The 279,423-nt window shown below is 42.1% G+C and overlaps 2 protein-coding genes and 3 long non-coding RNA genes across 21 annotated transcripts; 3 read left to right on the plus strand and 2 right to left on the minus strand.

Moving 5' to 3' along the window:
- Window positions 1-69,641: 69,641 nt before the first annotated feature.
- LOC140595738 (uncharacterized) lies at window positions 69,642-73,433 on the plus strand. The gene is made up of 2 exons (XR_011997604.1): window positions 69,642-69,874; window positions 70,263-73,433. It is a non-coding gene; the product is annotated as an uncharacterized lncRNA (long non-coding RNA).
- A 4,067-nt stretch (window positions 73,434-77,500) lies between these two features.
- On the minus strand, window positions 77,501-240,418 carry ATE1 (arginyltransferase 1). Of its 17 annotated transcripts, none has more exons than XR_011997606.1 (14): window positions 239,627-239,966; window positions 239,334-239,406; window positions 237,110-237,173; window positions 234,315-234,377; window positions 229,556-229,659; window positions 228,292-228,546; window positions 223,838-224,070; window positions 220,782-220,910; window positions 194,928-194,960; window positions 167,702-167,883; window positions 163,513-163,612; window positions 163,086-163,134; window positions 122,098-122,218; window positions 77,501-80,914 (listed from the first exon to the last, which is right to left on the minus strand). XR_011997606.1 is itself a non-coding variant. In XM_072740256.1 (13 exons), exons 2-13 carry the CDS (start codon window positions 239,365-239,367, stop codon window positions 80,736-80,738), a joined length of 1,497 nt encoding a protein of 498 aa, XP_072596357.1. In that variant the 5' UTR covers window positions 239,368-239,406; window positions 240,154-240,291; the 3' UTR covers window positions 77,501-80,735. The 17 variants fall into 17 exon arrangements, 13 of the variants coding, with proteins under 13 accessions (XP_072596357.1, XP_072596356.1, XP_072596362.1 ...); XR_011997605.1 differs by lacking the exon at window positions 220,782-220,910 and adding an exon at window positions 221,866-221,994; XR_011997608.1 differs by lacking the exon at window positions 239,334-239,406 and having other exon boundaries at window positions 239,627-239,976.
- An 11,690-nt stretch (window positions 240,419-252,108) lies between these two features.
- Window positions 252,109-255,193, plus strand: LOC112916803 (uncharacterized). Its single transcript, XR_011997610.1, has 3 exons — window positions 252,109-252,225; window positions 253,251-253,326; window positions 255,184-255,193. It is a non-coding gene; the product is annotated as an uncharacterized lncRNA (long non-coding RNA).
- A 5,039-nt stretch (window positions 255,194-260,232) lies between these two features.
- NSMCE4A (NSE4 homolog A, SMC5-SMC6 complex component) lies at window positions 260,233-273,692 on the minus strand. Its single transcript, XM_072740262.1, has 11 exons — window positions 273,253-273,692; window positions 272,626-272,703; window positions 269,979-270,109; window positions 268,005-268,156; window positions 266,014-266,113; window positions 265,227-265,317; window positions 264,294-264,388; window positions 262,284-262,332; window positions 261,464-261,558; window positions 261,282-261,367; window positions 260,233-260,400 (listed from the first exon to the last, which is right to left on the minus strand). Exons 1-10 carry the CDS (start codon window positions 273,542-273,544, stop codon window positions 261,293-261,295), a joined length of 1,158 nt encoding a protein of 385 aa, XP_072596363.1. The 5' UTR covers window positions 273,545-273,692; the 3' UTR covers window positions 260,233-260,400; window positions 261,282-261,292.
- LOC140595739 (uncharacterized) lies at window positions 270,366-272,635 on the plus strand. The gene is made up of 2 exons (XR_011997609.1): window positions 270,366-270,501; window positions 271,025-272,635. It is a non-coding gene; the product is annotated as an uncharacterized lncRNA (long non-coding RNA).
- Window positions 273,693-279,423: the final 5,731 nt, after the last annotated feature.

Below are 279,423 nucleotides of genomic sequence, written 5' to 3' on the forward strand. Positions count from 1 at the left end.
CAGAAAGGTGATGGTAGGTAAGACGCAGAAGATGGGAGCACAGAACAGGAGATCTGAGCCAGTGTATTAGCACCCATCCCTGGCCAACTGGGCTTGTGCAGTCAGAACACCTGTTGGGTCATAGGAGAGCAAAGGTGCTTACCCTAGTGAGGAAGTGGACAGAAAGCTCTGGAACACCTTCCCCTAGACCCATGACCACAAGATCAGAGCCAGGAAGAGCCAATGTGACATGAGAGGGAGAAGACATGAAATCACCGACTCCAGTGGATGCATCAGCCCCAATGAGTTCAGGTCAACCAGATAACTCTGTTTATCAAACAAGCACTTGGGTGAGCACCAAGCCACCCACCCACCAGGGTCCAGAGAGTACTGAGACATTGTCAGGTAAGTCTGGATGCAGAGAGGGGAGGGATGGGGGAAGCGGCCTAGGCAAGGGCCAACCTGAAGACAGAGGTGCCTGGTGCTGGGGTGGGAGCACAGGCCACGGAGGGGCTACCTTGGGGGTGCAGGGTGATGGGGAGCAGTAGGCACCTGCTGTACAGGTTAGCTGCCTACTGGGAACAGAAGGGGAGGGAGAGGAGGTGGAGGGAGAGGGGAGGGAAGAAGGAAGGCAGGCGGCGGGAAGGAAGGGGAGGCGGCCAGGAGGCTGGGACTGAGTACAGAGAAGTGGATATGCGGCTCACGGACCGGGGAGCAGCCTGTGCCAGCCCAGTGCTGTCCAGCTCGGTCCTCAGCGCCCCCAGCCTGCCCAGAGCCCATCAATGGCGCTTTTGTGATTCAGGTACAAGCCGCAGCCCCTCCTCTGCCCTGGATGGAGAGCTCAAGGCCTCACATCATCTGGTACCCACACAGGGGGCTCAGAGTGCAGGGAGGCAGCCTCTCTCACTGGCACCAGAAGCTACAAACAACTGATGATCACTGCCCCTTTGTGTGGGAACAATGGGATCCCCAAGAGCCCTTCCCCGGGTGGGAGAGGAAGTCTCAGGACAATGACCTCCCTTCCCCCATTTCCGAGTCTGCATGAAAATATAGGGATGGAAGAAATCTCAGTGTCATAAAGTCTCAGTGGCCCAGTGACCTAGGCAGGCCCCAGGTCCCACCTGTATGTTGTCATCACCTCTGACACGGTGCCTGCCCGGCCACCTTCTCACCTGACACGCGGCCCACACCTTATGGGACACCTCTCTTTTCTTATCAGAACTTATCACTGTTGGACACTACAGTGTAGCTACTTACTTGTGTGTTGTCGGACTCTCTTTACCGAAATGCAAGCTCATTAGAAGCAGAGAATTTGTCTCCTTCAGCACAGAATTCCCAGGTACTTAGTAGGTCCTCAATAAATATTTGTGGGAGGACTCTGACCCCCGTAACTTCCCACACTGCATTTGCTCTCCCCCACCCCTTAAAACTCAGGGCTCCACTAACACTGTTCCATGGTTCTAGAACACATGTCCAACCCCGCCTTTGTCTGGACAGGTGTCATTTACTCTCCAGCATCTAGCTTGACGGATTCTCCTCCAGATGTTCGCTCTGCAGCCCCAGTGCAGACTCAGCACCTCGGTACAGGCCATTAGATTTGCTCTCATGTATTGAAATGATCTGCTCATGCATGACTGTTTCATTCAATGGAACCAGATGTTTCTTGCAGGTAGGAGGAAAAAATGGTACCTTTAATTTTACTAATTTCAAATTAATATTCAGCATTTCCATCAATTATGAACATGGGCCTCAAGCCGCAGTGTTAGCAGTGACTACTGTCACCAACCCAAATCTCAGTTTTTTATCATCTTAGGACTGTTGCAGACATTGTAGAATAGCATTCGCCCTCATCATTGCCTTGACATGTAGCTATTACTGTAATTGTGCCTGTACCTATTATACCCACACTGAATCTCGTCAGTGAAGAAGCATTATTATCCTACCATACATCTTAAATATTTTCATAACCATTGAAATTGTATTTCAATACCCCTGCCGTCCTTTGTAATCTTGTGTATTTTCTTTCATGCATTTAAAACCATTATTCTGAGGTCACTGGATGACGGAGGGGTCCCCGTCTCCCACAGTGAACAAGACCAGATGCATCTCCCCTAGAACTGCGCTCCATGGGGTGAGATAGAGGATGAACACATGCACAAATGAATAATAATGTAATTTCACATCGTGAGCACTACTATGTGAAAATAGGGCAGGGTAAGAGATGCGGGACAACTGGGTGGCAGAGGGGGAACTGTCTGGATGGTGGCTCAGGAAAGCCTTTCAGAGGGTGGGACGTTTGAGCAGAGATCAGGATGAGAAAACGTGACCGGTCCGAAGAGCCTGGGGACGGACACCAGAGCAAATGCAAAGGCCTGAGTGGGACATGCACAGTGTGGCCGGAGGGGGCAGGAGGGGGTCGGATATGGGGAGGAGAAGGGGAGGCCGCTGGGCCAGACCTGCAGGCCTCTGCAAACCTGATGCAGAGCTGGGGTTTCATCCTGAGGGTAGGGGGCTAGCAGAGGCATGACAGTAAAAAAGCAGAGACATTTCCCAATCAGCTGAAAAGCTCATTTTGACTGCCTTAAGGAGTTGGAAACAGAGGCTAGTGAAGAAGCCATGGTACTCACCCAGCCAAGAAACACGGGATCCTTGGACCAGCATGGGAGCTGGAAAGGGGATAGAAAGTGGTTGGATCTGGAATATATTTTGAAAACAGAGATGACAGGACTTCTGATGGACTGGAGGCCATGGGAGGAGGAGGAGGGCTGAGGGGGAAGAACCATGGCAGCTCCTGGCTGGGGGCCTCGGCAGTGGAGGGTGGCAGTGCCAAGACGGAGAAGCCAAAGAAGAGAGCAAGTGGGGGAAGCCTGGAGCTCTGCTCCTGACTGCACGGGGTGAAAGCAAATCCCAGGGCGTCTGGTGGCTCAGTTGGGCAGGTGTCTGTCTTCAGCTCAGGTCATGATCTCCGAGTACTGGGGATCGAGCCACGCATCCGGCTCCCTGCTCACTGGGGAGTCTGCTCCTCTCTCTGCCCTACCCCCCCCCCCATGTGCTCGCACATGCGCATGCATGCTCTCTCAGTCTCTCCACTAAATAAATAAAATCTTAAAAAAAAATACAAATCCTCCACAACCTGGGCCAACCCGACTGCCCACCCTTGTCCAGCTCGACTCTTAAGGCAAATACTCTGCCCTAGCCGAGTCTGTTTGCTCCGGAGCACTCCCTGTTTCCCACTCCACTCTTGCCAAGGACCCCAACCCTCTACTCACACGTGAGGACCCAGAAAAAGCCCCCTCTTCTATGCAGACTCCCTGCAGTCCCTCGTTCCTCCGAACCCCTGCACTCTCTGGTCCCCTCGTCCAACGCAGTGCACCTGTCCACTCTGCTGGTCACTTTGCTTCCATCCTCTCTCTAAGTGGTGTCAGTCCTCTAGGGGTGGGTGTGGTGTCCCCCTGATGCTCATAGCCCGGCGCACATGGAGGTGTTCCTGGGCTAGTGCTGATGCATCTCAGATGTTGATCCACAATCAGAGCATCCTGGGTCTGCCAACAGCTGGAGCCATTGGTTTTGAAATCTTTGCTTGGTGGTCCCCTAACTACCAAGGGATAGTTGGTAGTTAGGGGAAGCCATGGGAGGAGGAGGAGGGTTACTATAAACTAACTATAGTTAATTATTATAAAATACGAAATTCAGAACAGTTTCTTTGTCTCCTTTTTTCCCTGATACCAGCCCATAAAGCATTACCCCTCCTTTACAGGTAACTAACTGAGTTATTATAAAATATGACGTTGTAAAGTATCTGTGAAGTTCTGAAATTCTTTTAAGCTTATCCCAGGGTCATTTTAAGCAGAAAACTCCCCGTGGGCTTAGCTCTATCAGTAACACAGATGGATACAAGACCAACACCCAGTCTGATTAGAATTTCTTAACTAGTTTTCAGATCCCTTTGGCATGGTGAAAGGGGTGGGGGTCCTTTCAAAGCCAAGCCTCCGCATCTACAGGTTCCTCGCGGTGAGGAAAGGGAGAGATGAGTCTGCATGTCTCTAGAGCCATTGGTTTTCCTTCTGCCTCCCAACCACCCTACCCAGTGCCGGCAGCTGGTTCCCTGTAGCAGTCTAGAATCGCATGTGTCCCAGTTTCCCACAAACACTGCAACTTGGTCTTCATCCCCAGCATGGACGTTTCCAATCGCCTGCCAGGTCCAGAATGCATGTCCACTGCTGTTTCACGGCAAGATACAACCCTAAGGACTGTCATGCCCTGGAGACAAAGACAACCCTGAAGTTCAAAAGTACATTCTGTTTGTACAAGGAAAGCCCCCCCCCCCCCCCCCGTCCTTCCTAAGCGTCCACCAAGCTGGCAACCAGCTGCGCACACACAAACTCAACCTGGAAATCAAGCAGCTTCCAAGGATTCAAGGTGGGGTAATGTCCCAGCAGCTCCACATGTCCCAGGCATGCTCCCACCTGGGGATCTCCACTCGTCTTTGACAGAGGGGCAGGTGATCGGACGGTGGACTCATTCATGGATCCCACAAAGAACTGGGAAGCCTTCGTACACAACAAGGGCAGGGGGCAGCTGCAGAAAGCTCTGGCTGGTTCTCCTCCCTCAATGTCCTCAAACTCTAGTCCAGGAGGGGAGAGGAACCCACCAAGCCCTGCTTCTGGGTGCAGTGTGGAGGTACAGTCACCAGCTACTAGACGAGTCCGGGGAAGGGCTCCAGGGAGGACCCGGACACGAGAAGTAATGCTGGGGACGTGACAGGGGCCGTGTGTCTGACTTCAGGTCGTGGTTCTGCTCGGCTCTTCGAATTCTCAGGCTCCTGGTGAGTGAAATAAGCGCCAGCTTCTGGGGAAGACAGAATGGAGTCTTGCATCCCAGCCCAGGCCCCGAGCCACTTTTTCACCTGGGCATGTTCACTACCTCTCTGGTGCTTGGTTTTATCCTCTGTAAAGGAGGGGTAATATTTTACGGACTGGTATCAGGGAAAAAAAGGAGACAAAGAAACTGTTCTGAATTTCAGAGAGCCACGCCTGGCACACAGCAGCCGCTCAGTGAATGGTAGCGATTGATCTTACGAAGCAAGACCCGAACAGTAATTGGAAGACATTCAGCCCTCCAGGGCCACACCCAAAGGAGGGAAGGGAGGGTCTCAATAAGGCAGCCACCAACACAAGCGATCGTAGAAGGGTCCCCAGCGGGATGCATTTGTTCAGTCTTTTTTGCCACTCACTTCTGGTGTCATTTCCCAGGCCCGGGTTCGCAGCTGTGAACTGGCCTGCCAGCCCCCCGGGGCCTGTGTTGTGCCCACCAAGCAGTGCGGGGCGGAGGGAAGCGCGCATGCCAGGGAGAGAGGAGCCCTGATGGATGTGAAGCAGACCAAGGAAAGCTTTGCCGGCCAGATAGATTTTTGCAGCCTATTGATTTTGGAAGCCCATTTGCAGAACTCATCTAAGGCTCGTCCAGGAGGCCTGTCCACAGCGCGGCGCCTGGAAAAATGAAGCAGAACACTTGTTAATTCCTTCTGTGGCTCTGCGGCCACCGGGCTGTGCCAGCCCCTGCTCCAGTGACTGCGAGGCTTGCTCGCTGCACACTTCTGCTTCTCCAGGCTGCCCCAGGCCCCAAGTGAGACAGCCAATTCCCTGCCTGTGTTACAGAAAACCGCAAGTGTATAAGCAGACCAGGGAGGCAGCTGAGGCCAATTGTACCTATTATAAGTAACACTTAATTTTATTCTTTTGATCTGTATTTTTCTCTGAATAAAAATGCATTTCAGAGTAGTAGGAGGTAAGTAGGACAGTGAGCCTAATAAGTCTCGTGAAAATGTTAGCCTCCTACGTATGTGCCTGTCACAGTACCCAGACCATCAGCTCCCGGTTAGAATAGTGACCTACCTGGCCGGTCATGCTGTAGTCACCCCTGAATTCCTGTGTTCCTCTGTATGGACGAGGCACATTCAAATTAAAGCCATCAGATCCACTGCAGGTTTTACCTGTAGACATCCGATTTGCTCTCTCTTTCAAAAGGCACCTGTTTTTGTTTCTTGTGGGTTTTTTTTAGTTAGTTAATCAGACCTAGGGTTGAACCTTAACCCTGCCCCCTGCTAACTGCTCGATCTTGGGCAACAAAACCTCTGCATGTTTTGTCAGCACCATCTGGGAATGTTACCTACTTCATAGGATTGCTGTAAAACGTACTGCAAGGACTCTATGGTGCATCATTATTGAACCATGAGTGAACTCAGAAAAAAGATGCTGTCAATTAGGCCGTGATGCACCATCACTTCGCACAGGGGTTGGCATGCTATTTTTGTATGGCCCACGAGCTAAGAATGGCTTTTATATTTGCAAATTTTTTTAAACACATGATAAAACAATATTTTGTGACACATAGAAATTGTATGACACCCAAATTTCAGTGTCTATAAATGAATATTATAGGATATTTATACACATATAGGAGCACAGTCATGCCCATTCAATTACCTGTTGTCTATGGTGCTACAACAGCAGAGCTGAGTAGCTGTGACGGAGACTCACAGAGACCCTAAAACATTTACTGGCCCTTTATAGAAAATTTTGCTAATCTTTGGCTTAGAATATGAACCTTGTCCTTATCAAACAAACTCTTTTAGATTTATTTAGATAGTTTTTTAATTAGATACCATTCTATTGCATTCCTCATGAAATGAGATGTATAAGTGAATTAAATTGGCTAGGGGCACTTGGGTGGCTCAGTCGGTTAAGTGTCTGACTCTTGGTTTCGGCTCAGGTCATGATCTCAGGGTTGTGGGATCAAGCCCCGCATCAGGCTCCACCCTCAGTGCAGAGTCTGTTTAAGACTCTTTCTCCCCCTCCCTCTGCCCTGCCTCCTGCTCGTGTTCCCTTTCAAATAAATAAATCTTTAAAAAAAATAAAAATAAAAAATTAAAATAAATAAAAAATAAAACAAATTGGCTAAAATATTCCCAAATCTTCTCATTCAGAGCCCTATTCTTCTCAATTATCTTTTTTAAAGTATTTATTTAGTGATCTCTACACCCAATGTGGGGCTCAAACTCCCAACCGTGAGATCAAGAGTTGCATGCCAGCCGGGTGCCCCTACAATTATCTTTTTAATCAAGACTTGTTACCATCCATGTTTTTCCGCACAGTACTGTCCTCTGTGCCTGTTGGAGACATAGTATTTCTTAAAATCCTCATTCTGGAAGTATGTAGATTCCCTTAAAAGAGTTCTCCTCATTATCTCCAGAATTTTTGTCAAAGACGCTGACCCTGCAAGTAGCGATGTTCACGCACAGGTAGGAACATCTACAGCTGTCTCTGTGGCTGACAGCTGGGATGAAACCATGCTGGGTTTTTTCATGCTAAAATGTGCATGTGTTGGGGGAATATGCACAGTTGAATGTGTGAAATATGAGGCTTGGCACGTTGCCTGGCCTGAAGGAATACTCAAGCCACACGAGGATCCCCTCTCACCACACCCTCGTTTATGAGATGCTTTGGTTGCAAGCAACAGAAACCAGCTCCGTGTGATTTAAGGGTTTATTTGGAAGAATGGAGGTGCTAATGGAGCTGAAGAAAAGGCTGAACATCTGCTTCCAGGTTTTAGAACAGGGGAAGACTTAAAGAAAGAACTCCAAGAAATCTTCAAATAGGAGCAGGGCTGGATGGGATCCTGAAGGGGCACTGGGATTCAGAGAGGCAGAGAGCATCCATCCCAGCTGGAAGGAAGGCATCGGTTTATTGGGTGCCTACCATGTGCATACATATAGGACCGATGGCAGGGCACTCGATGGTGGGAGATAGGGAGAGAGGCCAATTTCTGGAAGGTTTTAGCACAAGATGGAAAAAGTCCCCAGTCTTTATAAACAGGATCCCATCCAAAGCTCTAGAAGGTTTGTTTGGTTATCCTGGCCCTGGCTTTTCACAAGCTGGGGTGGCCAGTTTATTGGATAGACCTCCAGAAGCTCGTGTCATTGACTCTCCAGATAGTTCCTACCTTCCGACTCGACTAGATGAGGAGTGTGTGGAGGCCCACACCCACTGCGGACTCTGAGAAAGCAAAAGCAGAGGACGGGCTCCCGGGAAGGACAGGTCCCCGGGCAGGAAGGTGCTGTACTGGGAGGCCCGGCAGGCAGCCAGCTGCTTGGTGGTATGAAGCAGCCCAGAATTTCCGTGGGGAGAGCCAAGTGTGGAAGCAGCCCTTAAAGCATCTCTTCCAACTGTTCCAGCAGCCAGGGAGCACGGTGCCAGGTGCAACGCTGACAGAGTGACCCAGGGGAGCATCGGAATCAACACTTGGCCCAGGGGGTCTGGCCGCAGGTCAGCAACAACACAGGTGGCAGCGATAGCAGGAAGGGAGCACTGGGGTTCCGGAGGGGCGAGAGAAAGCGCACATCCGCTCGGCCCACGCACCGTGCAGCTCGAACCCACGGAGTGATGGAAGCTCCGCTCCCTGCCCGAGAACAGCACCGTCTTTGTACTGCTTCCAGAGTCCCACTGTTGGTCGGGGAGCACAGGCACTCACTCATCTTCGCCGGCTGTCTGGGAGAAACTTCGAATCCTGCTTCCGAATCCAATGCTACACCTGTCCATCTGATTCAGTTGCGTGACTCCTTCCAAAAATAGTAACATTAAAACTCTCCTGCCCTCATGTCCTGACTCTGAAGGATGTGCCAGTTCAGGTCTTTTCCAGGTCGGGCAGAGGCAACCTGAGCCCATGGTAGCCAGGGCCTCCCACACGTGGAGCATGTAGCATCTTGGTCCTGGGAAGCCCCACAGAGCAGAGGAATGGGGCCTGGGCTGCTTTATAGACCACACCCGCTAGAAAGTCCCAGAGCTCTTCTCTTTGGCCTCACAACACCTCCTCCCCAACCAGTCCCTCTTCCTGATCCTCCACCTCTGGTAAGTCAAGTCAACTTAACCAGTATTTATTGAGCAGCTACTATGGCGAGCTTTGGGGATACAAAGACAGATAAACATCTCGGCTTGAACTGCGATTGCCTTCTAGCTGAAGGTGGGGTTCGGGGGACATAAATAATAAACCTGATATGTAAGTAATTTATTCAGCGTGGCATAGGGAACCTGTGGGGATTAACAGAGTCCATAGATGGAAAAGATCGAGAACCATGACTTCACACTGAGCGCTCCCTGGGTACCAGCTAATGTTACCAGAGGCAGCGGGGAGGAAGGGCTGGACAAGCCAGCCCGATGCCCGGCTCCCGCCCCGCCTCTGCTGTGAACCTCTGCAGGGCCTGGCCAGTGCAGCTCACTGCTCTGGGCTGCGGCCTCCCCGCTGTGCTATGGGGGGGGAACAATCGTACCTACCACCCAGGGCTGTTGCGGGGATCAAATGAGCTGATACAACAAAGCCCTTAGTGGGGTGCAGGCCCAGCTTCTACGCCCCCTGCTTGTTGGCCATGGTTGTTAACCCTCTTCTCTGCCCCCCTCCCCATTGCTGACTATTGCAACGAGAGCCCTCCTCAAGGCCAGCCGAGATGTCACCCCAGCAAACACTGCTTACTCTGCCCAAGGCACTGTGCTGCTTTGTTTTTAAACTTCTTATTTTGAAATCGTTTCAAGCTGACAGCTAAAAGAAAAGCCGCAGGAATGATATAGAGGACTCTACAGACCCCGTACCCGCCATTCATCAGTTTCTAACATTTGGCTCCTTGTGTTCTCTCGCTGTCTTTTTTCCCCCTTCTGGATCATTTGATAAAGATGGCAGATATCATGCCCCTTTGCCCCTTAGACTTCTGTGTGAGATCCCTAAAAACAAAGACATTCTTTCAGGCAACCACAGCACAGTCCTCACATTCTGGAATTTCACATTGACATAATATTTGAATCAACAGTCCAGATTCCAGTTTTGCCCATTGTCCCAAACGTATCTCTTACAGCATTTTGTTTAGCCTCTAGTCCAGAATCTCATACAGAATCACATACTAGATTTAGTTGTCGTGTGTGCTTGGGGACTTAGGACTCAGCTTAGGACTCAGCTGCAGAAAGGCATGGTGTCCATGCCAGAGCGCCAAAGGAGGCACACAAACCATAGGTCTAAATATATAAAGGTTGTTTTTGTAAAAACTGTTCATCAAAATATGTTCTCTCCTCCTTCAAAGCAACTGGAAGGCCCAGTTTCCAATGTAGAACTCTTGGACTCCCTGGGGTTCTGTGTTGGAATCCGTGACTTGGGAAGAGCAGCGACCTGTCCCTGGCCTGTAGCCTGCCCCCCTTCTCTTGCCATCCAGACTCTGTGCCTTGTATGCACACAAATGGACACCCCAGTCTGTACTTCCAAGTTTTATCTGTACCCCACAAAATGCTGCCCTTGGTGCTCACATCAGTCATGTGATAGGGAGGAGGCCTCCTCAGGTCCATGTGGCCCAAGAATTCTGGCCTTGGTTATGGATGGCATTGGCCATCTGTGGCATGTCTTGGAAGGAGAGAGGAGGCATGGGCTCCAGGTGGCCCCACAGACTCCTTACCCTGTAGAGATGGATGAGTGGAAGGAACATCAGAGCAGGGCCCTGGAATCGAACAGAGATCCCTCTGTCTAGGCCAGAGGGTGGTACCAAAATCATGGTCTCTGTTCAAGAGTTTAGAGTCTAACAAAGAAGATACACAGATCATCATAATCCCATGAGGTCAGTGCTCAGGAGAGGTGAGCCTACACCGTTACTACTTCAGGGTCCTTACTTACCCCTGTCTTATGGCAGCAACTCTGTCATGTGTGTATGCATCATCACCCTTCTTGACTTGCCTTGATGACGAGAACTGTGCTTTTTGGATCTATATTTCTTACACTTAGTATAGTGTATGTAACAGCATAGCCCTTCAGAAGACAAGGACTAGATGAATGAAGGAACACACAGCCGATGAATGGATGGGTGGATGGGCAGATGGATGAATGGATTGGTTTTTGGATAGATGGGTGATTAGATGAATGGCTAGGTGAAAGGATGGATGTCTGTATGGGTGAATAGGTAGTGGATGGACAGATTGATGGACAGACAGGTATATGATTGGATGGATGGATGTATTTATTGATAGTTGGATGAACAGATAGATGGACGGATGTTTAGATGGGTGAATGATGGGTGAATGGTCAATTTCTGGTCTTTCCTGAACAGCAGATCAAGGGAAAGGCAGGGCAGTGATAGGAACTGTCAGTCCTAGAAGGGGTCCAGAGGCCGTTACGTGACTGGCCAAAGTCACATAACTCTGCTGCTTTTAACTCAGCAGCAGAGTTCAAAAGACAACCTAATATTCTTGACATTTGGAATCACCACTTCCGCTATTAAATGGAGCATCTCCTGACCTTCAGCATCATAAAGCGTGACACTCCCCTCCCTAGATCCATGGGGAACCTTCTGTTGGAGTTACTGAATGCCCTCCCTGGCCCCTGTGGATGTGACCCTTTTGTTCAGCCCTAGCACCCTCCTCCTCTGGGGAGCCTCCTTGATTGCTCCTCCCTTTCCAGCCCCCGACGGTTAGGTCTGTAGTGTTGCTTCTGTGAACTTCCATTTAGCTCACGTGACCTTGTCACTTCTCCCTATCGACCTGCACAATACATCTTATTTCCTCAACTACATGGGGCTGTGGCGTCTGTCCGTGGCACCTCCTTAGGAGCCTATCAGTTGCTGCATAGCCTCTGCTCCATCAATCTTTGATATTTGAGCTCCAGGACTGGTGGGGTTGAAGCACTCTACACGGCCATAAAAATTGGGTCATTGACAATTAATCTCTCTAAGTTTCCATGTGAAACCTCTTGCTACATGCCTAAGAATTGTAGCACTTTGAAAAATATATATTTCTCATTAGCCATTCCTGCCGCCTCAGCTTTCAGCAAAAACTTAGAGCATAAAAGCCAATTTACCACATGCTCCCAAACGATTCACAGATTTGAAACAGCAACAAAGACTAGGGACTGGCCACATGCAGGAAGGAAAAAAAAAAGACGACAAAGAAGATTAATTGCCTTTGGAAATAAAAGATAATCATTGAGAGAGCACAGTGATAGTATGTGCCAGTGGGAAAGCATTTTCAGAAATACCATATTCGCGTCGAAGAGAGCTGGACCCAAGCTCCCACTGTGACATCAAAGGGCCAAGTCATGTGGCTGGTAACGGGGATGGTGGGGGGAAGACCTAATAATAGTCCTGTTCTTGCTAACTCTGCACATTTTGGCATCAAAACGTCCCCTCCACGGGTTGTCCCTGGAGAGGTTGGCCAATAGCCAGGTCATTCTCACCTGGAGACCTGCTCAGCTTTGGGGGCTTCTTAAGGCCTGTGAGGGGGGCAGCGGTGGGGGGGCAGTTTGTCAGTGGCCGCAGCATCTGACCCCAGGAGAAAGCAAGAGAAATCGGAGGGGAATAAGTGGGAGAGAACACACTGCCCACTCTCACCCGGACCTCTCCAGACCTCCAGCCAGGTGCCCCCACCCTCCCACGCCTCTCTCTCGCTGGGACTGGCAGCCAGCTCTCAAAGAGCAACGGGGACAGGAAACAGCAGCAGATCCACAGCTGGGTGCTGGAAAGCTGGCGCACAGGAGGCTGAGGATGGGAGGAAATTTGTTTTGGATGTGCGATCCAGATGGTGGGGTGCCGCGGGGAGAGAACTGGGGCAAGATAAGAAGATACAGTGATTTAACTAGAAAGGGGGGGTGCTCAGGGCCAGGAGTGTCAGAGCTCTCTCATCACAGCTGCAGAAGCCACCTCTCCTTCTGCCAGTACAGCCTGCCGGCGCTCAGCCCAGCCACATCGTGATTTAATCGGCCTAGGGTCCACAGCTACTCGGCCAATAGCGCAGCCACCAGCCACATGTGGCTCTTGAGCACTTGAAATATGGTTCATCCCGTTTGAGACGCACCCAAAGCACAAAATACACTCCTGATTTCAAAGAACTCGTATGAAAAAAAAAAAAGTGCAGTATCTCATTGATGATTTTTATATTGATTACAAATTGAAACAATATGATTTGCATACACGGTTTAAATAAAAAGGCAAACACTAACTTCACTGTTTCTTTTTACTCTCTTGAACTCGGTGACTAGAAAATCGGAAATTACATATGTGGCTCATAGTTGTGGCTCACATTGTATTTCCATTGATCAGTGCTGGTCTATAGCCTTATGTACTAGCTCCACCCACCAAGTTCCAATAATTCCATCCAATTCAATAAACACCCGAGGTGCAGGATACCACTGAGGATATAAAGATGGTCTCAAAACATCACTGCCTATTAGAAATCGCTTGCTGAGTTCTTAAAACTCCCCACTTGGCTGTACAGACTAATGATGTTGGAATCTCAGGGCTTGGGACCTCAGACCTCAGTGTTCCTGTAAAGGCCTCCATAGGGTTCCAACGTGCAGTCAGATTGAGAACCAGAGCCTTAACACATGGGGCTCAATAGTTAGTGAAACAGAGGGATCTGAAACCCTACTGTGTAACGCAGCCCAGGATAGTCAATGTGGGAGGTTCCAGAGCCATGGAGGAGAGGAGAGGAAGGCGTGGCTCCATTTGGGAATCAGTACAAAGTGGGATTTAGATAAGGCATTGAGCTGGGAGCTCCTAGGTTGAGGTGAGCTGAGGATGCAGGCGAGTCACCGGGCAGAGAGGAACCCAGGCTGGGACCCAGGCTGGGAGGGCAGAGTGTTTCTGAGTCGTCTGGAGCTCTAGGAGAAGGCAATTCTCACAGAGGGGTCAAGGTTGGAAAGGCAGCAGGGCCAGATCCTACAGGTCTTTGAAACCCAGGATGCAGGACTGAGGAATCTGGAAAGGCTGAGTGAGGGAGTCAGGCACAGACTGGAAGGTGACAGATTCGGGGGCAGGGAGTGGAGACGGGGAGAGGGACGAGAAACACAGAGCCTGCCACGGAGGGGCCACATGGCCCGCTCTCCGACTAGATGGTCGCCCCTGGAGGTGGCTGTACCCTAGCCCCGTTCTAAGTAGGCACATGGCAAGCATCAGTTCAACAAACCAGTCAGAGTTTCAAAGAAACTGCCAGCATTCAGCCCCCCCCCCCCCCCCCCCCCCCCCCCCAGCTAGAAGGAGCAGGGAAAGGTAAGAGAGCATTACCTTCAGTTTGCCCACAGTTTCTGGCTTCTCCCCACAAACGGTGGCCCTTCAAGGCACTGGGGTTTGCACACAGGGACCTGCGGTGGGGAACTAAGGGCCCATTGTGGTTCTAAGGAGCCGGCCTTACACTGGCACCTGTGCCCTCCAGGCTGCTGAAGAAACCCAGCTGGAGCACGTGTATTTCCAATTTCAAGATTCCTTGTCCTCACAGGCAGCAAACCTGGGCCCACTCACCCCACCCTCACCCCAGCGTGTCCTTGCTTACTGACGCAACAGCATCGCATCCTGCCCTAAAATACCCCATTCACACATACACAACTTTTTTTTAAAAGATTTATTATTTATTTATTTATTTATTTATTTATTTATTTATTTGAGAGAGCATGAACGAGTGGGGTGAGGAGCAAAGGGAGAGGGGGAAGAAAGAGAGAGAATCCTCAAGCAGACTCCCTGATGAGTGCAGAGCCCAATGTGGGGCTCGATCCCAGGACCCCAAGATCATGACCTGAACCGAAATCAAGAGCCGAGGAGCACCTGGGTGGCTCAGTGGTTGAGCGTCTGCCTTCAGCTCAGGTCATGATCCCAGGGTCCTGAGATTGAGCCCCCCATCTGGCTCCACACTCAGCGGGGAGCCTGCTTCTCCCTCTCCCTCTCCCTGCCACTCCCCCTGCTTGAGCTCATGTGTGCTCTCTATCAAATAAATAACATTTAAATAAAAAATATTTAACATTAAATAAATGAAACATTTAAAAAATAAATAAAATCAAGAGCCGAGCTGCCCAAGTACCCCTCACCCCGTGCATAACCTTTAAGGCAGTCAAAGCATGATGCGCTGCTTCGAGTTGTCGAAACAGTTAGAATTGCATCTTCCAGGGAAAGGCATGAGTGGGTCTCTAAATGCTGCTGTCCGCCCTACCTCAGGGCAAGTAAGGCCCATTGCAAAATAGACGGTGGGTTGCTTGGGCCGCCTCAGCGTCCAGCAGCCTGACAGCTCTGCGCCAGCCCGAAGAAGTAAATGTGAGACACCAGGGTCAATGCGATCGTTAATAAGAGCCTAGTTCTGTAAGCCATGGGATGGGCTCGAAGAAATGTCTATTAATTGCGACTCTGCTAACACAGCCACTCCCCACTGCCGCAGGCTTCCTGCCAACGAGGCATGTAGCATTCCTGCACAGGAGAATTCCCCTGGGAGCACCTGGTTTTCTCGCAGAAGGACGCTGAGCCTTTCCCTCTGCGCCTGGCCCCTCTGCCAAGCTGACTAATTTGCCTCCCTGGGCCTCCGGAGCCTGAGCAGAAACCAGCTCGGGGAGCAAAGCTCCGGGGCGCGCTCCCAGGATGCAGTTGCTGAGGATGCTCGGACGGCCTTCCTCTCCGGTCCGGTCCCTGGGCTTCCCCTGCTTCTCCTCTAGCTCTTGAGTGCGTCACTTGCTGCAGCAGAGGACACTCAGGGGCTGCGGGAGGCACTGAACTTTAACCCGCCGAGCAGTGGGGGAGATGGGAACAGTCAGCGAGGACAGGGCCAGGGGGATCTCCCCCTCCCTGGCTGGTCCCCATCCCACCGGAGCCCAAAGCCTAGAGGTGGGAGGAGCCAGCCAGGTTGTCCCCCCGCACAGGAGACGTGACAAATGACCAAATGCCAGGGGTTTCGTATGGCACCTGCCCTGGTGAAGGACTGTAAACACAGACAATACATTTTAATGAATTTTCCTTGAAGATTCTGGAAGATTCTATAGCTGATTCTGGCTCTTACTTTATAGACAGGCAAACATTTTGGAGAGTTTTAAGTGGTTAACTGAATTCACACAATACAAACAGGCCCCGGGGGCCATCCAAACCTGCACATACTTGCAAGCTGACATGAGGCAAAATTGTCCTTGCAGCTTCACCTTCCTCAAGAGTCTTTTTCTGGCTCCATCGGTTCAGCCCCTATCCATGGAGCATCCGTCACCGTCTCCGCTGCGGGACATGGCATCTGGCAGATAGTCGTCGCTACGGTAAACATTTTTGAATAAATGACAGAGAAGACAGAGTCATTATTCTGAAAGGACTCCCAGACCAGGGAGGAGGGGCTATGAAGCAAACCTTGGCCATGTAGCATGGAAGGTGCCAGAGGCAGGGGCGGCAGGGAGAGTGGGGGGATGGCCTTGGCCCCCAAGGGAAGAAGGGCTGGGCTGTTGGGCTGTCCAGGAGAGGAGGCCTGCCCAGGTGTGGAAGGTTCTGTAGGAGTTTGTCCCGACGACAAGGAGCAGGGGCCTCCTGTGAAAGGAAAGCCCACTAGGTTCACCCAAGGAAAAGCAGCTGATTCCAGCCTGTGAGTATTGACTGGTGTCACCGTCCCCGTCCTAAGGGCCCAGCCCGGGGACGGCCACTGTGCTGTGGTTCAGCACCAGACCTGGGGGCATTCGGTGCTGCACCTGAGCCCGTAGGGTACCCACCAGGTAACTAACCCCCCCGGGAAAGTAACGGGCACAGCCTTTCTGGGGAACAACAGCTCTGATCCCAGCTGACCTCAGTCTGTAGACTTGACCGCCCCCCACCCCTGCTGAAGAGAAGCCCCCCATGTGCCACGTGAGACCCTACTAACCTGGCCCCGGCCACCCTTCCGCCCTCGCCTCGCCCCCTGCCCGCTCCGCTCCGACTCGGTCGTGTGGCCAGGTTTGTGTGCCCGCACTCTGGCTGGTGGCCCTGCCCACACCTTCCCTGCTTCGTGTCCACTCAGCTCGTGTCCTTAAGGCCCTCGGGAACTTCTGACTCTCTCTTCCAGCCTCTACATCTGTGGCTGCATATTAGATCACCCCAGGGCCTTTTAAAACATTATCAGCTCTAACTGGCCCCAGACCAGTGAATCAGACTCTCCGGGTGGGGCCTGGGTCCCAGGGCTGCCTTAACAAAGTCCCACCAGCTAGGTGAGGTGGGGGGGTAGCGGGGTGGTGGTGCTTAAACAATCAAAATTTATTGTCTCATGGTTCTAGAGGCTAGAAGTCCAAGACCAAGGTGTCGGCTGGGTTGGTTCTTTCTGAGGCCTCCCTCCTTGGTGTGCAGATGGCATCTTCTTCCTGTGTCTTCACGTTGTCTTTCCTCTGTGCCAAGCTCCTGGTCCAAATTGCTCCCGTTATAAGGACACCAGTCATGTTGGATTAGGACCTACCCTGATGACCTCATCTCAACTCGATTACCTTTTTTTTTTTTTTAAGATTTTATTTATTTATGAGAGACACAGAGAGAGAGCCAGAGACACAGGCAGAGGGAGAAGCAGGCTCCTATTGGGGAGCCCAATGGAAGACTCGATCCCAGGACCCTGGGGTCACGCCCTGAGCCAAAGGCAGACGTTCAACCACTGAGCCCCCCCCCCAGGGGTCCCTTGATTACTTTTCTAAAGACCCTATCTCCAAACAAGGTCACATTCTGAGCGACTGGGGGTTCGAACTTCAGCCTGTGAATTCAGGGATTTTTTTTTTTTTTTAATTCAGGGATTGAATTAGGGAACACAGCTCGACCCCCAGCAAGGGCTGTGCACGCGTCTCAGGGACTGCAGCCTGGGCCTGGGCTCAGGACCTTGTTCTAAGCTGAGGGGGGGCCCGCACTGGTAGTGCTCCCGAGAACACTGGGGTGTCATGGATCCTGCTCTGCTCCGAGTGACAGCCCCCGAGCCCTGGGCCGTAGACACACCAAGAGGTCCTTTGTTTCTGCATTAGAGTCACAGAAATAGGAGTCCTGGTAGAGGTCCAGTGAAGCTTTCAGACCCCTCCCCAGTTTTAGCCATTTAATTTTCTATTTTCTATTCTTTTCCTCAAAGAAGGCCTCCCCACACTGGAAAAGCCTCACAAAACCTGGGTCACAGAACTTTTCCACAGTCAGGAAGGCTTCCTCACAGAGCCCACGGGGACCAGCCTTCCTCCAGGTCATCTGGGCCCATCCCTCGCACGGAACTCTGATCCTTAGGGTCGCCACACAGCAGCCTGGTCCCATGTAAGCAGTGTCCCCAGAAAGCCCACTCAAGGGGATCCCTTGGTGGCTCATAGGTTTGGCGCCTGCCTTTGGCCCAGGGCATGATTCTGGAGTCCTGGGATCGAGTCCCATGTGTGGCTCCCTGCATGGAGCCCGCTTCTCCCTCTGCCTGTGTCTCTCCCTCTCTCTCTCTCTGTGTGTCTCTTATGAATAAATAAATAAATAAATAAATAAATAAATAAATAAATAAATAAAATCTTTAAAAAAAAATAAAAAGAAAGCCCACTCAAGTGTCTGTTTACATCTGCCTGGTCAGAACTGGACACGTGGTCCCCTAGCTGGAAGGGAGCTGGGACTGCAGGATTTTTTTAGCTGGGCTCATGGCCTCCCCGAACAAAACAATAGGCACCTAGCACTGTCCACCATGGCTCTCCACATCTGCAGTGTCTGAGTGGCCCCTGTCTGTTTCCCACTGAGATCTGCTCGTCCCCTGGGCAGTGGGGAAGCTGGCCCAGAGGACGGGGTGGCCTGAGGCCGGGACCTAAGGCACAGATAATGGGGGAGCATCGGAGACAAAAGGAAGGCTATTCAGGGGGAGGAACAGCACGAGCAAAGGCATGGCAGTGGGAAAGGATGGGACCCGGGGGGTACTTGGTAAAGCGCTCAGCACGGTTCCAACACAGGGTAGCGAGATAGAAGGCGAGGGCAGAGGGGGAAGGCCTTGAAGCTTCCACAACCCTGATCCACCATAACAGGCACCTGGGGGCTTCCAGAGCCAGCTTGACCAAAGAAGTACCGTTTGCCACATGACTAAGCCTGACAACTAGTTCACTCTCCTAGCTATTCACTCTCTATTCTGGATGGAAAACAACCCTGGCCTTGTTTTCTAGAAAATTCCTCCTGAAGGTGCATATTTGGGAGAGAGGAAATATTCTGTGCAAATAATCTCTCTCTTGCACTGATGGCCCTTCGCCCTTCCCTCTCTCTGTCTCTCCCTCTCCACACACACGCTTTTGACAACTTGGAGGGCCAGGGTGCCTTCACCGGCCTGCATGGGTCGGCCGGCAGACTGACTGCCCGCTCTTGCTGCTTGCTTGGAGCTGAGCCATCAGCAGTAATTTGCTACAGAAATTGCGGTAAGACAGACATGAAGGCGGCCAGCAGGGCAGACATGGGGCCTTGCTCTGCTTCAGTGGGGAACAGACTCCTGACACCATCTCCCCATCCCAGCTCAGGGGTGGATCTGAGCGATGCGGTGCTCAGCCCAGCAGCAGCAGGAGAGAGCGAGATGAAAGCTTCTGGCAATCTCCCTGTGGCTGATACCAGCCAGGGGTGAGCAGGGGAAGTAAGACACATCTGCCCTACCAAAGGGAGAGAAGTGGCACCAGAAACTGACGGATGTGAGGCCCGTACCCGAGGTCATCTGTCTTCAGGCTCCAAGGTTGTCCCGGCATGCCAGGAGCTCCTGGGGGAAACAGCCCCTCCGTCCTGGGACGTGCCCTAAACTGGGTGTAGCCTTGAATCATCATGTAACTTGGGTGGGGTGGAAAGTCTTCCAGGACTTAGCCAAAGGCAGAGCAGGTGCAGAAGCTCCTCTCCCTCCTCCCTGAGTGCTGCTGTGGGTTGCACTCCTCCCAGGAGGAACCAGGGGAGCTTCTCGTTCCAAGCTGGCTGCCTGCAGAAGCTAGGGATTCAGATCTGCTGTTTTGGAAGGACACCAGGGTGCCGGAGGGGCTGAAGGGGGAAACAACCCCCCCTTTACAGGTGTTTCTTTGACTTTTACAGGACAGCCAAGCTCCTGGGCTGCTCCTGCCAAAACAAGTCTAAGAGAATGAAGGCAAAGCTGAGCCCCGAGCAAAGGGGCTTCTCACGATCCTTAATGTGATAGTTTTTGCTGTCACTATGGCAGGAAAAACTGACCCTCTGATGAATGTCACTGGCAAGGGTGACCATGACCCTTAGTTGAGTTCTCAAAATGCCCATATCCCAGGGCTAGTCTTATGCCCACCAGCCTGAGAAGCACCTGCCTAACCCATGTGGGAAGATATACAGCGTAAAAGATACAGCCTGGCTTCAAGTCCTACTCATTGTTGTGCGACCCCAGACTGCTTGCTTGACCCCTCTGTGTCTTGGTTTTCTCATCTGTAAAGCAGGTGCAACCGTACTGGCCAGAGAGTGTGAACTGAAGGAAATAGTGCATTTGATGTGCTGAGCCATTCCACCTGGCACACAGCAGAGCCTCCAGAAAGAAAACTGGCTGCTACTTTTGTTAATAAGTATGTTAGGGTGCTTGAGAGATGCCTAGGCTAATGGAAATAATTTTCGTTCTTGGAATGTAGGCTGCCAATTTGACAGTCCTGCCAGTGGTCCTTCCTCCTTGCTCCTCTGAGTGCCATCCTTCAACTCAGAAGGGACTTTGCCAACCCTCCTGCAAGCTGTCTACTGCATGCCTCGAGCAGCCAGTTTTTTGGTGTTAAGGAATGTGAATGGTCTTACGGGTATTTCCTTACCATGGAGGCCCAAAGAGCTGGGAGCTACGACTTGTCCAGTAAATCCATAGAAAACCACATCCCAATGACTTTCCTTAAGTATAAAGAGATGCTCAACCTTCCTCATGAAAAAAAAATGGCATAATTTAAATCCTGTTAGACACCATATTTCACCTTCCAGATTAATAGGACTCAAAAACACTGCCAACATCCTACATGTATATTATTAGGAGGCTGGTTTGGTCCATCATGGGTCATGCGGACCATGAAGAAGAATGAAGGAAACAGTATCTGAGGTATTTGCTTAAACCGAGCACCAAACAGTGAGGACAATGTGCTACTGTGCAGGTAAAAAGAAGTAGGAGAGCATTTGCATGTGTGATGGAGTATGTGTAGACTATCTCTGGAATATTCCCATCAAGTCAAGGGGGAGCACTGGTCACCTCTGGGGAAGGAAAGTAGGTCCAGGTGAGTCTGCTTCCCTTTGGTCCCTCTTGACTTTCTGCTTTGAAAACTTTTATCCTTTTGTAGTGGGTGGCTGGCCATCCCCTCATGGCTTCATCTAAACCTAACCCCCACCCAGAGGCCCCATCTCCAAATACCATCACAACGGGGGTTGGGGCTTCAGCATGTGACTCAACAAACGTTGAGTTCATAGTGGCACAACCACTGAAGCCCATGAAGGCTGGAGAGGGAGGCTCAGGTTTGGCGTAGAGCACAGTGTCTTCAGTACATGAGGATTTCAGTTTATCAGATGATAGTATGGACCTGGGAAAAAAGACTGGGGGATCTAGGATCTCATCTGGCCACTCCAGGATTTTCCCCACTAGACAGCCACAAGTGTGTCCCAAGGGTCATTGCTTTTCTCTGACTTGGTAACTATTGGGATTAAGGGCGAATGGGGAAAACTGAATCAAAGATGACCCCAAGATTTCAAGAAAATGGGGGTGGGTGACAGGGAGGGCAGCTGAGGAAGGTCCTGATATCCTGGAGATGCAGGGTGGGTGGGATGTGAGACATGGGGGTGGCATTCAAGTCTGGCCATATTGGGTTCATATACTGGGCAAGTCACTCCATCTGGGAAAGATACTCAGCCAAGAATCAGAAAAGTGCAAGGTGGCTGCCTGGAGGCCACTGGACAGCAAAGACTGAGCCCCTACTACACACCAGGAAGCACCTGGTACAGTACTGCTGGGGTTCCCCCCTGAGGCAGCATTTGACAGTTTCCCTTCCACCTGGATAACCCCCAAAAAAGGAGCAGGAGACAGAAGCAGAGAAGCCTGAGACTGAATCCTGTGCTGAACTGAACCTCATTTCTGTACCCGTAAAACGAGCATAAAACACCTTCCCCAGAAGGATGCAGGGTGATGTATTTCAAAGCATGGTGCCTGACACCTAATAAGGACTTTTAGCAAATATTTTATCAGTATTAAATTATCATGTTAATATTAAATTATTTAAGTATCAAAATTTCACATAATGTAAAATTATATAGTTGTACTATACAAAACCATATATTTAATATATAATTATATACAATAGTATAATATATATAACAATTATTAAATTTATTATATGTATAAATGTCTAATATGTTTCTATATTTAATATTTGATTTTAATATCTATTATCTAATATTATTAACTGATGCTTAGTGGTTAATAGCAAGGACCTTGGAGCCAGGCCATATAGGTTCAAATCCCCTAGTGGTTAGATCTCAGTTTCCATCCATAAAATGGGACTGTCATGAGGATTAGCTGAGCTACTAGGTGACAAGCACTTAAGACCGTGGTGGTAGGGAAGTATTAGCTAGTGTCACTAAGCCAGTCCTAATACTACTGGACCTGAAGTTGGGCCAGGGTCTTAGCACGCAGAGCACCCATCTATGGGTGATGTCACCTTTACTGTCACCACATAAAATACAGTGTGACGTCTTCCTTTTCTTTCACCACTTCTTTTTTTTTTTTTAAAGATTTATTTTAGAGAGAGACTGAGCATGAGTGGGGGGAGGGGTAGAGAGAGGGGAAGACAAGCAGACTCCCTGCTGAGTGGGGGACCCCCTCCCCGACGCAGGGCCCAAGATCGTGACCTGAACCAAAACCAAGAGTTGGACACTCAACTGAGCCACCCAGGCGCCCCTTCCTTCCCCACTTGTTTAATGAGGTTAAGCTGAGATCCTGCTTTTCCTCACACTCAGCTTCCTGGAGCTGGAGGCTGCTGTCACACGGAGGGCCCTCTGGTCCCAGGGGGCACCTGGCCACTCCTCCTGCAGCCTGTGTTGACCAGGCCTCAGGGGGCTTCCTGTTAGTTAGAACAAGGCCCGTGGTGCCTGGTGGTGGGAATCCCGGATTCAGGATGGGCGGCCTCCTCGGGAGACCCCACAGTCCCACTCAGGGAGCTTATGAAGCCTCTTAGGGAGAAAATTAAGGTGCCAACTTTTGTGACCCAATGCCGCCAGCCACGGGAGGATCAGTCAGCTCAGATTGGGGACCAACATTCAGAAACAGCCTGTGAAAAGCTGCTGGCCATCTAGAGGGAAGGAATCACAAAAAAAGTAGGTGAGGCCTGAGATGGGGGTGGAGGGAGGACCCTCCTCCTCACCTGATCCAAGGAGAGAAACAGGCTGTAAGGGGAAGAAAGGTCAGGGAGGGGACCCTGTGGTCCTTTGTGGAGACAGTTGTCTGGCTTCTCAGGACAACGGTAGGGGGTTTGCTGGCACAGAGCTTGGGATGTCAGGCTCGTTTCCCAAAGCACTGGAAAACCCGGAGCTCTGAAGTCGAATCTGAGCGAGGTGGAGAGAGAAGATGCCCTGGAACTGAACCCCCCACCTCCTAATCAGGGCCTCGAGTTTCAGATATCCCAAAGCACCCCTAAACCCGAGGCACTCTGGCCAAATCCAATGCACAGGGACTTCCTGCCCTGTGGGTTTAGGGACTTCACTGTTGGTGCCACAAGTTCCCATTGTGACTTGCTAACCCCCTGCCAAAGGGGCCCCAGCCCCAAACACCAGGGTACGGAGAGGCCCCGAGTCTGAGGTAGTTGAGGCACTAAGGCTAGGCTCCGGCAGCCCGGCACGGAAATAGAAGCTATTTTACACGCTTCCTAGAACCTGCACAAGATGACAGCCCCTGGGGCCCGGAGCGTGAAGGAGGACCAGACTGTTTTACTGCGCTTGAGAAGCTCCTTTCCTCAGAATGTCTCAGAATGTCTTATCTACACCCTGGCTCCCACAGGATGGTCCAGCTCTGGGACCATCTGTTGCTCCCACTGGCCCATAGGTCCTGCCACTGTGCCTGGGCTTCTGGGGTTCCCTCCACCTGGGGTGTCCCTGCCCCTCCCCACAGCCACCTGCACTTCCCTCGTCAGAATCCTTGCTGCTGAGAAACCCAATGACACAGCCTATGTGAGGTGCACAAAGGAGGACTAGAAGGCCAGACCCCCAGGAAGCTGGGGTGGGAGGCTGGGAGTCTTTAAGGTGCCCAAGATTTATGGGAAAGTAGCGCAGGCCCCAGGTGGCACCCAAGGAAACAGCTTAAAACTCCCGGCTCTGCAGCAGAAAAGAGAACCCCCAGTGTAGGGACAAGGGGGGCTGGTGCCCAGAGGGGGGCTCAGCCTCTGACAGAGGCCAGCACAGCCCTGAGGCTGACCACGGGGCCCTCGCAGAAGTCCCCCGGCAGGAAGCTCAGGAGTGGAGAGAAACACCCAGAGAGACTGAAGAAGGGGCTACACTTCCCTGGCTCTCAAACAATGGCATTTTTAAAAACTTTTTTTATTTTGAAATAATTATAGATACACAGGAAGTTGCAAAAATAGTGCAAAGGGGGGCCGTACCCTTCACCCAGTCTCCCCCCATGATAACATCTCGCATCACTGAAGCTCGACATCAAAACCAGGAAGCCGCTGCTGCCTTTGGGACAATTCACAGCCCTCATTCAGGTCTAAACAATGGCATTTTAGTCACCTCTTGAAACGGTGTTAAACAATAGCTGCATTGCCAGGAATTTCAACACTGCTCTCAAAGTGGCTTGGCGCACCTGGCTAGGGGACCAGTGTCACAGAGGCCCAGGAAACTCTGTCCTCCCCTCCGCCGTCGACTCCTGATGAGAGCCTTGAAGGCAGGGGCAAAAGGACACTGCCCACGCCCCCCCCCCCCCCCCCCCCCGGCCAGTTTCACCAGAAGCCAAGGAGAGCAGGTTGACAAGGAGAGAAGGGGAAACAGAGGCAGGCCGCCAGCCTTCCTGCTCTTGCTCTGTGCTGGGAGCAGGTGAACAGGCGGACGTGGGTACCGAACCTGCATCTCGGTGGTCTTGTGCCTCAGTCTTTTCGTCTGTGAAATGGATGCATTAACAGGTGGGAACCTACTGCATAGACCCACAAGGAGGATTCGGTGAGGTGATATTTGTAAAGAGCTCGGACACCTATTGGGCACCTAATAAGTCTACACACGTGCTTGATAAACTAAAGCTAAAAATCAAAATGAGATAAAATATCCATAAGTGACTTTTCAGGAGAGCAAAGCAGGTGTTTTTCCATATAGCCCAGAGTACGTGAGGCTTTGGGGACGCACGGAGGTCTTCGAGACAGCATTTAATTGCTGGAGGACTTTTTTGCTCCTAAAATCAACGAAATGGGTAAATAAACTGGAGATGATTGAAGATGACTAACCACGTGCTCTGAATACGGCGGTATTTGAGAACAACCATCAACCTCACCATGGGCCTTGTCGCCAGTAGTGCTGTTGTCCCTAGTCCTGGTGGCTGTCCTCACCCCTTGTAGGATGAGCAAGACCTAACTATGCCAGGTCTACAGAGTCTCCGTAGGGAGCTCCACAAGGCTAGGGGTCAATCTGGACATTTATTCAATACTTGGTTCATTGTCAGAAAGTCCGTCAGCCCTGAAAGGACACAGGCAGACTGTTACCGGGGAATTTCTAACAATGAAAGAGGATTCCAGTTAGTGGCCGTTGCAGGATAACCAGCCTGATCCCAGAAAGGGACGTGCCCCGGGGCTCATCTGCTGGTTGAGACGGGCTGGGAAGACCTACGGGCCAGGGGTGGACTCTCAGCTGGGCCACACTCTTCCTGGGGCCGTTCAGAGAAAGCCAGAAATCCCTTTCAGCCCAGACCACAGCAGCTGGGACTGGGAAGTAGGAGGTTAAACAGATTATGCGCTCAACAGCGGGGAGCTCCTAATAGACCCTATTCAAAGGGGACCTAAGACCCAAGGATTCCACAACAGAATCTGGCAAACCCACAGTGCTTTATTTCATTATAGTGGCTGAAAAGGAAAGCTGCGATTTTTTTTTTTAATTGTGATAAAATATAAGTCATATCAAGTTTACCATTGCAATCCGTGGCATTAATTACATTCACAGTGTTGTGCTAATATCACTACTGTTTATTTCCAATTTTTTTTAACAACTTAAATAGAGACTCTGTCTCCATTAAGCAATAACTCTCCATTCTTTCCTCCCATGACCCCTGGTAAACTCTGGTCCACTCTTCGTCTCTATGAATTTGCCTACTCGAGATATCTCATGTAAGTGAGACCATATAATATAATATTCTGTGTCTGGCTTATTTCACCTGGCATAATGTTTCCAAGATTAATCCGCGTTGTATCCACGTATGTATGTGTGTCAGTTCTTCTTTATAAGGCTGAATAATATTCCCTGGTGTGCATGGACCACATTTTGTTTGTCCATATTCGTCTGTCGATGGACACTTAGGCTGCTTCCACCTTTTGGTGATCGTGAATCATGGAACACAGATACGTAAGTCTCTGAAGTCCCTGTTTTCTAGTATTTTGAATGTATAACTAGGAGTGGAATTGCTAGGTAAGGAAAGTTTCCATTTTGCTTCAGAGCTTTACTTTCTTGGCCAAGGCTTGTCCTAGACTACCAGACAGGAGCCCATATGGGCCACACATCCCATAGGCCACGCTGCTGGAGCTCAATCATGAATTAACTTGTGCTTTTCTTTCTTTTTTAAGATTTTATTTATTTATTTGAGAGAACAAAGCGAGAATGGGGAGGTGGAGAGGGAGAGGGAGAAGCAGACTCCCCACTGAGCAGGGAGTCTGATGCAGGGCTCCATCCCAGGACCTCAGGATCATGACCTGAGCCAAAGACAGATGCTTAACCAACTGAGCCACCCAGGAGCCCCTAGCTTGTGCCTTTCTTACAGCAAATGGCTCATACCTTGAGCTTTGACTGCAGTATGATTGAGAAAAGTGAACCAAGTAAGACCCAAGGAGAAGGTGAAGGGAACATGAACCCCTTCCACATAGGAAGCCTCTGGCACAGAGAAGGTCACCAGGCACCTGGGAGGAAGCGCAGAGCTGGGGCTCGGGAGGATGCCCTCTGCAGGGATTGAAAGCCCAGCTCAGTGAGACACATCTCCTCCTTAGAAGCTACTAATATTTGTTTTAAAATGAGCATGCTCCTACCAGCACCATGACACTTTTTCATCACCAATGAGTTTAGGAGAGCCCCCCCCCTTTTTAATCAATTTTACTTACTCATGCAAGGCTCCATGATTTAGGCTGAGGGCTCAATCTCCATCTGTCATGAGCGGAAACACGCTGGCGCTTCCTGGAAAGGTAGCCGTTGCAGGTGTTTGGGGATATGACCTTGCATTCACCTGTTCTGTGAGGGTTAAATGCGGTGATTGACAAGAAGCACTGAGCATAGCACCTGCATGTGAGTGAGTTCTGGGAATGAATTTTATTCAACGGATACTAAGAGCAGCCTGAACGCTGCTCTCAGGTTGCTTACAGTCTAGGAGGGATGGTTTCGAGCCCAGAAGCAAGGAAGGTCTTACAGATCACAGGAGATGGGCATTTGAGTTGGGGGGGGAGGGCCATAGGTGAGGATGAAGCCCAAGGGATTTGACCAAGGTGTGTGAGAGCAGTGCACGACCCCAGTGGCACAGCCTCAGTGACACACACGTGTGCGCATCACAGACCAGGGAGCTTGTTAGAAATGCAGATTTTCTGTCTTCATCCCCAGAGAGAGCAGCTTAGGAGGTGTGGAGCCCTGGAGAGAGGCTGGGAAGCTGCAGTCTTAATCAGTCCTTTGGGGGATCTCAGTGCAGGTGGCTCTTGGGTAGGGTTTGGGGGTTGCTGGCCAGATGGGAGGGGAGCAAGTTAGGAGGAATTAAATTTAGATGAGTTATGACCTCAGAAGGTCTTGAACCAGGAGCACCTGGGTGGCTCAGGGTTTGAGCATCTGCCTTTGGCTCAGGGATTGATCGCAGGGTCCAGAGATCGAGTCCCACATCAGGCTCCTCACAGGGAGTTTCTCCCTCTGTTTGTGTCTCTGGTTTTCTCTGTGTCTCTCATCAATAAGTAAATAAAATCTTAAAAAAAAAAAAAAAAGGTCTTGAACCAGAGTGAAGGTATGGGTGGGAACAGAAGTTCAAAGGAGAGAAAATAGGACTTTGAATGGTCCTTCTGGTACCTGCCACCTCAAGGATGAACCTGGAAGCAGGTGAAGGAAGCCAAGCAGGAAGGGTAGCTATTGCCTGACTCTATTTACACAAAATATGCAGAATAGGGACATCTGTAGAGAGAGAAATCTGAATGGTGGTTGCTAGTGTTTGGGGGAGGAGGGTGGAGGTGACTTCTGATGGAGATAAGGCTCCTTTTAAGGGTGATAAAAATGTTCTGGAAGTAGACAGTGATGATGGCTGCACAGGGTTGTGAATGCACCAAATGCCACCAAGCTGTCCCATTTAAAACTGTTAAGATGGCAATTTTTTTATAAGGTTCTTTTTTTCTTTTTTTTAAGATTTTATTTATTTATTCATGATAGAGAGAGAGGCAGAGGGAGAAGCAGGCTCCATGCAGGGAGCCCGACGTGGGACTCTATCCGGGGTCTCCAGGATCTGCCCCGGGGTGAAGGCCATGCTAAACCGCTGAGCCACGGGGGCTGCCCCAAGATGGCAAATTTTATAGTATATGTATTTTACCATAATAAAATTAAAAGGTAACTGAGCATGTTTTCACATGGGTCTGTTTTTTGTTTGTCTGAAGAGAAAGAGGGAGAGAGCATGCAAGCATGGGGAGGGGGAGAGGGAGGGAATCTCTCGCAGACTCTGCGCTGAGCAGGGAGCCCAACACGGGGCTCGGTCTCACCACCCTGAGGTCATGACCTGGGCCGAAATCAAGAGCCGGATGCTTAACCAACCGAGCCACCCAGGCGCCCCACATGGGTCCCCGTTAAGGAGCGTGAAAGGTGGCTTTCCCCTGTTCCAGCATAGAACATGCGGTCGGCGGTCCCAACCAGCCAGTGTCGCAGGGTATCTTACCCTTGCTCAGGACCCCTGTGGGGGATTTCTGCAAAAAAGAGTCCGGAGAAATAAAGCCTAAGGTGTAAAAGATGTGCTGAAATGCATACCCACAATCTCCCTCTCTCTGCCCGCACACAGCAGGCCGTCTTGAGGGAGGTCCACCATCAAAGCTGCTTCACGCTCTTATTTTTGCTGGCAGGAGAGAGCAGGAGGCAGAAAGGAGGAACTGCAGACACTGGGGCCTTCTGAGCAGAACCAGTGCTCTGGCCTGCTGCAAAGAGGACAGGGTCCTGGGCAAGGGGGCCAGGCCCGAGCCTCCGGGATGCGGCCTACAGAGCTCAGGCTTCGCCGCTGCTCCTACGTCCCAGGGGCTACAGTCCCCCTTCTTTGAAGGAAGCAGAGCAGAGGAATCCCTCCTACACCGAGACTCAAGGCCTTGGAAACCAAGCTAACGGCCTGGCCGGCTCTCGTGGCAGATACTCAAGTGCCCGTGGAGCCAGCCAACACAAACAGGGGCTTTCAAAGCAGCCTCTAGAAGCCATGTGTACCTAGTACCCAGTTCCTGTGCCCACCTGAAGGTGTGGGAACTCGACACCACCTGCAGAGATGCGGTGCCCCCCTCCCCACCCCGTCCCCCCGCCCCCGGGTGGGCTCCTTCAGGAAGGAACACTGTCAGAAATATTAGTTTAGCTGCTGGCCCTGAGGGGCGAGAATGCTAGAAGGCTCTGGTGGGTATAAAGGACTGCTGTTTTCTTTTTCTTTCCTCACGGTAGGTTACAAGCTCTGATGAAAGGATGGACTTTGATCCCACTCTCAGCCATCCCCAGGAAAGGGAGAGCCAAGGAGAGAGCCAGCAAAGCCAGGAACCTGCCACGAATGATGCAGAGTCAGCAGAAAGCCATCTCCCTCGATGTGGAAAGAAATTGTTGCTGGGGACTCACTGAGTCCTTCCAGAAGGTTACATTTTAGGAATCACCACACCTCAATGTTTTCTGCTTGGGCTCCAGAGACCCAGAGAGTCTCTATAGCTGTGCATTCTTGCCAGAGGTTCGCCAGCACTCCTGAAACGGCTCGCTTGAACCCAAATCCATTCATTCGTTCGTTCATGGTTCATTCTCTGTATACAGAACTGGTCCAGGGGGATCTCTGGGTGGCTCAGCGGTTTAGCACCTGCCTTCTGCCCAGGGTGTGAGCCTGGGTTCCCAGGATCGAGTCCCACGTCGGGCTCCCTGCATGGAGCCTGCTTCTCCCTCTGCCTGTGTCTCTGCCTCTCTCTCTCTCTATGTGTCTCTCATGAATAAATAATAAAATAAAATAATAAAATAAAATAAATAAAATAAAATAAAATAAAATAAAATAAAATAAAATAAAATAAAATAAACTGGCCCAGGTACAGTGGAAGCTCCAGCCCAGCCCAGGCTCAGTGCCCCACTAAGTAATGGACATGGAACACATACCTGCTGAGCAAATGAATGAGTGAATGAAACTTGGTTTTCTTTTTTTTTTTTTTTAAGATTTTATTTATTTATTCATGAGAGACACACACACAGAGAGGCAGAGACACAGGCAGAGGAAGAAGCAGGCTCCGTGCAAGGAGCCAGACTCGATCCCAGTCCTCCAGGATCACACCCTGGGCTGAAGGTGGTGCTAAACTACTAAGCCATGGGGAGGGGGGGCACTGCCCTGAAACTTGGTTTTCAAGACTCACAATCCAGTTGGGATGACCACAAACACAAGGGTAGTTATATGAAATAAATAATACTGTGAGAAAGAGTCAGATTAGGGGTCAGAGCATGTACGGATGGTCACTCAGCTCGTAAGGAAAGCATCACTCCATCAACAGGAATCTATTTTAGTTCCATTGACTGTGAGAACCTGCGGGGTCTCATCCCTCCTGAGCAGCTGGAAGGAATCGAGTTGTAATGGGCACACTTGGCGGGAGTTGGGTGGGGGGTGTCTTAGAAAACCAGCAAGCAAGAGAACTCAAAGCCCTCCAAACCTGGAGAGGCGGAGGCCAGCACCTGCTTTCCAACATGTCACAGGGAATCCAGGCAATACTTCGAGGGAAAGGTTTAAAGGATTTTTTAAGAGAAAGTCGCCTTTGATAGAGTTTGCACAAAATGTGTTGTAACGGCTGCGTTCATGGAAGACCCAGCTGCATCTTTATACAAAGCATCCAGCCAGCGAGGCATTGTATGGGAGAAGGAAGCAGAGGCCTTTGAAGCTGGTTGTGTTTCTTTGGGTGGCTTAGATTTTCCTGGGTGACTGGTTTTCGCATATCCATCTTCTGGTTCTAACTTGGCCTCCACCAGGCCAGAGACTTAGGCTCTACCTTGTTGCTTATTAACTAGGAGGAATGTATGTGGGGCTTTTCGGTGCTTTCAAGAACTTTGCCATTGTAACAGAGCTGATTTATGGTTCTGCTTTTACAGCTCCAACCCTGTTTCAATTTGCCCAAAGAAGCGGAGGTCTCTCCTCTGTACAATGCACCAATTACTCATGGATCCCAAGTGAGGCACAAAGGAAGGGGAAACCCAGCTGCCAGGGGTGGGGGCTGCTGTGATCCCTCCCAGGTCAGGAGTCCTGGATAAAACATGGACAACAAACTGTGGGCGATGCTATAGAATTCGCCACCCTAGGGCAAGTGAGGCACACAATCCCCAGGCGGGTAGCACTTACTTACCTCTAGGACTGTTCCAATCCGATCACACTCTTCAAGAACAGCTAAAACATGCCTCCCGCCAACCGGAGGAAGTCACTTCACACTTGCTCATCAATATTTTCCTCTCACCCTGCCTGATAGTCAATAGGGCACCTGTTAAATGTCCTAACACAGAGGGAGAAATAAGCGCGACTCACTTCTGAGATGGGAGACCGGCAAGTCCTCTCATTAGCCAGATGGGTTTCTTCTGGGTGAAAATAAAAATTGCAAGCCTGGGAATCAAAGGCGAATCCAGCCTTGAAGGGCTTCTGGCGGCTTCGTGGGGGATTGGCTGGGGTTGCAAAGGGAAGGTCCATGCTGACCCATCTGGCTTCCCACCACTGCTGAGGCTATTCATTCCTTAATTAGAAGGGCTTTGGGATTTTTCAAAGGCCTTTTAAAGGAGTCTTGCTTACTCCTTTACTCCAACCAAGGAGCCAGGAAGACAAATGCCTTCTGCTTCTGGAACTTGCCTCTACTACTTACTGTTACCACAGCTTCAACTTCCTCTTCTTATTAAACAGCTAGATTTAAAGACTTTTGCATCTATAAGTGTACGTGCCATTTCTGGGCTTTATTTACTGGCATTTATCAGAGATAGCCTCCTTCCCTTCTGCTTTTTAAAATTTGCTTTTAAGGGATGCCTCGGTGGCTTGAGCATCTGCCTTCAGCTCAGGATGTGATCCCGGTTGGGGGATCGAGTCCCGCATAGAGTTCCTGCGGGGAGCCTGTGTCTCTGCCTCTCTCTGTGTCTCTCATGAATAAATAAATAAAATCTTTAAAAAATAAATTAAAAAAAATAAAATCTGCTTTTAATGTAAAGAAGTTTTTTACCTAAAAAAAAAAAAAAAAAAAAAGGTTAAGCACACCATTGATGCCAACCTTTGACCTTCAAAGGAAGAGTGATTGCTCTCAGGGCTGGAGTCTTCGACACCCATCCCAGCCCCCACCCTGCTGTCCGGTGGTTGCACACTGGGGACAGCTCCGTTTATTACAGCGCTTGCCTCCAGGTATAAAAATCTTGAACAACTGCTCTTGTAGGCAAATCTGCAAACTGCCTGAGCTTGCCACATGCTGAAGGGGAAGGGGAAGCCGACACGCTGCCAGGTTTCTCCTGGAGGGCATTAAATCGCAGCGGCCAAGCATAAAAGGAGGCTTTGCTCAGAGCACAGACCCCCAACTCGCCTACGTGGCGGCTTATGCTGCGGACCCCTTACTATTTTCGATTTTTAAAATAAATAGCCCTGAGGGGAAAGCTGGCTTTACGTCAACGCACAGAAATTTAATTTTAACTTCTATGAATACAGCTATTAACCAGACGGTCCCTTTCGGGTAAGAAGGGCTCCTACCAGCGGAGACCTTGGCTGGGACTCGAGCTCATGTGTTTCCAGAACAGTCCGGTGTGTGCATCTGAGAGTGTGTATTTTAAGAAGGGGAAATAGCATTGCACAACCGAGCACCTTTTTCTTCTCTGTCTCTCATTCAAAGAATTCTTTCCAGATCCTATCACCTTGAGTAAGGAACTCCCAAAGCAGAAACTCCCCCGTGCTCCAAAGGGAAAGGCACATGACTCCCAAGTTTGAAGGGGACAATCCCGGACCACGGCGCCGAGCCCTGAGTTCTGATTCAGGAGGGCAAGCTCTCAAAGCAGATTGCAAAAGGGCAGTTGTGAGAGCAGCTCCGTGCATGCGGCCCAGCTCAGAGGATGGCCTCGGCATTCCCCCAGAGGAAACAATTACTAGGCTCGGAGGGGAGTTTGGGTGAAAGAACAGTTCATCAGGCTGAGAAGAGTGCATTTAGCAGCATCAATAGTTTGTATGTCAGAAAGGGCACAAGACAATTTTAAAGAAGCCTGCACAGCAGAGAGACCTTTTTCCCCAATTATATTTTTTCTGCAGCGTTCCCACACTTTCAATTTTTAAAAGTGAGCAGCAGAAGGGAAATTTCACTGTAATATCTTGGATCCATTTGTTCTTTGTTGAAAATACTGTTTTTCTACCAAAGGCTGATGGCTTGTACGGGGTCCCCCCCATACCCTGTGTTACCACCACCACCACCCCCACCTGCCTTCTAAGAAATCAATGAGACATGCTTGGCTAAGGCAGACTATCTATTCTGTTATCAAAAGTCCTAGATCTAGTTTAAACCTACAAAACAATGTATCCTGAACGGGTTTGAAATGTGGCTCAACCAACAAAGTGGTTTTTATGGAATACCTGGATATGATAAACACATGGCCCATTAGGGCAGAAGAGGTCCCCTGGTTCACGCAGTCACACCAACCACCTTTTCTTTCCTCCCACTAACCAGGATAGGCAGAGGAGTCTGCTGGTTAAGTCATAGCCCAGGAATATCACAGCTTGCTTCTTAATTTGCGATCCTTCTCTATGAGCTTGGACAAGTTAATTGACATCTAGTTTCCTGACTTAACCTCTCTGCAAAATGGAGGCTTTAGAAGCTTCAGCCACAGAACGAAATGATTATAATTCAAATATAACACTTCTTTGCAAATCAAGGTCAAGTTTAGGAATTTGTGAGAATTATTTGCGGGTTCCCCAAACTGCCCAGCCCCAACCAGCATTCATCTTAGCGCCAGTCCTCCGTCTTAGCAGAAAGCCCCAGTCTAGTCTCTGAGGCTTAGAAGGGATCCCATTTGTCTTCATCTCCTTCGTCCCCATCCTTTGGGGACAATTTTGCAAATGTTTTCATAAACTCCTCCTCTAATAATATCTCCTTTATGCCCACACTGGCCCCACCCTTTGGCATGGCCATGGCATGACTCTAAGAAATGGTTATCTTTATTTTTTCTTTTTTTTAAGATTTATTTATTTATTTATTTATTTATTTATTTATTTATGAGAGAGAGAGAGAGAGGCAAAGACACAGGAGGAGGGAGAAGCAGGCTCCACGCCCGGAGCCCGACGTGGGACTCCAGGATCGCGCCCTGGGCCAAAGGCAGGTGCTAAACCGCTGAGCCACCCAGGGATCCCCCTTTTTCTCTTTTTAAAAAAAGATTTTATTTATTTATTCATGAAAGACAGAGAGAGGTAGAGACACAGGGAGAGGGAAAAGCAGGTTCCCCATGGGGAGCCCAGTGCAGGACCTGATCCCAGGACCCCGGGATCATGACCTGAGCCAAAGGCAGACGCCCAACCACTGAACTACCCAGGTGCCCCAAGAAATGGTTATCTAAGCCAGACTGCTTATCACAAAGGTCTTCTGCCTCAGTCTCCCCTGTCTGTAAGGATATGCATAATAATCCTGTTCTTGTGTGTGCATGTGGATACAGCCATTTCTACATTGGCTTTGAATTCCTTAGAAGATGCTAGGCTCTGGCTTACTTTTTAATTTCTTATTACATGTGTCACTTCAGAAGAGGAGTAGCAGCAATAAGAACAATAAAAGCCAGGGGTGAGCTTGCAAGGAGAATGATACCAATTACCACACATCCAGATCATAGCTCTGAAAAAGCAGCTGAGGACAGGAATTAAGATGCTGAAGCTTTTTAAGTCTTGTAAGTACAATTCTTTGAAACCCACTATCTTTCAAAAACATCGTAATGATCTTGCCATCACGACTTCAAACAGTCCTAATGAAACCCACAGAGAAAGACACGCACAGCTTCCCAGTGGTAAGGGGAAGAGATTCCCTTCGAAAATTAATAGAAAGTAGACGAGTCATTACACGTAGCCGTCCTGTTGCTACAATAAATTATTACATTGTTGTAGGCTTTTATAAAATTAGATACCACAGTAGCAGGGAGAAAAAAAAAAAATGAAACCCTGTCTCCTTTATCGGAAGGATCAGTGGAAACTGAAATAACTCCATCCTGAGAGAGGATTAAATTCTAACCTTTCCAAAAAAACGTCACTGAAATGAAAAAGCCCATCGAACAGGGTGCTTCGTGCTGGAGCCTGAGCCTGCCTCGGAGATGTGTACTGTGATAGGCACCCTGCCTGCCTGTTCCTGCAGGTCCTAACGAGATGATGTCTTTCTTATACCCACCTGCCTGTCTCACATCCAGGCTGGATGACAGCTAATAGCCAGCAGCTCAGAGCAGGGAGCAGCCTGGCTGGTTTGAACTAGTTTAAAATGACACATGTAGCTTCCTTATCACACATTTTGATAGGTTCATGGCTCCCCTTACTGATCAGATACCCGGGGAAAAATATCTTTGGGATAATTCTCATTGCTCAGCTCCCTCCTTAAGGAGCATATCAACCCTCTTGATCTAATTAAATTGCAAAGAAAACGTCTCTTCCAATGGCCTCCCAGACCACCACGTTACCACAGGTAACACCAGCTCGGCGGGATTTGGTTTACGCGTTGGTCTTGTCTGGACTAGAGGAATTGTATCTTCTGAAATTCTTTGATAATTGGTATTCCTTCTTTTTGTTCCAAAGAGCCTTATAAGCTTGGGCCCCTGCCTTTCACATCCTTTGCATGCCTATGTACCTGATGACTGGTCCCATGGAACAGCCCAAAGGACATGCTAAGGACCCCTCCGTGAGGGTCTTCTCTCATTAAGCCTCCAGGAAGCCTTCTGCTTCTTCATTGCTCTTCTTCTTCTTTTTTTTTTTTTTTAAAGATTTTTTTATTTATTTATGATAGAGAGAGAGGCAGAGACACAGGAGGAGGGAGAAGTGGGCTCCATGCCGGGAGACCGATGTGGGACTTGATCCCGGGACCCCAGGATCGTGCCCTGGGCCAAAGGCGGGCGCTAAACCGCTGAGCCACCCAGGGATCCCCTTCATTGCTCTTCAAGTGAGAAAGTGCAGCAGGAGAGACGCAGCTCCAGAAAGATAAGCCACCAAAGACCTGCTGCTTCTCTGGGAAAATCAGCTGGAAGAAATCTTAGGAGCAGCTCAGGCAGGTCTCCCATTTTATGAATGAAAAAGCAGAGGGACAGAGAGGTCTTGTGATTGCCCGATCAGATTGCATTCCTCCCCGACCTACACCCTGGAAGGGGGGTGGTTCTCTGCTCTCTTGCCACTCCCCATGGAATGCCCTCTCCAAGACTTCGGCTCCTCTACTCTGTGACAGGCCCATCCCAGCTAAAGCCCGGCCAACGGCCACGAGCCAATAGCCAGCGACAGCATGCCAAGCCCAGGGAGTGAGGCAGCCGATGCCACCTGGAGCCAAGACAAGTTGGCCCCTCCAACCCCTTACCCAGACTGCAAAATCCTCGACAAACCAATGGTGGCTTTAAGTCATTTTGTTTTAGGGTGGTTTGCTGCACAGCAATGGATAACCAACCACTCTCTGAAATGATCTTGATGATATACTTATTCACTTTCCATGACATTCCTCCCCTTCCCCCCACCACCCCGCCATTAGGACATGAGTTCCATGAACTTATCCATGTTATCTCGGGACCTCCAGCACTCAGCACGGTGCCTGGCCCCCAATATATACTCAATAAATATTATTTGCATGAATGAATGAATGAGAGAGGTCGTACAAGTTTTGACCGGTTATGCCTCAAATCCCAGTGTCCTGCTCCTAATCTTCATCCTGTTCCCTTATCCCCAGGCACCACCATTACATGAATTTCTCTCATGAATCATCCGCTTTGGTCTTTAGCAGGGATTTAAGTCCTAGAGTCTGCGTGATTTACTCAAGTATATGTCTTTAATGCCTAAGGAAACATGCTCAAGGCTAAACATATCTCTAGCTAATCATTCAGAGATTGATTCCCCATGGACGCTACAGTAATCCTAGTGGACATCTATTGAGCACATCTACGGCTCAAGCTCTGCCTTCAGCCCTTTATACGCATCAACGCATTGAACCCTTTTCAGCACCCTATGAGATGGGTACTGTTACTTTTACAGAATGAGACCCGGAGATGGGGAGAGAGTCCCTCACTTGCCCACGGTCACTCAGCTAAATGATTGATAAAGCCGGTGGGTGGGACTGGCAAGTGTGCCCAGCAGAGTGGGAAAAGGATCCTCCCACCTTGGAAACTGAGCAGGCCCTCTGCTGTTTTTGTTTTTGTTTTTGTTTTTTAAAGATTTTATTTATTTATTTATTTATTTATTTGACAGAGAGAGAGAGACAGAGAACACAAGCAGGGGGAGCAGCAGGCAGAGGGTAGAGGGAGAAGCAGACTCCCCTCTGAGCAGGGAGCCCGATGTGGAGCTCGATCCCAGGACCCTGGGATCATGACCTAAACCGAAGGCAGATGCTTCACTGGCTGAGCCACCCAGGGGCCCCTCCTCTGCTGGTTTTATCAGAGCTGAGCATGGTTACCCATCCCTCCCTGGTCTCGCTCCTTAAAGACTTGAGACCAGGCTAGAGGCTGCTGCTGTGATGGGTTTCCTAGAATGGGGATGGCCTCTTATCAAAGGCTGGGAAGGTAATAGAGCAAATAGCTCATCTGTCTGTCTCTTTTTATTTTTTTTAAGATGATGATAGATAGATAGATAGATAGATATCTAGATAGAGAGATAGATAATAGATAGATATAGATAGATTGATTGATTTGAGAGAGAGAGCGCTCAGTTGGAGGGAGGGGCAGAGGGAGAGAGAGAGTTAGGGAGAGAAGCAGACTCTCCACTAAATGCAGAGCCCGACCTGGAGCTCGGACTCACGACCTTGAGATCATGACTTGAGCCGATCAAGAGTTGCACGCTTTAACCAACTAAGCCACCCAGGTGCCCCCTCTCGCTCATCTTCTTAAGCCAAGTTTCCAAAGTTTCCTCCAGCCCAACCACAAGGGCACACTTGCCTTCGGGCAGAGGCTGGTGTGTGGGTGCAGGGGGAGATGTCTGCAGGTCCACACAGAGAAGCGTCCAGACCCTGAGGTAGAGGTCCAGCCCCGATGTCCTCCGTGGGCGCACCCTGCTCTCCAGCACTTCGTCTTCAGTTCAGCGTGGCTCACGGCTGCCAGGCAGCCAGCACGACCGGGCACCGCACCGAGTAAGGCCTTTCCTCGCATTGTCAGGAAAGCAGAGCCTGAGAATCGGCGGTGACCCGAGGACGGGGTGCTGGAGTTTCCTTGGAGCCTGGATGACTTTATTCCCAAAGTGTATCTTAAAAAGCCGTAGGGTCCCACCCTCTGAAGCAAAAGCAAAGAAAAAAAAAATTTTTTTTTGGTCTTCTATTTCTGTATTCAGGCAGGAAACCCACCTCGAGGGCACCAGCTAAGATGACCCTTCCTAGGAGCTCCACGGCCTCTGGGGTTTAGCATCTCTGGACGGAGGCGAAATAAGCAGCCACCTGATCTGGCACAAGCAAGCAGAGTTTCTGCTTCACGGGCTCGTTCGTGCCAACCTGGTGCCTTTTATCCCCCCACCCCACCCCAGCCACTGCCCTAGAGCCCATATCCTCTCCCTGCAGCCAGCTGCCTGGGATCGGTGGGAATTACGTGCCTGGATGGAGAATGGGTGTGGGGAGAAATGCCTTCCCTGGGGCTTCGGGTCTAGCAAGATACCAGTGATCAAAGGGAAGACAGAGGCCTGGATATGCCCAAGTCGGAGAGGGCGCACCTGTGGGAGGGAACCCAGGCCGGGCCTGCCCCCGGGGCAGTCAGGAGAGCGGGCTCTGCAGTCTGGCTGCTCCCTGGCACGCCCCGGGACAAAGGCCCTCTCAGGCTTTCTCTGGGTCCTGAATGTGAGTAAATCACCACTGCAGCCGAGAACAGTGGGTGCGCCAGACTCAGCTTCTCTTTAAAAACGTTTCTGGGAGCGCCCGGGTGTCTCAGTGGGTTAAGCACCTGCCCTCGGCTCAGGTCACGATCCTGGGGTCCTGGGATCGAGCCCCACATCTCTGGGGCTCCCTGCTCCGCGGGGAGTCTGCCTCTCCCTCTCCCTCTGCTCCTGCTCCTGCCCCTGCTCGTGCTCTTTCTCTCAAATAAATACACTATAAAATCTTTTTAAAAAGGGGGGGGATCCCTGGGTGGCTCAGCGGTTTAGCACCTGCTTTGGCCCAAGGCGTGACCCTGGAGACCCAGGATCTATTCCCACAACAGGCTCCCTGCGTGGAGCCCACTTCTCCCTCTGCTGTGTCTCTGCCTCTCTCTGTGTGTCTCTCATGAATAAATAAATAAAATCTTTAAAAAAAAAAAAAAGCGTCCTTAACCTTGGTGTTTTAAAACACAAACAAAAGGAAACAAGAGTGATCCTTGTTTATTTCCCTCGTGGACTTTATAAACACACCGTCCCGACCATCCACAGCCTCCGCCGTAAGCTCCAGAAGACAGCCTTTCTTCTCAGATAGGGAAGTTTTGAAAGTTTTTACCAGTTTGAAGAGTGAGAGGAGCCTTCTAACTAAACTTGTTATTTTCAGCTCAGCAAGGGCTTCATTCAATTCTTGGGCTTCAGAAATCACGAGAACTGGGCTGAGGTCCCAGCTGCCACTGCCCGGCCGGGTGACCCGGGCACGCTGCTCGGCATGCAGGCCCCTCTTCTATCAAACGCAGCCCGTCGTGCAGATGATAGGACGGCACCCCAGGGCCTGCGTGGAGATCCCAGCCTTCGAGGTCACTGTTATCAGTTCTGTGCACGTTCGGCTGACGGGGACAGGAGGCTCAGAGCAAAGGACAGTCATTTGCCAGGTTCCCTGGAGGACACTTGAAATTTTACCTTTGAGGTTGGCAGGACTGTGAGCTTCTCATTCCAGAGGAAAATGCAGTTCCAACAGCGTGGAGGGGCAGCCCAGGGCCATAGTGTGTGTGGGCGGGGGCGGGGGGTTGGCCTGCGGGGTGTGGAAAATCAGTGCCTTTTGATTGCTAGCCCATGGGATAGTGTCCCTGTTGGTGTGGATCTGCCAAGGAGGAGTGACAGGGATGAGGGCCCAGAGGGCAGCCACTTCAAGAATGTATTTCTAATCCTTCAAGTCACTCTTTGTAAGTTAAAATGGGCAAATTACTAATATAATTATTATCTTCAATTTTTTAAAAAAAAACTTTATTTATTCACGAGAGACAGAGAGAGAGAGGCAGAGACACAGGCAGAGGGAGAAGCAGGCTCCATGCAGGGAGCTCGATGGGGACTCAGTCCTGGGACTCCAGGATCACACCCTGGGCCAAAGGCAGAAGCTCAACCACTGAGCCACCCAAGCGTCCCTATTATCTTCAAATTTTAATGAACTCTGGTATGGCTATGACTTACAGACACATTTCAGGAAAGTATTTCTCTCTCTTTTTTAAAGATTTGATTTTTTTTTTTTTTTAACCATTTCTCTCTCCTTAAGAACAGGTATCCAGACTACCTCTTGTCCCTCTTTTTAAAAACAGAACTTCTGCTTTTCAGCTGGGCACATGGTTACTCAGAATAGAAACCAGATCTCCCTGATTCGCTTGCAACCAGATATAGCGAAGCTATAAATTAACTTGTGGCAAGTAGGATGTTAGAGGAAGTGGAGTGTGCAGCTTTTCTGCTTTTCCGGCTGATTGGTAGGTTAATGTGATGGCTGGGGCTTAAACAGCCATTTTGGACCATGAGGTATAAGCTAAAGCTGGCAGAGAAGCAAGAGAAAAGAAGCCAAGATCATGGGGCCATCTCAACCTAGATTGCCTATCCTTGGACCTAATTAATAGGAGAGAAAAATAAACTCTCCCATATGAGCCCATATTACTCTGGATTTCCTGTCATGACCAAATTGAATCCTGCCCATCTTTCCATTTATCCCCCATGGAGCCATCTCCAACCACTTATGACCCTTTCCCCTCTGTGGTTGTGACCTCTCTTTCTGACTTTATTTTTAAGAGCTGTCTCATTGATTATATGCCTTTACTTCAAGACGTCAAGCCAAGACTTGATGGATTCAGTGTTTGTGCTTTAAAGACCTTTTTTTTAAAAAAATAAGATTTTATGTATTTACTCATAGACACACAGAGAGAGAGGCAGAGACACAGGCAGAGGGAGAAGCAGGCTCCATACATGAAGCCCAATGTGGGACTCGATCCCGGGACCCAGGATCACCGGGGCTGCCCGCTTTAAAGACCTTTGATGAGTTGAATGGGAAATCTTGATATTTGTCAAATCTCTTAGAATAATTTAAAGGGTCCATGTAGGGCAGCCCCGGTGGCGCAGCAGTTTAGCGCCGCCTACAGCCCAGGGCATGATCCTGGAGACCCTGGATCGAGTCCCACATCCGGTTCCCTTCATGGAGCCTGCTTCTCCCTCTGCCTGTGTCTCTGCCTCTCTCTCTCTCTCTCTGCATCTCTATGAATAAATAAATAAAATCTTTTAAAAAAATAAAAATAAAAGGTCCATGTAGCTTTTATATACCCTGCAAAAAAAACAGTCATTTGTGCTACCACCTGAGAACAAGATTTTACTGGTAGAATCAAACCCCAAACTTTCTCCCAGTCTCACCCTTCCTGAGACCTCTCAAAAAACAACCACGTATCCGTGTATACCTGCAAAAGGCTTAACCTATCAGCATTTCCCCTTTGTTTTTGGATTACTGAAAGAATCTCTGCATTTCTGAAAATTCACACAAACATTGAGGGCTTTTTTATTTTAGCAAACCATCTTACCCCTCCTCCTATTCTCCCCCCCTCCCTCCCCAAAAAAAACCCACACTGAACTCACTGTCTCATTCACAGGAGCAGGCTGCTTGGCCCTCAACCTGACATAGGCCTAGATTTTTCCTCTTAGGTATTGCCAAGGAGGTGTTTGCAGTTTTCCAAAATGCAGCCCTGAGAGGAATTACTGAAAGACATTCGGCAAAGTAAATAAAAAATAAAATGCAGGAGCTTAAAATATTCCAAGTGCCCTGACCATCTATCATGAGCTGACTCTCCTCGGAAGAAACCAGCACACACATAGCTCCCACAATCTCTCCACTGCTTCAAATATCCATGTGTGTGTGTGTGTGTGTGTGTGTGTGTGTGTGTGTGTGTGTGTCTGAGAGAGAGAGAGAGAGAGAGAGATGCTGTGTTCATTTTGTTGATACCAATTTAAACAAGGGCTTTAGGAAAAAACTTTCCTGGGAGCTGTGACAAGTTCTACCTCTGCCTCCAAATTAACTCAGAATTCAGTCCTTAAGCTCACACCTACTCATCTGGGGACTGTGCTGCGGGCCCAGAGAGTGGAGTCTTCGGAGCCTGACAAGGACAAGGCTGATGAAGGTTGAAAAAACCAGGCCTATGAGAAAGGCTGAAGGTGTGCTGGATCGATTGGGACCGCAGAAGGCAGAGTGAAAAAGGTTTTAAAATATCCCACAGGTGACAGACAAAGCCTTTAAGGGACAGAGTCTGTTCTCCAACTTGGGAGAAGACGTTCCCCATAAAAGACCCGGAAGGAAGAATGAAAGATTAAGGTACAACAAAGGCATAATGTCCTAGCTGGTGGGACCATTAGTCGAGGGACAGGGAAAGGCAGCCCTCGCTCATTCCCTGTGCATCTTTATTTTATTTTCTGATTTATTTGAGAGGGAGAGAGAGCACGAGAGCTCAAAAGCAGGGGGAGGGAGAAGCAGACTCCCTGCCAAGCAGGGAGCCCCACATGGGGCTCAATCCCAGGACCCTGAGATCATGACCTGAGCCAAAGGCAGATGTTTAACCGACTGAGCCCCCCAGGGACCCCTCCCTGCACATCCTTTAAAGGACAGAAGCCACTTACCTGAGCACAGAGCTGGAGGGTCGCAGGAGACATCTCCACTTCTGGTGTGACAACGGAAAACCAGGTCACCTCCCAGCCCAAGATTTCATGTCCTGCATCTCCTGGGCGCGGGCAGCTCCTTTCAAGGTGACATTCGTGAAGTCTCTGAAAGCACGAGGGGCAGGTGTTGAGTGAGCACCACGCATTATCTCTGGTCTGTGAAGTGCCGGCTTTCCCCAAGCCCAGAGCTTCCTATTGTTTGCCCGTCAACAACTAGCCCCACGGCGATGCGGCCCATGCTTGAAAATATTTATTTTAATGGAAAATAAACACTGGTAGGTAAACTCAAGCAAAAGGGCCATATTGAGGGAAAATATCCCATTTATTCCAATATGCATGTAAAAATGGTCACTGGAAAAACTAGCAAGTAAACCCCAAGAGATGCAGGGCAGTGTGGGGGCCTTGGGAAAGGTAACTTCTTCCCTCTTTGTTCCAGTTATAGATAGTTTGGATTCTGAGGGTAAACTGGCCCACTAACCCACAGCCACGGCTGACGCTATTACACATGCATAAAAGTGAGGAAATTCAAAGTTATGAATCCCATTGCCACAGTAACTCACACACATCATGCAATCTGTTTGTAACGTGCACTACCGAACGTCGTGTTAACTTTTATGGTCTCTATTACATATGTGTGATGTGAAAATGTTATAGCAGGAGAGGGAGTCATAATTCTGAATTTTCTGATAGTTATGACTTTCAAGTGAGTGTAAAATGGCTACTCTTTTCCCCTTGGTTTTTCTTGCTTTCTGGTTGAGTCTGCTTTTCATTGTATCTTGGTTTCTCAGAACTTCTCTGGCAGATCCTTTACTGCATTACAGAGATGGATTATTTTATTTACCTCTGTGCAAAAAATATTTAGTAAGTGCCTAGTATGGGAAGAGGAGCTGCAGGAGATACAGAAGTGCCTAAAGACCTTTTGTGTTCTCGATTTTCAACACGGTACACAGTAGGGCCGTGACAGACACACAAAGGTGGGGAGAAAGTACTTCCTGATGGTGCTTCTGACCTCACAGAGGGCAAGAAAGGGGCAGGAATTCAAATTTGTTCACGGCTACACAGCAATGTGCTAAGTAGCTTAGGGACATTATTTTTTTTTTGTTGTTTGTTTGTTTGTTTGTTGTTGTTGTTGTTTTGCTTAGGGACATTATATTTTGTCCCCCACATTTTATACAAAAGGCATTATCCCATTTTATTTTATTTTTTAAATTTTATTTATTAATTCATGAGAGACACAGAGAGAGAGAGAGAGGCAGAGACACAGGCAGAGGGAGAAGCAGGCTCCATACAGGGAGCCCGATGTGGGACTCAATCCCGGGACCCAGGATCATGCCCTGGGCCGAAGGCAAGCGCTAAACCGCTGAGCCTCCCAGGGATCCCCCATTATCCCATTTTAAAGACGGACAAACTGAGGCCCACACAGCTAATACTAGCCACCAAGTAGTGGAAGCTGGATCGGACCTTCAGTTTGAATAACCGAAAGCTCACTCTCTTTTCTATCATCTCAGGTATTTTCCACCATCCCAAGCTAGGTCTTGAAGAATATGTAGGTTTTATTTTTGAAATCCTTTTTTTGTTTGTTTGTTTTTTCTTCCATCCTTAACACAGAATAGATTTAATATTAAAAATTCAGGAAGCACGCGGGGCGCCTCGGTGGCACAGTCGGTTGAGCATCCGACTCTTGGTTTTGTCTCAGGTCACGATCTCAGGGTTGTGGAATCAAGCCCCACGTTGGGGTCCACACCCAGTGTAGAGTCTGCTTGAGATTTTCTCTCTCCCTCTTCCTCTGCCCCTCCTGCTCGTGTGTGTGCGCTCTCTCTCTCTCTAAAATGAATAAATGAATCTTTAGAAGAAAATCCGGGAAACACAGAATGTAGAAAGAAGGAAAAAATGCATAATTTTATTGACTCCAGTCCCCAGAAACTACCACTCCGAATATTTTAGTGGTAGTGTTTTTTTCCTCAAAAGTTTTTCCTGAATCAGAGCTTTTAGCTATTTATTGTTTATTATACAAGTGTTGTTCTTTTACATGAAAGTGTTCATGTCTATGTTTTTTGAGAGAGAGAGCAGGAGGGGCAGAGGGAAAGAGAGAATCTTTTTTTTTTTTAAAGATTTTATTTATTTACTCATGAGAAACGCAGAGAGAAAGAGAGAGAGGCAGAGACACTAGCAGAGGGAGAAGCAGGCTCCACACAGGGAGCCCGACGTGGGACTCGATCCCGAAACTCCGGGATCACGCCCTGGGCCAAAGGCCGCGCTAAACCGCTGAGCCACTCGGGCTTCCCTGGAGAGAGAGAATCTTAAGCAGTCTCCATGTCCAGTGCAGAGCCCAATGTGGGGCCCAATCTCATGACCCTGAGGTCATGACCTGAGCTGAAATCAAGAGTTGGACGCTTAACCGACTGAGCCACCCAGGTGCCCTTTCATGATTTTCTTTTTCAATTTAGCATAAATGGTTCCAGGTGGGGAGAGCACATCAGGTGAGTGGGAGGTGAGTGGAAAGGTGTGTGGGGTGGACACAGCAAAGACAGGGCATGGGGCACCCAGCATGCCACAGAGCTTGGCTGAAGCTTCTGAGAGCAGGTGCGCTCCAATCAGGAGCTCCCAAATGCTTGGTTTCGGGGCTGAACTCTGTTCCATGAGACACATATATGCACACTCTTTAGCATATGGACGGCAGCTGAGAAACGTTAAACACACTTGGATGCGGAGACGCCGAGGGGGGATCTAACTGCAGTTGTGCCCGGGCCCGTTATGCAGGCAGCAGTCCGAGGTAGGGCAACAGAGGGCATGTAGGATTCTTCTTACAACACCCACCAGGGGAGGGAAGGGCTGTCTGGAGGAAGGCAGGTGCGGAATACAAAGAAGGAAGAATATGGATGAGTGAAACATGGACTGGAGCTGTGCAGGTATTGTGATCCCAAACTCCAAAGGCAGGAGGCCAGCGAAGCTTCGGGTTGTAAGAGCTGAAAATAAAATCGAACTATTTCCTGTTTGGTTTTTAGGTACTCGTTTGAGACCGATTGCAAGTAAGGGGAACCCTCCATTGTCATCCTAAGACAAATCTGCATGATGTTTCGTTAATTTTGTACATTTTTATCACTTCTAATGCATGGGGGAGGTATCCACGTGACCACATCTTGGCATAGAATTCTCGGCTTTCTCCCTAAAGCCGGGGACAGAGGTGGCAGGTGCTCCTGACACACGGAGGCTGGGCTTCACAAGTGGTGGGTGTGAAAGCGCGGAGGACCTTGTCCCTGGGAATAAGTGGCTGCAAACATCTCCGTGTGGTTCCTGTCACCGGTGTTAGAATTTTTTGTTTCTACGTCTCACTCCTCTAGTTGTGAATTTCTTGGGCACAAACTGTGGGTCGCCTGTATTCTAAGCACCTGGCACAGTGGCAAACAGAGTGAGCCCTCGATAAGTTGTTCTTGGATGAAGGAATCGTGTGTGCACGTGTGTGCAATCCCACGTCCATGCCTATGTGTGTACCTATATACGGTTGTCTGTATATGGATATATGTACGTGTGTATATATGCTCCTGTGGGAACGCAGATTCGTCTATTAAGGTGCATCTGCCCCTCGTCTGGCTGTACTACCCCCATTCCTAACCTAAGCAGCTTAAGAAAGAGACCTTGCTTACTCACCAGGGCTCTGTTCTCCTAGACGGGCAGGCCTTGCTTCGCGCAAGTGTTCTGAAAGAAATTCCCTGAAAATCAGAATTTTCTACGTTGAATCCAATTCTGAATTTTTTTTTTTTATGATAGTCACACAGAGAGAGAGGGAGGCAGAGACACAGGCAGAGGGAGAAGCAGACTCCATGCACTGGAAGCCCAACGTGGGATTCGATCCCGGGTCTCCAGGATCGCGCCCTGGGCCAAAGGCAGGCACCAAACCGCTGCGCCACCCAGGGATCCCTGAATCCAATTCTGAATGTACTGAAGGAGTCTGTGACCGAGTGTATCCCTCACACGTACTTTTGCTAAGTGCACTTTATAGAAACGCACATCAGCAATCTTAGATTTGTCTGTTTTCAAATGCAAGATCGATACACCACGTAGGCTTCAACCTGGGGCAGGCCTCCCCCGCTTCCACTTCAAACTTTGCTCATCCCCCAGGTCAGCTGGAACAAGGACTCTCCTTACTTGCTTGTACAGGGCAGGGGTGGCTCAGTGGAATGTAGCAGAGGATCCACGTGGGGATGTCCTGGGCCCTCCAACACCGGGGTGCCTAGGATGAGTGATAAGAATGGGCATAGCCCCTCATCATGTTTAGCACAGAAGTTTTACCAAATAATGTAATAGTTCCACTTCTGCTCCATTAAACGTGTCAATAGCACGTAACACTGAAGCCTGATATTAGTACAGAGGACAAAGGTGGGCCTCTCAGAAGGGACTGACCACTATGTGTGTGCCGACCTTGCTTGAATGGCAGGGACTTTGGTTTAGGAACGGGATGTGCGTTTTTCTCCAGAGAGAGAGAGAGGAAAATGGAGAGTTTGGCTGTGGCCTCGGCTGTCCTCACGGGCCTTCGCACCTGCTTCTTCCGTCACGTGTCATCCACATGTCCAGCAGAGTTGGGCAATTGCTTGGGGGAAGGTTGCAAGTTTGTCCGGGCTGTCATAACACAATGGCACAGATTGGGTGGCTCAGAGGAGAGGAATGTATGTTCTCACAGCTCTGGAGGCTGGAAGTCCAACATCAAAGTGCTGGTTGGTTTGGTTCCTTCGGAGGCCTCTCTCCTCGGCTTGCAGATGGCCACCTTCTTGCTGTGTCTTCACATGGGCTTTTTCCTTTGCACACACACTTCCGGTGTCTGTCTGTCCACCCTCTTCTTTCAAGGACACCGGCCAGAGTGGACGAGGCTCACCCTAACGGCCTGCTGTTGACTTACCTCCTCCCAAAGATCCCATCTCCAAAGGCAGGCACCCGCTAAGGGGCCTGGGGGTCTAACTTCAACTCATGAATTCAGACGAGGACCCACCGGGGCCTGTAACAGGAGCACACTCGGGATCCCTGGGTGGCGCAGCAGTTTGGCGTCTGCCTTTGGCCCAGGGCGCGATCCTGGAGACCCGGGATCGAATCCCACGTCGAGCTCCCGGTGCATGGAGCCTGCTTCTCCCTCTGCCTGTGTCTCTGCCTCTCTCTCTCTCTCTCTCTCTGACTATCATAAATAAATAAAAAAATAAAATAAAATAAAAAATAAAAAAAGTCCCACGTCGGGCTCCCTGCATGGGCCTGCTTCTCCCTCTGCCTGTGTCTCTGCCTCTCTCTCTCTCTCTCTCTCTCTCTCTGTGAGACTATCATAAATTAAAAAAAAAAAAAAGGAGCACACTATCCACGGCCGAACACCGCCCATCCTATCCACGTTCTACAGGTGTGAGCACCAGGACATGGAAGCACCTGCCTGCCAGGACCTGCCCCCCCACCCCCCTTGCCCAACCACAAACCAGTCAAAGAAGAAGAAGAAGACCTGCTCTTTGCAAAGTCCTCACCAGGGGAGCAGCGCTGTGAGCCTGAAATCTGTCTCTAAGATACGCAGTGTCCACCCCGGGAGAAAAGCGGCTCCCCTCACCCATGTAATTAATTCTCCATGCTGAAGCTATTCCCTGGTGTCGATTCCCACTGCCTTCTCCCCCCCCCCCAAGCCCCCCACCCCCACCCCAACCATCTCTGGCACAGTCAAAAGCAGGTTGACGCTGACAGGCGATTATGCAGGCCCATGAATTCATAATTCAAAATAAACCCATCAAAACATTTGCTCTTACTTTTAACCCCATTGTCCCCCGAGTGGAAATGTTAACACACAACAGCAGAAGAGATAAATATGGCAGACAAAAGTTTTCCCACAGCCTTTAGCCCCTTAAACATTCTAATCCCATTGAGGATATTTATGCCTGGCCAAACACTGCCACTGGGGGCTGGGCTCCTGCCGGTGGCCCCCTCGCAGCGCCCGCCGCCTTTGTAGAGACCAGCTGCCCGTTGCTATGGCGATTTGGTTACGGAAGGGCAAAGCAGGGCACCTAACCCAAGTGCTTTTTTAACCAAACCACATGCTTATTAAAAGAAAGGAGAAAGTTTCCATTAAAATATCTGGGCTGATTACATTTGGAAACTTAATAACATGTGTTGACTCAAATGACTCCCATTGAACTGAACCCCAGCAGGACTTAAGAGTTCACCGGGAGAACAAATATCTCTGATGAAACTTGGCATCTTAACCCTGTTTAACATTTTAATTAAGAAGGGAAAATTCGGTGTCATTTGCTTTTCTGCGGTCTCCAGGAGCGGCAGGGGACATGCTTGAGAATTCCTCCAAGAGGGCAGGCGGAAAGAAATACATTAGCTAATTAGGGATGATGCAAACATCTATATACAAGATATATACGTGCCACTGCTTGCTTTCGTCGCCCGCCTTCTCTGCTGCGTTTCTCCTACCAGACAGATTTCTTAGAAGAGGGTGCGTGAGTGTACCTGCTGCTTCCTCTTAATACTGTTAATTGAGAATTAAAGTATCGCTTGGGTCTTTTGACTCTACCCAGCTACAGAAAAGCCGGGACAGGGGCACACATCTACAGCCCCGCTCTTGGGAAATGCCCAGAATTTGCTAACTTCAGAAAACTCTGTCCAAGCCTGCATTTCATAAACATCAAAACTCGTCCTTTTTTTTTTTTTTTTATGAGCCTTTCCTTTTTCTGGCCACACAGGCACCCTGGGGAAAGTTTCTTAGGATGGCCCAGTTAAGCAGAAAATATTATCTTCCCTGTTTTGCAAATGAGCTTGTGAAAGGGAGTTTAAAACAGCAGCCAGGAAAGGGCCAGGGCCGGCAGCGGTGGTGGGGACAGCGGTCGCCTCTCCGCCTGGGTCTACTGGCTCGTCCCAGTTTTGGGGGGAAAAGAGCACATTGAAACAAAAAACAGTAGGAGAGCCGGCTTCGCCTGAGGACGTATAGAGATCCCCGGTGTATTTCCAACCCAAATAAGAGCCAGAGGCTTTGTCTCTCTGTTTTAGTTGGTGTCACTTTGCTCGGAAACCCTGAGTCCACCCTGTGCCCTGAGTTTGGGTTAGTTTTCAGCTGGGGGCTCCCGTTGACGTCCCTTCACATGCCACCCGGTCCTGCGTGGCTGAGCGTGCCCCTCCTGGGAAGCCTCCGGGCCCTGCTTGGCCTGCCGTCTCCCCAGGGAAAGCGATGCCCCCCAGCCCCCCCATCTTGGGGCCCCAAAGGGATGGGAAGAACTGAGCTATGTGTTAATTGCGTTAAGGCGCTTTCTCTAATGAAATAGTGGCTTTCTCCATAGCAACGGTGATTAGAAGATGCAGAATGGCAGGTCGTCGGGCCCGTCTGGCTGGGAAGTGACGGCCACTTTACAGAACAATTCAGCGCAGAGAGAAGTTTATTGTGTACATTTCACCTAAGCTGACTGCTCAGGTCACACTCCCCAAAGCCGCTTTCTCTCCCTCCGAGCGCTATTTTCAGGCTGACTTGGGGGAGGGAGCCACTGGGATATTTGCTGCCTGGCTGGGGGGAGGGAGGGGTGGTTGATGGGGGTGGAGGAGAGAGAGAGAGAGAGAGAAGAGAGTGGAGAGACCTAGGAGAGTTCAGAGGATGGAGGAAAAAAAAACCCCAAAGCTTGCAGCTGGAATGTAAGGCCGCTCTCAAGAAGCCCCCTGCTTCATCAAGCTCTTTAAAAATGCTCATTGAGATGCCCAGAGGCGGTAAGGTGAATTCCCTTTCCATCTTGTGCACCTTTTCTAAAGCGTGCGGCCTTCCTGCTCCATACACTGTGGGGTAAGCGATTTTCCAAGTTGGAGGGAGGGGGGAATAAACATCATCTGGGCCAAACAGGGTAAGATAACAGATTGCAGAACAGGGTAAGATAATGGCCCTAACAGATTGCAGGACCCCAAGCGGGCGGGCAGGAGGCATCCTTCCCACGCTGCTCTCTCCTGCTACTTTCACAGCCAGGTTCTGGGGCTCGTCTCTCTTGTAGATAAACCAGAAATATGACAGGGTGGTGCTACGACCCAGCTCACACACAGACCACGCCTCTGATGCCCACTTCAGGAGGGATGGAAAGGCCACCCTTCAGAGGTAATGGACTAAGACTTGCCAGGAGGCACTCCCAGGAGGTGAAGCACATCTTGGAATACGAAAAGAAACTAAATATAATCGTGATTTAAAAGTCCAGACTCAAGCCTGCACATAGCCCAAAATATGTTCTCAACTTATAATGGAATCAGGGTGCAATGTATCCAGTTTAAGAGCATGGACTCTGGAGTCCTGGGCCTGGATTAGATCCCTGGCACTGCTCGCTCAGCTGTCTAAGATGAGAATTAAAAGGAGAGAATTCTGTAGAACACTGACTTCCAGGCATGTAGCAACTGCCCCAAAATTATAATAAAAATGATCATTTTTATTATGCAAAGTAATGCTGTATTACCTATGCATACCATTCTATGACTCAGAAAGTGCTTCCACTTATCTTCCCTCTTATAATCTTCCTAACGACTCTGGGCTATTCCGATAAGCCCTGGTTGTGCCTCGCTGGAGTGAGATCAAAGCCCTGCACCAGGCACTGCCAGGTCAAGCAGAAAAGGCCAGTTGCTGAGGACAAAACAAACTGAGAAATCCAAACTTCAGAATCCAGCCCTGGGAACTGGAAGTGTTCTAGGCTATGGGATACAGGGGTGAACAAGGGCAGGACAGTCCTGCCAACCTGGGGCTGGCAATTCAGGTCCACATGGGAGAGATGAAGGGAGCAGTGGGAATGCAGAGCAGAGGCAGTTGACCCAGGCCCAAGGAAGGAAAGGAATCCTATTTTTATTAATGAAATAGGATTTTTTTAAAAAATTAATCTTATTTTTATTAACAAAATGTTAAAGATAACATACTTAAAGGGTCTTTACGTGTTTAGATTCTCTAGGAAATGAAAATGCTATTTATACTGGCATAAAGTATAATTATTCACACTTTCAAAAGTGTTTGAAGAAAACTGGATGAAGGCCACAAATCTAAATGTTTATAATGCCAAGAAATCTGTGTGCTACTGTGATTTGTTTTCTACTTAGAACATAAGTCATTTCAAAAATTATTATGACCCAAACTTTCCAATCCTAAGGGAAAACTTCAAATTCTAAACAAAAGCTAATATACAATTTAGTTTGAGCAAACAACTTTCTAATTACACTGTACACGGCCCGTTATCTGGGTATTTAGTCTGGGTATTTAAATGCTCAACATTCCCCAAAGGTATTTACCCAAACAGTTGCAGGAGCATCTGTTACAGATTAATGAAGACTATAGTGGTCTCTAAGACTGATACTACCCCGACCGCCACCCCGAGAGCAGACAGTCCCTCCAATGTGGTCACCTGTACCCTTAAAGGGTGGTGGGGTGGTGTTTAAAAACGTGGTCCAAGACCCAATGGTTTCTGCTCCATCTGGGAGCTTATTAGAAATGCAAAACTCGGGACACCTGGGTGGCTCCAGCGGTTGGGCACCTGCCTTCAGCCCAGGGCATCATCCTGAAGTCCCAGGATCGAGTTGGCTCCCTGCGTGGAGCCTGCTTCTGTCTCTGCCTCTCTGTGTCTCTCATGAATGAATAAATAAAATCTCAAAAAAAAAAAATGCAAAACTCCAACATCCCCACCCCCTCCCTGTGCCTTTTTAAAAAAATTTTTTTAATTAAAAATTTTTTTTAATCTAATAAAACCTAGAGATCACTATTTTTTTTAATTTTTAAAGATTTTATTTATTTATTTGAGAGAAGAGAGGGACAGCACAGAGGCAGAGGGAGAGGGAAAAGCAGACTCCCAGTTGAGCAGAGAACATGTGAGGCTAAATCCCAGGACCCCAGGATCATGACCTGAGCCAAAGGCAGGCATTTAACCACTGAACCACCCAGGTGCCTTTGATTTTTTTTTTAAAACATATTTTAAAGGAACTGTTGTCACAATACTCAGGACAAATGTGACAGTTCACTAACAGGCAAGAGCACAACTCCTATCATCCTAGGATAGCCTCTCTCTAGGAAGAGCTAGTTCATAGACTCACTCAGACAAGGGTGGGGGAGCTAGGCCTTAGCCAATAAGAACAAACTCAAAGCTACTAGCCTCAGTCCCCCATCCATATGCTCCATCCCTTCCCACTATTTGCACAACCCTGGTCCTGAGTTAGACCTTCCACTTTCTAATTCTAATACGCATATAAGTCACCAGGGATCTTATTAAAATGGAGATCCTGATTCAGTAGGCACGCGGTTTGCACAAAGCAGAGGGAAAAGGCCACGGGCTGACCAGAGACCGCATATTCTAGCCTCCCTTGCAGCTAGGCATGGCCACGTGACTCAGTCCTGGCCATTGGTAGAGGAGGGGAAGTGAAATGTACAGCTTCCGGGAGCTGACCTGAAAAGGTAAGAGCCCGCCTTTCTCTCCTCCACTTGTCTTGCTGGCTGGATGGGAGCCTCGTGGAAGAGGATGGAGCAGCAATCCTAGGTCACGGACGGGCATCCACATGCTAAGGATGGCAGAGCAAAGAAGAGGCTGGGTAAGTGGCAAGTGTGCAACTTGTACCAGCTTTACCTCCCGATCACTACAACACGTCTTTATTTCTCTATCTCTTACCATACCACCTTTGTCTATATATGTGATTTCTCATGACGGACTGCAAGCTTTCTGTGGACAAGGACCAAATCCTATTTATTTTTACACTCTTTACATTGTCTGGTTCTGGGGATCCCTGGGTGGCGCAGCGGTTTGGCGCCTGCCTTTGGCCCAGGGCGCAATCCTGGAGACCCGGGATCGAATCCCATGTCGGGCTCCCGGTGCATGGAGCCTGCTTCTCCCTCTGCCAGTGTCTCTGCCTCTCTCTCTATGACTATCATAAATAAAATAAAATAAATTTAAAAAAAAACAAAAACAAAAACAAAAAAAAAAACATTGTCTGGTTCTGTATCTTGCTGGTGACAGTAGGTACACAAAACTCAGTTAAAATGAATGAGCGGATGAACTAATGAATCAATGAATGACTGACTTCTTATCAAGAAGCACTTGCTAACCTCCCACTGGCCAAAGATGGTTCTCTAGGAGCTTCAATAAGGATGATAATCACAATAGATTAAAACTCATAGGACATGCTCGAATATGTTAAATGTGCTTGGATATGCAATATAATATATAAAATTATATATACATATTGCTGAAACAGTATAGGAAGGGCTTCTAGGTAAAGGGCTTCCCATAAGATTCCATTTTATGACCTGCATGGGATTTTGGCAGCTGTTTGCTTTATTATAGTTTACTAAGCTATTTTTTGGTTTTTGGTTTTTTATTTTTATTTATTATTTTTTTTTATTTGTTCTCAGAGACACAGAGAGAGAGGCAGGGACACAGGCAGAGGGAGAAGCAGGCTCCCTGTGGGGAACTGGATGTGGAACTCGATCCCAGGACCCTGGGATCACGACCTGAGCCAAAGGCAGACAGTCAACCACTGAGCCACCTAGTTGCCCCTAAGCTATTTTTTAAAAGATGCACTTGTAAGTGACTCCCCCATACACGGGGATCATGCTGAGGTGCCATGACTGTAACTCTGTGGCTATGCCACCTCTGGAAAAGACTCCAAATTGGCCATGTCCCCCTTAACTAGTCTCAGCTCAGAATTAAAAAAAAAAAAAAAAAAAAAAAAAAGCTTAGGATCTGGTTAGATCAACTTCACTTCCATCATTTTAGAGATGGGAACACTCTGTTTCAAAGGGTTAGTTCAGAACTACTAAATCACACTATGACCATATCTTGTATTTCCTACCCTACCCATGCTCTCTTCTCTCTGTTGCCCGTCATGCATGGACATACTGACCATCATACCGTGAAGGTTAAAATATTAAAATCAGAGTGATTTTCCTGCTTTCTTCTTCACTTAGTTCAAAATCTAGAGGATTCCACGAGGACGCTTTTCATAATTAAATAACCTGATTCAATATTCATTTAAGATAATATTCATCTACCTTTAGTCACTACTGCTATTTAAGTATAAGGACCTAATCTCCTTCGGTAAAGAGTGAAATTAAATTAATTCATGCGATTAATGAAAAATCCAAATGGTAAAAAAAAGGAAAGCTGTAAAACTAACATTAAAGGCTATTTCCAGTTTCTCCATCCAAACCATAGCTATTGCTACCTCTTTGCACACCTCCAGAAAATAACTGACACAACTATATATGTGTGGTATATCCATAAGTAGATATGTATAGTCCTTAGAATTATTTTTACATAAACTAGATATTATATACAGATCGGTCTTTATTTTGCATTTGTCACTTAGTGACACATTTGGGGAAGATTTCTATATTAGCATGTAAAGCTGTACTTAGTGTTTTTTAATGGCTGGATCATATTATATTATACTTCTGTTCCATAATTTATTTAACTATCCTTTACCCATTTAGTTCTTGCCATTTTATGCTACCATAGACATGCTGAAGTGAACATCCTAGTACAGAGGTTGTTGTGTAATTTTCAAGGATGTTCATAGGGTGGATTTCTTAGCAACAAAATTGTTAGATCAAAGGATATGTGCTTTTTGAATTTTGAGAGATATTGTCAAAACCCCTCTCTGTTTCACAAAGTTTTACACTCCCCACAATAATGTACTTAGTGCTTAATTCCCCACATCATTCATAGCCTGGGGTATCACCACACTTAGATTTTTGACAATTGAGTAAGTGAAAAATTGTACATCACTGGTGGTTTGGCTTGCATTTCTTCAATCATGAGTGAAGTTGCTTATCATATCATGTGCTTATTGGTAACTTTACTTTTTTTCTGTGAATTGCAGGGTCAAAATCCTTTGTATGGGTTTTTTTTTTTTTCCTTACTGGACTTGTATTTCCTCTTAAAAGGATTAGAAACCTAGAATTCTGATTCAGATGCCTTCAAGGATGACTTTCCTTTTATTACCAAAAGGATTAACTTCATATGGCATAACATTAGCTTCTCTATTTTAAAATTTGGTCACTCTGGAATGTTTACCATTATACAATGTGGTCAGGTAACATAAGAAAGAACCAGTTATTATACTTCCTTACCATTTTCATGATAGTTTCTTGACATCTTTTTAGCCATAAAATTTAATCTAATTCTTAATAATTGTGTTATGCAAATTATATGGATTTAATCTCTTAATCCCCTTCTCAAATCCAGCAAAAGGTTGTCACATGGAGACTTCTTACCACATTCAATACAAAACATATCATGAGCATACCAGACTTCTCTGAGACCCAATTTCCCTACCTGTGATGGAAGAGGGCTGAACTAGATGTTCCCTGAATTTGCAGTTCTTTTTAGATCCAGCATCCTGTGAAGCTGTGCCCACAAACCATGAGCTCAAATAGAATTAGTTTAGGCCTAGGGGATCCCTGGGTGGCGCAGCGGTTTGGCGCCTGCCTTTGGCCCAGGGCGCGATCCTGGAGACCCGGGATCGAATCCCACATCGGGCTCCCGGTGCATGGAGCCTGCTTCTCCCTCTACCTGTGTCTCTGCCTCTCTCTCTCTCTCTCTCTCTGTGACTATTGTAAAATAAAAAAAATAAAATAAAAAAAAAATTAGTTTAGGCCTAAAAGGAGGCCAGGCTATGTGGAACGAGAATAATGTCTAACATGAAAATCTGATAATAGGTGACCGAAAAGCTTCCTTTAACTAGTCTTATGGCAATGGGACGTGTAAAGATACCTGCAGACCCACCCCATCTGGACTTCACAGTTTCCAAAACATTCTTTGCAACTATGGATGAGGCCACTCAAACCCCACTGGATCATTTCTTTGTTGGCTGAATCCTCAGTGAGATCCTTGTTCCCTGTGCACATGCAATTAATTGTCCCAAATACAAATGAAGAAACTAGGACACTCAAGCAAATCCCCACATAGTGTGCTTTTTAACTGAAAGCCCATTTCAGTAAGTGTATTGCTGGCAACAGTGGTAGCATTATTATTCTAAGACTGGTATGTGTGTGTTGCAGGATAAAGTAAATGAGTAATTATATTGGTATCATCGGGGACTGAGACTTTTCAACATGGTGAAAAGAGATGTAGGCAGATACGAGATTGGTTCCAGTAAGTAAAATATAGAGAGCCCTAAATTTGGGTTAGAAATACTATTATGAACTCATGCTACAGTTTATTGTTTTAAAAAGTATTTCCTAGGTTTGTCCCTTGAAAGGGCCTAAAGTGACCACCAGCCCAGTAGCAGTGAATATCCTTAGTACCCAGTTTGTGGTCTCTAAATACCATTTCCCACTAAAAAGCTCCAAGACTTGGGGCACCTGGAGGGCTCAGTGGTTGAGCATCTGCCTTCTGCTCAGGGCATGATCCAAAGGTCCCGAGATTGAGTCCCATATCGGGCCCCCTGAAGGGAGTCTGCTGCTCCCTCTGCCTCTCTGTCTCTGCCTCTCTCATGAATAAATAAATAAAATCTTAAAAAAAAAAAAAAAGCTCCAAGAGTCCTAAGAGAAGTGGCTTCCTCCAGAAGTGGGCAAAAATTTGAAAGAAAGATGAGTTTAGAACAACTTATCCTACCAAAAACAACTGAAGCTTTCAAAGGCTTCTGGGATTCTGTCAAAAGGCCACAGCAACAAATCTGAAAAGGCACCCATAACTCAAAGATAGGCTAATTGAATGATCACTTAAGAAAAATAACTCTAAGGGAGCTCAGTTGGTTAAGCATCTGCCTTCAGGTGAGGTCATGATCCCAGGGTCCTGGGATTGAGACCCGCATCAGGCTCCCTGTTCAGTGGCAAGTCTGCTTCTCCCTCTGCCACTCCCCCTGCTTGTGTGCACTCTCTCTCTGTGTCAAATAAATAAAAAAGAATAATAATTATAATGGATTAAAACCCACCAATTCTGTTTACATCCATAAGTTCATATGATATTTTAAAACAAACTTATTGGTTACTTTTGGAATGTGCTAGGAAATCAACTCCTTATTTTGAAAGTTGCTAAATAACAAGAATGAAGCACTTAGCCTAGCTTTTCTATATGAACTGTGCTTTGGGGTCAAATAGTTGATGATGTGAGTTATCTTTATAGATAACAAGTGAAGATGAAATGATAAAATCAGAATATCACTATTTTCAACCCCTAACTAAATAATGCATCTAGGCAATAATCAATAATGGCTGCTAATATCAAAAAGATAAACAGCCAGACCCTTTTTTTTTCACTCTTATTGAGAGAACACCATTACCTATGAAGGAGTCTTATTAAAAACCTCAAACCTGGATTTCATTAAGCCTTGAGATGGAATCAGCAATTGACAAAAAATAGAGGGGAAAGAGGAACAGGTGCAATGACACCATGGGGACATAACCAACAAAGTCCAGACTTTGAGAAACTCTGCAGGACAAATGACCAGGTTTCTTCGACAAGTAATTCCAAGGGGAGAAAATGTACAGAGGGGACTTCAGATGAAAATAAACTTAAAAGACATATTAACTGATTGCAATGAGGGGACCTAATTTGGATCCTAATTTAAACAATTAGTAAAACAATTTATAATATAACTGAGGCAATGCTAATACCAAACAGTGAGGTAGAGGAATTGTTGATGATTGCAAAAATGGAGCCATGGCAATGGATGCTAATGGTTTATGGTTAATTATTTTAAGAACATGTGTCTTTTAAAGATACACGCTGTAATATTTCTTGATGGAATGATATGACATCAGAGTTTTATTTTATTTTTTTTAAGATTTTATTTATTTATTCATGAGAATACACAGAGAGGAGAGAGAGAGAGAGAAAGAGAGAGAGAGAGAGAGAGAGAGAGAGGCAGAGACACAGGCTGAGGGAGAAGCAGGCTCCATGCAGGGAGCCCGATGTGGGACTTGATCCCAGATGTCTAGGATCACACCCTGGGCTGAAGGCAGCACTAAACCGCTGGGCCACCCAGGCTGCCCAACATCAGAGTTTTATTAAAAATAATTCAGCCCACTATTTGCTTTGACATGGATGGAACTGGAGGGTATGATGCTGAGTGAAATAAGTCAGTCAGAGAAGGACAATCATATGGTCTCACTCATATGTGGACTATAAGAAATAGTGAAAGGGAGTATAAGGAAATGAGGGGAACTGAGTGGAAAATCAGAGAGGAAGACAAACCGTGAGAGACTCTTGACTCTGGGAAACAAACAAAGGGTTGTGGGATGGGGTGACTGGGAGACGGGCACAGAGTGGGGCACGTGATGGGATGAGCACTGGGTGTCATACTAATGTTGGCAAATCGAACTTCAACAAACAAATGTAAAAAAAATAAAAAATAAAAAAATAAATTCCAATTACACATAAAAATAATAATAATTCGGAATGAGGAGGGGAGTTGAGGTAAAGGCAGAGCAGTACAATACAGGAGATGATCGTTGTTGAGGCTGTGTGATGGGTATATGGGGGCTCCTTATATTACTCTAACTTATATGTTTGAAATCTTCCATCATGAGAAATTTCTCTTTTTTTTAGAGTTACCTGCAATCCCAAGGGTGCTAAATCTCCGCTTTCTGATCTGACATTGAGCACCCTGAATGAGCCCACTGGCCCCTTTCAATAATCCCAGTAAATGAAGAAACTTTTGGTCACAACTCTTGTGCAGTTGACATTGCTCATGAGGTCCATGTGTTGGACAATGGAATTGTCCATTCTCTCTTACACAACAGCCTCATTGACCTAAAGAAATACACCTCTGGGGCACTTGGTTGGCATCCAACTCGTAGTTTTGGCTCAGTTCATGATCTTGGGGTCTTGGTATCGAGCCCTGTGCTCAGCAGGGAGTCTGCTCGCTTGCTCTCTCCCCCCCTCTGTCCCTCCCCTTGCTCACATGCTCTCTCTAAAATAATATTTTAAAAAATTAAAGAAATACACTCTGACCAGAAGGACCCTGGAAAGGACCTGCCTACACACACACACACACACACACACACCTAAGAAGGGAGTGGTGAACAACAAGACATTGTAATGATAATTCTGGAAGTCTAGCTCCCTCCTTTCCATCCTCAAACTCTCAAAGCTCAACCTTTCCTCCTTTGGGAGTCCCCATTCCTGGAGAAATGAGTGTATGTCCCATAGAGTCATAGCACAGAAAGTATTTTCAAAAGGTTCAATCCAGCCTTCAACTGGGATGTGTAGATAAGGGCGTGGGGGTGGCCCATGCAGCCAGCATCGGAGAGCTTCCACCCTCAGCCTGTGGTCTTTTCCTCTGACCATTTCTCTACTCTCTCTTATTACTGTTGGGTTATTTGTGAATTCCTTGGTTAACCCTATGGTGAGAGATGGTGCAACAGTGACTTTAGTCCTCAAACAAGACCTGGCCCCTATTGCAAAAGTGTATCATCACTGTCCCGTTCTGCAGAGGGACACCTTCTCGATGACCGTAACCTGTGAAGCTGTACGATTTAAATAATTTGCAACATAGAATCAAAAGAACATTCTCTAATTCTAATCACTGTACTGGAACTATATGAGACACACACACACACACACACACAGATAGAGACAGAGAAGGAGAGAGAGACAGAAAGAGAAAGGCAAAGTATTAATAATTGAGGAACCCAGGTAAAAGATTTGCAGTGGTTCTTTGCACTATTCTTACAAATTTTCCACACGCTTGAAATTATTTAAAAATACAAACTGTTAAAGCATGATGAGGAATCTGAGACTTAGGCCCACTGGCGCTAGAACCCAGCACTTTCCCGTGGCAGCCCAGTGCTGTCCCATTCCCTGTGAGCAAGGCGGTGTGTGCTTCTAGAAGGAGACAGTGTCTGGCACCTTCTCAAGGGCAGGAGATGAGTGGAATCCAAAGCTAGAGCCGTCAGCACTCTCTTAGGCCAGAAGCCTGGGGACCTTTATTATCAAAACAAAATAACGACAATCAGAACAAAACACATATTCCGTATAGTTTAATCTTTATTTTTACAGGATTTGGCAGGAGCCGTAAGGTCTGGAACGGTGGGCCTTTTGGGGAACTCTGTATTTATTAAAATGGTCTGGACACTGCTTCATATTATTCTTTCTCTTCCTTTGAAGCAGGAATGGAAAGTCTCCTGATAAATGGGCAGCGCATGGTCCAGATTTGTGTAACTAGTCTCGTATCCTTTTATGCTCCAGCACCAAATTGTACTCCTGCGATCTACCTTCTTGAGATTCTAGGTTCTCAGCTACCTAAACTTGCTACAAATCCTGTGCCAAGTACAGCACATGGACCCTTGGTCATGTCAACAACAGGACAAAGTTTCACCTGGAAAGTTTAATCTGAAAGAACCTTATAAATATTACAGAGTTACTGCAGGGACCTAATTCATCCTTCTTAGAGGAGAGGTGGAGTTCCTGCCCTTGGAGTTTATATTTTGTTATTCTACAAGTTCCACATAGTTTACAAAGTTAACTTCTTCTGCCAAATACTGAAATTCATCTTCATGAAACAGTACAACCGACAACCGGGTTGCTATATCATAATGCAAGCTTAATTTAAAAATTATTTTAAAAATTTAACTGTTAAAACACATGTTACCAGAGCTACTACCATCTCAACCATTTAAAATGTACAGTCCAGGGGATCCCTGGGTGGTGCAGCGGTTTGGCACCTGCCTTTGGCCCAGGGCACGATCCTGGAGACCCGGGATCGAATCCCACGTCGGGCTCCTGGTGCATGGAGCCTGCTTCTCCCTCTGCCTGTGTCTCTGCCTCTCTCTCTCTCTCTCTGTGACTATCATAAATAAATAAAAATTTAAAAAAAAATAAAATGTACAGTCCAGTAGTGTTACATACAGTCTCGTTGTTGGGCAACCAAATATCTAGGACTTGTTCATCTTGTGAAACTGAAACTCTGTACTCACAAAATAACGACTCCCCATTGGCCTTCCTCCCTCTCTGTCCCCATGAATTTAACTCTTCTGGATAGATCCATGGAACCACACGGGGTTTTGGCTTTCTGCAACCGGCTTGTTCCACTTAGCATAATGCTGTTAAGTTTCATCTATGTTGTAGCCTGTGTCGGCACATACTCCCTCCTTAAGGCTGGCTAGTGTTCCATGGTGTGTGCTCACGTTTTCTTCCACCATTCATCCCTGGGGGATGCTTGAGTTGCCTTCACCCTCTGGCAATTGTGATAAATGCTGCTGTGAACTGGGTGACAAATATCTGAGATCCTGCTTTCTTTCTTTCTTTTTCTTATATTTTATTTGTTTATTTGAGAGAGAGAGAGAGAGAGCAGCAGGCAGAGGGAGAGGAAAAAGCAGACTCTCCACTGAGCAGGGAGCCAGACACGGGGCTCGATCCCAGGAGCCCAGGATCATGACCCAACCCAAAGGCAAACACTCAACCAACTGAGCTACTCAGGTGCCCCAAGATCCTGCTTTCAATCTTTTGTATATATACCCACTAGAGGAATTGCTGGATTGTATGGTAATCCTATTTTTAATGTTTTGAGGAACCACCTGTATCATTTTGCATTCCCACCAACAGTACACAAGGGTTCCAATTTCCTCACATGCTCACCAACACTTGTTCTGATTTTTTTTATAGAAGCCATCCTAGGGGAATCCCTGGGTGGTTCAGTGGTTAAGTGCTTGCCTTCGGTCCGGGGCGTGATCCCGGAGACCCGGGATCGAGTCCCACATCAGGCTCCCTGCATGGAGCCTGCTTTTCCCTCTGCCTGTGTGTCTCTGCCTCTCTCTCTCTCTCTCTCAGTCTGTGTCTCTCATGAATAAATAAATAAAATATTTTAAAAGAAGAAGCCATCCTAATGAGTATGAGGTTAAACTTTTATGTTTAGAGTTTAATTGTACAATGAAAGGTTGGCTCAAAGAAATATCAGGCACTGGTGAAAAGACATGGAAGGCGTTATCCTTTTTTTTTTTTTAAGAGTTTATTTTTAGGGATCCCTGGGTGGCGCAGCGGTTTAGCGCCTGCCTTTGGCCCAAGGCGCGATCCTGGAGACCCGGGATCGAATCCCACGTCGGGCTCCCGGTGCATGGAGCCTGCTTCTCCCTCTGCCTGTGTCTCTGCCTCTCTCTCTCTCTCTCTCTCTCTGTGACTATCATAAATAAATAAAAATTTTTTTAAAAAGTTTATTTTTAAGTAATCTCTACGTCCAACGTGGGGCTCCAGCTTACAACCCTGAGGTCAAGAGGGTGCGCCCCACCGACCGAGCCGGCCCAGGCATCTCTACCTTATTTTATTTTAAGGAGCAATGTCCTTTGCCAATTACTTAGCAAGACAGCGCTGCTTTGGAGAAAACACCGAAGCTGCAAGGCCGTGAGGAGCCGCTTGCCCTGGCTGAGCTGAGAGCCAGCGGGTAGGCAGACTGTGCCCGAGTCGGGGAGGAAAGGATCGAGATGCTAAGACTTCGCTGGAGATGAATGGATGGGGCTCAAGTGACTCGGTGTTGGATGCGCGAGAGGCGTCAGTGATGCCACCCAGGCTGCAAGTGGGTGAAGGCGGGGCCGCGGATCAGTGGCATCGGTTACCCAGAGTGAAGGGGCAGGAACTGGAGAGGCTGTCAGGAGGCCCCGTGATGACACCACCGACGGAGGTAAAAAGGAGTCAGGCGACTTGGCCGGAACAAAGGAATTTTTATTAATCTGTCCCACGTAGGCTCGTACCGCGGACTATTCCACCCGGAGCAGAGCCAGAAACCGTCCCCCAGCTTTGGCCAAAGGGGCCAGCAGAGGCACCCACGGTGGCGGGCGGGGGGACGATGCGCGGCTCTCAGCACCCTGGCTGCACCCTGCTCGGGGACCCTCCGCTCTGCCCTCTGCACGACGAAATCCGCGGGGCCGGGGCGGGCTGCAGGCAGGGCCCCTCCGAGGGAAGCAGGGCCAGCAGGCGGGCCGGTGGTACCCCCTGGCTGGGGGCGCGGCAGGGCCCTGCGGCCTCCAGCAGCCGGCAGTGAGGACGAGTCACGGAGGGGAGTGGAAGGAAATCCGAAGCACATTCTCCAAGCTGGAAATGCTACCTTCATGCATCCGACGTGTTGTCAACGGAGCGTGCCACCAGCTGTTCTGCCACAGAGTGCAGCTCGGTGATGAAGGCAGCGTTCTCCAGCCATAAGAGCGGGGAAGGGGCATGGTGTGCAGAAATTCTGGAGTCCCTCGCATCCTGCCTTCTATAGAACCAGCAGCCAGCTTCCAATTCAACAGCAGGGACTACCCTTGGCCGATCACACGTAATGAATATTTGCAGAACGCGCGCGCATGTGTGTGTGGATGTGGGCTTGCATGCAATGCGGACGCATTTGGTTTTCATTGTCCTTGACTGCCTGGAGGAGTAAAAGCTCTCTCTTCCCTGGAGAGGACGTGTGGGTCAGCCCATACGTTTTCCAAGCACAGCATGTGGTTTCTGTCACATGTCCCTTATTAACATCCGTGGGAGCTGGGGGGGGGGGTCATCTGGGAACGCATGGCCCCGAAACTCCCTGAGGAGAGGGGGCGCTAGCACCAGCTTTAGTAGCCGGAGCAACACATAGTGCGGTGTCTTATGCCAGACCAGGGCCCCGCAGTCCTGAGGTGAGTGGCTGGCTAGGCCCCGCGGCGCCCTGCGGCCCAGCACCTGCCTGTCCAGTAGGCATCTAGTGGTCACACCGAGAAGAGGTGGGCTGACGCCTGGGGAGAGCACCTGGCACACGCGGGCCCTCCCGGGGCGGACAGCAGGGCGCGGCCTGGAGCCCCCAACACCAGCCTCATCCGAACGGGCTCAGGGACAACCCGGGCTCCGGCATCGACAAAAGTCACCTTGCACGTAAGAAAGGTGTAGGTGGCGATATTCCAGTTTTGTTCCCACAAAGGGGAGGAAAAAACCCAAAGCCACGATATCAATAAAATGAATATTTGCTTTTTTCTTATCATTTGAGACCTGGACCAGCCACTTTGACTACCATGCATGGGTTTCCGCGCTTCTCAATAAAGAAAAAGTGATGATTATATAATGGATGTCCGTCTATATTCACAGAGAAAAGCCTGGAGTGACCTTAGCTGAGAACGCCTATTATATTGATTCCTGGTATAAGCAGAATTTCACGGGGTGCCCGGCTGGCTTAGTGGGTAGAACGTGTGACTCTTGATCTCAGAGTTGTGGGTTTGAGCCCCACACTGGGTATAGAGAGGACTTGAAAAAAAGAAAAGAATTTCAAATTTTACTCTGTCCTTTCTTATTTTTAAAAAATTTTTCATTTATTTATTTGAGAGAGAGCCAGAGGGGGTTGGCGGGGAGGAGGGAGAAGCAGACTCCCCACTGAGTAGGGAGCCCAATGCGGGGCTCCAACCCAGGACCCCGGGATCACGCCCTGAGCCAAGGGCAGATGCTCGACCGACTGAGCCACCCAGGTGCCCCTGTCCTCTCTCATTATTTTTTTTAAGATTTTATTTATTTATCCATGAGACACACACACACAGAGAGAGAGAGAGAGAGAGGCAGAGACACAGGCAGAGGGATAAGCAGGCTCCACGCAGGGAGCCCAACGTAGGACTCGATCTCGGGTCTCCAGGATCACGCCCTGAGCCAAAGGCAGGCACCCGACCAACTGAGCCACCCAGGGATCCCCCTCGTTTCTCATCTTTATCTTCTTTTTGTCCTCTGGTAAATCCTGCTCGATCACTCAGCAGGTGCTCCCCCGCAGCCCACGGGGGCTGTCTGCAGCCCAGCGACAGGACCTCTGTTCCCGGAGCCACCAGCCCACCAGGAGCCCGACGGCATAACCAACGGGAAACCTGGTCTGCAGGGAGCAGGCCTCACCCACCCGGGAGTGCAACGGCACCCGAACTGCCATGTCGCACGCCGGTGGGTGGGCGCTAATTTAAATAGTGGGGACAGAGGCTCCCGGGGTGGCCGGCGGGGAGCTGGTTCTTCCCCAGGCCAGGTGAGGGGAGGACACCTGTCCCACCCACAGCTCTCTGGTGTCAGAGCCGGGTGTCCCCTGGTGCCCCGTCCTGCTCATTGGCCCCAGGCGGCTCACTGCCTCCCCCTCTCCCGTGTGTGCGCGCGTGTGCACACGTGTGTTATGTGCACATTTTCTTTTTACCGTCGAGTCAATTTTCTCAGCCTTGCCCCCTTTCTCAGCTCCTGAAATGCCCCCGCGCCCTCCTTCGAGCCTTGGTCTCGCTCTTCCCGGATCACCCGTCCCGCTCACGTCAACCCACCCTTCTAGGCCCTAACGCTCAAAATTGGTGGCTGCCTCGTGGGCTCTTCCCCCGGGGACACGCAACCGGCGGCTCCTGCCCGCAGTCCCGGGGGCTACTCACCCAGGAGGAGGAGGGACATCCCGCGGGATGGTGGGGGTGCGGATCTCTCCCGCTCGCCCCCTCTCTTGGTCTCGGGGTCCTTTCTCGGGGGGCCCAGAGCTCCTCGTCCCCACGGCCTGGCGGCAAAGGCGCATGAGTGTTGGGGTGGACCCCAGCAGCTGTCCCTACCCCGTTGTCGGGGCGCCACCCTGGGCCTGGAGGAGAGCACCCCACCTGCGCGCCGACCGCCCTCACCTGGTCGGCCCGGGGCCAGCGGAGCCCCTTGCTTCCTCCTCCCGCTTCCTCCCTCAGTGCACCCCGGCCCCAGGAGCCCCGCCCCAAGCCCGCCTGGCTGTTCACTGCCACACTGCGTGCACCTGCTGCTCCCGGCCCCCTCTCCTCTTCTGGGGACCTCCCTCCTCTCTTGATTTTAGCGCACCCCTTACGAAGCTCGGCAGGAAGGCCATTGCTTGCCCGCACTGACAGCACAGGGATTTGGGGTTTTACACTTAACAGTCCAGGGAGCAGCATTCCAGAGAGGAGATGGCAACCCATGGAGAAGCAGGGTGGCCGTCAGCAAACCTCACCAGGCGGCAGCTCGGTCAGGGGCCGGTCAGGGGCCGGTCAGGGGCCAGTCAGGGGCGCCCGCAGCCCACGCTCTGACAGAAGTGACTGCGCTGCAGGTGCTCTAGGAAGACTGGAGAAGCACTGATGTCAAGGACTTTTCAATGCTTTTCTACCAGATTTTTTTTTTTTTTTTTTTTTTTGCAACTGGAGTTTTGCAACTGGAACTGGTTCACCAGCTAAGTTGGCCACATACTCGGTTGCATCTCCCTGGGGCTTGTTCTCGCGGGGGGCACCCCTGCCCATCTGTCCGGCCTCCCCCTGGGTGCTCCCTGTAGGAGAGGCTTAGGATTCTTGCATATTCCGTCCGAGGTCTCCTGGTGAAAACAACAAACCGAAGTTTAGCTGGTGGTAAGAAATAATCCGGCTGGCTGATTTTGTGGTGGGTGTGCTCTGTTTCTGTCAGGGGAGGTGAGGATGTGGCTTCTCTGCTGCGGCCGGGACTCTGCTCCTTCCAGCCGTAGCTACGCCCCACTGCTGTCCACAGTGGTTCCCCGGGGCTGCCAGAGAGGACGTCGTTTGCCCCCGGTGGCATGTCAGTGTAGGAGCCACCCATCAGGTGCTTCCCTCTGCCTTCCACTGTAGCACCCAGGACTTTCTTTCTAGTTCTTGATATTCCAGCCAAGTTCAACTGCACGCTGCCCCCTAAGCATGCCCTGTATCTGCCTCCACACGGGATCTTACTCTGTTCCTTCTGCTGGGAATGCCCTGACCCTCCTTTCTCAGAATTGACCGTAGGTCAAAGATCAACTCCCTCAAGAAATGGCTTTGACTGCCTTCAGTTAGATGCAAGCTTTTCTTCCCGAGAGCACCCACTGGATTTCATCTATACTCTTAGACCTTAGTTCTCCTTCCAGCTCACCGTTTGGAGTCTACCCTCCATGACTGTGGTCTCCTGAAAAGCAAAAGAACCCAACTTGCCCCATCTCTGAATCTCTAGTAATGCCACGTGTTCTCACACTCATGGTTTCTTACTCAACACACATGCTTCAGCAGACCTTCCCTGAACATCCTCAGCAAAGCGGTCTTACGTGCCACCAAACACAATAATCCAGCTTTCTTACTAATCCATTTATTATAAATTGTCTCTCTCTCTTCCTAGAATGAAATTCCAAGGAGACAGGGACTCAGACGTGCTCACTTCTGTGGCACAGACAACACTTGGTACGGGACAGGTCCTCAGAAAGTTGTTGGGTGAATGGATGAATCAATCAAAACATGAATGAATGAATGAAGCCTCTGTGTGACTTGGATTTTGCCAAGAGAAGAGCTTTCCGAGAACAAGCATGTTGAGAGCCTCTAGCCTCTGGGAGGGGTGTTGGTCTGCAGCCCTGTGATGTCTGGGGTTAGTATGAGGGCTGTTTGCCCTGGAACCATGCCTGCCCCAAGTTGTAAGGGGCATGGTCTACCGCTCGGCCATGTGGCCATTCTCGGCAAGTGCCACGGTGTCCTCATCTCTCTAAGCAGGACGCCATCCACATGAGCCAAGCAACACGTGTCACACAGTTGGGCCTGTCCTTCAGTGCCTTGTGGGCTTCGAGGAGAAGCAGTGGCCTCAGACAATTTAGGAAGAGTTAACAGAATTTAAGACCAGGTGAAAGAAATAGCAAGGACGTCTTTGTGATTAATGCTAAGTCTCTCCTCAGCACCTCCACCTGAGCGCTCTCAGGGAACCCCCCGGTGGGTGAAGTCCTGAGGGAGGGCGACTGGCTTAGCAATGTACTTGGGTGGTGGTGAGGGCTCTCTTCTGCACTTGCACAGGGTGATTTGCAAAGGTTTTCTCCTTCTTTCAAGATCTCGCTTAGGCGCAGGGGGACTGCTCCCTGGGTGCAGAGCGTGTCAGCATGTGTAAGACGGCCTCTGTGTCCTTTGCAAGAATGTCTTACCATATGCAAAATGAATTAAGGGGAGAAGTCCAAATTAAATAGGGATTACACTGATCCACCTTAAGAATTTTCAATTCATATTGGTCCTTTTGGGGGGGGAGCGCTAAACCAAAACAGGCCTGCCCTCAAGTCCTGGGGTCCACATGCCCATTAGCCCAGGAATTCCTTATGCAAAACAGCCAAATGTCCCCAGACAATTCCTCCGTGCATGCACCCCTGGCTGCCAAGACACGTCAGCACCCCGGCATGCACTGGGTCCTTTATTCCTTTTTCTCACTGTTCATTTGGCAGCAGGTGACCATGAAGGTAGCTGGTCAGACACAAATATCCACACAAGCATACTCTTCACCTCTGGTGACCTAAGAAGCTATTCAGCACATACCTATCCCCCCTCCACACTCCCCCCATCTGTGAACACGCCATCAAGCAGAAGCACGGATGCATCTCTTGGAGATCACCCTCCATCACTGCCCCATTGCAAAACAGACTGGTTATATTTCTAAGGTTATACAGAGAAATTTCTCATTTTATGTACATCAGATTTACAACTCTTCTTTATGGGCATTTCCGTTGTTCTTTATGTGTTAAGAGCCTGCAGGTTCAGTAGATCCCACTGTGGACTCACTTCTCAGGCATGCTTTCTCAACCTTTCCACTGAGTGCTGCGAGGCTGACCCTAAGGAGCAGGCTGGTCTGGGGGCCTGGGGGCCTGGGGGCCTGGGGGCCTGGGGGCCTGGGGCTGGGTCTCGGCACCTACCTGACACAAGCATTCTTTCTCTAGGGAGATTTCTCAAATGAATCCAATCTCTGGCCGGCTTTCTGAGGGTGGCATGCATCATTCCTATGGCCCGACGTGTGCTGGTTTTCTCAAACCTTAAGAATTGCGACAGGAAGAAGGTCTATCGGATATTGTAGACCAGGTGCTCCCTGGGAGGTGGCACCTGGTCTGGACCTTGCAGATTTAAATGTCTGCAGCTGGAAGAGATTGGGCAAGACTGGCGAGACTGAGCAAAGGTAAGAAATGGGCGAGATGGCCGAGAGTGGGGTTTTTGGAAGGGAGATGTAGCAAAAGGTGGAGAAAGAAGTTGGGCAGGCTGGTGGGGCGGTTGAGGCCTCATGCAGTAGGTGATGCAGAGCTGTCTGATGTGGGACCAGGAGAGACGGATCAGAGTCAGACGAGTGATGGGCACATAAACAGGCTGGGAAGGTTGGTGGGCTATTGCGGTGATCCTAGTAAGAGGCACTTGGGGGCCTGGCCTGGCCCAGTGAGGCTGGAGACACAGAGGAAACCATGGGAGAGACTGGGCTACTGCCTTAGGCCTGGAGATCCCAGAGCTAAATCACCAATCAATATAAAATGTTGCAAATGTGCAGATTTCGCCTGCGGTTGCTTTCCTTGCAGAAAGAAGACTTAATTTCAAAGACAACCCCGATCCGAAAAAAAAATCAAGGGTGTGGAAAATAAGAAATACAACTTATATCAAAAACATTGGCCCAACTGGACCAAAAGGAACCTCCCTTCCCAGGCAGGTTTAGTCAAGGGGGGTGGAAAACAGCAAGAAAGTTTCCTTCTGCCCCCTGGTGGCTTTCGGGAGGACTGAACTGGAAGGGCAGAAACCAGCAAGGGGACCCGTTTCTCCACTTTGCGACCAATGTCAACGGAGCAAACACCACTCCAGCCGCCAGGAAGAGGGTTCAGACGTCTTGACATCTCAGGTTTTCTGCCTGAGGTCAGCGAGCGGAGGCTGGGCCACCGCCGGGGTCGCCTCGCTGAGCGTGAGCAGGTGGCTGTGCCCACTGCCCAGCTGGACAGAGATGCCAGCTCCGGGTCTGCTGAGCAGTTGCTAGAACGTGACCTGTGAGCAGAGCGCCCCTGACGGTGCTCAGGAAACCGCTGCACCGGCCTCCGTGCGCAGGCGGCTGGCCCGGGGCTGGGCGCACAGCTCTGCACACAACACGCTTTGAATTAGGTTGGGGTTGTTTGCTTTGGGGGTGGGGGTGGGGTGGGGGGAGGAAGAGCCACCAAAGCCACCAATCTATTTCCAGCTTCGGCCTGCCAGCCCACCTCCTGCTCCCCCTCCCCATCACATCGCTACTTGTCCACTCGAAAAAATGTGATTTCCTGCCCTTTTGGATGATGCTCTTCGGCTAACGTGTGGCCCTGCGAAAAGCCAATTTGCAGACGAATCATGCCGAAGGCCGAGGGGGGAAACGCAGGAGCAGTCGGGGGCTGGCTGAACAGTCCGGTCATTATTGCTTAAACCGTAGCTGGATAGGGCAGCCCGCTGGGCCGAGCAACGGGCGCAGCCCACGGAAAGCACAGCCTGCTTTTCCAGAGCCTGTTGTTGGGTTTTGTCTGACACAAAACAAACAAAAATGTGCATAATTGTACCAGGCCTCCAAAACCCATTTTATTCTCCCATTATACCCAGGAAATCCTGAATAGTGGCGCCACTGGGGAGTGAGGCCCTGCGTGGGTTCCTATGAATAATTGTTTACCCACAGTCTATTAGGGCAAGGCCGGCCAGGAGAAAGTGCTTACCCTTCTACCGTTAGTGTCCTCTGCGGACGCAGGCATTTAAAAGGGATTCTAATTCCATAGGCTTGAAGACCTGTTTCCATATGGTGAGTTTCGCCGAGAACTGTAATTTATCCAGTTAATAGGATCTTTTTTGTTACTTTAACAATTTCGAATAGAAAGATTTGAATGCATTATACACTTTTCCCCGTATTAGAGTGTCTGTTACGTACTGAAACTGGCCCCTTGACAATTCAGCATTGTCATTCCCAGGGTCAACTACGATTGACCTGACAATGATGTGTGCTCAGGGGCTGTTGAGATGTTTGGGGTTCTATGCCTCGGACTACTAGGGTTTATGCTTTCTTTTTTCTTTAATATTTTGTTAATACTTTCATCACCTTTCTTTCTGTCGACATCTGCTTTGGGGAAGACGTCTACATGGCAACTGTCCTCGACCTCTGCCAGCTGGGCTCCTGCCTGCCCAATTCACCTCTCCTGATGAGGAAGCTGAGGTTTGCTTGTCTGCTGGTCCTTGTCTAAGGTCACACAACTAGTTAAGGGATCCTGGAACTTGACAGTCCAGCTGGTCAGGAGAGTCCAGGCTCCCTCCATGTTCTGTGAGCTTTTTTTTGGTCTTTGTTTTTTTTCACTTACTAAGGTTAATAAAAGGAAGTGGTTTCTAGTGGAATGTGGTCAGAAGGTTGATCGAGGTCTGCTGTTGGCCCTCCACACACTACAGTCCATCTTCCCTCCTGCAGACCAGGCTCCCAGCGCCACTGTCCACGGGGGCAGGGTTGAATGTCAACGGGCAGACAGGGAGAGCTGGCCAGGAGGTGATGTACACCCTTCCAGTAACATGTCATTTCCAGTTCACTTTATCCTTTTACTTTGGCACCAACAATTTCTTCTCCTTATGCCACATGGCCCAAGTGGCTTTCCCGTGAGTAGGGCATGAGCTCTAGAGGGGGGATGCAAGCCCAATTTAGCTTCTAAGAGGCAAGTTTGTTTCTTTTTTTAAAACCTTACTTTTAGGGATTTCTGTTCCAGATGGTGAGGTGGCTGGATAAGCAACCTGCAGATAAGCAAGGCCCAAGATTCATCATCACTCACAGATAATGCTGACATAGAACAGTTCCCATATCTTAACAAAGGCAGTAAAGGAGTAATAGAAATGAATAATGTGCTCATTATCGTAAGCTCAAAGTGTTCTCCAGGCTTTCTCTTCCCAACTTGGATCCTTTATTTCCAAACTTCCTTGACAGCATCTTTGGTGACATTATCAGAAATATTAATTACCTCAAGCATGAACCACCAGCGGCTGTAGATGCAGAGCTCATAACTACACACAGTTGGCCACACACTGATGTTTCTCTGGCCTTCTTATAAAAAGCATATGGAATAGACTTAAGTAAATCACAGTGTGGCTCTCAAGAATAGGCAGGAGACCGGGGAGGCTAGAGATAGTAATTCTGAATTCCTGTAGCCACCGCCCTGCATGCGGTGCAGAGCCCCTGGTGGCCACAGACCAATCTCAGGGGCTTCTTCAGACCTCCCACCGCCAGCTCTGCTCATGGGTGGCCACAAACAGTTTGGTGAAGTGAATCCAAACGAATGTCTCCATATCTAAATAATGTGCCTCTAGTGAAATTCCACAAAGCTCTTCATGTTGAGGACATTGATACAGTTTGGGTCAGAAGTAGAGTGTACTAGGAAAAAACACCAACAGTAATCAAAATAACCCTTAAAAATACAATAGTAAAGGAATAGAAAATCTTTAAGGCAGATCTGTAAATCAATGTAGTCTGTCTTCGGGACTTATTCATGTGAGGTAACCACCAGCTGTGTATTCAACGGTACAAGAGACATGTGTAATGAGGATTTATTTTTCTCATTTTCTTTTGCACACAGCTTCACTGCATATTTTGGGGTAGGCTTCTTGTGAGAGATGCATTTAAATCCTTTTATTGGTATAGATTCAAAGATTTTTATTGATACATTTATAAAAAATTTTTTTCTACTTGATCAAAATAAACATGTAACTAGAACTAGAAACCTGAAAGAAAATTTGAGATGCAAAATAAAATGGAAATGATAGGGGTGCCTGGGTGGCTCAGTTGGTTAAGTATCAGACTCTTGATTTCAGCTCAGGTCATGATCTCAGGGTCGGAGGTTTGAGTCCCGAGTCGGACTCCCTGCTTGGTAGGGAATCTGCTCCTCTTTCTCCCTCTGCTTGTGCTCTCTCTCAACTAAATAAATAAAATATTTTTTAAAAAAGGAAATAATAGTAGAGCACAAATACTTTAGAAATATTTCTGGATTAATTTCTCAGTCTTTCAAATTGTTCATTAAACATTATCTCTGCACATAGCTTAACTTCAAAGATTTTATTTGAGATGGGGGGAGGGGCAGAGGGAGAGAGAATCTCAAGGTACACCAACCCCCTTTGTAGTCAAAAATCTGCCGATAACTTTTGACTCCCCCAAAATTTAACTCCTAGTAGCCTACTGTTGATGGGAAGCCTTACTGATAACATAAATAGTCAACACATATTTTCTATGTTATATGTATAATATACTGTATTCCTAAAATAAAATACACTCTCTTGGAGAAAACACAGTGTTATTAAGAAAATCAAGGGACGCCTGGGGGTGGCTCAGTGGTTGAGCATCTGCCTTTGGCTTGGGTCATGACCCTGGGGTCCTGAGATCGAGTCCTGCATTGGGCTCTCCGTGGGGAGCCTGCTTCTCCCTCTGCCTATGTCTCTGCCTCTGTCTCTCATGAATAAATAAAATCTTTAAAAAAAAAGAAAATCGAGGAAAATACATTGTCAGTATTGTACCTACTGAAAAAAAACCTGCATAGAAGTGGACCCACCCATGCAACCCCAAGTTGTTCGAGAGGCAATGCTCAAAGTGTATAGAATTGTCCATATACAACTGAGCTAGGGTCCTTAAGCTCTGAATTCACAAACCTAAAATGCTATTTTTCTTATTTCATGATCAAAAAGCTGTTAGTTGAGAGATGCTATTCAGACTCACTGAATACTGAATTAACAAAGTGTGATGAATGGGACTTCATGAAGTATTCATGAGTCCTCATTTAATGCTAATTAAATAAAATTTTATAAAAGGCCAGTGTTAAATGATTTTAAGACCCTGGCACTGACAAGCAAAAGCACGAAAAATTAAGGTCCAGAGGGAAACATGATCCAAAATCACAGAGTTGAATTATGCAAGCAGGAAGTACAACATTTATACCTTTTGGGTATGGTGGCTTTAGCACACAACATATTAACTAATTTTAGAAACCACTTTTTGCCTATTGGCTTTAATCACACTGTAATGATCAAAGAACCAGGTATTTGTGCAAGTCACTCATGGTCTGCTTAATGCATACTAGATGAGGGAAGCCACCTCGGAGGAGGTGGCTGAAACATTTATTATTGAATTCCATATAAAGGGTAATTCTTAAAAAGTCACAAATGCAGGAGGCCTGGGTGACTCAGTGGTTCAGCATCTGCCTTCAGCTTATGGCGTGATCCCCGGGTCCTGGGATGGAGTCCCGCATTGGGCTCCCTGCAGGGGGCCTGCTTCTCCCTCTGTGCCTCTCATGAATAAATTAAAAAAAAATCACAAATGCCACAAAAGATTTGCTGCACTGGGTTTCATTTTTTAAAAGATTTTATTTGAGAGAGAAGGAGAGAGAGAGAGAGCATACAAGAAGAGGGGCAGAAGGGGAGGGAGAGAAAGAGAGAATCTCAAGCAGACTCCCCGTTGAGCTCCGAGCCCGACATGGGGCTCAATCCCACGACCCGGAGATCAGGACCTGAGCCAAAATCAAGAGTCAGGTGCTTACCCAACAGCCCTCCAAGCGCCCCAGGTTTTGTATTGTTTAACAGCACATCCATTTGGAATTGCTTCTTCACATTGCAGGTGGAGAGATATGGAGAGAAACCCAAGTGTAAAAATCTGCAAGCTATTTTGAAGTTATAAATGAGTAAAAATTTGGCATGCAAAATATATTTAGCAACTTTAATTCTTGGTCTAATTGGAAATTAGACCATCAATAGGAAACTATTTCCTGGACAGGACTGGACTGAAGATACCAACTGTGACAACCAAGTGGATATAAAAATGCAATTTTACTTTGAAGTAAATCTTAAAAAGCCAACATATTTCTCAAAGTAAAAACTTCGCTAAATTAATGACGGCCCATTGTTTTCAGGTATCCCATTTTTAAAAAAGATTTTATTTGACAGAGAGAGCACAAGCAGGGGAAGCAGCAGAGGCCGAAGGAGAAGCAGACTCCCCACTGAGCAAGGAGCCAGACACAGGGCTCCATCCCGGGATCCTGAGAGCACGACCTGAACCCAAGGCAGATGCTTAACAGACTGAGCCCCCCTGGTGCCCCCCAGGTACCCATTTTAAGGGCCTCTGTTGTATAAAGAATCAATGAATCAGAACCTTAATTTGTTTTAAATAACCCTAAGTTTTTAAATAAGACATTTTCTAATTGGGGATTTTAGAGGCATTCAAACTGTAAAAATGGTAGGATAGTCTCCCAGAAAATATTTAGTTGAGGAACAATGAGAGGAGGTAGTACTAAGTTTTAAAAGTTACAATAAATAAATAAATAAATAAAAGCTACACATTTTCTGAACCTTTGAGTTTGGAGGAAATCCCTACTGTTGGGGAAAGGCACAGGAATGGGCTATGAGAGGGGTAAGAACCATGTGACAGGTGTGAACCATTAATGGTCAATTGCAACTCCGAGTGCCCATGAGCGGGGGGGGGGGGGGGGGGGGCTCAAGTCTTAAGCTCCCTTTCTCAAAAGATAACTAGACACAGCAGACTATGATTGGACAGCCATTAAAACTATTATATTCTTCCTCATTTATTTTCATGTTCAAAAATAGATTAAAATGTGCAAAATTATGAAACAATATACATGGCATGATTCCATTTTTATTTAAAAATAAAACAAGACATATACATACACGTAGGTAGAAAAAAGTCTGAAAGGGTACAACGTAAAAATGTGAATGGCAGTGGTGATGGTTACTGATGGCATAGTAAGTGATCTTGTATTTTTTTCAGTATATTTTTCTACACTGCCTAAGCGCTCCCTGGTGAACCCTGTCCCCTTTAAATAAGAAAAACAACAAAGCTATTTCCATTCTGGGAAAAAAAAAAGTCAGTGGGACTTATAATCAATATTTAAATCACTTAGAAAATAGGATTCATTTTTACCCCAAACCTACTAGGGTCCTCTTTACTATAAAAAGACAAAACACTGGGCAGCCCAGGTGGCCTAGCAGTTTAGTGCTGCCTGTGGCCCAGGGCATGATCCTGGAGTCCCAGGATCGAGTCCCACATCGGGCTCCCTGCATGGAGCCTGCTTCTCCCTTTGCCTGTGTCTCTGCCTCTCTCTCTCTGTTTCTCATGAATAAATATAAAAAAAAAAACCAAAACACTTGTAAATGTGTTCCATAAATATACTGTGGACTATCTGTGAATGATTAAAGCAAATTTTGCTTTATGAGACATTTATGAAAATTTCTCTATAAACTAAGCTTTTTAAGAGAAATTATATTTGAGTTTGCTACCTAAATCCTAGTTCTAATCCCTGTGGGTAAAAGAATGTCTATTTCCCAATTTATCATGTGAAATCCAGATGTTTCACTTTTTTAGGTATTTATTCATTAATTAATTAATTCATGAGAGACACACAGAGAGAGAGAGAGAGAGAGAGAGAGAGAGAGAGAGAGGCAGGGGGGAGGGAGAAGCAGGCTCCATGTAGGGAGCCTGACGTCGGACTTAATCCCAGGCCTCCAGGATGGCACCATGGGCTGAAGGCAGACGCTCCACCACTGAACCACCCAGGCGTCCCCAGATGTTTCACTTAAAGTGAGATTTATTTTTATTCATTCCTGAGAAAGCAATCCATCATGCTTTGACTTGGGTAACCAAATGATCTGGAATTCCCATAATTACTGTAAATGAGATATGATGATTCATATAGCCAATGTTTTCTGCATATTCACTACAGGTAAAATGTAGTAAAAAACTGAAAAGTATGGAAACATAGGTCTTTTAAAAGTACTGACCAGCTGGAGCCACTGGAGATAGAAACAGCTTTATTTTTTTCCATTCAAGCTTTATCAAATGGACTGTTCAAAATGCATACACAAGAGCAAAAAAAAAAAAATCACATGCAATCAAACTTGTTTTGCTTTACAGTCACTGGTTTTCTTTTGGAAAAGAATACATATTTGAATAAATTCTAATTCAAACATTATGTTTCCATTTCATTTCCTTTTCTTTAAAGTTAGCAACCACCAACACATTCTAGATAATTGATCATATTCTTTCTCATTCTTATTCACACTGAAATAGTATAAAGCCTATAAAATCAAACCATATACTGCTCAGAAATCTGAAAAGGTTCATTTACATAATAGAGTCCAATATGTTAAGAAACAGCACACAAGTGATATTTTGAAAAATGGATAAAAAATAGGATACATTGTCTGAAAGCAAAGATAAACAGTAATAATTTCTTATCTAAATAATTTTAATCAAATGAATAATATATTCATTTGGTAATAGCCTCTTTTATAGAATATTAAAAAAAGTGCTCAGATTACATTTTAAAAAAATAACAAAAATCTCATAGAACTGGGAGAATTTAAATAAAGATGGCAGCTGGGAAACCTTGATTACATTTCTGCTCCCAAGACAAGGAGGCAGGTGTGAATTTACCTGCATCCAGAAAGGAACGACAACTCTAAGACAGTAAACACACAGCTTCTAGCTTTGAAAAGATAGAAACTGTCTTTGAAAGGTTCTCGAGTGTCTTTCTTTGGATGAAAGCCATTAACATAAAAGCAGATTTCTCAGCTAGACTGCATGTCGACTGACAAAGCAGGGTCACTTGCCTTGTTGTCCTTTCCTAGCACGCGATTAATCCTCACTCAGCCAGGGCTCAAAAGAACAAATAATTAACTCATTAGGATCAATACACAGTCTATTTCCAAAAGAAGAGCACATGAATACAGTAACGGAGCAGAAGAGTTTTTGCGCCCAGCTCTCTCTGGTGGCTCACTGCAGCCAACCTTGACCACTGCCGCCCTCAGGCGCAGCATCCCGGTTCTCAGACAGGAGTGTGGATCACTTTCCTCTGAAGGAACCCTAACTGAATTCTGCAGGAGGAAACCAGAGTTGTGGATGATGTAAGAGTCAAGTTTTCTCTTCAAGGCATACTCAAGAGTTGTGATCTTTAGTGCTGCTGTCCTGCCAATCATGGGGATGAAAGTGGGCGTGATGAGGTGGCATCAACGTGAATGTTCCAAAGCCAAGGGTACCAAGATCCCACCCCACCGCGCTGACTTTCCACGTACTCAGACTACTTGTAACACTTCTCAAGTCCCACCTGGAAATTTCTTCCACAATTCAGGTATGCCCACAAAATGGTATATAGAACATAATTCTATTTATAAGAAAATTATATGTGTGTAGACATATAACAATTTTTTCTCTGGTATGGTTGAACTTCAGATTATATTTTACTTTCTTATTTATGGTTTTACTAATGTTTTAGTTGCTTACAGTGAGTATCATTAGGATTAAGCTATCTTCAACTTATGCTATCCTTATATACTTATCCTTAAGCTATCTTCAACTTATGAGGGCAAAAGAAAAAAAGTTCTGTAGATTCTGAAGGCAGTTCCAAACAAGAGCCCATCAAATACTCTTGGGAGACTATTTTGTAGAACAAAATCCCGAAGAATGAAAAATCTACATGGTCAGAGAAAATGGCTTTCCCTGATACTCTATCCTCAGTTGGCAATGTGTCTGTACACGGCAGGTGTTACACAGACACACACACACACCCTCTCAGAAATGAATAAATACACAGTTTATTTGGATGTTGAATTTTAAAATCAATGTTTCATAATCCTTCTTTTAGCTAACTGAAATTATTTTCTAATGTCTTATCTAAATTCAGTGCATTTAGGAGACAAAAGTTTAACATCAGTAGTGGGTTTCAAAGTACCACGTTTTATAATATGGTTTTAAAAAAAGATCAATAGGAAATAAGCAAAATGGGGAATGGAATGAACCCAGTGGCCAAGCAGCCGGCAGCAGATGGGAATCGGCTGAGAAAGAGCAGAGGAAACTAACCCTCCCCTGTCCTTGATCGACTCCAACACAACTCGGTCCTAACTGTGACCTGATCCGCCTGAGTCTCCTCCTTCCCCCAGCACAGTGCCTGCCAGCCTGATGGTGGTGGACAAGGGACATTTGCTGACTGGGTAAGGGGCCAGAAGAAGGTGAGGAGAAGGAGCTAGCATGTGCTGAATCCCAAATCAAAGGGCAAGACATGGATTGCTCCACCTCTTGCCCTAGAATAGAGGTCAAAGTGATTCCTACGCTTCATTAATCGTGATTTGTAGCCCAGCTATAACGTGGTCAGATATTAACTAATTTTTAATCAATAACCAAGGGCAAGTGTCCTGAGTTCTAAGGAATGAAAAAATTAGTGTAAAGTCACTTCTGATGGGTCTTAGGTCAAGGCAGGAGCCAACATTAAAAACAAAAACAAAAACAAAAACAAAAAAACAAAGACCTACAAAAACCTCCATTTCTTAGATTTTTAAAAATAGAGCAAATAATATATACAACTAGGATAATCATATATCTTGTTGTCCAAACTGGGATACTTTTGAGAGCAAAATTATATGAGAGTAATAATTATTTTAGAACAAAACAAGCATGTCAAGACTACAGACATGATGGGGACTGTCCTGGGTAAATGAACATGTGATGTTCACACATCGTCCTTTCTTTCAGGTTTGTATTTTCTTTTTCTGAGTTTTCCATTAACTATATAACATTCGGCAGTAAGACTGAGCTGAGTAACAACAGTTTCGTTCTCCTGAGGGGATGTTTTTGAAGAGATAAAACCGACTCTCCACCTTCTTCCCCATCTTTACAGTCTCGTAGCAGAAACTAATGTCGTAAATGGATCTGAGGAAAGCCTGCTGTAATTTCTTTCACAAAACAAGCACAACGGTGATTTAAATGACTTAAGATCCACTTATTAATTTTGCTTTCCAAAAGAGTAACACGAGACATTTATACCGTATCTTGTTCATAAAGCAAACTTCCAAAATGATAAAGCCCCACTCGGGAGGTTAGGGCACAACATATTTTTAAAATCTTTATATTAACCAGGAGAGTCTCACAAATACATTGCCACAAATATTTTAGAAAAGCCATAGAAGAGTCTAAATAAAAATCGTCTACACTGGGGGTAGGCCGGGGGTCTCCCTGGGTGCAGCTCGGGTACCGGTCAGTTCCGCAGCAGCAGCATTCGCTCAGAGCACACCTGCCCCACCAGGCCCGCATACTGCAGCACGGCCGCCTCCTCGCTTGGGTCCTTCTGCTGCTTCTTATAGATGCCGTAGGGCATTATGGCTTTCCTGTGGAACACCTGCAAACGGTCGGGCTCCTTACTGCGACCTTCGTCCACTGCAAGGACAAAAAAACAGTCGTTAAGGAAAGCCCCATGTCAAACTCCTCTTCATATCTGAATTGAACAGTATTCAATTTGAGTAACAATGATGTATGAAGAGGTCCTCCTTGAACAGGAAGGATGTTTAAGCGAGGGTGTGTGGGGTTTGGACTAAGGATGCTAGTGGTGATACCCTGCTGCAAGGTAACTGGTCCCTCCCCTGAGAGCGGATTCAGGAGGAATTGGAGGCAATTAAAAAACTGGCCTTCAACACATTATTTTCTCTTAATGGTCAAGTTTACCACCCCTTTCCTGAGTCTGAACTGATTCTGTCTCTCCCCCAAGCCCACGTACTGTCTGAGGTTTTCTTCGTTGCAATGAAGCTTTCTGTGACCCAGTGGCTTGGGCGGACTGGAGCTGAGCCGGTCCTGGCACTGGGGGTGCAGGTTCTAGGGGCGGAGGGCAGATCCTTACAGGACGGGGCAGGGATGGCTGGCAGTTCTGGCTCTCTGTTCTCCTCTTTTTTCACTGAAACAGAGCCCTGGCTTCTACAGGACATGGGTGGCCTGGAGGAAAACCTGTGTCCCAGCTTCCCTTGCAGTTGGGTACGGCCTTGGGACCCAGCCTGGCCAACAGGATACAAGCAGAAGTGTTCTGTGGAGGTTTCTGTGCATCTCTTAGGAGAAGAGCTGGTCTGTGCCCTTCAACCCTTCCTTCACTGTGCTGCCTGCAACGTTAATGTCATGGCAGGAGCGATAACTCACTCTCTCTCTGAGCCTGACATTAGATTTCCCTTAGGTCAGCAAAAACAAAGCCAGAAGGAACCTGGGTGCCTGAGGACTCTGTGTAATAAAACTACTACACCAGCCCTGGACTGCCGATGTAAAGAATTTCATAGGAAGAAGCAGCTATCTTGTTTAAGGTTTCTACCACTGGCAGTTGCTCCTAATTCTAACTAATACAGGGAACAATTTTACACTACCTACTAGAATGTACGATGTCTTCCATCACTGACTCAGGCCACGGCTAACAATTGTCCTACGGCTGCGGTTTTCAACCCTGACTACATACTGGAATCATCCAAGGAACTTTTAAAAAATATCAAAAAAGCCCTGGATCCCATCTCCAGACATCCTGACTTAGAAACTGGTCTGAATAAAACCTAAGCATCAGTATTTTCTTAAGCCTTTTTTTTTTTTTTTTTTTTTCTTAAGCCTTTTAAAGTGGGTTGAGTTGGGGCACCTGGGTGGCTCAGTCAGTTAAGTGCCAGGCTCTTGGTTTTGGCTTAGGTCACAATCTCAGGGTCATGAAATCAAGCTCCCCCCCTTGCCCCCACCATTCGGCTCAGCACTCTTGTTGAGATTCTTTTCCCCACTTTCCCCCACTTACACTCTCTAAAATAAATGAATAGACAAAATTTATTTTTTTTATTTTTTTATTTTTTGAATAGACAAAATTTAAAAAATGATTTAAAAAATAAGTTGGTTTGAGAACCACTGTTGTAGAAAAATACACATGCTAGTATTTATATATGCATAAGGATGTTTATAGTCATACTCTCTGCAATACTGAAAAACTGGAAACAACCCAAATGTTCACTAATGCGGAACTGGTCAAATTGTTAAGGTAAATGCATATAATAAAATGTTACATAGCTATTAAAAAAAGACAAAGGAAGAGGCTGTTAAGTGAAAAAAAGAAAAGGTACAGAGTAAACTATTGTTATTTATCAGCCTAGTATATGCACAGGAAAAATCTGAGCAAATATGCAACAACCTTTTTACAATACTTCTCTCCATTCTCCTTGCCTAGAAAGACCCCTTCTTTCTCCAGAAAAAACATGGCTCGCCCTCTTGCTTCATCAGATTATTTCAAATGCTGGCTCCTCAGAGGGCCTTCTCTGACTCTATAAACAGCATCCCCACTTTCTTCTCCTGAACTCCCTTCACTGCATGGACTACCACCTGACATACATATTTATTGCCTGTTTCCTTTTCCACTCAAAAGTCCTATGAGAATACAAATTAAATGAAAAAATTTTGACTGCTCCGCCCACTAATATTTCCCCAGAGTCTAGTACAATGCCTGACAGTAGGTGCTCTATACATATTCGCTGAATGAATGAATGAGTCTATCTCTGGGGGCAGCAGTATAACCGGGGCCTTTCACGGTGTAGGAAACATACACACATACACATACTCTCACCATTTCGTGGATTGTCTATAATTGGCATAAGGCTTTTATAATTTTAAAAAGCTGTTTTTAAGGTTGATTTACACATTTTGTTTTTGTTAATTTGGGTCTTTTGAAAATGAAAAGTAGAAATGCTAGTTTCTTTTTCAACAGAAGGACTGTTTTAGAAGATTTCTCAGGGCTTTCAGCTGTAAACTTCAAGTCAAATCACAAAGGTCCTGATGGCTTTCACAATAGAGTTTCACAATAAAATTCAACATTTTATTGGGCACCTCACATGAGGCTCTATGTTTTTGAATATTTACACCGCTTTTTATTATGTAATGGAAGCAACAATTAAATGTTTATTCTTCCTCAACTGATGCTGTTTCCTCTACTGGGTATTCATGAATTAATCTGGATTAATCATCCAAGATCAGTTTCAGAAGACCCAGAAGTCACACTATGCTTTCAATATCTAAAAGAGAAAGAGAGATCCCATTTTATGGACTTGTATCATAGGCTGGATTATCTCAATCATCAGAAGATGATGAAGTGAGTTAGGGCATTCCAAAATTGACTGCACTCTACACCCATTCAGAAATTAGTTATAGGGAGATAGATGCAAGCTAATCATGTACTGTTGCCTCAAAAGATGTTCTATATTGTCAGAGAAGGCCACGTTGGTCCACATGGAACCTGCTTGGGAAGGTATGCTGACATGAAGGGAAGGGGAACACACAGGATGCCAGCCAGAGGGCCCTCAGATCCACATAACCGAGTGTTGGTGTAGTTAGATTTTCACTTTCCCCAGGACACGTTCAGAGGCGATCAAGGCAGAGGATAGAATCCATCCTCTCCTGCTGTTTTATCTCCAGTGCCATGTCTGGGCCTCTGCCCTCCCCCTGCTTCTACTGTTTGGCTCTGTGCTGCAAGAGGCTGTAGTGAAGGGAGATGGAGCCACGGTTTCTCCCCAAAACCTTTCCTCTTTCTTCCCTGGCTCTGCTTTTCGGCAGCAGCTCCAGCTACTCTTGAAGTGGTCAAGGTTCCAGCTTCTGTTGGTAGCCCTGGCGTGGCTCAGGAGTGACCCACAGTGGTGATGGCTTCTGGTTACTGCTCATCTCTGCATCACTGTGCCTTGCCCGGCTCTCAGCAACACTACACTATCTGTCATCCCCAATTTCCTGCATTAAATGTTCTCTGTTGTAAGTACCTGAAGTGGTTTTGGTGTTCTTGGTGAACATACCAACTCCAAAATACGTATTCTTAACAAATTACTTTGTCCAGCTGAAGAAAATCCACATACTTTAACACAATGAAATATTTAGCATTTACTAGGTTTCCACACCCTTTACCAGGGCAAGTGATAAAGGAAAAAGGCTACAACCTAGTTCCTGATGTCAATTTCAGGCATGTTAATGTCCAAACACTGCAACAGACAGGTACAAACAGAAAACTGGTAAAGGTCACTGAGAACAGCAAAGGAGAGAACACTGGCAAAATTGTACAAAATCTTCTAAATCTAAAACGTTGAATTTTTCAAATTGGAATTTTAAAGTATGTCTGATGAGAGAAAGCAGCAGAAAAATGTTCACCTTTAGCCCAGAAGGCTGACCTAGAGCCCCCCCCCCCAGAGTTCAGATAAGGATCAAATATGTACTGGTTGCTACATTTTTAAAGGGTCTCATGACTGCCTGTAACATCTCACCAACAGTTAAAATCAAGCTGAATGATAAGCACCAGAGAAATCTTGCAAAAGTAGTTTTAGGAGTAGAAATTTGAAGATATTTATGATCTAATACTCCCTGCATGTTCCCTCCCCCTTGAGTACCAAGCCTATAACCACCAGCTTTCTACAGCAAACATGCACCTCTTTTCTGACCCCAGGTCCTATCCCAGTGCTGTAATAAAAGCATCTTTTTGCACCAAAATCATCTCAAAAATTCTTTCTTGACCATTTGCTGATGGCCCTGCAACATATCTATATTTAGCTTTATGTGGGACCCAGGAAATTTAACAAAAATCCCCTACCCCTGGACAAGCAGAGCAGGACTAACTCCATTTTGTGCTACACCCGCCACCTCCTGTATCACCCCCACATGACCTGCTTATTGCTTAGGGCACTGCCCCACCCTAGTCAAGCCCAGGGCACACCCTAATCGGACATCCGGCTCAGTGATGGGTCGGTTCAAATGGATACTTTAGGGTAAAATGTAATTCAATCGGCCACCTGCATGTGGACTGACATGACTGTGCAATTTTCTGCGTATCCCATTGGCCACTGGCCCCTATAAAGTTGCTAAGCCTCTTAGTCCTAGGGTCCAAGTCCCTGCCCCGCTGTGTCAGATATACTTGGACCCAGGCTCGAGCTTGTAAATAAACCCTCATGTGTTTGCATCAGTGCCAGCTCCTTGGTGGTTTCTCAGATTTGCAGTCTTGGGCACAATACTTTATAGAATGATGTGTGACCATTTAAAGCTTTATCCTAAAATATTTTAGGACAAACATACTTTAAGATTCAAACTGGAACCCTCTAGCAAATAAAAATGTTAAGATCTGATATGCCATCATTTTATCTAGAATGAAATGCCACTCTCTAACTTTTATTCTTTTCTAGTATGATACATAAAAATAGATTAGGAAAAACCCCATCATAGTGTAGAATTTATAGCAAGTATTTTAAAATGCTCCTCCAACAGAGTAGGAAATTTTGTAGCGTTTCGATTGTCAAAATATAGATTTCATTTCTCTTTATTAAGGTTACAGGAAGAGTTTTAAAATTATATGCATGTCAAATTTGGGAGAAAGACTACAAATATGCAAGCTCAAACCACTGAATTCCAAGTTGGCTTGTGATGCCACCGCATCTATTGTTAAACATATATATCTAATTAATTTTCGTAAAACGTCTAACTTATAGCCTTTTTAGAGAGCTTTATAGCATAGAAATCAATCAAGTCCCCCCCCCTTCTTTTTACTCCAAATACTTTTTTTTTTTAAATCTTTTTTTTTTTAATTTTTTTTTATTTATTTATGATAGTCACAGAGAGAGAGAGAGAGAGAGAGGCAGAGACACAGGCAGAGGGAGAAGCAGGCTCCATGCACCGAGAGCCCGACGTGGGATTCGATCCCGGGTCTCCAGGATCGCGCCCTGGGCCAAAGGCAGGTGCCAAACCGCTGCGCCACCCAGGGATCCCTACTCCAAATACTTTTGAGGCCTTGTTCTGAGTCAAAGTAGTCAAATGCACAATACACTTAAAAAGTAGGTATCAACTAGCTATTCACTTTTTAATGTCATATGCAATTACAAAACGGAGATAAAAATGAATTTTAAAATCCCCTCCCCATTCTAATTAGTGTTAATAAATCCAAGTCATTTGAAGATGCAAATATATTTGGTTGTGGTGCTCAAATACCTTGGAAATTTGTGAGGTTAGTGCTATCATCACTAACACTAACTAAATGGCACTGACTCGATCACCAATTCACTGATCTAAAGCTTTTTATTAATTTATTGAAATACAAATTAATTTTCTTAATTACCTCAAATTCTTTAGTTTCTCCATTAAAACACTTTGACCATACAAAAGGCACTGAAACATCATAAAGATAAGAAGTAGCACTAACGCATTTCTTTCCCCACCTAAAAAGACTTAAATTGCAAGTCAAACTTGAAATGTAAACTAGAATTCTGCCCAAAGATGAGACTCCACAGCTGCCAGAAAGAGAGGATGCAGGGCCACATAGTAAGAGAAACAAAGGAAGGGTACACTTTTATAAATGTTTTAAAACTTGACATTTCAATAACTTGAACTAACTCAACAAATTTCCTGGGAGCTATTCTACATAAATACCCAATAATAAGCATATTAATTCTTAAATTTTAGATTTTTTAATCATAAAAGTAATGCTTGTAAAAACAATCTCAAAGAATGTAGAAATAGAGTGACGTCAGCCCCCCACACAGAGCCCTTTATCTCTTGCTCTTCTCTCTGCCTCACCAAACCTCCATCCACATTACCAGTGCTTAACAATTTCAGAGGATGCATTTAAATATTAGGAGTTTTGGATCACATTCTACCTATACCTTAAATTAAGGCCAAAAAATCAAATCCGTCACTCTTTCAATGGGTATACTGTATTAAACTTCAGAAACTGGGGTGCCTGGGTGGCTCAGTTGGTTAAATGTCTCTTTACCGACTCTTTGGTTCAGGTCATGATCTCAGAGTGGTGAGATCAAGCCCCACATCAGGCTCCACGTTGAGTGTGGAGTCTGCCCCTGCCTCCTGTTTGTGTGTATTCTTCCTCTCTCTAAAAAAAAACAAAGTAGAAAATAAAGTCTAATTGCTAAAAAACAAACAAACAAACAAACAAACAAAACAAACACTTCAAAAACCACTGCTTATCATTATAGACAAAATACAATTCACTTCTGGGCTTAACAATCTGCAGTGTTGTTATCACTAGTTACATTTGCAATGAAGGCTAATTTTGATTCTTAGCGTGTTTACTAAAACCAATTTAAAACCTAAACAAGAAAAATCCTTCCAAATACTGAAAATACCAAAAATAGGTTATGATTTATTTACTAAAGTAAAAAAAAAAAAATTGCATCCCAATCCTCACAAAACCATTTGTGATCACCTTCAATCACTTGCCTGACAAATACTATCAGTGCTTGTAGACAAAAACCTACAGAGCTAAATCCATACAGTACAACAGGCCTCTTCTTCTTCTTTTTTTTTTTAAATAAAGGTTTTATTTATTTGACAGAGAGCAAGAGAGAGAAAGCGCGAGAGTAAGAGAGAAAGAAGCAGGGGGAGCAGGAGAGGGAGAAGCAGGCTCCCCGCTGAGCAGGAAGCCAAATGTGGGACTCAGTCACAGGACTCCAGGATTATGACCCAAGTGGAAAGCAGATACTCAACCAAGTCACCCAGGTGCCCAACAGGCATCTTCTTGAGGGGACCCCAAAGAGATTAGAAAAATCCATTCTGAGATTAAAGACCACTTGCCATCTCAACCAAGGGAAACTGCCAGTTTACTGAGAGGTCTTCGAAATGTGTGCCAACAAGGATCTCTTCCACTTTTTCCTTCTCTAATGTATCACAATTTAATTTTGTAAAATAAAAACCAAAACAATCCTGCAAATTCTCTGAGTTGAGCATTTGATTACTGGCAATATAAATATGCTGTTAAATCTATGATGTTTTAATCTTCAAGGAAAACTCGTCATGATGGGCAACGACTGCTTGATATTTAGTTATAGGAGATGAAATGTGCCTTACAAGTGCTTTCCAAGGAAAAGAATCTAGAGATCAAAGCTTTACTTGTTTTTACGGGGATTTAACTCATTCATTATTCTTAAAATGTCTAGGTTTTCCAGAAGATGATGGAACAGTCTACTTTCTTATTTATTGCTACAGCATTATTACATAAACATGAAAACAAATTACATACTTTATAGTTTCTCATCAAGATGGTGGTACAGGTGGCAGACCTGGCAATGTCAATGAAGCTAAACAGAGTTGGGTAAAATTGTGAAATAATGGAAGAATGTGAAATTTTGGAGAGGCAAGATAGAACTCAACTCTGAAACCAAACTCAAGTCTGGAAAGTTCAAAACCAAATATGATTCAGAATATTTCTGAGTGACAGGAGGTATTAATAAATGTTTCAATCACTGTGGGGGAGGAAGGGGACAATCTATGAAAGGAATATTTCAGTCTGGACAGAAAAGGGCCAGGCAAAGGAACACACAGTATATGTGACAGAAATGAACTCAGCTCCATTAGCTAATTCTTCAAGTCCACTTGGTGGGGAGACTTAAACATTTGCTTTGGGAATCCAAAAGCAATCAGAGAGAATTACAGTTTTGTAATCTGTAAGGAATAACACTGCTAGTCATTTCACTTGGAATATTCTTTTGGACAAAATGAAAACAAATCTAAGCTTAGCTTATGTAAAATACCATTTAATTACAGCTGTATTGAGATATAATTCTCTGACCATACAAATCATCCACTTAAAGTGAATTATTCAATGGTCTTCAGTATATTCACAGACTTGTGCAGCCATCACCACAATTTGTAGACCATTTTTGACATTCCAAAAAGAACCCCCATACCTGTTAACAGTCCCCATCCCCCTCAATGTCCCTAGTCCCAAGACCAATCTATTTTATCTCTGTACACGTTCTTTTGTGACTTCTTTTACTGAGCAAAGTGTTTTCAAGGTGTGTCCATACTGCAGCATGAATTAGCACTTCCTTCCTTTTTATTACCAAATAATAAGTCATTGCATGGACACGGTGTTTTTTTACTTATCCTGTTAATGGACAAATGGGTTACTTATCATTTTAGACTATTATAATGTTATGAACGTTTGTCAGAGTTTCTGTGTGTTTTCCCTTTTCAATATACCTAGGAGTGAAACTGCTGGGTCATATGATAACTCTGTGTTGAACCTACTGAAGAAATGCAAGACCGTTTTCCAAAGTGGCTGTACTGTTTTATATTCTACTGGCAGTGTATAAGAGTTCCAGTTTTTTCACATCTTCATCAACATTTGTTATTGCCTGTCTTTTTGACTATAGTCACTCTGAATGGGAATGAAATATCTTACTGTGGTTTTAGTTTGCATCTCCCTGATGGCTAATGATGCTGAGTTTCTTTTCATGTGTTTGTTAGCCATTCACATATCTTCTTTGGAGAAATGTATATTCACATCATTTGCCCATCTGAATCTGAGCTTTTTATTGAGTGATAAGAGTTGTTTATATATTCTGGATACTAGATCCTTATCAGATATGATATGCAAATACACCCTCCTATTCTATGGATTGTCTGTTGATGGTGTCTCTGGAACTATAAAAGTTTTTAAATTTTAATGAAATCTAATTTATTCATTCTTTCACTTTGTTGCTTGTGTTTTGGGTGTCATATTTAAGAAACCATGCCTAATCCATGGTTATGATGATTTCTTCCTATTTTTTCTAAGAGTTTTATGGTTTTAGTTCTTACATTTTGGTACAATCTATTTTGAGTTCGTTCTTGTATATGTTGTGAAATAGGGAACCAATTTCATTCTTTTGTGTGTGGATATTCAGTTGATCCAGGACTATACGTTGAAAAGATTATTCTTCTCTTGCTGAACTGTCTTGGTATCATTTTTGAAAATCAACCATAAGTATGAGAGTTAATTTCTGGACTCTCAATCCTAGTCCACAGACATATATGTTTGTCTATATGACACAACCACACAATTTTAATTTTATTCTAAAAGATTGTTCAGCTATTTGGGTTCCTTTTTTTTTTTTAAGATTTTATTTATTTATTTGTGAGACAGACACACACACACACACACACAGAGAGAGAGAGAGAGAGAGAGAGAAGCAGAGACACAGAGACACAGGCAGAGGGAGAAGCAGGCTCCCTGCAGGAAGTCTGATGTAGGACTCAATCCCAGGACTCCAGGATCACGCCCTGGGCTGCAGGCAGGCACTAAACCGCTAAGCCACCCAGAGATCCCTCCCCTTTCAAAGATTTTATTTATTTCAGAGAGAGTGTATGAGCACAAGCAGGGTGAGTAGACAGAGCAGAGGGAAAGAGAGAAGCAGACTCCCCGGTGAACAGGGGGTCCAATGTGAGGCTTGATCTCAGGACACCAGGATCATGACTTGAGCTGAAGGCAGATGCTTAAATGGACTCAGCCATCCAGGCAACCCTGGGTTCCTTTAATTTTCAGGTGAATTTTAGAATCAATTGTCAATTTCTGCACAGTAGCCAGATGTTATTTTAGTAAGGACGGCATTTAATCTGTAGATCAGTTTGAGGAGTATTGTCATTTTACCAATATAAAGTCCTCTAATCCATAAACATGGGATGTTTTTCCATTTACTCAGGTCTTCTGTAATTTCTTTCAAAAATATTTTGTATTTTTCAGATTGTAAGTTTTATACTTCTCTGTTAAATTTATTCCTAACAGTAATTCTTTCTGATGCTATTATAAGTGAAATAGTAAATTTAATTTCCCTTTTAGATTGTTCATTGCAAGTGTATTGAAATAAAGCTGATTTTTGTGTGTTTTTAAAAGTTTCATTTAAACTCCAACTAGTTAACATACAGTGTAACATTAGTTACAAGTGTACAATATAGTGATTCAACACTTCCACACATCACCTGGTACTCATCACAACAGGTGCCCTCCTCCGTCCCCATCACCTATTTAACCCATCCTCCCATCCACCTTCCCTCTGGTACGTGTATTGATCTTTTATCCAGCAATCTTGGTGAACTCATTTATTAGTTCGATAGTCTTTTAGTACATTCTTCAGGATTCTCTACATACAAGATCATTCATTTGCAAATAAAAATAATTTTACAAAATTCTTCCTTTCTAACCTGGATGTCTTTTATTTCATTTTCTTGCCTTTTTGCCTCAGTGAAATACCACTTTTCTAAAGAAAAAAAATGCAATTTGGTTAAACTCATCATACAATGGTAACTAAAAATAACTCCTAGCTCACAGAATAAGGTCACCTGAATAAAACAGGACAATATTAGGCCCACAGTCAATTGTGTGCAAAACTCACACCAACTTTACCTCCTGCCTCAGCAACTGCTAGCAGGATTTAATACTGGTTATCTTAAGTAAAATGGTAATAAATAACCCTCTTCTGATGATAAGGGTTGTATTCTCTCAAATTTTTGTTCTATTTTTTAAGACTTTTTTTTTTTTTTTAAGTAATCTCTATACCCAACATGAGGCTCAAACTCAAAACCCTGAGATCAAGAGTTGCATGTTCCACTGACTGAGCCAGCCAGGCGCCCCTACTGTGTTTCAACCCTTAAATACTCTCTTAAATACTTCCTATTTCACCATCAATGTTTACCCTAATAAAGGCGATGTTAAAAACTGACAGTGGAGCCTGCTTCTCTCTCTGCCTGTGTCTCTGCCTCTCTATGTCTCTCATGAATAAATAAATAAGACCTAAAAAAATTTTAAAAAAAATTAAAAACCCTGGCAATATAATGAAAGAAATATAAATTAAAACACACAAAACATGCCATTACAGAATTTCTCCAAGACAAAGGGGAAGTTAGTTTGCACAGCTGCTGTTGTGTGCAGGGGCTGGGGCTGGAGCCAGAGAGGTGATCTGCAAATTCAGGGTTGGCAGGACTGGGCAACCTCTGACCTGTGGTCAAGTGATTAGTAACATGCAAGGGAAATGGTTCTATAAATACATATACTGAGAACAATGGGAGTCAGATTTCTCTGTCAGAGAAGGGAGAGACAGAAGACTAGAACAAATCCTACTGTGTTGGATTAGAACTGGAGGTACTGGGGAAAACTTACATTTCTTATACATTGTATAAGACAAGTAGATGTAAAAGTAGGTGTGTGTGTGTGTGTGTGTATGTGTGCACACCTGTGCACATCCACAGACACGCATATCTCTGTTCTAGAGCTGTCTGCTGAGAGGACTTGGAAGCAAAGAAACCCCTGCAGTGATGAGCACACTTACTGGCCAGATCTTATTTTCCAAATATACTCTCCATGAGAAAAAAAATGAGAGCTCCGAAGAGAAAAGTCTGAATGCAGATCTGGATCAGGCAAAGTACAAGATGAGCCTGGAATATTTTGTACCACAAAGTAAGTAAATGCTCAAACGATGGGGATATGTCAAAAGAACAGAGGAGTCACTTAGAAAAGGTTCCTTCTGGCCATATCTGAGACAATTTGAACATTCGAAATAATGAGAGCAATGGATTATAACACATTGACTAAAATGCTAGGATTCCAGTAGCCCACACTGATAAACAGGGAGAAGGGACTGTTCTCTTTCACAGTGGAACACCAATCGATAGAAGGAGAAGGGATGATGGAATTAGAAAATCTTCATTAAAAAAAAAGAAAATCATCATTTGGTAGCCATCTCAATAAATGATTCAAGCAAGAACCATCATTAATGAATGTAAGAATTAGCAGACATAAGTTCGATAAAATAAGATATATTATCTCAACATATCTCCCTACACAATACTTATTACTTATTAATATATACAAAGTACTTACTGATTTTACAGTGGAGACACTTGGCATTTATTACTTGACCAAGCGATGTAAATTCAACTGCCCAGCAGTGAGACTGGGGAGGGGGACAGTGTGCACCTCCTCAGATGATGCAGTAAGAACACAGCATCAGTTCTAGGGGATTCTTGCCAAAACAATGTAACCTGGATCTGATTATGAAGACACACCTGATGAACAAAACTGAGGAATATTCTACAAAGTAACTGGATGGTACCTTCAAAAATATCAAGGTAATGAATGATAAGGGTATATACCAAGGAACAGTTTCAGACAAAAAGACACTAAAGAGACATGACAGTAAATGCAGTATGCAATCCTGACTTGCATTCTGGATAAAAAAAAAAAAGAAAAGAAAATGGGAAAAAGTGCATGTGTGTGAATGAATTTTTGTGTCATAAAGACCATTACTGGGAAAATCGGGGAAATCTGAACAGGGTCTATGGATTAGATGGTGGTGATAGAACACTGCTACTGTCCTGGTCTTGATGGCTGGTTATGTAGGAAAGTATAATTTTCAAAAAATATACACCGAAATATTTAAGAATGATGGCATAATATATCTGCAACTTATTCTCAAATGGTTCAGAAGAAAAATACAGTGTGTGTGTGGGGGGGGAGGAGTGAGAAGGCCAATCTTTACAACTGGGAACCCAGGTGAAGGGTGTGCAGAAGTTCTTTGTATTAGTCTTACAATTTCTCTGTTAGTGATGAAAGGAAATGAATTTTCAAGCCACGGAAAGACATGGAGGAACTCTCAATGCATATGACTAAGTGAAAGAAGCCAATCTGACAAGACTACATATTGTATGATTCCAACTCTAGGACATTCTGGAAAGGGCAAAACTGGAGACAGTAAAAAAATCAATGGCTGCCAGTGGTTTGTGGCAGGGAAGTAGGGAGATACCTAAGTGGAACACAGAGGATATTCAGGACAATGAAACCACTCTGTAGGAAACTATAATGGTGGATACATGTTATTATACATTTGTCAAAGCTCATACAACGTACAACACATAAGGCAAACCCTAACGGAAACTATGGACTTTAGTTAATAATAATGGATCAAATTGGCTTATTTCACTAATGCAAGATGTTAGTAATAGGGCAAACTGGAGGTGGGAGACAGAGGCAGATGGAAACTCTGTTCTTTCTGCTCCATTTTTCTATAGACCTAAAACAGCTTCAAAAAAGTCTATGTAGGGACGCCTGGGTGGCTCAGCAGTTTAGTGCCTCCCTTGGGCCCAGGGAGTGATGCTCTTTTTTAAAAACTTAAAAAAAAAAAAAGTCTAAAAACTATTTTTTTTACTAGTTAGGAATGTGTAAACTATTACTGTTGTTTTAGCTATGCATTTCCAACTATACTGTGAAGAATATTAAACATGCTACTGGCAGTTAAATATGTAGCAAATGAGTAATTGAGAAAAATCTGAAGTTAATTTATTACCTGGTGAAAATCAAACCTGATAAAATCTGATCCAAGTTTTGTAAAAGGCTTATTTGTATCACTAATATTACTTAACTTTCAGAGAGATTACAGCAACCAGTTTTAGGTTTAAAAATCCAAAAAAGAAAAAAAAACTTTCTAAAACGTAAAGCTGTGACAATAACAAAGCATTTAACAATAGATGATACCACTGACTCTTACTCCTAGTGTTTTGATGGTCTTTAAACTGATTTTTAAGGAACTATCAATAATCTCTCTTTTTCTCTCATCTCTGTTAATATATTGGGTTTTTTAGTTTCCACAGTTACTTTATCAAATTACAAATAAAATGGGGCACTTGGGTGGCTCGGCAGTTAAGCGTCTGTCTTTGGCTCAGGGCGTGACCCTGGAGTCCCAGGACTCTCATGAATAAATAAATGAAATCTTAAAAAAAAAATTACAAATAAAATTAAATGGAAGTCTGCTGACTTCTAATACAAAATTAGCGGGCAAAACATTATTATAGAAGATATAAAAAGACAAGCAAAATTATTTAGTATGTTCTTATTTGCACTGTTAAGGTACACCTGAGTGTCACATTCTCCATTCTGAAGCTTTAATGGGATCAGGAATGAAAAATGGCCACATGAATGTGGTTGCATACAAATTCCCTACTGTAGTAGCCTTGGTGTTTGTTTTTTGTGATGGGTTTCTTAGGTTTTTTTGTTTTTTTTTTCTTTTGAGAGGGGTTTTGGTAATTCTCTGTCCTAGAGCACTATTTTTAAAGTCAATTGCAAGAAATTGTTACCATACCCTTAGATTCATGCCCTGGTTGTTTTAAAGATGTCCTGTATGTCTGACTGCATGATAGGGTATTTCTGTACCATTATCAATAGGCCCTACTCCCAGAGACTCTCATGGCTCCACACTGTATGCTGAACATCAGAATTCCCTGAAACTTCCCGGGTGACTCTACTATGCAACCAAAGTTGAGAGCCACTGCATTAGAATTTGGTTTACTATATGTAATACGTGTTTTCTTATTTTTTTAAGGTTTTATTTATTTATTCATGAGAGACGCACAGAGAGAGCCAGACACACAGGCAGAGGTAGAAGCAGGCTCCCTCTAGCCTCTAGCCTGATGCGGTACTTGATCCCAGGACTCCAGGATCATGCCCTGAACCAAAGGCAGATGCTCAACCACTGAGCTACCCAGGCATCCCAAAAGAAAACTTTCTGACGATAATCTCAAAAAAACAAACATATCAACTGCCACACTCACCCAATATGAAATATAATGTAAGATGCCCTATAACTAGTGAAGAAATTGAGTTTGTAATTAATTTCCAAAAAAGATATCTCTGGGCTCCAATGGTTTCACTGGAAAATTCTACCAAACATTTAAATAAAAATTAACCCCAATTCTATACAATCTCTTTCAGAAAATAAAAGAGAAGGAACTTAAATCAGACAAACCGCAAAGCAGTATCCTTATGAATATGGATGCAAAAATCCTTTACAAGATGTTAGCAAACATGAATTCAGCAGCTGCATGTATTCCAAGAAGGCAAGGCTGATTCACTGATTTCAGTATTTGAAAGCCAATCAATATAATCCCTCATATTAACAGTTCAGAGAAAACACTCACATAGTCACATCAACTAATGTAGAAAATACACATGATGGATTCAACAACCAACCAGGCATGATAGTCTCAGAAAACCAGGATTGTGGGGGGGGGGGGGGGGGGGATGTTTCCTTAACTTGATAAAGAATGAAAGCTTTCCCCTAAGATTAGAAATAAGGCAAGGATTCTATCTTCACCATTTTTATTCAAAATAGTGCTGGAAGCTCTAGCAAATGCAATAAGATAGAAAAGGAACTGAAATGCACCCAGATGGGAAAAGAAGAAATTAAACTTTCCCTATGTGCATATGACGTAAGAGTGTCTGTAGAAAATCTTAAGGGCCCTATAAAACAAATACCCTTAGGACTGTAAATGAGCCCAGCAAAATCACAGGATAAAAAATAGAACATACAACAATCAACTAAACTCACAATCTGAACTCAAATCACACACTTGGTAAGATATTAATATCCTGGATATAAAGAACTCCTCTAAAACTTAACAACAGAAAAATCAAGTAAGTTGATTCAAAACAGCCAAAAGACAAGACATTACTCCAAAGAAGACTATAGGTAGCCAATGAGCATATGAAAAGATGCTCAATATCACTCATCATTAGAAAAATGCAAATTGAACCACAATAAAATACCACTTAATACCCATTAAGATGGATATTGTCAAAAAACCAGAAAACAGGGCAGCCCAGGTGGCTAAGCAGTTTAGTGCTGCCTTCAGCCCAGGGCGTGATCCTGGAGACCTGGGATCCAGTCCCAGGTTGGGCTCCCTGCATGGAGCCTGCTTCTCCCTCTGCCTGTGTCTCTGCCTCTCTCTCTCTGTGTGTGTGTGTGTGTGTGTGTCTCATGAATAAATAGATAAAATCTTAAAACAAAAAACCAAAAAAACAGAAAACAGCAAGTGCTGGCAAGGATATGGAGAAACTGGAATGCTTGCACCACTGCTGGTGGGAATGTAAAATAGTATGGCCACTGGGAAAAACAGTACAGTGCTTCCTCAAAAAAGTTAGAATTATATAATCCAGCATTCCATTTCTGGACTTAGGCCCTATAAAACAGAAATCAGGGTTTCTTTGTTTTCTTTTTTTTTTTTTTTAAGATTTTATTTATTTATTCATGAGAGACACAGAGAGAGAGGCAGAGACACAGTCAGAGGGACAAGTAGGCTCCATGCAGGGCACCCGATGCGGGACTTGATCCTGGGACCCCAGGATCATGCCCTGAGCCAAAGGTAGGTGCTAAACTGCTGAGCCACCCAGGGATCCCCGAAAGCAGGGTTTCAAAGAGATATTTGAATACCCATGTTCATAGCAGCATTATTTAAACAGCCAGAAGGTGGAAACAACCCAAGTGTATATGAATGGATGGATGAGTAAACAAAATATCATCTATACCTACAAATGGAATATCATTCAACCTTAAAAAGAAATGAAATTCTAACATATGCTACAACTATGAATGAACCCAAAAGGACAAATAATGTATGATACCACTCTTATGAAGGACTTAATATTCAAGTTCAAAGAGACAGCAATCAGACTTGTGGCTGCCAGTTGCTGAGGGAGAAAGGAATGGGATGTATTGTTGAACAGGTACAGAGTTTTGATATGGGACCATGAAAAAAGTTCTAGAGATGGATGGTGGTGACTGTTGTATAACAGCATGAAGGTACTTAATGCACTGCGTCTTATACTTAAAAATAGTTAAAATGGTAAATTTTATGTAATTTTACCACAACTGAAATAAATGATTTCATTTTTATTTATTTATTAAAGATTTATTTAAAGAGAGAGCACATATGAGTGGGAGAGGGGGAGCTCAGAGCCTGACTTGGAGCCTGACTCGGGGCTTGATCCCAGGACCTCAAGATCATGACCTGAGCTGAAATCTAGTTGGCCACTTATCCAAATAAGCCCCCCAGGCACCCCAATAATTTCATTTTAAAAGGCCCAAATGCTTCAATATACTAACAATGAGCATATGGAAATTGTGAAACATAAAAAACCACACCATTTATAATTACTTGAAGAAAAAAAATAAATACCTGTAAATCTAAAAGAACATGTATGGGACTTACATGCTGAAAACAACACAAGGCTGATGGAAGAAATCAAAGAAGAGTAAATAAAGAGATAGACAATCCATGTTCATGGATTAGAAGACTTCTGAGAAAAATATTAATTCTCTCCAAGTTGATATATAGATTTAACAGTTCTTAACAAAATCTTTGCAAGTACTTTTATTGATATAGGCAATTTATTCTAAAATTTCTACAGAAAGACTGGGAGAGCTGAAACAATTCTGAAAAAGAATAAAGTTGGAAAAGAATCATTCTACCCAATTTCAAGACTTGTTTCATAGCTCAAGTAATCAAGACTGTGTAGTGTTTACATAGGGTAGACACAGATCTGTGGAACAGAACAGAGAATCTAGAAATGGTGCCATACAAGTCTGGCCAACTGATTCTGATAAAAATGCAAAAGCCATTCAGTGGAGGAAGAGCCTCTGCAACAAACAGTTTTAGAGCACTGGATATCCATAAGCAAAAAAACAAATCTTGATCTAAACTTTACATCTTGAACAAACACTAACTCATGAATCATATGTTACATTAAAAGTATAAAACTAACATAAGAAAATCTCTGATACCTAGTGCCTGGTGAAGAGTTCTCACGACACCAAAAGCATGATTCATAAAAGAAAAAAATGATAAATTTGGACAGCATCAAAATTAAAAACTTTTGCTTTGTAAAAACCAACAAAGGACAAAAAGACAAGCTACTGAGGACTTGTATTTAAAGTATATAAAGAGCGGCACCTGCCTGGCTCAGTCAGAAGAGTGTGCAACTCTTAATTGTGACTTTGAGTCCCACATTGGGGCTCAAATTAGAAAATAACTTAAATCAACTTTAAAAAGTATAAAGAATCCTCCTAACTCAACAATATAAAAACAAACAAGACACAAGGATACATTTTACTGAAGGAAATTTATGGATGGCAAATAAGCACATGAAAAGATATTCATCAGCTATCAGGGAAACACAAATTAAGACCCTAGTTAGACAATGCTATTCACCTATTAGAAAAAACACACACACAATAACAAAATGGCAAGAATATGAAGAAACTGTGACTTTTATACAAGTCTGTGGTAATATAAAATGGTAGATACGGCCACTCTGCAAACAATCTGGCAACCTAAGTTTTTTTTTTTTTTTAAAGAAATTAAACATATACTTACCACAGAACCTAATAATTACACTTTTGGTCATTTATCCCAGAGAAACAAAAAATAAGTGTACACAAAAACCCGTGTAACAAATGTTTACAGTGTTTTTTTTTTTTGGTGAGAGTCCTAAAATGGAAACAACCCAGATGTCTTTCAACAGGTAAATAACTGTGGTACAACGATCATCCATACCATGGACTACTCAGCAGTAAGACAGAATGGATTATTAATACATTAAGAAAGAGAAAGAAACATACACACAGATATACTCTATCCACTGCCCCCAGTCCCCACACATATAGAGATGGAAAAGAGGAAAATCACAAAGGAAATACAGTAAAATACCTAGGATATTCTTACTGGGCCATGCCTTTTATTTTAGCATAAGCACCCCTAATAATCTCTCAGATTAGTAGTCAAGGTAATACTTCAGGATTTTACTGACTTTCATAAGCAAAAACAAAACTACAGCATTTTATGTACAAATTGAAAACATTTTCTGGTTTTATTATATACTGTGTTCTTTAAAATTATGTCTGCTTTTGAACCTTAAGATCAATTGCTTGCCTTTACTTCTGGTTAAAAGTTCAAACTGCTATAAAACCAAACACTTTGATCAAAAAAGCCAAATTTCAGTAAGTCTGATCTGACTTAATAAAGCATTAACTCATTGTGCTGGACTTTGAATATTGTATTATTCACGACGAGTAGGGGGTTTATAAGATTATTTCCTTAACTGAAAAAATAATATCAGGACCTTTCATTACCTACTATATTTAAGAGCAATCTCAAAATGAGACTTTACACATTCACTGTTTTAAAGTATCTTGAATGAATGAATGAATGAATGAAAGAAAGAAAGAAAGTCTTAAACTTGAACATAAAACACTCAAGTCTTGGGTGCCTGGGTGACACAGTCGTTAAGTGTTTGACTCCTGGTTTTGGCTCAGGTCATGATCTCATCGTGGTGGGACTGAACCCTGGGTTGGGCTCTGTGCTCAGTGTGGGGTCTGCTGGAGATTCTCTCTCCCTCTGCCCCTCCCACTCATGCTTTCTCTTTCTAAATAAAAAATCTTTAAAACACCCACCAAAATTCAAGTCTCAAAGCTAACCAGGATATCTGTAAGAATGGCACTTGCCTTGTTAAAGCTTACAAGAAAATTTAAATAATAAAACCTATAAAACTAGCAAATGAAACCAAGGCTGCGGGGACGGACACACACACACACACACACACACACACACACACACACACGACCAACCAAACAAAACATCAAATTAGTTCCCTCAAAAATCCTCACAAAAAGCTGAGATAAGTAAAGGCCATCTCTCTCCACTATAAATAGTAATCTATCTTCCTCCCTCCCTCCCTCCCTCTCTCTCTTCTTTCTTTTCTTTTTCTTTTCTTTCTTTCTTTCTTTCCTTTCTTTCTTTCTTTCTTCCCTTTTCTTTCGATTTTATTTATTCATGAGACACACACAGAGAGAGGCAGACACATAGGCAGAGGGAGAAACAGGCTCCCCACAGAGAACCTGATGTGGGACTTGGTCCCAGGATCCTGGGATCACAACCTGAGCCAAAGGCAGGTGCTCAACCACTGAGCCACACAGGTGCTCTCCATTTTTTTTTTAATTTTTAAAAAAGATTTTATTTATTTATTTGAGAGAGAGAGAGAAAGAGCATGCAAGAGAGCATGCACAAGCGGTGGAGAGGGGCAGAGGGAGCAGCAGAATCCCCATCGAGCAGGGAGCCAAATGGCTTGATCTCAGGACCCTGAGATCATAGCCTCAGCCGGAGGCAGATGCTTGACCCACTGAGCCATCCTGATTTTTCTGAATGTCAATATAAAAGGCAATTTGCTGGATTATGAACCATGCTTAATGCAGAGGTACTGTTAACCCAGGAAGAAAGGTTAGAAGAAACTCTTCTTCTAGTCCCAGATTCACCAGCCATAACAATCCAGCTGTCCTATAATCCTAAAGCTTTTTCATACTCAAAACACACCTTAGATTTTATTTTTAACCCCAAACAATGGTGGGAATGCAAAGGTAATGAATAGAGTTAATGGTTATAATCAAAGTTTCCAAAATATTTTATGCAAATTAGAGGAAATGTAACTCTTTTTTTAAATCCTCACCCCATCCGTCCCCCAGATCTCTGCCTGCAGGGTCTGATATAAGCCAAACTAGTGAAGAAGAAAATGTAACTCTCACATCCCTTTTTTAAAAATGCAAAGATTATACAATTCCAATAATTTCTATTTGTTCTCACAATTCAGAGACTAAAATGGAATGAGCAATAAGGTCAATACAGAAGAAAAATTAGCAGTGAGGAAAATGCATGCAGCATTTTTTGTACTTTGGCCAACTTTGCTCACAAAAACGCAGTTTAAAACCTCAGCAATTTTGTCCCTGCAAGCCATCCTACTGTCTACTTAAGTTTTTCCTTTTTATTATGACCACTTAGGAATGGAGCTTCCCCCCACAACCCCTGTCTCCCAGCTTTACTGAGGTAAACCTGACAAAAATTAGAATTGTGCATACTCAGGGTGTACAGCATATTTGGATATATGTACACACTGTGAAATGACTACCGCCATCAAGCTAACTAGCACATCTATCAAAAGTTGTTTTCAATGCAGAGGACTTTTATAGGAACAGTATTCTGGTTGCTGTTTGTCATTTTCTATGTGGGTAGCTTTCCCAACCTGACAGTAAACTCCTTGAGGGCGGGAACCAAATCTTGTACTTCCCAGCCGAGGGCTCAAGCACCGATTTCCCCAGATGCTGAGACACAAAGACACACAGGCGCAGTGCTAAGTAGGCACCTCGTAAGTGTTTGTGGTTCCTGGTGCTGCTCTTTCTCCTACTTTAATTAACAGACAAGCAACAGAAGACAGATCCTCAGAGCAACTACCCAGCTTTCCTCTACTTTCTTGTTAATTAGTACCTCATGTTTATTACTCAATGTCTGAATTCTCAAATCATTCTTGGATTATTTTGTTTCTGAATATGTAGTAAATGTTGAAATTAATCAGGTCACAAAAGCTTTAAATCGTGCTCTGTGCTAATCCATTTTTAGGACAAGAACGGTATCTGGCATCTTCATAAAACTCCCATTAATTAAGGGATGTAAGATGTAAGGAAATGAGGCTAACTGTAAACAACCCGTCAAACACGCCCTAGGATTATTTGGAATGAAAAGCTGTGTCTCAATGCTTCACATCCCAGGCTAGTCTATGTCTGCTTCTCCAGATAGACTAAGAATTCTAGAAACAAAGACACTGTGTGGAGAGTACTCATGCTCCAGATCTTTTATGAAATCACAGAGCTCAACTGAGGACTTGTACAAAGAGAGGAATCTGGGCCCGAACTTGAGAGGGAACCACAGCAAAAATCAACTGCTTACGCAGCACTTATGGATACTTCTGAGACAGCCACGAGCTATGAATTGCTTTGCTACTGCTCAAAGGCCCCATTGATTATTGGTCCCTAATCCAGTGAGCATAATCACCTGAGTGTTTTGACTCTCCTATCTATGGATGCTAGACTGGAACCTGCAATCCACTTCCATGAAGCAAACTCCTTTTTCGAAGGTGCTAAACATAAGCACTAAACCAACTAAGTTTTGCCCTATGTTCTCCTGGTATACTACCGTCTTGCTCAGAGGAAGAAATGTTTTCTTTTACCCTTGTACAGCCACAAAGGTTTTGTTGTTTTTGCTTTAATCTTACTAGATTCTTCCATCCCTTTCTCATGCTATCAGTCCAGCAGACTGTTCCATGTATTTCCAGAGTGTCTGTTGTGCTTTCATCATTAGGTTACATTTGCTTATGATGAAATCCATTTGTTACTTGCTGACTCAAATCTCCCTAAATGACTCAATGCTCTTGGTTTTCATTTTCTTCACAGTGCACTGAAAAGGTCTACTTTGAAGTCAAATGTTTTAACAATGAAAATGTGTGTGAGGGGCACTATAATAACAACATTAAAACTCCTTTCTTGTCATTAAATAGGCAAGCTAACCAGCAACCAAATCAGTTAAGGCAACATTTCACCGTTGATACACAGAACCACTGGACAGTAACAGAATTCTCTGTGTTCCAGGCCATTCCTCAGACTATCTCCTGTGTTCATTAGCTCTGACAGATCTGACACAGAAACTGAGTTGTCTTCATGTTGCTCAGCTACATGATTTATTCACAAGTCCCAAAACTTAAGACTTTCTAAATTCCAGGGTTCTTTTTTTTTTAAAGTTTAAAATAAATCTCTAAGAACTCTTCCTATATCCCAACTACTTCTAAGACTTGAACTTGTTATAGAACTTTTGAGGGCAACAACACAAGAGGACAGAATCAGAAGCCTTCTACAGAACAGTGTTGTTTGGTCCTCTGAATCCAAACATGTTTCTGTTACATATTTTTAAAAAGTCTCAACTATTCCTTTATTGTATTTTGAAAAACAAAATAATGTGACTAAAAACGAATAAAGCAGTGTTACAAAGCACTCTATTTTTAGTCCATACACACTCCTTTCTCTTGAAAATCAATTTTTTTTAAAATACAGTTGATCCTTGAACAACACAAGTTTGAATTGCATAGGTCTACATGTGCACAGATTTTTTTTCTTTTTTTTTGATAAGTACAGTCTAGGCTTGTAAATGTATTCTCTCTTCCTTATGATTTTATTTTTTCTTACTGACTTTATTGTATGCATAAACTACATAATACATATAACAATTACGTGCTAATGGACTGTTCATGTTATTGGTATGGCTTCTGGTCAGCAGTAGGCTCTTATTAAGTTTTGGTGGAGTCACAAGTTGCATGCTAATTTTCAACTGCATGGGGGGTGGGTGGGTACACCTAATTCCTGTTGTTTAAGGGTCAACTCTATGTTCAGAAATGTGCAGTTATGAAAGAAATGGCTGCAATCTGTAGTGAAAGCCAGGTCTATGGTCCCAAAATAAATGCTAGCACCCCGGCACATTCAGAAAGTACAAATAAACAAATGGTCCCTTCTGATTTTCCTTGTTTTTTTTTTGTTTTTTTTTTCCTTGCTTTCTTCAGAATATTCGAAACTTCAGGGGCACGTAGGTAGCTCAGTTGGTTGTCTGACTCTTGATTTTAGCTTATGTCATGATCTCAGGGTTATGAGACTGAGCCCTGTATTGGGCTCTGCACAGAACAGTGTGTATGGAGCCTGCTTACAATTCTCTCTCCCCCTCTCCCTGCCACCCCCTGGCCCTCGCCTGTCTCAAGAAAGAAGAAAAGACATGTTCAAAACTCCTAATTTTAAAAATAACAATAGAATAACTAGCTGATTGCAGAGAGCTTTTGTCAAAAGATCTGCAATAACAGATTTAACAACAGGGTGTTTTTTAAAACACATTAAAAAACAGAGTTCAATTTATAATCACTAGATCCCATTTGACTTTTCTGAAAACATTATTTTACTTTACAGAACCAGTATGCTGCAAACTTAGTGAACCAGCTCAAATACACTTATTTACATTTAGTCAGTAGATCATAGCATCTAACCCCCTCCCCCCCAATACCCTCTAATTTCATTAACTTGAAAGGCTTTTTGTTTAATTCACAGTTTTGAGGAATTATCTGGCATCACTTTAAGATGTGTATCAAAGCTCCCACGTGAATGGTAATTTGCTTCAGACTGATAAGGCTTGTAGAGACAGCAGGCGGGAAATAGTGCTGATGAGAAGTTCAAAGAGCACTAGTGTTCCAGAGCTCTCCCAGGCACCTGCATCACAGGATTCCATAATCAACTGTCACACTTATAATGGACTCTTTGGAAGAGACATATCTTTACAAAGGGAACTTAACTCTGAATGTGAAGTTAGAATGCTGAATTCCTGATGCCAAGGCTCAGATGGCTGCAATAAACTGCTGAGAAATGATCTACGTAATTTAACATTTAGTAAACAAAAAAGAAATTAAAAGAGGAAAATACCTATAATAATTATTTAATTATTTAAATTTTCTTTAGCACATTCAAATCATATTTACGCAGAGTGAAATATTTTTTAGGGGCACATGGAGGGCTCAATTAAACAACTAACTCTTGGATTTGGCTCAGGTCCTGATCTCTTGGGTCATGAGACTGAGCCCCATGTTGGGCTCCTCCCTCAGCCAGGAGTCTGCTTGAATCTTCTCTCCCTCTGCCCCTTCCCGGGCTCACACTTACTTTCTCTCTCTCAAATTAGCATCTCTCTATAAAAGATATTTTTAAAAGGCATCTTTGAGGGACATCTGGGTGGCTCAGTTGAATAAGCATCTAACTCGATTTTGAATCAGGTCATGATCTCAGGGTTGTGAGATCAAGCCCCACACTGGGCTCCTTGCTCAGCAGGGGGTCTGCTTGAGATTCTCTCTCCCCCTCTCGCCCTCCCCCCCACTCGCCCTCCCCCCCATGCATGCTCTCTCTCAAATAAATAAGTAATCATAAATAAACAAGTAAATAAATGGCATCTTTGCATAATCAAATCAACAGATACAGTATTTCAATCCAGAGTTTGTCAAGGGATTTAATTAAGCCTTATATAAGGTCATTTCTTTCTCCAAGGGCAGACACATTTGGAGAATCCAGATGCTTGGTAGACAAAGACAGTTACATTACAAAATAAAAGTGAAGAGTTATTTTAAAAATAAGGCATGCAGTTGTACAGTTTGTGAAAATACATGATAAATGATGAGATTACTGTATGACACCAAAGAATACAATTTTGTTTAGTTTTGGACAGTTTGAGTTAACTGTCTAGGTAAGGACATAATCTTTGTTATATCTGATCAGTAAAATTATAGATGCGGGCCACAGTAAAACTCAAAAATATCAGAATCTTCACCAAAACAGTAGACCACTTATGAAAACAAACATCTGTGCTACAGTCCTAGGTCTGTACCTACTGTAGAAGAGAGGAAAAGAATCAATTTGTCACTTTGCCAATGTACAAGCGGCTTTTCTTATCCAAAGCCCAGATATGCATGGATACAAAGAGTAAAACACAAAATGATGTCTTAGCTACTAATATCACTGGAATTAAGAAACAGAAAGAGGCCTGGCAGCAACAGACAAGGAAAGCCTGGAAAGGTAGAACTGCTGTTAAAGAGAAACCAGTTCAAACTTGCACTATTTCTTCCCTGCCTATAGCTTAGTTCTTGTCTATAACCAAGACCTTCTTCTCAGGCTTTTGATGAGTGGGCCCATTATTTCAAACATACAAATTTCATCAGACACACTCAAAATATCCCATCTAGAGCTCGCACCCGAAGCCTGCACCTAGGGAAATAACTGGTCATTCAAATGTGGCCACTCAGGACAAGAATGTGGCTGTGTGAGGCACATTCCTTGGTCTGATATCAGCTTTCAGGGCCAGGGATCACTGGATGTACCCACTATATACAGATAATATCTACTAGTCACCATAAGACTCTCAGTAACTATAACTGAGTGATGTCTACAGAGTAATTTAAAGAAGTTCTTCCAATGACAAGTATACTCTAATACACCTGCCCATCCCAACCCCTTTCTACTACTTTGTTTTCCTCATGAATACTGATTTAGAGCAAGAGAGTCAGTGTGAGGATGAAATAAGACAATAAATGGTAAGCAATACACAGACCAACAAATATTAATCACAGCAATCACTGCTACCACTACTACATCTACCAAAACAGAAGTGGTGCAGAGCTGGAGTGAGAATCCAGGGCTCCTCCACCACTCCCATTTCTCAGTTCTAGAACAAATTCAAAACTATTAGAGTGCATCACATAAGTAAAGATGAGTGTTGTTCAGCACTTTTGTTCTGGCTGTCTGTTTGTGAGGAATGTGGAAATGGTTATGGTCATGGTGGAAAATCCATTTCTTACAGTGGACCACATTCAAGAGTTTGGAAAACACTCTCAAACTACTTGGCCTCACCTGAAACTACAGCTTGAATCTTCTGATCTCAATAATGAGAATGGGGGAAGATGGGTAACAGGGCACAGTGTAGAGAAATCTAGCACAATTATGGCAAATGCTACAATGTTAATATGGTGCTTCAGAATCATATACCTTACATTTATGTAATGCGTTCTAGTTTTTAAGCATTGTGATCTTCACAAAAAAGTCTGAGAAATTTTTGGAAGTCACAAAACATACTAGGATCCTTTTTGAGTGTTGCGTTTTGTAAGTTCTTTATATATTATGGACACTAACCCTTTATCAAATATGTCATTTGCAAATATCTTCTCCCATTCTGTAGGCTGCCTACTAGTTTTGCTGATTGTTTCCTTTGTTTATAGAAGCTTTTTATTTTGATGAAGTCCCAATAGTTTATTTTTGCTTTTGTTTTCCTGGCCTCAGGAGACATCTAGAAAGAAGCTGCTATGACCAGTATCAAAGAAGTTACTGCCTCTGTTCTCTATTAGGGTTTTTATGGTTTCAGGTCTCACATTTAGGCTTTTAATCCATTTTGAAATTATCTTTGCATATGTTGGTGGGAATGCAAACTGGTGCATCCACTCTGGAAAACAGTATGGAGGCTCCTCAAAAACAACTAAAAACAGTTCTTTAAAAATAGAACTACCAGGGGCACCTGGGTGGCTCAGTGGTTGAGCATCTGCCTTTGGCTCAGGTCATGATCCCAGGGTCCTGGGATGGAATCTCTCATCGGGCTCCCCACAGGAAGCCTGCTCCTCCCTCTCCCTATGTCTCTGACTCTGTCTCTCATGAATGAATAAATAAAATATTTTTAAAAATAGAACTACCCTATTATCCAGCAATTACACTACTAGGTATTTATCCAAAGAATACAAAAATACTAATTCAAAGGGATACATGCACCCCGATGTTTAAGGCAGTATTATCTATAATAGCCAAATTGTGGAAACAGTCCAAGTGTCCATCAACTGAGTAAAAGGATACAAAAAATGTGGTCTGTGTATCTACCCCCCCCCCCCACACACACACTCTGTAATATTACTCAGCCATAAAAAAATGAAATCTTGTCATTTGCAATGATGGAGATAGAGCTAGAGAGAACTATGCTAAGCAAAGTAAGTCAGAGAAAAACAAATACTATATGATTTCACTCATACGTAGAATTTAGGAAACAATAAAAAGCAAAGGGAAAAAAAGAGAAGCAAACTAAGAAACAGACTCTTAACTATAGAGAACTGATAGTAACCCGAGGGGAGGCTGGAGGAGGATGGGTGAAACAGGTGAGGGGGATTAAGGAGGGCACTTGTGATGAGCATGGGGTGTTGTATCGAAGCGTTGAATCACTGTATTGTGCACTTGAAACTAATATAACACTCTATATTAACTAATTGGAAATTTTAAAACTTAAATAAAAAAACCACTAGGATCCCTAACTTTATGTAGTCTGAACTTCCCACTTTACAGATAATGAAACCAAAGCTGAGAACTTGTGACCTGACTAAAGTCACAAAGCTAATGTGTGACAGAACTAGAACGGTTGTCTTTATCTTTCTACTTTAAATATGTTGGCATTCACACTCCAGTTACCTGCTATTATATGGCAGTAATGGCTAATATTAGGTATAAATTAATAGACTGATTTTCAAAGTTGTTAATGAAAAATCAGAAAAAGCTACAAAAGATACTAAAAATTCAACTGAATATAGTATCATTCAACTCTTAATTTGAGTGATCCTAAGGACATGAGAACGTAGTCAGTATGTTGGTCAATATGACAATACCATCAATTCAAAGATCTTTAGAGTTAGTTAGGAATCAATGGCATATCTTCAGACTTAAATGCAATCCACATGACAGTCAAGTTAAAACCTTCTGGGCTTAAGGAATGCAAACTGCAGTGAGGAGACCAATAACTCGCTGAGGAAACACTTGGTCATTGGCTATGTGTCTGCCTCTTAAGGATACGGAGTCACTGCAAAGGCACTGTATATAGGCTCCAGTGTGTCTTTCAACCTGGAAAAACTCTGAATTAAGAAGGAAAATGTTTGAGAATAAATACTGCGGTATTAATAATGGTGTCAAGGAATCTGAACATTTTTGCTGTTTTTGGTACTTAGAACATTTGACTGAACTGGGTCCATTAGACTAACAAACAGATCACCCTCATGGCTTCATCTGTCATCTTAATAAACATTCAATCTTCAGTCACAGAACGTGGCAAATCTCTCCATTGTTTAGGTCTCTGAACAATGCTTCGTAGTTCCCAGTGTAGCGGTCTTGATAAAATATATATCTAAGTACTAAATATTCTTTTATGCTACTGTAGTTTTTTTAAAAAAATTGTTGCCAGTATGTAAAAATACAATTGATCTTAGTATATTAGCCTCACATCCAGCTACCTTGCTAAAATTTACTTACTTGTTCCAGTAGTTGATTAACACACGTCTGAAAATTTTCTATGTAAATAATAATTTATGTCTATAACAGGAAATGCACAGTTAACATACCTGATTTAGACTTGTGGCTTCCAAACTAAGGAAAAATTTAGGTTCATTCCATCTCTAAATTTGTTATATTTACATGAGTATTTTATCATACAACTGAATCAAGAGGGAAACTGAGTACATTACTTTTATAAAAGAAGTTTAAACATGTTTAAAGACATTTAATTTGCATTTTATAAATGCAATCAAACATTATTCAAAAGCCCCTTAAAAAATGATTGCCAAAATGTGCAAAACTTGCACACTGAAAATAAGATTTGTGAGTTTAAATGTCTAAAGAAAAAACAGATGTTACTTTAATAGACTATCACTATAATAAGTTTTGAAATTAAAGTTAACCTTGGCATTGCCTTTCTTGCAAACAAAAAGCATGCTCACGGCACCTAAAACTTAATATTCAAGAGTTGATATTAGTATACCCATGAAGTTGAAAACCTAATATATAAATCTTTGAAAGTTGAAATAAACCATTCCAAAAATTGCAAGTTGTCATTTTTTTAGTGAGTTGTGAAATCAATTTAGTGGGTCAAGACAGCCATTTAAAAACAATAAAATAGTAAAGCAAATGAAGTGTATCACATCTAATGAGGATAAATATTATTTCATGGAACTTTGATTTCAATTTCATGTCTATACAGATAGATACAATACTTGCCCACATGCATATGTACGCATGCTGTGTACTAGGTGGAGATACAAATTGTATTTTTTCTGAGTTGTAGTTAGAACTGAAAAAAAAAAAAACCAAAGATGCCCCTCAAGATCATGATCTATACAAAATGAGCTTTTTCTAAAAAACAGCATTCTATTTTTCCTCTATCATATATTGATGCATAGGAGGCACTTTATTCGGTTTTATGTTACTGGGGGCTAACAGCCTTACAATTATTTGGTAAATGAAAAGGGGCTTCACTTAGGGATATCACCACTCTTATATCTAAATGGCACCAAGGAATGGAAATCTCTAGCAGGCCCATTTCTGCTACACAATGTAGTACATAATGTGGCTGTTATCCTGGTTACTTCAGTCTTCTTCAATAAGCCTACCTTAATTCTGCTTTAGCCCCCCAAAACTCAGGGCCACAGCTTGTTATGTCTCTGAAACTGTAAAATCACTCTTTCTTCTCTGGATGCCATTTCCTCTTCTTGAAGGTAGTTCAGTCAGCTTGTCACCCTGGTCTTCAGAGCCTGTGACAGGTGCAGTCCTGTAATCCTTTCTATGACATTTTGCTCTATTTGTCCCATCTTCGGTTCCTTTCTAACTGAATTCAGATGCCATTATCATATTTCAACCATTTCCTTGTCAACAGCCTTATATTCCTGCCCTTTTGTGGCAACAAACAGTTCTGACAAGTCCTCATCCTGGAAGAAAGACAACTGTCTGCCTCCTCCAGGCTTCTGGAGAAGAATCTCATCTACACAATAACCTTTGATTTTTTTTTTTTTTTAAGTTTTATTTATGGGCAGACCCGGTGGCTTAGTGGTTTAGCGCTGCCTTCAGTCCAGGGCGTGATCCTGGAGATCCGGGATTGAGTCCCATGTCGGGCTCCCTGCATGGAGCCTGCTTCTCCCTCTGCCTGTGTCTCTGCCTCTCTCTCTCTGTGTCTCTAAATAAAGTTTTATTTATTTAAGTAATCTCTACCCCCTCCCATGGGACTTGATCTCAGGACCCCAAGGTCAAGTGTCACATGCTCTTCCACCTGAGCCAGCCAGACACCCCTCAAGCTCACCGATTTTTTTTTAAGATTTTATTTATTTATTCATAGAGACACAGAGAGGGAGGGGCAGAGACCCAGGCAGAGGGAGAAGCAGGCGCCATCCAGGGAGCCCGATGTGGGACTCAATCCCGGGTCTCCAGGATCACACCCCGGGGCTATAGGTGGCACTAATCTGCTGTGCCACCGGGGCTACCCAAGCTCACCAATTTTAACAAGGACTGGCAGTCAGCTGTCTCCTGTTCTTATCCTGCCACCACCCCCATCACTAGTACCTACTTCAAATGGAAAACAAGAGGCATCAGATGAGAAAGCTTTCCACCTGCTGCCACCACACCAATATACTTATCTTCACTTGCACTGAGCCCTTCCTCACCCTCTAACAAACGGTCCTTACTATCTAAGGCTCATCTTCCCGTCTGTGTGCTTGATTTTTCTTGTGCTTCATGTCAGAAACTTTGATATATTGACTTCCACCCCTCTTCTATTATCGTTAATCCTTCTCTGCTCCAATTCCTGTCAGCTTTTGAAAATGCTCAAGTCTCTCATTTTTTTGAAGGCTTTCTGCCATCAGATTTACTGGCTAGTGTCTTCAAAATTCAAATTTGACTATGTCACCTTCTACTCAGTTTTTTTAAAAAAGATTTTATTTATTCGAGAGACAGAGAGCAAGTGAGAGAGAGCACAAGCAGGGGGAGGGGCAGAGAGAGAGGGAGAAGCAGACACCCAACTGAGCAAGGAGCCCAATTTAGGGGGGGAGGGTTGGGTCAATCCCGGGACTCCAGGATCATGACAAAGGCAGCCACTTAACTGAACCACACAGGTGGCCCTTCTACTCAGTTTTTAAGCCCTGAGACGATTTCATTCTCATCCAAACTAAGACAGGTCTTGCCAAGATCCTCCCAAAGGTGCTTCTCAAGCCCTGTCAGCAGAATCAGATGCTGCTCCTGCTCCCTGTCTCTTGAACCTGTTTCTTGTGACTTCTGTGACCCCCACACTCTCTTGGCTTCTCCTTACACCTCTTTGGTCTCTAATGGGGCTCTTCTTCATCTGCTCAGTCATTCCATGGTGGGGTTCCTCCAGGTTCTCGCCTGGACCACTGTTTCCCACTGCAAACGACCACCCTCACTCATAAGGCTCCTGTGCACGTGCTAGTGCTTGGTGCCTCTTTCCCAGGTCTTTCATCAGTGTCAGGTCCAACTGCCTCCCTGACACCCCTGTTCATGTCTTGAAACACCCTCAACTCACCATGTCCAAGCTGAACTCACCATTCCTCTCCTTCTCCCCCAAATCTACTCCTCCTTCCACGTTCCTCATTTCAGAAATGAAGAGTCAGCATTAACTCCGTTTGTGTCAGAATCTAAACAATGCTTTCCCCCCACTCTAGCTATCAATCAACCGGCCAGTTCTGTGTACCCCACCTCCTGAGTACCCTTGGCACCTGTTAACTCCTGTCCAAATCCCATTTATTACCACCCTAGGCCAGGCCACCATCATCCTTTGCTTCAAGTACCATATGCAAAACCTTCCTGATTAGTCTTCCTACCTTCAGCCTTAACTTAGTCCTGGTCATTCTCCACATGTAGAGTAGCAATGACAGAACTGCTGATGTCACTCTGGTGCTTAAAATCCTTTCCTGGCCTTCTAGTGCTTTCAAGAGAAACAACTGAAGCCCTTATAATGATTAGCAAAGTCCTGGGACACCTGGGTGGCTCAGCGGTTGAGCATCTGCCTTTGGCTCAGGGTGTGATCCTGGGATCGAGTCCCATATCGGGCTCCTTACGGAGAGTTTGCTTCTCCCTCTGCCTATGTCTCTGCCTCTCTCTGTCTCTCATGAATAAATAAAATCTTTAAAACAAAACAAAAAAATTATTAGCAAACCCCTTCACTAGCTAGCTGCATCTCTCCCACCTAGCTGGCCACCCCACCCCCAAACTCTGTGTTCCTTTTCCCTGCAACCCCTAGGCCTTCTAAATATGCTCTTCTCTCTCCCTGAAGTTCCTGCATTCTCTCTCCCTTTATAATTTTTTTTTAAATTTTTATTTATTTATGATAGTCACACAGAGAGAGAGAGAGAGAGAGAGGCAGAGACACAGGCAGAGGGAGAAGCAGGCTCCATGCACCGGGAGCCCAACGTGGGACTCGATCCCAGGTCTCCAGGATCGCGCCCTGGGCCAAAGGCAGGCGCCAAACCGCTGCGCCACCCGGGGATCCCTCTCTCTCCCTTTAAAAACTCTAACAGGTCATTTCATCTGAGAAGCATACCTTGTCCAAAGCCGGGCTGAGGACCCTCCCATTAGATGACTAATGTCATCTTCTATCTCCCACAATATGCCACTAACCACACTTCACAGCAACCCTGGATAACCGTCTGTATCCTCCACTAAGCTATCCTGGAGGGCTGAGTAATTTACATCTCCATCATAAAGCGTAATACCTGGCTTAAGAAATACTTGCTGAATGATTTTATGAATTCTTCACATTTTTGATTCTGATTCCTGGCTGGCTCCTCCAACTATTTCAAATTAAATTAGCTTTTTTATTTTTTTAAGTCCACTACTTTCCCATATTTGTGGTCCTTATTCTATCTGCCCTAATACAACTGACATGTTCAGCTGACACTAGGGACATGCCATCTCAATCTGTACTTCTACATTAGACTTCTTAGGCATTCTTCTTAGACTCTTATCTCCCAGGCTTCATCTCTTGTCTCATACCATGACTAATGTGCATGGTTCTGTGATGGGCAGATGGACAAGGTCTGTCTTCCTTCTCCCTTTCAGATGCAGCAGCCTAATCTCCATTTGTGCATGTGCAAATGCACAGTACAGAGGCATTAGCACCCTGTGAGACCATCATCAGCCAGTGGACAGTGAAAGCCAGGGGAGACAGTGAAAGCCAGGGGACACAGACATCTTCTTGTGGTCCTTCAGGCAGCCAATTCTGAGATATGCCCGAAGGTTTCTCAAGGGACTGAGCTCCAGTCACTGAAGTGCTGGTCTGCACTGTGCACACACACCATTCCATTATCTTTCCCTCTTTCCTTTTCTAGTTCACCCTCTCCAGCCCCCACTCCTGCTCCCAGGAATGCAAGCCTGTTTCAGGATCTGCTTCTGGCGGGAAAGCAGGCTAAGTGTCTCTTCATTATAAGAATTTTTACTCTTGTTTTCTTATTTTGATAGTGGTTAGTAAAATCCTTCCCGATTGTCAACACATCCTTCCTATTTTCGGACAAATTTCATTATCAGTGAACACTCCATGGAGCATGAAAAAGTCAAGTATTCCATAAATGTTGCCTATTTCAAATGAATGGCAGCTAGGAAAATACATTTCTTACAGGAACAGGAATTCTACCCCAGTTTCCATGTTTATATTAAAAAATTTTGCTAGCATCACATAAAAGAACACTCATAAAATAAACAGACCCTCTCAACACCTTCATTTTATAGCTTGTTTTTCTGCAGAGAGACTGAATATTAACAGACACAAAAGAGAATCTAAACAGTTTAAAAATACCTTGCAAAGGCAGAGACTTCATTCTTATATTGAAACCGGGTGTGAATAATATAAAAAAAAACCTTTGGATTGTTATGTTTGTCTTTGGGTCAGTTCCTCCAACAGCTAGTAGACAACTGTATTACAACTGGCAAATGATGCAAGTTCCAAAACATAGCACCAAAATATAGCACCAAGTATCTTTCAAGAATTTTTTTTTCAATTAAGCTGATGATTCATATTCTGTTACTACAGAGGCACCAGTTAAACCTAGAATATTAACTGATAATCCACAAGGTAGGAAACCGTTCAATTAATTGAACATTATTTAGGGCTGATGAAAAGGACTGACATCCTGGGATATGCCCTGTCTTTTGACCCTTCTTATTTAATCTTTAATCATTCCATCAATTGTCAGAGATCATTCAATTTATTGGCTAAGCAAAGTTTATAAATTCTTTTATCATATTCATGTTTTTAAATTTTAAACATTTGTTTAAAAGCAGAATGCACAGAAATCATCAATGCTTAAAGAATTTCAACACTTTCTGGATAGCAGTAAATTTTTACTTCCATTATAATATAGTATCCTTGTGAAGGAATTACATGTTTTCTCAAAATTTTCTAAAGTACCTGGATCAGAGTATTAAAAGAATTCTATTGTTATCATGTATCAATAACAGTAATCTTATTTTTATAAAAAAGCATATGAAATCCATGGCTTCCAACTCTGATACATAAGTGTACAGTCCATTTATAATATATTAAATGCCTTGAATTAAGATGCCACAAAGCTCTCTAACAAATAAAAACAAGTCTCTAAAATATTCTAAAGCTTTGCCAGGCATTATGGTGCACAGACCGAACCACACCTCCTCTATGTTTTTACACATTCTGACATTTCTGAAACCCAGATGCATCTTACAGCTGATGGAGTCATAGTCTAATTGGCAACATTTTTCCTTAGTAGTAAATCAAATAAAAGACTTAAAATTGATGATGGCTCATGTTCAAGGGGACATCATTGTTCATCCTATACTTAAACAACAGGTATGGGTTTTATTTTTAATCTTTAACTGGCATTTTGGACAACCTCTTCATTACATAAAAAATGTCAGTTTTTTATTCAAACAAACAAAGCAGCCCTGTAAGATGTCACACAGTAGAACTAGGCAGAACTAGTTTTACAGACATGTTCTGAAGCAGCATGATAGCTTCCAGTTTGCTGGATGGAATGATTTAGAAATCAAAATTAATTTAAAAACTGGGTGATTATAAAAGGAATTATTTACTTAAAAATTTATCTATTCCATAAGAAAACAGAAAAGGATCAGAGAAATATTTCTTTAACAGCTAAATGGAAACCGTGAGTCTGCTTCAAGCTTTTTCAGAGCTATTGCAGCCTGCCTCTGGCCAGGGCTCCAACAGTTTTCAGTCGTTGGCTCACTGCTCATGCATGCCTTTTTGAGCAAAGACTGGCTGGTAAAAATTTGTAAAGCAGTATTTTGAAAACCTCTCTCATGCAAGACTGGCTTTAGTCTCAAAAAAATGAGAACAGTCATTGCCGACCATTGAAGTTTACCTCAGTATTAGTCTGTTGTACATTTTTTACTAGGAAATGCAGATACTAAAATGTTATAATACTTCAGTGGTATGCACAAATACCACAGGAGAGACTTTTTAGCTCCTTAAACATCCTCATTAAAAAGCCACGTCAAGTAGGGAAACTTAGTTTCCAATTTTTAAACAGGAGTCATATTAGTGCTAAAGTCTGGATAAGAAAAGATATCTTTGAAAAACAGTTAACTGGGAAAAGATAGAGATAACATAATGAAGTAATATTTTCATGTGGATAGGGACACCTGGGTGGCTCAGCAGTTGAGCACCTCTCTTCACGCCCAGGGTGTGATCCTGGAGTCCCGGGATCAAGTCCCACATCAGGCTTCCTGTATGGAGCCTGCTTCTCTCTCTGCCTCTTTCTCTTTGAATAAACAAAATCTTTAAAAAATTTTTTTTCAAGTGGATAGACAGTAAACTGAAAAGTTAGAAGACTGTAACTTTTTATATTTTCCAAACCAAAACATATTCTCCTGATTCACCAAATATAAAGGCCAAATTTCTAAGACAAAATTTTGTTTTGATGCTGGGCTATGACTGGTTCTATCTCCAGCTGGCTACCCATCCCAGGATCACCATCTTCACTGGCAACAAAGAATGTGTGTTTACTAAGTATCCAACATTCAATTCCAAGTAGACAGGTCAATCTCAAATCTAGCTTAATTCTACACCTATAATAATTAAGAAAGACATTGTCTACTTATGTTACCACTGCAGCACATTTTTGGGGGCTCTCAGAAGTTCTGGTAAGTCTGCTTTCTCATTATGTATTATTTCCCAGTGGTCAGGGTGACATCGTGGCTAAGGTATGCCCTTTTGCGGGACCATGAACACAGTATTCAGGAAGTAATACCAGGCTTGGAAAAACCAGGGAAGCAAATATAGGTCAGACCTTTTCTAAACCTGTTTATTTTATATACAGTCAGAGTGGGACTTGCTTTTTCTATGGGCATATGTGACAGAGATTACACAAGTATAGAAAAAATGCCAGGGAACCACACCAGAAAAAAGAAGAATGGAGTAAAGAAACAAACAAAACAACATAAAATAACATATTGAAGCCTTGGGACTTCAGAGGATCAAACTACAAGAAAGCTCCTTACACTGGATTTTCATAAAACTGTCTGGAAAGAGGTAAATGTCCTAGAAATTCTCTAACCCGGGTAAATGCATAAAGTACTAAGACAAATTAGGTTCTATTATTTTTACAGCAAATTTAAATTCAATATCTTTACTAATATTATGACTTAGACAAATTCAGAAATTTCTTACAAATATTTCAAAGTTTGTATGGAAAAGAGGGAGTGAAATCTAGACCAATCTGTGGTAAAATGTCTATGCTGCTGTTATTATCAAGACAGAAATAAAGACTATTCTAATTAACTCCTTTGAAATCAATACTAAAAATAAGTACTCATAAAAATGAGAGAGCAATATCTGGACTAAAATTATTTTAAATCTCTGATTAGAAACAAGTATTCACTCATATTTTTCACAATAAATGATATCTGAGGGGGCCAATGATGAAACATTCCATCATGTCCTGAGGATCAATTGAGGTCAACCAGGAGGAACCAGAGGATAGTAATGACAAATAACATATGCTCAGTGAAGCTGTCAATTGTTATAAATCTGAAACCGAAAGGATTTTTACTACCAATAATAAATAGTACAACACCTGTATAACATTAAGAGTCAAATCAAATTATAATTTATCATGGTTCTAAAACCAACTCCAAAACATCTGGTTTACTCTGTCAATGCCGCTTGTAAATATCTGTGTTTAGACACTGCCTATCACCCAAGTAGTGGCATTTGTCCGATGAATCCCCAAATCACTGGTCAAGTAGTTTTTTACCTTACTAAAAAGGAAGAAGCAACACAGAGCATTCAGCAAAAGAAAAAAACAAAAGTGTGAAGCATGATTCTTGCTCTGTTTTTAAAAAATGTACACAGATGTATGCAGAAAAAAAAGATCAGATGGAGAGCATGAAAACAATGATAGTGATTACTGCTGTACAGAGACACAATACGGTCATTTCAATTTCTTACCAGTGGTTTTATGGATTTGGATATATCTTCTACTGTTCCCAGTAAATATTTTTAAAAGATAATTTAAACAAGAAAAGCAAAACGTAACTGCATCGAAGAATTTTGGAATTCTATACATATTCAACTATCAATTCAATAAGCAATCTAATAGACTGTTACTTAAAAATTATGTGAGAAACTTCTAAAATCCTTTCTTTATAGTCAGCAAAGGTCCTGAATTCAAAAACAAAGGACCTATTTATGAGCAAAAGGACGTCTTAAGAGTTTTTCAAGTTACTTCAGTTTGTCAGGCCCTCCCCCCACCATACATAAAAGCAGCGAATACAACAGGTTTTTACCGTTATGCAGATTTCCTAGTTAAGCAAATAACCATATAACCCAAACCTCCAAAATGTGGGATGTGGAGGAGTGGGAGGTCGAGGGCAGGGGGGAATAGGATTTCCAGAAGCTTACACCAATACAGAATAGAGAGAAATGTGATTTTTCTTACAAGTGGCCCTGATGCACCTTGTAGCCAAGCTCTGTTTTACAAATACCTGTGGTGATCAGCTGTGCCTTCTCCAGAGAAATTTAACTACTGAACAGCTGGGAGGAGAAACACGATTTAGTGGAGGAAAAAAAAAAAAAAAGCACCATGCCGACTAACCATGGTGTCCATATTAAGCTCTGTATTTTGTGTGAGTCAGAGTTTGGGTCACGTAAAAGTAAAACTGGCCCAAGAGAAGAGAGTAGTTTCTCACGATTGCCATTTAAATCTCAAATGACAATGTTTCACAGCATGCTCAATACATTCCAGCATGTAACTGCATTTTAATTTCCTAAAACCACAGGATAGAAGTCTGATTTCAAATAGTGTCTGGACTGTGATATTCAATACTGATAAAACTGTATGGTGTTCCCTTGAAATTTCCAAAGATTCAGCATGTGGAAAAGTATCTTCCTTTTCTTTGAAGCACTACTCTTGGAATTTACTCCTCTGACTTTTGTCAATGAATTCTAAACAATGAATATTAAGAGCTAAAGCTTGTGCCATAAGAAATGTAATTTAATAGATTACAGAAGGAGAACTTGCTATGTACTCTTCACTCATCAGTGTCATACTGCTAACATGAGACTTCAAGTTTTGCCATGAAATGCTCATTTGTGCTTACTTTGGAAATGAATTTAGAACCTATTAACATGAATGAATCTTTACTCAAATGTCCCTTCAATACATGGAAATTATTCAATTATCTTTTCAACTTTATAAAACAAGGAGAGAGAGCTTGTGATAGCCTAAATTTCCAGGTATTATACAAAAGAAGAAACCTTTAAAATAGATCAAAAAGGAAAGAAAAGGAGGAAGGTGCAACCGTGTCTTAAGTTTGGGAGTCAGAAACCAATTCACAATCATATTATTTAGTTGGAAGGAACTTAGACATTTTTGTATGTGAACATGAAATAATGCAGTGAAGATGGTTAAAAGTTTTCACCATAAGGGAATGGTTCTGAGCTGCCCTTGAGAAAATTTGCAAAAAGGGGCAAAAAAATTTATGGGGGACAGTGGATTAAAGTATGTGTTTTTCTCCAAACTACTTAATATTGCTTTTTGCTTTGAGCCTGACTCAAACACTAATTGACAAATTCAATGTCTGTTTTTAAGCAACATATCTGTTTGATCAGTCAGGTGTAATTTTACTTATAAATAATGAAATTCTAATTAACAATTGAAGGTGCAAGAACTATAAAGCCATAGTTGTCCTATGAACCTAAATATCTAGGAAACCTGGGGGTGATCTTGGGGAGCCTGGCATATGAGTCAAGTGGGTCCCTAGGGCCACATCTTCATCAGATTCTAAACTATCGTCATGTGTGAGAAGTGTCCACTCTTGATTCATAACAGCTTTTCAAGGATGTATCAAAATACAATGTAACATGAAAGAAAAAAAAAACCTGATTTGTAGAGGAAAAAAATGTACATCCTAGAACAGAAGAAATTACTGCATTTCTTTTCTTGTCCCTTTTGTCCTATTTGATTTTTCCATTTATTCTCTTCCCCTCTCCTGGCCTTTCCCACTTCTCTTTTCTGATTTCTTTCCAAGATGAGACCACAGATGACTAGATAAAAAATATTTTATTCCTAATTGTACATCAGGCATCTCCTCTGGTGGGCTGGGAGGACTCAGAACCCAGTGAAGCACGCAGGGGAACACCCGGGAACTTCAGTCTGAGGAAAACCACACACAGGAACTTGATGCAATCCATCACGAGAGTATCACAACTCACACGTGATGAACAAAGCCACAGTGGAATGCAGGGAGGGCTGTGGAGGCGGACTGCTATAAACTGAGGGGGGATCTAGACAAAAGGGAGGTGAATAGAATTGCACATTTTTTTGGAGACAGGAATCAGATCAAATAAAGGCAGATGCAGACAAAAGTCTGTGGCACAGTGTACGAGACACAGCATGCTAATCTGCCTAGTAACCACCAACTCAGCAATAATACGGGGCTATTCTCAGCATGTTTATCTTCTTTTGATCCTCATTACCGCTCAATAAGGTACGTTCTATTATTACCTTAATTTTGAAGGTCAGGAATCTGAGGCCAGGAAGATGATGAAACTGCCTAAGGGCACAAAATTTACAGGCTGATGATGGAGCCAGGATGCAAATACAGGAAGTCTGGGCCTGTGGCTATACTTTTAGTCTGTGCCTACTACTAGTGCACAGAGTATCCATATGGGCAATATGGAGATCAAATATGGCTGGGCCTGGACTGCACAGGAGGGGGAAGGAGGGACAGAGAAGGAGAAGCATCAGAAATGTAAGAAAGTCAAGAAAGTATTCTCTCTCTCTCTCTCACACACACACACACACATACACAAAAGAATAAGAAAGTATTGTCACAAAACCCATTCCATCCTGTTGGCTCTCAGGAAGCCATTCCACAACTTTATTCAGCCCAAGTGGTCAGTATTTCTATCTTCTTTACTTCAACTAAACCATCTAGTGAACAATTCTTATGCATTGGGAACAAGAGAAATGGAAAGTGGTTATCAGCCCTCGAAGCATTTAACAACTAATAACAGAAGAAGATGGGTAAGTAAGGAGCAGAAGCACATAAGTTTTCTGCATTTATTTCCAAAAGTGAGGGTGATACCAAGTGCATGCACACTTGGTATCTCCCTGTCTTACGCATACACACACCACACATGCACACACTCATGCATATTCTACAATAAATAAAGAACCACCTGGACCTTATGAAGAGCCAAAGCCACACACATGGAACCCAAAAACATTGTCAATGATTCCCAGCAGAGCTCTGCTCTGAACATACCTGCTTCTGGGTCCTGGTTGAAACGGCAGTACTTTGAGTTCTCAAGTGAAGACAGGCACTGCTCAATGGGCACCCAAACATACGTCTCAGGACACAACAAATCAGAAGGTCTATACTGACCCTAAAGAGAAGTGAAGGAAAAAAAAAACAGAGACATTAAAAACATAGTAACCTCCTGGTTACAAGGCTCCAGAGTTCTAGGAAAGATTTTAATGACCAATTTAAACAAAGTCAACCAGAAACAGCTTTCCTGTAAACACTAAGCAACTCTAGGAACTGCTTTCCCATCTCAAGATGCACATTTGATTCAAAAACTCTCTAACAGTAATGCATCACTATTTGCGATGCATCACTATCTGGAAGATTCGAGTTTCTACTTTCTTTTGGAAAAAATACTTAATATACAATCCTTGCTGAGCTGATTGCAGAGAATACCCAGTTTTGAAATCAAAGTGAAATGTCTTTTCACGTATGACAACATTACAATTTACATCAGGAGCAAACTTCTTTTCCAAAATGGAATTTTAGGATGTTTTCATTTGTAGACTCAGTTGGTAATAATCATTCCATGCTAATGTATTAAAAAGTACTGTTTTGTCAAGAAACTTCCACGAACAATCTAAACTGGTAAATGTAAATAAAGTTTAAAAAAAATTACAGAAATTATAGGTAAACCTCTAAGATAATAACACTCTCAAGTTTCTTCAAAAATGTCATTTTAGCAAATGATTTATAATTTATAATCCAATTATATACCCCAAATATAAAACAAAGACTATACACTAGCTACTAAAGAAAAAAATCCTTTGCCTATAGGTAATTTGGTAGATAATCAACAGGAGATGGCACAAATTAAGTGAAATCATTCAGTGAAAAATTTCAGAAGTATCAAAGTTAATTAAAATTTTAAGTATCTCTTCTCTAAAATTCTGAATTTCAAAATTTATGATGGAGGTTAAAATCCAGTATGGTGTTTTCCAATTCTGTCTAGCACAATGCACAGTAAGAAATACACTTTACATCATAACCTAGTAATAAACATTATTGCAAATATAGAAGTAGAAACAACTTTTTACTATAAAATGTTTACCCGTGTTATGTAATCTTTTACTTCCTATCCTACTCCATTTCATTTTTTTAATATGATGCAATTGAACCATAAATACTGCTTTTACAAACGGCAAGTGGGTCACAGCCTCAGAGTTTGAAAAACACAATCTAGTGCAAAAACCCTTTACAAAGAATATTGCTGCCACAGACCCAACACTGTTACATACCTTTACATCAGACAGGCACTCTGTAAACTGCCTGCTATGTGCAGGTCACTATAGGAAGCCTCATTCAGATATACAAGGAACACCACACCCTCCCAGCACTCGAAGCATCCAGAAGTCCGCAAGCAAATGGGGGAAGAGTGTACATGAGGAAAGTGTGTGCAAACCAGCTCCTGCGGGAGAGGCTGGGAGAGAGGTCAAGGGGGATGTGGAGTTTTATTGGGGATTTAACAGATGACTGGAGTTAAGTCTAGGGCAGGATGAAAAGGAATGAGAACACTCTAGAGGAAGGGAACAGGATAAATGAGGACGCAGAGTGGGGCCTGGTATAAGATCACCCTGAGGAACAGGAAGTAGCGGGGTACTACAGAAATGGAAAGGCGGGTTGGGACAGATTCTATGAGGCCTCAAAATTCATGTTTCAGGCTATATTCGAGATGAGATGGGAATGCTTACTGGCTAAGGGAGAAAGCATGACAGGAGGGAGACTAGAACTCAGGTGCCTGACCTAGACCTTCCCAGACTGTTCACAGCATTGCTGCCGCCTCACGGCCCTGGAGCTGAAAAGGCCACCACTAAGGGGCAGCTCCAGGCAGTCCATGTACTCACCCAACATGAAAATTGGACCTAACATAGGACTTGTTAAAGATGGATTCACAATTAGTAGGTGCAGTGAAGCCTGGTATTCAATGAAGTCTATCTTATCAAAAGCAACATCATTCTCTCCATTAATTCAGAAACTGTTTTCTTGGTGGAAAGAAAGCAGCAGCTTGATGTGATGCTGACCATATTGACAAATCTGAAAAACAGTCTAAAGCAATGCGTTTAGGGACACCTGGGTGGCTCAATGGTTGAGCATCTGCCTTCGGTTCAGGGTGTGATCCCGGGGTCCTGAGATGGAGTCCTGAATTGGGCTCCCGGCAGGGAGCCTGGTTCTCCCTCTGCCTATATCTCTGCCTCTTTCTGTGTCTTATGAATAAATAAATAAAATCTTAAAAGACAAATAAGAAAAGCAAAGCATTTAAATCTTCTTTATTTTCATTTTGGATTATAGACCATTTTGAAAATCTGATGAGGGGAAGAAAGCTTAGTAGTATAAAAGGTAAAGATATAAAACTTTTACAGAGGAAAAAAAGGAGTACATTTTCTTCACCTTGGAGTATACAAAGATTTCTCAGTGTTAGCTATTATAAAAAAGCATTAACCATAACAACAACAACAACAAAACACCACAAACTACGATGAACTGGGCTTCATGAAAATTACATACTGTTTTTCAAAAAATTTTTAAGAAAATAAATGGGCAAGCCAAGACTAATAGGAAATATTAACAAAACATATACTGGAAAAAAGATCTGTGTCCAAAACACATAAAAAAAACTTAGCTCAAGAATAAAAAATTCATTTTTGTAAAAAAGGCACCAAATATAGATGAATATACATAAGTGCCTAATAAGCACCTGAAAATATATTCAATATCAGTTACAGAAACGCAAATTGAAGCAGTAACATATCACTGCACACCTACTAGAATGGCTAACATTAAAAAGACTGAATAACAAGTTTTGGCAAGGATTTGGATTATGCAGAACACGGATACTGCAGGTTTAAAATGGTATAACCATTTGGGAAAATATAAATATTCTTGGACATGTATCATTTGTGGCTATGTCTAGGATAAATTCCTTGAATTGGAATTGATGCATGTCAGGGTTTTTACATTTTATAGCATAAAACTATTTTCCATAGAAGTTGTGCCATTTTACATTTCCATTAGCAACATATGGACAGAAGTGTTCGTTTCCCCACATCCTTACCAACACAGTATACAATAGAAACTTTCAATCTCTGCCAATCTGAGAAATGGCATTTCACTGTCGTTTTTATTTGCATCACAAAGCTTTCCATACGTTTAAAGCAATTTGTATTTCCTTTTCCATAATGTTGGCCCACTCTGTTGTTAGATTTCTGGTCTTATTATTTGAAAAACTCTTTATATAGTAAGTAAATTCACTGTTAGTTTGCAAAATATGTTGTACTTTCTAGTTTATGGGTCTTTTGACTCTGTATGCCATTTTCTTTCACCATGTAGAAATCTGATAAGTGGTCAAATTCATCACTGTTTTAAATGGTGTCTGAGTTTTGCAATATAATTTTTAAAAGTCACTATCACCCAAATATTATAAAAACATTTACATGTTTTCTCTAGTACTTTTATGGTTTCATAATTTTACATTTACATTTATGCTCCATCTGGAATTTATTTTGGTGTAAGGTATAAGAAAAGGATCTAACCTAATTTCTTTCAGATGTTACCAAGTGGCCTCATAACATTTTAGAACCATCGTTTTTCCCCCACTGATTTAAATGTCTTTTTGATAACTTACTAAATTTCCATACACATTTAGATCTCTTTCAGCACTTTCTATTTATTTTGATATACTGATCTGTCTATTCATGTGTCAGTGCCACACAGTTTTAACTATTAAAGCTTGATATTATATTTAATTTCTAGTAGATCTAACCATCCCTCTATCACTGCTCTTCATTTGCAGAATCTTCTGGCTCTTTCTGCTTAATTTTTCTATAATTCTGTACTTAGGGGGCATCTGGCTGACTTAGTATGCAACTCAATCTCAGGATCATGAGTTTAAGCCTCATGATCTAATACCCCATATAGACATTACTTAAATAAAGTATATACATTACTTAATGTATATAGTACATTAAGGTATAGACATTAAATAAAATCTTAAAAATAGGTATAGACTTAAAAAAGGTATAGACATTACTTAAATAAAATCTTAAAAATAAAATAAAATTCTGTACTTAGTACAAAAATATTATCATTATGAACAAGGAAACTAATAAAAATGTTACAGTGTATTTTGTCTATTGTGATGGCAGGACATAAAAGCAGAGAATCCCAAGAATGTTAGTAAAAAGAATATATATGTATCATCTTAGGTTAAAAGCAACCCAAAACATACAGATGATACCATTTTCTAATTTAAGGGAGAACTGAATGATGACTGGCTAAAATGCACAGATCAAATACTTGGGGGCAAGGTGGGGGAAAGTAGTCAAGCATCACCTTAGAAGTCTTTTTTTTTTTTTTAAATTTTATTTATGTATTCATGAGAAACGGGGTGGGGGGGGAAGCAGAGACAGGCAGAGGGAGAAGCAGGCACAAATGTCCACCTTAGAAGTCTTTAAAGGATTAAACAGATTCCATGCAGATAGGCAGATTCATCCACAGACACCTGAACTCAGTGCCTGAATTTAGCAATGACGCTGACATTCAAAAATATTCAGTCACTCAACAGGAAACGAATCCTCACTACGCAACAGACACTAGATGCTAGGAATAAAATGATGAACAAATAAACGCATGCCTCTAGGGGCACCTGGGTGGCTCAGTGGTTGAACGTCTGCCTTCAGCTCACGTCATGATCCCGGGGTCCTGGGATCGGGTTCCACTTCAGGCTCCCCAGAGGGAGCCTGCTTCTCCCTCTGCCTATGTCTCTACCTCTCTTTCTGTGTCTCTCAGGAATGAATAAATAAAGTCTAAAAATTAAAAAAAATGCATGCCTCTAGATAACTCACGATCTACTGGCAGTGACGGACCTGGACAAAGATAAAGTGAACATAAGAACATAGCAAGAGGGTGCCTGGGTACCTCAGTTGGTTAAGTGTCTGACTCCTGATTTCAGCTCAGATCATGATCTCAGGGTCATAACATCAAGCCCCGAGTTGGGCTCACTCACTAAGCATGGAGTCTGTCTGAGACTCTTTTTCCCTCTCCCCTCCCACCTCAACCCCTCTCTCTTAAATAAATAAATAAATAAATAAATAAATAAATAAATAATGAATGAATGAATGAATGAATGAATGAAAGAAGAAGAAGAAGAAGAAGAAGAAGAAGAAGAAGAAGAAAGTATAACTGTGTACAGTAGTTCAAAGTTCCTAAATTTTCACAATATTCTTTTCAGGCAATACTTGTTCATAACAGTGGGTCAGAGACTTTCTTTTAAACTATTTTTTAAAGATTATTTATTTATTTGAAAGAGAGAGAGAAAGCACTAGAGATAGAGCAAGCATGAGTAGGGGGGCAGAGGGAGAGGGAGAAGCAGGCCCCCCACCAAGCAGGAAGCCTGATGCAGGGCTTAATCCCAGGACTCTGGGATCATGACCTGAGCTGAAGGCAGACGCTTGACCGACTGAGCCACCCAGGCACCCCTCTTTTTAACTCTATACATTTTTTAAGATTTTATTTATTTATTCATGAGAGACACACAGAGAGAGACAGAGATGTAGGCAGAGCGAGAAGTAGGCTCCCTGTGGGGAGCCTGATGTGGGACTAGATCCTAGGATAATGACCAGAGCAAAAGGCAGCCACTCAACCACTAAGCTACACAGGTGTCCCTTTTTAACTATTTAAATACTTCATTTATCTCACTGAAAAGTCACAAATGTATACACTTTTAATTTATGCTCATCATGTGAAATCAAGTTCTTAAGATTAGATTAAAACATTTTTCTCCAAAGTATAGGCTTATCTCAGTGTTTCATATCAAATATTCTCTCAGGCCACCAAAGAATACAAAAAGTTTCATGAAATAAACCACTCTGAAATGTTATGCTTTCTTACATTTCTAACATTAGCTGGTTGAGCGTTAGGAGACCAAAGTGCTTAAGGCTCAATTTAAAGTCGCCACCACACAAATGAAAAACGCAGGGGCTTGAAATCTACCCTGCCTTTGCAGCCAATGTAAGAAAATGAGAAATGTCTGTGCTAAGAATGTAATTACTTAAGGATTTGGACATACTTTCCCTGTAGTCAGAAGAAAAAATATTTAATCAACCTCTAAGTACATTCATTCATACTGGAACAATGAGGTAAAAGCAGATTAATTCTTTCCTAGGGTGCTGACTCTTTGTAAATAAGAAGAAATCAGAGTTACCATAGATTTCTCAAGTACTCAAAATTTTGAAAATGTAATTGGTCTGACAGGGCTTATCTTACAATTTTTTTGGGCGTTCTTGCAACTGGATCTATAGTTTTAGAAGATAAGCTTCAGACTCCACACACCATCTCAACCCCCCCCCCCCCCCCCGCAAAGGACAGCACCCCATGAAATGTTACCAAGCAAAGGCACCTATTTCAAGAGGGGAAGCCCCGGGGGAGGATGATACAGTTCAAGATTAAGAAGCCTGGGAAAGGTAAAATCGATCTTCTAAAAAGCCTAAAATTAGAAGATGGAATGCCTATTCCTTACTATTAATTATGTGTTTCTGGGAAGGGATAACCACTCCATTCAAAGTCCTTAAAGGGAAATATGTTCAGCAACCTCTGGGAGCTACGGCTTCACCAGCTGTTATAACTCCTGTAGCTGTTTACGAACTGTTCTGGACTGGAAAACAAGAGGAAAAACAACCAACAACTAAGTGCCTCTACATTTTGAGTTGTCAAAGAAGGGTGAATATGTTGCTCAGAATGCTCAGCAATATTCAGTATTCAATTTAATGATTTTATTCCCTGATATCACTTTGTTTAAAGAAAACTACTTAGACTACTTGTAAAACCTAAATTATACTTATACTCCCACCAAAAAAAAGAGAATAAATTAAAATATGGTCATAATATTTCCATCGATTTTACTGGGTTGTCATAGATTGAAATTCAAGGAAATTCCAAAGTTAAATCGAAAACAGTAGGGGAAAAAAACTAGCTAAATACATTTCCTGCTCGATTTCCTTTAAAAATAACTGCTTCTTCTGGAAAAGGAGATCATACAATTTTGGTTTTTGGTCAATGGAATGAACAGGCATTCCTTTCACTTGCATGCTTTAGACCATAATTTGAAGAACATTATCATATTGATCTAATTTTCTACCCTATAAAAGAATCACAAAATAAACTATAAGGAGACTAGCTTAGTTAAGCAAAACATACTAATCAAAATTCAAATTAAAAATTACATCCATTTTGATAACTAGAGGTTAAAAACATCTTACTTTCATTTCTTACCAAATAAAAGTGACACAGGTATATAAAGAGCATATAAAAAGGGTTAAGTATCTGGAAAAATCTGATTTCACAATCATTAACAATTTTGGCAAGGATACTTTAAAATAGATTAACATTCTTTATTTCTAATGAAAACACACCCAACAACACTGAGAGACTTTCCCTTAAGTTAAGGTATAACTAGTTAGAAACCTGGATCTTTGAAGGCAAAAGCAACATTAAGTAGATGGAGGAAGGGCCAAAAAAAAAAAAAAAAAAAAAAAAAAGGTTCTAGCAAGCCATGGCAATCAATCCTTTTTTTGATCATTTTTTTGAGACGCAATTCACATATCTTAAGATTCACCTTTTTAAAGTGTACAATTCCATTGTGTTTATGTATATTTTGCAAGGTTACCCAATCAACATGACTACCTAATTCCATAATATTTTTATCATTCTAAAAAAAAAAAAAAAAAAAGCCCCGTACCCATTAGTAGTCACTTCCCAAGCCCTCTCCCTGCAAGTCCCTGGCAACCATTAAATCTACCGGCAATTCATTTTAAAATGGAGTATTTGTTTACATTGCCACACTTCTATTAGAGGCAGAGTAAAACCCAAAGCCACAACACAGCCTACAAGGCCCTAGAACGTGGCCCCTGTTACCTTTCTAGCTTGTCTTCCAGGACTTTTTCCCTCTTCGTCATTCCACCCTGGCCACACTGTTGCTCCCAGAACACATCAAGCCTGCTCCCGCCTCAGGGCTTCTGACTGTTTTCTCTTCTGGTCCTACAGATATTCCTGGGACTGTCAACCACTTTTAAGTTTTTGCTGAAATGTCATCTCAGCGAACCCCACCTATCCCCTCTATTTTTCTTCCATAAGACTTGCCACCTTCTAACACTCTTGGTAATTTACTTATTTATTAGATCTACAGGAAACTCACTGCTAGAACAAAGGGTTAGGAGTTTTAGTCTGATTTGTTTACTGACATATCCCCAAATCCGCTCATTAAATAACTGTTGGATGAACAAACAATGAATGCAGGACACTGGGCCCATCCATGCCTCTTCTACTTCCCTCCCTAAACACAGTGGAGGTCACTTAAATACGTCTTCTTGCACATTAACATGGCATGCACGGATCCACCAGTGTTTGCTGAACCCTTATTTATGATGCAGCTCCACTTCCTTTCTACTGTATAGGAACAGTTCCCAACCTTGGGAATGCTGTGATTTATCACTGAAGACTCAAACTCAAAGTACATTATCATGGCAGGATCTGGAAGAGTTACTGAAATTAAAAAGTTCTCATACTCAAGAAGGTTAGAAACTACTGATGCCAATTTAGTTTTTTTCCCCCTCTCAAAGCTGAAAATATTCCTTTCTTTATTTCATTGGCACACACTTTCTTTTGGAGAAATGCATAGCTTTTCATACTAAGTTTCATTTTAGAAGAGGAGGAGGAAACATGACTTGAGAGAAAGCCTCTTCATCTACCCAGAGTTCAGCAGTGTCACTTTGGTGATGACAAGGAACAAGGACAATCAGCCCTCTCAGCATTTAAGAACATAGCTTCATGGGGTGCCCCGAGCAGCTGACTTTGGCTCAGGTCATGATCCCGGGGTCCTGGAATTGAGCCCCAATGTCAGGCTTCCCACTCAGCAGGCAGTCCTGCTTCTCCCTCGCTCTTTGTCTTCCCCCCACCTGCTGTGCTCTCCCTCTCTCAAATAAATAAAATCTTAAAAACAAAACAAAACATAGTCTTCATGATTCTGCACGTCACAGGAGCTCAATCTCAGAATAAATGACAAAGGTAATGAAAACAGACACCATTTTTATTGTGCAAATGAAACCGTAAGATCAGGTAATGGTAGTGATCTAATTCAACGGTTCTGGTAATGAACTTAGAACTAAATTTATGATTCCCGTCCTCCTTCTATACCTAAATTTTAAAATATTTTTAAAGGATTTTCAAAGTAAGTTCCAAAAACCTTAAAAATCACAACTCAGTTCAAAAGGCACAGACTTCACTCATCATCAAAGATGAAAGGATGGAATGAGCCTTGTGACGCACTCACAATCTGCTGGGGGAAAAGGGAAGCCGTGTTTCAGTAACTATGGTAGCCAGGGGTAAATGCAGGGGAGCTGGCGCAAGGTGCCGGGGAAGCACGAAAGAGCTGCCACATGGCTGTGATACTTGGAAGAATGAGGACTATACACAAGCTGCTGGTCAAACACAAGGATGAGACAACCAGCTTTCTCAACCAGAGGTCTCTTCTGTAGCGTGTCAGCCTGAGTAGCACCATGTTTGGAAAAAAAAAGTTGGGCACTTACCAAAAGCACAAATGATCCAAGACTTACATGGCCGTCTCCCTCCTGAGCTCCCAAATACGTGTCCGTCATAATTTCACCAAATAGGAAATGAAATGGGAAACAACCGTTTCAGCTCCACAGATTAGTAAGTGATCCTGTGTGTGATTTGTGGACACTTCAAAAATAAATGTCTCTTCAGCTTTCCTTTCAAAATGTTAGGTTAGTTATAAAGGCTAGCTCCATCTTTTCTCTGAACAAATGCCCATTTCCATAAATTCAAATTTATTACCAGCATATATCTTTCTTCTTAATACAGAACGATATATTCGAAGTAACTTTGAAGTTCATGAATGGATCCTACTGTAACGTGGTATTATCTGGAGAAATGTCATGAAATTGACAATTTCAAAATTACATTCTGCTTTATGTTTTTACATCTTCTTAGATCCCTACAGAAGCACTTCTTACTATTGAATGTATAGTAAAAAATAATAGCTTAACACTAACTACCCCTTTTTAAATAAATGTACAGTATTAAAAGGTCTATTCTTTGATTATAGCGAACCCAGAAATAAAGGATTCTAATTTCTAAAGGGCTCCAACATCACTTAAAAGCCTTTTTTTTTTTTTTGGCCTTTATAAGAAGATATATATGAACTCATGTGCATTCAGGACTGCAAATGTTTGCAAATCTGACATATAAAAATTCTCTTTGAATAATATTACATTTGTCTTTATATTGAGTTTAAACATGCAAATGAGAAGTTATTTCTTTAATAAGAGTTAAAGGATTTGAGACTTATTTTTCTCAGAAAAAAAATCAGAGAAAAGTAAAGAAATGCTTTCATATGATATTCACCCAAGTTAGCATTCTTGGTTTTTAATTGGAAACATCTGGGGATGGGCTTGGCAGATTGCAATAAAATTGAAGTTACCAATTCACACCCTGCCATTTTGAGGGTATTTTGTTTTTACAGTTTTCAAATTAAAACCAAACGGACTTTCCTTTGAACTCTGGTCCCCAAGCAAAGATCTTTATGAGATTTTACTCTCAAGAATACTTTATAAATATTTTGAAAAATACGAAGGATTTCGCGAGTATTTGAGGAGAGGATAAACCAGCACAGTTTATTTTAAAAGTTCAAGTTAAATTAAAATGTAAGAACACTAAAAAGACAGTATTATTTAAATACACACACACACACACACACACACGTGTGCGCGCACACACGTACGCATACACACACACAGAGTAAACCCCAGTAGCACTGAACAAAGAAGAAAGATTTACCAGACATTTAAAAGTCTTTATCAGGTAAAGTTGATACCAGTATCTCAACTTTTCCACGATAAACCTATTGATTTTACTAAAACCAATTGCTTAAAGAGAAGCTCTAAAACTACATCAACAAAAATAGTTCAAAATAATCCATTAGAGTGGGCTGTACCTCCAGAGAAAGTAAGAACAAGGGCTTATTAAATCCAGTCTTTTCCCTGAAAGACAACACCAGTGCAATCCCATCCACAAAGTACTACAGCAGACCCCTTGCTCCCTGATTTCATTACATAAACAGAGATTGACTTTATCAGTCCCCAAGAGAGTGCTTGAGAAGTAACTCTAGCTGCTCTGTTTTCAGAAACTGTGTTTGGATTGTGCCACGCTCAGTTGGCGAGGTGAGCAGAGACCAGTGAAGACAAAGGGCCTAAACATCTGAATCCATTTGTGTTCCCCAAATTCTGAGAGCCAACAGATGTACTCCATGTGCTGCTAGGCTAAGCTTTGAAAATTTAAAAATACATATTTTTTCCACTGACAAACAGAAAGTGATGGTATTCTGTGTTTCTTTAATTAAAATCCAAGGGTTTGCAAAGGCTCCGGGACTTATGTTAAAGCTTCCTTAAGACTGGGCTATTTATTTTACTATTAGCAAATAATAGAGAATAAAGATTCCAATTCAGTTTTAATCACAATCTTTGCTTTTATTTTGGAAACCCTGGGTTAATCTTTTTTCTTCTAGAAAATACAAAGAAGGCTTGTGAAGAAAAGATTCAGGGAGTCAACTTACAGCCCAAATTTAATTTCAAACTGAAGGGTCATAAGTTGAAAAGGATGAAGAAAAAAAGAGAATGAAAGACAAAGACAAAGACAATAAGAGAAAATGAAAATGTAAAACCCAAAGCTGTTTAATTTCTGTTAAAGATTAGATATTCACAAATATTCATGAATATTTGTGCATGTGTGCGTGTCTGTGTCTGTGTATTAAATCTGGCCTTCCCTGTACTAGGAAGAAGAATCAGATTAGGTGTTTGCTTTGTCAAGTTTGAGGCTTTTGCTTGCAAAGTGGCAGGGAGTGTCATGGGCTCTGCCCCTGCCTGAGGCAGAGCCGTCCTCAGCTGGACCACAGCAACCGGCAGATTCCAAGTTCTCCTGCACTGAATCCATCCACCCTCCTACTGCCAACAGAGAATGGACTGTGTCATCGTTCTGCTTAAAACCCCTTACAGGCTCTCCAATATCTATAGTAAAGTATAGATAATCCTTTTTTATTTTTTTTAAAGATTTCTTAAAGATTTATTTATTCATGAGAGACCAAGAGAGGCAGAGACACAGGCAGAAGGAGAAGCAGGCTCCATGCAGGGAGCCCAACGTGGGACTCGATCCCGGGTCTCCAGGATCACGCCCTGGACTGAAGGTGGCGCTAAACCACTGAGCCACCTGGGCTGCTCAGATAATCCCTTTTTAAAGTTAAAAAAAAAAAAAAAAAGTCACAGGCAAAAAAAAAAAAAGATCACAGGCCTTTTAAAGATACTGTTGTGATTTTAGTTAACGGCTGATGAGAAACTGTGTAAGATAAAAAGCAGTACAAATTCATGAATGCTTTTAAATGAGTTTGGATTTTATTAATGACAGGAGAACACACATATGTTTGCATAATCATACTATGCTCACATGTTTATTAGCCTGCACAGAATCCTAGACTTCTTGCTCCCTGGCTTAGACAGACCAGGCACCTTGAGTGTATGGCACAAGATGTGTTGTCAGCCTATACTCTCTTTCCTGGGCACACTCACACCAGGGCACTCACATCCAGGCATCAGGCTTACTACTCACTTGGGTCTAAATGCTTCCTGTGAACCTAAATGCTGCCTCTTTCTCTCCCAAGCTCTCCTTGGATTCCCCCTCTCAGGCAGAATCATCCCCTGCACTCTCTTTCCTGCAAGTCAATGGGTACTTAATAAATGTCTATCGTCTCCCAGACTCTCTGCTAAGGTCCTGTGCACACCACGGTGAACAGTAACTTGCCAGTTTCAGTTCTCAGGGACCTTCTAGTCTAGAAAGGAAGGGGACTTTAAGAAAATAATCACACAGAAACATACCATTACGAAGTGTGACAAGTGCTATGATGAAAAAGCACTTCAAGCAGTATAATAGGGACCCTTATTTTAGATTGGGAGGTGCAGGGTTGATGTCTTTAGTGGTTATCTGCATTTCTGCAGAAGTCTTTTCTAGAACAATATCATCTCTTAGAGTTGTCTGTTTACAAGCTGCTTCTCTTACTTCTGCAAACCCTGCCCCACACCCAGTTCCCTCTTCAGTTTCAGTTTGGGAGTTTCCAGGGGGCTGGGAGGACATCACTTCTCTGCATTCCTTGTGCCTATGTAGAATTCATATGTGGACTCAATTCCCAATAAATACTTATTCGAATACTTATTCAATTAAACTGAATGTGTCAAGCTGTATTTCTTAAAATAGATAATTTTTTTCCCAGATTTTATTTATTTGAGAAAGAGAGAGAGAGAGAGCACAAACGGGGAGCAGCAGAGGGAGAGGGAGGAACAGACTCCCTGCTGAGCAGGGAGCCCAACGCAAGGCTCGATCTTAGGACCCTGGGATCATGATCTGAGCCAAAGGCAGACACTTAACTGACTGAGTGACCCAGGTACCCTCAATCAGATAATTTTAAAACTAGAAGGGCTGTAGACCTCCCTAGTTAGTATCTAGTTTCATTTTAATATTTAAAAAAGGAAGGGGGACAGAAAAGTTAAGTGACTTAAGGCCAAATACTGGTAAAGCCAAGATTAGAAGCTCAATCTTAATATTTGTTAAAATTCCCAAGCTAAAACCAGACCTAAGCATGAACACCTACAGTGTCAGCAACATCCTAAGTTCTCATTTATGAAAGTATGCCTAATCAGAATCATTTAGGATCTGGACCCTTTAGAAATATGTAACTGTCTTTATTTTTCAACCTTCCTTTTAAAGTTGATATGCCCTGAGTCAAACAGATGCTGAAAGCAGTTCATGACAACACACAGCTTTAATAAAGTCAGTAAGCGGTATCTGATTGATCATGTCTCTAGCTGAAGCAATTTTTTTTCCAGTAAACATTTTTCAATGCCTGAAAACCTTAATCGTAAAAGTCTGTTTAATTACACCCCTGAGGAAAATAAGAAGTTAGCTATAACCTCATATTTATCCCAAGGGTGTGATCTTTGGTAATCATTCCTTTTTTTCTGCCTGATGGAAAATTCATCACAAATGACTTAAATGCTTCAAGTTTAAGGATAACCTTTCCCCTCTCAACTGTAGCAGTAGGAGTCAGGGTAGAATTTACATCCTATCCCCTTGGATGTCATCAGTATTCTGTGTCTCTGCAAGGAAGGACTTGGAGGAAGGTTCATGTAACAGCCCACACTTCAGCAAACTCAAAACATATCTGGTAGATATTTCTTCCTTTTCTAAATGACCAGTTCTAGAAGTATGATGAACACAATGATTTTCAACTTAAATAATTTTTCACAGGGTGAGCAAATCAAGTCCAGGCACAGAATTTTAGACAAATTATTGTGAATAACTTCTTCTGTTACAAACACCAAATAATCTCAACAACTTGAGAATTCTGACTTCTTCTAAGACATTCAGTCTAAAATATCATATTGGTCCAAACTCAACCATGTCATTAGAATAAAATTTAGAGTTATACAGCTCCTCTGGATCATAGTAACCATTAATGCCTCTGTTCCATTTTTTTTAGCCCATTACAAAGCCATATATGCACCAAACACAAAAAATATTTAAGAATTTTTCATATTTTTGTACATGTCTGAAAGTGTTATTTAGAACTCAATTTAAAAATATATGCATATAAAGGGAAAGTTCAATGGCTAAACCATTAAAATTCTTCTTTAATGGCATCTTTACACAAAAAAATACATTATTCTAAAATCTTAAGGAGCTAATCATCATCTTTCTATCAATAACAGTTTGGTAAAATCAAATAGCATAATTATCTTGTCAGTTTACCATATCAGAACTCTCTGGAAATAGTATCAATAAAATTAAAGCTGAAATCTACAATTTCCAGATGTGGGAAAGTATAGTTTTGACAAGTTACTGTTAGGCAGAGCCTGAAGTATGGTATCTGTATAGTTTTGAGCCTAAAAGTGTGGAGCACTGAGGATGTTTGGAAGCTATCTATCTACAGGTGCACTGTCAGCTCCTGGTGATGCAGTATCTGAGTAATACAATGTGGGACACAGCACAAACTCTAGTAATGATTCTGCTGTATCATTATGAGCTCCCCGGTTTAAAGATATTTAATGTGTTTCAATACACTGCAGTTATCCTTTCTGATGCTCAAGTTGTTCATATTTTGTCCAGTGGGAATCAATTTCAGTTGGCCTCTGAGAGTTTTTGATATAATCCTAATAGTTAATAACTTTCACACTTGCTAATAACTTCATTTCATCCTCACACAGATTGTTTAACAAAGGAGTTTTTATTATCCTCAAACTTCACCATGTGTTTTTGAGCTGTGGATTTGTAAAGCTATCACTAAATAAATTAAGCTTTCATCCAATTATTTAACTTTAATCTTGGGGAACAGTACAGTCTCTTGAGCCTGAGCCTCCTTCCCATAGTAGGATGTACTTACAGGATGACTGCAAAGCATCACACAAGACAAACGTAAGCTTTCCAAAGCACTTTTAGCAAAATACCCACTTTTAACTGAAATGCATATATAAATGTATAAAAACTAAAATAAATCAACTGCACTGGGAACAAACGAGAAACTAATTATATTTTCATATAAATTTGAGTAAAAGAACTAAATGTCTAATTTTTTTCTATAATCTGAAGTCACTAATTTTTCATAAAGATTATGTCTATATGATTATTAAATAAATAATATCACTCTTACTAAAATCCTAACAATAAGCTAGTACTTAAAATCTCTTTTTTTTTTTTAATTTCTAAATCTTTTTTTTTATTTTATTTTTTATTTATAATAGTCACACAGAGAGAGAGAAAGAGGCAGAGACACAGGGAGAGGGAGAAGCAGGCTCCATGCACCGGGAGCCCGACGTGGGATTCGATCCCGGGTCTCCAGGATCGCGCCCTGGGCCAAAGGCAGGTGCTAAACCGCTGCGCCACCCAGGGATCCCTAGTACTTAAAATCTTAAGGAGCCAATCAAAGTGGTTACTATGAATTGGGCAATACTCCAACTGCACTACACATACTACCTTATTAATCCTCACAACCATCCCATTCTACAGATAGAAACACTGTAGCTTAGTCGTCTGTACATATAAGAAGGAATGAAACCGAGATTTGAACTCAGCTCCTTGCCTTTGGAAACTTGATCTTAACTGCTCTCTCTTGATGAAATGGTAATGTTTAAATTCTGTAAGGAAATATATTTATAATCCAACTTTCAATTGTATTTCATCAAGAAAATGTGTAAATACTTAAATTTTAAATATTTGCCAATAACTGGAATTTTGAAATATGTTTTTAAAATCTACTCTTCATGGGACACCTGGTGGCTCAGTGGTTAACCATCTATCTGCTTTTGGCTCAGGGCGTGATCCCGGGGTCTTGGGATCCAGTCCCATATCAGGCTCCCTACAGGGAGCCTGCTTCTCCCTCTACCTGTGTTCTCTGCCTCTCTGTGTCCCTCATGAAGAAATAAATAAAATCTTAAAAAAAAAAAAAACCTACTGTTCCTAAGACATTGTGAAAAAGAAAAAGATTCTATCCCTGGGTAACAGGTTGAGGGAACAGGATATTCAGTCTCTATGACCCCAGAGATTACCAATAAACTGCAAAGGGGAAAAAGTAGCTCTACAGGCTTGTGATATCCTGAGACTGAGAGAACATCACTTCAGTAGGTAGTATCCTGACTAAAAAGTTTTACCTGAATTATGAATAATCACAAATTCAAATTATGAGGCACTGAATTCTTCAAAAATGTCAATGTGAAGAAAAAAAAAAAACAGTAACAGGTCTAGATTAAATGATACTTTAAAAACCCAGGGCATTTGGGTGGTTAAGTGTCTGCCTTTGGTTCAGGTCATGATTCCGGGGACGTGGGATCGAGCCCTACATATATTCCCTGCTAAGAGTGAAGACTGCTTCTCTCTCTACCCCTTCCTCTGCTTGTGCTTTTTCTCAAATAAAATCTAAAAAACCAAACCAAAACAAAAAAACCCCAAAAACCTCCATAAAATGAAATAAAATGTATGATCTTTGATAAGATCTCTGATTGAGGGGAAAAAATAAAGGGTATCGGGACAACTAGAAAATTTGAATATTAATTCTATATTTGATTATATTACTGTAAGAATATTAAACTTCTTGAGCATGACCATGGTATAAAGTACAAGAGTATCCTCGTTCTTAGAAGTCCCATGTTGAAGTGCTGAGAAGAAATGTCATATCTCTGAAACTTTAAAATAGTTCAGCAGAAAAAATACACAGACAGAAAATGACATATGTATACATAAAGATAAATGCGGCAAGATGTTGATAACTGGAGGCTGGCCTCTACGTGAAGGTGTATGGGTGTTTACTGTACTATTCCAACTTTTCGGTAGGCTTTGAAATTTTCAAAATTTTTCAGAATTTTCAAAATCAGACTCAAAACATACTTTTCTCTGCGAGGCATCTGTGTACAGTCCCACAGTATTCTGTCCCTTTCTTCTAGAAACTGTCACATTTCATCTGGCAGGATAGTTTTGCAAGTGTTTGTCAAAAATCTCCTTGCAGACAAAGCCTACATCTACCTCATGAAGACTAGCAGAATGACCTACTCACTCAAGATCTTCCAAGTGCTTCATTCAAAGTGGATCTTGTAAATGGGAGCTTAATTAAGTATTTGTTTCCTCTGACATACTACATGTGGGTGATGATAAATGGTTTTCAACAATACCGAAAAGGACTCACAACAGAGGTTATTTCATGACTAATAAACTATACCATATAATCCCTTAAACTTAGAATCATTTAAAACTGTTAAATATCAGAAAAGCTAAATTTTTAAAAAGTACACAAAGGTAATCAATCACTATTATCTAGGTTTAATCTATAAACTACTACGGAGTAACTCATGGTTATTACCTCATATATTATAAGCTTAAATTTACATAGGTTAAGAATTTTAAAATTTGTATCCTAAATTGGTAATATGTATTCTAGAAACACCATGGTAATTTTATCATTGAACTTCACATAGCAAATTGTCCTGATGACTGGGTTTTGTGACTGCAGGAGAATGGATTGCAGGAGAATGTGCTAGATGATGAAGATAATAATGATGTTAATTTAGATGTGTATAGACTGGATTAGCAGGGCCATAAAATAAAAGTAGGTTAGTGCCATATTGTAAAGTAAGGGTCAGCAAATTATGTCCATGGGTCCAAACTGGTCTGCTGCTTGTTTGCATATGGCCCACAACCTAAGAATGGTTTTTACATTTTTAATGGTCAAAAATAAATCAAAAGAAAAATAATACTTTATGACAGATGAACATTATATGACATCCGACTTTTGATATCCATAAATAAAAGTTTTACTAGAGCACAGCCAGCCATGCCCATTTGTTTATGTATTTTCTATGGCTGTTTTTGCTACAAAGGCAGACCATATGGTCTGTAAACATAAAATATTTACTATCTGGCCCTTTATAAAATAAATACCAGAGACAGAAATTTCAATATCCAGTAGACAATGAGGACCCATGGGTGTGTTTATCTTGTGATAGTCATAGGGTGCTACACTTTTGTGCACTTTTCTGTATGTATAGTTTGCCTCAATAAAAAGGCATCTTAAAAAAAACCTAGTGGAAAAAAAAAAAAAAAACCTAGTGAAGAGTACAGTATATGAAAGAAATAGCATTAGCATTCTAGTGAAAATTATAGTGAAGGATACGGGTTTATGAAAGAGATAACATTTCCATCTTTCCAAAATTAAACATATAAAAGAGTGATTTCTTAAAAAAAGATTTTATTGGGGGAGGAGGGGAGACAGACAATGAGAATGAATATGAGCAGGGAAGAGGTGGCGGGAGAAGCAGATGCCCTGCCAAGCAGGGAGCCAGATGTGGGACTCCATCCCGGGACTTTTGAGCTGAAGGCAGACACTTCACCGACTAAGCCACCCAGACACCCCAAATAGTGACTTTCTAAAGGTGCTGTCAGAACCAAGGTTTCACCCGTGACAAAGAGTCCAGACTATGGATGGCCATATATGGAAACTACAGAGATTAACCTGAGCACATCAGTTCAAGACAGTTCAAGAAACTAAAGGCAACCCAAGCAAGTAGACAGCACAGCAGGATCTGACTCAAGTAACAGACACACATAGGCTGGGTTTAACAGCAAGACTCCCAGGATCTAGAGGGCTAGAAGAGTGAGGTAAATTACTCTGGTTTTGATTTAACTCTTACACGGCAACTATGAAAGTATACAGACAAAGCCATATCCAAATACTCTCCAGTCTTACTTATACAACAAGATTGAAGGCCTGTGAACTCTATGGCAATACTTACTGGTTAAACCTATTTAATTACAATTTGCTTGAGTATCAATTAAAATATTATAGAATAAATTGTAGCAAAATCCACCTTATCCAAAGTAAACAGCACTAGTAGTGAATGAACTAAAAATGCCTTTACAGTGTGTGAGAAAATGCATACAAATACGCATACCTTCAATGTTTTACTGCATATGTCATTCATTCTTTGATTCAGGACCAAGTCCTTTCTTTGGGGATGTATCACTGTGAAGTTCAGTCACTGGTTCTTTAAAATACAGTGAGAATTGGGGCGACTGGCTCAGTTAGTTGAACATCCGACTCTTGATTTAGGCTCAGGTCATGATCTTAGGATCATGAGATTGAGTCCAGAGTCAGGCTCAGCGTGGAGTCTGCTTGTTCCTCTCTCTCTGTTCCTACCCCTGCTCACATGTGTGTACACTCTAAAATAAATAATTAAAAATTTTTAAAAAAGGGCAGCCCCGGTGGTGCAGCGGTTTAGTGCCGCCTGCAGCCCAGCGTGTGATCCTGGAGACCCTGGATCAAGTCCCACGTCGGGCTCTCTGCATGGAGCCTGCTTCTCCCTCTGCCTATGTCTCTGCCTCTATCTCTATCTATAGGAATAAATAAATAAAATCTTAAAAAAAATTTTTTAAAAATACAGTAAGAACTTAGATATTTAAGAAGTACAGAATCTTTCCAGATCTTTATGTACTTTTTTTTTTTTACCCCAAATTCTTTTAGTATCTCATTCATGGCTAATTTGGCAGTTATTTATAATTCATCTTTGAGTCTATCTAAAGCATTCAAATTAAGTTTAATGAAAGTAACTACTTTTTAAAACATAATTCATCAGTTTGCTTAATATTTAATTAAATTGTATCATTTCAATAACAAGTAAAATTGCCATTAAAAAAAGGGATGAAAGGGCAGCCCCGGTGGTGCAGCGGTTTAGCGCCGCCTGCGGCCTGGGGTCTGATCCTGGAGACCCGTGATCGAGGCCCCGTGTCGGGCTCCCTGCATGGAGCCTACTTCTCTCGCTTCTCTCCCTGCCTGTGTCTCTGCCTCTCTTTTGCTCTCTCTGAATAAATAAATAAATAAATCTTTAAAAAAAGGGGGGGGGGGGGATGAAAATAGACATGCATGCATGCATGAAGTGTAGTCTACCAGCCATGAACATGAGACTGCCTTGGGCTTAACTGGGTAAGTTTTATGGAGGAAATGGAAGGCATCAAGGGATAAAATGAACACAAAAATAACAGACTGAAGGCACTGGGCAAGGTGAAGCCAGCCACAGCTGGGACTTTGAAACCAAGGCATGACACTGACCCACCCACACAGTTACAGTGTTCTTAGGCTCCATGGGCTGAGGGTGATAGCTAAAAATGTTAATCTGCAGAAGATTCAGTGACCCTACTTAGGGGTTGGAAGGAAAAACTGGAACAGTCAAGGACAGAGCCACTGTTGTACCCAAGAGGAAATAAAGCTAAAGAAGAAAAAAAAAGAACAAAAATGGCAAAAGACAATGATCTATTTTTATATTGTTTGATGTATTCTTCATTTGTCTGGCCAGACTGTCCCCTTAAGATAAATAAATTTTAAAAAATAACTTTTATTTGCCTTGTTACAAAGAGGGCTGACATCACTGAGTTATTCCATTTTTCTTATAATCCTCTGGAGAACTTGCAAACCAAAGCTGGGAAGTACTGAAGGAACAAAAGTCACCTGTAGCACTTCAACATGAAATTAAAAGAGCCACAAGAGATCAGTACTCTGCCCCCTAAAAGGTAGTACAATACCTAAATAGATCCAGGGAACAGTGAGAATGAGGAGATTAATTTACATTTTATCAATTTATAGAAAGAACTAAAAGGCAATCAAGTCAAGTGAATTTTTAATGTAAAAGTCTGAGAGAAACAGAAAAAAAAAAATCAACTGGCTTATTTTTCCTGAAACAGAAAGTATCCTTTGTTATATTCCTGTGTATGTTTACAAGTCTAATTTAAGCAGCTTCTGATATATGATGTTCTTCTACTCTCCATGGAAGAAAAGATCCCAAATGAATAGACACACAATATAGATGATTCCTTAGTTAGCATGAATGTACAGAAGAACTAACTCTGGGAAAATGTCTCAAAAGGAAATATGCAAAAAGATGTTTGCCATGCATTATTTATAACAAAAAAGTGGAATGAACTTAATAAATGTACGGTGGCTCAGTAAATTACGGCACATTATTATAACATTTGCAGTCATTTAAACATTGGGGGTAAACAAAAGAGTTAAGGAGAATAGGAAAACACTTGTTGGAAAAAGGTGGAAAAGAAAATTGTATATATCATCTAATAACCATGAGGGAAAAAGAACCACATTTGTATTTACTAAAGCCTAAGGAAATACAGCAAAATGTCAAGAGTGATTTGCTCTGGGTGAGAGAATTGCAGACAATTTTTATTTTTAATACTCCCTTTATTCCCTTTTCCACAAGAGGAATTATTTTTAAATTAAAAAAAAAAGAAAGAAAAGAATAAGAATAGAATGGGCGAACAGTAAATAGAAGGAAGCAGGAAATAGTCATTTCAAGGAAGGTGACTCTGGAACTGCACAAGCTACTCCATTCAGTCACCTTTATCATTCTCACAACCTCAGAAGTGAGAACACATTCCAACAGTTAAGAAGATCTGAGGTGCCTTTTCAGAAATATTGATATATATTTTACTTGTGAAAGTTTAGCATGCCTATACTTCACGCAAGTCTACAACATTAAATAAAATGTAGGAGCCCCTCCACCCCTTGGAGCTGCTAATCCAGAATATAATTTTCCCTTTCAAGCGGGAAGTGGAAGACACAGACACACACCAGTGGCCACCACTGAAACAGTGTCAAGGGGCTTCAGTTGTCCAAGCACACCACCCAAAGTAATCACCAAGTTTGCACACAAGTATATAATGACAACTATATCACCATGCCCCCCCTGTAAGACACACACCTGAGATTTTAAAATGAGGGAAAAATGCATGTCTTAGGAGAGTTGAGATACAGACTTGTATGGCCTGTGATGACTCAGTGTTTTTAAAACCTACACAAGTTCCTCACATTGGAACGGTGCTATAAGGGAAGCAGCGCAGCACAGCACAGTGGGGCATGGTTTTAGCCTGTGTCTACCTGTATGCAAATTCTCTAGCATTAACTAGCCGTCGGCCCTTGCACCCTCTGTGTCCCAGGCTTCTCACCTATAAAATGGTAAAAATGGTAACACCTGTGTCTGGGACGGCTATGAGAATTACCTGAGTAATTATGCAACTTATTTACCAAAGCACCTGGCACAAAGTGAGGAATTTTTTAAAAATTTTATTTATATACCCACAAGAGAGACAGAGAGGCAGATTTACAGGCAGAGATAGAGAAGCAGGCTCCATGCAGGGAGCCCGATGTGGCACCAGATCCCGGGACTCCAGGATCACACCCTGGGCCAAAGGCAGGTGCTCAACCACTGAGCCACCCAGGCATCCCCAGAATGAGGTATTTTAAAGAATCACACAATATAGTCAACTTACTTTCAAGTAAAAAGTTAAAAAAAATAATATGCATTATGTTATATATGTGTAAGTGTATAACCACACACACTCATGTATCTATGTGTACATGGTGGTGGTGTGGAACAACAGGATAGCAGATGGAGTAAAATATTACCAATAAGTGAATCTGAGAGGAGCCACCCAGGCACTCCCTTTTTGTAACATTTTTATTCTTGTACTTTTTCTGGAAGTTAGAAAATATTCCCAAATAAATAGCTAAACAAAGCAAAGCCTACCATTTGACTATTAATTGTAATAATATGGAACTGAGCCCTCTAGTCTTACTATCTCCCTTAGCATACTACCTGAGGGCTTTGGGCCACATCTGGAAGTGGCAAGAGCTGAATTAAAAAACGGTACATTCACGGCATGTTCAAAAAACTAAATAAAACTGCTTACCAGACTCTCATCTAGGACTCACCAATTTTACTAAGCTGATCCCAACAAAGAATTTAACAATGCCTTCAGGAATGAATTCATTAGATTTAATTTGAATTAAAGCAATAAAAATACTTAGCATCTCCCTAGATCCTTCTTTCTAGATTCTATATTCAAAAACATGAAAAACTTTTATCATTCTCATGATGTTTTCCCAGTGAGCCAGGGGCAGTGCAACTACATAAGCCTGTACTAGAATACGAGACCTTGAATACAGGGAAGGCAGAAATTTCCCTTCTACAAGTCTTATTCCAAATTCTTAACTGAAATATGGACTACAGTCTATGTGACTCCATGATAATACCAGAGGCATATAAGCATCCCCACGATGTCCTTTGTTAAGTTTTCCTCAGGTAACCCAAACTAATGGGAAGAAAATTAAAAGGTAAGAGAAGTCAATAAATGGTAACAAGGAAAAAGGAAAGGAAGGAAAAAATGGATCCCCCCAAAAGAAGGTCCTTATTCTCCTAAGTCTCTAATACTTCTGATTACCTGGCTCATCCACGTGGTCATGCAACACTTTAAAATTTTTTCCACCTTAAAATTCAAAGAAATGCATCTGGTTTGTAAATAAGTTATGCATTTCTAATTTTCATTATTTCAACTTACCGTTTTGTTCCCTTAAGAATATTATTAGTGAAAATACAAAGAAAAATATATATTGATTTTCTACACCAATGACCTTTCTCCCCTGCTTCAATCCTTCACCATAATTTGGTTTAAAAAACAAGTTCAAAACTTTGCCTGGCTTAGCTACACATGCAGTAAGCAGCAACAAACAGCAAAACTTACTGTTCAAATTAAGTCAAACTTGGTAGTGCCAGGTCAGAAAAGCAATTATTATATATCCTAGAAAAAACTATAAACTCATTAGCACCACCCTGGTCTCAGTTTTCAGAGTTAGGCCAGAAGAGTCCAGATGGAACCTGTCTCTAAGGGATCAAGGTCCTCCTATATCACTGGCACCAACGATGATCTGTATATTTTCATTTTGTTTTTCAAGATTCTTAGGGGAAAAAATTCTCAACCTTAGTAACCTGTTTCAGTATTTTAAAATTTCAGATAACATAAAATTCTCGGGGAATCCCTGGGTGGCTCAGCGGTTTAGTGCCTGCCTTCGGCCCAGGGTGTGATCCTGGAGTCCCAGGATCGAGTCCCACATCAGGCTCCCTGCATGGGGCCTGCTTCTCCCTCTGCCTGTGTCTCTGCCTCTGTTTCTCATGAATAAATAAAATCTTTTAAAAAAAAATTCTCTACCATCTGCTCACATTAATTTTTAAGTCAATTTTTTTAATGTAGAATTTATCTCACTAAATACTACATCACAAGCCCAGGCACACAAATGGTTAATAACTACTCATCTGAACTCCCCATCACAACCCTAAGGACATCATCTTGGAAACAGAGGATAAAATGTTTCACTGATGGGAAAAATTAAAAATATTCCTGACATGGGTTTTATCTAATTCTATTTATACAGAATAATTTACCAGCTCTTTCCCTTCTTATTCTCCACCCCAAACTTGGGTGGGCAAGTGCTTTATTTACGTGGATACGCCTATTAGGTGCCGACCACAATACTGAGCACCGAAGGAAATGGCACAGCTGTTGGCCTCCCTAAAGCATCATGCTGCTGGTAGATAAGTTTATTAGTTTGGCTCTTGGCCTTGAAGAAACAAAGAAATTCACTCAGGAGATCCAGTAAGTGGCTGGCACTCACGGTGGAGGGGACAACATTTTAGGGGGAGGAGAGCACACACGAGAAACTGAGGGCAGAAATATTACTCATGTAGGGTCAGGCTCCAGAGAATTCAACACTATCCAGGAAGACGAGGAACTCCAGGTCAAATGAAGACCTCATGGATAACAGGTCATAATTTAAGAACTGGCAAGCAGGTCTAAAAAGAGGTTATCATGTCCTCTCAACAGCAGGAGGCCACTGACTCTGTTTCTGCTCCCTCTAATCTCACTGCCCTCTCATCTTGATATCTGTTGATTCACAGAATCCTTTGAAAAGTAGATAAAAGAAATCCAAGGACTCTTTCCCCCAGATAAGTGTGCACACAGACAAAAGTTTGTCTACAATTAAAACTTTATGGACCTGTGTTTACAAAAAGCCTTAAACTCACTCTGAGCTTTTGTCACTCTATCTCTGGGTGGCACTCTGTAGGCCTACCCCTAATAAGCAGTGATCCTCCCTATAGTCCCAATCCAACTTCCTCCTAAGTAAGAGAGGATCTCATTGATTTGGTACCCCACTCTTCAGTGTGCAAAGCTTTAATGCCGAGCCCTACATGACACTAATTCACCCAAAGTTGACTACCTTTGGGTCAGGCCCAATGCCTTGTCTAGTTAATAGTGATTACAATGGCAGTGTTTAACAGTCACTAAGCATGGTGACTTAAATCAAAAGGCTGCATTTCTTTTTGGTAGAGTGTGTAGGAATAAGAAGTTCCCTCAGAAAAGGGGTAGGGGCATGGCAGACGTCTGAGTGCAATGGACTTTTTCTATGCAGAACAAACATAATAGAAAAAAAATGGGGAAGGATAAGTGCAAACTCCCACATGGGTCAAAGATTAAATTTTCAATATTATATATACATGGCTAATAGTTGAAGAACAGTAAAGGTGCCGTAAGATAGACTTTTCAAGTTATACATTTATGTTGCACTTTGCCAAGAAAGAAGAGAAATGAGATGGCAGAATGAATGAATGAAGCATGCCCTGGTGGGCACAGGTGTGTCTAAAGGCCGATAGTGAGGAATCAGAAGGAAAAGGGAATCCTCAAGGACCATGTAAAGGAATCTGGATTTAAGAGAACTGTGTGGGACACCACAGATTTTCTAGTCGAACTGTCTCATGCACAGTATAAATCATCCTTTAACAGTTCTGTGGTTGAAGCTGGACCCGGGAAGGAAGGAAGTGAGGCAGTCCACCAGCAATGGATACCGGGCTTCCTCTGCTCCTCAGTGTGGTCATTTTTAACTTACTGCCCTATATCCAAGATAATTATGCTGCTCAAGGTTGCTTCCCTTTAGCTAATACACAAACTCAGACAATAAGGGTTTTGAAAGTGTCCCATGTGACAATCTCACAATTGCCTTATTTTTATGAAGACATAAGAACCAAGAGAACATCTACAGATGTGAGATGTGTGCCTTGATGGAGAGTCCTGGATGGGGGAGGGGTGTTTGTGGGGGAAGCTGTTGGTTTCATTCTAGCACCAATATCAAGGTAGAATAAACAGTTGTTAAACACATACTGCGTAAGTGCTCCTTTAAAACAGCTTAGTTGTGAACATCTTAGGCTGAAACACATGAGCACAGAATGTGCCAAACCTCCATCCCAGTAAAGCTGACAGTGAGTATAAACTCCCATCTTCCAAGGTATATGCCAACACTGTTCTCTGCACAAAAAAAAATGAATTTAGCTGCTAGGGTAAGTTCACTTGGCTATTATTAAGCTGTCAAGTTTCTTTTTATTTCTAAAAGCAAAGAAAAGAGAATGATTTATAAATATTAAAGACAGACCCTAGCTTGCACATTTGAGAGATGTCCAGGTTTGCCAGATATAGCTCATTGTACAGAAACATTAAATTACCTTTAAGTTGACATGAAGGCCACCCATAAACCCCTGAAAGAAAATTTAAGACAGTCCTGGGGTTATCAATGGATATATGGCTGCAAAGAGTTAGGAATTAGACCCAAGAAACTTCTCTCTGGTGTGTCATACAGGATAGTTTGTTTTGAGACTATTATGGTGAACCCCAAATTAATCTTTCTGGCAATTCCTTTCTGACAGCAGTAGTCAAATTACCCATGGTAACTCAGCAACTGTAAAGCCCTACAGACTTCAATAGTAAGTGCGTAACCCTTTAAGCAGGGTTTCCAAACCTTGGCACTAATGACATTTGGGGCCAGAGAATTCTTTGATGCTAGGGGTTGTCATGCGTATTGCATAATGTTTAGCAACATCCTGGGCCTCTACTCACTAAATACCAGTAGCATATGCACCCTTCTCCCACTGTCCCATTGGGATAATCAAAAGGGTCTCTAGATATGGGACAGGGGTGGGGACAAAATTGCTTGATAGAGAACCACTGTTTAAGGGCAAGTGGGAACAGGAACTTAGAGCGGGAAGCCTTTCACTGCCCCACTGTAGCTAATATGTTAGATCATGAAGCAAATCAGTGTTAGTGTTTAGACCGTAAACTTACATAATTATGAAGACTAGAAAAGACTATATTGTTATTTCAAGGACTTTACATATAATTTTTCAGGTAGATACATTTCTGTATCAGCCTGTTTACAAATAAACCTTTCAGTTCAGGGGATCCCTGGGTGGCTCAGTGGTTTAGCGCCTGCCTTTAGCCCTGGGCATGATCCTGGAGTCCTGGGATCCAGTCCCACATCAGGCTCCCTGCATGGAACCTGCTTCTCCCTCTGCCTGTGTCTTCACCTCTCGTTCTGTCTCTCATGAATAAGTAAATAAAATCTTTAAACAAAACAAAAAACCTTCTAGTTCAAATATAAACCACACATAATATTATACAGGACTATCATTACAGAATTAACTAATGTTATAAATTATTTGCAATCTTTTTTAATTTGCAGAAATATGTGGTGCAAGAGTATCTTCACTCCATCTGACAATTCAAATATAACTATTACCTTAAAATAATATTTTAATAAACTTACCTTTAATTAATATTGTTGAAATCATAAAAAGACCTATCCTGTAGAAATGCCAAATGACACCACTTTACTTGGCATAGATATGCACTTTCCCTCTAATCAATAATCAAATCAGTCATTATTCTCATGTATTTATCCATCCATTCATCCAAAGATTTACTGAACATTTACTATAAATCAGGAGTTGCTGCTAAAATTAAATGATAAATGAGGTCAAACTCCACCTCTTGAGAAGCTTAGACCTAAAGAAACAAACAGATGGGAAAACATATATTTATGATGCAGTACAATTGAGGTAAGGTTTCAGAGTGGGAGCAAACCTGAGTTGAATTTTGCAAGGTGAAGAGGAATAAACAAAGGGTATCACTGCTTTAATATGCTGGTGAAGAAAGAGTCTTTTTTTTTTTTTTTAAGATTTACTTATTTATTTGAAAGAGAGGGAGCCTGAGCCAAATCAAGAGTTGGGACACTCAAGTAACTGAGCCACCCAGGTGCCCCAAGAATGTCTTTTAAAAGCATGATACAGAAGCCAGGAGCACAGAGGAAAAGGATTGATAAACTGGATTGTATAAAAAAAAATTTTAAACTTCTGCATAATTAAATGTATAAACAATAAACAATGATATAAAGCAAATGACAAAATGGGATGTGACTAGCAAATGGTAAATGTTTGGTATACAACTATTAGTACACAAAGAACTTTTCATTGTGTTTTGATCATTCTTGTAACTGAATGTTCACAAAACTGTATCACCCAGTTTCAGTGAAAGAAGTTCTCCGCATCTCTGCACCTTTTATTTTTTAAGTTATTTGGAAGAAATGTCCAAAAGCAAGTGACTTACTTGCACACCCTTCAATACTGAAATCAAGAATTAGCTGGCCAGTATCATTTTATAGGGACAAACCTAAAGTTAAAGGAGGCGTTCACTTATTCAATGGAATCAAGGTCAAGTCTGAAAAAGGGAAACCTAAGACATTTTATCACAATACAAATTTAACAACACAGAAATCATTTAATTGAGATACTTATTAAACTGGTTATATGCAGGCAGTGCCCTTAAGAAACTAAAAGTAATTATTCATCTGGGGAAAAAAATTCAGTCTTGATCCTTAGCGCAATCTTACAGCAAATATTTCAGATCAATTACTGAAGTGTGAAAGGTAAAACTCTAAAATTCTAAGAAAATAAAACATTTCCATGGTCATAAGGCAGGCAAAATTTTCTTGAACAAGACACAAAAGCCCTAAAGATAAACTGAACTACATTAAAACTAGGAATTTCTCTTCATCACAAGATATCATTAAGAGAATATAAGGGTAGGCAGTGAGTGGAAGAAGTTACCTGTAAAACATGTATGCAACAAAGGATTCCTACACAGAATGCTGGGAGGACTTCAACAACCCAACAGATAAATGGGCAAAGACTTGAACAGACACTTTTACAAATGGCCAGCAGACATATGACAAGGCGTTCAACTTTGTCAGTCAACATCAAAATACAAATAATTAAAACCACAATGCTCCCTTCACATTATACTATCATTAGGATGGAGGGCACCTGGAACTCTCACCACGCTGTTGGGGAGAGTGTCAATTGGTACATTTACTTAAATTATGGGCAGTATGAACTAAGCCCATGATCTAGCAATTCCATATCAAGGTCTATGCCCAACAGAAACATATATGTTCTCCCAAAGACAGGTAAACAATGCTCACAGTTGCATTAGCCGAAATCTGGAAACAGTTCACCCCCAGGAGAATGGGCACACAAACAATGAGAATAAACCACCTATTGTTACACACGCCACATGAATAAATCTCACAAATGTACTGCTGAGTGCAACAAGTCAGTCAATAAATAAAACACAGAGTGATTCCATTTATGTTAAGTAAAAAGACAGGCAAGATGAGTCTACTGATTATCTTTGGGGTTGGATAATAATCCATGGGAGCATGAGAGAGGTTTGTGAGGAGCTGGAATATTCTGTCTCTTGATCTTGGTGCTGTTGCACAGGTTGAATCACTGAAAATTTATCGAGCTGTACAATTAACAAAGGTGCACTTTTCTGTATACACGTTATGCTACAATAACCAGTTTTTTTTAATTTTTTAAAAAATTTTATTTATTTATGATAGTCACACAGAGAGAGAGAGGCAGAGACATAGGCAGAGGGAGAAGCAGGCTCCATGCACCGGGAGCCCGATGTGGGACTCGATCCCGGGTCTCCAGGATTGCGCCCTGGGTAAAAGGCAGGCGCCAAACTGCTGTGCCACCCAGGGATCCCTTAACTTTTTAAAAAAAAAAGATTTTACTTATTTGTTCATGAGAGACACAGAGAGAGAGAGGCAGAGACATAGGCAGAGGGAGAAGCAGGCTCCCTACCAGAGCCCGATGTGGGACTCGATCCCAGGACCCCAGGATCATGACCTGAGCCGAAGGCAGATGCTCAACAGCTGAGTCACGCAGCTGTCCCAGTTTTGTTGTTTTAAACCACTACAGATAGGTAGCAGAGACAATCCTTAGAAAAAATAAACTGGACCACTGAGATAGACCTGACTTTACTTTTTTTTTTTTTTCCTAAGCCCAGTGCTCTGATTAGAGACTTGTGAAGAAGCCAGTCCCATGCACACTTATGTACTGTTGCCCTTCACTTCCCAGCTTTCCTCACTCAGAGAGATGCCTGCCCTTCACATGTAACGCACGTCAATAAACTCACTGGGCACCTTCTATGTGCCAATTAATGAACTGGGCACCAAGGTGACAGATCAGCCATGGTTTGATCAAGGACCTGACAAGCAGGAACCATGTCTGATCACATTTCCTCTTGCCTCAGCACCTAGCATGATGTTTATACAGAGGAAGCCCTCCATAAATACTGACTGATCACGTATGCCTACAAACAACTGGAACACAAGAACAGCTATAGATAATGTACTTAGAAATGACAAGAGCTCACAGGATCAAAAAGGCTGCCTCTAGCTCCACTCAGCACACAGGGAATGGAACTGGTAGGGGCAGCAGTGGGCAAATATGGCGAATGGCTTCAGTGAAGAGCTGGTGCAGAAGCATGGTCTGGAAAGGAAGCTCCAGCTGGCACATGCAGGGCTAAGTGCAAGACCTTTCCAAGGTAGGAGAATGTACAAGGCATGGAGGAAGGGAAGCTGGAGAGCATGTAAGGGTTTCTATTTCACTGTGGGCACCAATGAGGAAAAGGATGGGAAAAGGCACAGGATTAAATATGCTTTTATTCCCCAGTTAACATTTACTTTTAATTAATACACAAATATTTTAGAATTCTCCAAAACTAAAAGCTATATGCAACTCATCATAAATCTAATAAACAAAGCCGTTTTTATGAATATCAATTCCAAACTCTTCTTTATATTACTAAAACTAAAACATGAGGAGCAACTGGCTGGCTCAGTCCATAGAGCATGTGACTCTTGGTTTTGGGATCATAAGTTCGAGTCCCACTTTGGGTGTAGAATTTATTTTAAAAGATGAATAAAATCTTTTTTAAAATGTGAGTTAATTCAAACTCTGGGCACATTAAGTATATTGAGCTTCCATTTTCTCATTTGTGATGAGAAGCTTAAAACACATGGCCCTTAAGCAATTGTTTTTTGACTCTGATGTGGCAAATTTCCACATGTAACAATTTTAGAAACAAGAATTTGTGATGAGCATGTGAATTCTTTTATCTCCCACTGCCTGTAGGAGGCATCAAAAATCCCTTACTAAAATTATTCTGTGGTCATTTTTTCTACTGACTATGTCTAATTCATCAGACATTTAACATCCAGAACAATAGATGCTGAATCGTCAACTCCAGAGTTGTGTTCTGTGCTGTGGGTAACCGATGAGATCACTTGTATTTCTTTCCGACCAACAGTAGCAAAGTCACCCAAATGCATCACCCGGGGCTGCAATACTGTAGTAAAATAACATTTGCTAATTTGTCTGGTCAGGAAACTTTGAAAAGCGTGGGAGCTTGGGGATTTCAACAGCTCCTGATTTTGCAGATGCAGCTTTGTAAACCCCAATTTTTTCCTATAGGTGCTTTTATAAGACTAATGCCAACTGCCTTCTTTTAAGGCAAACTCCTGCAGAATTCCAGGGGTGCTGTTTGACCACAATCAAACTGAGGCAAAGACTTGAAGAATGATTAATCACAGATGAATTACCTTTTTGTTTCTTTTCTGACATTTCCGAACTCTTTCTGATGTTTCAACTATCTAATGTCGGGCCATGTCATGCTACCAAAGCAGACTGCCTGAAATCACTGTTTACTTTGGCCTGCATACAAGTCTGGATAAGGATTTAGTCAAAACACCTCTTTCAGATCACAGAACAACCTTACAGCAGCACTCCGAGAGACAACACAGAGAAGGAATTATAAAAATTATGGCTAACATCATTTCTATATACTCCAACTTTTACTTTCAAGGGAAATAAAATAGTTTTGAATTGTATGGAAAGAAGTCAAAATAGAGAATACGAACTAAACTTTACATAAACGTTAAACATTTTGGAAGCACAGGAAAATTCATTTAAAATATATTTAGAAAATATAAAAGCAAATAGAATTAAAATGGGAGCTTGATTTTTTTAAAGTATATATAATACTATGTGTGTATATATATACATATAAACTATGTAACATATATAAACTATATAATGTGTATATAAAATAAATACAAAGCAACAGCTCAGTTTATTTATTTTTTAAGATTTATTTTTTACTTATGATAGACACAGAGAGAGAGAGGGAGAGAGGCAGAGACACAGGAGGAGGGAGAAGCAGGCTCCATGCCAGGAGCCCGACGCGGGACTCAATCCGGGGACTCCAGATCGTGTCCTGGGCCAAAGGCAGGTGCTAAATTGCTGAGCCATCCAGGGATCCCCAGCAACAGCTCAGTTTAAAAACTACTGGCTATTAGGCCAAATGAAGAGAAAACGTATTCAGGTATTCACCCTCTGCAGTGCCAAGTACTCCAGGAAGTGACTCTTCCTATCATCAGAGTTGCAGTAGGTCAGTCCCATTCCCATTGCCAGGCAGTGACTCAAGACACAGACAAGAGGCACAATTCTGACCAGTAAAATGGGTAAAGTGGGCTAAGAGCCTTCTTGATAAGGTTTCCCCTAATCTTAAAAAGAGATACAGACAACCTCATGCACATCGGGATAGCTACTGTCAAACAAAACTGGAAAATAACAAGTGTTGGTAAGAATGTGAGGAAATTAGAATCTGTGTGCAAAGCCACTATGGTAAACAGAATGGTGGGTCTTCAAAAGATTAAACATAAAATTACCATAGCATCCAGTAATTCCACTTCTGAGTATATACATAAAAGAACTGAAAGCAGAAACTTGAACAAGTATTTGTACAGCCAGGGCAATCCCTGGGTGGCTCAGCAGCTTAGGGCCTGCCTGCCCAGGGCGTGATCCTGGAGTCCCAGGATGGAGTTCCACATCAGGCTCCCTTCATGGAGCCTGCTTCTCCCTCTGTGTCTCTGCTTCTCTCTGTGTGTCTCATGAATAAATAAAATCTTTAGAAAAAAAAAAAAGTATTTGTACAGCCATGTTCATAGTAGCATTACTCACAATAGCCAAAAGATGGAAGCAACCTAAGTGTCAGTGGAGGAATACATAGACAAAATATGGCATATGTGTAATATGGAATATTACTGCCTTAAAAAGGAATGAAATTCTTATATATGCTACAGTATGGATGAGCCTTGAGAACATTATAATAAGCCAGTCACAAAAAGATAGATACTGCAGGATTCCAGTTATATGAGGTGCCTACCAGAGTCAAAGTCGGAGACTCAAGTAAAATGGTGGTTGCCTGGGGCAGAAGGGAATGGGGCTTGGAGAGCTACAATGTACTCCAGACTTGCAAGAGTTCTGGAGTTGGATAGGAGTGATGATTGAACAGCCATCTGGACGTACCTAATACATCTAACCCATACATTTCAAATGGTTAAGGTGGCCAATTTTGTTATGTATATTTTACCACAATTAAAAATATTTGTTTAAAAAAACAGAAGGAAGCCTGTGTGGCTCAGCCAGTATGGTTCAGCCAGTAGAGCTGACCTTGATTAACAGCTCAGTTTGGGCAGCCCTGGTGGCGCAGCGGTCTGGCGCCGCCTGCAGCCCAGGGCGTGATCCTGGGGACCCTGGATCGAGTCCCACATCGGGTTCCCTGCATGGAGCCTGTTCTCCCTCTGCCTGTGTCTCTGCGCGTCTCTCTCTCTCTCTCTCTCTCTCTGTCTCTATGAATAAATAAATAAAATCTTAAAAAAAAAAAACAGCTCAGTTTATAATCACAGGGTTTTGAGTTCAAGCCCCGTGTTGAACTGGGCATGGAGTCGACTTAAAGAGAAAGAGAGAGAAAGACACAGGAGAGATATTATTCTTTTCTAATTCTAGCCACTGCTAATGGCCTGTGATGCCCAGATGGGCAGCAGCCACCTTGGAACCATGAGAGAAGCAGACCTGGAAGACTAGTATCACTGAGCATGGCAGAAAGCTGCACTGTCCCCTCCCACTTTGGTGGGGTAACTCTCCCAAGGAAAAACTCTTCTAGGTTAAAAATACAATTTCTATTCATGTCAGCCAGCTCCTGAGCCCTTAAACTGGTACTGATTTATGCCAAAACTGTATCCAGTTCTATTAACATGGCCACAATCATTACAACAGGTAACGAGAACAATAATAACACATATCAAGACAATTTCCTTTCATTAATGACTATTTTCCAGCTCTCATAAATTCTTTTGTGACTATCCTGTGCCTTATATCTAAGACTATAGGCACAAACAAAACACATCTCCACTAAGGAATGTTTATTTTATGTACATCAACCTTCTACACATACCAGCAGAATCAAAAGAATTCAATAAAAATGCATTTTAGGGGATATGCACAAAAATGTAACTGCTGTAAACTAGCAAACCATGGAGGAGGTTTTATAGCAACATGTGCCATCTATGTAACAATGAAGATGACCACATGGTGATTTTCATCTTGCAGTGCTCATCATTATCATTAGCAAGACAGGCAAAATCAAAATTCATCACCATGTTAAAAAATGCCTTGTAGGCTGTGACTGTCACGGTATTAAATGAAATGCCTCACTGAGATGAATTTTCATAAGCCAACTGGGCACATCTCTAGGTATGGCTGCATATGGAAATTGAGCGACAGCCCAAACTCTCACACTGAGCCATCAGAAACTTCTCAGATCATCTGCCTTCAGGGTCAGTTCTGGGTCTGCACAGCTCCATAGAGGACAGTTTCCATCTACGTGGACATGTACATCTCTATCCAGTGATCACTGTCCTGTACCATGTGTTTCAGTTATCTGTTGCTGAGTAACAAACCACTCCAAATCTTAATGGCTGAGAGCCACAAGAACTTATTATTCCTCATGATTCTGTGAGTTGGCTACAGTTAGGTGGCTCTTCTGACAGTATCTCCTAGGCTCAATCAGGCAGCTATGTTCATTCAGCAAGCTCGGCTGGGGCTGAAACATACAAGATGGTTTCAAGCCTCCCAAGTGATGTCTCTCTCCAGCAGTATTGGCCCTTTTACATGATGGTGGCTGGCTCTGAAGACAGAGCAAGGGGAAGGTGGCAGTCCTCTTAAGGCCTGGGCCTGAAGCCCTAAAAAGTTCTTTCATGGTATCCTGTTAGCACAAGTCAGAAGGCCAGTCTCATGAGGGCAAGGAAACAGAATCTACTTCTAATGGAAGGAGCCACATGCACATACAGGTTAAGAGGAACTGATGCGCATAGACACCCTTGGAAACCATCTACCAAGGCATAGTTCTCCCTACACATAAACTCATCATTTCAGCATGCCCTCATTAAAACTCATTACTCAACAAAAAAAAGAGCATGTAAAACCAGTTTTTTTGTGTGTTTCTTAGACCTGCTGTTAAATACTTTCATTTGCTCTACTTCATATAATAAATGTATTATATGGTGAAGGCTGTAACTTAACATGTCTAAATCTACACAAGAAAATCTAAATGATACATTACTCTAGTTTCAAGTACAATTATGTATCCCTGGGTGCCACTGTGCTATCATTATCTGTATGCCCTCTCAGCTGTAACCTTCCTTAGGGCAGAGCCCACATCTACACTGTTCACAGCTATAGTCCTATTGTCTATAGAGTGTACCAGGTGCCTAAAACATTGCTCCTTCTCAGTTATTAAAAATATGTCTATTTTAAGATATATTCCTTTTTTTTTTTCTTTAAAACCAACTAGAAATACACAGATTTTTCCATGGATATTTTACAGTGTGGCAAAAATACGCCATTACTAATGCTTTAAATACTTAGTTCTGCTCCATGAAAGAAGATACACTTTTAACTATTATTGTAGTTATATGCTAAATTTACCCTCACTGAATCTGGAAAATGAGAGATTTTACAATAGCATGCGATTCATTTTCTGTGAGTTACCTTTTGTTGGTGTCTAGTTATAGACCTTCAAATTGCAATGAGAAATATTTATGCTTGAACCAACATCTACCTTACAATTTTGAACAGCACATATCTGATTGAGAATTCCCACTTTTATAAGCAGTTGTGCTGTTCCTTCATAACTGAGGGTTCTCATTTGCTAAAAATATAATAAAATATCCTTAGATGAAATGAAAACATCTATAAACAGAACAAAATAGTCATTTTATTCCACCCACAAACATCTGAGCTCAGACTTTTTTCTGCCCTAAATCGACAAGGCCAAAACCAACAGACACCCTGCAGCATAACACAGAAATTATGCTGGAGAGGTTTACCATTTTGCACACCAACCCCAATAGAGTTCAGTGCCTACCTTCCTCCAAACAAAAGACAAGTGTCCACAATTCTGCAAATTTTCATAAAGAGAGGCAGTATTGGTATACAATAGCATAAACCTCTGCCTTTCCCCAGTATCTGAACTAAACTAAGAGTAGCAGCTAATAGCATAAGCAGGCCACTTAGAAATTTGGGTGCCATTTATCAGCATATAAACACAACTTTGACAGGTCTCAACATAAGCACAGGTAACAATTTTGTGCATGCTACCCAACTGGATAGATTCTATCCTACTAGTCAGTGCAAGAAGATTCTATACTCAAATTGAGATAAAAACACAATAGATCTCAGGGTGCCTACCTGGCTGTTAGTAGAGCAGACAACTCTTTTTTTTTTTTTTAAGATTTTATTTATTTATTTATTCATAGAGACAGAGAGAGAGAGAGGCAGAGGGAGAAGCAGGCTCCATGCAGGGAGCCCGACATGGGACTCGATCCCGGGTCTCCAGGATCACACCCTGGGCTGCAGGCAGCGCTAAACCGCTGTGCCACCAGGGATGCCCTAGAGCAGACAACTCTTGATCTCAGGTTCGTGACTTTAAGCCCCATATTGGGCAGAGAGCTTACTTTAAAAAAAAAAAAAAACTCACAATGTATCTCATTTCTGCATCATTCCCATTTTACAGCTGCAAAATCAAGACCAGATGTAGTTAAGCAACTCCTTCAAACTGTTAACACACTCCAGTGCCACGACCTCCCCATGACACCACAGTACTTATCAGTCAGTACTCCATGATATTGAATCATTGTTAGAACTGCCTGTGTGTCACACTATTTGCAAAGTATAAGCTGTCCCAGTCATATTCAGTGAAAACTTGTTAAACAAGGAGTTCCTTAACCCTTCAGCACTGGTATTTCTTCTCATTAATTCAACAAATATATATTAAAATTATCTACTGTGCAGCAGGTACACTTTTAGGTATTTGGCATACATGATGAATATAAACGTCAAGAGAGTCTCACAAATGTATGCACAGAAGAAAGACTTGATTTTTGGGAAGAAACGTAGAACGCTAAGGGAGCTGGGGTGGGGTGGGTGGGTGGTCAAATCTAGCTTTAGTGCCCAGTATAGATTACTGGAGCAAGTGATCCCCTAGGCTGAGAAATGAGGGAGGAGGAGTTTGCAAGCATGGAGAATGGGTAAAGGGAGAGAGTAAAACAAGAAGTCAGTAAGGTTAAAAGCCCGCAGGTGGGAAAATCCAGCTGAAAGACTCTGGTCAGCCTTTAATGTTCCAGGACCCAGATAACAAAGTGTAGATATGAGCTTCTTCAATTCCGAATTGACTGAACAGAAAACAGTCAACTTTAAAATGAGAAATAATCATCTTTCCAGTTTATTATTAGGCTCTCAGATGCGAAAAATTAATCTGGTGAGGTGGTTCTCAAGCCTGACTTCACATTAGAAGTTTCTGAGTGTAAAAAAATTTTGACACCCGTGGTTTGTCCCCAGCCAATGAATCAAAATCTCAGAAGGTAGGGTCCACATATTGGTATTTTTAAAAAGTTCTTCGGGTCATCCTAAAATATAGCCAAAATGGAAAACAGCAGCAACTCAAAAGGAAAGGAGCACTGCATTGGCTGTTACCAAGCTCATCCTGAAATGACCCCTCATCTTCCCACTGGCTGGCTTCCTGTCAATCAAATTTTAGCCTCAATATTATGCCTCTAAGAAGCTCTCCCTGACCCTGCTCTAAAGGAGCTACACCTAGCAAGTATTTACCACACCACCCAGTGCTTACTCTGATCTATTTGTCTTCTTTATTAACTTGTTGTAGGTCGCTGAGACTAGGGACACCTTGCCTGTATTGTTCATTGCTGAATTTCCAGTAGAAGCTAAATAAATATTACATGAATATTACAGGAAAAATAGAACAGGGTAGGCATTAGGGGTTTTCGTCATGCAAATGGAAGTTAAAAAATAATATCCTGAAGCTATAATTCTGACAAATTTTGGTTGGGTATGATTAAGCCACACTGACTAAACAGTATGGAGAGCATTTTTAAATACTTAACTAAAAACTCGATATGAGCCAGACTTCTATTTTTGAGCAGAGCTTAACCCAGGAAGGAGACTGAAGAAGAACCTATAGCATTTAGTCTGGACTGGAGTCAACAAAGGTGGCATAAAAAGTCTTCATGCTGGGCAGCCCGGGTGGCTCAGCAGTTTAGCGCCACCTTGCCTTCGGCCCAGGGTGTGATCCTGGAGTCCCAGGATCGAGTCCCACGTTGGGCTCCCTGCATGGAGCCTGCTTCTCCCTCTCCCCATGTCTCTGCCTCTCTCTCTCTCTGCATCTCTGTGTCTGTCATGGATAAATAAAATCTTTAAAAAAAAAAAAGTCTTCATGCAAAGGAAGGGATGATGAAAATACAGTCAACATCTCCATGGATAACAACAACAAAAGAATAGGGTAAAATATGGAGCAATTAAGATTTTGGTTTAGACATAAGGAAAAACTCACTGAGGGAAAAGTCTTAGGACACTAGAGTGGCCATTACAGATGGGAAGTAAAGTCAAATTTCTGCAAGTTCCTAGGACTGGCATAAAAATGCTTTTGTTTAGGGGCACCTGGGTGGCTCAGTTGGTTGAGTGTCTTGCCTTTGGCTCAGGGCGTGATCCTGGGGTCCTGGGATCGAGGTCCGCATTGTGCTCCCTGTGGGGAGCCTGCTTCTCCCTCTGCCTATGTCTCTGCCTCTCTCTGTCTCACATGAATAAATAAACAAAATCTTTGAAAAAAAAAAAAAGGTTCTATTTAGAAGGGGTCACGCACAAGTAGACAAAAGTGTCTTGAGTTTTCCTGAGTATTATACCATATCGTAGTATCAAGAGTACTTGAGTTTCCTACCCTGAACTTATTTAGATGTGGTCCCATCAAAATGAGCTAGGAGAACAGAATACTAGTAAAAACAGTACCAAACAGGTATTTTGGGGAAGACAGAAGTATGCTCATGCTTTTCCTTCCACAGAGAATATCTGTTTAGACCTATCACCTAAATGAATAATTTAGGCCTAACAGAAATATATGAAGGATTAAATCCACAAGTTACCTATACTGTGCACTTAAATATGGGATTAAATCCCAGCAGGACACCTTCACTACTAGAAGACCTAGGCTGTATCAGCATAAAACCAGAAAGGTACTGTGTATCAACCCTTCTTTCAAAGCTAGTTCTACTCCTGGAATCCACAGATTCTAACACTGGAAGTATCCCTTCCCGTGACATTCAGCACTTAACCTCAATGCTCTGGAGCCACTTTTGTTCATTCTCCCATTTAATCGCTAAGTTTTGTGGAGTACTCATTTGTATGGGTGGGGGGAAAGGGAGGAGAAATTCGTGGGTTAAAAAGATTTACGACGCATATCAACCAAATGTATGGACCCTGTCTGGGTTCTAAGTCAAAGAAACCGTAAAAAAATAGGAGACAGCCAGAAAATATGAACATTGACTAGATACAGGAAGATATTTAGAAACACTGTTAACGTTTCTGAGGTGTGGTGATGAGATTATGTTTTCAAAATGTTCTTTTCCTTTAGAAATACACATTGAAATCAACGTACAGAAAATGATGTTCTGGATTTGTTCCAAAATAATTCAAAAGATGATAGAGGAAGGAATGGGGATGGAAGAATAGATGAAGTACGAAGGAACTGAGAATTGCTGAAGCTAGGTAATAGGTACAAAGAGTTTAATTAAAGAGAGTCATAAAAGGTAAAACTTATTTTAAAAGGAAATTCTGACATATAGTTCAATCTCACAATAATATGATGAATTACAAAGTCAGAACAGCAAAGGCTGTGGTTCTCACTATAGAAAGCTTTGTTTCTGAGGCAGCAAAGTGATTTCCTTAATTAATCTATTCATCTCCCTTTCAAAACTCAAATCCTATGTGCCCTGAGACAAAAATCAGGTTAAAGATGCATTTTTCTATAATGAAAATCTTACAAACATTTGCATTATTTTTTTTTATTATTATTGAAAATACCTCACTGCTTACATCGAGCTCCAGTTTTTGTGGACTGTGACTGGGTCCAAAGGAAACAAAGCTAAAACAGGAGGGAGGGAGAAAAAAATGGGAGGGTGGGGATGGGTTAGGATGCACCCAGACAAGGTAGTGCTATGCTACCCCCAAGTAAGCAGAGCCCTACTGAATGTTCTAGAATAGCTTAGAATAGCTAGGATTTCTATATTTGGTTAATTTCTATAGATTAACCTGCACTAAGCAAATATTAAGTGCCTATATGTCCAATACTTTCCTAGGCAATGAACAAGCCAGATTCCATGAAAAGTTTAAAACATTTAAAAATAATTCATGATATACATTGGAAATAAACAAGCAAATTAAACTAATATGATGAGAAACGATGAAAGCTAAATGTTCATGAACTGCATCTAGAGCAGACACGTGGTAAAATCAGCTTTACCTTATATTTCATCTTGGGACATGAATGAATGTAGAAACCCATATAATAATAGCTGAGTTGAGATGTTTTCTGATGAAGTTGCCTAGTAAAACCAATTTCTCTGCCAAAAGAAAAAAGATGAAGGTACAGTTAAATCTAGTTTCAATACTCAAAGTATATGTAATTTAATATCAAATATCTGATAAAATCTGAAAATCTAATATTAAGCTATTAAGAAATTCTAAGTGTTGAAAGAAAAACAATTTAAAAAATACGATAGCTTTTACTAAAAAGACATAAACAACTCTAAATTATTTTGAGCAAATGCATCTAAGTTCACATTCTATACTTTGAGCATATTAGTTGATCTAAAATTCAAACAGCATAAAAATAAAGAGATCTATTTAATACACTCTCGTTATCTCCTGGAGCTCTCAAAAGACTAGGTTTATCAAGTGAAAAACAGTGCAAGTTTTATAAAACTTAAAACCCAACATATTTCAGGAAGAATGACTATTATTATGACCATTTACATGCAAACACTTGCAACAGTATATGATGTATAACTCCTTCCTATGTCTAGATGCTACTCTAATATTTATTCTCCCTAAAACTAAAGAGTGGGAAAAAACTATGCTATCTCACCATTTTTGCTCTATTTGTTGGCATAGGGGAGGATTATCTCAACAAAGATACTGTCAGCAATGCCCATGCTTGAAGTGGTTTTAATAAGCACCTGGATAAATCTGGGCACAGAACTTTAACCCACTTGCCCAAATGAATGACTGCTTGTACTTGAGAGTTTTAAGGAAACTTTAGTACATTTCTAGAGTAGGAGGAAAAGTTGTTTGTTTTCACATTTGTTCCTTGAAGGATGGCCTCTTTCTTTTCTTCTTTTCTTTTCTTTTTTTCTTTCTTTTTCCCTTCCCTTCCGTTCCCTTTCCCTCCCTTCCTTCCTTCCTTCCTTCCTTCCTTCCTTCCTTCCTTCCTTCCTTCCAATGTATGCTTGAAACTCTAGGAGAAAATTTTTTAACTGAATAGTCTGTGCATTTTGCAAGTTCAAATTTAAGTCACTGAAGGGTTGTGACCCTACATACAAATTCATCTGTAAAATAACAGTATTTCTAAATCCAAGCAGACTAAACATTATTAGCCTACAACAGAATAACTCCTACAATTCCTAGAACTAAACCAGTTTCAAGGTTCAAAGTGAGGAAAAATGCACTGATACAACCAACACAGGACCACCCGCCACTGAAACGGCACTCCTTTATTTGGTCCTGCATTCCTACTCTGCTCCCCTAGTTTAGGCCCAAGCCTAGAGCCATCCTTAACTATTCTTCTCCTCTTAATCCCAGATCCAATTCATCAACAGGTCCATCTGGCTCCATCTCCAAAGTATACCCTGAATCTGATCACTTCTCACTACCTCCACCTCAGCTATTCTGCTCCAAGCTAGCATAAAGGCTCCCCTGATGACAGCAAGAGTTTCCTGACTGGCTTTCTGGTTTCCATACTTGCTCCTCTATAAATCCCACAGAGTGGTCTCAGTTGTTTCTTACAATATTAATCAGATCAGACAACCTCCCCAAACCCTTTGCCTTCGAACTGGGTTGGTATCACACTTAGATAAAATCTAACCTCCCTAACATGACCTATCAAGCCCAGCTTCATAGGCTCTCCTCACCAGTACCACCTGCATCTCTGCCCTCCCTGCCTAACTCCTATCTACGTCCTCCCCCATATCCTAGCCACACAGGAACTATCTTCTCTTTATTCCAACTACCTCAGATGTTGTACTACCCATACTTCTACACTTAGATTTTTACATGGTTGGCTCCTTTCTTTTTTCTTGGCTTCTAAAATGTCACCTATTCAGAAAGGTCTTTCCTGACCACCTTATATACAAAAAAACCCTTCATGCCTATCACTGTGATTTTATTTTTGTCACAGCATAATGGAGTACCTAAAATTATGTTGGTCTTCTAACTTACTGCTTTGACAGAGTTGGAAACCCTGTCCGTTTTATTCATTTCTATGAACTGTGTCCAGGACACATAGATTCTTCTCAAACATCTGTTAAACAAATTAATTCATTTCTCAAATTCACCTTGCTAACGAAACAAATGCCATGCTCATGATTCCCAATTCAAACTTTTTAAGCCTACACACTAGGCTATATACAAATCTATATTAATTATAATTAAAATACAAAAACTATATTCATTGTGCAATTGAAGAAATTAAGAAATAGAGGGAAACTAAACATATTTTACTGAAATATACCCTATAATCAATAATGGAACTGGCAATTTAATTGCCTACTCTTAATAATTTTGCTTCAAACTGTCAATCTCCTGGCTGCCTTTCCTCTTCTATATAGCAATCATAATCTCAAGAAAACTAAAAGGAAGTGACAAGACAGTAATGCAGGGGCAATCTCCCTGTTCTCAATTGGCAACAACTTGATAGTCCCAGGCTCCTCTGCTTCTTCCTCAAAGCTCTCCTGCTCTAGAATTTCAAGAGATACACCAACCAATAAATAGAACTCTTTATAATTTTGCTGGCAATTGATTATTTACTATCTCAAATGCAGGAGGATTTCAATATCCCTTAATTTACTGAGATATGAAGCAATATTTCATATATAGATTAGAATTCACTATGTAGGAATAAATAGTCTTAATATTTATCTGAGAAGTCTAAACAAATCCATAGCTACACACTGTAGAATGATACATAAAAAATAAATAAAATAAAATAAAATAAAATAAAACAAAATAAAATAAAACAAGAAGGAAAATGGCAATAATTTCAGTGTTGGCTGATTTTGGTCCAAAGAGAAAGCAGCTTTTCTAAGACAAATATACACTTCTAAAATTAGAAAATGTAAATGCTTTAAATTATCAGTTCTAATTTCATTGATGTCATAAGCATTATGAATATTTTTTTTAAGATTTTATTTATTCATTCATGAGAGACACAGAGAAAAGGTAGAGACATAGGGAGAGGGAGAAGCAGGCTCCTCACAGGGAGCCTGATGTGGGACTTGATCCCAGAACTCAGGGATCACGCCCTGAGCCAAAGGCAGACACTCAACCACTGAGCCACCCAGATGTCCTGTATTATAAATATTCTTAATTGGTTTATACACCAATACATAAGAAAAATAAAAGATTATTACAGAGATCAGTTTTAAACACTATGTAATTGTGAATCTGCTATAAATTGGCACTAAGAGGCAGGTCGGGTTAAAAATACCAAGATGGAGAAATTTTCTTTATATTACAGATCACTAAAATACACAAAATGAATTATGGACCAGATTTTTTACAAAAACCAATTGGTGATTAAAGAAAAATACCAATTCTTCCACTTTTATAATTCAGAGAAAAGCACATACACAATAAATAAGATAAATAATCTGAAAGTGTATCTTCCCATGATGTGAGAATATGACCATTGGACAGAGACCAGGAAAAGAAAAAACAATGACAACATGAGAATGAGAGAGAGACTCAAGCTCTCAGACAAGCAAACCAAAAAATAATTTTCAGCCCTCCTTCCCTTCCTTCTCTATCACATATATACACAGACAAGAAGGAATAAAAATTAAGTACTTTCATGCAATAAGGCCCTAATCTTTCTACCATTAGGATAATGCAAACTATCTGTACTGTGCTGCATATATTTGCAGCCATGGATGTAAAAAGGAAATAATCTTTTGATGAGAGCCACAGAGGTAAGTGTACAGTTAGCGACTTCCTATTCTGGTTCTATATACTTTCTATAACTATACATTCTTTTCAACAGACTCACAGTGCTTCAATTTACATAAGATTCATTTAACTTTTAATTATGAAAAAATATATACAAGGACAAAAATATGCCAATGCCATAATATTTAAGTAACATTAAGTGGTTCTTGATAGACAAGCTTAAATAAATGCATAAACAAAAAAAGCACCCCACAAATACAATGACTTGTCATACACTAGATGATGTAGATAACTTAAAAAGCTAGGAATTACCATCAGATATTAGCCTCAGTTCTGAAAGTGGTATCCTAAATACCAATATATAACAGACTACTATAGCAACAAAATTATGGACTATCAAATAGGATTTCTGCTGTTATATGATGAATAATCAAATGAGGAATTATGTGAAGTTCCATATGACTCATTACAGCTGTCAAAAGTAATCTTACCGTAGTGCAGAGTAGACACCCAAAGACAGGAATGAATAATCAGGATCGTAGTACAAATATACAGACGATACACAGTATGGAAGAATGTCAATCACCCCCACAGCAATGATTCTTCCATCAAGCCAATACTGTTGGTGAAAGGAACCATAACCGCAATCTGGTCCATGAGGGGGATTCTCTGCCTGTGAGAAAGCAGACATACATGTGAACAGTTTGTTGCCTTTTATGTTAAAAATCTTAGTAATTATCCTATTATACTTTTGCTTTGTAACTCCCAAAATTTCCCATGTTGCCATCATCCTCTGTAGTCACACCCCATAAAACTTTTTACTTGCATAAAAATTGACCAAAGAATGAGAAAAAGAAATAAACAAGATTTTTTTAACCTGTTTAAAAACTTAACAGTAGGAAATATAAAGTTCACAGGATAATATTAAACTTTATTTTTCTGTCCCATACAAAAATTGGGAAAGTAATAATGTATGAGAATATATGAGAGAAGATGGAGACCATAAAAGAAGAGAAGTGGGTGAGAACAAAATTGCCACCACACTGCCAGCTAGGCCTGATCTGTGATGACCCCCCACTGACAAGGCATATGACCCCATTATTTTTTCTAGGTAAGAGTTTCTGTGTAAATGTAAAAGAACTATAGCACCTCCCCTTTTTGGCCAAAGGAAAATAAAGTTATTTCCTTACCGTTATCTTAATGTAACTATAATCCTACAAAATAAATTTCAGAATATAACCACTATCTGTAAATAGTTGAATGACATTTTTCATTTTAAAATTCAATAGGACTTTACTTTTTAAAGATTTATTTATTTTTAGAGAAAGAGAGAGCACAAGCAGGGGAGTAGGGGAGGAGCAGAGGGAGAGGGAGAAAATCTCAAGCAGACTCCCTGCTGAGCATGGAGTCTATTGGAGGGCTCAATCTCACAACCCTGAGACATCATGACCTGAGCCGTAACCAAGAGTCCAATGCTCAACCGGACTGAGTCACCCAGGTACCCCAAAAATTCAATATGATTTTAAGTATAACCATTGTTAAATGAAAATCATGGAACATAAATTATGACACATGATAAAAAAAAAGCTTTGCTAGGGATGTTAGAGATTAACAATTTAAGTGAGTAAACAGAACAGCACATGTATATTATTTTCAGAACAGCACATGTGTATCATTTTCATACAGCTATAATCACAGATAGTATGTATGAATAAAAATAGATGAGAATGAAGAAAAATGAAAAAAGTCAGTCTACTAATATTAAAACCAGAAAAAAGATATTACAAGATAGGAAATCTATAGATCAGTATCTCTCATAACACAGATGCAAAAATCCTCACCAAAATATTAGTAAAACAAATCCAACAACGTATAAAAAGAATTATATACTGTGACAAAGTGGGATTTATTCCAGGTATAGAAGGCTGGTTCAACATTAGACAAGTAATTTAAAAAAAAAAAAAAAAAAGAAGAAGCAATTAATGTAATCCACCATGAAAGAGGCTAAAGGAAAAATCCTGTAATATATCAAATGACACAGAACACACCTCTGGCAAAATCCAACATCCATTCATGACTAAAAACTCAACAAACCAGGAAGAAAAAGGAACTTCATCAACTTGATAAAGAACATATACAACAAGCCTACAGCTGACATCATTCTTAATGGTAAGAATATGGATGCTTTCCCCAATAAGATTAAGAACAAGGCTATATGGGCAGCCCGGGTGGTTCAGTGGTTTGGTACTGCCTTCAGCCCAGGGCATGATCCTGGAGACCCGGGATTAAGTCTCACGTCGGGCTCTCTGCACGGAGCCTGCTTCTCTCTCTGCCTATGTCTCTACCTCTCTCTAGTGAATCAATCAATCTTAAAAGAAATTTTAAAAAAAAGAACAAGGTTATGATATCCTCTCTCATCACTCCTATTCAACATCATACTGAAAATCCTGCTAGTAATAAAATAAGAAAAGGAAATAAAATGTAAAAAGATTGGGAAGGAAAAAAATAAAACTGTTCTTATTCACAAATTTACTGTGTAGAAAATCCCAAAGAATCAATGACAAAAAAAAAAAAAAAAATGGAAATAAGCAATTATAGCAAGATCAGAGGATACTGAGTTAACAACTGAAAGTCATTTGCTTTACTATAATCCAGCTACAACTGGAATTGGAAATTAACAACCCAATACCATTTTTAAAACCAAATAAAATTACATGCCTAAGTATAAATCTAACAAAGTATGTACAGAATATATATGCAGAAAATTCTGACAGAAGCAATCAAAGAAGGGGTAACCAAATGGAAAAATATTACATGTTCACAGACTGGAAGACTCAATATTGATTAGATGTCCATTCTTCCCAGATTGGCTCACAGATTTAATCAAATCCCAATCCAAATCACAGCAAACTGTTTTGTGGATATCAACAAATTTATTCTAATGTTTAAATAAAAAGGCAGAAAACCTAACTAAAATAGCCAACATAATACTGCAGAATTAAGTCAAAGGTCTGACACTACCTTATGTCAAGGCTTAGAATAAAGCTGGGGCACCAGGGTAGCCAACTCCATTAAGCATCAGACTCATTTCTGCTTAGGTCATGAGATTGAGCCCTGCATCGGGCTCTGTGCTCAGTGCGGAGTCCACCTGAGATTCTCTCTCCCTTTTCCACTCCCTGCCCCTCCCACTTGTGCTCTCTCTAAAAATAAATTAATTAAAAAAAAAAGATGAAAAACAATAAAGCGACAATAATCAAGACAGGGTGATCCTGGTAAGAGAACAGATAAGTAGAACATTGTAACATGATCGAGAGCCCAGAAACAGACCCATGTAAATATGGCCAACTGACCTTTGACAAAGAAGCAAAGACAGTTCAATAGAGAAAGGACAGTCTTTACAACAAATGATGCTATAACTGAACCACCAATGCAAAAAAACTCTAAATCTAGACACAGACCTCACATCTTTCAAAAAATTAACTCAAAATGACCATAAACCTAAATGTAAAATGCAAAACTATAAAACTTCTAAATGATAAGTAGGAGAAAATCTAGGTGACCTTGGGTTTTGTGATGAGTTTTTAGATACAATGCCAGAAGCACAATCCACAATAGAAATAACTGACAAGCTGGACTTCATTAAAATTAAAAACCGCTCTGTGAAGCACACAGAATAAAAAGTGAAGCCACTGACTGGAGAAAATTACAACACATGTACTAGATAAAGGACTGGTATTCAAGAAAAGAAAGACTCTTAAAATTCAACAGTAAAAAAACCAAATAGCCCAATTAAAAACTGGGCAAAGTATCTAAGCAAACACCTCACCAAAGATGATGTACAGGTGGCAAATAAGCATATGAAAAGATGCTCAAACATCATTTGTTAGGGAACTGAAAAAGAAAAATCCAATGGGATAGTACTATCCAACTATTAGAATGGCTGAAATCCAAAAACCTGAATATTAAATTCTGGCCAGGATATGGAACAACAGAACTCTTATTCACTGATAATGAAATGTAAAATGGTACAGACACTTTGGAGGACAGTTTGGGCGTCTCTAACTAAGCTAAACCTAGTGTTATCATATAAAACAGTTATCACATTCTTAGGTATTTATCCAGTTTGTCTAAAAACCTAGGTCACACAAAACTAAGGCCTGCATGCAAATGTTCATAACAATTTTATTGATAATTACTCCAAACTGGAAGTGATCAAGATATCCTTCTATAAGTGATAAACCATGATACATGGAATACTATTCATCAATCAAAAGAAATAAACTATCAAGCCACAAATACACAAAATGAAGAAACCTTAAATGCATATTGCTAAGCTAAGTGAAAGAAGTCAGTCTGAAAATGCTACCTACCTACATTCCAAATACATCCTGTAAAAGGCAAACTATAGAGACAGTAAAATCAATCAATCAATCAATCACTGGTTGCCAGGAGTGTGGGGGATCTGGAGGCAGGATGAACAGATGAAGCACGGGGACTTTCAGGTGAAACTATTCTAATTCTCTACTGGCAAATATGTGACATTATGCACTTATCAAAACTTGCAACTTTACGACACACAGAGAGAGAGAGTGAGACTTAATGGATGCAAACTAAAAGAAAATCATTTAGGAAATTAACGGATCCCAGGAAGGAACAGAAAGATGACATGAGAATCTAACTGTATTACAGATAAAAGAAGCAACTTGCCTGAAAGAGGTTGCAAGGGGAAAGGTGCTGAGTTCAGTAACTTTTGGGGTGCATAAATATGAAGGCAAAAGGAAATCTGCCTGATAAAGTTGTTTTACACATGAGACTACATTTAACAATTCTGATACTGATACACAGGCCTACTGTAAATGAATGGAGGTTTCTCACTCTTAGATTGGGAATTCACAGATAAGCATGGGAAAGAGGCTAGAATGATCCACGGGGTAGCAGATTTGAATTGGAGACATGAGTCTCCGTATGAATCTCCACTATATTAAGCTTAACAAATTACATGTTGCATACAGAAATATTTGGTTACATAAATATTTTTATGTCTATATATATTAAAGATATGTTCATGCAATAAGAGTTAGTATGCACACATTATTTCTTTACTCTGTCAGATGAGAAGGCCCAAAGAAATAATACCGTAGTAGCAACAAGCATGCCTAGCACCCAAATCTTGGTTTCTCCACTCTGCAGTACAAAGAGTAAGCCTCTTTGGAAAAATGGCTGATTCCAGGACTGGGACAGGAAATATACAAGATAAGCCTGGTTCATCTTTTTTAAGATTTGTTTGAGAGAGAGAGAGAGAGAGAGAGAGAGAGAGAGAGAACAAGCAAACAGGAAGAAGGGCAGACGGAGAGAGAGAATCCCAAGCAGATTCCACACTAAGCACAGAGCCTGACTTGGGGCCTAATCCCAGGACTACAAGATAATGACTGGAGCTAAAATGAAGAGTTGGACACTCAGCTGACTGAGTCACTCAGGTTCCCCCCCCAGCCTAGTTCATCTTGTAGTGTCAAAAAGTAAGACAATACTTAAACACACACCACACACACTGGTGGGGTTCTATCAAAGGGGCACAGGGGACAGCTAAAAGAGCTCCCAATAGCCTAAGCTGGAGTAATTTGAGCAACAAAATCAAGTAGTACTAGATTATAACTCAAAGTGTAAAATAAATATCCATGAGTCCAAACTGATGTATATGATTAAAAAATTAATGAATGTGGAAGAAAGACAAATCTCCAATGCAGAAGAATTCCAAAATGTTTATGTGGATACTCTACCCCAAAGGTAAGGAACATAACTCTACTGAAGTGTGGCTATACATAGGAACTCCCTTCCAAAGACTACAGGTACGGGAAAGGGGTTAAAAGAGTAACTGCACAGGTGATCAAGGTAACAACAGCAAATGGGTGCTAGTAGTATCAGTGACTTCTAAAACTTCCACTGTTACAGTTAAAATGTTGTTTGGGCAATAACTGTATTTTTAAACTTTTAAGAGCGTCCACCACTGGGGACGCCTGGGTGGCTCAGTGGTTGAGCATCTGCCTTTGGCTCAGGGCATGGTCCCAGGGTCCAGGATCGAGTCTCATATCCGGCTCCCTGCAGGGATCCTGCTTCTCCCTCTGCCTGTGTCTCTGCCTCTCTGTGTCTCTCATGAATAAATAAATAAAATCTTCAAAAAAAATAAATAAAATAGAAAGCCATGATTATCTCCCTAGAAAGATACAGTTTGAGAACAGGCAATAAACAGAAGCAAAAAAAAGAAAAGAGAGAGTATTCAACTGTTAAAACTATAACACCTGAACTGACACCAATACTCTAAATTGCTAATGAACTTGAAGTTGAATCACCTGTCTCAGAAGCTAGACTGCTCCAAATATGTAATTATACCCAAATTCCTATATGTCACTGAATTTTATGAAAACCATCTTTTAGATGTTAAGCAAGCCCTGAGGCTCATAGGAATGAAGCTCCCTGCTTTTAAATATAATCGTGTAGGAGAGCAACCCTGCAGTGACATGGAGCCAGAGACAAGCTGTCAGTTTATGCTATGTAAGGTGTGGAGCCTGTCAAATGTCAGGAAGCCTCCAAGTCAAAAGCTAAGTGAATGACTTTGAGATGAATCTAAATTCTTCTATAATTTCAATTTAGTGCATCATTCTAGGACTCATTAAATCTAATGCGTGCATTCATTCATTAAAAAATGTATTTATCAAAGACATAGTAAGTATGGACTTAATAGGCATATTCTCAGTAATAACCAAAAGTTTAGGTTAAACCTATATATAAATCAGTCCTGCCGGCTGGACAAACTTGAAATCTTTCCAAACTGTACCTTCTTGGTTCCACTATTAACCATTTCGTTCAATCCCTGGACCTCCCATTTAATAATCTCCTTCCATTTACTTCACCTGTTTGTTGTCTTGGGAGTCCTGTCACAACCAGTGTCCTACCACCGGCATTATTCCGATCTCTCAATCCATGTGGAAGTCAAGGGTCTCCTCCATCTGCAAAGCACTCTTTATTTATAGAAGCATGGGCTGCCTTATAATTACTGAGAAAAGAATAAGTCATACAACTATCTACTCTGACCCCCACTATTTAGCACAGATGAGGAAACAAGAAATCCAGGAATCAATTAAGCAATACAATGATCATTAAACCATGGAGCTGTAAACTGACATACAAACTAGCATCCTAGCCCCTAGGCCAATGCTATTTTTATGCTATCTTAAGAAAATCATCTAATCAGACACATTTAAATATCCTCACTTTTCAAATATCCCTAGGATATCCAAGTTAGTAAGTAAAGCAACACAAAAAACAAAGTATTTCAATGCATGGCTTTCAACAGATTTTCTTAAAACTTGTTTTGCTGTATTCCTTTTTTTCCCCAACATGTCTGACAATTAAAATATGAATGATTTCCTTTTTTCCCTTATGGGAGTTTCACTGACCTAATTTAAAAAAAAAAAAAAAGATCTAAAAAGTGGAAAACAATCTAAGTGAAGGCAGAGAAAAAGCTATTTTTTCAAATAATACATCTGGTCACTTCACTATTGGTTAATAATGATTTACGGTTCTCAGTTTGGTAAGTCAGTCAATACTTTCAAGTTTTTCAACAGGTACGTGGCAGCTGTGGGAAATGGGCGGAAGGTGAACCTAAATTACTGATTGCCTTGGCCCTCCGTGAAGAGATGGAGCGGCCAGGGCTCCCAGATCACTCACTTCTGGTTGGAAAATTTGAAAAAAATTCAGTGCCTACCATGTTTCCAATACCATAAACTTGACTGATTTAACTACCATGCTTCGTAGTTGTCCATGAACATACATACACACATCTGCTGAATCACTTTTTATCCTTCCACCTGACATAAAACAGCCATTACAGGTTTTCCCTCAAATAAGATCCCTTAGCTCAAATTATCTAACACTAAAACATGGAAAGAATACAGAAATTTGAGGGACAGAGCAAAGGTGATAAAAACAAAGAATAATAAGGAAAGCTGTGAAATCAGAAATCAGCAGAACTCCTGGTTATGTCTCCCCATTCAACAATATCTTTGAGATCCAGACTCACTGAAGTTGATCATGCTACATGCTTCAATATGCTATCATGTGGATACCTGTTGGTTTTTATGAGTAGTAACTAGAGATTATCTTTTTTGCAAATGTATGTATTTTCAGCTAACACAGATCTGTTGCCCTCACCTCCACTAGGTCAAAGAACTACATCTTACAAAGTCCCTTCCCTTCCTTCTCCCAGGCACTCAGCCCCTCAGCATCCAGTCACTGACTAGTCCTTTTTTACTGACCGCCTTGAGAATCCTATTTTAATACTTGGAACTTCAACCTCTTACTTTCTTAAAGCCTATTAACTGTTAACAAAAACAAACCAAAACAAAGCCTATTCATTGTTAACACTCTTCAACTGTTACTTAAAAACACAGAAGGTGATGCAATTACAGATTATGCAGAAAAATAGACACCATTTGGGAAAGAGAGTAACAGATGTGCATGTGGTATCATGTAAATCATAAGCTCTCAAACTTCTTGGTCTCCAAATCCCTCTATTCTTTGCAAGGAGATTTTGCTCATTGAAGATAAGGCGTTCAGGAGAGATTTATTGCACTAGATATTAAAACTTGTGCTTTTAAAAATATGTATTTATTTTTAAAAATAACAATAAATAACAGTATTAAAAATATCTACATTTTCCAAAACAAAACAAAAATTTAGCAAAAAAAAAAAAAAAGGCACTGGTTTACATTTCTAGAATCTCTTTAATAATGTCTGGTTTGGCAAAGGGATAGCTGGATCTCCTATCTGCTTCTGCATTTGCTGTCATCATGTAGCTTCTGGAAAACATCCCCATAAACTCAGAAAGAGAGAGAAAAATGCCAATAAAATATAATTTTGACCTCAAGGATCCCCCCTTGCTAAGGCTTCAGGGACCAGTAGGAATTGCAGGACACTTTTGAGAAGCACTCACATAAATGGATTTTTAAAAACACAGGTAGCAAAGGAAGCTATAAACTGTTAAGCTACAAAAAGAAAGGGAGGAGGGTACAGTGACTTGAGTCCAGGATTTAGAACCAAAGTATCTGGACTTGAGCCCTAATTCCACTGTACACTTTCTGGCTATTTTACCTTAGCAAGGCAATAACTACTTTTAAAGGTACCTCTTTCTGCATTTTTTAAAAAGTAGATTCCATGCCCAACGTGGGGCCTGAAGTCACCACTGTGAAACCAAGATTCCCATGCTCTAAGGCCGACTGAGCCAGCTGGCGTCCCTCCATTTCTGCATTATTAAAACAGAAATCCTACTACTACTCACCCTCAAAGGTCATTGTGGAAAAAAAAAATGGTAATGTACAATGAAAAGCACCTCACAGACTGTGAGCAAGTCTGGGTCAGTTTTTGCTTTTAGTTTTAAAGGGTCTGAATGCCACACCCTAAAAGATTATGTCTGTGAGATTACGCTGGTAGCTCCTATAACAGCAGCTATTCAAAGTAATAGCAGCTATCTTAATTTCATCAGTGATATGATTAATATTTAATATTGTTTATATTTACCTTTATATATAATAACGTCATACATAATAAACATAATTTATTTTCCTCATGCTTGCACTTCGCATAGTTCTGGATATATGAAAGAATTAATAAACAAAATTATTTCTCAGAAGTTCTTCCATTTCAAGGATTTAGCTGATAACAGGAAAAAACATAATAAAGCTCACCACTGGCTAGACAAAAGAAAAAATGTCTTAAACACCAGGGAAGAATAGCAAAGTTTATGGATGAGTGAACTCAGCAGTATAACATCAAAGGCACGATGTAGGAATGGCATCAATATTAATAGGCCAATTCAGCTTGTAGGTAAACTGCTCCCCAAATGGGTGTATATGTACTCTGATAAAGTATACCTGTCTCCTGACCTACCTGCCTCTATGTACCTCATTTATGCTTTAAGAAAAAAACACTATTAAGACTCAAAGGAACAGACAAACCGGGAGTCACACATCAGGTACCAAAGGCAATATTTATTTGTTCGAGAGACTGAACCATAGGTTCAAAGAGTAACAGGGACAGTCTTGAGGGACTTTGAGTAGAATCTGCTCTGTCCTTCCACAACATCCAAAAGTACCCCTCCCAAACTATACTCGTTTACACAAAAATCTACAATTAGACAATTAGTGCCTGTTTTTTTTTTTTTAAGATTTTATTTATTGGGGATCCCTGGGTGGCTCAGTGGTTTAGCACCTGCCTTTGGTCCAGGGCATGGTCCTGGGATCTGGGATCGAGTCCCGCATCAGGCTCCCGGCATGGAGCCTGCTTCTCCCTCTGCCAGTGTCTCTGCCTCTCTCTATGTCTCTCATGAAAAGATTTTATTTATTTATTCATGAGAGTCACAGAGAGAGAGAGGCAGAGACACAGGCAGAGGGAGAAGCAGGCTCCCTGAAGGGAGCCTGATGTGGGACTCGATCCCAAGACCCCGGGATCATGCCCTGAGCCAAAGGCAGGCGCTAAAACGCTGAGCCACCCCGGTGTCCCCCTGCCTTTTTTTTTTTTTTTAAATGACAGTTCATGGAGGCACCCAAAGGAAATCATTTTACGCACCTGATTAAAAGTTTGCATTGTTTTAAAAGAACTTATTCTTGCAATTGTTTTCCCTTTTGTTAATACTTTCATGAAACACTGCACTGAAGTTCAGATTCATTTTATTTTTTTTAAAAGATTTTTAAAAATTAAAAAAAAAAGATTTTAGAGAGAAAGAGTGTCAGCATGAATGGGGGAGGGGCACAAGGAGAATCTCTAGCGGACTCTCCACTGAGGGAGGAGCCCAAGGAAGAGCTGGATCTCAGGACCTGGAGATCAGGACCTGAGCCGAAATCAAGCAGGCTCCTCACAGAGAGTTCAATGTGGGACTCAATCCCTGGACCCAGGATCATGCCCTGAGCGGAAGGCAGATGCTCAACTAATGAGCCACCCAGGTGCCCCTCCATCTAAGAAAATCCCAGGATCACGCCCCACATCGGGCTTCTTGCACAGAGGCTGCTTCTCCCTTTGCCTCCGTCTCTGCCTCTCATGAATAAAGAAATAAAATCTTAAAAAAAAAAAAATCCAAACTAAATTTGGAAATAATATACTCTAAAGAAAATAAATGAATTTAAGTTGGAAAATATAAATAGCAATACTCAGAATTAGGACATATCACAGTCTTGTATAAATGATTTAAAAATCAAATGTAAAATAAAATAAAATAAAATAAAATAAAATAAAATAAAATAAAATAAAATAAATAATAAATAAAATAAAATAAAATATAAAAAAAATAAAAAAATAAAATAAAATAAAATAAAATAAAAAAATAATAAAATAAAATAATAAAATAAAATAAAATAATAAAATAAAATAAAATAATAAAATAAAATAATAAAATAAAATAAAATAATAAAATAAAATAATAAAATAAAATAAAATAATAAAATAAAATAAAATAAAATAAAAATAAAAATAAAAACAAAAAGTAAATGTAACCAATTCCTAATTTGTTGGCAATCAGTACACTAAAGATGGCCACTAACTTAACACACTTCCTGGTTCATAGCTATATTATATGGTAGATATAATGACAATCTACCTGGAAAGAGTCTAGCCCTGTTTCTAGTTATGTCTAAAAGTATGTGAAATTAAAATACTTTAAGGGCCAATTCTGAGAAAATATATGGTGATTAGTCATGAAGTTCCCAACAAAGAACTTTCCACTTTCCTCAAAATGTCCAGGACAAGGGGACCTCTCCATTACCACGCACTTCCGTTAACTGACTCAACACTCAGGCAGTCAGCTCTTTGGGTAGTAAGAGAAGGTACTAAAACAAGGTCGGCTTTCAATAAGCCCTTGCTCCCCTGGCAAAATCTCCCCTCCTAAGAAGACAAACACAGCCTTCAACTAGTTGGGAACATTACCTGGTGGATTTAGCTATCAACAGGCATTGTAATCACCACCACCAAGGAATATTTTGTCTTTCTTTTTTGTGGCTGATTCTGACAGTAACATAAATTGTGATTTGATACATGATAGATATCGACATTTTACAACCCATCTTATATTATAGGAGACGGATGCATTGATCATAACCTTCAAAATATTCAATTAGCTTAGTTATATGTTATAAACTAAATAATGCTAAGTCTGTAATAAGACAACCAAAATTAGTCTATGTTGGCTTAATCTGACAGGATTATTTCCAGTCACCACATATATTTCAATTCTAAGACAATTACATTTAAATAATGCTAATAAAAAGTATGTAAAAGTAACAATATTTTCTTTTACTGTATCTTAAGCAATATTTTCTCTGCTCATAAAGCAAGCATATAAAAGCTAATTTTACTAAATAATATAAATGGAATAATTTTTATAGCCTTAAAGTTAGGAAGAAGTCTTCTGATGTTGCTAGTCACATAATTCTCTCTGGTTGCCATATAGTACCAGGTAAACCTCTAAATGCCTCAATTTCATCAGAATCTCTAAATTGATGAAGATTAGCTGGACACTGAAGAGGAACAACATATGCCAACTGCCTCGATTTCTGCTGGTAATCTCAATAAACAACTAAGTAGCATCTAACTTTTTTTTTTTAATATTTTACTTATTTATTAACGAGAGACACAGGAAGAGAGAGAGGGGCAGAGACACAGGCAGAGGGAGAAGCAGGCTCCATGCAGGGAGCCTGACGTGGGACCCGATCCCGGGTCTCCAGGATCACACCCTGGGCTGAAGGCAGCGCTAAACCACTGGGCCACCCGGGCTGCCCAGTAGCATTTAACTTAAAAAATTTTTCATCAGCTCCTATTATGTCCATGATGCTGATACCAAGACAACCTTTATTCACTTCCGAATTGGGAGAAAGAACCAAATTAAACAGAACTGTAAGATGAAATAAGTTAATTACAGCATATTCACATGAGGAACTGTTATATAGTAAAAAACCATTTTTACCAAGAATTTTTAATAACGTGATAAACATTTCTCCAAGTTAAATGAATATAAAGTGGTATGTATGATCCTAACTACATGAAAAATTTCCCTTTCTCTCTACATGTGTGTATAGCATACACACACATAAAAAGATGGGAAAAAACATCAAATACTGTAAGCACAGGGTTCTTGGATGATACATATTCTTTTCTTCGTTTTCTATACTTTTAGCAAAAATGCATTAATGTGTAATCAACTTGAAAACCGTGGTTGAAGAATTACTAGTGTTAAAAAGAAACTGGTGGTATCTGAAATTTGACATAGGCCAAAAAAATGTCTGGGGGTTTTTATTTAAATTCAACTTAGTTAACATATAGTGTCTTATTAATTTCAAAGGTAGAATTTAGTGACTCAGCAGTTTGCATATAACACCTAGTGCGCGCACTCCCCCACATGCCCTCCTGATTGCCCACCACCCAGTTACCACCTCCCCTCCAGTGACCCTCAGTTTGTTCCCTAGAGTTAAGAGTCTCTTATGGTTTAAGTGCAGCTCTGGGCTTGATTTTCTATTGACTGAGTTATTTTACAATTTGGTTGGGGCAGAGGTTAACTTATAGATTTCTGTCCAGTGGAACAAGTAACCCAAAAAGTTATAGTTTAATGCTCTGTAGCTCAGTAATCAGTTGTTTTTATCTAACTTAGCAATCTCATCTCAACCTCTTATTAAATTGTATTATATATTATATATAGATCTCTCAAGTTTCACAAATGCTCCGTGGACCAGTTCTAATGTATTACTGGTTCTTGCACTAATAATGAATCAAATAAAATTTGACATGTGTTCAATGCTCTATGTGTATGAGTATCATGCTTTTATCTTCCTGAAAATGTAGTTTAACAGTTTTGGAGGTAACCTACTGAGAAGCTCAAACGAAGACTTAATGGAGCTAAGAAACACATAAGTGCCCTCACAGTCTGTGAGGCCCAGCCTCGTCTTAACTCTCAAAAGACATTCCCATGGAGCAACAGACCTCCAACGCTGCTGTGTGTCTCTTTTTCTCCCTCTCCACTAAGTCTGTGCTTTTGTTTCTGTTTCTGGTTCTCCTACAATCAGTAAGCTATCCCCCTTAGTGGCAGTAATAGATTTGGTTTATGGTCTGCTGGATGAATGATATAGATCTATTCTCTCTTGAATGAAAAGAGACAGAGACTCTGGTTTATTAGTTGTTTTGGTCTGTATATTTGTGAGTTCAATCAATTAAGGAGAATAGTTTTTGGAGATCTGATCCAAGGAGTTTCTGTTTACTTGTGACCTGCAGCTCACATTGTAGGACTGGAGCTCAGAGCTGTGAAGTGTCTGTGAATTTGTGATTCAGAAAAGTCTTTATTTCTTATTGTATGGGAAACATTTTCCTACCTTCAGAGGGTATAAATGAATCATACTATCAGGTCTCCTTATTGGAGGAGCTCTGTAAAATTGATTCATAGATATAAACAAACATTTATATAAATCAAGTATTCTCCAAATTCACAGAAAATGAATCCTTACAGAAACTGCTAGCTCAGAAACATTTTTAAAATAAATCACACTGGCTTAATAATTTTGGTTTAAGGAAGAAAAAAAAAGGGGCACCTGGCTGGCTCAGTCTTTCAAGCATCTGCCTTCAGCTCAGGTTATGATTCTGGGGATTAAGCCTCATGTTGGGCTCCCTGCTCAGCGGGGAGTCTGCTTCTGCCTTTGCCTCTGCCCCATCCCAGCCCACCCCACTCATGCTCTCTCTCAAATAAATAAAATCTTAAAAAAAAAAAAAATAAAGGCATGTCTTTTCTCTGATTTATTAGATTAGGTACAATATATGAATAGATTTAAAAAATCATCTTTGGGGCAGCCTGGGTGGCTCAGTGGTTTAGCATTGCCCTCAGCCCAGGGTGTGATCCTGGATATCCGGAATCAAGTCCCAAGTCAGGCTCCCTGCATAGAGCCTGCTTCTCCCTCTGCCTGTGTCTGTGCCCCTCCCTCCCTCCCTCTCTCTCATAAATAAATAAAATCTTTAAAAAAAAATAAAAAATAGGGATCCCTGGGTGGTGTAGCTGTTTGGCGCCTGCCTTTGGCCCAGGGCGCGATCCTGGAGACCCGGGATCGAATCCCACGTCGGGCTCCCGGTGCATGGAGCCTGCTTCTCCCTCTGCCTATGTCTCTGCCTCTCTCTCTCTCTCTCTCTCTCTCTCTCTCTCTGTGTGTGTGTGTGACTATCATAAATAAATAAAAATTAAAAAATAAATAAAAAATAATCTTTGATGGTTTTCTAATAAAGATCATAGTTTAAATTTCCAAAATACTCATTGGTTTATTAATCAAAACGTTAACATCATTCCTACATAATGATCATGATTCTGAAACGTGTAAATTTGTATTTAACTGAATTAAGTTATAGTTCTGATGTTTAAAAATATTTTTCAATTGTGGTAAAATACACATAACATTTACCATTTTAAGCATTTTTGAGTGTACAATTCAGGGGCACTGAGTGTACATTCACAAGTTGTGCAATCATGGCCACTCTCTACCCACAGAACTTTTTCATCATCCCAAACAAACTCTGTATACACTGAAAAGTGACTCCCCACTAGAACCTCTGTTCTACTTTTTCTCTCTGAAATTTGCCTACTCTAAGCTACTTCAGGTAAGCGGAATCACACTCTATTGGCCTTTTTGTGACTGGCTTATTTCACTTAACATAATGTCCTCAAGGTCCATCCATGTTGTAGCATGTGCCAGTCTCCCTCCTTACGGCTGAATAATATTCCATGGTATGCATATACTATGTTTATCTCTTCATCTGTTCACAGACACTTGGGTTGCTTCTACCTTTTGGCTATTGTGAACAACGCCTCCACAAACACTGGTTTACAGTAATTCTTGGGAGTCCCTAATTTCAATTTTTTTGGGTGTATATACCTAGAAGAGAAATTGCTGGATCATATGGTAATTTGATTTTTAATATTTTTAAGGAACCGCCACCCATACATATGCCTATGAGCAATGCACAAGGGTTCCAATTTCTCCATATCTGAGCCAACATTTATGTTTGCTGTACTGTTGATAACAGCCATCCTAACTTCACTGGGTGTGAAGGTGGTATCTTATTGTGGTTTTGATTTGAAGTTCCCTAATGACTAGTAATGCTCAGCAACTGACAAACATTTTTATATATTATGTTTTATGGTAGCTTAAACATAACTTCTAAGAGTCTTAAATAATTTAAAAATATGGATTAATATAAATCAGAAAACATAATGAACAACCTTTGGATAATTAAGTAGATTCTAAATAAGAATGAACACTAAAACAATGAACCTAATATTTATAAACTTGTCCTGCTTATTTATATATGCTTTAGAATGACTGTATCTTTGGGTCATGTCAACAAACACATTCATCTTTGCCACTGTGAGACGCTGGAAAAGAGATGCCTAAGAAATTGGTGGTGTTTGGGACACCTGAATGGCTCAGGGCATGACCCTGGGGTCCTGGGATCGAGTTTCGCATCAGGCTCCCCGCAGGGAGCCTGCTTCTCCCTCTGCCTCTCTCTGTGTCTCTCATGAATAAATAAATAAAATCTTAAAAAAAAAAAAAAAAGAAATTGGTGATGTTTGTATTTATACACTTTCCCAGTCTGCTAAAATGCTTATATAAATAAGCATAAGGTTCTCAATGAACCTACCTCCTAGTTTTGAGAACCCAAAGCGATCACTTTATTAAAAGATATGATTCATATGTACCATATTAAAGGCAAAAATAAGAGATACACATTTACAATGTGTATTAATACACATTAATGTACACATTAATGTACACATTAATACACAGATACAATATTAATAGCATAATATTTGTTTTTTATAGAAGAGTAGAATTGTTCTAAATGTCAGCTTGCTGCAGAACATACTAAAGCACAAAGACAAAACCGGAGGGACAACAGCAAGTTGTAAGTTGAGGGACGTATATTTTGTTTGCTTAGTTTATAATGCCTGCATCTCTAAAGTAGATTTAGTTGACCCTTGAACAACATGGAGGTAAGGACATCAACCCCACCCCCCACCAGCACAGCTGAAAATTCATGAATAACCCTTTGATTCCCAAAAACTTAACTACTAACAAACTTGCTATTGACAGAAAGTCTGATAACAGAAACAGCCATTTTGTGTTATAGGTACTATACACTGTTATTACAATGAAGCTGGAGATAATATTAATAAAATATTAATTCTTGAGAAAATACATTTACAGTAGTGTACTATTAAAAAAATTCACATATTAGTGGATCCAGAGTCCAAATCTGTGTTGTTCAAGAGTACTGTACAAAATATGTTAAAATGTTGGCTAAGTTCACTCAGTTTGAGGGAGCTCTTCATCTGAGATACCCTTACTCTTTTATAAATGGAAAAGTGAGGGCTGGGCTTGTTCAAGGTCACAAGACCCACTCAGAGGAATGATAAGGACCCAAATCTCAAATTCTCAACTTTTGGTTCAGTGTTTTTCTCACTGGATGCCGCCTCTGTGGTGTCCCGTGTCAGAATATAATCACAATCTAGTAATATGTTCCATCTAATGTAATGAGTTAAGATATTTTGGAAATTTACTAAGCCAAAGAAATCAAGAAATGTATTTCTCAGTGACTAATTCTTAAGATATGAAGTGCTTCAAAGCAAGCAAAACCGTTTACCTGAATGTCTACAACTTAAAACCAGAAGCACTGCAATGCCAAAAATTTGAATTGTACAGAGCTTAAATCATTAAGGAATGAATGACTTATAGTAAATGTGTTTAATAAGTATGACAGAAATGAACTTATTTTCGCATTTCTACTGCACAACAAATATATAAGAATTATGATGTTAATCTGTTAACTGTTTACTTTGACATTTCTTTGTATTTTAAAATCCTAACAATCCAACAAAAAGATTTTTTGTGAGGCACCATAAAATGCTTACAAGGAAAAGTAACAGAATCTCAACTTCACAATTCCACAGATTAATCAATATTTATTGAACATTACAACAAACACTTTAGGATTGAGAGTTACTATCTTAATGAAACTTAATGTCACTCAAGACTTGCTTTTCCAGTCTTTCTTACAGAGGGGAAAAGCATTCCCCACTGACAACCCAAACTGATATTTTTATTTAGAACTGTATGACTGCAAACATCAAACAAGACTGACATCCCCATGGAAACTAATCCACCCCAGGATTTACCATTCAAACATTTTCTGAAGCACTCATGCACAGTTAATGGGTAATGAAAATCGTCAAGGCAGATGACCCTAATTTTGAACACAGTTGAAGGATCTTTGGCATAATGGCGAAAACCACTACTTGCTAAAGGAAGACTGACCTGGCAAAAAGGTATCTGGAATGGACTGTGACTGTAAGCTGCCTAAACTAATCTAAGTCCCTTGCCAGACTAATCTTCAACGAGGAAATTTATGGCATTTTTCTCTTTAAGATCTGGTTTTCTATCCTAGTATACTTTCTCTTATTCTCAGAATAAATTTAGATATTTTTTATCATAGGAGATTGGTTTCCAGAAAAAGATTTCCAGTTTATACAATTTCACTGTAAAACATAAGGTTTCAAATAACATTGGTTCAACTATCATGTGATATTCAAAAACAAACTGGAAGTAAGTTCATGTATTCAACCAATACTTACTGAGTGCCTGTGTGAGCCCAGGGAATACTATTTCAACTATCATACAAAAGATGTTCAAGCCCTACTTAATGAGCTTAATAGAGGGCAAATAGGAACGTCTTCAATTCACTGATCGGCATCAGTGGCTTGAGGAGCAGTCCTGCCCCAGCCACAACTGCCCAAAAGTCTTCAGACCTAACCGAGTGGGAGGGCAATCAAATGATAATCCCAATGAGTTGGGGAATCTGGATCCAGAATTCTAACTGGTGCCTCTGCCCAACACTACTCAGCCTAATTCTACAGCATATGGAAAACTACATGACTCTTTCCCAACCCATGTAACTAAGAAAAACAACACCCCTCACCTGTATCTCCCTTCCCCCCACCCCCCAGTGGATCAAACCACAGCCTAGCTTTCCTTTTCTAATTACTCAGTACCAATAGCAGCCTGACCACCATTCTCTGAAATCTAGCCCCCATTCAGATAGCTCTGTCTGCCCTGGTTCTGGCTCTCTACACGTAGCTGGTGCTCCCAGGCTGTCTGTCCAGACCAGACAGCAGGTGAAAGCTCTCCCCAGGCCACCAGCTCAATGCTCCTCTGAGCCTTCTCTCCACAGCTATCCAGGTCAGGGCAGCTCTCTATCTGCATCCTCCTTGTTCGGTAAAATTATTTTAACTCCCTTCCCAAGTCTAGCAGCTCAATCTTCTCCAGTTCACCCCTCCACTGCTATCTCTGCAAGCTCCCTTTAATTCTACAGAACCCAGTTTGAGTAACAGTCATTCCCTCTTCCAAATTCTGGCCAATGGAGATATCTACCAGAGCCACTCCAAGCAATGATATTTCATTTGCTGACAGACTGAAGAAATGATTAGGTTCCTAGGGCTCTTTTTTTTCCCTTGACAGCAAAATGAGCGCCACCACTGGCTACAGGGCAGGGACACTTGTAGATACCCGCCCCTGCCACCTGCAATCGGTGTACACACACACACACACACACACACACACAAATGTACACATTACTTCAGTCTATCATAGAGCTTCAAGAAGCAGCAAAATAGCTCTCAACTTCAAAAAAAAAATTGGAAAGATGGTTTTACAAGCTATCAAAAAATACTAATGGCTAATATTTAAAATAGTATTAACCACCTAGCTAATATTTAAATATTCCTTAAAAATGGAAGTATCTTGGGGAATACTAAAACTGCAAACACTACACAATAACTAGGGATGCAGTAAGGAAGCAAGATATCAAGCTGAATCAGATCTTTTCTATAAAATTTTAGGAAATTAAAAGATGAAGAAATGATATATACTCTTTTCTCCCAGCTTTATTTACACATGATAAAATTCACCCATTTTAAGTGTAAAATTCTGTGATTTTTAGCAAATTTATAGAATTATGGAATCATCACCACAATGCAGTTTGGGATCATCTCTATCACCCCCCAAAACTCCTATGAGTCTCCTTTGCAGTTAGCCCTCCACTTCTACCTCTAACTCAACTAATCTGCTTTCTCACTCTCTAAATTCCCCTCTTTTAGGTAATTCATTTAAATGGAAACACAGTATGCAGCCTCCTGTATCTGGCTTCTTTCACCTCGCATAATGTTTTCAAAGATCACCCATGGTGCACCCTGTATCATAATTTGTGCCTGTTTACTGCTGCCATTCCATCGTATGGATGGACATTTATCTATCCACCAGGTGATGGACTTCTAAATTGATTCCAGCTTTTGGCCATTATAAATAATGCTACTATGAACATTCACATCCAAGTCTTTGCATGTATATTCTCATTTTCCTATATTTTAGGGTCATATAGTAACCCTATCTTCATTATTTTGAGGAAATGAAAAACCATAGCTCTACCATTTTAACAATCCCACCACAATGAATAAGGTTGTCAATCTCTCCACATCTTGTCAATACCTGCTACTCTCTGCTGATTATGGTCATTCTTGTGGGTTTGTGGTAGTATCTCATTGTGGCTTTAATCTCCATTTCCCTTGTGGATGGTGAGAATCTCTTCTTGTACTTAGTAACCATTTGCATGTTTTCTCTGGTGAAATATGTAATCAAGTCTTTAGCCTATTTTTAAACTATATTGTCTATCTTATTACTGAGCTGTTAAGTTCTTTTTGTTATTGATTCTAACTTAATTCCACTTTGATCAGAGATAATTTCAATCCTTTTCAATGGCTGAGATCTGTATAGAGGGACAGCATCTGATCTGATGGTAGTCAATGTTCCCTGTGTACCTAAAAAAATATGCGGTTTATCATTGTTGGGCATAGTGTTCAACAGAGGTCAAAGGGGTAAAACTGTGTGATAGTGTTTTTCCTATCTTCTACAGTCCTTCTAGTTTTCCAATTGTTCTGTCAACTATTGAGAATGTCGTCCTAAAGTCTGCAACTGTAACAGTGGATTAGACTTTTCCTCCTTTCAATTCCACTGGTTCTTGCTCCATGAATTCCCAGACTATTATTAAGTGTCTCACATTTTGGATTACCATGTCTTTGTATGATGAAGTGACCATTTTATTACCATGAAATGTCCCTCTTCCTTTCAGATAGCAGGCCCTGAGGTCTACTTCATCAGATATATAAATATAGCCACTCCAACTTTCTTATGATTAGCATCTGCATGGTATACCTTACTCTGGATTTTTTTTTTTTTAAAAGATTTTATTTATTCATGAGAGACACACACACACACAGAGAGAGAGAGAGAGAGAGAGAGAGAGGCAGGGACACACAGGCAGAGGGAGAAGCAGGCTCCATGCAGGGAGCCCGATGTGGGACTCAATCCTGGGTCTCCAGGATCAGGTCCTGGGCAGAAGGTGGCGCTAAACCGCTGAGCCACCCAGGCTGCCCTGGCCTTTTTATTTTAAATGATCTATGTCTACACAGTTAAGGTGAATCTTGATTTTTTTAAAAATCTAATATGACAATCTCTGACTTTTAATTGAAGTGTCTGGATAGGTATTGTCCAACAGGATAGCTACTGGCCACATGTGGCTATGTAAATTTACTAAAATCTTAAAAATTTAAAATTCAGATTTTAATTTGAATAGGTACTAAGAAGCTCAGTACCTATGTATGACCACTAGCTACATACATACTTTGGATAGTATAGATACAGAACATGTCAACATAGAGTTCTGGTTCAGATAATTTATATTGAATGTAATCAGTCGGGTTGGCTTTAAGTGGACATCTTGCTGTTTGCTTTCTATTTGTCTCACTTGTTCTTTGTTCACCTCTCCTTTTTCTGCCTTTCATGAAACTAAAAACGTGTTATCATGGCAATTATCTCCACTACTGGCTTATCAACTATCACCGTTTTTAAGGCTGCTTAAGGGCAGTGGTTTTTCAACAGGGAGCCAATTTACCCCTATGGAACATTGGCAAAGTCTGGAAACATTCTGTTTCAATTCAGGGGGAGGGTACTACAGGCATCTATTGGGTAGAAGCCAGAGATGTTGCTAAGCATCACACAATGCACAGGATAGTGTCCACAAGAAAGATTTAACCTATCCAAAATGTCAATAGTGCCAAGCTTGAGAAATCTTGCTCTTGGGTTTACAAAATATACCTCAAACTTATCGCTTCATGTAGTGCAAGAATCTTATAGCATTACCGAGGGAGAAGGGGGCAAAACAGGTGATGGAGACTAAGGAAGGCACCTGTTGTGATGAGCACTGGGCGATGTATGGAACTGCTGAACCACTATACTGTACACCTGAAACTAATATAACACTATATATTAACTAGAATTAAAACTTTAAAAAATCTTATAGCAGTATTATTCCATTTTTTCCTTTCTATCTTGCTATTATTGCCATATATCAATAGCTGTGATGTTGAGCTCAAACAATGTACCTCTCTGGACTCAATTTGCCTTAGAAAATTCTCTGTGTGAGAATTGAAAAGACATAAGCAAAGAGCTTAGCACAGCATCCATCCACCACAGGTGCTAACATCTGGATAAGTTGTTATGATACCTGTTGAATGAAGAAGATTTTAACTGATTTGAAAGAATAGAAGGGGGATCCCTGGGTGGTGCAGCGGTTTAGCGCCTGCCTTTGGCCCAGGGCGCAATCCTGGAGACCCGGGATTGAATCCCACGTCGGGCTCCCGGTGCATGGAGCCTGCTTCTCCCTCTGCCTGTGTCTCTGCCTCTCTCTCTGTGTGACTATCATAAATAAATAAAAATTAAAAAAAAAAAGAAAGAATAGAAGGACATACCTGAACAGAAACCTAAGCCACCTACATTCACATATGGTAAAATGTCTTACAAACACCTCTCCTGTAGCTCTCCACCTCCGAAATGCCGACAAGACTGCACCCTACTGGAGTGGCTGGCAAAGTCTGATTTGGAAGAGAATTTCAAGAATCTTTTAGCCTCTGATATATAATCCCCTTTATTTACCTACATTTAATTGAAGACATCTGTAGGCGGTGCCACACAAAATGTAATTCAGACTTAGTAATGTCAATAAAAATGTCCGTAAGGGAAAGGTCCGATGTAAACCTAGCAGGGAAGTGCACATCAGCAGCCACAGAGCCACATGAAATTAGGAATATAATGGAAATATGTTGCCTGACTTGACGAGGTGATAAAAGCTCTTTTCCCATAAAGCTTAATGAGCTCTATTAGTCTTCAGCTTACAGGAATGTAAAGGGGTCAGCCCCACAGAGGGAAGTAACTGACTTTCCACACATGGCTCCATTCAAATGACAGCAGATCAAATTACTGATGTAATTACTATAACCTGACAATTTCGTTAGATTCATGTGGCGGTTAACTATTTAGGACTTACAACAAAGGGACATGGTTCATTCATACTAGTTTGTGGACAAAGTGAAGTTTAAAGTATTCTTCATTTTCAACTGCAAGTCCCACATATATTACAGTCTCTACCAGAATTATTTTTCTTTTAATCACAATCAGGGAAGGTGTTTGGGTATTTACCTTCCCCAGCTAAAATACAAGCTCAATGGCAAAATTAAACATTTGGGACTCCTAACACTCTACTGCTTTGGCTTTGTTTTGGCTCTCAGACTGTGATGTGGCAAAGGAATAGAATCCTGAGTTCACTGCTGTTGGAAGTTTAGGGGTAGCAGCCACTACCTATACTATCAGGCAGCCCCTGAAAAACTCTGGACCAAAAGAATTTCAACAGAAAGCCCTCAAAGGAGTTCCCAAAAACTTCAGGCAAAGAAAAGCACATTGGTCATCTCTCATTTTGCCCTATGTCCATAAGCTCAGTAAGAAGAGAGATCTGTAACAAAGGTAAAACACAACTCCAGATCATTAAATGGAGAAAGCAGATCAGAGAGAAAATGACGAGATCACTACAATTTGATCATACTTTCCCTCTACTATTCACCAAAGATTAAAGCTTCTATACATACAGTCCCAATATTTAGCCAGATGTAAGTAAAAAAACATTTGTTTGATATACTCTGGCTGTACAGTTGGTAAACTCCAAGCCCTATCTACACCCAAGAGCATCCAAATATGAAAAAGACAATGATCCTCATCTTAATACAGTCGTGCTAGGACTATATTGAAACATAAATACGAGGCCTTGTGTGTTTTTGGCTGACTCCTGCAGCCTCAACCTCAGCCCTAGCTTATCCATCCATCCATCCAATACTTATCCAGTGCTTCCACTGTACTACTTTACTACACTAAAATCAGAAACACAAGGAAGAAAAACAGGGTCCTCTCTCATTGGGCTCACATTTGAGAAAAGTCTATTAGTGAGGTCTATTTAGAAGGATCTTTGCCACTGTTTGGTAATATTGCCCAAGTGGTGCAGCGGACATCAAGCTCCAGCCTCCTTATTCACTCCATGTCCAGGTAAGCCAATCCAGCCCAAATGTCTTCCACTCAAAACCATTCTTCCTGGTTATTCCTCAAAGCTCTTGCTGAAATCAGAGTCCAGCCTTAAACCTTATCGTCATTCCCTTCACCTAAGCTCCTGCAATTCCTCTCCATCTTTTTCCCCTAAGACTAGATCCTGTTTGCTCAACAATCAGAGCCTTGCCTGATGTACTTTTCAAACACTGACTACAAAAGCCACCATCAAAAACCTACCAAGGTATCTCTTCTTCCCATTGTGGCTCCTTCATGGAAGAGCAAAGGGTGAAACAATTTAACATTTTGTGTATCTCCTTCTTAATTGGTTTCTGCATGTTTTAATTATTTTTAAATTGAGATCTACATGTATAATTTTGCATCCTACTTCTATTTCAATATAGCAAAAATATTTCACACTGTTTTCTTCATCAACAGGTACTTAAGTATATGCATAATCCCCATTTTAATGGCTGTACCATGTTCTGTTGATAATATGGCTTTCTGTACCATTATTTATTTGACCTCTTACTACTGGACATTTAGACTTTATAAATTTTTTGCCATTATAAATAGTGCCATAATAAACATTTACACAAGTTTTGTCCCCACTTTTATTTCTCTGGCAGTGATTCTTAGATTAGAATTATTCCAGCACACAACCCATAAGGTATGAATTTATACAGGGTCTTAAATGTAGATGACAAAATTGATTTCTGTAAAGGATAAAGTATAAAAACAACTCATCCCATCATATCTTCCCAAGCATTTATAAAAAAAAAAAGATTATTTTATTAACAGGTAAGCAAACATTTACCACTGTTCTTTTAAACTACACTTCTTTGCTTACAAGGTTAATTCTTAAAACATTTACTACTATTTGTATTTCACCACATCAACTATCTCATAAAATCCAACCAAAAATTATGGGAAAAAAAATAAAACATTTTAAAATTGACTCCAAGAGAACTTGAAGTATAATAACCTTGTTATACTTTCCCCAAACTGCCTTTAACTATATGTTTTTATGAACAAAATTAAGGATTTTTAACAGAAGCAAATCTTATTTTTCCATCCTTTCCTCTGTGATACTTCCCATTCTGCTATGCTTAAAAAATGCTTCATCAACTAAAGAGCAGTTGTATAATTTATACTGTCTTCAAATTTCTTAGTTTGCTTGTTTTTGCACTAAACTTTATTTAAAATTTTATGTGACAGGATTTGTGCTTAGTGCTTACCACACACTATCTCATTTCATCTTAATAACTATAAAGTAGGGGATCCCTGGGTGGCTTAGCAGTTTAGCACCTGCCTTCGGCGCAGGGCATGATCCTGGAGTCCCAGAATCGAGTCCCGCATCGGGCTCCCTGCATGGAGCCTGCTTCTCCCTCTGCCTGGGTCTCTGCAGCCCACCCCCCACCCCCCAATCTCTCATGAATAAATAAAATCTTAAAAAAAATAACTATAAAGTATTACCAATTCCATCTTTAGATTAAAGGAAAGATGAAATTGCTCATGGGCTAAGCAAGCCTCCATCATTTCAAAGCCCAAGTCCCTCTAAACATAGCTTTGTTTCCCTCTTGATCCTGGATATTTAGAAAATGTAACCAAACCTGGATGGCAGTTTTCCCCTGGCAGTCATCAAACTGACCTCTGAGAGTATTCAATGTACCAAGTTGGTTTGCACCACAAACCCAAAATGTTTCAAAAAAATCACATGAGTACAGTGTTACAGAAGCAGTGTGTGTGGAAAGTTGCAGAAGGGTGTGGCAGTGGACAAAGGCTCAACCTGAAGAGGGATAGGATTTGAACCAGTTGGGAACAGGGGATAGGAACTTAAAGTGAAATAAGCAGAAGCAAAAGGAAGGACAATGGAAAGGCAGAGAACAGTGTCTGATCACCCCGGGCTTCAGTGCAGCCCAAGAGGAAAATAAAAAATATTACTAAGGTTTTGAGTAGCACTTTATTTATTGAACTCACTTGAACTCATGATCCTGGGATTAAGACTTGAGCCTGAGCCACCCAGGTACCCTGAGTAGCATTTTAAAAATGCTGCCATGTCCACTGCTTCATTAGGGAGGTAAGACTTATCATTTGCATTTTAAAGATAAAAAACCCAGGCTCAGGGAAGTTGTGATTTGCCCAACTGTGTCCAGTAAGGGAAGGCATGCTCTAAAACTGAGATTTGGTTCTGAGTGCAAGCATCTCTCCCACTCCCCCTTCTTTCTTCCTCCTTCCTCAAAGCCTCATCCATCTTGTGTCAAAAATCACAGGTCAGCAGTTTTCCTGAGTATCTTTATCTCACAATGTTATCACTGGAGTCTCAGCTCTACACTGCAGAACCATTATGAGGACTCAAGGTGAAAGTAAATGTAGCACTGAGAGAGGGGGAGGGAAAAGGAGAGGAGGGGAGTGGGGGAGGAGAGGGAAGAGTGAGAGAGAAACAGAGGGAGGGAGCACACCTGTGCTTAAGAGAAGCTCAGTAATAGTAAGTCCTCTGCTCTTGCCTTATCAATTCAGGGGTCTGAAAAAGTGCTCTCAGGCACCTGGGTGGTTCAGTAGGTTAAGCATCTGCTTTCAGCTCAGGTTATGATCTCACGGTCCTGGGATTGAGTCCCTCATTGGGCTCCCTGCTTGGCAAGGAGTCTGTTTCTCCCTCCCTCTCCCTCCTCCAGCTAGTACTCTCTCTCAAATAAAATCTTAAAAAAAAAAAAAAAAAAAAAAAAGTGCTCGCAAACCAACAGAAACTGGCCTGACAACAGGCAACCCCCCCTTTCCCCTCCCCCAACTCTCTTTTAATACCAGGGCCTTTTTTTTTTTTTTTTTTTAACCAGGGCCATTAAGACAGAATAAGGCTAGTGTCAAACAGTTATGAAGGAAGCAGACATAATAAGGCTCTTTATAATGCAATACTGGTGATTTCAGTTTACTTAAAAAAAAAGAAAATGTCCTTAAAAAGAAGCAATGACCTGTTATGAAGGTGAGCAGCTCTGTAACTTAGAACAATTCTTATTCTAAAAAAAGTCTGTATTCATCTCATTACCATTATCAAAGAGGATGTGTTACAACAAAACGAACACCTCTAAATACCAAATAAATGCCTAACAAAACATACCAATAGTGATGTCCCGAGTAGTGATTCTAGTACTAAAGTCAGAGAGTCAACTCTTACCTCCAGAGGTGAGCTGCAAAGGAACCTTGTGAACTGTAGAGTCACATTTAAATATCAGGATCAGTTTCATCCAATAAATGAGCAGCAAAAGAAAACAAAAAAAGAAAAATTATCGTTACATATTTTTTCAATAACAGCATCTAAAGTAAACCTTAAAGTCTATAAAATTAACATTTTTTGATTCACTGTATAGTTTTTATCCAGAGTACAGAAAAGTTCTATCTAGCCCATAGTTGGCATCCAGCTATTTAAAAATAAAATCTGTACAAACTCTATATAAAAATAAATTAAAGCACAACAAGCTAATCCTAAAAGCTTTCATTTCTTAAGGTTTCATCTTACAACCCCTACATAATTAGTCCAAGACAGGAATCAGCAATCTTCCTGACAATGAATGCCACAAGCAAAATTATGTAAGAGCCAAGAGAAGGGAAAGATATAAACCAAAGGGGAATCAAGAAATAAAAAATCAAGACCAGGAGAGAAGGCTGGTTGAGGCAAGAGTGAAAGAAGGGGAGTCCCCCCACACACTGGTGCCCGGACAGTTCTCCCTTTCTCTTTCTCAGCCAACATGCATCCTTATTCTACTACCTCTTTCTTTGACACATGTCAAGGCTTACACAATAACACCTGAAACTAAGCGTTATATATGCTGTTTCTCAGTATTTAATTAAGGAAACAAATTTAGGCAGGGTAGGAAGGAGCCATGAATAACAAAGCAAACTGCTCTGAAATGAGGACTGTCACATAACTCTCTATATATTCATGATAATAATTCATAATGCTTTTTAGATGTTATTTATTAAATCAACATTTCAAATCCTTCGAGAGTTACTGTAATAATAAAATAGCCAAGTAGCATACACTCTTGATCTTTCTAAATGCGAAATAACTACAATAAAATGCAATAGCAGGCCTGTTTCCAAGGGCTCTTGAACTTCCTCTCCACAACAAAGCTAGCCAGTACTCACAGGGAATACAAATAATTTGATTCTCTTTTAGAGATACACATTGAAATATTTTTCAATGAAATTACATGATGTCTGGGATTTCCTTCAAAATCACCAGGGGGTCAGGAGTAAGTATTGTAGGATAGCGTGTAGATAAAACAAGACTGGCCATTATATTAAACTGGTGAGGACAGGAGATGAATATATGCAGATTCACTATATAACTTTCTACTTTGTAAAGATTTCCAGTTTTCTACAGTAAAGTTTAAAAAGTATGGCAGACACTTTCTCCCCGCAAAACTAAAGCAAATACATTTGTAAAATGTTACTAGTACACACTAAAGCCTTATAATTAACTAGTATCATTTAGGCCCTAGATAATAGGGTATATTTAAGCAACTTTTTTTTTTTAAGAGAACTTTCTGAAAGTGCAAGATCTACCAACATTTTAAGTTTTCATAATACTGATATGTAACAAATTAATTTTGTTAAAACTTAAAGTGTAACCTTGTGATCTTGGATTCTTTTCATAGTAGCCCAACATGAGAGGATCTCGACCCTTCCTCCTGGGAGTAAAAAGTGGCAAGTAAAAGACTAGCCAGTTTTAACAGTGGAAAACAAAAGGTATGGAGAATTTTTATTTCAGAATGAGAATGAGAAATCTGCTCTTGCACAGTTTCTTTCCTTTTCTCCACTAAGTGCATGTTAACTCTCTAGTACGCATTATATTTTAGAACTTAGAAGTAGGGGCACCTGGGTGGCTCAGTGGTTGAGTGTCTCCCTTTGGCTCAGGTCATGATCCCGGGGTCTAGGGATCAAGTCCCACATTGGGCTCCCCACAGGGACCCTGCTTCTCCCTCTGCCTATGTCTCTGCCTCTCTCTGTGTGTCGCTCATGAAAAAATAAATAAAATCTTTAAAAAAACAAAGAAGAACATAGAAGTAGTTCTGGTTCAGCAGTAACTGATTTATCAGTTAGGATGGAGGTTACTTTAAATAACAATAAAAAGAAGCAGATAATTACTTTCCAGGAAAACTAATGTTTCCTTGCAGTTCCAATGCCTGACATACATCTCTGTTATGTGTGTATATAACATTACTGTCACAGCTTTTTCAAAATAGACCTAAAAATTCCTGCACTGCCTAAAGCTGCCAAAACATGAAGTATACAAGTAAAAGTTCTCAATTCCCAAAGCAGTAAAAACAAAATAACAAATCACAAGGCGCACATTCACTTCCTATTCAAAGGACATGAAAAGATCCAAAAATGCTGCTTCTTGATTAGTGCACCAGAAAACCCACTGCTACTTCCCTTCAGTTACTTAGTAAATTTTCATTGTGAAATTACACACATCATATTCAATACAAGTGGTAATACCTTGAAAAAGAACTATAAAAAAGCAAATTAATTGTAAAATATATTTTGTACATACACTGTAACTGACAAGAGAAATAGATGCCTTCTAACAAATACCATCCAAATGTCTGATCAGTTTAAAAATGGCTCAGTGTTGCTGTTACAACACAACAAAAAAGACTATGGCCCCAGTCCATAGTCCCCATTAATACCACTTTTCTAACAGTTATTCTAATTGGGCCATTTAAAAAATATAGTGTTATGGGCATAGTTAATAGGTTTAAGGGAAAGATCTTATTTTAATATTTAGGCAAAATGTTGAGAAAATAAAGAATTTAATATGTTTACAAAATATCTTACTGATTTTATAGACAGGAATATACTTCCTCATTCTAGAAAGAACTGGAGGTAAATATAGCCACAGTTTATCTATATACCTATTTAAAGACTACTTCTGAGAAATGTTGATTTAATACAGTTGAAAATAGGAACAACTTCCCTGACATTTGTCTTTTCAAACGTAAACAGATAAGTTTTTCAATAAGAACATTAATAACATTATTACTTTGACTCACTTGCTACAATTCATAAAAATTTAATTGTCAATTATCTCATCTACTCTTGATTTTTTTCAAAAAATAAGGATTATGTTCCGTATTTAGCATCCAGGCACAACAGCATCAGTAGTACCATTTAGAAAATATTTCAGGCCTCTAAAAAGAGAAAAAGGATAGACCCAGATCAGTTCTCATGTTCCACAGCTAGGTACTGACTGATCTTGCTTAGAGTATTCTTACTTATCACTTCTAGCTTCATTGGTAGCCTATGTCATAACATCTCATTCCTTCCAGAGAAGCACTTGGGTTTACCAAAATTTTCTCAATAGTTTTCCAAGCACACAAAATCGTAGCTAAACTTCTTGTCAGTTATGAACAGCAAGTTCTTTCTTTTTCCAAGACTTGTTATTAACCATGCCATTTATGCTGGGGGTAGGGTACAGTGGAGAAGGTGAGGGAGGAAGCAGGAGAGAAGAATGCACACTACTGGTTTTGTCAAAATATCCTGGTAAAACTACAATCAACTATTTATCTTTGCAATATAAAACATTCAACACATAATACAAGCTACTATTTTCATGAAATGCTTTTTCCATTTAATAAGGAATCATGTTAAATTCCCATATATTAACAAAAAAGGAAACACTAAAAAGCAATTTTTTACAAGGCACAACTTTTTTTCCTAAACTGAAGAATATCAGTGAGTTATGCCTATTTGTCAAAGTGGAATTCAAGTCTTTCTTATAACTGTTCATATAGATTACTCAAAATGTCCTTGCAATAACAAAATACTTCTGTTGGTCCTGTTTCCTTGACCTTTCACCCTAGCACATGGTACTTACAAATTGTCAGGGGACAAGTCTAACAATTTTAGTTAGTCTATAATCTAGCAAGTCTTTATTTAAAACCTAAATCATACCTCAATGTAAGATACTAAGTTTTTTTTTTTTATCAGGAATTTGGAAGTTTTAGTTAAGAGTGTAAGTTAAATTACACTCCCTTTACATTCTCCCACAACTGCTGGTCCATTTTGGACTACTGGAAATGGACTATTTTAAGGCAGTGCAAGAACTAAGATTTATGTTAAGAATGTGTTTTTCCTGAATTGCCAACTCTTAGACATTAATGTGACTCCACAAAAGAAACAAAGTTTCATTATTTCATTTCATTGCAGAAAAATAAAACCTTCAAAAAGCAGCCTACACAGCTACCATCCATTTAAAAAGTCATCCAGGGCATGGAAATTAAATATGTACTTAGTAGGAAGTCATGACGAAGGTCTGAGGACAGATCCTGTTTATCCTAATTTTAGTGGGGAATAAACAGAACAGATTCAGGCAATCCTTAACTTCCTTTCTAGAGCTACTCTCTAGTCCACCTGCCAGGAGGTGGCTGAAGGACTAACTGCTTGCACTGGTTTATTGGATTAGACCTGGAACCTCTGGACTGGCCATTAAGCATCAATAAATCTTAAACGATGACAAGGAAAATCATATTTACATCCTAATCTATTTAAACCTATGTCCTCTGGGCTACCACATGTCCTTTTTCACCAATGGAAAGGAAGAACAACGATCTAAGAGTTGGTCTGGAGTTTCACTAGCTTCATCTACTTCATCTTGAGGTTCCTTCAATTATTGCAGCCTTAGTTTTCTATCTGTAAAATAGATAGAAGCCAGACCAGTTTCACCAACTGGTATCCTGTGGCACTCTTACAAAATTGCTCCATGGCCAAGTAAGTTCAAGAAATTCTGCGTATTATTGCCACTGTATCTCCCCTCCTCATAGAGAACCGTAAGATATACTGATAAAATAAGGACTTTGAGAATTCCTGCCATTAAAAACAAAAAACCCTAAAAGATAAGTTCTGGGGATCAAAAGCACAGCATTGTGATCCTATGTAACAACACCATATTAAATAATGAAAGTTGCTAAAAAAACAAGTAGATTCTAAGTGTTTTCAAGATAAAAAAGAAACATTAACTGTGAAATGATCAAAGTATTAACCCAAATTAAGGTCGTAATCACACTGCAATATAGGTGTATCAAACCAGTATGTTGTAGGCCTTATACAATACATGTCAATTATTTCTCAATAAAGTTAGAAAAAGAAAAACCTCTTTGACTTTATTTAATCTAATGATTTCCAAAGTTACGTGACCAGAAAGTTTTGGCTTTTGGTTTTTAATTTAACACTTATTATCATTCTATAGAATATTCTACAATACTCATTCTGGGAAACACTACCAGTTTCCTCAATCTGTATTTAATAAAAATGCTCACTGAAAATACTCAAGATAGCTGTTTACAGTATAAAAAAATCTAGTATGAACTATCAGTGAATTACTGGCCTCCTCCCCCTACCTTTTAAAAGTTTTGGTTCCTATTCAAAATCATCATCCTTCCCAGTATAAGACTTAATTTAATACTTTAGATTGGTGAATGGCTAATGCTCAAGACAACAGCGTAGAAGGAACTACATAATAAAATGCCTCTTGAAAGATTCTATTATCTTCCCAGAATCACAAAAGCCCATAACACTAATACACAGAACTTCACAGATTTTGTTCTGTGTTGAGTCCAGTTGGCTAATACATGTCCTAATTAGTGAGCTACTTCAATGCACAACTCTTACTACTTGCCACTCTCTATCCAGTTTCTAAAAGCAATAAAGATCTGGGCTATAACTAACTAGCTCATCGCATGTATTCACTATAATGATAGTTACAAGTCTTATAAATAGTGACTTTGTTGTTGTTTTAATAGTGACTTTATATCTATGAAACAAATAGCATGTATCTGAACTTACTAAAAATTCATTTATTTACTACCTTCTAAAATTAAATGGTTAAGATTGCAGATGAATCTGTAGTGCAGATAAGAATGTAATTTTACAGCTTGAAGAGCTCAAAAAGAATGGAATTTAAAAGAATTTCATCGTTTTGCAAAATTACTAGCACCAAACAAAATCACCAGTTCATATCAAAGGGCAAAGAAAAGGAAGCTCTTGGCAAAGTCACCAAAAAAAAAAAAAAAAAAAAAGACTCCTGTATTAGTGATATCATGTGCTGAGTCGAGAATCATTTGCTTCTCTAATAGAATCATTTGCCACAGACCTAATAACCTAAAAGCCAGCTTGTTTACAACATTTAAATTAATGACTAGTACAAAATATTAAAATATTTCAGAAGTATGGAAATAATTTAAAAGTGTGTTTATGAGGAAAAGTGCCTTGGGATTTTTTTAAAAATTAACATTGGTGCCAAAATTTTATATAATAAGAAAAATCTTTAAATCTATTGCTTTCTGGGGCACCTGGGTGGCTCAGTGGTTGAGTGTCTGCCTTTAGTTCAGGTTGTGATCCTGGGGTCCTGGGATGGAGTCCCAAATTGGGCTCCTTGCAGGGAGCCTGCTTCTCCCTCTGCCTATGTTTCTGCCTCTTTCTCTGTGTCTCTCATGAATCAATAAATAAAATCTTTAATAAATAAACAAACCTGTTGTTTTCTTAATTTGCAAATGGAGTGTTTGGGGATGTATCAAAACTGAAAAGTTTTAAAATTGCATTCTTCTAACTGTAACATTTTCTTAAGTATTGAATACAGGTATTTCCAGATTGGGCAAATATATTTAAAATATACATAGATGTGAAAGGACTTATATCCAGAGAATATAGATAGCTCTTAAAAATCAAAAAACAGGGATCCCTGGGTGGCGCAGCGGTTTGGCGCCTGCCTTTGGCCCAGGGCGCGATCCTGGAGACCCCGGATCGAATCCCACATCAGGCTCCCGGTGCATGGAGCCTGCTTCTCCCTCTGCCTATGTCTCTGCCTCTCTCTCTCTCTCTCTCTCTGTGACTATCATAAATAAATAAAAAAAATTTTTTTTAAAAATCAAAAAACAGAAAGATATGAGAGCCCAATTTTTTAAAGGTGACACAGACACTTAAACAAGTACTTTACAAAAATGAGGATATTCAAATGGCTCACACATTCATGAAAAGGTGTTTGACAAAAGGCAAATTAAAACCCCAATATAATACTGCTAAATATACCCACCAGAAAGGCTAATTAAAATGTCATACATGACCAAGTGTTGGTGAGGATGGGAGGTAATGAGAATTCTTATAAGGTACAATCACTATGAAAAACAGGCAGTATGCACAAAAGCTAAGCTATCATTACCCTACGATGGAGGAATTTAATTCTTAAGTATATACCCAAAAGAAATGAGTGCTGTGTCTACCAAAAGACTGGTAGAAGAATGTTCTTAGCAACATTATTCATAATAGCCCTAAACTGGAAGCCACCTGCATGCCCATCAGTAGGAAAATGGACTAACTGTCCACTATCCATACATTGGAAGACTTTACACAAGAATGAAAGAAAACCACTATTGTAAGCAGTGTATGCGAAACTCACAACTGAGTAAAAAGAGGATACAGAAGAGTACACACTGCATGATTACATCTATATGAAAGCTCAAGAACATGCATATCTACTCTTATGGTCAGAAGAGTAGCTGTCTCCAGATGCGAGTGTACTGACTAGAAAAAGAGGATTTTAGCATGCTGAAAATGTTCTCAATCGGAATAGTGATTAAGGGACATATACATATGTAAAATTTCAATAAGCTACAAACCTAACATTTGTGAGCTTTGCTGTATATAAATTTAAAAATTAATTTCAAAAAAGAAGATAAGAAAAAACTATTGAGCTCCCCCTATGGATTTTTCCTATAAATTATTTAAGCCACAGAATTTTCAGTTAGAAGGAATCGTGGTGATTATCTAGTCCAGCTCCTCTAGCTTACCTCTGGATAACCTAAGGCCCACACATTATATTTGATAGTCAACAGCAAAACTAGGGTTAGAACCTAGAAGTCTAGGATACCTGCGTGGCTCAGCGGTTGAGTATATGCCTTTGGCTCAGGTCATGATCCTGGGATCCCAGGATCAAGCCAGCACACCCCCCTCCACCACCACCCCCCGCATCAGGCTTCCCATGGGGGGCCTCTGCTATCTCTGTCTCTCTCATGAATAAATAAAATCTTTAAAAAATTTAAGAACCTAGAAGCCTTTCAAGTACATGGTTCCTTCTATTAAACCAAGCACTCAACACCACCATTAATCAGAACTCAGACGAAGGCAGTTAACACCCAGAGATACCAAATCTCAGTGTTATAATAAAATAACACTACAATATGGTGATAAATAGATATTCAGGTAACAAGGAAATAAAGAAATTAACAAGTCCACAACAAAATGTATGTTAACCATAATGACAAATTCAACCAACAAATGGCAAAAAAGCAGGATTTCAAAATTATGTTCACAAGCAAGGTAAATGAAGAAGACCTCTCACATCTTGTTTCCCAGCCCCGCCAGTATCCCTGCCCTTATGTGAGCATGTCATGCCTCTCCTGTGGATCTGAAATGTATCTCCCAATGACACACACAGGCATCTACCAAGGAGCCCCTCTTTTCACAGCCTCCTCCCAATGTCCTTCCATAACTGTCACCACCACCCTCTATCCCTCCCCTTTTCTTGAACTGTTAGCACATATCACTCTGACACTATACTAACATACTTTTATCTTCCTCAATAGCATATAATCTGAAGGTAGTTTTCTGTCTTGCTCACTATGCTGCATCCCTAAAGTCTAAAATAATATCTGGCACACAAGAGGAAGTCAGTATTTGCTGCTTAAATGCCCACATGCACTCATTCATAACTTGAAGGAATCAAGTTATGAATGAATAAATGAATATTCATATTCTTTCCTTTTTTCCTGTGTTTCTTCATGGTTCCTGGCTACTTTGCAAAACTGTGTCACATCTGGTCAAGGTGAGGTGTCATAACCAGAGAGAAGCAGTCACCAGTAACCAAGAACTGCTATTGCTGAAGAAATGATCTGTGCCCTCCTCATTTGATCTTCTCAGAATGCCAGTGTCCTCCAAAAGCACATTTAATCCCCCGCAGAGACTTCCAGTAAGTATTTTTGAGGAGCAACTACTCAAGAGACTAAGGACAAAACCAGGTATTTGTTACATTACACTAAGTTAGGTAAAAGAATTGGGTGTCTTTCAAACATCTGAGTAACATGAATTAAGGATAAGCAGAAAATACAAAGCCTAGAAAAAAAATTAGCAGGAAACCACAACCAAGACAAAATTTATTTTAAAAGTCCTCTGGTCAAAATACTAAGAAATATATTATCAGTAATTTAATTATTACTAAAAACTAATACTTGATTTTATTAGCAAACACATTAATAATGGTTATAGGTACTGCCTGCATACTCATCAAATAAATGGATTCAAGCAAGATCAAGTATCTCTCTACATCATACCAGGTACATATATTTCCAATCATTTTTTAAAGATTTATTATTTACTTGAGAAAGGGAGGGAGAGAGAGGAGGAGGGACAGATGGAAAGTAAGAGGGAGAGAAGCACACACCCAGCTGAATGAGGAGACTGATATGGGGCCCGATCCCATGATCATGACTAACCTGAAATCAAGAGTTGGACACTCAATTGACTGAGCAAGAGGTGCCCTTATTTCCAATAATTTCAATATTAATATTTTAACATTTTTAACATTAATGTAAACCTATGTAAGGATGTTTTTAAAAGTATTTTAAAATTCATTTTACTTATTAACTCACATGAGCGAAGGGCTGTGTCTTATTTGTCTATGTATCCCTAGGACCTACCAGTGACTGGAACATGCTAATAATTTAATGTTTATATGACTGAATAGAAAAATCACCCTCTTCCAGAGCCCAGAAGAAAGCAACGTGGAGCCATTCTAAGTAGAAAATTTTGAACTATTTCTAGAATGACTGTCACAGAAAAACACACACACACCAATATTTACAGATCCACACAATGTATCCCTTTTTCCCCTTAAAGGCAGAACTATGCTCTGAATAAATAATCAGGTATATAATACACATTTTTTACTTTTACAATTAACTACTGACTAGAATAAAATCAACTACTTTTTAACCATGCAAGCAGTTACCTACAATTATCTGGCATATCAAACAAATTACCATAGCAAAAGTACAAACTTTCCTCATTTAGACTAGTTATCAATAGGCAGTATTGTTCACTTGTCAAGTCACTACCAGGAGGTCATAAAACTCAAGGTCCCGCAGATTTAATGGAAAAAGCAGAGCTAACATACAAGGGCTAAAGACAAATGGTGCTCGCGACAAGATTATTCCTATCACCTGAGCTTTGCACTCACTAAAATGTGCTTAACTCATTGTAGGTAAATTTCACAACACTCTCTTTCAGGAAATTCAAAACAGCTTTTCCTTATTATAGAAGGACAAGAGCTTTTGACATCATTTGAATTCTCCTTTTGCTTCATGACACGAGTTTCAAGAACACTATTTTCTTTCTGAGTAGTTTTCCATTTGGCAACAAGTGAGCTCTCCCTCCAGCTGTTTCTCAAGAACAGGCAACTCGGCAGCTCATTCACACAGTGCTGCTCACTGGGCATCTACTCCATTCCAGACACACTGCTGGGCACTGTGTATTTCTTCTGATTCTGGCACCGTATTTTTATAAGTTGGTGCAATGGCACAAGTATGCTGTAGATTATGATACACTAATGAGCTAAGTTTTCAAAAGGAGAGATGTACTCTAAGAAAGCTTTATCACAAGAGTAAAAAAACAAACAAAAAAACCCCCAGAAACATCCATAGTTCCTTTGTCTCTGCTTGAAGAATCACTCCCTCTGCTCCTCCCACCACTCATGTGCATGCACTATCTCAAATGAATATTAAAAAAAAAAAAAATCAACATCCATTTCATACCAAACACTCCCCTTGACAGCCTAACATTCCATGTCACTGTCCTACCCCCAAGCTTTCAGAAAACTATGTAAGCCTGTTAACTATGATGGTTACTGGTGTACTTACATAACTAGCAGTCAATTATCAAGCTACTCCAGATTTTCAGGTACTGAAACTAAAGACGAAACCCCAGAAGAAAGCAATAAAGGTTAAAATGAGGATGCAAAACAGAATGCTTATGTCCCCAACTTAAAGAAAAATCCCTTAAGCTTCTTTTCCCATTTTCCTCTTGACCATTACTTTACTAACAATAAACTTGGTGATCTAATTTCCAAGCCAATAATTAATATTTCTGCTCCTCCCTTACACCTGCTCTACTTTTTCCTTAATACTTATCCCCTGGTAACTTGCTATATAATTTACTAATTTATTACACTTATTGTTTAAATGACTTTCTCTGACCACCCATTCCCACCTCTGAATTTGAGCTATGCAAAAGCAAGGGATCGTTACATGACTTTTTCACTCATTTGGTAAGTCTACCAAGTGCCTCTAGAAGACTGCCTGGCACATAGCAAGTGCTCAATAAATATTTTAACAGAACATTAAGAAACCACAAATTAGAAAAAGAATGCTGAAACTAGACAAACTAATACAGTTAACAACTGACAGCAAAAAATAAAGGAAAGATGAAAATAGAGAAACACTTTAGAGAAGAAAGCAGTCATGTGAGTGAGGCATATGCCACAGTATAACACAGCGAGAACAGAATGCTCCTGAGGGACTAGGAGGACCATTATCAAACGAGCCCAGTGCAGGGAAGAACACCACGGGTGTGGGAAAGGCAGTCATTTTAAAAGATTAGGGGACATAAAAACCTTAGCAACGAAAATGTTCCAATTATTGGAAAATCTGCCTATGATGAACGTCTCATTCACTGATGTCAGTTATTCCATCTTAATTACTTGGGCCCACTCTCACTTTTTCATAGGTGAGCACTGCGGTCCAGCACAAAAAAAAAAAACACGGAAATCAGTCAGTGTCCTGGTTCTCGTGGACAACCAACCTACTTAATAGGAGAATTTACTCCACACAAGCACTGAGGTCTTTTCATCTCTAATGTCTTGTAACGCTACGATTTTATGATCTGAGACAAGTTTTAGATATTACTGACAAAAGAAACTTTAAGGAAGAATGTCTTTTCAAAAAAGATGTATTTATTTGAGAGAGAGAGAGAGAAACAGTGCACTTGTGGTGGGGGTGGGGGGAGAGGGGCAGAGGGGCAGAGGGAGGAGGAGAGAATCTCAAGCAGACTCCACACTGGGCACGGAGCCCAACACAGGGCTCGAACCCAGCACCCTCAGGCCAGGACCTGAGCTGAAACCAAGAGTCAGATGCTCAATCTACTGAGCCACCCCGGTGACACTCAAGGGAAAATGTTCTTAGTGATAGCTGTAACTCCACCTCTTTGCATCTCCCCCCACAAACTGACATTATCCTGGGGATATAATCATGTCTCTGTTCTAAAATATTTACGTAACTGATTCAAAAGCTTTAGTAATTTAATTACTAATGACAAATGTCTGGAAACACACATAAGACACACTATAATACAAACCTCCCTTGATTTAAGAGCTATTCATAAAAAGTGGCTTGATTAAATTGTACAAATAACCATCTAACCTTTCTAATTTATTCAAGGAAGTTATCCCTGGCCTTAAAAATAAATAATAAATATTTCAAAATGCTGAGAACTTGCTATCAAATTCTGTTAATAGTTATTTATAAAGTAGTACATGCCTACACATGATTGTCTGATTTTGCTACATAACTGAAGAAAAGTGTCAGTCTGATATAATGAATACTTTTCTAAATATAAGTCATAATTTTCATGTACATAGAGGAACACTATTAAGAGAAAAATGGTTAATGTCTTTTTTAGGTTAAGTTCCAGAAAGTACTTAAATATTTAAGAAGCAAAGACTCATTTATAATGATCATACTCAATCCCTCAATGCAAAGTACTTCCAACAAATGGAAAAGGAAAGCATTTATCAGTCTTCACGGACTGTGAACACACCACTTAGCACCCAGCTCAGCAGAGCTGAGTTGGGACGGAGGTGCATGCCTGTTCTGGATCTGGAGCACCACCTGGTGGCCGGAGTGAGAAAAGAGGCCAGTATCCCACCACCTTTCATTGCTCCATGGGGTCAGCACGGACCCAGAGCAACCTCCTTCCCTTTTCTTTACCATATGGTCGAATAACATATGCCTCAATATAAGATAACTTTCCTCAAAATGAGTATCCTTCCGAAGAGGAGATCTCCTTAATATTTGAGACAGTCATAGGAAGTCCTCTGACCTAATTTAGAAAACTGCTTTTTGGGAAAGCACAGTAGTTCGAACTACCTCAGTCATAACTTTTAAATTAATAATACAAGACCACCTAATGGAATCAACAAACAAAAAAAGTATTTATAGGTAAAAGGGCGTAATTTCAGGGTCCTGTTTCTGGAAAACCAAACAAACAAAAAGTGGCAAGGGGAAATGGGGCTGTGCTTACAACGCTGAAGCTCAGCAGTGAGCACACAGGGGTTCACCATACTGTCTTTATGCTATGAATGCTTGAAATTTCCAATTTTAAAGTGTTTTAAAAATTACAAATATGTCATTCAGATTTACTTATCGATCTTAGGGATATGTCTATTAAGTAATATGTGAACTTTCCCCCCCAAAAAAGCCTCTAAAACCTAAAATTCCAAAAAAGTTTATCATTTTTTGAAAGTCTTAAGATTTCCTTTAAAAAAAAAAAAAAAAAGGTAACACTCTGAATGTCATGATTATCTACAACCAAATAAAGAAAAACTCTCCCAATGTTATTCAAGTAGTACTTACAGCCTAGCGTAACATTTCCCCTTATTTCCATCCACGGATTCAGTGTGAGAAAAAAGTTATGGGTCATTCAAGATGATGTTTGTTAGATAATTTTTAAACCTTAGAATTTACACTGTTGAGAATTTTCCTATTTAGGACAGTCACAGTGATGTCATTTCTGTCATCCACTCAATTGCTCACTCCCTTTCATTTTCCTGTTGCCTGAGCATCAGTCTGCCATTTGTTTCCTAAAACTGTACAAAGTAGAAATGCAAAACACCATTCTCTCTAAACATTTCAGCCAATGATCATAGAGGTTATCCAAAATAAGACACTTCCTCTAACATCTTTTCAATAATTTTAAAAATCAATCAGGGATAGGTTTCTCACCCATTGTCAAAAAAAACCAAGTTTGGTACCACACTCTGTACGGTACACTGTGGAGTTAAGGCACTCCTAACTGTAAACTGGAGTGCAAGAGGGTACAACATCTGGGAAGGGAATTTGGTGAAATCTAACAACATATGAACTTTTGCTCTTTGATGCACTATGTGAAACAACCATAAAAGTATACCTCCACACGTATATAATGACAAAATAATACTAACTGTAACCGCACAAAATTAGACCTAGGGGCACTTGGTGGCTCAGTCAATTGAGCTTCTGACTCGTGATTTTTGGCTCGTGATTTCATCGATCCTGGGAGTGAACCCCGTGCTGGGCTCCACACTCAGTCAGGAGTCTGCTTGAGATTCTCTCCCTCTGTCCCACCCCCACTCACATGCTTGCCCTCTCTCCCTCTCTAAAATAAATAAATCTTTAAAGAAAAAAAAAAAAAGAATCCAAACATCCATTACAAGAAATCACTTCAATAAACTATAGCACAAACTATTACCTCAGACTGATGAATCACCAACCTCTACCTCCAAAACTAAGAATACAGTATATGTTAATTAATTGCATTTCAATTTAAAAAATAATAAACACAGAGTAGGTAAGCCCATAGGGAGAAAGTGGATTAGTTTTTGCCTAGGGTTAGAATTAAGGGGAGGAGAGAGGATGATAAAAAATGTTCTAAAATCATATACATTTCTGTAAATGAAGTAAAAAACACTGAATTATATACTTTAAATGGGTGAAACTTATAGCATATAAATTGTACTGAGATAAAGCTGTTAACAAAAAATAAAATAATAAGAAAAAAACTACAGCATGTCCTTTCACAAAACAGCATGTTTTGTGGGTGAAGTAACAAAGAACTAGGATTCTCTATGAGATGCTACGATTGTGACCTTGGATATGTTTTCAGGGAAAAAAGAAAAGCGCCAAAAAGTGTACACAGGATGTTTCTCTTGGTGAAGAGGAGGAAAAAAGATTATTCATATGTATTTGCTTATTTTTGCAAAAACACACAAGACACCAGAAGGATAAACCAGAAACTCTTCAAAATGCTTATTACTGCAGGGCAGGGAACAGGCTGGATGAGACACGGAAAGAGGACTTCTCTGTGTTTTATCTCTTTGGGTGGCTCTGGAACCAGATAAATATATCACCTATTAAAAAACTGAAATTAAGAAGTAAACCCCCAGGGCAGCCCCGGTGGCTCAGGTGTTTAGTGCCGCCTGCAGCCCAGGGCATGATCCTGGAGACCCTGGACCGAGTCCCGCGTTGGCTCTCTGCATGGAGCCTGCTTCTCCCTCTGCCTGTGTCTCTGCCCCCCGCCCCCCTCTCTCTCTCTGTGTGTGTGTGTCTTTATGAATAAATAAATAAAATCTTAAAAAAGTAAACCCCCAAATTCAAAGCAAACTGAAATAAATGAACATAATCAATCTGGTATCATAGCCACAGAAGAGAATAAAATTATTCCATGTGACTTCTGAATATAGTATTCTGATGGAACTAGCTGAAGGGGATTATGTTCTAGGGACCAAAAAAAAAAAAAAATCAAAAAAGGATCATAACCAGCATTTATCAGCTATCAGTACTGTTATTGATACTGTAATGTTGAATCTACTTTATGTATATATAATACAAACCAAGTTCATAAATATGCTAATGTAATCAAGAAACACAAAAAAGAAACAAACATAAAATTAGGAAAGTCACGATAATATCACATGTTACATTTGAATTGGAAATAGCAACATAAACTCATACTACTGAATTCTTCTTGGTCTCTAAATTTAATCTCCATTAAAAGGAACCAAGGCTTCTTAGAAAAATGGCTGACAGGTTCCAAGACTGGGTTGGGAAATGTATAAAACAAGACTGGCATATCTTTCTGTTCTAGAAAACAGGAAGGCTCTCAATATTAAAAGGAGCCTATCAAAGGACAGAGAGGATATCCTGATGGAACGTGAACTGATCAAACTTTGGAGTTCGAGCAACAAAAAAAATGATGACTGTGACTATAAAGTACTGAATAAAAATATATCCAGAAGTTTTGTAGTAGGAAAAAAAAAAAGGGGGGGGGCTCATTTGTCACCAGCTCCTTTCTCTAAAATTGTAATTAAGGTAAAAGAATTCAGCATTTACTTTGCCTTCTTAGGAAAAACTACAGGTTATCCTCAGTTGATTAAGAAAATCTCCTCCAGCCTTTCTAAACAAGAATGGCTATTAATACATGTATTAAAAGAGAAAAAGAAAAGCTAAACAAATCCCTATTCGACAACCAACAGTGAAATGATGGATCCAAAGATCATCAACAGACACTAACACCATTACCTGAAAGGTTGTTGAAGAAAGGGCATGCATCTGTGCTGAAATACCTCTCTACAGATTACTTGCTAATCACAAAGGGGTATCTTGTCCTTACAATGAAGAGATCTGGAGGTCACTAGCTTAACACGGTGTTCAGAATTAGCATCATCAACACCAAGACAACACACCCTTCCATATCTTCAGACATAATATGACATACACAAAATTACCAAATGAAGTACACATGGCAAGATTCCTTAACCTGAATCCAATCAAGGTTTAGACTTAATTTTCAGTCTACACGAAATTGGGACCACAAAGAAGTTAAATTAGACCAGGAAGAAAGATTCAGACAAATAGAGAATGTGGGACATTTTATAAGACAAATGGCCTGGGCTTTCAAAAACCAATGCCATGTAATGCCATAGTAATGAACATAACTAGCACCCTGATTTAGGCACAAAAATATGATTCTCCACTAAAAGGATTTGGAACTCCCTGGAAAAAAAGGGAGATACCAAATCTGGAAGGAAAAGCTACAACACGAATCTAGAACATCTTGTCACGCCAGATAAGAAGGAAATTCTTGATTAATGGGGTCATAGCATAAGGTCATGGGAGTTAGCATGAGGGGAACCTAGTGGCCAAATTTGGGACAGTTTAAGCATTAAAAAAAATTATGCAGTGGATTATAAAAATATTGCAAAAGTTTTTTAAATCCATAAGTCCACAGTGATATCAAAAGGAATAAAGATGGTGGGTGGGAGTGAATAGAAAGATAATGTTCTTCTTTACAGTAAATATGCAATTTCCAGTCATAAACGAGGTAAAAAAAATGCAATACAATTTGATAAATCACCATTCTGCAGCCTCTCCCATCTTCCCATAACTGATTTAGGCAGAGAACATCAAAGGACATTAAAACAACTGGCTGATACACTGTTGGGAAAGAGATTATTCAAAATTTCTCAAAAACATCATCCTACATATTACTTTAGGGTATTGCATGCTTTACAACGGAAAGGTCTAATTACAAAGGTGAAAACGTCACTCAACAATAAAGAGATCTGAGGTGCCTGGGTGGCTCAGTCAGTTGAACAACCAACTCTTGATTTTGGCTCAGGTCATGATCTCAGGGCACCATCCTGAGCATGGAGCCTGCTTGGGATGCGCTCGTTTGAGCACGCTCGCACGCGCTCTCTCTCCTCTCTCTCTCTCCCCCCCCCCTCCTCACAGGTGCAAGTGCTCTCTGAAAAACAAAACAAAACACACCTAGGTCGGGTATACTAATTTTTTAAAAATGGGAAAATGTAAATAAATACAGGACTACATATTAGAAGACATTTGTAAATCATTGGTAATTTTCTTATGCATGACAATGATACTGTGTTTTGAATACATACATCTTATTTTCCAGAGAGGCAGGCTAAAGAACTTAATAAAATGTCATGGTGTACAATAGAAGTTAAAACAATTTACACATTCAAAAAAGATGAGGCAAACATGGAAAGATAACTATTGTTGAATCTAGATGATGAGTATACAGGTAGTCAAGTATATTATTCTTTCAATTCTCCTTTTTTTTAAAAAAAGATTTAATTTACTTATTTGAGAGAGAGAGTACATGCACATGAGGGGTGTGGGGCAGAGGGAGAGGAAGAAGCAGGCTCCTTGCTGAGCAAGGAGCACGATGTAGGGCTCAATTACAGGATCCTGAGATCGTGTGAGCTGAAGGCAGATGCTTAACTGACTAAGCCACCCAGGCACCCCTCAATTTTCCTTTATGCTTGAAAGTCCCTAATAGGGGCGCCTGGGTGACCCAGGGGTTGAGTGTCTGCCTTCAGCTCAGGGCATGAGCCTGGGGTCCTGGGATGAGTCCCACACCAGGCTCCCTGCAGGGAGTCTGCCTATGTCTCTGTCTCTCTCTGTCTCTCATGAATAAATAAAATCTTTTTTAAAAATCCATAATAGGGGCAGCCCTGGTGGCGCAGCGGTTTAGAGCTGCCTGCAGCCCGGGGTGTGATCCTGGAGACCCGGGATCGAGTCCCACATCGGGCTCCCTGCATGGAGCCTGCTGCTTCTCCCTCTGCCTGTGTCTCTGCCTCTCTCTCGCTCTCTCTGAATGAATAAATAAATAAATCTTTAAAAAAAAAATCCATAATAAAATTTAAAAAACAATTTAGTCAATGCCTCAGAAATGTGAAGAGACCACTGAAGCTATGAGTACAGTCTGTTTTTCAAAGCATTCAGAAAAGCTGAGAATTTTAATTATTTTAAGGAACCAATGGCACTTAAGATAACAGTATTTTCTATAATATCAATAAAATTCCAGCTAAGATTCCATGTTTCTAGGACATGAAATTAGTGTTTTGCAAAACAAAGATTTGCCTATATGGTTTTATATTGTATTATATAAAAAATAGGTTACAAATTACACTCGTTTGATTTTATTTATATTACTTTCTGAAGATCTGCTATCTATCTGAATGACTGAAAACAGGAATGGAAGCAAACATGCTGGAGTAATTCATCAAGTCCTTTATAATCTATCTACAATTATGTGCTACTTCTCTAAGGATGTTACTAAAAAGAACTGACTTGCTATTTTATATATCAAAGCAGTCTATATATATTTATCTTCTCATCAAATTTTTGAAAAACAATCTACTTTCTTGGGTGCTGAAATGACTATTTTGTGGCTATCAACAGAGTTAAAATGGATTTTATGCACTGATATGGTTGCTTGAAATCTCCAAGTTACAATGTGGACTTTTATTTACTTTAAATGCTTTACAACCCTAAAGCAAAAAATGTTATTTTCTTGAACACAAGTGAGTTAGTTTCACTCATTATAGTAACAAAGCTACCCCATAGTAAGCCACTGCACACAGTCCCTAACACAAGTCAGAAGAACACTTAAACTCTTGGGAGAACTGTTTTGGCTTCTCCTCCTGCCCCTGAGCACAGGGACACTGGCCATTCAATCATGCAGAAAATCACAGGCATGTACCAGGGGAAATGACTTCTGCACTCGAGGATGCATGAAATGGGTTCCTTTGAAATAAAACACCACGCTTCAAGACAGGAAAGCAAAGTATTATGTTCATATCAGTTTGTCAAGACAGCCAAGACTATAGGTAGAGTGTGCTTACTTTCTATCTGTAGGCAAGGGTTTTGCCAAGTGAAGTAAGAATTTCTAGGATGAAAACACAACAGATAAAGGGCCTTGTCTGCAGCAGTGATCCTCTCCTTATACGGAACCATCTCTAAGGCAGCTCAAAGGCCTGAAAGTCCTTATTAACTAGCCCAAAATTTAACTATCTTACCTGGAGAAGACCAGGAGATGCTGCTCTTGACCACTGCCCTGTTTATAAAGCAGGAGTGTCCCTCAAAGGGAAATGACTATTCTTACTCCTAACTCCAGAGCAGTAGCATGAGGGGCAAAGGGGCAGGCCACAAGAATAGAGTGCGCCTCACCAATTCCCAGGGAAAGTAACTATATTTGCAACAGTGCATGGGAAGTTCAAGCCTAAGGTTATTTTTAAAAATTGAGATTTTGGTGATAAATCAGTAAGAAGAGACCAGTAGTTTCATGAGGGAAATAAGCTAAGCCACAGGCCCAGCTGATATACCAGAGAAAAACATGAAGAGACAGCTAGGAAGAGCCCTCTCGGAGTCCAAACTGTAAAGAACAGCCTCAAAACTGTCCCTGCAAAGGGGCCCACATTTAATTAAACCAGACTACGGAGCAATTTATGCCCAGGTCACTGCTGAAAAGCACGGAGCTATCAGCCAGCAATTAGCATAGCCTAAGAGCTAGGTCTGATACCAACAGAAATAAACATGTTAATACAGGATCAAGATAAGAGAAAATAGAAAACTGGGAAGATCACGGTCATCCCAGGGTAAATGCAATGCTCAAGGCTGAGCCCTAGGGAGTGACGCCAGAGACCTCTCAGACTTCATATAAATGCATACTCTCCTTTCTTCCCTATTGATTTTATAATCAATTGTATAAAAGAGCATAATTGTGTTGTTGAAACTACGACAATATATTTGACATCATTGTTAAGAAGGTGGATGGGAACAAAGCTGTAACACTTTGTAACAGTGTAAGGAATTACACTAGACAGTAACTCAAATCCACTCCTAGCTACATTCCAAAGAGAAATGAGTATGTCCACCTAACACTTGTACATGAATGTACACAGAATTTTTCAAAAAAGCCAAAAAAATGAAAACCACCCAATTGTCCACAATGAATGGAGAAACAAAATGTGGCAAAATGTCATATTATTCATCCATAAAAAGAAATACTGGTATATCCTAAACACAGATGAACCTTGAAAACATTATGCTGCGTAAAACAAGCCAGTCAACGAGACCACATACCATATAATTCCATTTGTATGAAATATTCATATTAGGTAAACCCAAAGATGGAAAATGAAATAATCACGCTTAGAGCTAGGGCATTCAAGAAAAAAATGAGTGCCTATTGACGGGTATGGGGTATGGGGCTTCTTTTGGGATGATGAAATGCTCTGGTGTTAGTGATGATGGCTACACAACTGAAGGTACAAAAAAACCACTGAATCATATACTTTCAATGGGTGAATTACATCTCAATAAAGCTGTTATTAAGCTTTACTGAGCTTAATAGTGCAGTCTTGATCTGCAAGATATTACTTTATTTCTTAGAAACTATATTCAGAGAGATGATGAACAAATCAGCTTATAAGAAAAATACCATTTTAGGGACGCCTGGGTGGCTCAGTGGTTGAGTGTCTGCCGCCTTTGGCTCAGGGCATGATCCCGGAGTACCAGGATCGAGTCCCATATCGGGCTCCCTGCATGGAGCCTGCTTCTCCTCTCTCTGCCAATGTCTCTGCCTCTCTCTCTGTCTCTCATGAATAAATAAATAAAATCTTTTAAAAATATACCATTTTATAGGTCTCTGACAACTCTGTAAGAATGCAGTTAGATGTCAGGTAAATAAAATGCTATGGATGATCTCAATGCCAAAGGATTTATCAAATCCAATACAGTATTTACGAAGCCATACTCACTTGAAATCAAAATACTGTTCTGTCAAAATCATTTTCACTGGCATAAATTTGCTGTAAGCATGTGACTCTATAAAGGAGATCACGAAGGCAAAGCTATTTGGCTATAATAAAGAAATCCATTACATAGTTCTATTTAAATACAAGGTCAAATCACATACCCAGAGTTCAGTACTACTGATGGTAGTGAATGTAAATGAAAAATGTACAGTTAACTGCATACAAAAGGAAATACAAATCTGAATGGCTCAAATTAAAATTTACTGTAGAAAAATTTAAATTAAATGCCATGTTCATCTTTCTAAAAATATATATATATATACCTCTTATAGTACGGATTACTACCCTATAATATGCATCATTTATATTACATATTAGAGCTTCCCGTAATATATAACAAAATTGAGAAAATGTAATGTAGCACACAGACGAATACAAAGCCTTGACTTTAAGATTATTTGAGAGAGAGAGCAAGAGAGCACCAGCGGGGGGGGGGGGGGGGGGGGGGGGGGGGGGGGAGGGAGAGGGAGAAGCAGACTCCCCAGTGAGCAGGGAGCCCGATGTGGGACTCAATCCCAGGGCCCCAAGATCATGACCTGAGCCAAAGACACCCAACCGAGCCACTCAGGTGTCCCTACAAAACCGTTTTTAAAAAACCTCAATCAGGGTGCCTAGGTGGTTCAGTTGGTTAAGCATTTGACTCAAGCTCAGCCTATCTCTTGATCTCAGAGTTGAGTTCAAGCCCCATGCTGAGGGGGGGTGGGGGGAAGCCTCAATCATGCTTTGAGTCTAAATACAGAGCACCACCCTGGTGCCTCTCCAAGTTTCTGATTAGTATCTTCCCATGGTTAGTTGCCCCACAGGCTTCTCAAACACAACCTGGCCAACATAGAACTCATTTTCTGTCCCAAAATGCACAAATTCTTCATCCTCTTGTGTTTCTTATCTCAGAGAAGGTCATCATGATCCACCCAATCATGTAAGCCAGAACCAAAAAAAAAAAAATTCAATCTGGACCCATCCAAAGTCAAACACCAAATCTTCAACAACTCTATCTCTGAAGTGTCTGCTGTACCCTCACCGTCCTCTTCCTACTAGTGTGGACTTCAAGTCCATCATACCTTGCTGGCTCTGCCTCAAGTCTCACCACTCTTTAGTAAAACCTCCCACACACACCTGCCACCTGGCCAACATTCTAGTGGGAACCACTCCTCTACTCTTTTTAAAACATGTGGTTCAAATAAGTACCTTCCTCCACTGAAGCTCTTGGGTAGAACACGTGATCCAGACATGACCAGAGTTCTCCATCCCCCAGTCATCACAGTGGCTGGTTCAGGGATAAGAATATATCTCAAGTTGGGCCTTCCTTGGGACTTCTTACTGAAATAAGAAGTGCACGTTATGATTTGCTGAGATCACTTGTTGTGAGAACAACGTACCTTAAACTGACATCATTATCTCTGCCACCATGTGCCTGGTTCAGATTCGACCCTTACAAAGAAAGCAAGGTGGGAGACCACAAGCAAGAAACACTAATGGTATTTTCCTGAGATCTAGTGAAGCCAAAACTTCTTCATTACATATGCAAATAAATCCCTTCTTAAAATCAATTCAACTTCGGTTTTTTGTTGCCTATCAAATTCTAACACAACTAAATGGAATTCTCTAGTTACACTATCTAAAATCCTTCAATAATTCTTTATTACCACTAAGGTTAAAAGTCCAAGACCTTAAAGTCTACAAATTCTGGCCCCTTGATTATTTGATGGCACTACAAAACACCAAAAGTGAAGTAGAAAGATAAATGATAAACTAAAAAAAAAATCTGCAACTTTTATCCCAAGGGCATAAGTCCTTATTATATAAACAGTGTCTAAGAAATGAATGAAAAAAAAATCAATACTCCTAGAAAAACAAGCAAAACTATGACCACATGGTTCACAGAAGATAAAACTCAAATGGATTTTAAACATAAGAAAACATGCTCAATTTCATTTATAATAAATGAAAATTAAAACCACACAAATTTCATTTGCATGTATATGGCAAAAATTCACAATTATAAAAATCTGAGTGACCAAGGCATTGGAGGAATAGGCATTCTCACAGATTGCTGGCTACAATCCCTGTGAAGAGGAACCCCCTGTGGAGAGGAACTGAACCAGCAATCTGAAGCTTCTAACAAAGACACAATGACAAAAAAACAAACAATTCTATGCACAAGAGTACTCCTACAATGCTTTATGAAAGGGTAAAAGACCAGAAATCACCAAATGGCCACCATCAAAGGTCAGACTAAAGAAACCATGCTAATACTTGGCAGCTAGAAAATGAAGATTTCCATATATTATTCTTGTGTAACCTCCAAGTATGCTATGTTCATATAATAAAGGGGAATCATGTGCATGTATATGTACTATAAAAACATACATACACAGAGATACACATACACACACCACAGAGAAAGATCACACACAAGCACATATACTGTATAAACATTTGTTTCTATTTTCAAAAAGTGTCAATAGAAGAAAGCAAAATTAATTCTAAGATAAACAACCCAGTTTCTTTCAAAAATGCTATTAAAAACAAGAGGCAAATTTATTTTAAAAGATGTTTAGAAGAATATCAATCAAAAAAATAAAAAATAAAACATGATGCATAGATCCTACGTGAATCTTGATCCAAACAAACCAACTATAAAAAGACATCTAAAAAAAAAAAAAAAGATATTTTTGAGACAACTAAAGAAAATCAAACATATACTGGGCATAAGATGATGTAATTACTGTTAAGTTTGCTGAGTGTGATTACGGTACTGTAGTTATATTTTTTAAACTTTTAAGCTTTGAATCTAGACATTTCTCTTTTTAAAAAAAAAAAATACTGTTTATTATGTATTTGGATTACAAAAGTGCCCAGGTATCATTTTATATAATCCTTTATCCCTCGTATTTTCTGTGAACTGGTTATTCTATCTAGAAGCTTATATAGGAGGATCCCTGGGTGGCTCAGTGGTTTAATGCCTGCCTTCAGCTCAGGGTGTGATCCTGGAGTCCTAGGATCGAGTCCCATGTCGGGCTCCCTGCATGGAGCTCGGGCTCCCTGCATGGAGCCTGCTTCTCCCTCTGCCTGTGTCTGTGTCTCTCATGAATAAATAAATAAATCTTTAAAAAAAATAGAAGCTTATATAGTTCAGGCTCTATTTTTTCACCAAGAATATTCCCTAGGTAGCATTTTATATTTCTTACGTACACAGTCCTGTTGCCAAAAATGCCCTTCTCCTTTTTGGCCTGATAAACCTTTACTTATTCTTCAAGACTTGGCTCAGAAGTCACCTCCTTCAGAAAAAAACCTCTTTAACCTCCTGTCCTATACTAAGCTGGCTTTACCTACTTACTCTACTCCAATAGCTAACCCACTGGAAATGGCACTGGAAATGCCTATCCGTCTGTTGCCCCAATCAGGCTGTGAACACCATTAGCAATGGACTAGTCTGCAGGACTGGACGCCTGAAGCTTAAGCAGGCAAAGTTCCAGGAAACGAATCTTTACCCAGTAAACATACCAGATCGTGGCCTTGTGTTGTGGCCCAACCATTCATACCTGGTAAGCAGGAAGCACAAGCCAGAATTTCCAGGGTAATAGGAAAGAATAATGTTCAAAAGGAGTAAGACCCCCTGAGAATATCAAAGATTGCTTCTTACAGCTGGCAGACTCCTTACTGTCATCATCCACAACTGCATGTTTCAACAGGGAACTTAAGAAAGCACTTCCCAAACCAGAATGGGCATGCAAATTGCCCAGAGACCTAATTCCAAATGCAGATTTGGATTCAGCACAGTTGAAGTGGGATCCCATTCCAGGTGGATGCTGTTGGTCTGCAGACCACAATCATCTAGTAAGATTCTGACCTGAAAGTCAGCCCCCCTCAGGGAACATACAGCATTAACTCCTGTCTTACTAATCATCTCTTTTAAGCTAACACAGTCTGTGTCATTAAACCCAAAATTTAATTCTTCTGCATCTGTTGGCATCTTTCTTTTAATATATGCCCCTGTGACAAATATGCAATCTCTCATTCATTTAGATCTCTCCAGCTGGAAAATAGAGGCCCTCAGTAAATGCTTGTGAAGTGACAATCTATATAATCTCAACATATTTGATTCTTTTCCCTGGTTTCTTAAGATATGTTCACTGGTCCATCTTTCCCATTTGATTATTAACTCTTCCCTCTGTACGTGGCACATGGTCTGCTCTGGCACAAAACCAGCACTCAGTAATATCTGCTGACTCAGCCTGATGACTGGACACAAACACGCTACACCAGGTTCTTAGAACCGTGAATAAGAATCTATCCCTTTTTCTCTGAGGAACTTACATGTAGGACTCACATGTAGGACTAGTTTTCACAAAAGTTTAGTCATGTATATTGAAAAGGATCATCAGCTCTATGTAACAAGAAAATAGTGAAAGAAAGTTCTATATTATGCTTCTTCACAGACAACCTCATCAAGATAGGAAAAAAACGTTTCACAAAAGGTACCTCAGTCTTCCCACATTCATCGGGTGGATCCTGGTGTATGGCCATTTGATACTTGACATATAAAGAAAATGACTGGCTGAAGGACGACTTGAACTCTGGGTCCTCAAAGGAGACAGGGACTAACCTCACCTTCAGAGCAAGGAAAATACAAGCAAATGCTATTGAAACATCTCTCCCGGTGATGTGCTTCTGAAGGTGAGGCTAGAGTAAGATCTCCGCAAATCCACTTCCAAAGCTCAGCACTGGAGTTTTTCAAGAAATGAATAAACCCTGGAACGTGCTGACTGGCACGGAGCCTAAAGTGCTAACTTTATACTACTACATATGAAAATGTTTAACTCGTAAGGGCCAGGACAATTTGTTTTTCTTTTGTTTTTTGCTCTTTCCCTCTCTTGTGGTTCTCTGCACAGAATCAACATTGTTGCTCATGGTAGTGGGGCACTACTTCTGTCCCCTCTACTAGTATGAAGTGTTTTAAGATTTTTCCCCTTCCACATTTTTCTTGGGTAATCTGGTTTATAAAATTACAAGCATATGAGAACTTCTATTAAAATATTCTATTATCTTTAAAAAAAATTCTACTAGCTTACTTTTCTAGTCCCACTCAGTTGTGTATAGGTAGTACATCAACAAAGTATAATTTGGCATTTTTTTATTTTTTATAATTTGGCTCTTATGAACTCTGTCTACACATGACTTTTAAATGGAGATAAAGCATATTAACCATGTTGTGCAAAGCATGCCTGTCATAAAAATATAAAGGCTCTGTTTTTTCCTCATAAATATTTTCTCTTAGAGCTCTTAATTTTTAGAGAAATACATCTAGACATAATAACTTTAAATAAAGAAAATTCATTTTACGTGTTACTTCCACTTTGAAATTACATGTGACTAGCATTAATGTGTGCTAGGGAAAATCTGCACTTTCAGAATGCCTCTTACTCCACACTCCTATCATTTTGCAGATATGCTGCCAATTGAATATAAATACAAGGTACCACAAATAAATCAAGTTATAATACAATGGTATTAAATGGAGGGGAAAGTTCCATTTGCACAGAAAAATTACACTTGGCCTGCTGACCTGGCTCACAGTTGGTTTATCAGGTGGGTCCTTGTGAATAACCATCTGGTAACGTTTATAGACCTGGTAAGACTCCTGAAATGTGGCTTTGAACTGAGAACTTGGTGGAGATGATCTCACCACCCTCACCTTCAGAAGGAGTTAAAAAACAATGTTCATTAATTAATTTATTCCACAGAATATGCATTAATAGTTACTCCCACCCAAAAAGAAATAAAAAGTTTCCATATTAAAGCACAGACATATAATACTTTAACATTAAAAATCAACAAGATAGTAATATTTTTTTAAGTTATTTCTCCAACTTACATATTAAAAAGGTAGAAAATCCTGTCTGAACTCTTAAGACAAAGACCTATGACTGAATTATGGAAGATGGACTCTATTGTAAAACAGCAGAATACTTCTGGCATTCAATACACAAACACATAAATACTCTTAATTCTAGGTACATTCAACTCACCTTCAGTAAATAAGTCAGAAAAAGTAAAAATGTGAATGTATTTTTAGACACTCTTCATGAATCGCTGCTAACTCTAAACTTACAAATTTTTTTTATAAGTGTGAGAGACAACCTTCACAAAGTATTCCTATTTCATGGCAGAGTTAAGAACAAAGATTCTAAAGTTAGATTTCTTTTACTCAAATTTTCATGTCACCATCTTGGTCAAGCAAAGAAATTTACCTCCTTGTGCTCTAGTTTCCTCACACGTAAAATGAGGATGAATTAACAACAGTTTATTACACAGTAATGGTGAACATTTATTTTAACATCAATTATTTATACTAACCAGCTAAAATGTGTTAGCAAAACAGAAGAGCAAAAGAAAAAATCAAATGCAATATAATAAAAAGGCTAAATGGAAGATATTCATGTGTGCCATAAGAAGTCATTCTTTTGAAAAGACTGACATACAGTGGACAAAAAAAAAAATCTCTGCCCATCTGAGGTATCGTTACATTAAAAAAGTAAAAGTTGCCCACTGTAGAACTGCTATGGGAGATGGGCCTGGTGTCCTGAACACATGATTAGTTATGATCAAAAGACAAAGGACTCTTCATTACATAAAGTAGTGTATTCAATTCTCTTTACAATTTGAGAAAGAGAAAGTCAATACCAAAATCAGAGCAGCAAAAACAAACAAACAAAAAAAAAACAAAAAAAACAAAATCAGAGCAGCTAGTCAAAGTTAAGACTTATGTCTATGTCTAGTAATATATATGATCCCAAGGTTTAGATTGCATTAAGGTTAATTTTCAATATCAGGTCATTAGTGACAGATAGTATTAAGCTATAAATTCAAACAATGGCCAGTTACTAATGAGATATGAGAATAAAATCATTAGCATTAATGTTTCAGAAAAAAATGTATAAATACCAAATACTGAAGAATGTAGACTTAGTCTGGAATAAAAAATAATAAGAATACTCTAAAAGTAATCATACTATGCCTACATCTTTGAGATAATTATTGAGAGGATTAAAATACTATACCATAGTACTATTTAGTTAATTGCTAATTGCTGGCTCACTTATGTTTTATCATTTGTTGCCTTAATCAAGATCAGAATATTGGAATGAATAAAATAGTGATTTGCCTAGTATTATGTGTTCTACTTCACAATGTAACCAAAATTGGCAAAATGAAATTTTAAATAGTATATTTTGTCACTTTAACTACTAAATTTCAATCAAGGGATACAAGAAGCCAGAGTCCCTTAAACAGTAAGTAACATGCTAAAACTGGAATTAGTAGCCAAACCACCTAAAAGTATTTATTTTAAATCTTAAAAAGAAAAAATAAAGTTTTTCTCAAATAGCAGTTAGCTTACTAACTACAAATACTTCTCCATCCCAATTCACTTTAATTTCCCATTATTTAAACAGCAAAACATCAATTTATATAACCTCAAATGAAAATAAACAAGGTACCAACAACAACAAAATAAAATAAAACACCCTCCAAAGTACCTCTAACTTGTGTGATGCATTCTCTGGTAAAGATTCAAAAATTAAATCTTCAAGTGATTTGGGCTGGTTGGATTTATTAGCCTTTGGTTGGAACAAAGATGGCGGTTCACCTTGAGCCTGGAAACCTGCTAGTTCTCCAGCTGGGTTCTGATGCATGAGTTTTAACCTTTTCCTTTCTTTCCGGATTTCCTTTGCTTTCCGACATGGAGGCTTACTCAAATCTGCCCCTTTGCCTAAAAACAATTGCAAAATATTAGACCAATCACATTTGACTCTTGAAATTTTTTTTTCTTCAAAAATCTCAAAGGTTCTATACAATTAAGTCCAAAGAGTTTCAATAGTTAAGTCAGCTTTGTAGATAGAGGTTTCAGGAGATTCTGGTGTAGAGCTCTAAGTTAATCATAAAATTCTACCTCAGAAGCAGAAACTGTCAAAGAAAATAGTCACAGAAACTTTTCACACAGCTCCTACTCTGAAAATAAAAAAAATTAATATTCATCCACTTCTCTGCCTTTATAAGCTGAAAAAAAAAACTAAACATCTTTTACTTCAGGACACAGATATTTTCAGCGCATTCGTGAGAGATATTTCTCTCAAAACACTGGTGACATAAATACATGATTAGGAGTAAATGAGTACTAACCCCAGAAAACACTTTGGCAGGTTTTTCGATGAAAAAATGCCCTCGCTTACTTTTAAGTATTTGTGTCTATCTAACCAAAGGGACTCATTTGTTCAGCTCCAGTTAATAAGAGTTTTGTTTGAATTAAAAGAGCAAATATCAAACTGAAGGCCTTTAAGATATAAAAATTTTAACTTCAATAAACCACAAATTTTAGTGCATGCCCTTTCACCTAGCAAGCATCTTCAAGGACTTGATGCCAAGATCATTAAAAGCTACAGGCAAATAATGAACACAAATGAAAACTTCAAAATAATTTAAATGCCCAATAATAGCATTATTATATACTTTTTAAAACTAAGCAGAATATCAAATAGTCATTTGAAATTCTTAGAAGTTTTCAGGAATTTGTCATTACATAAGGTTAGAAAGTAATTCCACTTATGTATAAATAGATACATGGAAAATATTCAGAAAAAAGCCTGAAAGAAGCATACCACTCTGCTAACAGTCATTTTACACAGGTTTAGAAAGTAGAGAAAGGACTTTTCTTGCTCTTTTTCTTGCAGTGTTCTCTTTTCTCCAAATTCTCTAACAATGAACATACTTTTGTAATTTTTTTAAGGTTATTAACAAAAAAATGTTACTTTAACATCCTAAAACAGTATTTACAAATCACATGAAAATCAGCAATATCAAGTGTTATAAGACTAACAAGTTCAATTTTATAGAAAATAAAATCAAGACCCAGAGTATTGTAGTACCTGGGTTCTACAGTGGTTGAGCATCTGCCTTTGGTTCAGGGCGTGATCGAGTCCCACATCGGGCTCCCTGTGTGAGGCCTGCTTCTCCCTCTGCCTGTGCCTCTGCCTCTGTGTCTCTCATGGATAAATAAATAAAATTTTTAGGGACACCTGGGTGGCTCAGCGGTTAAGTGTCTGCCTTCAGTCCAGGGTGTGATCCTGGAGTCCTGGGATCGAGTCCCACATTGGGCTCCCTGCATAGAGCCTGCTACTCTCTGCTTTATGTCTCTGCCTCCCTCTCTTTGCTCTCTCATGAATAAATAAAACCTTAAAAAAATAAAATTAAAAAAAAAAAAAAGAATATCTAATGGATCAAAGGATTTAAGCACTGAGCTCTGATCCATGGCTATTAGCATTAACAAAGAGAGGTACCCAGACATTCTGTGTCTCCTTAAAGCACATTCCACCACCCATGAAGTAAACTTACCCACCTTCAAATAAACAGTTGTCAAATCTGATTAAGACTTCTCTCTCAGACACCTGGGTGGCTCAGTGGTTGAGCATCTGCCTTCAGCTCAGGGCATAATCCTGGGTCCGGGGATCAGGTCCCACATCGGGCTCCCTATGAGAAGCCTACTTCTCCCTCTGCCTATGTCTCTGCCTCTCTGTCTCTCATGAATAAATAAAAATCTTTAAAAAAAAAAAAATACTTCTCTCTCTTCCCGAAAAAGCAAAACAAAACAAAAACACCAAAAAAAAAAAAAAAAAAAAACAAAACAAAACAAAACAATTTAATCTTGAATCTGATCTGATTTAATCTTGAATTTCTAGATCCAACTATCAATTTACAGGCCACCAGTACAGGAATATGTTAAACTGCACTGCAGATGTAATCAGTCAAATAATCCAGAACAGCCAACCTAGTTTCTTCAACAAATAAAGTGCAAATAAAAAGTGGAAGTGATGGACAGAACCTACAGACCTACAGAGATTTTCTCTGTCAACCAACTGCAATATGCATCTATGTTTGGATCCTGATACAAACAAATACTTAAATATTAGAAACTTAACCATGGAATATTCAGTAACATAAGGAATCTTACTTTGGTATAATAGTGGTATTGTGAATATGTATTTGAAAGTTTTTATTTTTATTTTTTTTAAGATTTATTTTAGAGAGAGTGTGCGCATGTGCTCACAGATGTGAGTGGGGAAAGAGGAAGAGGAAGAAAATCTTAAGCAGACTTCTTGCTGAGCATGGAGCCCAAGGCAGGGCTTGATCTCATTACCTAATGTGATCATGACCTGGCCCCAAATCACGAGTGGGATGCTTAACCGAGCTACACAGGCATCCCCAAAGTTCTTATTATCTTTTAGAGATGCATTCTGACATATGGAACAATATAGTGTCTGGAATTTATTTCAATATAGCACCGGAGGGGGCAAGTGGATGATGAGTACAGATGAAACAACAGTTGCCCATCGTAAGTCAGTAATAGTGTCACATGAGAGCAAGGTAGGTGGAAGTTCATTCTGATACTGTCTACATTTCCAAAATTAAAAAATTTAAAACAAACTGTAAGTAATCTTATAACAAAATAATAAAGAACTGACCCTATCACCCAAGAGAGTAAGCACTGAAAGAAATTATCTAAATCATATGGAACAGGGATCCCTGGGTGGCGCAGCGGTTTGGCGCCTGTCTTTGGCCCAGGGCGCGATCCTGGAGACCCGGGATCGAATCCCACATCGGGCTCCCGGTGCATGGAGCCTGCTTCTCCCTCCGCCTGTGTCTCTGCCCCTCTCTCTCTCTCTCTGTGACTATCATAAATAAATAAAAATTAAAAAAAAAAAAAAAAATAAATCATATGGAACATTTTATTGGACTAGTCTTACTAATTAGAATGAAATCTCAGTTGGCATCCCTTTAAGTACCATGAAAGTACCATTAAAAAAAACTATTCAAGGGATGCCTGCGTGGCTCAGCAGTTGACCATCTGCCTTCGGCTCAGGGAGTGATTCCGGAGTCCTGGGTTCGAGTCCCACATCCAGCTCTTTGCATGGAGCTGCTTCTCCCTCTGCCTGTGTCTCTGCCTCTCTCTGTCATGAATGAATAAGCAAAAGCTTAGAAAAAAAAGAAAAAAAAACTATTCAAGCAAAATGCAAACAAAATTTTCTGTATGTTAACACGATTTAGATAAGAAAAACTAAAATGGTAATAAAAATGTCTCCTTTGGATCATTTTGTATAAATAAGAAATTCAAGAACTGAAGCATAACCATCCAAACTGACATTTTATGAAATAATGTTTTTAAAAAATCATACAAGAACAGCTGGGGAGCTCAGTAGTTGAGCATCTACTTCACCTTAGGGCATAATCCTGCGGTCCTGGGATCCAGTCCCACATCAGGTTCCCCACAGGGAGCCTGCTTCTCCATCTGCCTCTGCCTGTCTCTCTCATGAATAAATAAATAAAATCTTAAAAAAAAAAAAAAATCAGACACTTAACCAAATGAGTCACCCAGGTGCCCCAATGTTGGATACATTTTTAAAACCTAATTCTTTTATAAGTGAAAATGTAGAAAAAAAATTTAGCTTTATTAAAGGTGAAGCTAAACATCAAAATCTGGAAATTTTTAAACTAAAAATTATGATTACAAAAAGAAATCTAATGATAAACTAAAGAACTTTACAACGTCTGTACTTTGAACATAATACCTAAGATTTACTTTGCCTCACTTTACACCAAAAATAAAAATATCTAGCATTACATTTTTTCACAGATAAAAATTTGATCCTCAAACTTCCAGGGTCCTAAGGTAATAAGAAGAAATGGAACTCTTTTAAAATACCTGTATTTAGGGATAACAAAACTATTATTTCGGGCTTTTTAAACATAACAGTTTTTAAAAGACATGATCTATCCATCTAAATTCAAGTAACAATAAATTCTAAAAATATGGATCTATTTTGCAGATTTCATATAATTCGTGTTTTAGCTGATAGGAGCCCAGGGGCTACAAAGTCTCAAGCACAAAGAAAATCACTTACCAGGACTTTAAAATGGCTGCAAAGCAAACTTGCCCTACCTGGCTTAGGAGCTGTGTGCACTTTAACTGGATGGGATGGTTCACCAGAGCCCAACTTCTCCTCTATATGTTGTGACTGAATTAATTCCTTAGATTCTTCTTTTTTGGGGATTCTTCCTTTCTTCTTCTCTTCACTCTCAAAGCTCTCTTTGACGTCATCACTGAGTGTTTTAAGGTCACACTGTATATCCAATTTATTTATTAACCCAAAGTCACCTGCAACGGTGTCCTCCATGGTGGGCTCCATGGGCTCATCTACAAATCAGAAGAAATCAAAGTTCATCAGCCAGGCCATCTGACACAGAAACGATAAACATGGGGGGTGGGGGAGTCCCCCTCTTCCCCCCATGTGGGAGAGACTATGTGTGTGCATCAAATCCATTCTCCTGGCTTCCAAAGTAATAGACCTGTAGTTAAGACTGTAGTGCTCAAGCAGGGATGTGCACCACCAGTCCCTCTGCAAGTTTTAAGCAAGCCCCCACCAATGGAACATAAACAAATTAATATGTCCAATTAAGCCTTGCTTGTTTTTAAAGGAATTTTGTAACCCTGAACTTCCATTCTTTACCCTCCCCACTGGCTAGATTAGTAAAAACCAGAGTGACCTTGGAAATCACACATTGAAGGAAGTCCCAGAAAGGATGGGGATGGGGTGGGGAACAGAGTTGCAAGCTAACATGGAGTACCCATGCTAGACTGTTCTATGAGGAAAGAAACAGACTTCTATCATTTTTTAGTCATTGCATTTTGATGTCTTTTTGTTATAGCTATTTACCCTGACACTTTTACATCACTCTTATGAATTAAGTTGTAGACATAAATAATTTAGAAGTCAAGCTCATCCTTCACAGTGACTGTGCAATCCTGTGTAAAGTGCACTGAAGCATCTGTTTCTCAGACAAAATACCATTTTCCATTTACTTCACGAAGTACTGTGAGGATCAAGTAAGGTAAGAGTTGTCAAAGCACTGTGAAGACTCAAGTTCCAATAAACTCAAGACATCACAACATCTTTAAAACTGTCCTCCATCTTCTTCTGAGGCTGGACTTTCTTTCCCTGACAGACATTCCTTGTATCCTTGACTTTCTGGCTAGCGGCGACAGTCACAGAAGCACTAACAGCAATCCCCACCACCAGAGTAACAGTATAACCTGACTGTAGTTAAGGACCCATTCCCCTACTTAAGAAATAACCAAAAGTGAGAACTTTGGAAACCTACATCATTTTAAAGTAAAGAGCTTTTAGACCCCCAACTCATCTTACCCTCACAATTTCCTTTGGAAATTTCCCCTTTAGCCAGAAATTTCAACATTTTTTTCAAAACCTTCTTGTGAGATTTTGATGGCTGAAACTGTAAAGGTCGGCACCTAGGAAAGCAAAAAAATATTTAAAAAGTGAACTGAAACTAGAAGAAATAAAATGAATTCTGGACAGTATCTAGTACAGTGAGGCAAAACTCACGCCTGGGATTTCTAGTTGAAGACAGGGCTTGATATCGCCTCTAGTTCCACTCCAAATCTCACTACAACTACATTAAGGAATCAGAAAAAAAAGAAAAAGACCTAAATCCCTGAGAAAAATAGAATAGGGGAAATGTTGGATGCTGGACAGCACACTACAAGTGGTAACTGACAGCAGACCAAAGAATGTTGACTCCTGAGCCAACAGCGGGAAAAGCCAGAAAGATAACCAATTTTCTCTACATTCTCTCTCTACAAGTCTTAGGGATTGGTTGATACCTGATACCTCAGGAGATATGAGTGAAGGTGAGTCTAAAAATAGAAAGATCTCTTGAAATCTGTTTTTGAAGCAGTCAGATGTCTGAGGCCCTTCACGACTCTACTCAGATGACTCCCTACATGGCCCAGGGGAAAGCTGCACATTTAGGAAAGAGTAAAAAATAGGGCCTCCTACATAAGGAGGCAGGCACAGTGGAAAACAATGGAAATGTACCAGAAACAGGAAGCTTAAATTAAAATCTATGTACTGAACCGTGAGATCTCCAACCCATTTCCCAACCCAGCTGCAAACACCAACACTTTCTCACCAAAATGTGATCAGACCTGAAGACCAGTCTGACCTCAGGAACTCCACAATGGGAAGTCAGAATTCCTGGACACTCGAGGAGAACCTCTACAAAGGTAAGTGCCAAAAATACTGGAAAAGGTAACTTGGAGAATATACAGGAAGACGACCGCCTAAAAAAATACAAATATCCTAGGAAGAACACACTCTTGTTTCTCTTATCTATTACAACCACATAATGAGAGGTTATCGAAAAAGAGTCCATAACCAAAAATTTCTCAGAAGTAAAAACTTAGGGACACTTGGGTAGTTCAGTGGTTGAACATCTACCTTTGGCTCAGGGTGTGATGCCAGGGTCCTGGGATCGAGTCCTACAACAGGCTCCCCACAGAGAGCCTGCTTCTCCCTCTGCCTGTGTCTCTGCCTCTGTGCCTCTCATAAATAAAAATCTTTATAAAAAAACACTATTAAATACAAGGAGTAAAAATATAATAGGATAAAAAATTAAACAGAAGACTTGGAAATTCAACTTGAGGAAATCTCCCAAAAGATACAGCAAAAGGAATGGAAAACTGAAGAGAAAAAAAGTTCAACTGAAGACATTATAAAAGAATAAAAAAAAAAAAATGGGAAGATCAACAAAATAATAAAAGAAAACTGTGAAGGATATGATAAGGAGGCCCAGGTAAGAAGGACCCCTTAAATCTGTACACAATGAATGTAGACAGACACATCGCCAGATGTGAAATATCAGAACCCTGAGGACAAACAACCCTTCAAAAAGAAAACTTTTTGGACAAAGGAACAAGAATTAGAAGCAAAGCCTCCAAAATTCTAAAGCAAAATTATTTCCAATCTACACTTCTATATATAGCCCAGCCAAACTAAAAGTTTGAGGAGTGAATTAAACATTTTCAAACAGGGACACCTGGGTGGTTCAGGGGGACGAGCATCTGACTCTTGGTTTGGGCCCAAGTCATGATCTCAGGGTCACAATCTCAGGGTTGTGAGATGGAGCCCAGAGTTGGGGTCCATGCTGAGCACAAAGCCTGCTTGGGATCCTCTCTCTCCCTCTTCCCCCACTTGCACACTCGCTCTTAAAAAAAAAAATTCAAACAAGGTCTAAAAAAAGTACTTCTCGTATACTTTTTCTCAAGAAAGCTATTAAAAGATGAGCTTCACTAAAATGAGGAAATAATCCAAGAAAGGTCAGAGGAGCATGGGATCCAAAGAGAATCCCCAAGGGATGCTTGGGTGGTTCAGTGGTTGAGCATCTTCCTTCAGCTCAGGGCGTGATCCCAGGGTCCTGGGATCAAGGCCCATATCAAGCTTCCTCTGGATAGCCTGCTTCTCTCTCTGCCTATGTCTCTGCCCCTCTCTTTGTGTGTGTGTCTCTCATGAATAAAAAAAAAATCTTAAAAAAAATAACCCACAAAAAATACAAAAAAACAAAGAGACTCCCCAAGATGGCAGTAAGAAAAGATCCTGAGGTGACAGTGATGCATTAGTTGGAGAGACAACCTGTCCAGATCACAGCAGGTCAGAAGACAACACAGAAATATTCATCAAGAGGACAGAAGTGATAGAGCACCAGAAATATCTATATATACCACGAGGAAATTTATACAACTGTAGGAGGATTTCTAAAATCACCTGGTAATGAGTACAGCAAACTATACTAAGCAAACAAAAAAGACAATTATCAACTCCATGGAAAGCAAAAATTTGTGAAGAAAAAGCATTCATAGTACACACCTTAACTGTACAGCATATTTATAGGTCATAATACAGCAACTACACCCATCCAAAATTACAATACTTCTGAGCTGGAAAGTTGGCAATGAGGACAAAAAGGAGTTTGAATGTCACAGGGCATCAGGAATGAAATAAAGTAAATCCTTATTTTTCAAAGAGAGTAATCCAGAGATAATGAGAAAAAAGTTAAATCCTTACCTTTTAAAGACAGAAACCCATAATTTTTTAAAACCCCAAAAGAAGATAATTTTATATAAGCGTATCACTCAAAGGTAGAAAGAAGAAAAAATTTAAAAATCAGTTAAAACATTTGAGAGTGACTGTACTGAGAGGAATTCGGGACGTTCAGAGGACTACAGTTTTGCATAATAAGCTTTATGGAATTGTTTGATATTTAAATTACTAGCATATATAATTCTATACAAAAACTAGAAATAAATTCATAGCCAAGGAAGCTCATCCTCATTTACACTCACATACTGGGCAGTCCCTAACATCTGTCTGATAAGCTACGTTGTATATTATAATCGCTTGCCTTCATACTAGGTCTCATTATAACTACTCTAGTAAAAAGGCTGCATACTGTAGTATGCAAAATGACTCTATAATATCAATGCATATAATGAAGTTGTGTAAAGGAAAACAATTCAGGATATGTTTGATTTCATGCAAAAAAAAAAAAAAATCACATTTCAGGGCAGGCTGGGTGGCTCAGTGGTTTAGCGCCTGCCTTCAGCCCAGGGCGGGATCCTGGAGACCTGGGATGGAGTCCCACATCGAGCTCCCTGCATGGAGCCTGCTTCTCCCTCTGCCTGTGTCTCTGCCTCTCTCTCTCTCTCTCTCTCTCTCTCACTCTCGGTCTCTCAATAAATAAATAAAATCTTAAAAAAAAAAAGATTATCTACATATTTAAAAAAGTAACATTTTATAATTATTTTGTTTTGCAAAGTTAACTGAATCCCTTTCATGAAAGCAATATACCCAGAACAGTGCTTTGCATTGAGAGGCACCCAATAAATTATAGAGGGTTGGTCTTTTTCTTTAACCCACTGAAACTGACCCTTTTTTTTTTTTTTTTTTTTACCTTTTCTGATTAGAGATTGTCAAGGTCCTAGCAAATCAGTCTCAGACTTACTTAAACAGAATCCTGGCCATAATCCAGTAATAAATTGTTATTTGAAGGAAAATGACTTCTGCCTTTGACGAGGTCACTGCTTCATAACCACTAAAACTGCAAGAGGACAGCACAACTGTCTCAGTATAACAAGTGAGATGTTAGTAAACCACACACCCATCTTTTCTCTTTACTGTTCAGTTCTATGACCAGTTAGAGAAGAGAAAAGATTCTTAACCAGGAATCAATGGAACTCTGACAGCCTATTGGGAACCCACGATGATCCTAAAATTAATACACAAAATGTTAGATATTTTTGCCTATCTGCTCCCTCCCTTTCGTTTTGTTTTGCTGCAGAAAGGGTCTGTAACCTTTCATCAGATTGTCAAAAGTCTTCAACCCCCAAACAAATCAAGAGCAACTAAGGGAAAGAGGTGTGAGAATCAGCCAAACTGTGATGGCTACAATTGTGTCTGCTTTTCCATTGAGAGAATATATTCACATTGAAACTGTAGACAAATGCTTAACAAGGATAACATACTTTTCCCTAGTTTCTACCAGAAGAAGAGGAAGACAAGGAAGACAACAAGAGAAAAGAAGATCTTCAAAATCTGAGGGAAAATCCTTCCATGTTATGCTGGGGTTTACTGGTTAAGCACACACTTTGTAAAAAAACAGACTTTTTCATTTAAGTTCTCCAGAGAAGAAAACTGCACTCTGAATATATGTGGCAGATTAAATGTCAGTCCTCCTCCTCTTTCTACAGGCCCTATAGTACTATTTGAATGCAAGCACTGTGTTCAGCGTGGAAATCCCCAAGCTAATAATATAAAAACACTTGATACCTAAAAGCAACTTGAGTATTTTTCTAATATTTCAGTGTCATGATACTATCGACTAGATTGCCAAATAGTACTTTTTCTTATCCTATTTACACCCAAACCATTAAACGGTATTATTCTAAGATATTGAGGATGTATAAATGTAGCATCAGTATGTAAAAAAGATACAACTCATTTGCTTTTATCAAGAATGTACTGCTAGAATGAACATTAACATGTAAAAAAAAAAGATGTCACTAAAGAATTATACATACTCTTTGTATTATACATAGATTCTCTTTCTTACCTTATTGTGTATTGAGGACAACATGTTTGATTCATGACAGGCTTGTACACATATTTCCCGCTTCTAAAATTAAAAAGTAATTTTGTTAATGTCTTAGACATTTAATACATATACCAAAGTAGACTAGTACAGGTGCACAAAATTAAAGTAAAAATCTAATCAATAATGTAAAAAACATTTAAATTTAGTTCTTCATAACCTAAATAATCTTGCAACATAGGCTACCATGGACAGAGTCTAGCCTTTTCTTTCCTAAATCTTGACATACATACTTCAAACTTCTTCACCTCAGACACCCTCTCAGCAGTACCTGCAATCCTTCCAATACCAACCCACCTCCAATCCTCAATACCATAGAGGCAGTCAGAGGAAACTGATCAGTTGTCGTGACACCAATATCCACACATGAGGGTTCCATGTGCACTAACACAACGTAGCCCAAAATTTGTATTTTAAAGCCCTAACCCCTAGTACCTCAGGATGGGACTGTATTTAGAAATAAAACCTTTAAAGAGGTGATCAAGTTAAAATGACAGTTAAAATGAGCCCTAACCCAATCTGAATGCTGTGCGTATAAGAAAAGGAAACTGGGAGCATCTGGGGGTTGAGTCAGTTAAGCATCTGCCTTCAGCTCAGGTCATGATCCTGGGGTACTAGGACTGAGCCCTACAATGGGCTCCCTGCTGAGCAGGGATTCTGCTTCTCCTTCTCCCTCTGCCTCTCGCCCCCCCCCCCCCCCCCCCCCCCCGGCATCGTGCTTTCTCTCAAATAATATTAAAAAAAAAAAAAAAAAAGGAAAGGAAACTGGACAAAGAGACAGTAGGCACTAGGGACACACACATACACACAAAGAGAAAGGACTACGAAGCCACAGCAAAAAGGCAGCAGCAATGTACAAGCCAAGGAAAGGCCTTTAGAAAAAAATAAAGCTGAAGACACCAGGTTTTTGGGAATTTCAGCCTTCAGTACTGAGAACAGATACCTGCTGTTCAAGATACCCAGTCGCTGGTATTTTGTTATGGCTGCCCAAGCAAACATACATGAACTTGGTTCCCAAGCCAGAAACATGGGAATCATCTCAGATTCCTCCCTCTAAAACAGTCAGCAAGCTTTTTACTTCTAAAATATACCTTACAACTGTCCCCTCCCATTTATCTTCTAACCTACAGCCACCAATGATGACAGCATCATCATGAGATGACCATCTCACGTCCAGATCCTGCCATGACCCCTGGAACAAGTCTTCCTCCCTTCTCAATAACCCCCTCAAGTACCTCTCTGCTATCTGAACAATTCACTTCCAAAACACAAATTCCATCACATTTTTGATGTAAAAGTTTTCAATGGCTCCCTTCTGCCGTAAAAAAAAAAAAAAAGTTCAGGGCAGCCCTGGTGGCGCAGCGGTTTAGCGCCGCCTGCAGCCCAGGGCGTGATCCTGGAGACCCTGGATCGAGTCCCACGTCAGGCTCTCTGCATGGAGCCTGCTTCTCCCTCTGCCTGTGTCTCTGCCTCTCTCTCTGTCTCTATGAATAAATAAAATCTTTAAAAAAAAATGTTCATCATGACATACAAAATCCTTTAACATCTCACCTAGATCTATCTTTCGGGCCTCATTATTAGGTTTAAGAAAGGTATGAAGTTTCATTTGCTATACTTAATCCCAAGTCTCTTGGGGAGTATTGGCACAGGGCACTTAACACTGTTCGTATTTACGTAAGGAACTTTATATACTCTAAAATCGTCTGTCTAAAAGCAATTACCAAAAAAATCTTCACCAAAGGCAATGTGTGGGCCTCAATGGAATCCTGATTCAAATAAACCAATTACAAAAAAAAAAAAAAAAAGACATTTCTGAGACAAGCAAAAAACCAAGTCAAACTAAGTAATAGATGACATCAAAAAATTATTGTGTAAAGTATGGTAATGGTATTGTAGATGCATTAAAAAGGAAAAAAAGAATGTTCCTTAGAGACATATATTTATCATAGGCATACAAATAGAATACCTGAAATTGCTTTAATTTATTTTGTGGGGGTGGAAGGAACATCTTAGTCTGTTAGAGCTGCTCTAACAATATGCCACAGACTGAGTGGCTTCTAAACAACATAACTGTATTCCTCACAGTTTTAGAGGCTGGAAAGTCCAAGATCCAGGTGCTGGCACACCTAAATGTCTGATGAAGACAAGCGTCCTCGCTCATATTTCTATTGTAACCTCACATAGAAGGGGCAAGGGAGCTCTCCAGGGTCTCTTTTATAAGGGCATTAATTCCATTTGTTTAGACTCCACCCTCTAATCTAATCACCTCCCACAGGCCCACTTCCAAATACCATCAAATTAGGATTGAACATATGTACCTGGGGGAAGGGGTAAAAATGACACACATTCACTCCATTGCACGGAGCAAGGAGAATTGATGAAACAAGATTGGCAAAATGCTAACAACTGCTGCAGCCTACTGATAGATACATGAGGTTCCTTATACTGTGCTCTCTACATTTATGTATATTTGAAGTTCTCCTAATAAACATCTTTAAAAAGAAAGAAAAGAATCACTGCATGAAGAAATGTAATAAAAAATTTCTTAAACATCTTTCCAAAAACAGGAAAACATTTTAAAGCAAACAATAAAAAAAATAAAAAATAAAAAAAATAAAAAATAAAAAATAAAAAAAAAAATAAAGCAAACAATATGTTGCAATTTTCTAAAGAACCTGAATAACAAGAGCAGTATCTTTGTATTAAAGAGCTTTACCAAAAAATAAATAAATAAAAATAAAAATAAAGAGCTTTACCTTCGCCATCCTCGATCTATAAGATCCTGATAATCCTGTACTGTCATTGAATGCGCCCACATGCCTGAAAAAAATAAGTGCCATGTGCCATTTTAATTATAGCAGGTTGAATTTTTTTAATTCAAAGCATTCTTTAAAGCAAAAAAAAAATCTAGTTCACACTGGGGAAATGAAAGTTTGCACATACTTCCTGTTTGACCTATAACACAAATGAAAAAGAGATTGGTCTTAATTTTAAAAATCAAATGCAGCAAAGTGATATTTAATTAAGAATTAGCCAATAGTCTCTATGACATCATACCCTTAAGGTCCTTACTGTGATCAGATTACATCATACTTTCAAGCCATAATAATATCCCTAATAATTTAATAACCTGGTCTCTTAAGAAGTGAAAAGTAAATAATTTCTTATACATATAAATTTTCCTGATTTTTAGGTTTTTAACATAGTCCTGGATATTGAAAATAAAGCAAAAGCATACAGCAACATTCCTTTTGTGTATAAAAACTGAAAGTAGGGGATCCCTGGGTCATTCCTTTTGTGTATAAAAGCAAAGTAGGGGATCCCTGGGTGGCACAGCGGTTTACTGCCTGCCTTTGGCCCAGGGCACGATCCTGGAGACCCGGGATCGAATCCCACGTCGAGCTCCCGGTGCATGGAGCCTGCTTCTCCCTCTGCCTGTGTCTCTGCCTCTCTCTCTCTCTCTCTCTCTCTGTGTGTGACTATCATTAAAAAAAAAAAAAAAAATTAAAGTAATTGAGATGCCCAGGAACAGAACAGTGATTACAAGAACTATGATTTTATCAATACGATGGAATAATTACGCAATCATGAAAAAAACGAAGACTATCAGAAAAACATTAAAAGGCAGACTGAATTAATGTTAAAAGTAAATTTTTCTCTTATAAACAGCACCCTGCATCACAGGTAGGTAGACACAGGTAGGCTTGACTCTGTATTCAGAAACAGAAATATCCAGAAGCCTGGCAGGCACTCATTAACAGGGAGTTATTTTATGAGCCTCAAATTCACCTACAAAATAGGAATAATAAAACCAACGTACCTAATAGGTGGGTTGCCCTATGGCAAAGATGATCAGAATCAAAATAAATATAATGGAAATTTACAGTTCTCTCTTTAGGTGAAAAGGGAGAAAGCAGACTTCTGCCAAGGGACTCTAAACAAAGGACATCTATGTTAATCAATTTCCTCTTACCAAAATTGCTAGAAAACTAATTAAGGATCTATGAAAATATTCATTGCGGATACCTTTAATAGAAAGTGCTTATTACATACACACTGTAGCCATAATAATAAAATTCTGAAAAAAAAAAAAAAAGAAGGTATCCCTAACACCCTAAGGCAACCACTGCCACCATTTGCTGTGTTTCTCCTGGGTCTTTAACCTTCCAGGACTGTCACACACACACACACACACACGCTCACACGTGTCATTTGCCTGTTTTCCTCCGTTTAACCCTACAGCGCTAAACATTTTCCTGCTCAGCTGATCTTCATAACCATCACTCCTAAGGGCTGTTGTATCACATTCTGCAACCTCTTACCCACTAGCATCTAAATGAGCAATTTCCATTCGTGAGTAAACGGGCCCTACCCTCCCTAATCGTCCAAATCATTTTCTTGTAAAGCTACCTAAATTTACATCTGCATGTTTATCCCGTTTTCCACCATGCTGGACTCCTTTCTTGAAAGATTTTTAAGTGTCAACGCGTGACACGGCAGGAAACGAACGCCAACGTTTTGCTTACAAACAAATCTTCCCAAAGAAACCTGAGCCACGATGGGAGGAAGGGAAAAAAAAAAAAAAAGTCGCCTGTACGTTAGCTTTGTCGTCCTTCTGGAGGCGGGGGGGAGGAATGACAAGGCAGAGAAGCACCTGGTAAATTTTTCTAAGACTTTAGTACAAGCAGGCGCCCTCTCCAGCAGCGCCTGCGGTCGGTCCCCAGCGTCTCGCATACTCCTCCATGGACATTTTACCCAGGTGTCCGTGCCCCAAGGATGCACACACGCCTCTCTGCACACAAACAGCCGACCGGACACGCCGCCTTCTGCACCTGCGATGGGGGACGAGCCCCCAGCAGCAGCAGCAGCAGGAGCAGCAGCAGCATCCAGCGGCCCAGCCGGGCGGAACTGACCGCACCACGGGGCTGCTGTCACGTATCGACCCCCCTACGGACTGATGACCGGCACCTGTTTCCACACCTGGGGCCACGGCGGGACCATCATTATCGCGCATCCGAGCACCTGCTGGAAGGATAAGCCTCTGGACGGGAACCTGATGAATCAGAGCCGGGGTTCGTTTTAATGGACAGCCACGGCCCGAAGCCAGCGAGCCGCGGGCCGCACCCCCCCGCCTCGGGCCGGGCCGCGGCCGGGGGCTCCAGCCGCCGCGCGGGGCAGCGCGGGGCAGCCCCGGGCGCCGCTCCCCCCTCCCCCCGCCGGCTGCGGAGCCCCCCGAGGCCGCGACGCCCTCCCCCGCCCGCCGGCCCGCTCACCATTGGAGCGACTGCCCGACTCGTTCTTGCAATAGCCGCAGCGGTAGGAGTCCTCGCCCTCGAAATACTCCACGATGCTGGGCGAAAGGGCGGCCCAGGAAGCCATGGTCGCGGCCCTCCAAACGCGACGCGACCTGACCCGGCCCCGCCGCCGCCGCCACCCCACAATGCTCCGCGCCGCCCGGGAGTCCCCGAGGCGCGCGCGAAGCCGCTCGGGCGCCCGCGGGCCGGGTTCGCCGCGAGCCCCCCGCACGCTGACGCCGCCCGCGCCATCTTGACCGAGGGCAGCCTTCGCTATTTCCGTCCCTTCTCCGACCCGGACCGCCATCTTCGGTGAGGGTGAGGGGGGAGAGGGGAGCGTGCAGGGAAGCAGCCTGGTTAGAGACGCGTGGGAGAGGGGAGCGGGAGCTTGGGCTGCCCGGCCGGTGCGCTCCCAGGCGGGAGGCCGGCGCGGCGCGGGGGGGAGCGGCGGGGGCGCGGGGGGCGGACGCCAGGGGCCGCGCCAGCCCGGGCCGCGGGACACTCACCGCAGGACACCTTGCCCTCCTCGGAGTCGCAGTAGCCGCAGCGGTAGCCGGCCTTGAGCCCCTTGTACTCCACCACGGAGGCCATGGCCGCCTCCAGGGTCCGCCGGGGCCGGCCACGCCTCTCGGCGCCCCGGGGCCGACCTCGGCGGAGCGCGGGGGCCCGCGGCGGGGAGGAGAGGCGGCCGAGGAGGCCGGGGCCTGGCGGGGCCGTCCCAGCGCCCCGGCCCGCGCCCCTCGGGGCCGGCCCCGCCGCGGCTGCCCGAGGCGTTAGCAGGGGCGGTGGCTGGGCCCCGGCCCGGGTCGGACCAGCCGTCCGCAGGAGGCCTCGCCTGTGCCTCGCCGCGAGGTGTGCAGGCGCTCCCGGCCAAGCGCCTGTTTTACAGACGCGGAAACTGAGGCACGGAGGTGGTGACTCAGTCGCTCCCTGCGGGCGTCCGCGTGGAAGTTACCACCTTGGGTGGCCCGGGCCCCCGTGTGCGTAGCCGACTCCAGCTTCCAAACCGGCACGTCCACTCTTAGTGTTGGTATACGGGTAGCCCTGCGGGTGTTAGGGGCTCCCCTCCCCATGTTACAGGTACCCCTGCAGGTGTTACAGGTTCCCCTGCAGGTACCCCTGCCCGTGTTACAGGTTCTGCAGGTGTTACCGGTTCCCCTGCAGGTACCTCTGCAGGTGTTACGGGTACCCCTGCAGGTGTTACGGGCACCGCTGCAGGTGTTACAGGTAGCCCTGCCGGTGTTACGGGTTCCCCTGCAGGTACCTCTGCAGGTGTTACGGGTTCCCCTACAGGTGTTACGGGTACCCCTGCAGGTGTTACGGGCACCGCTGCAGGTGTTACAGGTAGCCCTGCCGGTGTTACGGGTTCCCCTGCAGGTACCCCTGGCCGTGTTACAGGTACCCCTACAGGTGTTACGGGCACCGCTGCAGGTGTTACAGGTAGCCCTGCAGGTGTTAGGGGTTCCCCAGCCGGTGTTACGGGTACCCCTGCAGGTGTTCTGTGAGTGGCTGGCCTTGGTGAATTGAACAAACAGCTGTCAGAGCTAGTGGCTGCCTACTATTGCCACCACATCCTAGAACTTTGAAAGAGAAGCTGAAAATCTTGATTTGTTTTTTGTTTTGTTTGTTTTTGTTTTAATGCAGAATATTTTAAATGTTACTTTTAAAGATTGTGGAGTTCTTGTCTCTGTGTGTGTGTTTAATTGTACAGTCCAAACAAACCATTTATGTAGGTTGAATTCAGCCCGTGGACTTCCCAATTTGCAACCCCTATATTAAAGAGGAATTCTTTTTTTTTTTTTAAAGGAGTGACAGGAGCAAAGTATGAAAATGAGTATTTCCAACAAGGTCATATTCCTTAATCTTTAGGTGCATAGGTAATTTAGGCTTGTCCATCTTTTATTTTTCTTGGTCAACCATAAAGCTGATTATCTTTTATCTTTTTTTTTTTTTTTTAAGATTTTATTTATTTGTTCATGAGAGACAGAGAGAGGCAGAGACACAGGCAGAGGGAGAAGCAGGCTCCCTGTGGGGAGCCCAATGTGGGACTCAATCCTGGGACTCTGGGATCAGGCCCTAGGCTGAAGGCAGATGCTAAACTGCTGAGCCACCCCGGCTGCCCAAAGCCGATAATCTTTTTGCAGTGTTTTGGAAAGTGATATTATGACATTTGGAAAACAGAGGTAGACTTCTGAGATCAGTTTCAACATTCCTGACTCCAAGGTCCACTATGTTGGATACATGCCTGCTTAAGTTGAGGATTCTTGGTAGCCGTGTGACCTGTTCTTTTTTTTTTTTTTTTTTTTTTAAGATCTTATTCATGAGAGACACAGAGAGGGAGAGAGAGAGAGACAGAGAGAAGCAGGCGCCATGCAGGGAGCCCAACGTGGGACTCGATCCTAGGTCTCCAGAATTACATCCTGGGCTGAAGGCAGTGCTAATCCGCTGAGCCACCCAGGCTGCCCTGCGTGACCTGTTCTATTACTAAGCATCACTTGTGCCTCAATGGGGAAAAAACCCCTAAGAAATAGCTGTGTAGCATATAGGAGGTTCTCCGGGCCCCTCTAGGTTTCTCCAGTTCCTCCTTCAACTTGAAGGTTCCTTGCTACATATCAGTACCCATTAAGACAGACTTCATTCATCTTGTCCATTATGGCATTTTGAATATTCCCAATCCTCTCCCATACAGGCTCTCATTTTGGAGGAAAGTAAAGGCCTGAATGGGATGAAACGAAGACAGCAGGTGCCATACTCAAAGTAGGAGGCCAGGAGGCTTTTTGTTTTTCTTATAGTCCTGTACCAATTCACTTCTGTCCCTTTGTCACAACCTTATCCCAAGCATTAGACCAACCTCTGCCAGGAAATGCCAACCTTGGGCTACAATGCCAATGTCCTAGGCATATGTTAACTCACTTAATCCTTACATTTACTGAACGACATAGGAAATGGAGACCAGAGAGGCTAAATAATCTGCTTAAGATCACATGACTAGAAAGAGATGTAAGAGGGCAGGGAGAGACCAAAGGTAGAGGCAGGCCACTCTCAAGTTGGTAGGTGGCAGGATTTTTTTAAGATTTATTTATGAATGAATGAGAGCGAGCATGCACAAACAGGGAAGGGACAGAGGGAGAGAAGGAGAGAATATCCAAGCAAATTCCCACAAGTGTGGAGCCTGATGTGGGGCTTCATCTCACAGGTCATTAAATAAGGACCTGAGTCAAAACCAAGAGTCGGATGTTTAACCGACTGAGCCACCAAGGCGCCCAGGTCGGTGGCAGTCTTAATAAGCAAAGGGAGCTTACATAGGAGGCTTGACTTGGGCAGCAACAAGATGAATGGATCCCCACACCCACCGCACGAGCCATGGCTATTAAGCACCTAAATCTTCAAAGTTTGTATAGAGAGAGGCCTTAACTGGGTTCAGTCAAGTGTACTGTGCAGGCATTCTCAATGTCACATCATTATCTCAAGGCAACGTCCTTGCAAGCAACCTCTGGGAATGGAAAAAGCAAGTGGGACCCACATTCTACAGATGGGGGAGGAGGCGAGGAGGCTCTGATCACCTGGGTCCAGCTCATGGGTCAACTTGTGGTCATGTCTTTTTGATTACCTTCCACAGCAGAGGGAGAAAGGTGATAAAAATAAAATTCTGGAAAAGAGATCAACAAAGACTATATGGCAGTGGTTCCTAGATGTCATTATTTTGCTGAAAGTTAGTGACTAAGTTTTCATCTTCCAGGCCTAAATAAAAATAAAGCAAAGCTTCAGTTTCCCCCTTTTTGTGGACAGACATGGGAAGAGGACATTGTTGGAATATTATTTTATTCATAAAATTACTAGCATCAGGTAGTGTTTACTTTTACTTTTCTTACCTAATGACATGCTGCAACACTAGCATGTGTGGACCTGTTAACATTTTTTTTTTCCATTTTTCTATCACTAAGTGTGATAATGAGTCTGCAGAGCATAAGAGTGAAGCTCAGTATAAGGCCCTGATGATGTGAAAGGATCTGGATGGGATAGGCCCAATTCATGTTCCTTAAACTAAAGGGAATGACATGAAACACATTCCTTTTTCTTCTGGAAAAAAAAAAAAAGTATGTGAGTAGATGGGACCTAAGTTGAGTCAGGGAAAAATGAGTAAAATACAGATAACCTGAGGCAGAGAAGAGGAGCAGAGCACTCTAGGAAGGAGGTGTGGGGTTGGGTGGAGGATGGGGGAACTGAGTGACCAGCACTAAGGAGGGCGCTTGTTGGAATGAGCACTGGGTGTTATATGTTGGCAAATTGAATTTAATTTTTTTTTTTTTTTAATGGAGGCATGGTGTGAGCAGAGACAGGCAGGCAAATAGGAACACCAGGGGTCTCAAATGCTGGTGACGTTGGAGCCCTTGAAGATGTTTTCCTCTGTGGGCTATTCACAGCCCAGAAGCCTCAGATTGGACCTTTCCCTCCATTATGTAGATGTGGGCTCTCCAATTGGTAGTGTAAAAATTAACCAAAGAAACCTCATTTAGAATGGGGGTGGAGAAGCTATCATGCCCAACCCTACTTACCAGACCCAAAAGGAAGAAACATCTTGTAGGGTGGATACTGTTTTACTACCCAGTAAGAAGAAAGTTCTTCCTCTTCCCCTGGCAACAACCCAGCCAATGAAAAGCTATTCTACATCAAAACTCCAATGGAAGGACGCCTGAGTGGCTCAGTGGTTGGATGTCTGCCTTTGGCTCAGGGCATGATCCTGGAATTCCAGGATCGAGTCCCACATCGGGCTCCCCACATGGAACCTGCTTCTCCCTCTGCCTGTGTCTCTGCCTCTCTCTGGGTCTCTCATGAATAAGTAAATAAAATTTAAAAAAAATTTTTTTCTGTTTTCTGGACTAGCCTGTAGTTTTGCTGTGGCTGGCTTCCCTCAGATTGCAGTTCTAGGCTATCCCCAAGTAAACCCGTTTTTACTAGTAAAATAACTGACAGTTTTATTTTTAACAGCGACTAAACATTCATGGCTAATGAGCACCTAAGATGTGGCTAGTGTAGCAAGGGAACTGAGCTTTTTATTTTACTTTATTTAAAATGTATTTGCATTTTAAAATTATAGTTGTGTAGAACATTAGGACAAATGCCAAAAATCTACGTGCATGTAATCACATTCAAAATGCATAAAATCAAAGACAAGTAAAACTCTTGAAAAAGCCAGAGGAAAGAAAACCCGTACTAAATAGAGAAGCAAGAATAAGAATTACATCAGACTTTTCTATAGAAAGTATGCAAGCAAGAAGAGAGGGATATGAAATATTTAAAGTGTTGGAGGGAAACCCATCAACCTACAGTTCTTTAGCCGGTGAAATTATCCTGCAAAAGTGAAAGAACTGCAGACATACCTTGGAGATACTGTGTTTCAGTTCCTGATCACTGCAGTAAAGCAAATCTTGTGATCAAGTCAAATGAACGTCTTGGTTTTTACAGAAAAGTAACTGTGCGTTGGCATTATGTCTAAAAAAAAAAAAGTATATACCTTAATTTAAAATGCTTTATTACTAAAAAATGCTAACCTCCATCTGAACTCTCAGCCAGCCATCATCACTGATCACAGATCACCAAAACAAATATCGTAATAACGAAAAAGTTTGAAACACCACAAGAATCACCAAAATGTGACACAGAGACACAAAGTGACCAAATACTGTTGGAAAAATATTGCCAATAAACTCATTCAGTGCAGAATTGCCACAAACCTTCAATTTATAAAAACCACAATATCAGCAAAGTACAGCAAGGTGAAGCACAATAAAACAAACTACTTCTCAAACAAAAATGAAGGGAATTTGTCACCAGTAGACCTGGTTTGTAAGAAATACTAAAATTCTTCAGAAAGGGAAGATAATATAGGTCAGACAAAAAAGGAGAAAAGCATTATTAGAGAAGGAATAAATGAAGATAAAACCAAATGTTTCATTTTTAAAAAATTTAATTGCTCTGTTAATTCAAAATAATAGCAATTTGCCTAAGCTAATTTTATAAGTTTATGGGTAAGTGAATGACAGCAATGTTATAATGGATGGGAGAGAGAAACTGGGAGTACTCTTATAAGGTACTTGCACCACCTATGAAGTGAAGTAGTGTTATTTATTTATTTATTTTTAAAGATTTTATTTATTTATTCATGAGAGACACAGAGAAAGAGAGAGAGGCAGGCTCCATGCAGAGAGCCCGACGTGGGACCCGATCCTGGGTCTCCAGGATCATGCCCTGGGCCTAAGGCAGGCATTTAACCGCTGAGCCACCCAGGGATCCCTGAAGTAGTGTTATTTAAAAGAGAATTGGGTTAGTTGTCAATGTATAGTGCAAACTCAAGGATAACCATTTAGAAAAGAAAATTGCTCTGCTAGGTGAGGAGAAAAAAAAATAGAATCATGAAATGCACAATTAAAACTAGAGAAAACAGGAAAAGAGTGGAAGACAAAAAGAACAAAAAAAGAACAAGAGCAGTGACTTGAAAACAGTAACAAAGTAGATCTTGGGGTGCCTGGGTGGCTCAGTAAAGTGTCTGCCTTCAGCTCAGGTCATGATCCCAGGGTCCCACATCAGACTCCCTGTTCAGCGAGGAGCCTGCTTCTCCCTCTCCTACTTGCTGCACCCCCTATTTGTGCTCTCTCTCTTTGCCAAATAAAAAATATTTTAAAATACAGTGGATATTAACCCAGTTATATCAATAATTACTGTAAATGTCAATGGTCTGAACATACCAATTAAAAAACAGACTGTCAGACTGGATAAAAAAAAAATAAGACCAAATTATATGTTACCTATCCAGAAACACCACTCTAAATGTAAAAACAAAGTTAGATTAAAAGTACAAGGATGAAGAAAGATCTACTGTTGCTAGCTCTACTGTTGTTAACACTAAACAAAAGCTAGAGTAGCTACAAAAATAGAGTAGCTACTTTACATTCAAAGTAAATTTCAGAGCAAGGAAAGTTAGGGATAAAGAGGGACATTGCATAGTGATAAGTGGTAAGTTCTCCAAGAAGACAACAATTTTTAATGTGTATGCACCTAGCAAGAATGGCAAAATATGTGAGGCAAAACCTGAGAATTGCAAGGAGAAATAGATGAATCCACTATGATAGAGACTTTGTACCCTTTATCTGGGTAATTGACAGATCAACAGGCAAAAAATTAGTAAGGACATGACTGAACTCAACAACACCCATCAATCAACTGGATCTAACTGACCTCTGTAGAGTACTTAATCCACTCTTCTCAAGCTCACGTGGAACATTCAAAATAGACCACCTTCTGTGCCATTAAAAAAAAACACCTCAACAAGTTTAAAAGAATAGAAACCATATAAAGTATGCTTTCAGAGCACAATGGAATTAAACTAAATTTCAACAACAGAAGGGTAGTTGGAGAATCCCAAAATATTCAGAGGTTAAACAACATACAACACTTGAGTCAAAGAAGCTCAGAAATATTTTGAACTAAATGAAAATACAGTTGACCCTTGAACAATGTTGGGGTTAGGGGTACCAGCCTCCCCGCCCCCCCACACACACGTCAAAAATCCACATATAAATTCTGACTCCCTCCAAAGCAGCTACTAAAACCCTACTGTTGACCAGAAGCCTTGTCAACAACACAATCGGTTAATATTTTTTGTATTATATGTATTGTAGACTATATTCTTACAATAAAGTAATCTAGAGAAAGATGTTAAAGTCATAAGGAAGAGAAAATACATTTACAGTACATACGTGTAAAAAGAATTATATGCTATTATACCTTTCAAAACAATGTGATTCATGTCATCAACCTGCTAAAGACAAATCAGTAGATGCAAAAAAATTGAGTTCTCAGCAAGAAAACAACCCAATTAAAAATGGGCAGAAGATCTGAACATATACCTACCAAAGATAAACAGATGGAAATAAGCATATAATAAGATGTGGAGCATCATGTTATTAGCAAATTGCAAATTAAAATAACAAAATAGGGATCCCTGGGTGGCGCAGAGGTTTGGCGCCTGCCTTTGGCCCAGGGCGCGATCCTAGAGACCCGGGATCGAATCCCACGTCGGGCTCCCGGTGCGTGGAGCCTGCGTCTCCCTCTGCCTGTGTCTCTGCCTCTCTCTCTCTCTCTCTCTCTGTATGACTATCATAAATAAAAAAATAAATAAATAAATAAAATAAAATAACAAAATAGAGTTCGTACCTCCTACGGTAGCTAAAAAATTCACAACACTTGACACTAAATATTAGCAAGGCCGTGGAGCAGTAGGAACTCTCATTCATTGCTGGTGGGGAGGCAAAATGTACAGCTATTTTGGAAGATAGTTTGGCAGTTTCTTATAAAACTAAACATACTCTTAACCTATGATCCAAAAATCCCGGCGTTGAACCGAATTAGTCAAAAGCTTATGTCCATACAAAAACCTGTACACAGGGATCCCTGGGTGGTGCAGCGGTTTGGCACCTGCCTTTGGCCCAGGGCGCGATCCTGGAGACCCAGGATCGAATCCCACGTCGGGCTCCCGGTGCATGGAGCCTGCTTCTCCCTCTACCTGTGTCTCTGCCTCTCTCTCTCTCTCCCTGTGTGACTATCATAAATAAATAAAAATTAAAAAAAAAATAGAACCTTCCAGGGATCCCTGGGTGGCTCAATGGTTTAAAAAAAAAAAAAAAAAAAACCTGTACACAAATGTTAATGGTAGCTAGTAGCTTTATTCATAATTGTCAAAACTGGAAGCCAGCAAGCTGTCCTTCACTAGGTGAATGCATAAACCAACAATGGAATATTGTTCAGTGATAAGAAATGAGCTATGAAGCCATGAAAAGATAGGAACACTTAAAGCATATTGCTAAGTGAAACAAGCCAATCTGAAGCCTTTTCAGCATGAAAAAGCCATGCTGTGTGATGCCAACTACATGACATTGTGGAAGTGGCCGAACTGTGAGACTGTAAGGAGATCAGTGGTTCCTGGGGTTTAAGATGCAGAGGGAGGGAGGGACAAATGGCTGGAACATGGGATTTTTAGGGCAATGATAAAATTCTGTACGATGCAGTAACGATGGACACCTGTCACTATACGTTTGTTAAAACCCATGGAACGTACAACACAAAAGAGTGCACTTGTGCCTATTTCTGGCCTCCCCCTTTGGGTTGTGAGCTCCACAAAGGTGATGACTGTTTCCACCCCTCCCATATTCCAAGGTTGGGTGGGATGGCATGTGTAAAATCACAAGCTTTGCTTTTAGACATGCATTTTTAAGTTTGGCTCCCACTGGGCAACTGTGTGGCCTTGAACACATCACATAACCCTCTTAGACATGTTTCCTCCTTTGGAAAGTGGGCAGAGGGATCCCTGGGTGGCTCAGCGGTTTAGCGCCTGCCTTCAGCCCAGGGTGTGATCCTGGAGTCCCGGGATCGAGTCCTGCGTCATGCTTCCTGCGTGGAGCCTGCTTCTCTGCCTGTGTCTCCCATGAATAAATAAAATCTTAAAAAGAAAAAAAAAGGAAAGTGGGCAGAATAGTAACATTACGGAATAGGGTGGTTGGAGTGTCAGTGTTGCATGTTTAGATACTATCAGAGGCACTCTTATTTTTTTACTTAAGTCTGTTTTTCAACTCCTGCAAAATGGAATCAGCGGGCCGGTGTGGTTTCCAATGCCGGCAGTTAGTCTGTGACAAACACTCTGAAGTTTGTTTCAAGTTCTGTGTCATGAGAAGTGGTTAACAGTCATTTTAGGAGCAACTATTCACCTTCCCCAGCGAGGACTTCTCATAACTATTCCAACACCTTCCATGGCTTTTGACAAAAGATTAAAATTTAGGTATATGATAAAATATTTGTTAGCAAATAAAAAAAAACTTGTTAGCAAAGAGTTTATATTTTTCACAGAAAGACGCAACTCAGGCCACCTTTGGTTTATGTTAGGGCAAAGTCTAGTCTTGCTGATAGTTTGCTTCAACCTGATTTGCTGTCAAAAAGGTTTTTTGTTTTTTTTTTGTTTTTTTTTTTAAATCTCCCTGGCTTATAGTCTTCATCCCTTGTATCTCTTATCAGGAAAAAGAAAATTCAAAGCATAATATTTCAAAGTCCTTGTAGGTCCACATGATTGTCTTTTTTGTTTTATTTTTTTTTTAATTTTTTTATTTATTTATGATAGTCACAGAGAGAGAGAGAGAGGCAGAGAGACACAGGCAGAGGGAGAAGCAGGCTCCATCCACCGGGAGCCCGACGTGGGATTCGATCCCGGATCTCCAGGATCGCGCCCTGGGCCAAAGGCAGGCACTAAACCGCTGCGCCACCCAGGGATCCCATCTTTTTTGTTTTAATTAAGCTGATTCTTTACTTAAAAAGAGGCTCATACTAGGAATTGCATATTTCTCTTTACCAAAAAGGAGGCTAGGGGCGCCTGAGGTTGCTCAGTTGGTTAAACATCCACCTGACTTGATTTTGGCTCAGGTCATGATCTCAGGGTTGTGAGATTGAGCAGGATGTTGGGCTCCATGCTGGGCATTGGAGCCTGCTTAAGTTTCTCTCTCTCCCTCTCCATCCCCTACCTCACTCATGCTCACTTTCTCTTTCTCCAAAAAAAAGGGGGGGGGCTATATTTGGTTTTCAGGAGGGTAAATAAGATATTACCTTTTAGCACTTTATTTTTTTTTTAAGATTTTATTTATTTGCGAGAGAGAGCAAGAGAGCACAAGCAGGGGGAGCAGCAGGAGGAGAGGGAGAAGCAGGCTCCCCGCTGAGCAGGGAGGCTGACACAGGGCTCCATCCCAGGACCCCGGGATCATGACCCGAGCTGAAGACAGACGTTTAACCCACTGAGCCACCCAGATGCAACTACCTTTAAGCATTTCACGTAGTGCCTGGCTCCTAGTCCATGAAGCTAGGAATGGGTGGTAGTATGATGTTGTCACATCACCGGTATATACAAATTTTGGCTGAATTAACAGCGTGTGCATTTGACACCTGAGTGACATGACATTTGTCAGTGTTAACATGGTATCTTGTGAATATTAAAATGATGGTTGTAATATGGTCCAAGGTTTTGGTGTGAAAATAGAAATCAGTGTCATGACTTGCTATTTTGGAATTCTTTGAGTTTTGATAAAATATCCATGTTTACTTTCGTAACTATTTCATTTCTGAATGAGTTCAGGGTTGTGGTGTCAAGCACATCTCTACAAACAGAATATTTGAGGAGGGATAGATTTTATTCTCAATGAATAAGAAACCAGGTTATAATTAATCACTATGTTTTCTCCTTTCACATTTTAAGAAGTAGAGACATCTCAATGGTAAAAGTATAAACAATGAAGATTTTATTTGGACATCCACAGCTTAAATATATGGTGAATTGTTTCATTAACTTGTATTTTGACATTTGTGTATTGTCTAATTATGTACATAATTAAATAATATGTGGCTAAAAGTTGATTAAAGAGTAGCAGAGCTCAAAACCTCCATAGCAGCAGCAGCAGCAGCAGCAGCAGTAGCATTTAACTGAGTGATACACCAGCTGAGTGATGGTGAGATCATGTGACCAGGCCACCTGCACACTTGTCCATCCTGCCAGCTACTGGGAATGTGCATGCAGGATCTCCCCTCGGCCCAGGGCTCTCCACTGATTCCATTCCCGTGGAAGATACACAATATATATTTTCCCCCAACCCCCCCACAAAAACCCAACCAAACAAAAAAGACAAAGAGACACTCCTGTTGCCTTGGAAGATGTTTTCTCCAACTGCACCGAGAAGAGCTGTCCCTGCACTTTGTCTGTGGCCATTCAGCCCAGCTCACACCGGAGTGCATTCCCTGCCAACCAGACGATGTCTTCACCTGCCACCTCACAGTAGTATCAATCTAGGATGGTGATGACACATAGAAAAGCTTGTGACTGCCTCTGGTTGTCCTAGAAATCAACCAAGGCATCCTGAAGGATCAACAGTAGAGGGCTGAAAGTCTGAAAGAGGGCAGGGAACGTGGTGTCTGGAGAATAGGACTTTTGCAGGACAGAATGAGAGACTGGAGACCAGCGCTGGGAAGGCAGACGCTGTGAGGAAGACAGTGAAGAGCAAGCATGTTGTTCACAAAGCTGGCGATGGAGAGGGCACTGGCAGAGAAAAGGGACGCGGATGATACACAGTAGAAGGCTCCCCAAGGGGTCACCATGGGTGCCGGGCAGGGGGAGTGCAGAGAGAGCCCACAGAAGGAGCATCCGGATGGGGAGACCCCACCCTCATGCCCTCCTCTGATGACAGACTCAGAATGGCTGGATCTGAGTGCAGAAGAACAGTAGGTATTTCTTCCTTCCATTTTGAGTAAAGGCAGGAGAATGTTCACTTATCTGGGAACAAGTGTAGCACAGGAATGAAAATTATGTGCTCTGGCATCACGCAGGTGCACATCCTGCCTCTGAAATGGCCCCGGGACCTGTGACAAGTCCCTGAACCTCTCCGGCCTCAGTTGTCTTTGCAGTGAGGCCTGAGGAGTGCCTCCCTCACATACCATATGGGACACGAAGTGAAAGGACCCATTTAAGGTCCCGGCACATCACCCGGAGTATGGTAAGCTCAGTAAATGCTGTTATGGAGATAATACAAGAATCCCTTAGGAAAGAAAAACATGAAAGCAGAAGCAGGAGTCTGTTTAAGAAATTAGCTTTACTTACATGGTAATTAATAGTTTTTTTTTTTTGTTTTTTTTTTTTTTTTTATTTATGATAGTCACAGAGAGAGGGAGAGAGAGAGGCAGAGACACAGGCAGAGGGAGAAGCAGGCTCCATGCACTGGGAGCCCGACGTGGGACTCGATCCCGGGTCTCCAGGATCGCGCCCTGGGCCAAAGGCAGGCGCTAAACCACTGCGCCACCCAGGGATCCCAATAGTTTTGTTTTTTACCGGACTATGTTATAACCTCTTTTGCCACAAAGAGAAGTCAGAGAAACAGAATACTTACAACCCAGGTTGCTAAACATAGAACCTATTTGCTAACTAAGCAGGTTAAGAAATAAGAGTTTTCCAGGATACCTACATGTGGCTGCAAATTTCCCGGCTGTATTTTCCTGGATTAAATTTAAAAAACGAACTTTATTGCCATCAAATTTGGCTATCTGAAACATAAACCTTTGACAAGAATCATGAAACATGTTCCAGTTAGCTGTTGGAAATTTATGATAGTTTATAAATTAAATTATTTATCATTTTATGCAAAACTGAACTTAAAAGGGACTTACCTGCTTTGAAAAGTCATTTTCTCATCAAAGGCGAGGTTCTTTTCAATTATACCAACAGTGGTTTGTGGAATTAGAAAGAGCAACTCAGCCTCCCCTTTCCAGTGTTAAAATAAAGGTATTTGTTAGTCTCAACCTCAAAGTCAGTATGGCTCTTTGTCCCTACTTTTATCAGAGAGCATTTCTTCCTTGCTCCAAGGAAGGCTAGAAGTCAGCCCTAGTGCTGCCCGTAGACACAGAGAAATGCTTCTCGTTACGTATGAGCGAGTCCCAAATCACCTCTCTCCCTCAGTTCATACCAGGGCCACGTTTCCTGAAACCTTTCTCCAAATCCTAGTGTGGTTTCTTTTTAATCTTCCAGATTGGTGTGGGCCAAAAGCACCTGCGACCCTCGGATCGCAGTGGGTTCCCAGTCCCCACTAGAAAAGAAGATTAAGGTGAGGAAATACGTTTACTGAGAACTTTGGAGCCAGTAATACCAGCATAAAAAGTTTCTCCTTCGAGGTAGAAAGGGCCCGAGTGTTTCAAACCAAGTGTGCTTTGTCTGTTAGGCCTATGGTGTCAGCTGGACAGCATTGACCAAAACAGATGTCACTTGTGCCCCCCACGGAGCCTAGACAGGTGGGCATGAAACAGTCCTCACAGATTGTGATAAGGGTCATGAAAGATGGGATTTTATTTGAATGAATACGTGGAAGATCTGAGGAAATAACAAGCTAAACCTACAAGTTATGTACATAAGTACTATAGTCAGAGGTGCTGTGTTGTGTGTTTGGGAGTATATGAAGGAAGAACATGTGAAAATGGCAAAAAGAATATGGTTTTCGGGGAACAGAAAAAGTCAGAGTGGCTGCAGCACAGTGAGCAAGCAGTCAAGCTGAGAGGCAGTCAGGAGCCAAATTACAAATCCCATACTGGGATTTGGGGATTTTTTCCTAAAAGCAATAGGGGATGCTATCCTAGGTTTCAATGCAGGGAAGTGCTCAGATTTGTAATATACAAAGACCACTCCAGTTGCTGTGTGAGTGGTCTGATGGGGCTGGGGCCAGAGAGAGAGAAGTGTGGACTCAGGGAAGCCAGTTAGGCTGCTACCCTAGGGTGGGGGCATTTTGTAGTCGGTACAGGACTGAGAAGGGGGAACCAAAGGAAACACTCTGGAAGAAGGGCCAAGTAGAGATGTTAAGTGGACAGTATCTAGGTGTGAAGTTGAGAGGTGAGTACAGGGCGGTCTCATGCGCCTCAACAGTCTTGCTCATGCCTTACTACCCCCTCTAGAGCAGTCCCTGACACATGGTAGGTCACCCCGTTGAGTGATTGAGACTGCCCATGTCCAAGGAAGCCTAAATTAGACTAGGCTCATCTTCAGTGATAATTTCTGTTACATTTTCTTGTATTCCACCAGCAAAGCAGGTGGAAGGATGTGGCCATGAGGTAGGAAGGAAATGAAGGGCTATTCAGTCACCTGGGGATATTCAGTAATGGCTGGAACAGTCTAGGGGGGGGCCTACCATAGCCTTGGCCACAGTCTGGAAGCCAGAGGAAAGGAAAGTATTTCAAGGAGGAAAGAGTGCTCAGCACTGTAAAATGCCACTGAGGACAAATGTGACAGGGACAGAGCCAGGACCGCTGAACTTCATCCCTCATGACCTAGACAACAGCAGTCGGGGTGGCGGGGGGCGCATGGAAACCCAACAGAGAAGGACTGGGGGGAACCGGGAGGTGGGGAAGCAGAGAGGGTTCTAAGTACCTGCTTCATGGCATGCCGTGAAGGGGAACTGAGATGGGATGTGAAGCAAAGGAAACGTTTTCCTTGTCTGTTTAAAGATGGTAGATCTACTAGAACATATTGTTATGCTGGTGGAGTGATCCAGTACAGGGGAAATTTTGATGAAACAGGAAAGAGAATTTGGTAATAGCGAATTGAAGTTCTTGAAGCTTCACAAGGACAGGGCGGGGCGGGGGTGGGGAGAGCTGGTGTGGAGAACTGGCCACGTTTCCATTGTAAAGGCTGAGTCTGGGATAGACGCAAGGTGGTGGTTCTGGCAACGGGAAGACCAGGGTGTTCATTCTGTTTTCTCAAGGAAGTCTAAGGTGAAATCCTCACCTGGAGGGGAACTCTGGGGGAGGGGACTGTGGGAGGTTGGAAGAGAAAGTCAGGGACCATGGCCAAGAGGCCCTAACAGGGGCATGGTGTCAGAGTGCCAGGCAGAGCTGCTCACCACCTGCGATCTGTGTCATGGCCTGTGACAAAGGACATCGGGCTTAAAAACCTTCTCATGCTTCCCTCTGACAAGAGTTTAGGTGGTGTCCATTCTTCAAAAGTGAGGAAGTTGTTACTCCAAAAGTCTCAGCAGGAGAATGAAACACTTCATCAGCTTAAAGCCATGTCTTTTGACTCCTGGTTTGCCAAAGCAGAGGCATACTACTATCGCCAACGTCAAGAAATGATGCTGGGAGAAGCCTGGAAATACGTGGTAGTTCCAAGGTGGAAAATTAAAATAGAGAGAGAGAGACCACAAAGTGAAAAAACAGGAGATGCTAAAAAGCAGGACTACCTAGTGCCTGAGAGGGAGCTGGGCCAGATACAGAAGCACATATACCGAGCCGAACAAGCCAGAGGCCTCAGAGACCACAAGTATCGGCTCCTCCCTCAAAGGATCCCAAGTGAAACAGCCTTCCCCCAAGTACTCACCCTAGGGAAGGAGGGAAAAACTGAAGCTATCCAGAAAACACACAAAACTAAGACCAAAAAGCACAGGGTGGCCTCGGCGAAGGAACAGATCAAGGGGCATCAGAATCGAATGATTCGGGGGAGAGAGCTCATGGAGCAGAGAAGCGAGAGACTGCATTCTTGCAGGCTCTCTACCTCGGCTCCTCCCCTCCGCAGGCCTGCGACACACAAGGACGAAGAGAAGGAGTATGAACTGGTCACAGCCTACCCCATTGCCCAGCCTTATCAGGAAGCACTCATAGAAGTGACCATCCTCATGGAAAAGTCCAGAAAGGATGATTATATAAAAAAGCCACTCCAACGAGAGCTCTTGAGCATACCACCATTTTTGAGAAGCCAACTAGGAAAAAATAAAGTTTAAGTTATTTTCTGGATTACTGTATTTCTTTTTCAGGCTGGCATACTTTGACAACTGTTAGTGCAGTAAAATCCCATACCCCCAAATTTCATTTCTAAGTTTGTTTGCATCAAACTTAGGCAGGGGAGTTACACCAAGTGTTTCAACTATCTGCATAACTATCCCAAAACGTAGTGACTTAAAACCACCACTATTTTGCTATAACTCACAATTCTATATCAGGAATTCAGGCAGAGCTCAGCTGGGTACTTTTTCTCCCCAATCCCACACCACCAGAGCCACTTGGGGATATTCAGATAACAGCTGGACTAGTGTAGAGGGTACAGACCACATACATGCCCTTGGGGATGACTAGAAGCCTGGGCTTAGCTGGTCCCAGTCCCTGTCTCCCTTCTCCATGTGGTTTCTGGTCTTACTAACACAATGACTTGTGCTCCAGTGACCCGTCAGACACCACAAGGCTTCTTTTGACCTAGCCTCTAGAGTCCCAGAACGTCACTTGCTCAGACAGGTCACCAAGATCAGCCCAGACTCAAGGGGGTTGGAAACAGACTCTTCCTCTCAAAGAAACCTGCAGCCATCTTTTTTTTTTTCCTTTCTTTTTGGCCATCTTTTAATCTACTACTCCAAGGTCTGATAAGTCCCTCACACACATGTACCCTTCATTGTCCTTTTCATTGTATTTTATGTTAAGACTCATAAAAACTAAACAAGCATATTTATACAAAGAAACCTAATTCCACAGCTCCTGAGCTGATCTTGACTAAAGAGACCTGGTTCTCTCTCTGCAGAAGTAAATATAGACCAAGAGTTTAAAAGCCTGTTACAATTACGCCACAGAAAACACATGGTCTCGTATTCTCCAAAGCGCCTAAAATTTTGTAGGATGTCAGAAACCTAAGCCTGAGCCCTAGCCCTGAGAGAGACCCAAGACTCTAGGATGTAGCCCTTCGAGGAGCTTACAATCTAGTTGGAGAGAACAGAAGTCAAAGCAGCACACACCCAGTTCTGTGTCATGAAACACTGGAGAATACAGACTACAGAGTAGGGCAGCTCATGGGCAATGGGAGCCCTGAGAATACGCACCCTGGGTGAGAAGTCCCCAGGCAAGGCAGTTAGGACAGCAAGGCCCTGACCCGACTTCGACGCCACCTCCTGCTGGCCATAAGGCACACCCAGGGCCCTGGGGGAATGCACTGGAAAGCACATGCTAACAATGTGAGACGCACAAACAGGGTGACTGCAGTTAAGAACAAGGTACTATCAGAACACAAAGTTATGGAGGAAAAGAAAGGCTTTGGTTGGGGACGTTACATGTGTTTGATACTTAAATGATTACACATATTAATTTTTTATATGTGTTTTTTTCCCTGCTCAGAAGTTTTCTTTTTTTTTTTCTAAAGTAGGCTCCGTGCTCAACATGGGGCTTGAACTCACAACCCTGAGGTCAAGAGTTTGATCAAGAGTCGCATGCTCTGCCTACTGAGCTAGCCAGGCACCCCTCCTATTCAGAAGTTTAATTTTTTTTTAATATTTTATTTATTCATGAGAGACATGGAGGTAGAGACACCGGCAGAAGGAGGAGAAACAGCCTCCATGCCAGGAGTCTGATGTCGGACTTGATCCCAGGACCCCAGGATCAAGCCCTGAGCCAAAGACAGACGCTCAACCGCTGAGCCACCCAGGTGTCCCTATTCAGAAGTTTAAAGAGGTAAAAGTGGCCCATAATCTCCCTGCCCAGATAACTTGTTGAAACTTTTTTTTAAAAAAGAATTTATTCGAGAGAGCACAAGCATGAGCAGGGGTGGAAGGGAACAAGTAGAAGGAGAAGCAGACTGCTGAGCAGGAAGCAAGACTCAGGGCTCAATTTCAGGACCTCGGGATCATGACCTGAGCCAAATATAGTTACCCGACTAACCACCCAGGCACCCTGACAATTTTTAAAAATAATGAAAAAGTACATGGTTAGAAAGCTCGAATAATTATAGAAAAGTACAAAAGGCAAAGTGACCACATACATGGTCACTTTGGCTTGCCAGGGGCCACTGCTGGTTTTTTTTTTTTTTTTTTAAGATATATTTGAGAGAGAGCACAAGCAGGAGGGGCATTTATAGAGAATCTCAAGCAGTCTCAACACGGAGCATGGAGCCTGATGTGAGGCTTGATCTCATGATTCTGAGATCATGACCCCCACTAAAATCGGACACCCAACTAACTGACTCTGAGATCATGACCCCCACTAAAGTCGGACGCCCAACTGACTGAGCCACCTGCGTGCCTCTCACATTTCTTATGTGAGCAGAGTTTGAAGCAAGTAGAAGGCAGGCCAACAAAAGGGGGAAAAAGGGAAGGCAACCCTAAACACACGTGCTTAAAAAATTGTGATTCCATTAATGTGAAATATCCAGAAGAGGCAAATCTTGACAGAAAGGTTATCGATTGGAACTAAGGAGTGAGGAGGTGGGTGAGGAAGGGTGAATGCCACCAGTTGGGAACAAGAATGTTCTACATCAGGTTGCGGTGATGGTTACAGAGACCTGTGATCAGATTGAGAAACAACAGATCGGTCTGCGGCCATACCACTACCACCCTGAAAGCACGCAATCTCGTCTGATCTTAGAAGCTAAGCAGGGTCAGGCCTGGTTAGTACTTGGATGGGAGAAACAATCAATTACTCACTTTAAGTGGGTGAATGACATGGAATGTGAAGTGTATCTCTGCAAAACTGCTCAACCAAAATGGATGAAAAAGCCTGAGTGTCAGCAAGGTGCCCGAAAATGTAAGGCCTCCGTGGCTCTGCAAGCTCAGCTCTCTCAGGTCTCAAAGGCAGTGTGGAGTCACTGAGGAACTGACAAGTGGTTTTGAAGATGTGAAGGGGGTGAAAGGCAGACAGGAATGGGGTGGGGGGAGACACGACGGGAGCGTATGGCAGAAATCTGGGCGGGATGGAGAGAATCAAGACACCAGATGGGATGTCATGACTGATTAAGGTAGGGGCTGTGGGGGAAAAGAAAACAAGTACTAGATTTCTTTGGAGGAAATAAAGTAGTAGAAGTACCACTATAGGGATTACAGGGAGGACAGATTGGGGGCTATTTTATACACATTTAAAACAGGCCCTGTGCTGCCAATAAGCCATTGGTCACGCATGCCTGTGGCTTCTCAGACTGAAGTCAAATATAATTTGGAGAATGTTCAGGATATAGATGTAGTATAACTCCTGAGAGTAAGATGGAGGGAAGGGAGCCAGGGAAAGCACCAGACATGAGGATGTACAGCTTTCCAGGAGTAGAAATTTTTTTAAATGTATGAGAGCAAGCAGAGGGATAGAGAAGGACAAGCAGACTGCACTGAGCATGGAGCCTGATGCCAGGCCCGATCCTAGGACCCTGAAATCATGACCCGAACTGAAGTCAGAGTCAGGTGCTTAACCAAGCGAGCCACCTGGGTGGCCCTCCAGGATCGGATTTTTGAGTGTCAAATGTGCAGCATTTAACCCCAGGACCTAATTATTTGGGAAGGAATCACCAATTTGGCCTAAAATGGCCCCTGGAGAATGCTGGCAAAGGAGGTGCATGGACTCCAAGATGGCCAGGAGGGGAGAGTACAAGTGGTCCTTGCTCAAAGAAGAGACAGGACAGTAACTGAGGGTCACAAGAGCTGTCTTAAGATGAGCAACGACCATGGCTGCAGGGAAGGCACTAGGTGTGGAGGGGGACTCACACCTGAGCACCAGGAAGGGCTGGGATCCAGAGCCTACCATAGAAGCGACACCCCGGCTCTGATACTCGAGGGAAGGAGGGGGGTGTGTAGGAAGCTGGGGAATGGGAAAGGGAACCAATACAGGGCTAGAGAACATCCGGACAGGCCTGAAAGGCCAGTGAAAGTCGGCAGCATAGGTAGGAATACACTACCCACCCCGCTGTATGGTTTTGCCCTGTGGTGTAGACAGAGGACTGCTGGGGACACTTCCCAGCCTGGCCTGGCACAGGGCCACATAGTTTCTTGTGAGTAAATCACAGGCTGAATCATACACAGTTGCTGATATGTGATGGTGTCTTACCTACAAAAACAACAATTTCATACAGTTCAACCTAGATTTGTTGACTCATCCAGCTAACTTTACAGCTAAAGAGATATAAAAAGAACCAGAATGATCTACAGGCTGTAACAACCTAACTAAAAAACTTTCCGTGGACAGAACTAGAGAAAGGACAATCTCTGGCATGATCAGAAAATAAAGAGTAACTACAGTTTGTGAATATGGCAGTGAATTTCCTTTAATCAAAGACAACCATGACAAATTCATAACTATCAAAAGCTACATTTTACTAAAAACAATCTGTCTTTAAAAATGTTTAATCATACAATATATACAATACATGCTGCTTCCCTTTTTGGATTTCACTATCCATCTGAGTCCTAAAAAAAAGAGTAAAGAATAGCTTGTTAACAGTTTACAAATGATAAAATGAATCAAAAGTTCACTTGATATACGTAATAGAATCTAACCACTAGTCCTTTCTCAGGGAGTAGGGCCCCAGTCCACCCACATTATATACCTTATGTCTGTTCTCTTTCCCTCAAGTTATCTTTGAACAAAAGAAGCTCAATTAATTGAGGTACATGTTAAGCATTTACATTAAGTATTAAAAGCTAATTTTAAACTCTCAAAATTATAGAAAATTTGAGCTAAAAAAAAAAAAAACCTTAATGATCTCATTCAGAATCCCATCAATTTTACAGATAGATTTATAGACCAAATGAAGGTGAGTAAGATTAAGTGACCTGCTCAGTGATTTTAAACTAACGGGATGAAGCAAACAGAATTCAGGTTTCCTGACTCCCACCCATAGCAAATGCCCAATCATATCGAAAACTTCCTGCTAGCATGTTCTCTTTCGTAAAAATGAAGTGTTTCACAGCATAACTCAGATTTCAGAAATGTCCATTTACTGACATCATTCCAGGTAATTCTATCCTAATACTCCTTTTCTACTTCATAGCTGTAACATAAGCGAATCTCGTTTTATCACTTATCTAGTTTATCAATCCATTAGGGAGGGGAGAAGGTGGAAACAAATTCCTGCTCTGCCTCTTTCAACCACAAATTTTTAGAACAACTGAAGTAATCCAAAGAAGGGGACTCACAGCCACTAGACCTGGCACTGCCTTTCCCACCAGCACACACAGTTTTAAGAATGAGGCACTAGAGGGAGGCAAATCCCAATTTCACTAGAATGCGGAAAAAGGAAGATGGTCTGGAACCTACTTGGAATTTAATAACACATAGGAAATGTTACCTTTGCTGGTGTCAAGCGCTTAGCCTCTGCTGACTCTGGCCTGAAGCAATCACAGGCTCTGATATCTCGAAGGTCTTCACAATCTCCTGGCAGAGAACAAAGACATTTGGGCATTAGGTTTACAGCAAATAACAAGGGAGACAGAACTACCCTGGGGCAATGTGCAGAGTTTTACGTTTTACCTCCCAGTCACGGTAGCTCAAAGCTATAATTCCTTGATTCCTAATTTGGGTGTTTTGGTCAATTCCCTCACTTTCTTCATTAATATTAACAGGTTCTGTTTCAAAGATAAAAGTGTACAAAGGTTATCAAATCACAAGAGGTACTCTGAACAGAAAGTGCTGAGAAGGAATGAACCTGTATAGAAGACACTCAGAGTATTAAATACTTATTAGGATTCCACTCATCAGTGACACTTAACCATGTTATTTTGGTAGCAAATAATCCCTTAGCTTCTATTAAAAAAAAAAAAACACCCTCCCATAGTAGAGTTACTAGTGGCAATCATTTGAAAACCTCTGCATATCTGCCTACCAACCCCAGAGAGAATCCTACTGAGTCCCAGAGAAATTGAGAACCATTAAATAACAATCAGGGCAATGCAAGTACTTGGCTCTCTCCAGGAGACCTCAGAAAGAAAGGATTCACAGAGAAGTGGAATTATTCAACTAAGAAAGATTCTCTCAAGGTTGAGGAGAGGGAGCTGGCTTCAGGGGAAAACAGAAGGGAAGAAAGTACAACAGTAACTTTAATTACAAACATTCTAAATTAAAATTGGAGGGACTTCCTTGTTAATCCATATGGCAGTAGATGTTGAGTCAATGATACAGATGAACCCCCTGGTTTTTAAGTAATGCCTGTGTTGGCAGTACTTCAGTTAGTTGAGAGAGATACAGCATTGTAAAAGTTGGTTACCTAAAATGCATACTCACAGTTGCATTTCATGAACTCAAATGACACATTTTCTCTAAAACTAATTTTTCTTAATGTAGCATCATTTACCTATTATTGGCAGTCGGTCTTGATCAAGCTTTATTCTTGCAAAACCATCCTAAAGCACAAACATAATTTTAGATTTAGATTCAAAAGCCTATTTAAAAAATTAGATCCAAAACCTATAACCATTGGATAAAAAACATTAATTAGAAAACCCCATATTCCATGGGGCATGTGGGTAGTGCAGTCAGTTAAGCAACTGACTCTTGATTTCAGCTCAGATCATGATCTCAGGATCATGAGACTGAGCCCTACTTTGGGCTCCAGGCTCAGCAGAGAGTCTACTTGAGATTCTTTCCCTCTCCATCTGCCCCTCCTTTTCCTTCTCTTTCTCTCTCTCTCTCTCTCTCTCAAAAAACAAAAACAAAAACAAAAACAAAACAAAAAACAAAAAATTCCATATCCCAGACAATCAAAATATACCATTAACAATGAGGACATTACGTGGACAAGACTTTCCAATGAGGCATCCCTCAGGTTTCTGACCAGTCTTCATCCTGAGTATCTCCTAAATAAAACTGAAACTGGCTTGGCTCTTAGACCTTCCTTGGCTCTTAAATATGATTCATGCAGATTTTTGGACACTCAGCATTTTATTATGCATAACTCATCATTAACTGTTGACAAAATATGCCTTTACCATTTCTGGGACAATACTTTGGTCGATAAAAGGTTTTTGTCTGTGGGTAGCCCCAGTGGCTCAGCGGTTTAGTGCCGCCTCGGGCCCAGGGTGTGATCCTGGGGACCTGGGATTGAGTCCCACGTTGGGTTCCCTGCATGGAGCCTGCTTCTCCCTCTGCCTGTGTCTCTGCCTCTCTCTCTCTCTCTGTGTGCCTCTCATGAATAAATAAATAAAATCTTAAAAAAAAAAGATTTTTGTCTGAGGTTAAAATCAAATTGACCTTCCATAAAGAGTGCCAACTGCTATTAAGACTAAAGTCAGTCCAAAGCAAATTTCCACAGTATAAATCTGAGCAAGGATTTTTTCTTTTTTTTTTTTTGAAGAATTTATTTATTTATTTATTATTTATTTATTATTTATTTATTTATTATTTATTTATTATTTATTATTTATTTATTTATTTATTTATTTATTTGAGACACAGAGAGAGTCAGAGACATAGGCAGAGGGAGAAGCAGGCTCCTGTGGGACTTGCCCTGAGCCCAAGGCAGACCCTCAACCACTTAAGTACCCAGACGTCCCTTGAACCTTCTATTTTGAAATAATTTCAAACTGAAGGAGCTACAAGGCTACTATAAAGAACCCCCCATATATTGTTTCCCCAACTTCACCATCTGTTCAAGTTTTGCCACATTATTTCCCCTTCTCTACACAGGCACTAATAATTTTAAGGACAGAATTAGTGATAGATGACCTGCTCCTCTTCCTTAATTGAAAACTTTCAGTGTGTATTTCTTGAGAACAAGATATTTTCTTATCAAATTTGGGAAATTTAACATTTACAGCATTTGCACTGTTATCTATAGCTCCATATTCAAATTTTGTCAATTCTTTCTGTAAATAATTCCTAAAACGTAAAAGCAAGCACACAATTTTTTTTTAAAGTTTATTATATTTAGTAATCTCTACACGTAACGTGCAGCTCAGACTCACAACTCCAAGATTAAGTCGCATGCTCCACCAACTAAGCCAGCCAGGTGCCCACACAAATTTTCAGCTCGTTTCTTCTGCTTCTGTGCTAGCATTTTGCCAAATGGGCCAACCATACACACCAGTTAGTACCTTTGCCAGCTCCCATTCACAACTTTTATGTTTATCCCCCCCCCTTTTTTTTTGAGAGAGAGAGAGAAAAAGAGAAAGAGTGAGCGAGAGTGGTATGCAGGTTTCATGCCCAGCACAGAGCCCAAAGCAAAGCTTGATCTCATGACCCTGAGATAAGGATCTGAGCCCAAATGAAGAGTCGGATGCTTAACCAACTAAGCCACCCAGGCACCCCTATTATTTGCCTTTTAAAAGGTATACTAGAAAAAAAGAGAAATAATCATAAATCTTACCCTTATAATGAAGGAAACATGAAAGATGTTTTCCACTGTTCGGGGGAAAGAATGTGGATCAACCACAAAATCAAAGAACGACATAGGAGTATCAGCTATAGACAAAAGAAGGAAAAAAAAATCTTCAAAACAGGGAAGATGATTTTTTTGCCAATCAAGAAGACCAACATTCTCCTGTGTTATCAGAGGAAGGAAATGGGCACTCAATCTGTCATAGGAATGTAAACTGATACAGCCTTTCTAGAGGGCAATTGGACATTAAAAATACATATGCCCACTCATCTGGCCACCCTCCTCTCAAAAACTGTCCTACAGAAATATCAGCACATGTGCACAAAGTTGCATACCAATATTTTCCACTGCAGTGGGTTTCACAAGAACAAAATGCTGCAAAGGACTCGGTTGTCCACTCACAAGGATTTGTTCAAAGTATGATACAACCATACGATGGGAATCATTGAGAAAAATGAGGGGGATCTGTATGTACTGATATGGGAGAGAAGGTCCATGTGGAAAACTCATATTGGGAAAAAAGAAAAAAAAAAAACCAGAAAATTCCCAACTACTTCTGTGCAGAGTTACGTTACTGACCTAAAGACCTGACGCACACAGGGAGGGGGCTGCCTCGGGGGACTGAGGTGAGTGGGGATAGGTGCTCGACTCTAGGTTGCTCACTTCTATGGCACTTTTATTTTGTAACAGAAAAAATACCCCAGCTTTTTAAAACAAGAACAGGAGGTGACTTTGCCAGCACTCACACGTGGGGCTGCTGGGGGAGAGAAGTCTCATTAAGTAGACCTGCCAAGAAAGAACCAAGGGGATTCAGACATTACGTAGGACTGAAAACGCTTCTCAAAAAACAACTTCTCCTTGCAAGTGAGACGTGTCTGTTAAATATGAACCCCTCCGCTTTGAACCTGGTATCATACTCACGATCTTCTCGGAAATACGTCTGCAACAATCCCAAAATTCTTTCCACTTCTTTCTCTGTCGCTTCTTGATGTGATTCTTCCATTTCACTTAACTGAAAATATAGAGTCGTTAGCACGCGGACCGACCTACTTGCCTGTCCTGCTCATGTTTCTGCTCTTTTCTATGTCCAAACTCTTCTAAAAGCCTTTTATCGGGACTGCCGAGCAGTTTTTATCGTCTTAAAATTTAGTTAAAAAAAAAAAAAAAAGATTTTCTAGTTCCGTAACATTTTTATATTAACTTTTTAATGGAGGAGTAACATCACCAAATCAACCATTTTCAGGTTGTATGTAAGTAGCAAAATTTTTTAAAAAGTGCCGTTTAGAACAGTGGTTCTTAATTGGGAGTGAGTCTAACTCCCAGGGACACCTGCCAATATCTGGGGGGTGTTTCTGGTTGTCCCAACCTGGGGATAAGTGGGGAGGAGGAGGTGGCATCTAGTGGGAAGAGGCCAGGGATGCTACAGCCTCCCACAACAGACAAGGACCCAGCCCCCAATGGCGATGGCACTGAGGCTGAGAACCCCTGGCTTAGAACTGATCCAAACTACAGAAATGAATTAAAACCAAGACAGGGGGTTCATACAACAAAATGTTTAAAAGGCTTACATGATTTAAGAAATGATCGAAGTAATTATTTTAGCGACCTAACCTGACTCCAGATCTTAAAGCTTAGAAAAGGTGGCCAAACTGCACATATGTTGTATCAATAGCTACTTTAAACTGAGGTGTTTTTTAAAAAAACAAACCTGGTCAGGCATTGTCTTCTTCTCTTCTGTCGTGGGACCTTTTCTTGGACGTTCACTTCGTGGCTTTGGCACAGGGAACTCTCCTTGTATTGAACCCAACCTAATGAGAAATATGCTTTCATGTCTTTTTTTGTTTGTTTTTTAAACAAACTGATTTCACTAACTGGAAGCAGTTCCCATGGAATGGTCAAATTCAGACCGGGCTTCAGTAATATATGAACTGACATCGGACCAAAACTCTGGTCAGTTCTGTGACATCCTACCTGTTCCCTTTGTGTGTCTCAAAGAACCCCTAGGAGCTCTACGCAACCAGATACCCCCTCAAACACCTTCCTATCTTGCTCTCAACAGTAAACTGGTAAATATGCCTGTGGTCTTCCCAGCTAGCCTGCTGTCTCTTTGGCAAGGCCAACTTCAGATCAGTGGGAAGGATGAACATGTGGGGAAGAGGAACAAACAGTCCCACTGGGGTTAAAAGCCTTTGGACCAGGGGTGCCAAGACAGCTTACAGCCTGGGACTACAGAACACACGTCTCAAGATGACAGGTCAAACAGAAGCAATGGGATTCTTTTCCCCTTTGGACCCGCTACACCCCCTTAAAAAAGTGCTAATACAGAGATAAGCTACAGTAATTGATGTACCATGAAGAGACCAAGGCCCTGAGAACATAGACCCATGTGGTCCCTATGCTTGAGCTCAGTGTGCAGTGTAGATGGACAGATCCAAATCCACACACACACATACATACATGTCCATTCCGACATAATATGGTAGATCCCACAGTGCTATGCTAGAGTAATACTCAAGTGCTGTGAGAGCTTGTGGGCAGGGATCTACCCAGCCATGGGAGTGCTCTCTCATCTCCCAATGACACCTCTGTCTGGAGAAGCTACTAGAGGCTTCCAAGTTAGGGCCTAGGAGATAAGCAAACCCAGACAGAAAAGATTGGGGGGGGGGGGGGGAGATACTGTAGGCTAAATAACAGCAAGTGCAGGGGCACAAAGCTTTATGCAATTCATTGTGGATGCAGGTTGTGCCAGGTGATGAAAGTTTAAGGCACAGCACCCAAGGCTGCATTTAGATATTTGGGATTTATGACAGAGCCTAGAACTCAACGGCAACAAATAGAGATTTGGACTTTCTCCTGCGACGAAGAAGTCTGATCTTTATGCTGTTGTGTGTGCAGTGGTTCTGGGCACCTGGGTTAGCTGAAGGCTTGTTAAAAACAGATGCCTGGCCTCGCACCTGTGTGTCTCCAAAGCTGCCTCCCTGAGGTTTACCTTCCTCAGGAGCTTTGGGAGGGTGAACTGGAACCGACAAATGTCCCGGAGCTCAAGCACTTAAGGAAGAAACAAATGGGTGCTTGCTCTAGAGAAAGTATCTGCTGGGGAACACACCAATGCATTTGAAGGTGGTCTTACAAAAGAAGCAGTAGGGGCTATTCTCAGTTTCTCCAAAAGGACTGAACTAGGATATTAAGATAGAAGCTAATTTGAGTATAAATGAAAACTTTTCAAAACTAGTCTCCAAAAAACAAGCTGGGCAGTTTATGGGAGTGACTGAAGCAGGCTTCGAGGACAGGTCAGCGACCATCCAACAGGAAATTACAATAAATGGCGCTTTACATACATTGGTAGAATCTGGAGATCCCCTCCCTAAGAGGTATCATCCTCCTAGGAGTTAAGGATTAAGGGCGACAAAATAAAGCCAGATGGCATGCCCCAGATCCAAAGCCTCACACGATGGAAAACAAAGCAGCCAGCGGAGCACTGTGGTCAGAGGTTCTGGCCACAGCCTTTCCCGCTTAAACTGAGCAGGATGAGGTTCCATCCACATCGAGATTTTATGGGCTTTTCAATCAATGTTTAGAAAAATCTCCCAACAATGGCATCCTGATTGTCACTTCCACCGTACTAGATCACCTTTGTTCCTACAATAAAAAACAAGGTTTACAAATGGCTGGTCTGTCATATTTTTAAAGTAATCTTACAGAAAGTGGAATGTATGGGTTTTATTAAAGGTGTTTTCTGCTGTTTTGCCTGATATTTTCCAGGAGTCATAGACTATGAATTCAAAATCAGAACTATCTTCATCACGGATGAGTTCTTCAGCTTCTAGTGGATTTACACCCATATGTGTCAGCTACAAAAATGAAGGGAAACAAAAAACCCCAGTTAAGCCACAAGCAATCATACACTGCATCCCATAATCTCTATCTCTAAACTTTAAGAGGCCAGAGGCAAAAAGCCTGTTTTCAGTGCCCTAACACGTTGGCTACATTTCTTATTATACAAATAATTTTAAATAAATTCCAACTTTCAAAGGTAGAAATACTAGAATGAATGAATGTTTAGTCCATCCAAGTATTAGGAAAGCTGTGCCAACACACAAAACTGAAATCACATCCCAAATCAAAGGCTCCAGGATAGAACAGGCAAGGTTAGCTGGCTTTCAGATTATCGTTTTTAAGCCAACCTCCTAGAGACTTCTATTCAGCTTGTGTCTCAGAACATCCAGAGAGCAATGGTCTAGCGTCAGAGAATCGCTCATCTTACACCTGCCTTCCTGGGAAGAACTGCCAGAAGTCTAAGGATTCTCTTATCCCACACGATCTTACAGAAAATGAAAGTACTTTGATTACATAATGAAATTATAAAATGCCTACAAGTTATCAAATTAAAACAGTAATATCAAATATAAACAATCATCAAAAAGCCCCCAGGGCGCCTACCCCTATTAAAGGCAACAAACCCTGAAGAAAGGACAGGCTGCAAGAGCCTGATCAGAGATGTCAAGTCAGTAAGTCTGTCCCTCCACCACCCGGTCCCCCCTACCACATGTGTAGGAGGAGGGGTCCATTTCTGTCTGGTCAAACCTACCAATCTTTTCCTTGTAGTATCTACACTTGATGTACCCAGAAGGGACTTCCACACCCAGTGATTACAGCTATTAATTTAGGGCTTTACACTGAATGCCTTAAGACTTCCAGAAATTTATTTTGATCTGTTAAAGTACACAGCTCACCTGGATAAATACCAGTAATTTTTAAAAAGATAACCCAGTATATGGCCACTTTTATTTATTCAGCTATACATTAGTGTGCATTTTCCAAATGCATTATACCTTGTGATAAAAAAATTAAAAGAGAAAATTTTAAGGTTTTAAATGTAAGTTAAATTTCAATTTTAAACCACTTACGGCTTTAAAAACAACAGAAAATTCATCTGTCTCCCACCTTTACAAAATAACGAACTTATCTGGGTCAGTCTCATGGTACTACATCATTTTAATAACCATTTAACAAACCTTCAGTCAGAAGTTCAAAGTCCTAGCAAAAATGCTAGGACAGAGGTTAGCTCAGAGGGGAACCAAAAAAAAAAAAAAAAAAACCAACCACAACGTTGTAAAATGCAAGGTAAGCCCTCATTGTGCTTTTTTGGCAAATCCACCAAAGAAAAGTTTTAAAATTTTAGGTAACAACCATTCAAAGGTGAATAAAACAAAGAAAAGACCTACAAAAAAAAAGCAAAATCCCAAGCATATTCATATAGTTCCAAGATAGTCTCAAAGACAGATAACATGCCCCCCCATCAGGCCTAACTGTCCAGCTGAGCTCTGCCACCTGGAGTCACTGAGAATGAGCTAGAACCCTTATTAACCGATAGTTCAGGGGGAAAAAATGGCCATTTGTAAATAAACGTGCACCCAGCGTCTTAGAATGCTAAGGGATTTTTAAACCTCTAAGCTGCCACCCTAAATTCCACCACCTAGCTCTCCAGTATTGTTTAACTTGGTGAGATCTCTTTGGAGGACTCTGAGACACGCCTCCCCCACTCCAGACACCTCCCAAAAAGGAAAAAGGAAGTGAAAGCCATTTGCATAGAGATATAAGCAAAGTAGATAATTATGCAATATGTGACAGGGGAAACATTTTTTTATTAAGATTCTGTAACTTTGAACTTACTAGAGTTTCAACATATCTTAACATATCAAACGAGTTCAGATCAGAACGCAGTTGCTTTGCTTTCTCTTTGCCCAAATCTGAAGCCAAAACGAGAAACTGGGCATCTAGGACTGCTTCTCTTGCTCGGGACACTATTCAGAAAAGAAGGAAAATACACATTACTAAATATGCATTATTCACAGGGATTTTCCAGGAAATTTCTACCTACTTATGTGGCATTTTCCACTGGATCAAAAAACCCCTAAAAAAAAATTAAAAAAAAAAAAAAAAAAAAAAAACAAAAAATCTCAAACATACCCATCTCCCTCTAAAACCTGGCTCCCTCACCATCCCACCAAAATCTGGAGTCAAAGTTGACCAGTCCTCCTAAAAGCCACTCTCCCTCCAGGGGCCTGCTCCTGGGAACTGAGTCCCCAGGTCTTCATAGCTCTGGTTCAACAGAGCCTCTCTCCTCTCCAACACCCACCCACTTTTCCCTCTGACCCCAGCAGCGCGTCTTGGCCCCATTACCACCTGTGCAGAGGTAAGTGGGAAGGAAGGCCCACTCTGTGGAGGGCCGGGTAGCTTGTAGAGCAGCAACAGTAAATGGTCAAGGAGCCTCAGGGAAGTAACAGTGCTGGCAGCGCAGGCCACCAAGCCTATAGCAGGGCAGCGACTCTAAGGATGGGTGACTCAGAAATGTCTGACAGAGGACCCGGGATTTAAGATTAGCTACGGAGAGAAAAAGATTCAAACAGGAGGAGACAAGAAGGAATGGGGCAGGGAAACAGGAGGAAGTGGGAAGAGAGGGAAGGGGAGGGACAAGCCTTTTGGTGTTAAGGGCAGACCTGATGGGCTAGCGAGAGGAAAGTGCTCTGGAAACACCTGGAAAGGGAGCCAGTTAGAGGGGAAAGCAGCAAAGCTCAAATACAGAAACATCTGTGCCTGGCTTGCCCCTGGGGGCCTTTTCATTTGGGTCCCCCACTTTCCGAACACACCTTGGGCTGCTGAACTTGCTGACTCTGGGTTTTGTTGACATACATCATTTTTCTCCCATTTTATTTCAGGAGCACTGCTATGGAAGTGACCATGGGTGAGAGAGGGCAGCAGACAGAGGCTGGCGGCTCGTTCCTGGGCTCCCTGTGGCCTCGCAGCTCAGCTGGCCAGAAAACGCAGACTTCCCAGTCACAGGTGGCTGGGAGGCCTCCACTGAGTTAAAACGATGAATGCCAAGGATCTAGAATTCTGTGTTTGCTGGGAGACTCCCAGAGCCCGGCTGAGTAACTGCCTGAAAGAGGTGACCCAGGCAGCACAGCAGAATCAGCCGAGGGGGAGGCGGTGTGTGGCTCAAGAACTAATAAGATGCACAGTAAATCAGCAAAGGAGTGAAGGAGTCAAGAGGAACCTTGAGGAGACTGACCTGGGGACCAGGAGTGGAGAGAAGATAAAGCTAAGGACGGTAGAGGAGGGATTTAACCTGGTGGAAGGGAAATGCCCAGTTCTGGAAGTGAGATTTAGCAAGCCTGGGAGACCCAGCTGGGGAGTGGTCAGGAGGCTGTGACCAGAACTAGAAAGACACTCATCTGAGAATGTGCAGACAGAAAAATGTTAAAAGGTGGGAAACAGGTAAGCCATTAAGTCATACTAGGACATTACTAGAAATAAGGACCCTGGTCCCAGGAACGTGAAGAATTGTGGTGTCAGCAGTGCACGTTCTGTGGACTCTTCCTCGCTGACCCCTTCGTCTGTATTCCACCTTTCTGCTGCCACAGAACGTCCAGGCCTGGAAAAGGGGTCCAGGGACTTGCCCTAGGGCTCTGGGACCCACTACTCACATCAGGGGGGACCCGACCTGTCCTGTCATCGAATAGACTGCTGGCGTCCTGAACACTTTTAATTCAAACCAAGATTGTTTCTTCTTGAGATTTTATTTGAGAGAGAGAGAGCAAGAGAGAGCACGAGAGAGCACGCATGAGCAGGGGGAGGGACAGAGGGAGAAGCAGACCCCTCTGAGCAGGGAGCCTGATGTGGGACTCGGACGCCAGGACCCTGGGATCATGACCTGAGCCAAAGGCAGATGCTTAACTGATGAGCCACGCAGGTGCCCCTCAAACCAAGATTTTTTTTTTTTTTTTAAACTTCCCCTTCCCCATGGTCTGGAGCTCAGTGCTCTGAGATTTCTCTTTCTTGCCCCAGTAGAAACCCACAGGTCCACTAGGAGACTCCTCCCCCCTCCCCCCTTGTAGGTGGGCCTGTACTGGGAAGAGGACGGGAAAGGAAACAGGATGTGGGAGGGAGGGGGCAGCTTTTTTCTTTGCTTCTCCCATTCAACAAATCTATCCGGGGGATACAGCAGGGGATGCGACAGAAAGATAAACGTGCAAAGCTCTCAACCTCGAGGATGCAACAGGATCACCTGGGGGGCCTGCTGAAACAGGCTGCTGGCTGCACCCCCCGGAATTTCTCCTAACGCCTCGGGGACGCCTCAGGGGATGGCCAAGGGCAATGAGAACAGTATTACCGCTACAATGAGAAAGCTTCCATCGCTAGTAAGGCACTACTCATGGGAGAAATGTCCGGCGTCAATGACTTGGCTGTCATATAAAATCAATTAAAATCATCCTAAAACTTATAATAAAGAGCTCCCGTATATGAAGTGACGAATTACCTCCGTTAAACAGAGTGTTGGCCTCTTCAAGGACCTCTGTTAATTTGTCGCTGGCATTCAGGATATCCTCCCGGTTTTCTATGCAAAAACAAACAAACAAACAAAAAACAAGGTTTGGGGAAACGTGCTCATGACGCGCGACCAAGTCCTCGCCGGCGCGATCTCCTGCAGCAGCGCGGCCCAGCCCGGGTCCCGGGGTCCCCGGCGGGGTGGGGGGTGGCGGGCGGGGGGCGGGGGCCACCTCCCCGCGCGGCACATCCTCCGAGCCCGGGGGCGGGCGGGGGCGGGCGGGGGCGGGCCGTGCCTCTAAGCCGCAGGAGCCTCAGAGGAGCCCGGCCGCCTGCCGCCTCCGCCAAGGGGCCCCGGGCTCGTGCAGCCGCAGAGGAGCGCTCCTCGCGGCGGCTCCCAAACTTTGCAAGCCCGGAGGCCCCGGGAGGGCGGGCGGGGCCGCCCCGCGTTTGTTTCCGAGTGGGCGGCGCGGTGCGGTGCGGTGCGGCCCGAGCGCCGGCGTTTCCGACACTCCCGCGGGGCCCCCGCCCCCGCCGCACGGGCCGCCCCGCGAGCCCACCGAGCGCGGCCGGGCCTGCCTCCGTCCCCGCCCGCCCGCGCCCGCCCGCCCCGCCTTACGTTGGACCGAGTTGATGAGCGCCCGGTACTGATGGCGGATCTGGCGGCACAGGCCGTGGTCGGTCTCCGCCTCCAGGCTCGCGGGGTCCACCATCTCGTCCCCGGAATCCGACGGCTCCGTGTCCTCCAGGCTCGGGCGCTCCGGGGCCTCCCTGCGCTCGGGCGCGGCGCCGCGGCGGGACACGGGCGACAGCGGGGACCGCGAGCGGGAGCGGGAGCGGGTGCGGTCCCGGTGCGGGTCGCGGCCCCGGCCCCGGCCCTCGGGCCGGCGGCCGCTGCTGTCCCCCGACATCGCGCCACTGCGCCGAGCAACTTCGGAGCGGCGGAAGTTCGCGCCAGAAACTGAAAGCCCGGCCCGGCGCGAGCGCCCGCTCCCCGCGGAACGCGGCTCCCGGGCCCGCGCCAGCGCACAGCGACGCCTCTGGCGGGAGGCCGGCGGGGGAGGGCGGGAGGCGGGGGGGAGGCCGGCGGGAGGCGGGCGGGAGGCCGGCGGGGGAGGGCGGGAGGCGGGGGGGAGGCCGGCGGGAGGCGGGCGGGAGGCCGGCGGGGGGAGGGCGGGAGGCGGGGGGGAGGCCGGCGGGAGGCGGGCGGGAGGCCGGCGGGGGAGGGCGGGAGGCGGGGGGGAGGCCGGCGGGAGGCGGGCGGGAGGCCGGCGGGGGCGGGGGGGGCCGGGGCGCGGGCGGGCCGCTCGGGGGCGCCCTGTGGGGCGTTGCAGCCGCGGCCCACGTCTCCCCGGGGTGTCCTGGGCTCCCCCCTCCCACCGGGCCTGCGTCTCCCCGGGGTGTCCTGGGCTCCCCTCCCCCAACACCAGGCCTGCGTCTCCCCGGGGTGTCCTGGGCTCCCCCCCCCGCACCCGGCCTACGTCTCCCCGGGGTGTCCTGGGCTCCCCCCCCGCACCAGGCCTGCGTCTCCCCGGGGTGTCCTGGGCTCCCCTCCCCCAGCACCAGGCCTGCGTCTCCCCGGGGTGTCCTGGGCTCCCCTCCCCCAACACCAGGCCTGCGTCTCCCCGGGGTGTCCTGGGCTCCCCCCCACCCCCCGCACCAGGCCTGCGTCTCCCCGGGGTGTCCTGGGCTCCCCCCCCCCCCCGCACCGGGCCTGCGTCTCCCCGGGATGTCCTGGGCTCCCCTCCCCCAGCACCAGGCCTGCGTCTCCCCGGGGTGTCTTGGGCTCCCCCCCCCCGCACCCGGCCTACGTCTCCCCGGGGTGTCCTGGGCTCCCCCCCCGCACCAGGCCTGCGTCTCCCCGGGGTGTCCTGGGCTCCCCTCCCCCAGCACCAGGCCTGCGTCTCCCCGGGGTGTCCTGGGCTCCCCTCCCCCAACACCAGGCCTGCGTCTCCCCGGGGTGTCCTGGGCTCCCCCCCACCCCCCGCACCAGGCCTGCGTCTCCCCGGGGTGTCCTGGGCTCCCCCCCCCCCCGCACCGGGCCTGCGTCTCCCCGGGGTGTCCTGGGCTCCCCCCCACCCCCCGCACCAGGCCTGCGTCTCCCCGGGGTGTCCTGGGCTCCCCAGGGCCCCCACACACACACCAGGCCTGCGTCTCCCCGGGGTGTCCTGAGCTCCCCGCCCCCCAACACCAGGCCTGCGTCTCCCCGGGGTGTCCTGGGCTCCCCCCCCACCCCCCACACCAGGCCTGCGTCTCCCCGGGGTGTCCTGGGCTCCCCCCCCCCCCCCCGCCGGCACCAGGCCTGCGTCTCCCCAGGGTGTCCTGAGCTCCCCCCCCCCCCCCCACCAGGCCTGCGTCTCCCCGGGGTGTCCTGGACTCCCCTCCCCCAGCACCAGGCCTGCGTCTCCCCGGGGTGTCCTGAGCTCCCCCCCCCCCCCCGCACCAGGCCTGCGTCTCCCGGGGTGTCTAGGCTCCCTGGGGACCCCCCCCCCCCCCGCAGCCCAGCGACACTCGCAGTGTGCGCGTGTGTTGGCGGAGCAGGAGGGGCGCGGGGCTCCAGACAGGCCGTGTGGCTCTGGGACCTCGCCCGGGGAGCGGGCGGTCCCACTCCGGGTGAAGGCAGAAAAACAAAAGAACAAAAGCACGAATTAACGACGAAAACCGTCTTTCCCCCTAGTGAACTCCGTTAACTGTCCCTTCTGAAGAGCTGCACCAAGGCAGCTTGTGCTGACAATCGGTCCTCAAACTAAAATATTCTAAATTTTCTCCCAAAGACTCCGAGACAGGTGGGATTTTATGTTCAGGAAATGTATGAAGTCCATTCTACATATTTTGGGTGCATGGCAAATGTTGTTGCCCAAAGAGTTGTCTTTGGTGCCGAGAATTCGTTTTATTTTCTCAAAGGAACGATTTCGTAAGTTGGGTTACTACTCAGGTCTGCAAAAATACCATTTTGTGCATGGTGTGCACTCAGCTGGAGGAAGGCCCTGCTCGTACTGCCCAGCAGCTGATACGGCACCTGAGCCCCGCTTACCTGGATGTCAGAAAACGTGTTCTCTGATGCCTGCTTCATTTTTTTTTTTTTTTAAGATTTTATTTATTTATTAGAGACAGGCAGAGGGAGAAGCAGGCTCCGTGCAAGGAGCCCTACATGGGCCTTGATTCCAGGTCTCCAGGATCATGCCCTGTGCTGAAGGCGGCACTAAGCCCCTGAGCCACCCAGGCTGCCCTAATGCCTGTTTCATTGGGTGAATTGCCCTTGGCTTAAATGAGTCGTGGTAATCTGATCCTCCTTCCTCTTCCTCCTTCCAGGGATGGGCTTGTGATCCAGTTCTGATCAGTGAGAAGTGAGGGTCTTCCCATCCGGATGAAACACAAAGCATCCAGAGAGAACCTTTATCCCCACCCTCACTCCTTCTTTGAGAGGCTGGTATGATGACTTGCTACCTGGCATGCTGGCAGCCATCTACTGCTGATGAAGTGACAAGCATAGGAAAGCCCAGAATGCTGGGGACAGGGGGGAGGAAGGAAGGACCTAGCTGAGTTGCTGAATAACTGCCTATCTCCAGGCTGTGTTAATCTGTGTTGTTTTGTGTAGCTCAATGCACTGGAACTGAGACAGACACTTTGCATTCTCCTAGGTGGAAATTCATTCCAAGCTCCAGACAAAAAGACCTGGAACATTTCATTTTATTTAACAAGCTTTTGGTACGTACTAGTGAGCCAGACACCCTACAAGCACAGTAGGTCATGAAGATGGCTCAGAGGCTTGCCTTTTCCTTTCGTGGTTTCACGAGGAGACAGACATGAAACCGATCCTAAAATTCGTATGGAAAGACAAGCGACCCAAAAGCCAAAACAATCTTGAAAAAGAAGAGCAAAGTTGGCAGAACTCACATTCCTCAATTCCAAAGTTTACCTCAAAGCTGTAGTAATCAAGAGTGCGTGGTGGCTGGCATAAGGATAGACATAGATCAATAGAATAAAATGAAAAGTCCAGAAATAAACCTACTCATCTATGGTCAATTGATTTTTTACACGGTTGCCAAGACAATTCAATGGGGGAAAGAACAGTCCTTGCTACAAATTGTACTGGGACAATTGGCTATCCGCATGCAAAAGAATGAAGTTGCACCCCTTCTTAATGCTTTATATCAAAATCAGCTCAAAATAGGGACACCTGGGTGGCTCAGTGGTTTAGCACCTGCCTTCAGCCCAGGGCGTGGTCCTGGAGTCCCAGGATCGAGTCCTACATCGGGCTCCCTACATGGAGCCTGCTTCTCCCTCTGCCTGTATCTCTGCTTCTCTCTGTGTGTCTCTCATGAATAAATAAAATCTTTTTAAAAAATAAAAAATTAAAATTAGCTCAAAATGGATCAGACCTAAATGTAAGAGCTAATATTAGAAAAGTAGGTATAAATCTTAGTGACCTTGGATTAGGTAATGGTTTCTTAGATATGATACCAAAAGCACAAGCAACCAAAAAAATGATATAGATAAAGTGGATAAAGAAAAAAATAGATAAAATTACCACCAGGTTTGTCATAATTTGCAATAATAGGAAGCTAATACTGGTCCGTAGGATGAGCAGCAGTGGGAAGACAGTACTCTTCCTGGGCCTGAAGTGTCAGAGGGAAGAAGCAGCGTTACCAGAGAACCTGATGAGGACTGAAGCCATGGAAAAGGGGCCATCAGACAGGAGCTGAGATCCTAGAGGCAGTCATGCCAAGAAAAGAGGAAATGCTAGAAAAAGTGGAAGTGGGGGTAAAACACGTTGGTCTCCCCCCCCCCCCAACGTCTCTTCACATGACTTTACCTCTCATTGGCTAAAGGCCAGCATGAAGGCAGAAGCAAGAGAACCTGTGTGATACACTCCATAGATCAGTCTCTGGGCAGAGCAAGGCTAATAAAGGGGGGGATTAACTTGAGTTAGGGTGGGAACAAATGGAGAATAACCAACATGATGGGTAAAAGGTGTACAGGGTCTATTTAGCTAGGTATAATAGAAACTTCACTATAGGATCTTAGCCAAAAATAGTTATAATTTTCCTTGTGACATTAGAAGTCTAGAAGTGAGCAGTCCAGGATTAGTGCATTGGCTTAATTAGCTCAACCCAGAATAGGCACATGTCACTGCTGCTCATCGTCTGTTGGTCAGATCTTGTCACATGGCCTCAATCCCACTGGAGGGGAGGCTGGGAGATTTATCTTCTATTTATCTGTTTCCCTATACCTTCTTCTTTACTGTCAAAGCCTCCTTTCCACCATAGAGGCAAAAAACAAACAAACAAACAAAAAAACCCTAACAAAAACCACACAAAAAAATACCTTCCCTCCCAGCTTTCCTTGTACCTCCGGTATGGAATATAGCCCAATCTTGACCAATAGGACTAAGGAGAAGTCTATTGAAGTTCTCCTCGAAAATGTTTTCTCCACAATAAAAATAGACATTGAGAGGAAATGCTTCTCTTTAGCCAAATGTCATGTCCACCTGTGTTGCTCAAAGTGAGGCAACCCTCTTGTGGCCACGTGAGGACAAATTAGCAAACAAGGCAGAAAGAGCTTGAGTCCTTGATGACATAACAAAGCTGCTGGCCCCAAGCTGCAACTGCCCTTCCCCTGGAGGTCGTTATAAGAGATAATAAATGTCCTTGTTGCATAAACCACTTTTGACCAGGTATTCTGTTATTTGCATGCAAAGCAACCCAAATGATGCATTTCTTTCTTAAGCTGGTTTGGTTTAGGTTTTCTATTACCAAGATATAAAGAATCTTAACTTGTGCAACCAGATGGATCCAGAAAGTAGGAACTGTGCCCGAAATGGGAAAGACTGATTAGCACGGTAGTCACGCACAGTAATTAGGAACAGAGTGTTACAAGATGATGGAGCAGAGAGACCAGCGAGGGGAGAACTGACTGAGAAGACTCCCTCCTCCTCTCCTGGGAGATGAGGCTCTGGATCACCCTCCTAATGAGTACGACGTGACAATGAAGAACGGCCAAGTTAGGAGTAACCCAGAGGGGGACATCTGGTAAACAGGCCTTAATGAACACCAGGCAGAGTGGAGGGATGCAGGAAAGTTCCAGGTGGGGCAGAGGTAGAGGGAATGAATACCTTCACGCACCAGACTGCAGCTGGGTACCAGCTCTTACAAATCAAATGGGAAAGCATACATTCTCAGGGCGGGGAGACAAGGTTTATAATATTTCTGGCACTGGGGAAGGCAGCCAGCCACAGGGGGATCCTTCTGGTCCGATCTGATTTGGTGCTAGGAATTCTGGATTTGGGGGCTGTGTATGTCCAGCCAGGACCGAGTTAGATCATCTACAATGCGTTTATAGTGGCTAGTGTCACTTGGTGTAATTCGATATTCAGTATATCTCTCTGGGAGATCTTGGCACTCCTCATGGGCCAGGCTCCAGGAGAAGGTAGAAAAGTTAGTAAAAACTCAACCTCCTAAAAAAAAACAAAAAAAAAAAAAAACCAAAACTCAACCTCCTGGTTCTCTGGTAGCTCCCACCCTGCTAGTGATTATGAGTCTGATGAAAATCTGCCCCTTTTCTGAGTGCTTCATTCCTTAATGGATGTTTGTTGAGGGGTCCACTATGTGCTAAACCACAGGCTGGATGCTGGAGACACAGTCTTGACAGCAAACAAGGCCTGCACTCATGGAGCTGACAGTTTCTAGAGAGAGAGTCAGACATCGAGCAAGTGAAACAAAGACGATTATATGGTACCTGCTGTGTTAAATGCTTAGAAGGAAAGGATTTGGAGCCAGGCAAGAACTTG

This window comes from Vulpes vulpes, chromosome 15 (genome assembly GCF_048418805.1).
Source record: "Vulpes vulpes isolate BD-2025 chromosome 15, VulVul3, whole genome shotgun sequence".
NCBI classification, from domain to species: Eukaryota; Metazoa; Chordata; class Mammalia; order Carnivora; family Canidae; genus Vulpes; species Vulpes vulpes.

Excerpts from the sequence above, each read along its gene's own strand:
- NSMCE4A (XM_072740262.1), bottom strand. The coding sequence starts at position 273,544 with ATGTCGGGGGACAGCAGCGGCCGCCGGCCCGAGGGCCGGGGCCGGGGC. Across the intron at positions 272,704-273,252 it reads GCTCATCAACTCGGTCCAAC|AAAACCGGGAGGATATCCTG; the intron begins GTAAGGCGGGGC and ends GTTTTTGCATAG. Across the intron at positions 268,157-269,978 it reads TAAGATATGTTGAAACTCTA|CTGACACATATGGGTGTAAA; the intron begins GTAAGTTCAAAG and ends TCATTTTTGTAG.
- ATE1 (XM_072740252.1), bottom strand. The coding sequence starts at position 239,899 with ATGGCGCGGGCGGCGTCAGCGTGCGGGGGGCTCGCGGCGAACCCGGCC. Across the intron at positions 237,174-239,333 it reads TGGTCCCGCCGTGGCCCCAG|GCATGTGGGCGCATTCAATG; the intron begins GTGTGGAAACAG and ends TATTTTTTTCAG. Across the intron at positions 80,915-122,097 it reads CAACCAGGACCCAGAAGCAG|TGGACGAAGGTCGCAGTAAG; the intron begins GTATGTTCAGAG and ends TTGTCCTTGCAG.